This window comes from Notothenia rossii (assembly GCF_949606895.1).
Source record: "Notothenia rossii genome assembly, chromosome: 1".
Classification (NCBI taxonomy): Eukaryota; Metazoa; Chordata; class Actinopteri; order Perciformes; family Nototheniidae; genus Notothenia; species Notothenia rossii.
Window position 1 is genome coordinate 41,833,417 of NC_136912.1, and position 257,806 is coordinate 42,091,222.

Here is a 257,806-nt window from a genome sequence, read left to right on the forward strand (position 1 = left end):
CACCACAAGGTATACAGCAGCTAGCTTCAATGACCACAAAGTTAGCCAGAATTAGCAAGAACCTTCAAACAATACAACAAAGTGCAAAATACACACTTTCCTCTCACAACGAACCACGGTGATGTAATACAGATTATATATATATATAACATGGGTTGATGGTAGGGATGCCAGTGATTATTCGATTATTCGAATATTCGTTACAGTCTCCATAATCGAATATTTTTTTTAAAAATCGATTTTATTTATATATTTTTTTATTATTATTTATGTTTTTTATTTATTTCTGGCTTAGTTTCAACCAAAATATCGGGGTCGGGGTCGGTCGAATAATCGATTATTATTCGCCAGGGCTGCCGAATAATCGATTTTGATCATGGTCAGTTTCTGGCAACCCTAGTTGATAGATGTATAGTGCTTTGTATACTGTAATTACCTTAAAAAGGGAAATAGTGAGTGAGAGAAGTGAAGACATACAATCACGCAGCTCCCGCCTTCACTCGTCTGAATCGAGCAAGGAAGAGCGGAGTGATCCCTCCCACTGGAACACCAAAGCATTACCAACAGATTAATGCACAATCAAGGCAGCCCCCAGCCACCCCCCAAAACACCTGACCTCCTGAACACCTGCACTCCATCCAGTCATCCGATCAGCTCGTATTTCAGTCCTGGTTTTTGTTCAGTCTTTCTCAGAATCTTGTTTGTTGTTCATGATAATGTTCTCTTCTGTTTCACCTTGGACTGAGCCTTTAAATAACCTTTTTTTGTATTAAACGCTCCTGTGTTTGGGTCTGTACAGTCCTATTATCACAATGCCATAACTTGTGACATATTACTAAACCTCAAATTTCTTATCTTAAACAAGATGTCTCTACATCCATGATATGTCCTACAGCTGGTCTGCATAAATGTGCAGTGTTCTGTTACAGCTAAGTTTACTCTTGTTTGCATTTTCTGGGCTATCCTTTGTGTGCCTATTGTGCCTAGTCTGGTCCCTTTAATAATCAGGATGACATCATCAGATGGGTGTGTCAGGTGATCATTAGAGAGGAAATAGGCAAAGCATGGCTCTGTGAGCAATGTGCTATTGTTTGTAAGAAATCCAGCTACATCTGCATACGTCTTAATGCCTTTGATCGCATCGTATGTAAGTATTGTTTATGTTAACGATTACAGATGATTATTTTTAGAAAATATTGTATTCTGTGGTGTTTAATGCTGAAGATCTTCCGAGTTGTCTCAATGTTGTACAAGGTTAATGCAAGGAGAATTAAATGAATAAATGTACAAATGGTTGATTATATGTTTAAAATATGATGCCATTTATAAATGTTTGTGTTCTAGAATTACAATAAATACATTAAAAAGCTTACGGTAAATATAACAAGGCAATTCAATTCATGTTAAAGCTGTGTTGATTTATATCCGTTGTGCATAATGTGTGTATGTAGAAATGATCATAGAATTGACTATATTTTGTCTTGTTTATTTTAGTTTCACACCATCCTTATATCATTAAACCTGTGGGCAAAGGATTCACGTCTTCCGAGTCTTGGTGTACGGATGGAGTTTATCTGGCTGTTAAGCTATATACACTACATATACCGGGGACAGCACAGTAAAAATACGGCATTCTAGTGGGCAGGACGACGCAGTGTAAGCTGGCAGATAATGACAGCATCTTCACATACAGCCACTGGATGACCGTCAAAACAGTGTCTAAAGAGAGGTACACTATCAGACGGTGCCATGACAGAAAAGGCTTTTTCGCTAAACACGCGCTCCCGTGTTTCAGGCTCCCAACTACGATCAAGAGCATCATCAACTGGGTCCGCTGCAGTCAGGGCACGAGCGAGAGCAGAAGCAGCTAAAGCACGTCTTTCCTACGCCGAAGAGGAAATTAATCTAAGGCTGGAAAAAGCTAAGTTGGAAGCATCTATGGAAATGCTCAACATACAGAAAGAGACAGCTGCAGCTATAGCAGAAGTATTCAAAGCTGCTGAGGATTTAGACATTGAGAAAGAAAGGAGTAAAAAATGTTTAAGGTCTGTATCATTGGAAGCAGCATTACGCACACAGCAATATGTTGTTGACCAAGCCGAAATAACGGAGGCTAAACCTCAACTAAGTGATCATTATGTACCAGCAAATACAAAGCAAAGCCCTGGTGACAGCATTTCACATTCACAGCTCAAACCAGAAGCCAAACCTTTCATTCTCCATCAAACAATCCTGGATCCCAGTCACCTCATCTTACCTCACTGCAGCCTCGCATCAACGGAGACGAGTGTGCTCATGGTTCACGCAATGTAAAGTTTGAGAACAACCTTTGTACTCCTGGACAGTATTACAGGCCTCAAAACCACAGTGGTAATCCTTCCTCATCGCCCCATCCCATGTATCCAAATTACAATCACGACGACTCAAACCTGAATGACTTTGTGAGATAATTTGCACGGCACGAGCTTGTTGCTACAGCTTTGCTTCAATTCAATGAAAAACCTCAGAATTACAGAGCATTGAAACGGTCTTTCCAGACCGCAACCCAGGGTTTAAACCTGACACCAAGTGAGGAGATGGATCTTCTGCACAGGTGGCTTGGTAACGAGGCAAGACAACACGTCGAACAGATAAGAGCAATACACATAAATCACCCTGAAGCAGGATTAGCAATGATATGGGACAGACTCGAGCAAAAATATGGCTCACCAGAAGTAATTGAAGACGCTCTGTTTAAACGCATTGACACCTTTCCTAAAATAACAAATCAAGATTATTCCAAACTGACAAAGTTAAGTGATCTATTAATGGAACTTCAATCTGCCAAAGCAGAAGGAGACTTGCCTGGTCTCTCCTTCCTCGACACAGCCAGATTTGTCAACCCAATAGTTCAGAAGCTTTCATTCGGTCTGCAGGAAAAGTGGGCATCAGTCGGTGCATCCTACAAGCGGCAAAATCTTGTCCACTATCCACCCTTTGACTTCTTCGTGAACTTCGCCAGCCAGGAGGCTATCATGAGGAATGATCCAAGCTTCAACTTCGCCTCCCACACAGACACAGCTAAACAGAATGATAAGACAGGTTGGAAACCAAACAAATATCGGGAGGTCTCTGTCCACAAAACAGAGATCTTCCCCGGAGTCGTTACTGAAACCGGTGAGCCCCCAACAAGATCTGAGGACTTTGATCAAATGTGTCCGATACATGAAAAGCCACATCCACTCCGCAAATGTCGTACATTCCGAGCAAAGCCCATTGATGAGCGTAAGAGATTCCTAAAAGAGAATAAGGTGTGCTTCAGATGCTGTTCTTCGTCATCACATTTCGCGAAGAACTGTAAAATGAAAATTCAATGTTGTGAATGCAAAAGTGAAAGAAACCATACAGCACTTCACCCTGGACCCGCACCCTGGATGGAGGAGGTGGTCCCTGCTCCAGAGCATGGCGGGAGGAGGAGAAAACTTCACCTCCTCCCAGGGGCGGATCTAGAAAAATATTCATGGGGTGGCAAGAAGGTGGCAGGAGAATTTCAGGGGGGGCATCCCCTGGCAGAAGTATATGCTGATTTAATCGCAGTCATATCAATTAATGTTAACTTGGAAAGCCAAAATATTAATATTTTAACTAAATAACATTTGGTGACACTATTGTGGCACATCAGTAAAGCCTTAAATATAAATATATAAGGTGGCAGGCGTAATTTAATGAATTTTAACTGAACAATAACTGAATGAGTTTGTCTCACTCTTAGACCAGCATGGGTACCAAATCTATGCAGACTGCTGCAATAAGTGCGTTAATTAACTGTCTCATCGATGTGTGTCTGTATGAATATGATATTATTAACAATAATATACTTCCTATCAGCTGTCAATCACTGTTATTATTCACATATTCAGTGTTATTATTAAATAAACTTTTTTTTTTGGAGGAGGAGTTAATGATGATAATGATCCTCAAGATGCTTGCTCACCCTCCTTCAAATTTGAAAGACAAGTAATTATATCATATATCAAAAGATTCAAAGGAACAGTTCAGCACCCCACAACTTCATTGCAAACAGTTACAACCTTGACTTTACATCAGAGAGAACAAACATTAAAGAAATGACTAACTGCATCAGTTAGGGTTAAAAAAAAAAAACGTATTCAGCTAAAACATATACATCGCTGCAGTTATTATCCAGTGGAAAGCCCTTACCTACTGGCCTAGTTAAATCAAAGTGGTTACTTTTGTTTGGCTGGGCAGTGTAGTTTTACACACCGTCTTATTTGACTTTCTCTGGACTTAAAACAGTTTTTCGCGAGCAGACCCCCACAAAGAAAAAAATATATTCACACACGTAAGGTCATCATCTTAACAGTTTATTATGCTCATCGAGTCATCCGTGAGCAGAGCATCAAGTTGGCATGCCTATTACAGCTGAATGAGGCGATTACCATCGTGTTCAGCAAAATGCCTCACAAACTTATTAAGATTTAAAGCTATGGTGCATTTTGATTCATTGCTGAGTACAGCCTGAAGAACATATCGAGGATTAAAAAACTAATGTCACAACAGGACTTAGAAAAGCTTGTCCATGCTTTTATCTTTAGTAGACTCGACTACGGCAATAGTGTATTCACAGGGCTGACAAAAAAATCCATCAGAAAGCTGCAGCTGATTCATAACGCTGCTGCAAATGTCCTCACTAACACTAAAAGAGTGGATCACATCAGTGCGGTTGTTAAGTCTTTACATTTGCTTCCAGTCGGCCAAAGAATTGATTTTAAAGTATAGCTACTATTGCTAGTTTTTAAATCATTACATGGTTTAGGACCAAAGTATATTGTTGAACTCCTACATAATTACGAGCCATCAAGTTGCCTCAGGTCTTCTGGGACGGGTCTGCTATCGGTTCCGAGAGTGAAAACAAAAAATGGAGAGACAGCATTTAGCTATTATGCCCCGACACTCTGGAACAAACTACCCAAATCATGCACGTCCGCAAAAACGCTTACTATTTTTAAATCGAGACTACATAGACAACATATCTCTTTGGCTGCTTTTAATTGAGATGCTCATATTCAAACTACAGTAGGCCTATGACTTTTAAACGTATTGTATACCTGTGGTGTTATTTTTTTTTAATTATTTTATTATCTTTGCTTTGTAATGCCTGTTGTAAAATGCCATTATATGTGTTGTTACTGTATTTATCCTAAAAAGTATTTTAATTTGTTTTGTAAAGCACTTTGAATTGTCGCATACAGAAAAGTGCTATATAAATAAATTTGCCTTGCCTTGCCTTACCTTATAGCCAAACTTGACAGACTCTCCTCTGTCATTGTAGACCGCAAACACCTCATTCCTTCCGTCTACTTGGATCCGAAATGCTTCTCGTTTTGCGCTGTCCCCCGTTAAAATGAAATCGCCGCAAATCATATTTCCAGGCTCGCGCCAGGGCCGGGGGAGGGGTTACAAGGCTCACGTCTTGTGCTGCATTCACTTGAAATCGGACATTAGAGATTTTCTCTCATAAATGTCCGATGAGCCACAACTTTTCTTTCAAAACAAAGTTGCCAACTGGGGTGGCAGCTGGGGCCACCCCATAGAACCGCCAGGCTCCTCCTCCTAATGTCACCACCAAATGCACAAACGTCTGTGGCGCAGATCTGGCAGGTAGATCCTGCTCCAAAATATGTCTTGTAAATATATATCCATCAGGCCACAAAGACAAAGTAATTAAACTGTATGCAATGTTGGACGAACAGAGCAACAGATCATTAGTTCGTTCACAGTTCTTTGAAATGTTCAGTGACCAAAGTCTGAGTGCTCCTTACACATTGAGAACATGTGCTGGAGTGAAGGAATCAGCAGGAAGAAGAGCCTGTGGCTATGAAGTTGAGTCTCAGGATGGAACTGTCCACATCCCATTACCCAGCCTCATAGAATGCAATGACATTCCTAACAACAGAAATGAGATCCCAACCCCTAATGTGGCTCTCAATCATGCACACCTCAAGTCAGTGGCGCACCTCATCCCAGACATCGACACCCAAGCCCCTATCATGCTTCTCCTGGGTCGGGACGTTATCAGAGTTCATAAGGTTCGCAAACAGATGAATGGCTTAGACAACCAGCCTTATGTTCAAAAGTTAGATCTGGGGTGGGTCATTTTAGGCAATGTTTGTCTAGAAAGCGTCAACAAACCATTGACGATCAACAGCTTCTACACGACAACCACAGAACTAGAGCGTCCTATTCTCCAAGTCACTCAGGATTCAGAGGGGAAAACCTCCTGTGATGCTGACCACCTTGGAAGTACTGTGCCCAATCTGGACCATTTGCCTTTTGTGCTGACAGATCAGAACCCCACAGATCATGCAACACGTTCGGTGGCTCCAGGTCATTTAAAAGACACTAACTGGCTGACTGGACCCAACTTTCAGTCCAAGCCAGAGCCAAGTATCTGTGAGAGCACCTATGATCTTGTGGGTCCGAGTCCAGACCCAGATATCCGGCTTCGAGTGTCTACTTTGAGCACTGCAACAGTTCACAAGCAGCTTGGTTCACAGCGATCGACCAAGTCCTCTTTATGGGAGTCACTCACTCCTTCTGTTACTCGCCTCTTGCACATTGCATGTGTGTTCAAGGCAACCCCGAAAAAGAACAGTTATCCTAAGGGCTGGCATTGCTGCGAGGCAGAATTCACTGTTGAGGAATCCAATCAGGCTGCAGAGATCATCATTCAAGCATGCAAGAAGTGGCAGTCAAATCAATACCAAGATATGAATGGCCTCTCCGACTGACAACACAGACTTTTCCTAACAAAGACGGGAAGTTGCATCAGGTCGAGGTGAAGGTCATCGAACCAGGAGGGACTTTGCTCTTTCTTAGGCCTGTTGCAGAGATGGTGCCTCTTCTCCCCCCAAGGTAATGGAAGTGTTCTAGATTTGGGTGACGTGTATCACGCCAGACGGGGAGTGTTCTGTTACAGCTAAGTTTACTCTTACATTTTGTGGGCTATTCTTTGTGTGCCTATTGTGCCTAGTCGTGGTCCCTTTAAGAATCAGGATGACATCATCAGATGGATGTGTCAGGTGATCATTAGAGAGGAAATAGGCAAAGCATGGCTCTGTGAGCAATGTGCTATTGTTTGTAAGAAATCCAGCCACATCTGCATATAATGCCTTTGATCGCATCGCATGTAACAGCACATGCAGTGTTCATGATTTGATTGATGATGAATTACTCTAATGCAGTGGTCGCCAACCAGTCGATCGCGATCGACCGGTCGATCGCGAGTGTGGTGCGGGTAGATCGTGGACCGTTAAAAAAAAAAGTAACAAAAGAAAAATTAAATTAAAATAATGTTGGAAAAATATTTTTTTAGATGTAAACCTATCATCCACCACCCCGTTAGCAGGTGCCACTTGATTAACGTATATTTGAGACACCTCAATAATATAATACATTAACCGTGCTTTACGTGAACTTCATCATGACACAAGAGACAACGGCAGGGCTGTAATTTCACGTGTTCACTGAACGCAACAGAGGCAAGACACCACACCAATCAGAGAGTTGCATGGAAATACACGTGTGCTTGTGTCATTCAAGCTCGGCTCTGTGTGTGTGTGGCAATAGCGCATTTAGTGTGATAGAGAGAGGGAGAGAGGGACGGAGAGAGGGAGAGAGAGGGACCGGTGCTAGCGGGGACCGTGATGTTAGCATCTGGTTAGCTAGCTGCACTAACTAACTAACGGACATAAGGAGCTGTTACCACAACAAGCTGGAGGAGAGTCCTCTCCTGTCAGACTGAGGGGCTCAGGTGAGCTAAAGGACTCTCTGAGTGTTTAGAACGGTTTTGTCACAAATGATTCAAAAGATTATTTATTTATATTACAAACAATAAGAGAATAAATGAAAAACAGGTATGAAATAGCCTACTATACAGTATGTCAGTAAAACAAGAATACAGTTTAAAAGGGGAGTGATTTGTAAAATATCCATAAAGAAAAAGAAAATCTGTTTACAGTTCTGTTTCATATCGGTGCTGAGTGAGGTATCCATAGAACTCTTCATGTTGCTCTCAAAGTGCACCAGATTGATGCTTTCAACTTCAATATTTAAAAAAAAATCTTCCCGGGGGAACATCCCCCCGGACCCCCCTAGAGGAGGTGAGGACCACCCTAGAGGAGGTGAGGTCCGCCCCCCAATAGCACTTTACCCCTGCCTATATGCCGTGAGCTGATTATGGAGCTTTCATTGTAACAGTAATTCAGATGCAATTAGCCTATATAAAAGGCCTCAAATTGGAAGCATTGCCTGGGCCGTCTTTTTCACTCAATTCTGCAATAGGTAGATCTTGCCTTTCACCTAGGCCGAGGTCTGCGATCTTGGGCTTAAAAAGGTTGGTGACCACTGCTCTAATGGATTGAAGATAAAGCGAAACTTGTTAAAACTGCCTCAAAACATTTCATTCTTCCCTTTCTCTTTTGTCTCCAATCTCTCTTTAATTCTGTTTTCATCTCTTTCATTCGTCCAACTCCTCATTATAGTCACTCGTTATTTGGGCCCACACGCTGAAAAAAGAGAAGCTTTGAGCCATTTAATTTGCACCAAATTAAATAATGAAATCCTTTACTTTGTGCTATTTTGCTTTATTCAAGGTTTGTAATATAAGGTTCCTGAACATCACAACTGTCAACAGAGACGTTTTCTTATTTCTTCCCTTTCAGGCTGACTAAGGTACTTTATTAGGTAAATTATTCCTGAGAGGGCTGAAGGGACACACCAATCAGAGCTAATCTCGTTTGATTCCAAACATGAACGCTGCTCCCTTTAACCTTAACCACTCAGCTGTGCAATTGTTCACTGAGTAGAGAGAGCAACTCTGTGTGTAATTAGCGGAAGACCCCCTTTATGAATGGAATTAGCATAGTCCTTGTCCTCTCACCAGGAGTATAGCCCTAATTATCCATCTGCATGTTCCAAGGGAGCCATACACAAGGCCAAGGAGGACAATCACATTCTGGCCCTTGTTTGCTGAGCCGAAAACAAAAAAAATACATAATTAAAAAAACCGCAGACTTTTGTCCAGTGAGATGAGGGCAAACTCTCAAGTGCTAATTGAAGTCTGACTGCAGATGGGTCATGTTAATTTTCCACCACCGGGTCACAATGTAACCCCCGGCAGGCCGGCACGGCCCTTTAGATGCGTGTGTTTGTCTAAATGTGGGTGTAGTGATGGTCTGTGTGCGCCCAGTGTTTCGGGTGAGATCATATTAAAAGGAGAAGTGGGGGCTCCCAGAGATTAAAGGGACAGCCCGGCGCTGGGTGCCTGCACACCCCGGCCTCGCTTCTGATTAAAAATGCTAATGTGCCTCCTTTGTGCTTTGATGTGGGACGAACAATGGTGGCGGCGTTGGCGGGGGGCGTTACCGTGAGATGGTGTAATCCTTTATTTGTCACCATGCAATGACACCCAGCTGAGCGCAGTGACAGTCCAAATCAATCATGTCACAGAGAGCCGCCATGAGTCCGCCAGCTAACTGTCCCCCCCACTCCTTAACTTCCAAAGCTGCACAACTCTAATTAGCTTCCCTCTCTCAACATGGTTCAGAAGGAGGGGACCAAGGAAGATATGAAGGGAGAAAGTTGTTCAGAAACAGCATGAAGTGCAGGCAGAACATACACTAGCAGGCTCCACACATGAAACACCATCACACAATCAGTCTCAGACAAAAGGAGCTCTGAGAAAACCTTTTGTAGAGCAGCAGGGGAAGAAGTATACTCAGATGCTTTATATGAGTAAAAGTACAAATACATTAGTTTCTAAATACTTCATTACAAGTAAGAGTACTCCTTCCAAAATGTTACTTAAGTAAATGTGCAAAAAGTATTATCAGCAAAATGTAATTAAAGTATAAAAAGTTAAATGAATGAATGTGACATTTCTAGATATTATTGTTGCATCAAGTAGCATTTGAATGTTTAGACAAAGTTCTGATTGACTTTTTGTAAAATATTTAAATGTAGTGGAGTGAAATTACTTGAATCCCCTTTTTAATGTAAGTATAAGCTTGGGCATTGTTAGAAAAAGGGGTGGGGACCCTTTTTTCCGATTTCAAAACATTATACATATAAACATACACATAGGCTTAAAATACCTTTGTTGACAACTAGTGCAGTGGCTATGCTACGCTGCTGCAAAGTTGGAGCAACTATTGCTTTACTATTCAATTATTACTAATATTAACGCGTTGCAGGTCCAAATTGTACCACTTGGGTTAGAAGAAATACACCAAAAAATTGTGAAAAGTCCTCCAGATAATACGTGTTCTCTTGTGAAATGAAAAAGTGCTCACTGAAATTCAACATTGTGTTGAACCTCAAAATCGCAGACGTGCAAACTAAAGAGCAAAGCAATCACATTTATTATTAAATGTTGTCAAAAATCTCCTCACAAGGCTGGCTGTTGCAAAAATAGGGTCAGTGTATGTTTTGGTCATTGGATTTTCTTTTCACAAATGGATATTCAAAAACAAAAAACGACTGGATATTTGATTTTCGTTTTCAAATTGAAAAAAACAGAATTGAAATACAAAGCGTTTTTCTTTATCATGGTCAAAAAGGGATTTACTAAACTTAAAAAACGGGATGATTTTTATTTTCTACTTCTCAAAACAAAAAATTGAATCACTAGAAAACAGAAACAAAAAAACTACAGTTTTTTCATATTCTGCTACCGGAAGTTACCTTACAAAATAAGAGCGCAGACGAAACTCACGAAAGTGATTTCAAAGCAAAAGCACTCGTTGAAATCGTAGGCTATGCTAAAATCACACTTTGAATCCCTACAGTATCCTGTTGAAGGAACTGTGATTACTATAAACAAGGGGAATTTAGCAATCACAATGAAAACGGCCAAGACACACTTTGAGCCCAGAAAATGAATGTTATTAAGGGCTGTAAATATAACAGGCCTATTTCTAAAATGGACAACATTTTTAGGAGATTTCAAATATACAGCGATTCTGCACTGCTCAGCCGACCTCTCGAGTTTGTTTTTTCAAATGAGCTGCTTTTCATTTTTTTCCCTTCTATAGAGAACCGCAGTGACGCGTCGTAAAACTCGGAAGTAAGTTAGCATTTTTAGCACTTCCGGTTCCTTCCTCATAAAGCAATGCATTTTTTCCATAGGGTTTTGGAAAATAGCTCGAAATAAGGTCTGTGGTTGACACAAATTTAAGAGATAAATCACGTTTTGTTCTACGACATTAAATACATCAGCAGTGACCCCACTGGGGATTTTTGAAGAGTTTACGTGTCTGAAAAACGATGGTTGTTACCGAGTGGCTGAATAGAGAACCGCAGTGACGCGTCGTAAAACCCGAAAGTAAGTTAGCATGTTTAGCACTTCCGGTTCCTTCCTCAAAAAGCAATGCATTTTTTCCATAGGGTTTTGGAAAATAGCTCGAAATAAGGTCTGTGGTTGACACAAATTTAAGAGATAAATCACGTTTTGTTCTACGACATTAAATACATCAGCAGTGACCCCACTGGGGATTTTTGAAGAGTTTACGTGTCTGAAAAACGATGGTTGTTACCGAGTGGCTGAATAGGACTACAGAAATTGTCGAGGCCGTTATACGTCATTACGCTGAACACGTAAACACTCCCGCTAAGTTTGTTTTCCCCTGTGTTCTGCTTGAAAGCAAGTACCTGCCTATCTTTAGTATCTGTATATCTATATCTGACCATTAGAATCTGTATTTTTGAAATTGTCGTTTTTAACACCGTAGTTTTACAAATTATAGAATAATTCATTACCAGTGTTTTCCAATTTTACTCGGCAGTTCGTTTCGTTAGCTAACGTTAGCTAAAGCTAGCGCTACTAGTTAGCTACGCAATGGTTTGTTGCTTTGCTCCGGGTTGCAGCCACAGGTCTTCGCATGAAACGTGCTTGTTCTATCGTTTCCCGGCCAATGTTTCCAAAGATTTGTGCCATGAGGTAAGCTGACGTTACATTTGTGTCCATGTCACGGTGAAATGTAAATGATGGGTAGTGAATGTATCGCCATTTTAGAGATGGCGCTGCTGAAACGACCGCAACATAAGTAAAGATAATGAATACATCCTATTCAAACCTGTGTGGCTTATATGATAAGTCTAATTAGTACAAGCAGCATAACGTTTCACCATGTAACTAAAGATTGTAGTCAGGGAAATCAGTTTGACATATTGAACTAATAACAAATCACCTCTGGCTGGCAGAGAACTCTCTGCTCCATAGTTTCTCTTGGACGTAAAATCACATGTACATTCTACATTTATATTCAATTTAATATTCCATCCCTCACATACTTTTGTATATATAATAACTTATATTTTGTTTTTCTTGTTATGCTGCTGCAACACAAACATTTCCCAAATTGGGATCAATACAGTAATATCTTATCTTAATTAATTAAGAAATATAACTATTATAATTAGTGTAGCAGCTGACACCTATTTTCAATATGGATTAATCTACCATTTATTTCTTTAGTTCAATTTTCATCTATAAAAATGTCAAAATAGTGAAAATGTTCACGAGACTTATCAAAGTGCAAGGTTATATCTTTAGATTTTTGTTTTAGCCTATGTACTGTATGTCTTAATGCTCTGCAGTATTATGTGACGGTGTGACTTCCATGAAACTAATATTTTTATATCTTCCCAACAGACGAGCTGACAGGAAACCTAACACTCTAGCAACCACAACATTGCAAAGGCGAGTAAATGTAAATTAAAAACAATTCACCATTTTCTTATTTCTTCTTCCTTGCAGTGAGGTGAAGCTGACCTTGCACTTGGTGCCAGTAAGGATGTTCCTCACGCAGGCTGAATGTTTCTCCTTCCTTACTGACACAGAAGCCCTTGATTTGCAATGCTTCACTAATTGTCATTTCCCTGGCTCCGTAGGGACACTTTACCTCCAGCACAGCGGAAGACCCTACCAGACCATCTGGAGATGCCCCCAACAATCCTGATAGGGAGAGCCACAAATCTGACTCATGGACCTGCATCTGGGTTGCAGTGGTGAATGCCCTGACACCCTCACATTCATTCATAGTCCCCCACTGTACGGACAAAACACCATCAAGGGCCTGTTGTTGCCCTTGCACCCTGGCAATAAGGGAAGCAGTCACACGCTTTGACCTCAGGACAGCTCCAAAGTTGCTGGCAGTCAACCTTCCTTTCCTAAACAAATGCCAGTTTGAGTTGGTTCGCTGACCAGTGGTAGCCACCTGAATTGCACTCTGTTGCTCTTCAGACAATGCCATGCTTGCCACAATTGCCTCAGGTCCCTGATGCCCAACAGACAAACGTCTTTCACTTTTGAAATTCGCCACATGAGGAGCACGTTGCAGAGAGGAAGAAACGGTGATTCAATGCAAGCATGTCAAAAAGACAGTTAAATTTACTGTCTTTCTTCAAAAAGAAGGAAGAGGTAATAGACACTTCAAAACGAGTCAGAAAAGCCTCCACAAGCAGCGACGAGGGCAGCTGCAGCGGTCATGTTGATGGTCAAAACCAGGAGGAGGTTAGCGCCGCAACAGCTAGCCAGCTAGCTAACCGACAGCTAGCCAAGCCCGGGCAGCGGGTCAGGTTCACCGCCAGCCGGAACAGGAGCCAGCTACCGTCAGCCAGGTGGACCACCAACAGCAACGGGTGGGTACCCTGGCATCAACTAGCCCGGTACAACAGCCGGAGCAAGAGGCGAGCGGAACCGCGACATCAGCTGGCTTACAGCAGGAAGATTCAGTAGGAGAGGAGAGCGCATTGAGCGTAGAAGAGTGTGGGACGTCCAGCGACAGGTCAGGGATGGGATGCACAACTGTTTGGACCAGTGCTTAATTTGTAAATCATAAGGTGCCGGAACGCAAAGTACATATGACAGCTCAGGGATGACGAGACGCGTACAGGTCCCGGAACGTATACAGAAAAGGTGCTGAAAACAACATGAAAATGTCCACTTGCAACGCTGTGGGACTTACAAGCCTCAATTTCAAATAGTATCCATGGTATAAATGTTATGAAGATAATTTATAATTTTTTAGGCTAGTACGCACAACATAGGCAAATGCCCACATCACCACAGGTGGGACTTCAGTATACAGCCAGCAATGAATTTCTCAACAGGTTTAACGTGTAAAAAAAATATTTATTAGGCCTATTCAAAGATTGGCACGGCGGCCTATTAATAGACAGTATGTTTGCTCACCATATTTAGTTGTTTAAAACACCCCACATCACGAGCATGTCCGGATTGTCCTCTATCTATTTTTTTCTGCTTTTACTGCGTGTGTCTGTGGCAGTTCTGTGTCCTTTGGCCACCCAGGACCTCACGTACAGGACTGGATTGAATTTAGCCAGGGGGGGTCCAACAAGATTTAGGAAGAGTAAAGATGACATGGTGGATGTGAGCAAAGAGCTACGGTTGGGAGTGCAAATCAAGTTCATTTGAGAAAATCCGCGCTCACATTCAGCACTTGCAATGGGAATGCTGTTGACAGCAACAAGTAACTCCATCAGCTCATCGAGGGTGTCTTTACCATCTGAGTTTTTGAGCCATTTTTACTGAACTCGTAGAGCTAGATGATCTAACTGCTCAAGGTATTGTCCACAAACTGTTGTCTGCTCTGGAGCGCCTGCATTTGACACAGGATTTTCTCTCTAAGACCCTCATTGGAGTAACTTGTGATGGTGCTTCAGTTATGTTAGGGCGTAAAAGCGGAGTGGCGAGTCGACTCCAGGCCATGTTCCCCAACATTACTGTGTGGCACTGCTCAGCCCACAGGCTTGAGCTTGCAGTCGCAGACGTAGTGAAAGACATGGGTGCTATAAATCACTTTAAAATATTGATGGACAAGATATATGCACTGTATAGCACATCTAACAAAAATCGAATGGAGCTGAGAGAGTCAGCTGAGAGCTTGGATGTCCAGCTATGCAAAATAGGTCGTATTTTAGACACTAGATGGGTGGCATCAAGTTTTAGAACCGTTGAAGCAGTGTGGAAGAACTACCCAGCACTTTACAAGGATTTCAAAACTGCATCAGAAGATCCCTCCCGTAACAGTGTCACAAAGCAAACATACAGTGGGCTTGCTATGCGCTTATCTTCGCATGCGTTTGTGAACAATTTAGGCATAATGTGCGATGCATTGCAAGAATTATCTGAGCTCTCAGTCGAGCTTCAAAAACGAGACATTACCATCATTTCAGCACACAAGTCAATTTGTCGGGAAATCAGGGTACTTGAGGCCATGTCGGATCGGCCAGGTCGCTACACTGAACTGAGCCAAAGGGGAATTGAGGAAAACTCTTTCCATGGCATCACGCTGAATGGAGGAAAATCAAGCGACAGATCACTCGACCCCAAGCAGTTTTTTCTAACTGTGGCCAAGAACTTGGAGGACCGTATGTTATCTCAAGGAGGCCGGATGCCAGATAAAACTGGATATAACAAGTTCATTGAGGAGTTGAAGGTGCTTTACGCACAATACTGGCCCGAGGACGCAGGTGCGCTGTATGGAGAGACTGAGGTCGAGTCACTGTGTCAGCGCTTCAACATTGCCAACCCGCGCGCAGTCATACGGGCCTACAGAACGTACAGAGACTCAGATGGTAAAGACACCCCCGATGAGCTGATGGAGTTACTTGTTGCTGTCAACAGCATTCCCATTGCAAGTGCTGAATGTGAGCGCGGATTTTCTCAAATGAACTTGATTTGCACTCCCAACCGTAGCTCTTTGCTCACATCCACCATGTCATCTTTACTCTTCCTAAATCTTGTTGGACCCCCCCTGGCTAAATTCAATCCAGTCCCTTACGTGAGGTCCTGGGTGGCCAAAGGACACAGAACTGCCACAGACACACACAGTAAAAGCAGAAAAAAAGAGATAGAGGACAATCCGGACATGCTCGTGATGTGGGGTGTTTTAAACAACTAAATATGGTGAGCAAACATACTGTCTATTAATTGGCCACCGTGCCAATCTTTGAATAGGCCTAATAAATATTTTTTTTACACGTTAAACCTGTTGAGAAATTAATTGCTGGCTGTATACTGAAGTCCCACCTGTGGTGATGTGGGCATTTGCGTATGTTGTGCGTACTAGCCTAAAAAATTATAAATTATCGTCATAACATTTATACCATGGATACTATTTGAAATTGAGGCTTGTAAGTCCCACAGCGTTGCAAGTGGACATTTTCATGTTGTTTTCAGCACCTTTTCTGTATACGTTCCGGGACCTGTACGCGTCTCGTCATCCCTGAGCTGTCATATGTACTTTGCGTTCCGGCACCTTATGATTTACAAATTAAGCACTGATTAAAAGACTAATGTCACAGCAGGATTTGGAAAAACGTGTCAATGCTTTTATCTTCAGTAGACTGGACTACTGCAATGGTGTCTTCACAGGTCTCACTAAAAAATATATTAGAAAGCTGCAGCTGATTTAGAACACCGCTGCTCGAGTCCTCACTAACACTAAGAAAGTGGATCACATCACTCCAGTTCTGAAGTCTTTACACTGGCTTCCTGTGTGTCAAAGAATAGATTTCAAAATACTGCTGCTGTTTATAAAGCACTGAATGGTTTAGGACCAAAATGCATTTCTGACCTCCTGCTAAATTATGAACCATCCAGATCTCTCAGGTCTTCAGGGACTGGTCAGCTTTCTGTCCCCAGAGTCAGAACTAAACATGGTGGAACAAACTCCCAGAAACATGCAGGTCCGCTGCAACTCTTACTACTTTTAAATCCAGGCTGAAGAATTTTATTGTTGTCGCTGCTTTTAATTGTACTATTCATATCAGACTGCACTGTAACTTTTATCCATGTATTTTTTCTTTTAATGTTTATTTTATGAGCTTTTCTTTTTAATGACTGATTTTAAATGCCATTTTCTTAATGTCTTTCATTTTTTGTAAAGCACTTTGAATTGCCTTGTGTTGAAAAGTGCTATATAAATGAACTTGCCTTGCCTTGCCTTATAAAGATTTCATGTGACACATACAATTGATTTGTTGATGGGAATTAATGTGAATAAATTAACTCTAGGTTAACGGTACTCTTGCTATCACTACTCACCGACACTATGTCCCTCATGCTAGCCCTGACAACACCGGTAAGCACACCTTCCTCTAGGCTGCACTGTTACGTGTCCTGACTTGTAGTGGTTCTCTCCTCTATCTACACTCTTCTTGTCATCTTTGTAAAACGATATCAGACTGGTAATTGAAACAGCCATGACTTAAATGACTAAAATGAAAAGCTTTGTTAAAATATGCAAGCACGCGAAAGTCAAATTCAGCTTTATTGTAAAAAATTCTACATGTGTTATACATCCAGAAATATCATTTCCCACAGTGTGACATGTATACATAAAACAAAACGGGCCTAGATAAACGTGGTATACATTAAACAAAACAAAAAGGGCCTAGATAACCGGGGTATACAGTTTAAAATGTTAATATATTTAAAGTGTTCAAAGTGCAGTTTCATTGCAAGTCAGTTGAAACGATCTTAAGTTGGCGTGACGTTGAAGTCGTGCGACCCTGCTGCTGTACTGGCTTGTACAGTAGTTCGTTTATAGCATAACGTTAGCATTTCGCTTTTGGCGACTAGATTTATGATTCAAAAATCATAAAAGTAGGGTTGACATGTGGAGATTATCCGGCTGAACAAAACATGATCCCTCTCTTAAATGTGTGTCAACCACAGACCTTATTTCGAGCTATTTTCCGAAATCCTATGGAGAATTTGCATTGGTTTTCAAGAAAGAACCGGAAGAAGTTTACTTCCGGGTTTTACGACGCGTCACTGCGGTTCTCTATATTCAATGAGTGATACAAATATTTGTGACCACAACTTCTTCATAAAACTGACACTGTTGGACTCGGTACTAATTTGTCTGCTACTGTTACACCACTCAGACCGCAAGGGTATTATAGGTGTAGAACACGTTCATTTATTAACTTCCACAAGGCACATGTGCAAGATGTCAGCATCTCAAACGATCTCAAAGCACAACACACAGACACATTTCTTCTGTTCATCTCCAGCATAAAACAATGATGAACCATCAGGTGATCTGCCCCCTTGTGGTATAAACATGCATGTGCAGGTAGACAACCTCAACCTTATGGGTGCTACACTACCAGAAATTAAAAAGTACTTTTACTGTGTACTTTGGGAGTAATCCTCTGTCAGAGTCCCCTCCATAGTAGCCTACATAATGCATGTTTTTCTGTTGTCTTTGATGAATGATACAAAGACAATGTTACCATTAGTTTGTTGTGGCGGTCCAGCATAACACAACAGGAAAGAATGAAACAGAGAGGAATCAATAAAACACAAACACAGACATAGCTGATCAGTAATTATTATTTAGTTGTTGCAACAAACAAACAAACAAACAATAATGGGAAGTACATCACCTGCTGCCACAGCAGCCAATCGCGGAAATGCCCCCCCACAGTAGCAACAATCATACAGCATAAAAACCCTCCAGAAAAACGTGGGCAAAAATCCTTGATTATGCGGGCTAAATTCCTTGATTATGCGGGCTAAAATCCTTGATTATGCGATTAAACATGCAGGGTTTTTATGTGATTTTATGCGGTGAAATTGCGGGAAGTTGCGAAATATGCGGAAAGTTGCGAAATATGCTAAATATGCGGGGGAAAAAAGAATAACAATTTTTTTAAATATTGGGCTGTCTTATTTATTCTCTATCACACACAACCTGCCACTAACGTTAAACCCCTTTACTATTCAATTAAACACATTCAATGTTTATTTATTGTAAAAGCAATTGGGCTATTTTAATCTCACCCCCCCCCCACACACACACACAAACACACACACACACACACACACACACACACACACACACACACACACACTTCTCCGCCTCATTCTGTTTTCATTTACTCGTTTGATATCTGACCAGCTTCAATCTTGTAGGCTACTCACTTCGTTTCTTGTAGCCCTCGAAAGGGTTTTGGAGGTTGATCCCTCGGTGAACGTGAGTTGAATGGCTTTCTTGTCCGCAGCAGCAGAAAGCATTTTCGAATGTTTGAATGAATCAAAGTGGGTCGCCGTCGATTTTCTCTTATGCTCCAACACACAGTTGCACGGGGTGCAGAATAGTTTCCCCCCACTTTTTGCCCGGTCTTTAGTAGAAATGTTCGTTGGTGAATGAGCTCTATACAGTGTTGTTTACATTCTGTGATGCGCGAGTTGATGACGTCACGTCAAGACGAGTTAACTTTTTTTTCTTCTCAACTTTGTGTGGAAAAATGCGGGGATTATGCAGCCTTTTGATAAATATGCGGCCTTTTAAAAATCTGCGCCATTTTGCTGATTATGCGGTAAATTCTGCGATCGCAGAATCGCGTTTTTCTGGAGGGTCTAATATATAGCCACTGCAATGAACACACACACATTTTCCCAAAGCATGTTTAACGCACACACATTTTATCATGCACCCTACCACTCAAATGTCACATGTTTATCTCTCTGAAAGCTATTTTTGTATATGTTTAAACTTCATCGTTGACATCTTTAGTATTTAACAAACAAAAAGGTGAACTGTTTTTTATAACCTGAGGCCTTCTCTGAACTTCCTCTAACCACCCTGTGTAACCACCCTGCCTGAGTTCCTCACACAGACAGGAAGCTCGACGTATATTTCAGACCTGTAATTCTGATGCTGCTCTGCTGCACATCTCTGACGCAGACCTAGTGTAAAAAACCTGAAAATATATACGTTGTGGTGATTGACATTATTCACCTACGGAACTATGGGTTGGGGTATTGTTCCGCACGGACATTAGTGAGTTGACCGGACTTCCTGTTTCCCCCGGTCTTATCTTCCCGGGCTGAAAGCTGTTTACATGTTGTTCTGATGTTAAATAAAAGTCTAGCTTGTACCTTCGATACCCCGCCTCCGACTCCCGTCTCTCGGCACTACATTGGTGACCCCGACATAAGTCTCGTGGAAGGATCCGAGACTGAACCGAGCATGGCAAATAACGCCGTTTTTTTCAATCTGCCGGAGTTTTGGGATACATCTGCGGCTGCATGGTTCGCACAGGCGGAGGCTCAGTTCGCCCTCCGTGGAGTAATTGATGATGCATCACGTCGTTTCGGCACTGGGAAGCTCCACTGCGACCCGGACGGTGGGCTTTATTACATCTCCCCCTGCCCAGGATAAATATGCAGCGTTCAAGGCTTTCCTGCTAAAGACTTTCGAGCTGTCTCGGTCGGAACGGGCCCGACGCCTGCTCGCTATTCATAGCCTGGGACAGTGGTTTTCAAAGTGGGGGCCGCGGCCCCCTGGGGGGCCGCCAGGGGGCGCTAGGGGGGCCTCAGAAAATTGGAGGGAAGATAAGAAAAAAAAAGGAAAGACAAAAAAAAAAAATTCTAATTATTTTTTAATAAATATTTTAAATCTGATTTTTAAAAAAAAATCATAATTATAAAATATAATTTATAATAATGGAACATATAATTTGCCATAGTCATCTTTCTGATTGCCTACCAGTCAAAACATCGTTCACGACGCCATGACGTCATGTTTAGACCTGGCGGTTTGCGCCATTTATCAAGCTGCTTTGCTCCTCAAGCGAGCAAGCTAGCTAGCTCAAAATGGACAGGTTTTTGACAAAGAACAGGTCAACGGAACCGACCAACAGCCCTGCTGTGGAGGACACTGCTGCAAAAAAACCTAAGAACTCCTGGCCAATTAAAATCAGAAGGTACGAGGCAGCGTACATTAAGTATGGCTTTACAGCCATACAGAAAAATGGCCATGATTGCCCGAAGTGTGTGCTCTGTCTGGAGACCCTCTCAAACGAGTGTTTAAAACCTTCGAAACTTCAGCGTCACTTGATGCAAAAACATCCGGCAGAGGCCGAAAAAACGGCAGACTTCTTCAGACGTAAAGAGGAGCATTTGGCCAGGCAATCTGCTGCATTCACACAGCAAGCTACCGTTCCCGAGCGGGCCCTGAAGGCATCATTTTTAGCTTCATACCACATTGCTCGTGCAAAAAAACCTCACACAATCGGAGAGGATTTGCTTTTACCAGCTGCCAAAGACATTGTCCGAGAATTGCTTGGCGAGGATGCTGCTAAAAAAATTGACGCTGTCCCACTCTCGGACAACACCGTCAGCCGACGGATTGGTGACATGGCGCAGGACGTATCTGCTCAGCTTTTGGAGCAGGTGAGAGCCAGCGAGTACTTCGCTCTTCAACTAGATGAGAGCACAGACATATCGAATGAGGCCCAACTGCTTGTGTACATTCGATTTATTTCCCAGGAGAGATTTGTCGAGGAAATACTGTTTTGTAAAGCACTTGAAAGAAGAACCACTGGGAAAGATATTTTTCAAGTTTTGGACGATTACATCGAGTCTAACGGATTGAACTGGGCCCGCTGTGTGGGGGTGTGTTCGGACGGAGCCGCGGCAATGACCGGCAAGATCAGTGGAGTGACCGCTCTCATTAAGCAGAAAGCCCCGCATGTAGTCGCCACACACTGCATGCTCCACCGTGAGGCACTTGTCGCAAAAAGGATGGATAACGAGTTGAATCAGGTACTACAGGAGGTTGTACAAGTGGTGAATTTTATTAAAGCCCGCCCCTTGAAACACAGACTGTTTACCCTGCTTTGTAATGAGATGGGCGCCCGTTTTGAGGGGCTGCTGCTTCACTCAAACGTGCGCTGGCTGTCACGGGGCGCAGTTTTGAACCGTGTCTATGAGCTGCAGAGGGAGGTTGGAGAGTTCCTCTCTTCTGAAAAGCATCAGCTGGCAGAGCGGTTCACCGATGCAACCTGGATCCGCAAACTTGCATACATGTCAGACATTTTCTGCATCTAAATGTACTGAACCAAAGCATGCAAGGACGTGACACGTACATACTGCAGGTGCAAGACAAAGTGCGTGCTTTTTCCAAAAAGATTATGCTGTGGTCAAACAAGCTCCAGGAGGGAGTCACAGAGATGTTCCCACTACTTCACCAGGAGCTGCTGTCATGTGATGATTTGGGCTCCATCTCTCCAATGATCCAGTCCCACCTGGAGCACCTCCAAGGATATTTTAAAGACTATTTCCCTGACCTTGAAAACACACATTTAAACTGGGTTAGGAACCCCTTTTCCCCCGGTGTCGGTTCTAGTTTGGACATAAAGTCACAGGAGGAGCTGATTGAGATGACAAACTCAGGGGATTTAAAACTAAACTTTGAGGCTCTTCCCCTGTCTAACTACTGGCTACATGTAAGAAAGGACTATCCCACCTTGGCTGACAGGGCACTGAAATGCCTTCTCCCTTTTGCAACAACTTACTTGTGTGAGTCTGGCTTTTCAACTTTAAAGGTACTCAAAACTAAACATAGAGCACGTCTACATGTGGACAATGACATGCGTATGGCACTGACAGACATTAAGCCCAGGCTTGACAGACTGTGTAGGAGCCACCAAGCCCATCCCTCCCACTAGTGTGATCACTGTCTGTCACTTCCAACACACACACACACACACACACACACACACACACACACACACACACACACACACACACACACACACACACACACACACACACACACACACACACACACACACACACACACACACACACACACACACACACACACACACACACACACACACACACACACACACACAAAAGAGAGGTTTGGTTTCTTTTTTCTGTTTTTGTATCATCAACAGTTTGTTGAAAGGTTTGTTATTCAGTGGGAATATAGTGTTGAACTTACAGAACCAAGTCAGTTTAATAGATTTTTTTTCTTTTTTGACTGAAAACTTTTGAAGACATAATGCAAGAAAGACAAAAAAAAAAAACTCTTGCATATGTAAATATATTTTCTGTAGGGTAAAATGTATTGCAACATAGTGTCTATAATAAGAAAAACATTGTGGTGGAACAAAGATGCCCTGCCATACAAATCTTATTCTGTGTTGAAAACATATTGTTAATATTATTCTCATGCTAAACAAATGTAATAATTACAGTATTGAATAGAGAATAAAAGTAACAAAAACGTTCTTAAAGTTGATGTGACATATTTTGTAGCATTGTTGGTGGGTTTGCAAAGGGGGTCCCCGGCCAGAAGCTAATGATTTTTGGGGGGCCTTGGCATGGAAAAGTTTGGGAACCCCTGGCCTGGGAGACAGCAAGCCTTCTGACCACATGGAAATGATGCTCAACCTGCTAGGTACGGAAGAACCTAATTTTTTGTTCATAGAACTGTTTCTTCGGCACATGCCGCCGCATGTTCAGACAGCGCTCGCTAACACGGCTATTACTGAGCCACGCGCTTTAGCCGAAGAAGCTGACCGGTTCTTCCTGGCCACCCAGCGTTTTACCCCTGAGGTGCTGGCCCCGACACGCAGCGGCTCCTTCCCTGGTAGAGGCATGCCACCTAGCAGAAGCTCCAGGGCCGACGTCAGCGACTCCAGCCCTGGCCTGTGTCAGTACCATGCACGCTATGGGGCGAAAGCGAGGATGTGCCGTCCCCCCTGCACCTACAAGGAAACGGGAAACGCCAAGGCCTGCGCTCGGTAGTGGCCGCGAGCGTGGGCACATCCAACCGGCTCCTGTTCATCAGGGACACCCTCTCTGGTCGCAGACTCCTTTGTGACACAGGAGCCCAGCGGAGCGTCCTGCCGGCTACGGTGGAGGACGCCGCCGGTGGGGGCCACGGCCCACCTTTGACGTCCGCTAACGACACCCCTATCCGCACCTATGGCACAAAGACAGTGGACCTGTGTTTCGAGGGTCAGCGGTTTAAGTGGGATTTCATCACGGCTGACATCTCCTTCGCCCTCCTTGGCGCAGACTTCCTGTGCGCTCACGGACTGCTGGTGGACGTCAAGAACAGCCGCCTGGTGGACGCACTGACGTTTGCCTCGTTCGCATGTACCCGCGGCGAGGCGTCATTCAGCGGGCTCTCCAGCTCACTCTCACAGGGTGACAAGTTCCAGCACCTTCTCAGTGAGTTTCCCGACTTGACGCAGCCCACCTTTTCCGCTGCCACTACCAAACACAGGGTAGAGCACCACATTGACACTGAAGGCCCCCCAGTCTATGCTAGGGCCCGGCGGCTCAACCCTGACATGCTGTCGGTCGCCAAGTCGGAGTTCGACAGCATGGAGCGTCTGGGCATCATCCACCGCTCGGACAGCCCTTGGGCTTCGCCGCTCCACATGGTCCCTAAATCAGCCGGTGGCTGGCGACCGTGTGGTGACTACCGCCGCCTTAACGACGCCACTACGCCAGACAGGTCCCTCACATCCAGGACTTCTCTTCACACCTGGCGGGCAAGCTGGTTTTCTCCAAGGTGGATCTGGTGCGGGGCTACCATCAGGTTCCGGTGCACCCCTCAGACGTCCCCAAAACTGCGGTGATTACGCCGTTCGGGCTTTTCGAGTTCCTGCGTATGCCGTTTGGACTTAAGAACGCAGCTCAGTCCTTTCAGCGGCTGATGGATTCGGCGCTCAGAGACATGCCATTCATTTTCGTCTATTTAGACGACATCCTTGTCGCCAGCTCCTCCTCTGAAGAGCACCAGGCACATCTCCGTGTCCTTTTTGCGAGGCTCAGCCAACACGGCCTGATTATCAACCCGGCAAAGTGTCAGTTCGGGTTGTCCTCCATCCACTTCCTCGGGCATCTCATCAGCAAAGATGGAGCCGCCCCCCTCCCATCGAAAGTGGAGGCCGTGTCCGCCTTTCCACGACCGTCTACAGCTCGGGCGCTCCGAGAGTTCCTCGGGATGGTGACGTTTTATCACCGGTTCATCCGCCGGGCGGCCCACACCATGCGCCCGCTGTACGAGGCCCTCAAGGACAAGTCCCCCGGCCAGGCCATAGACTGGACGGCTGAAAGGGAAGCCGCTTTCGATGCCACCAAAGCCGCCCTGAGCGAAGCCGCCATGTTGGCTCACCCGTCACACAGGGCCCCCATCGCTATCACCACCGACGCGTCTGACTACGCTGTGGGCGCGGTGCATGAACAATGGGTCGACGGCGCCTGGCAACCGCTTGCCTTTTTCAGCCGCCAGTTGACTCCCAGGGAGCGCAAGTACAGCGCTTTCGACAGGGAACTCCTTGGTCTCTATTTGGCTGTTCGCCACTTCCGTTTCCTGCTGGAAGGCCGGGAGTTTGCGGCGTTCGTGGATCACAAGCCACTTACTTTCTGCATGTCCAAGGTGGCCGAGCCGTGGTCCGCCCGACAGCAACGCCAGCTTTCGTACATCTCCGAGTACACCACGGACATACGACACATCGCTGGCAAGGCTAAAGTGGTCGCGGACTGCCTCTCCAGAGCGGTCATCGGAGCTGTGCAGCTGGGCCTCGATTACCTCCGCATGGGCGCTGACCAGGCCTCTGACCACGGGGTCCAGACCCTCAAGGCCTCGGTCACGGGATTGCGACTGGAGGAGGTCACGGTCGGTGACTCGGGCGCGAAGCTGTGGTGTGACATCTCCACGGGCCAGCCTCGACCGCTAGTCCCTACGGACTGGCGCCGACCCGTTTTTGAGGCGGTTCACAATCTTTCCCACCCCGGTAGGAAACCGTCCGTGAAGTTGGTGTCGCAGAAGTTGGTGTGGCAGGGGCTTAAGAAGGACGTGAAGTCCTGGGTCGACGCATGCGTGGCTTGTCAACGGGCTAAAGTCCACCGCCATACTAGGGCCCCTTTTGAACTGTTTGCGGTTCCTGAGAGGAGGTTTGACCATGTCAATGTCGACCTCGTAGGTCCGCTTCCCCCCTCTCACGGTTTCACCTACCTGTTTACGATGGTGGACAGGACGACCCGCTGGCCCGAGGCCGTTCCCCTCACCTCGACGTCAGCTTCCGACGTCGCCCGCGCTTTCATTGGCACGTGGGTGGCGCGCTTCGGGACCCCGTCTGACCTCTCCTCTGACCGCGGTTCTCAGTTCACCTCGGAGCTGTGGAACGCTGTTGCTGTGGGTTTGGGGGTCAAGCTGCACCGCACCACCGCATATCACCCCCAGGCTAACGGATTGTGTGAGCGGTTTCACCGATCCATGAAGGCGTCACTGCGTGCCGGATTGACAGACGGCAACTGGGTGGATAAGCTCCCGTGGGTTATGCTCGGCCTCAGGTGTGCCCCCAAGGAAGACCTGCAGTCCTCGTCGGCGGAGCTCGTCTATGGCCAGACGCTACGGGTCCCCGGGGAATTCATTCCCACCGCCACTGTGCCCTGGTCTGCAGCCGGGCAGCGCTCCTCCCTGCTGGAGACCGCCGGGACATTCACGCCCGTCCCCACGTCGCAGCACAGCAACCCAGCTTTCCGGGTGTCCCCCGGATTACGGTCGGCGGATTTCGTTTTTATTCGCCACGACGCTCACCGCAGTCCCCTGCGCCCCCCTTACGACGGTCCATTCAGGGTCATACGTCACGGGGACAAGAGCCTGGTGGTGGACGTTGGTGGCAGGCCTGAGACTGTGTCCGTTGATCGGATTAAGCCTGCTCACGTGGACGTTTCCAGGCCGTTGGAGTTGGCTCTGCCCCCACGTCGGGGCCGCCCTCCCATGTCCCGCCCCCCACCCCCTGTGGGGATGCCCTCGCCCTCGTTGGCGCCCCTGCCCCTGCCCTCGCCTGCGGCCCCGCCCTCCTCAGCCCCTGTGGTCCGTACGCGCCGGGGTCGGGCGGTACTTCCTCCCAGGCGCGAGGGTTTTGACTATGGGTGAATTCTGGGGGGGCTTGTGTGGTGATTTACATTATTCACCCACGGAACTATGGGTTGGGGTATTGTTCCGCACGGACATTAGTGAGTTGACCGGACTTCCTGTTTCCCCCGGTCTTATCTTCCCGGGCTGAAAGCTGTTTACATGTTGTTCTGATGTTAAATAAAAGTCTAGCTTGTACCTTCGATACCCCGCCTCCGACTCCCGTCTCTCGGCACTACAACGTTGAATTTAAATTCCTGATTGCGTCAGCTTTCTTAAAGCCAAAAGCTATCAGGGATGGAGAAATAATATGCTCCATTTAGTTGAAGCTTTGTACAAACTGGCACCAGTACTTGTGACTGTGTCACGATTATTGTGTTGTGTCACGTTTTTAGTTTTGTGTGTCTGGTAGTGGGTGTTTTTCTGTTCTCCTTGTCATGTTTTCCTCCCTGTGTATTGTCTGGTCTTTCTCCCCGTGTTTTCCTGTCTGTCGTTAGTTTCCCTGGTGTGTCTAATTTCCTGATTGTTTTCACCTGTCATCCCTTCTGTGTCTCCAATGCTAATCAGCGCCAGTCCCGCCCCTGATTGTTCCCACCTGTGTCTTATTGTCATGTGTTTAAATTCCCCTGTCTCCCAGTGTTCAGTGTCAGTTTGTTTTTGTCTCTTGTCATGTTCAGGTCTATGCGTTTTGTCTATTGCCATGGTAAGGTATTGTCTCTTGGCAAGAGACTCTTGCCACAGTCAGGTCTATGCTCTCTTTGTGCTATTGAAAAGTTGTGTTCCTCACCACGTGAGCGATTTTCCTTTTGTTATTTTTTTTGTCATCTCAACCTGAGATTCAATAGTGACTTTTTCGTTCATCTTGCCTGCTTTTGGAAAAATAAAGTATCTTACCAATACTTTACCTCTGTCTCCCGGGTCGTGCAATTGGGTCCTACCTCATAAGTGCCTGAGTTCTCAACAGACTGTTAAGAAAGGATATCAAAAGTCAGAACAGACCTTAGGCTGGTAAAATAAATGTCTTCATTTGCAGTATTTTATTTTAAAAGTGTTCAGAAAGACTGCATCAAATATGCTATATCTATATATAATATCAATATTGTTATTAACTTCAATCTAAGTCAATTTAAATAGCGGGCAAGACTTTCCAAGGGGTAAAAATGCTGCTGACGGACTACTGACTGGAAGTATTGCTGATATCATGTCTACCATATCCTCTTAAAATACTCTGTCCAACAATATCAGTCTCATGAAGAACGGTGTTTTAACGCTGATTCAAAATAGCAGAGAAACATGCATTCTTGTTCTCAGGAGGGGACATTGACAGAGGAGTACTCAAAAAGTACACAGTAAGTACTTCATAGTACTTGTGGGAGTAGTTTCACTACTAGCCTACTGAGTCCAACAGGATCGATCTCACGAAGAACTGATGGCAGAAAAAATAATAACAAACTCGAGAGACGGCTGAATTGACTGCAGTGCAGAATCGCTGTATAGTTTAAATCTCCTAACAATGTTGTCCATTTTAGACATAGGCCTATTATATTTGATGCTCCGACAGCCGTTATTTCTACACGGACCACTATTGCGGTAAGCATGTTGTAACTTCCGGTTGTTGTTGTCATCTCCGGGTATCCCGTGTGCCTGTTCTGTTGCTGATAGCTTATTATCTTAACTTAATAGATAGTTTTAAAACTCTTGATCACGGCAACTGCCTGACGTTGTAATCACACATTACTACAGCTTAAGCACTCACAACTCTCCTTCTCTTAGCGACTGTAACTCCACAGTTGCCTACACTCTTTTGGGTTTGCTAACGGTAGCTACTTTAGCTTGATAGCTAGCCATGGCTCTTTCCCCACCCTCGGGTGCTATTTCCTGCTCTAACTGTCTCATGTTTGGTTACTTCCCTACCTCCTTTACTGGTACCGATACATGTGTTAAATGTAGTATAGTTGTTAGGTTGGAGGCGGGAATCATAGCCATAGAGGCCCGGCTCCGCATCTTAGAAAATAACTCAGCTACAGTAAAGCCCATGTTAGCCGGTGCGGACCGGCAAAAGGTAGCTCCTCTTAGCCGTCCCCCGGCAACTCCCGAGCAGCAGGGAGATTGGGTGACTGTTCAGAAGGGGCATAACGCGAAACCCGCAGGTCCCCACCAACCCGTTCACGTATCTAACAGATATTCCCCACTCAGCGAGACAACCGCTGAGAAGCCAACTCTGGTTATTGGTAGCTCTATTATGAGACACGTGAATTTAGAGACCGAAGCCTCCACAGTCACATGCATTCCGGGGGCCAGAGCGGGCGACGTTGAGGCGCATCTTAGACTGCTGGCTAAAAATAAACGTAAATACAGTAGGATTGTTATTCACGTCGGTGGTAATGATGTTCGTTTACGCCAATCAGAATGCACCAAACTTAATGTGGCGTCGGTGTGTAGTTATGCTAAAACAATGTCGGACACCGTAATCTTCTCTGGTCCCCTCCCCAATCTGATCAATGATGACATGTATGGCCGCATGTCATCATTTCAGCACTGGTTGTCTTGGTGGTGCCCAGCAAACAATGTGGGCTTCGTAAATAATTGGACAGCCTTCTGGGGAAAACCTGGTCTGATTAAGAGAGAGGGCATTCATCCTACTTTGGAAGGTGCAAATCTCATTTCGGCAAACATTTCAGGGCTTTGTGGACTTAATCCATGACAAACTGGAGTTGAGACCAGGAGGCAGAGTCGCAGTCTTACACGCTTCTCTGTGCTCTCTCCTAGGCATAGGAATCCCGAACCCAATAAAATACCCAATATTAACGGTGTGTGTGTCTGCCCAAGGAGAATTTAAGGTAAAACCTAATAGAGGTGTCATACATAATAACCTAATAAAAGTAAATGTAACAACTACTACAGTGCAACAAAACAGGAAGATTAAATGTGGTCTCTTAAACATAAGATCTCTAGCATCTAAAGCAATACTGGTAAATGATTTAATATCAGATTATAATATTGATATATGCTGTCTCACTGAAACTTGGTTGAGACATGAAGAATATGTCAGCATAAATGAGGCCACTCCACCCAGCCATATCAATACTCATATTGCCCGAGGCACGGGCCGAGGAGGTGGAGTTGCAGCAATCTTTGACTCAAGTTTACTTATCAATACTAAACAAAAATTAAATTATACCTCCTTTGAAAGCCTCATTTTTAGTCTTACGCATCCGACCTGGAAAACTTGTTACAGTGTACCGTGCACCAGGTCCTTATTCAGAATTCTTATCAGAATTGTCTGAGTTTTTATCAACTTTGGTACTTAAAACAGATAAATTAATTATCGTAGGTGACTTTAATATTCATGTTGACGATGATAAAAATAGCCCCACTGTTGCATTTAACTCTATATTAGATTCTGTTGGTTTCTGTCAGTGTAAATAAAACAACCCACTGCTATAATCATACTCTCGACCTTGTTCTGACTTATGGTATTGAAATTGAGCAACTATTAGTCGAACCGCATAATCCTGCTTTATCCGACCATTTCTTAGTAACTTTTGAAGTACTGTTACTAGACTACAAAGCATTAGCCAAAAGCTTCTGCAGCAGAAACCTATCTGTTAGTGCTATAGCCAAATTTAAGGAAGAGATTACACCAATACTTAACTCGATAGCATGTCTGCATGTAAGGGAGGAAACTTATACAAAATGTACACCACCCCAAATTGATCATGTTGTTGATAGTGCTACAGATGCGCTGTGAATAAAATTAGACTCTGTTGCTCCTTTGAAAAAGAAGAAAATAAAACAACATAGATTAGCTCCATGGCATAATGCCGAAACCCGCAAAATAAAGCAAAAATCGAGACAACTTGAAAGGATATGGCGTTCCACTAAACTTGAAGAATCTCGTTTAATTTGGCATATTACTCTCAATGAATATAAGAAAGCACTGCGTAAAGCGAGAGCAGCATACTACTCTTCATTAATAGATGAGAATAAGAATAATGCAAGATTTCTTTTCAGCACTGTAGCCAGGCTGACAGAGAGCCACAGCTCGACTGAGCCTTCTATTCCCATAGCACTCAGTAGTAATGATTTTATGTGCTTCTTTAACGATAAAATTGTTACTCTTAGAAACAAAATCAATGACCTCTTGCCTTTGACCAGTATAGTGTTATCAACAGCTACCGGAAACGTAAGTTCTAATATTACACTAGAAAGTAAACTAAAATGCTTTTCAGCCATAAACCTTGAACAATTAGATGCAATGATTCTCTCTTCTAAACCATCAACGTGTATCTTAGACCCGATTCCAACTAAGCTGTTAAAATAAGTTTTTCCATTAATTAGCACTTCTTTATTAAATATTATGAATATGTCTTTATTATCAGGCTATGTTCCACAATCATTCAAAGTAGCAGTGATAAAACCGCTTATTAAAAAGCACAACCTCGATCCAGAGGTTTTATTCAACTATAGACCTATTTCTAATCTTCCGTTCCTCTCAAACATTCTTGAGAAAGCAGTCGCAAAACAGCTGTGTGATTACTTAAAAGACTATGATTTATTTGAAGATTTTCAGTCTGGCTTTAGAACACAACATAGCACAGAGACAGCTCTGGTTAAAGTCACAAATGACATTCTAATAGCCTCAGACAAGGGACTTGTCTCTATTCTTGTTTTGCTCGATCCCAGTGCTGCATTTGATGCTATCGACCATTATATCCTATTGCAAAGACTAAAGCACTTAGTTGGCATACAGGGAACTGCTTTAGGCTGGTTTAGGTCCTATCTATCTGAACGCTCTCAGTTTGTACGTGTCAACGATGAATCTTCCATGCAAACCAAAGTTAGCCATGGAGTGCAACAGGGCTCAGTGCTTGGACCTATTTTGTTCACACTATATATGCTTCCGTTAGGCAATATTATAAGGAATCATTCTGTAAACTTTCATTGTTATGCGGATGATACTCAACTATATTTATCAATCAAGCCTGATGAAATTAATCATCTAAATACAATTCAAGACTGCCTCAAGGACTTAAAAACGTGGATGACCTTACATTTTTTTATGTTAAACACGACCAAAACTGAAGTTATTGTACTTGGCCCGAAGAATCTACGAAACAAATTATCTAAAGATATATTAACTATGGATGGCATTAATTTGGCCTCCAGTGAGACTGTAAGGAATCGTGGTGTTATATTTGATCAGGATTTATCCCACATAAAATCAATTTCAAGGACCGCCTACTTCCATCTACGTAACATTGCAAAAATCAGGCATATCTTGCCTCAAAACGATGCAGAGAAACTAGTCCATGCATTTGTTACTTCAAGGCTGGATTATTGTAACTCCTTATTATCAGGGTGTACCAAGAAGTTAGTCAAGTCGCTTCAGCTGATTCAAAATGCTGCAGCTCGTGTACTAACCAGAGTTAGGAAAAGGGACCACATTACTCCTGTTCTGGCTGCCTTACACTGGCTCCCTATAGAACACAGGATATAATTTAAAATTCTTCTTCTCGCCTACAAAGCCCTTAATGGGCAGGCGCCATCTTACCTTAAAGGACTCATTATACCCTACTGTCCTACTAGGGCATTGCGTTCCAAGAATGCAGGGTTGTTGGTTGTTCCTAGAGTCTCTAAAAGTACAATGGGAGCCAGAGCCTTTTCTTATCAAGTTCCACTTTTGTGGAATCAGCTTCCAGTTTGTGTTCGGACGGCAGACACCCTATCCGTTTTTAAGAGTGCGCTTAAGACCTTCCTTTTTGATAAAGCTCATAGTTCGGGCTGATTAGATTCAGCCCCTAGTTTTGCTGATATAGGCTTAGTTTGTCGGGGGACATCTTACTTCTTCCTTCTCTCTGTCTATACCTGTGTACTCTCATGTTCCGATTAACCCAGCTTCCCCAAATGTCTTTCTTTTTGGTGTCTATATACGCCGGGATCCGGAGTCATGGATGATCCTGCGGTCCTGTGTCATGGATCGCGAGTCCTGGATCTTGAGTCGTGGCTGTGGTCCTGGATCATAAGTCCTGGATGGATATCCTCGTGGATTCATCTTCCTATTATACACACATGCATTTCCAAACATTTGGACTACCTATGTTGCAAATGTATTATCTTTTCAATTTACACATGGCATCTATTGCACGTCTGTCCGTCCTGGGAGAGGGATCCCTTCTCTGTTGCTCTCCCTGAGGTTTCTCCCATTTTTCCGTTTAAACTGTGGGTTTTCTCTGGAAGTTTTTCCTTGTACGATGTGAGGGTCTAAGGACAGAGGGTGTCGTATTGTCATACTGATATTCTGTACAAACTGTGAAGTCCACTGAGACAAATGTAACATTTGTGATATTGGGCTATATAAATAAACATTGATTGATTGATTGATTGATCGAACGGAGTGTTATGAATGAGAACTATAGGTTACTTACGTAACCCCAGTTCTCAGAGTAACATGAATTGAGATGTCTCACCAGACGGCCCTCCTTGCTATGGTGAAGCGAGAAGAGGTGCTTATTTTGAATGACGAATGCGACGTAGCGCAAGCTACTTATAGGGGGTGGATTCCCTGACGTTCACGTCAAGATCACCTGCCAATCAGGATTGGCGTATGTGAGATTGATGCTTCTGTTTGCTCCGCGATGAGGCGCATCCCATGGTGAGACATCTCACTTCATGTTACTCTGAGAACTGGGGTTACGTAAGTAACCTATAGACAAGGACTATTTAAACATGAGGGAATTGGAAACAGGTGGAAACAATCAGGGGCGGGGCAGACGCTGACGATGGCGGAAAAACACCCAAAGTGAGGAAGTAACAGGACCTGAAAGGAAAGACAAGAGGTAAGTACAAAATAAAACAGGAAATGGTAAAACGAAACATGACATGAAACATGGGAACTTGACTAGAGATGACCGACATAAAATAGACAGACAAGACGTGAAGTAACAAGAAAACCTGACTCTACATAGAAACCTGACTAGACTTGGAATTACATACCTGACTAAACATGAAATGACAGACATAAAACAAACACCACTAACACAATTGACGAGACACCACACAGCATTAATATATACCCACATGCCAACTAAGGTCAGAAGAGCTTTATTTAACAGCTGATCTTATGTTTGTGACCCCTCCTGTTGTTAATTGATAACATTACATTAATTGATAAGCCTGAAATGGTAAATGGACTGTACTTATATAGCGCTTTATCCAGTCTTTAAGACCCCTCAAAGCACTTTACATACTACATGTCATTCACCCATTCATACAGAGCAGTGTACCTTACTCTAGGACCTAACATTCACACACATTCACACACCGTTGGCCATGCCATCGGGAGCAACTCAGGGTTAAGTATCTTGCCCAAGGATACATCGACATGTTGACTGCATGGGCTGGGATCGAACCCACAACCTTCTTGTTGAAAGACGACCACACTCCCTCACAGCCAAAGTCGCCCTGTACAAATACATATAATATGAAACATGCACTTGTCAAGGTGGCACAAGACAAAGGGAGACAAGGACTATTTAAACCATTTATAGCCTCGGCGGGCTCTGTGATTGCACTTCTCCACTCTGCTCTACGCGCGCCTGGTCCTCTACTCCAGATGAGTGACATATCGGGCCTCCCTCATGTATTTGTCCGGTTGCCGATGGCTCCCCTCCACATAGCAAGTCCTCGTCGTCCTCTCCATCTCCTCCAACATCCCTCCTGTCTGTTTTTTCTCTCCCGCTACTCCATCGCTATCAGAACCAGACGGCCTACTTGGCTCCGAGGCCCCGCGGCCGGCACCGCTAACGCTCGGTACAGAACTCATCTGTCCTTCCTCCTCATCCCTGCCTACAGGTTTAAAATAACCTGTAAGCTTCGGCATTTTTTGTAATAGCTGCTTGTCTCTAAACTACTTTTCCCTCAACAATTTCCTTTTCCGAGCGCCACTCTCAAACTTTTTCTTCTCAAACTTTTTCTCCTAAACAACCTTCATCTGTCACTGAGTCACTCGCAATTTGAATACGTCACATGTGAAACATATTCTCATTCTGATTGGCTGTTAAGTGGTGCCCACTGACTGTTTCGGAGTCATCATTTTTGAGAAAAATCTCTGGAAACAATCGATCTGATTGATTAGCGGAGCAAATGATCAAAAATACTATGGAGGGAAGATATTTTCATTTGGATTACTGGTCTGGGGAAAGCTCACAAGTGTGTGTGTATACGTGTGTGTTTGTGTATTTTTGCGTTTGTGTGTATTGTGTTTGTTTCCCGGGGAAAACACTCACGAGAAACACCGGCTGTTGTTATGCCTGCAGTGAAGTCAAGTTACTCCGTTCTCCGCTTGTAATTATACCGTTAAAAGCTTCAAAGTTGTATTTATCATCTGAATTTGCCGAAACAAGTTTAATATTCTGAAAGCCAAGACTTTGTTTATTTGAAACCAGATAAAAACAAACTGTAAAGGACCCTGCCGTGTTATCTATGATTACTATGCCATACATTCATAATGTCAGCAGAGGGAGGGGAACAGCAGAACAGCAGAGTGGCGAGGGAGAGCTGTCTTCTTCCCTTTACATGCTTCAAAAATGTATTTATCGTGTGATTTTGGAAATAAAAGTTTCATATTCTGAAAGCCAAGACTTTGTTTATTTAAAATGTTTTAAAAAACATCCGAAATAAACACATTATTATTATTTTTTTTATTGGCTCATGATAGGCCCCCGATCTCCGTAGGGCCCGTGCATTAAGGCGACCCTGCATAATGTCCTAACCTGTTCTGCTACTGGTCTCTCCCGTTTGAGGCCTCTTTAGGGTACCAGCCGCCCCTGTTCCCTGAAGAGGAAAGAGAACTAGCAGTCCCCTCGGTCCAGCAGCATGTTCGTCGTTGTCAGAAGATTTGGAGAAACACTCGCTCTGCTCTCCTCCTGACTTCAGCTCGGAACCAACGGTCAGCCAACCGCCACAGACAAGCTACCCCTCCTCTGTGAGGATCTACTTCCTCCTTCTTTTCCTTCTGCTGTGTCTGTTTTGTCTGTTTGTCTGTGTGTCTGTCTTCCTGGCTGGGCGTGGCTGACCTACATTCTGATTCCCGCCAACTCACCCCCGCTGCTGTTGTTCATCTCACTGATTGCCACTATTCACCAGTGGCGAGCCGCCAGGGCCCTCTAGGCCCTCTATGAGGGCCTAAGATATTCTACAAAATAATATTTAAAAACATTAAAAAATATATTTTTTTTTTAATATATTTTTTTTGTTGTTTTATTTTTCATTAGTTTTACCAAAATAACTTGATTTAATTGTATTTAAAATAACATTTCCAAAGAAATAAATCCTTTGAATCTGCCTATTCAGTTTATGTTGGAATGTGAAGGGTTAAATGAAAGAAGCTCGTCTCTGCGAGTACTGTGAAGAGAGGAGCTGTTGGACGTCCAGGCGGTCCAGCTATGAATTCAAAGAGGGCCCAGCTATAGTAACTGAACGAGAGAGTAATGTCAAATGACAGTACAATTGACCAATCATATCTTCCCTCTAAATGGGTGGGTGTTATTATCGAGGACTTTATGACAAGTTCCGCCCGCTGTGAAACTTTTTTCTTGTTTCCATAGCAACAACAACTTCCTGTCAACAGCGTTGACTCGCCTTCAAAATAAAAGCATGCCAAATTACACTTAAGACATACAACTGCAACGAAAGTAACAAACACAATGCAATATCCTTTTCAATTTCAAAGGACACAAATAGAGTTATTTACAGGTGTTGTTTTGTGTGGTAGAGGGTCGCTTTCATTGATGCGTTTTGCACCCCGGGCAACTCAACTCTTTGCCAGTGTTGTGGACAAAATAAAGCCCTTTTTTGACACTTCACCACTGTCTCAGTTTTAGTGCTTGCATAGCGGGTTCTCATCTCCAGTCACTTCTCGGGAAGCCTAACAGAAGAACTGGCCAACAATGAACCCTGCAAGCACTGGAGCGGATCCCGCCACAGTCCATCATTCCCTGTCTAGTCAGGTCTCCCTTCTGGGTCAACACGACCAGCTCATTCGGGCGTTAGTCAAGAGCAATCAATCCATGGCTCATCATGTCTCTGAGTTAGCTTGCCAGATCTCAGCTCTAACTACATCGGCTGCAGTTTCTCATACCACTCCCAATCCAGTAATTCCTTCACCACTGTCTCAGTTTTAGTGCTTGCATAGCGGGTTCTCATCTCCAGTCACCTCTCGGGAAGCCTAACCGGAACTACCCCTAGTGGAAAAGCAAAAAAAAGCGGGCCAGACCAAACTAAAATGCCCAGTCTTTCAATTCTAATAAAAACAGGATAAGGTAAATCTACCTACATATGACAAAACAATCAAGGACAATAGACACAGGACAAACATATGGATTCAATTAAAACAATGCTGACAAACAGGGTAGGATTTTCACGGTGGCCATGATGGCCATCGCCGTCGTTGCCCCTCGGCCTGGCCCGCGAGGCCCCACAAACAATTGCACGTACTACAGCCACCATGTTCTGTTAAAATCTCGAAGTTGCTTTAAAAGCGTAAGAGCAGTGGTCTGGTCTCTGAACTGCATTATATATTCTCGTTCTGTTAGGAACCTTGACTCAATAGTATGAAGAATCAAATGCACAACCCAGAGACATCTGGCTTCATGGAACGACGAACAAGAAGAGCTGGCAACTGACAAGGGGAGACCGGACAATTTATACATGAGGTAAGTGGGCACAGGTGGAAACAATCAGGGGCGGGGCAGACGCTGACAATGGCGGGAAAAAGAACCAAGGCAGGAAGTAAAGGGACCTGGAATGAGACATGGTAAGTACAACATAAAACAGGAAGTGGAACATAAACTAAACTAACATGAAACATGAACATGATAATCACAAACATGACAAAACTAACATATTTGACGGGACACAACATAAGGACTATGGCATTGGCCCAGTGGCGACTGGTCATTACCCTGTTAAACCCCGAGCCTGTTTTTCAGGTTTCAGGCTCGAAAATGACATTCCCAGAACAAATGACCATATCTTCCCTTCTAAAAGGGTTAAATTAATAATCTTTTTTCTCAAAGTAATGATACACCTGTCAGTTGGATGTAGAAAAGTCAGATTCAATCTAGATGTTTTTTATTTTAAAGAAAATTCAGATTGAACATGGTAAAAAACTGTAAATGATAGTGTCCGTCCAAAACATATGTTGTACTTATAGTGAAAACTAACCTTGGATGATGGGTTAGTAGACCAAAAGCTTTAGGAATCCAAAGTACAACATATAATAAGTACCCTGTATCAAGATTGATGCAAAACAAGTAATATTTGACCTTTAGACAGATTTAGCAAAAAAAAAACTCTTCTGGGGCCATTTGGGTGGATTTTTCATATCTCTGGCTCCCCCTGCTGGATTTTGACATGTGACATCTCTTTCTAACCGTCAGAGCCAATGGAATCGAGGGGAACTCCCACATAGTCCTAATTGGTCATGTGTGTGTGTTAGGCTGCTGCATTGCCAAGACCGGAAGCAGCAGCCACCCTGGTGCCTACCATTAGCAGCTAACTTTTGCTCTGCGATTTTTACATAAAAATTGAATTATGGATTATAAATAATTCAAATTATTGCCCATGAACTTTATCAACCTGTGGATTAACCGATTCAGCCGCGTTTTTTCTCGTTTTAAAGCCATTGAAAACGTATTTTGATCAGATTAACAGCTACGGTGAGACGATCTCCCTAGAAGCTACGTAAAGGTACGTGTTGTGATGTCTGTCTTTGCTTCCCCTGTCGCAAGTTAGGATCACTCAATGATGATACTATATACCTAAATAATCTGTGGAACCTCAGCTTTAATCGGATATCTTGTATGTGCAGCTACGATAAGTAATAAGGGTACTTTTATCTTGAGTTCTGTGCCAATGTCCGTTAGCATTTTTTGCTAAGGGGTCATTTAGATGCTTCTTATGAGACTTGTGTTTGGTTTTGGTAAGAATGGTTTATATCGTCAGTTAGCTGAGATTATTTCAGTTAATCTGGTATAACACATTAATAGGTTCTTAAATATTAAGATCCCCTGAGACACAGTGTCCTGAAAAAAATAAACCAGGGTCCCCGCCGGCGGGGACCTTGGGGCTTAACAGGGGGCACAGCCCCACTTAGTGTCAGCAGAAAGTATTAAAAATAATGATTACAACAAAATACAAAATTAAATAAACATATATATAAAATATATTTTAAGATCATGTTTAACACTAGAACCAATTATTTTGCCGATTTCTTCAATCTGACTTCATATTGACAATTTGTAACAACATAGGGTGCTACATAACACACTTTCAGGAAAAGTCACGGACTGGGACACTTTAATATGTTATTGAAAAAAAGTTACATACAATAAAAAACAGCTCAGGGTCAAATTGACCCCGTTGGAGGTTCTAGTGTTAATCATCTGATTTGTCTGTACATTGCTGTTTTAGTCTGTGTTCTTCTAATTAGTGTCTACAGTGTGTGCCTATTGAGCTGTTTAGAGCCATGTGGGACAAAACCCGATTATGCCCCTCCCTCTCACTGTCTAAGTGAACGGTGACTGTAAAAACTACACTGCGCATGCTCAGAGTATTGTCCTATTTAATGTGTGTGGCAAAACATAATGACCATAGGGTCAGTGAGCTGCCATCCCCACCATACGTCATCTCACATCATTCAGAGCTGATTGGCTGTAAGTACGTGTGCCGCGAAAAGTGTGGTGTGTGAAGAGGAGACAAGAGACAAAACCCGGAAGTAAGCTGCGCATCGTTTCCCTCCACAAAAAGCAATGAGATTTCTCCATAGGATTTTAGAAAATAGCTTGAAATAAGATCTGTGGGAAACGTACCTGTTAGATAAATGCACGTTTTGTTCAACCGTATAATATCCACATGTCTACCCTACTTTTATAATATTTGAATCATAAATCTATCGATCAGTTTTATCAGTCAACTTTTGAAACTACAAGAAGATAAGGAGGACTTTTACAAAAAAGTTATAGAGATTTTTGTCCAGAAGGATAGGCAAATGGACTTCATCTTCAAGTCAAGGTAAGACCACAATTTTATTGAAAATGGGATGTTGTGGGAGAGAACAATTCAATATTTAAATGATAAAATTACATTTTTTGGGTATCCTTTTGTTGAACTGTCTGTTTAAAATTAATCGAAGCATCAGACTAAAAAGGTTTTTGAAAATAATATTATATTTTGATTTAGGTCAAAATATAATATGTGTAAACCTGAAGAGTCAGTGTCTCACCAGCCATGAACCTCACAGCATGTCACTGCAGAAGCTTATAGACATCTAAGTTTTTTGTGCCCCACCACTTTTGTACATATAGAAACGCCACTGCATAGGCCTATATGATGATAATGTTTTACATTATTGAGCTTGAAAAAGTGATTTGTTTTCAATGTCATTCGTGTGTTTTTCTTATCAGAAAGTGAAGTTATTTATTTGTAAGCTCCAAATCCAAAATGTTCCCTTAATGGCCTTTGTGCCCTGGCATGTGGCCTTCCTGCCCTAAAAGAAATGGTGACACCAAAGGCCAAATGGCCTTGCTCCTAAAATGACGAAATTCTAAGCCTGCTGACAAAGTAATGGTAAATCCCGATTAGAAGCAGACGGTCAATGTATGTTTTGGGTCAGTGTATGTTTTGGTCATTGGATTTTCTTTTCACAAATGGATATTCAAAAACCAAAAACGACTGGATATTTGATTTTCATTTTCTACTTCTCAAAACAAAAAATAAAATCACTAGAAAACAGAAACAAAAAAACTACCGTTTTTTCAGATTCTGCTACTGGAAGTTGTCTTTCAAAATAAGAGCGCAGATAAGGACGGTCAATCCGTGTATCTACGGTCAATTTGTTTTCACAACGAAAACAGCCAAGTAACATATTGAGCCCAGAAAATGAATGTTATTAAGGGCTGTAAATATCAATCAATCAATCAATCAATCAATCAATCAATGTTTATTTATATAGCCCAATATCACAAATGTTACATTTGTCTCAGTGGACTTCACAGTTTGTACAGAATATCAGTATGACAATACGACACCCTCTGTCCTTAGACCCTCACATCGTACAAGGAAAAACTTCCAGAGAAAACCCACAGTTTAAAGGGAAAAATGGGAGAAACCTCAGGGAGAGCAACAGAGGGATCCCTCTCCCAGGACGGACAGACGTGCAACAGATGCCGTGTGTAAATTGAAAAGATAATACATTTGCAACATAGGTAGTCCAAATGTTTGGAAATGCATGTGTGTATAATAGGAAGATGAATCCATGAGGATATCCATCCAGGACTTATGATCCAGGACCACAGCCACGACTCAAGATCCAGGACTCGCGATCCATGACACAGGACCGCAGGATCATCCATTACTCCGGATCCCAGCGTATATAGACACCAAAAAGAAAGACATTTGGGGAAGCTGGGTTAATCGGAACATGAGAGTACACAGGTATAGACAGAGAGAAGGAAGAAGTAAGATGTCCCCCGACAAACTAAGCCTATATCAGCAAAACTAGGGGCTGAATCTAATCAGCCCTAACTATAAGCTTTATCAAAAAGGAAGGTCTTAAGCGCACTCTTAAAAACAGATAGGGTGTCTGCGCCCGAACACAAACTGGAAGCTGATTCCACAAAAGTGGAGCTTGATAAGAAAAGGCTCTGGCTCCCATTGTACTTTTAGAGACTCTAGGAACCACCAACAACCCTGCATTCTTGGAACGCAATGCCCTAGTAGGACAGTAGGGTACAATGAGTTCTTCAAGGTAAGATGTCGCCTGCCCATTAAGGGCTTTGTAGGCGAGAAGAAGAATTTTAAATGATATCCTGTGTTCTATAGGGAGCCAGTGTAAGGCAGCCAGAACAGGAGTAATGTGGTCCCTTTTCCTAACTCTGGTTAGTACACGAGCTGCAGCATTTTGAATCAACTGAAGCGACTTGACTGACTTCTTTGTACACCCTGATAATAAGGAGTTACAATAATCCAGCCTTGAAGTAACAAATGCATGGACTAGTTTCTCTGCATCGTTTTGAGGCAAGATATGCCTGATTTTTGCAATGTTACGTAGATGGAAGTAGGCGGTCCTTGAAATTGATTTTATGTGGGTGTTAAAGGATAAATCCTGATCAAATATAACACCAAGATTCCTTACAGTCTCACTGGAGGCCAAATTAATGCCATACATAGTTAGTATATCTTTAGATAATTTGTTTCGTAGATTCTTCGGGCCAAGTACAATAACTTCAGTTTTGGTCGTGTTTAACATCAAAAAATGTAAGGTCATCCACGTTTTTAAATCCTTGAGGCAGTCTTGAATTTTATTTAGATGATTAATTTCATCAGGCTTGATTGATAAATATAGTTGAGTATCATCCGCATAACAATGAAAGTTTACAGAATGATTCCTTATAATATTGTCTAACGGAAGCATATACAGGACTGTCTCAGAAAATTAGAATATTGTGATACAGTTCTTTATTTTCTGTAATGCAATTAAAAAAACAAAAATGTCATACATTCTGGATTCATTACAAATCAACTGAAATATTGCAAGCCTTTTATTATTTTAATATTGCTGATTATGGCATACAGCTTAAGAAAACTCAAAAATCCTATCTCAAAAAATTGGAATAGTTCCTCAGACCAAGTAAAAAAAAAAGATTTATAACAGCAAAACACAATCAAACATTTGAAAATGTCCATTAATGCACTCAGTACTTGGTTGGGAATCCTTTTGCACGGATTACTGCATCAATGCGGCGTGGCATGGAGGCAATCAGCCTGTGGCATTGCTGAGGTGTTATGGATGCCCAGGATGCTTCAATAGCGGCCTTTAGCTCATTAGCATTGTTGGGTCTGGTGTCTTTCAGCTTCTTCTTCACAATACCCCACATATTCTCTATGGGGTTCAGGTCAGGGGAATTTGCAGGCCAATCGAGGACAGTAATGCCATGGTCAGTACACCAGTTACTGGTGGTTTTGGCACTGTGGGCAGGTGCCAGATCATGCTGGAAAATGAATTCCTCATCTCCATAGAGCTTTTCAGCAGACGGAAGCATGTAGTGCTCTAAAATCTCTTGGTACACAGCTGCATTTACTCTGGGCTTGATGAAACACAGTGGACCAACACCAGCAGCTGACATGGCTCCCCAAACCATCGCTGACTGTGGGAACTTCACACTGGATTTCAAGCAACTTGGATTTTGCTCCTCTCCAGCCTTTCTCCAGACTCTGGCGCCTTGACTTCCAAATGAAATACAAAACTTGCTTTCGTCTGAAAAGAGGACTTTGGACCACTGTGCAACTGTCCAGTGCTTCTTTTCCTTAGCCCAAGTCAGACGCCTCTTCCGTTGTCTTGAGTTCAGAAGTGGCTTGACCATGGGAATACGGCTATTGTAGCCCATTTCCCGGACACGTCTGTGAACAGTGACTTTTGATACTTGGACTCCAGCTTCAGTCCACTGTCTTTGAAGCTCCCCCAAATTCTGGAAGCGACTCTTCTTCACAATGCTGTTAAGGCTGCGGTCATCTCTCTTGGTTGTGCAGCATTTCCTGCCACATTTCCCCCTTCCAACAGACTTTTTGTGGATGTGCTTTGAAACTGCACTCTGTGAACAGCTTGCTCTTTGAGAAATTTCTTTTTGTGTCTTACCCTCCTGATGGAGGGTGTCAATGACGGTCCTCTGGACAGCAGTCAGATCAGCAGTCTTCCCCATACTTGTGATTTAGTTTACTGAACCAAGCTGAGTGTTTTTCAAGGCTCAGGAAACCCTTGCAGGTGTTTCGAGTTAATTAGACGATTCAAGTGATTCGTTGAACACCCTACTAGTATACCTTTTCATGATATTCTAATATTTAGAGATAGGATATTTGAGTTTTCTTAAGCTGTATGCCATAATCAGCAATATTAAAATAATAAAAGGCTTGCAATATTTCAGTTGATTTGTAATGAATCTAGAATGTATGACATTTTTGTTTTTTTAATTGCATTACAGAAAATAAAGAACTTTATCACAATATTCTAATTTTCTGAGACAGTCCTGTATAGTGTGAACAAAATAGGTCCAAGCACTGAGCCCTGTGGAACTCCATGGCTAACTTTGGTTTGCATGGAAGATTCATCGTTGAAACGTACAAACTGAGAGCGTTCAGATAGATAGGACCTAAACCAGCCTAAAGCAGTTCACTGTATGCCAACTAAGTGCTCTAGTCTTTGCAATAGGATATCATGGTCGATAGTATCAAATGCAGCACTAAGATCGAGCAAGACAAGAATAGAGACAAGTCCCTTGTCTGAGGCTATTAGAATGTCATTTGTGACTTTAACCAGAGCTGTCTCTGTGCTATGTTGTGTTCTAAAGCCAGACTGAAAATCTTCAAATAAATCATAGTTTTTTAAGTAATCACACAGCTGTTTTGCGACTGCTTTCTCAAGAATGTTTGAGAGGAACGGAAGATTAGAAATAGGTCTATAATTGGCTAAATCCTCTGGTTCGAGGTTGTGCTTTTTAAGAAGCGGTTTTATCACTGCTACTTTGAATGATTGTGGAACATAGCCTGATAATAAAGACATATTCATAATATTTAATAAAGAAGTGCTAATTAATGGAAAAACTTATTTTAACAGCTTAGTTGGAATCGGGTCTAAGATACACGTTGATGGTTTAGAAGAGAGAATCATTGAATTTAATTGTTCAAGGTTTATGGCTGAAAAGCATTCTAGTTTACTATCTAGTGTCGTATTAGAACTTACGTTTCCGGGAGCTGTTGATAATACTATACTGGTCAAAGGCAAGAGGTCATTGATTTTGTTTCTAAGAGTAACAATTTTATCGTTAAAAAAGCACATAAAATCATTACTACTGAGTGCTTTGGGAATATAAGGCTCAGTCGAGCTGTGGCTCTCTGTCAGCCTGGCTACAGTGCTGAAAAGAAATCTTGCATTATTCTTATTCTCATCTATTAATGAAGAGTAGTAGGCTGCTCTCGCTTTACGCAGTGCTTTCTTATATTCATTGAGAGTAATATGCCAAATTAAACGAGATTCTTCAAGTTTAGTGGAACGCCATATCCTTTCAAGTTGTCTCGACTTTTGCTTTATTTTGCGGGTTACGGCATTATACCATGGAGCTAATCTATGTTGTTTTATGTTCTTCTTTTTCAAAGGAGCAACAGAGTCTAATTTTATTCGCAGCGCATCTGTAGCACTATCAACAACATGATCAATGTGGGGTGGTGTACATTTTGTATAAGTTTCCTCCCTTACATTCAGACATGCTATCGAGTTAAGTATTGGTGGAATCTCTTCCTTAAATTTGGCTATAGCACTAACAGATAGGTTTCTGCTGCAGGAGCTTTTGGCTAATGCTTTGTAGTCTAGTAACAGTACTTCAAAAGTTACTAAGAAATGGTCGGATAAAGCAGGATTATGCGGTTCGACTAATAGTTGCTCAAGTTCAATACCATAAGTCAGAACAAGGTCAAGAGTGTGATTATAGCAGTGGGTTGGTTTATTTACACTCTGACAGAAACCAACAGAATCTAATATAGAGTTAAATGCAACAGTAAGGCTATTTTTATCATCGTCAACATGAATATTAAAGTCACCTACGATAATTACTTTATCTGTTTTAAGTACCAAAGTTGATAAAAACTCAGAGAATTCTGATAAGAATTCTGAATAAGGACCTGGTGCACGGTACACTGTAACAAATAAGATTGGCTGCAAAGTTTTCCAGGTCGGATGCGTAAGACTAAAAATGAGGCTTTCAAAGGAGGTATAATTTAATTTTTGTTTAGTATTGATAAGTAAACTTGAGTCAAAGATTGCTGCAACTCCACCTCCTCGGCCCGTGCCTCGGGCAATATGAGTATTGATATGGCTGGGTGGAGTGGCCTCATTTATGCTGACATATTCTTCATGTCTTAACCAAGTTTCAGTGAGACAGCATATATCAATATTATAATCTGATATTAAATCATTTACCAGTATTGCTTTAGATGCTAGAGATCTTATGTTTAAGAGGCCACATTTAATCTTCCTGTTTTGTTGCACTGTAGTAGTTGTTACATTTAATTTTATTAGGTTATTATGTATGATACCTCTATTAGGTTTTACCTTAAATTGTCCTTGGGCAGACACACACACCGTTAATATTGGGTATTTTATTGGGTTCGGGATTCCTATGGATGACTGCCTAGGAGAGAGCGCAGAGAAGCGTGTAAGACTGTGACTCTGCCTCCTGGTCTCAACTCCAGTTTGTCATGGATTAAGTCCACAAAGCCCTGAAATGTTTGCCGAAATGAGATTTGCACCTTCCACATTAGGATGAATGCCGTCTCTCTTAATCAGACCAGGTTTTCCCCAGAAGGCTGTCCAATTATTTACGAAGCCCACATTGTTTGCTGGGCACCACCAAGACAACCAGCGCTGAAACGATGACATGCGGCTATATAGGTCATCATTGATCAGATTGGGGAGGGGACCAGAGAAGATTACGGTGTCCGAAATTGTTTTAGCATAACTACACACCGACGCCACATTAAGTTTGGTGCATTCTGATTGGCGTAAACGAACATCATTACCACCGACGTGAATAACAATCCTACTGTATTTACGTTTATTTTTAGCAAGCAGTCTAAGATGCGCCTCAACGTCGCCCGCTCTGGCCCCCGGAATGCATGTGAATGTGGACGCTTCGGTCTCTAAATTCACGTGTCTCATAATAGAGCTACCAATAACCAGAGTTGGCTTCTCAGCGGGTGTCTCGCTGAGTGGGGAATATCTGTTAGATACGTGAACGGGTTGGTGGGGACCTGCGGGTTTCGCGTTATGCCCCTTCTGAACAGTCACCCAATCTCCCTGCTGCTCGGGAGTTGCCGGGGGACGGCTAAGAGGAGCTACCTTTTGCCGGTCCGCACCGGCTAACATGGGCTTTAATGTAGCTGAGTTATTTTCTAAGATGCGGAGCCGGGCTTCTATGGCTATGATTCCCGCCTCCAACCTAACAACTATACTACATTTAACACATGTATCGGTACCAGTAAAGGAGGTAGGGAAGTAACCAAACATGAGACAGTTAGAGCAGGAAATAGCACCCAAGGGTGGGGAAAGAGCCATGGCTAGCTATCAAGCTAAAGTAGCTACCGTTAGCAAACCCGAAAAGAGTGTAGGCAACTGTGGAGTTACAGTCGCTAAGAGAAGGAGAGTTTGTGAGTGCTTAAGCTGTAGTAACGTGTGATTACAACGTCAGGCAGTTGCCGTGATCAAGAGTTTTAAAACAATCGATTAAGTTAAGATAATAAGCTATCAGCAACAGAACAGGCACACGGGATACCCGGAGATGACAACAACAACCGGAAGTTACAACATGCTTACCGCAATAGTGGTCCGTGCAGAATAACAGTGTCTAACTATGGGAAATCGATGTCTCACTATGGGAAATCGTAACTCCCGTATTGCCAGACGAGCTTATCTCGAAAGTCACCAAGACCAACCAGAACCATACAGTTACATCTCTAACTCAGCAGGGGGCCCAGCACTGCTCGAGACGTCTAGCCTGTAAAAGCGGACAAAAGTGAGCGGCGAGGACCAGCTCGCTGATGCACAAATGTCTTGAATGGAAACACCCTTGAACAAAGCCCAGGATGTAGCCATACCACGAGTCGAGTGAGCACGCAAACCCGAAGGTGCCTGCAAACCCTGACTCGTATAGGCCAAAGCAATTGCCTCCACAATCCAGTGGGAGAGCCGTTGCTTGGTAACAGGCCTGCCCTTCTGAGGGTTAGCCCAGGACACAAATAGTTGGTCATTATGACGAAACTTCTTTGATCTATCCATATAAGTGCGTAAAGCACGGACTGGACACAGCAAATTCGGCTGCTATTCCCAGGAGCGACACAGCGGCGGAGGAAATGCTTCAATGTCAATTGGAGTACATGAACCCAATACCTTAGGTACAAAGGCAAGGTTGGGCTTCAGTAACACCCTAGTATGCCCTGGGGCAAACTGGGTGCATGAAGGATGCACAGACAGCGCATGAATGTCACTGACACGTTTGGCGGAAGCCAGGGCCAGTAGAAGCACTGTCTTGAGTGACAGGTGCTTCATGTCAGCTTCTTCCAGGGGTTCAAATGGAGCTCGAGTGAGTCCATCTAAAACCACTGTCAAGTCCCATAAGGGCACAAGCGACCTGGAGACCGGGAGGAGCCTGTGAGCTCCCTTCATACAACGGCAGACCAGGGGATGCTGGCTGGCCGTCTTACCCTCAAAGCCCACATGGTATGCGGCAATAGCAGCCAAGTACACTTTGATCGTGGAGAAACCTCTGTGCTTATCAACCAGATCCTGTAGAAATGATAAAATCACTCCAACAGGACACTGAAAGGAAGTGTGCCTCTTTTGAAGACACCACTCCTCAAACACCCTCCACGTATAGTCATAGAGAGACCTGGTGGAGGAGGCTCTCGCACACTGAATAGTGGTTATCACCTCTTGCGGGAGACCCACTGTACTTAAATTGCACCACTCACGGGCCAAGCCCAAAGGGACATGCACTCCGGGTGTGGGTGAAAGACAGTCCCCCCCGCCTGAGACAATATGTCTCTGCGCAAGGGGAGCTGCCACGGCTGACCGTGCAGCAACTGATAAATCTCCGTCTGCCAGTACATTGCAGGCCAGTGCGGAGCTATCAGGATCATTGTGTGGCGCTGTTCCCTCACTCTAGCCAGAGCTTGGGGTATCAGGGTCAGGGGTGGAAATGCGTACAGGAGGACCGGGGGCCACTCGTGTGCGAACGCGTCCACGCCTAACGGTGCGTTTCGATCGCGCATTGAGAAGAAAAGCTGACAGTGAGCATTTTCTTTTGATGCGAACAGATCTACCATGGCTTGGCCGTAACGCACCCACAGCTGGCTCACAATCGTTGGATGTAGAGTCCAGTCTGCATATAGTGGTACACCTCTGGACAGTAAGTCTGCCCCGAGGTTCAATACCCCTGGTACGTGCGTCGCTCTCAGAGAGAGGAGACGGCCGCAGCTCCACAAGATCAGTTTGCGTGCCAGCATGTGTAACTGGAGAGAGCGCAAACCCCATTGTCGGTTTATATACGACACTGTGGTCGTATTGTCTGTCCTCACGAGGACATGGTGTCCTCTGAGAAAAGGCAGGAAGCTTTTCAGGGTGAGAAACACCGCTAGAAGCTCCAGGTAATTTATGTGCGCCCGCTGGCGGTCTCTGCTCCAGAGACCCCTCACCGGGCGACCCTCGTAAATACCTCCCCAGCCTGTCGGACATGCGTCCGTGGTGACTATCCTCCGTAGAAGGACAGTTCCCATCGGTACGCCTCGTACTAGAAAAGTCGGGTGTAGCCAGTGGCGCAGTGCCCTTAAGCAACTCGCCGTAACCATCACCTGCCGCGCGCCATGACGCGCGGGGTCCAGTTTTAGAGCAGCTACCCAGCGCTGAAACTCTCTCATGTGTAAGCGTCCCAGTCGTATTACCAGAATGGCTGACGCCATGAGCCCCAGTAACCGGAGGCATGATCTGAAGGGAACATGTTTGCGCAGCCGGAAATGAGCGAGACAAGCTCTGAAGCTTTCACTCTTCTCCCCGACAAGCGTTTTTTCTTTCATTTTTTCGAGCTGCGCCCTTGGCCTGAGGCCTGGATGGGTCAGCGGAAAATGCTTTATAAGAGAAAACGGAACAATATTGTGACAACATGTGTATTGGTGCACTTGAGGATGGCGTTGAGGCATCTTTCGGAGCAGCGGGAACACATCTGGAGCTGGGGAACCGTGGACTTCCAGCTCTGTCACAGGGGCGAGAAGAGGGGGGTGTCAGACCGGCCGCTTCTTCTTCCTCGCCTGCTGGCCGAAAATCTGGGTTGGCGGTGCCTGGGCTGCAGCCGGAACCGGAGATTTTCTAGGCCAGTTTGTCCTCGTCTACTGCCTGGGCTGGGGACTCTGGGCGGACTGTGACCTCTGCAGCTTGGGTATCTTGAACCGAGCTGCTGGGGCGGCCTGGGTGAAGGACTGCCGCCGTGGAGGGAGCGGCTGGCCCCGTCTTCCTTCTTTTTTGGACTTGCATCTATTCTGCATGGAAGCTAGCGCAGATCCAAAAATTCCCTCGGGAACGATGGGCATGTCCAGCACATCCTCTCGTTCCCGGTCTGGGAGGTTGGTGAGGTTGAGCCATCTCGCTCTTTCCTGCACCACCATAATTCCCATAGCCTTGCCCGTGGCCTGGACGGTGCAGCGTTGAACACGGAGACAGATGTCTGTGATCGCGGCTATCTCGTCCAGTACTGCCGGTCCAAGGTTGCTTGAGATTTCCTCGCAAAGCTCCGCTTGGTATGCGGTTAGCAGCGAGGAAATGTTCAATGACCTGGCGGACAACGCTGCGGCTTTGTAGGACCGTTCAGTCATGGTTGACTGGAACCGGTCCACCTCCGCCGGCAGCGTGTAGTTCCTGCTCGGTGCAGACACCGTCCTCGGGAGGAGGTGAGCTGCCACCAGCGGTTCCATCGGCGGCATGCGGAGTAGGCCGAGCTTCTCCATGCCGTCGCAGTCTAGGGAGGAGGAACCCTGGATCGGGGTCTTGTTGCTGAAGGGCCGGTCTCTCCACGAGACCGACACTTCTTCCAACATCTCCGGAAAGACTGGTAGGAGTTGCCTCTTTGTCCTCGTTGTTTGGGGCAAATTCTTGCCCTCGTAATGGGATCTGGAGGTCTCCTTGGCCATTTCAGGCCATGGGATGTCCAGTCTGGCTGCGGCACGCTGACACACGGCCTGCAGGTCCATACTTAGACAGGGCGAAGCTGGTTTGCTATCGCCCCCGCGAGCAGTCATCGCTCCCGGCGTCGCAGCCTAAGCCGATGACATGAAGATGTTGTCTTCCTGCTCGTCAGATTCGGACAGGAGGAATCCCGAGGCGTCCTCGTCATCCTCCGTATAATCCAACTCTAGGACGTCTTCTGTGGGCTGGACCATCGTGAGGTCCAGCCGGGAGCTCCAGCTTGGTATAGCGTGGGGCTCCGCTCGCACGTCCCTCGCTGCTGCCGAGTCCCAGCCTGATACGGCGCGGGACTCCGGTTCTGCAGCGGCTACCACTGATGAGCCCCAGACCGACACAGTGCGGGGCTCCATCTCTGTGGAGGACGCCCTCATGTCATGATTTCCATCCGGTAAATCAGGGGACATGAGGGGGTTCTGACTCGACAGGCTAGCTTGGCGAGCTAGCCGTCGGCGGAGGCTCCTCGTGGTGAAACGAGCACAATGCCCGCATGAGCCGGGGTTGTCGATAGCCTCCTGGGCATGTTGCAGCCCGAGGCAGGACGAGCAGACCTGGTGTGCGTCTGTGTCCGAAATCTTTGACCCACAGCCGCAAAGCCGAGCCTCCGATTCCCTGGCTCCTCTGGTGTGAGGGAGAGACGTGTCCATCTTGTTCGCCATTATGGCGACGTAGGAAGGACGCGCTCGTAGCAGGTGCGTTAGCCGAGAAAAAAATCCTCTCCAACCTGTCGTTAATCTGGGGAAAAGACGACGGTGTAAGATTTATTCCCGAAGAATATTAACTGGTGTGTTAATATTTGTACTTAATCCTATTCTTCTCTGGTGGAGAAGAAAGAAAAAAGCGTCCTCGCTAGCGTGGTGTCGGTAGCGAGGAGGGTAAGCTAGCAACAGGTGTGCAGCTAGCTTAAATCAAAACCTTACCTTTTCGATTTCCGAAGAAAAAACAAAAAAGGTTGAGGTCAAATGTGGCACTAACTGGTGTGTTAGTACCTACAATCTTCTCTTCGAAGAATATCTAAGGGTAGCTCGCTAGCGTCCGTCGACCAAATTTAGCTAGGATAGCTTGGTTCCGTCTGTGGACAGTTAAGCTGCGCGGCTGCCGATAAAGAGATGTGCTCTGAAACGAGAAGAGGTGTTTGAATGACGCATGCAACGTAGCGCAAGCTACTTATAGGGGGTCGATTCCCTGACGCTGACGTCAAGATCACCTGCCAATCAGGATTGGCGTATGTGAGATTGATGCTTCTGTTTGCTCCGCGATGAGGCGCATCCCATAGTGAGACATCGAACGAAGTGTTATGAATGAGAACTCCCTTTGTCTTGTGCCAGTTCGTCTTGTTTCAGTGTGCGTCTATGTCCAGAGACCCAGCGTTAAAACCAGAGAGGAGAGTTACCAGAGAGGAGAGTTTTGTTTGTTTGAAATCAAGAAGTTTTGTTTTGTCCTCGCAAGAATGATTTTTTGTTAAAACTTTGTTTTATTTTTCTCATTAAAATATGAGTTGTCGCATTTGAGTCCAGTATTTTTGTACCCCGTTCTAACATGCTGCCCATTATGGGCAAAAGCAATTTTCACCCATTTTTTTATTATGTTTTAAATTTGAGTGTTTCCTATCCCCTAAACCTCCAGGGATGTACACAGTTTAATACTGGCAACTTCTTATTATGGGAAATACGAAAACGTCTTTTAAAACTACAACTGCCAGTAGAGACGTGCCATAGATAGAGAACATGTTGCGAAAAACAATCGCCAGCATGTGTAGTTCTGGGGACGGGGTGGGGGAGGGGGGGACGCGGTGGACCCGTTCAAATCCAGTTTTGGACAGTCTGCCGTGGTTCCATCCCATTTCAAGTGCTGTTCGACGCTCGGCGTAACCCTCGGAGCACACTCTCCAATCACAGAGCTTGAGGACTATCACAGGGTTTGTCAAGCGAAGCGGAGAGAATACTTACTGCCGGGAGTAATATTCTCTAAAGCAGCAGTTTTCAAAGTGTGGGTAGGTGAGCCTCCCCTCAGAGAACATAAGAACAGCCGCACCCCCCCTCCCAATTATTATTGCTGTTATTATTATTATTATTATTATTATTATTATTATTATTATTATTATTGTTGTTGTTGCCATAATGCAGGGGTATTCAATTGCATTTCAAAGAGGTCCAGTAAGAGAAAATGTAATTAAATGCTCTGTTTTCGCTGTCTACCTTCCGCCATTTTAAATTACTCCGACTGTTTCTCTCCTCTTGTCGTGTCTCTGTGTGTGTTTGAATCTATCGTGCTGACTGCACCGATTTGATTGGCTGAGTAGCGTCACCTCCTTAAAACATTAAACAATAACTTTTTTAAACCTTTTTATTTTTATGTTTTAAACATATTGTATAAAACTCCCCCACTACTTGGACTATTCCTTGCACCCCTCTAGAATAAGCCCGAATGGTCTCAACCATATTGCATCAGTAACGTGCACTTGTTATTATAACAAGATCGCAAGGACGCTGGTAGCGATCGGAAAATTGAGTGTTGTTCAGTTTGTGTGTTGTGGAACATGCGTGTCCGTGCATGAAAATATACCACACACCCAATTACAATTGCATGTTCAATTCACTACCCTGCAAGTTAATACAGTTGTTAAAGTTGGAACAGCCTGTGGACAGCCGTTCTTCCTTGCATGTCAGTCGCCGACACCTTCTTACAGAGGACAGGCACATCTAGCTGCAGCACGACCCGTATATTTCCGCACGCCGTGTTCTCAAGACATATTTTTTTTAACATTTTCAACATGGTGGATAAATCCTTATATGCTCCCGGTAACACACTGAACGTCAACTTTGCCTCCTTATTACACTCACCCCTACTTTAGTGGGAACAATGAGTCTACGTCTTTGATGCACAGAGGAATAAACGCAGATCATCCTCTGGCTGCAGCCTTGACCGGTACTTGCTTTTGATCAAAGTCAATGCGGAAAACCTGCACTCACACAGGTAGGTGGAGGTGAAGGGAATGAGCACTTTTACAGCCTTTTTGGCGAGGTGGGGGAACTCGGTCTCCACAGACAGCCACAAGTGGGCAAGTGTCACTTTACTCGTCTTTTTCTCGTTCTTTTGTGTCTCACGCTGCGCCTCCCCTGAAGCTCTCTGGCGCCCGCCAGGGGAGGCGCGCCTCACACTTTGAAAACCGCTGCTCTCAAGCAAATGAGCTGCTCCGACCCTCGGTCCTGACGGACTCCAACTTGTGTTTATTAATGAAACAAATAAATAAACACAAGGATAATTATGTGTTATTGTTGAGTAAATGGAGAATTGCACAGTGTTAAATATGTTCGTTATTCTCGCGTCCAGGAGAGAAGCTTTAAAATTAGACTAAATGGAGTCTCTGAGAAGATTCAAATGGGATACTTTAATTAAAAAAGGCGCGGTAGTGTTACAGACAGAATATTGTTCAGGCAGAAAACAGCTGTGATCTGGCTCTCATGAGCAAGAGAAGAGAGAGAATACCTCGTCCGGTGCTGTTATATATCCTCTGCTGGCTCCTCCCCGCCAGCCGGCTCGCCTCGTCTCTAATGTCCGTTGTTGCATTTAAACAGAGGATTGGTACTTTTCTCATTCAACATATGCTTAACACGCCTTTTCTCCTAATATTCTCTTTCATCACTTTTCATGTAACACATTCTAAACGCTGTAATCAATACTCTAAAAAATACAGAAAATACTTCACGGCTGGTTTGGTTTCCGGTCATTCCGGATGTTGTCACATGCTACTCTCGTCTGTAATCAATAATGTATTCAAATAAACTGTACCTTCATTTAATATTCAGCATGGTAGTATCTCGACATCTATAGTTGTAGTGTTAAATCAGTAGGTTTCGGTTTGCACCACTCCATGTCATTTCGCTACTAAATTCACCTCTTTAGGAAATCGTATATTAGCCACATGCTAAATCCTAACCGGAGATGAAGGATTTTCAGAATAAAAGCTTAACTGGTTGTGCACGAGAATTTCATGTTTTTTCAGTATAAATCAGCATTTTAACTGATGGCATGTTTAAACTGAATTATGCCATAAAACATTGATTTTAATTTCTAACAACAGGGAAAAATAACGTAGGCTATCTATGCCACAATTTTAGATGTAGATTTTGTTAAACTAATACGTTTGAGCTGTGGACCAACACTATACATTGACGGGGAAGGGGGTAGCAATAAAGATAACACCATTAAACAGTTACACAACATAACAGAAATAATATCGATAGCAGCGTCCCTAGCAACAAGTAACAAGTAGTTAATAATAATAATAAAAGACATAAAGAAAAAGGCATTTCAAACAGCTGTTTTTTTTTTCAGGACACTGTGTCTCTCAGGCGATCTTAATATTTAAGAACCTATTAATGTGTTATACCAGATTAACGGAAATAATCTCAGCTAACTGACGATATAAACCATTCTTACCAAAACAAAACACAAGTCTCATAAAAAGCATCTAAATGACCCCTTAGCGAAAAATGCTAACGGACATTGGCACAGAACTCAAGATAAAAGTACCCTTATTACTTATCGTAGCTGCACATACAAGATATCCGATTAAAGCTGAGGTTCCACAGATTATTTAAGTATATAGTATCATCACTGAGTGATCCGAACTTGCGACAGGGGAAGCAAAGACAGACATCACAGCACGTACCTTTACGTAGCTTCTAGGGAGATCGTCTCACTGTAGCTGTTAATCTGATCAAAACACGTGTTCAATGGCATTAAAACAAGAAAAAACGTGGCTGAATCGGTTAATCCATAGGTTGATAAAGTTTCTGGGCAATAATTTGAATTATTTATAATCCATAATTCCATTTTTATGTAAAAATCGCAGAGCAAAAGTTAGCTGCTAATGGTAGGCACCAGAGTGGCTGCTGCTTCCGGTCTTGGCAATGCAGCAACCTAACACACACACATGACCAAATAACTAGGACTATGTGGGAGTTCCCCTCGATTCCATTGGCTCTGACGGTTAGAAAGAGATGTCACATGTCAAAATCCAGCAGGGGGAGCCAGAGATATGAAAAATCCACCCAAATGGCCCCAGAAGAGGTTTTTTTTTGCTAAATCTGTCTAAAAAGGTCAAATATCACTTGTTTTGCATCAATCTTGATACAGGGTACTTATTAAATGTTGTACTTTGGATTCCTAAAGCTTTTAGTCTACTAACCCATCATCCAAGGTTAGTTTTCACTATAAGTACAAAATATTTACAGTTTTTTACCATGTTCAATCTGAATTTTCTTTAAAATAAAAAACATCTATATTGAGTCTGACTTTTCTAAATCCAACTGACAGGTTTATCATTACTTTGAGAAAAAAGATTATTAATTTAACCCTTTTAGAAGGGAAGATATGGTCATTTGTTCTGGGAATGTCATTTTCGAGCCTGAAACCTGAAAAACAGGCTCGGGGTTTAACAGGTTAAAAAGCAACACAATCTACCTGCATTGCATTACTCTAAACGTGTAATAACGTGCTTTAACCAGTAGGTGGTTTGGGTTAAAAAGCTGTCAAGTTTACATTGTTAACAAAATAAAATATACTGCTGTTTCTGATTTAGTTTACGACGGATATATTTAGTTATTGTTTTGATATTTGTAACACAAAAGCGATGGAAAAACCCCACAGTAACACAGAAAAGATGGTCTTAACATGACCCAGCGGTCTAGTAGTTAATAAAAAACAATAATATCAAAACAAAATATTACTACTAACTTTATTGTGAAATTCAAACTGAACGGTAAAAGAATAGTTTCCGGTCTATTCTGAGCCCGATCTCTGTAGATAAATAAAAATAAAGAACTACGACAGATGTGTAATATATTTAATGCCGCCGAACCATTTATTACAATGCATTCATGTGATGACTTTCAAAGAGTAAAGCAAGCACTGCTGAATAAAGTATGATTTTATCTTTTACGAAACGTTTTTTTTCATATGGAACGCAGTTAGAGCTCAACCAATCACAGAGCTTGAGAACTAATCACGGGGTTTGTCAAACAGAGCACATGGTGTAGTCCTAAACGATAGCTGGGGATTCTGGGTAGTGTAGTGTCTTCCGCCAACCTTTACTCCGAAAAAATATTTGTTTCTCCGAATCGAAGGGGGAAAATAGAAAAGCATTGCACACAATTTAAACTAATCAATGTTGTGTAATTAACAAGGATAATCTGGTGTTTTTTAGTGGATGAGTAGTGCAGATATCACTGTAAAATCAATCGACAGTAAGGGGAATACTTACTTCCGGGTGTACAATTCTCCGTTATCCAATAGGAATGGACGCTCACATTGCCTTTAAGGGCAGCCGACACAAACAAATGCCGTGCTTCCATGAGCGTCAAATCCCGCAGCAGATGGGAATACATTGCAATCAGTTGAAAGCTATTTGCGTCCCTTTATGGAGCTGAAGGAGCCTAGGAGCGTCACAACTACACGCCACGGGAACCTGACCAAACCTCGCTCCTGGATGATTAAGGAGTGAGAGTGTGTTGCGGTCAGAGACTATGTCTAAACGGATTCCATGCAGCCGGAAAACGTGTACAGAGAGAAGTTGGGAGGTCTCCAGGACTGAAGGGAGCTTAGGAAGAGCTACAAAGTGGGCAGACTTAGAGAACCTGTCAACAATGTTGAGAATTGTGGTGTTACCCTGGGAGGGAGGCAGGCCGGTAACAAAGTCCAAGGCGATGTGTGACCAGGGACGACTAGGGATGGGTATAGGCTGGAGCAATCCTGCAGGTTTTTGGTGGCAGGACTTACTCCTAGCACACGTGGGACAGGAAGAAACAAACTCCTGAGTGTCCTTGTTGACAGTTGGCCACCAGAAGTGTCTCTTAAGAAAGGAACGTGTGCGGTTTACTCCGGGATGGATGGAGAACCGGGAACTGTGGATCCACTGTAGGACCTTGGAGCGAGCAGCATCGGGAACGAACTGACGGTTCGGAGGACCGTTACCAGGGGCTGGTTGCTCTCTCAACACCTCCTGGATGGTGTTATCAATCTCCCAAGAGAGGGCGCCTACAACACAACTCTTGGGCAGGATTGAAACAGCGGAGAGTACAGTCTGGATAGAGCATCAGGCTTTACATTCCGGGAACCTGGATGGTATGTGAGACTAAAGTTGAAGCAACTAAAGAAGAGAGCCCACCTGGCCTGTCGGGAGTCAGCCGTTTCGCTGACAGGATGTAGGCGAGGTTCTTGAGCTCTGTCCAGACAAGGAATGACTGCTTGCTGCCCTCGAGCCAGTGTCTCCATTCCTCTAACCCCAACTTTACTCCCAGAAGCTCCCTGTTTCCAGCATCATAATTGCGCTCAGCAGGAGAGAGGCGGCGTGAAAAGAAGGCACAAGGATGGAGGATGTTATTAGAACCAGCTGTTTGCAAAAAGACAGCTCCCACCCCAGTGTCTGACGCATCAACCTCCACAACAAACTGCTTCTCCGGGTCTGGCTGGATGAGGATGGGAGCAGAGGTGAACAGGGACTTGAGTTTGAGAAAAGCCTCATTTGCCTCTGGGGTCCAGAAGAACTTAATGTTGACAGAGATCTTGAGAGGTGTAGCAACCTTACTGAAGTTCCTGATGAAGCGGCGGTAAAAGTTGGCGAAGCCCAGAAACCTCTGAAGCTCCCTCCTCGTAGTAGTGGGTTGGCCACTCCACCACAGCTTCGATCTTTCCAGGATCTGCCTCCACTCTGCCTTGCCTGATGATATAGCCCAGGAAGCTGATCCGGTTCTGTTGGAACTCACACTTCTCAGCCTTGACATAGAGCTTGTTCTCCAGCAGTCTCGGAAGCACCAGGCGGACATGGTTCTCATGTTGCACCTGGTTCTTGAAGAAAATCAGGATGTTGTCTCTGTACACAAAGACAAAGCGGTTAAGGAGATCACGCAGGACATTGTTGACCAGAGCCTGAAATACTGCTGGAGCGTTAGTGAGACCAAAAGGCATGACTAGGTACTCAAAATTACCTAAGGGAGTGTTGAGAGCCTTCTTCCATTCATCCCCTTGACGGATACGGATCAGGTGATAGGGCGTTCCTAAGATCAAGCTTGGTGAACAGGGTTGCCTCTTGGAGAGGTTCAAAAGTAGAGGTGAGAAGGTGTAATGGGTACTTGTTCTCAATAGTGATGTTGTTTAACCCACGAAAGTCAATGCAAGGTCGCAGTGACTTATCCTTCTTGCCAACGAAGAAGAACCCGGCAGCCACGGGGGAGGAGGAAGGAAGAATAATCCCAGCAGCAACTGAGTTAGTGATATATAGCTCCATAGCCTCTTTCTCAGGATGGGACAGGTTGTAGAGGCGGCTGGTGGGTAGAGGAGCCCCAGGAAACAGATCTATGGAGCAGTTGTAGGGCCGGTGAGGAGGAAGGAGAGAGCCCTCTCCTTGCTGAAGACCAATCTCAGGTCGTGGTAGGTCGTAGGGACTCCAGTTAAGTCTACAGAAGCAGCAGAGCAGAAGGCAGGGTTTGGGGAGACAGAGACAGGATGCACGGCAGATAAAAGGCAGTTAGCGAGACAGTCCTGATCCCATTCAATGATTTCTCCTTTAGCCCAATCAATGTGTGGGTTGTGGGTGTGAAGCCACGGATAACCCAATACCAGAGGTGTGGAAGGTGCAGAGATTACCTTTAACTGAATGAGCTCTCTGTGGTTGCCGGAGGTGATCAATGTCAAAGGGGCTGACTGTGCTGTTACAGAGGAGATTATTTGCCCATTAAGTGCATAGGCAGAGTCCTAGCTTTTCAGCTAGCTCACGATCCAAACAATTATCCTCAGCACCAGAATCAATGAGAGCTTGGAGAGGCAAAGTCATATTGTTAACACAGATCTTGGCGGGTATTAGAAAACGACTCAAGGAAGGGGGCAAAGATGATGGCTGTGGTCTCGTCAGGACCCCCAATCTCACTGATGAGCTCCCACGTTTGGGCGTACTGGACAGTTGGCAATGACATGCCCGGCGTTGCCACAATACATGCATTGGCCAGCACACATCCGGCGCTGAAGCTCCTCCGGAGAGAGTCTAGCACGCCCCAGTTGCATAGCCTCCTCATGAGAAGAGGTACGCACGCTGGGCGGCGACAAAACGGAGGGAGACTTAAACGGTGAGGGGACAGGGTAGATGGAAAAACTGGGCTTACTGTGTGAGACTGGTGAATTCCGCTGTGTCCGCTCAGCTCGGCGCTCCCGCAAACGACAGTCCAGGAGGGACACCAAGGAAATCAGATCTGGGAGATCCGCTGGAACGTCTCGTACTGCCAATTCATCCCGGAGCTGATCCTTTAAGCCTCTCAAAAACACCGCCTTGAGAGCCGCCTCGTCCCATCGAGTCTCTGCAGCGAGTGTGTGAAACTCTATGGAATACTCGGCTACAGTGCGGTTTCCTTGTTGTAAACTGAGCAGCTGACTCTCGGCGGAGCCAGAATAATTGGGATGATCAAAAAAAAGCAGAAAAACGATCTGAGAAACTCTCAAAACGCAGAGAGTCATAAGAGCTCAAAGCCTCTGCCCAGGTTAAAGCCTTGCCATGGAGCAAACTCAGAATATAATTAATCCTGGTAACATCAGCGGCAAACTAAACAGGACGCTGGCGAAAAACCTTGTTGCACTGAAAAATAAATCCTCTGCATTTCTCCACCTCTCCGTGGTATGGCTCAGGGTCGGTGATGGGGAAATCCTGGCGTGGAGTAGGAAAAATAGCTGGATTGGGAGTGACATGAGAAACTGCTGCCGAGTTAGTTAGAGCTGAGATCTGGCAAGCTAACTCAGAGACATGATGAGCCATGGATTGATTGCTCTCTACTAACGCCCAAATGAGCTGGTCGTGTTTACCCAGAAGGGAACTCTGACTAGACAGGGCATGATGGACTGTGGCGGGATCCGCTCCAGTGCCTGCAGGGTTCATTGTTGGCCAGTTCTTCTGTTAGGCTTCCCGAGAAGTGACTGGAGATGAGAACCCGCTATGCAAGCACTAAAACTGAGACAGTGGTGAAGTGTCAAAGAAGGGCTTTATTTTGTCCACGACACTGGCAAGGAGTTGACGAAGAGCACATAGAGGGGAGAGGTGGAGCTGGGCTGACCAGGAGGGGAGGCTGGACGTGGCAGGCAGATGCCGGCTGGTGTATGTGGATCTGGAACAGGAAAAACAAGCAGGATTAGGAAAGAATATCCTTTTCACAAGGAGCATAAAAAAATCACTAGGAAAAATAGTATTAGGCCTGGACGATAGTTTACCACTGAAGAATAAACGAAGAACTGGCGAAGTCTGAGGATGGGAACCAGGGTTTTAAGCAGGTGCAGGTGAGTAGTGGCAATCAGTGAGATGAACAACAGCAGCAGCAGGGGTGAGTTGGCGGGAATCAGAATGTAGGTCAGCCAATCCCAGCCAGGAAGACAGACACACAGACAAACAGACAGAACAGGCACAGAAGGGGGAAAAGAAGGAGGAAGTACTGCATATCCTCACACCACCACTCGGTAGCTCGGTTGAACGCCCAAACACAAGGTCTGCATGGTGACTTAGCAAATGGTATAACTTCTGAAATACACATAAAAAAGCATATATATTTTAATACGTAAAAGTGGTAGCTAAAATGTATTAAATACTTGAAACACTGGTCGTATAGTGAGCGTGACCCTAAACACATTGCTAGTTAGCGAACGTTAGCATACCAAGTAGCTTTGTCGTTTTGTAGTGATCAGTCGTCTTGTCGTCTCTGCTGCGTTGTATGATTGCCCAAACTCTCCTGTTAGCTTCTTCTGTATTTCGTCTTGCTATACGCAGCCTTTTTCGAAACAAAGTTTGCCTCCTTGCTATGATGAAAAATAAAGAACCAAGTACACGATTGCTTCCATATCCTCCATTGTTATGGTGTTGGTGAGTTGTGTCGCATTGAAGATGACGTCACGGCAATTTTACTCAGCGTCACTCCGCCCGCCGAACAGCCGATCGCCCCGCCTACACTGCGTCGTTATTATAGTTACTACTCCAGTTACTAACTGTAATGGAAACGCAGCTTAAAGTGAGCCTGGCCTACCAAGGCCAAACTAAGTCGTGCTAAGACGTGCTTGGTCCTGCAGTGGAAAAGCGCCATTAGTCAAATAAATCAGAAATTAGTGTGCTAGTAAGTAGCTTTTCACATACAAAGAATTTGCTTTGGAGCAAATGGTGCATACAGTACACTCAGTGGCCACTTTATTAGGTAGGTAGGTAACCCCTTGTTGAGTCTATGCCACGAAGAATTAAGACAGTTCTGAAGGCAAAAGGGGGTCCAACCTGGTACTAGGTGTACCTAATAAAGCAGCCGGTGAGTATATAAACACATACAAGAAATAAGAAATATTTAAAACAATATGAAATATAATAAAAAACGATTAGGTCCACAGTACGGAGTACGAGAAAGGTAACAAAGACATGTTTAATTTGGAAAGTTTAGTGTCAATGGGAGGAGTTTAGTTTTGTATAGGTATATTAAAGTCAATAAAAAGTGTTGACATTGTTATGATCCATATTGGTTTTCCATATCTTATTTTGTCATGTCAAGATCTGTCTTTGTTTTCCCATTTAAAAAAGACATATTTAGTCATAGCTTTCAACAATTAAATTAATAATGCTTATGACATAATCCCTAATTTTTCTGCAAGTAGTACATCTTTGCATTTAAGGACATCCTATGAGATTTTAAAGTATGTTTTTCTTCTTTAATTTAGAGATATATCATATAATAAGAAAATCCTTTTTTTAATTTACCAGTTCAATCAACAGCAGATTTGTTTTGTTCCTCTTAACGTTATACCCTAAAGTCCCTCCCCCTCCCACCAGCTTCAGTGAACAGTCAGTCCGCTGTCAGCCCAGCTGTGGATAGAGACTGCTTCACTTTTCAGACACTAGTATCCTCCTATTGTATGGCTCACTTTCAGAGTTTTGACCAACATTTCCTGGCATGTTTACCATGTTTACTCTGCTTTCATCCTGCCACGATCTGGATGTGACACTCTGCCGTGACTCTGTTCTAAGACGCTCCTCAGCTTGAAACCATCATGGTTGTCACACCCTGGCGATCTGTCGCTCAGCTGCACGCGCAAGAGCTAGAAGATATTCTCGTGTGCATAGGTGTGTGTGTGTGTGTGTGTGTGTGTGTGTGTGTGTGTGTGTGTGTGTGTGTGTGTGTGTGTGTGTGTGTGTGTGTGTGTGTCTGAGACACAGAATGGGGGGGTGCTGGAATATGAAGTGGAAGGGCTTTTATCAGCCTCTGAGTTGGAAGTCTTTGAGGGCCTCCTCAGAAGCTCAGCATTTCTTCCATTGTTCTATTTCCATCCCTCGCTTCGCTCCTGTCACATGTAAAATTACAAAAGGACTCCTATACCCCCCCCACCCCCCACACACGTACCCCTCCTCTTCACTCATATCCCACCCCTTTCCTCCATGTTCCAACGTCAGAGAGGCACATAACCCACTTAGATTATTCTCAAAATACTTCACAACTTTACAGTGTTCCCACTGCAAATTGGGGTTCAGGCAGAGACGCTGGATGTGGAAATGTGAGGTTGTGAACTTCTTTTGTGTTTGAAGCCAAAGAAGCGGATCTCCTAATGTAACCCCAGTCACTCCCTGGTACAGAAAGCGATAACACTCCTGTGTACTGTAGTCACACCACGACACACGCCTGCCACCTTCAAGTCCGTTATTGTGAGGATCAGCGCGGCTGTATGATTAAACACACACCTCACACACATGCGTCTGACCTGAGGGTGGATTGGAGAGCTCCTATCTGGTATCTGTGTATCGGTCTGTAAAAGATGAGGCATGTAATGCATTGTTAGATATAAACAGAAACCCCTATTATTGAAGTTTTTGTTATTTACATTTATTTACAATTACATGTTCACCTTACTTCATTACACATGCAGGCCCGGTTCCAGAACAAAATGACTTGGGGTGGATCTGAGATTACAGCGGGTGCACCAGTGGTAGGCTTACGTGAGCAATAGTGGCCGGCAACATCAATGAAAAATAGCATTGATGTTATGGTCCCCAATGAACAGATTATGGCATTTGTTATGTTTTGAAACCAAGCAAGTGAGAACATTTCAAGTGTGTTAAAAGTGCAATCCTGAAATATTTCATCCAGTCCAAATTGGACTATGGCAAAGAAAAGCACAAAAGCTTCAATACTGTACTGATAAAACAAATGAGAACATATTGTAAATCAAGGCAAATATTATTTGAACCAGCTCATGGTTTGAAATGGCAAACATTGAAAGGTAAAAGTATTATTAAAACCATGTACCATCATCACCTTGGTCCCATATACTCTGGGAAGAGAATATTTACTGCTTGAAAAACTGGTATCACATCATCATGTGATGTTGACTTTGTGACCTGGAGAACATTTCAGCTGCAACATTAGCTTGTTGATAAGCTTGGAATATGAGATATTTTTGAAGCCATTTGTTGTGAAGGCCTATTTGATGCATTATTTGACCCAACATTTCTACAGGCATGGCAGAATATGGCACTATTTCCACATGAATATTCTAGCCATTGTCTATTTTTATACCACAAGCTGCAAAATGACCGCCTTACCCCACTGTACAGGTGAGTTGGGTACTTGTTTAGATATACCTGGGCAGAATCTGTGTGCCGAGGTCCCCTGCTGGCACCTGCGGGCCGCAGAGGGGTGTCTGTTTCAGGCGACGAAGACTGCTGATCGGGGGGCGAGGACAGCGAGTCGGGCAGGAGTAAACTAGTGACCATGACGGCGGGTAACGTAAGTCCCCATCTGACCTGTTGCTATTGTCTGCAGTAAATGCAGTGTTGCTGGCGTTTAGTGATGGTTGCTTTAACCATTTTCGTATATCCATGATTGTCCACAGATGTGTGTTGCCGTGGAAGCACTTTGGAAATGGTGCACGCGCAGCAGCGCAGGTCATGCGCACCTGACACCATTTTGTTTTGTATCGTATTCTATTATTGTTTTTCGCTCCCTTCTCTTTTTTGAATAGAGGGTGCATAACATTCAACTGGGCAATGCATGCCTATGAACCCCCGTAGAACCGGGCCAGACTGAATTAATCCTATCTACTGATATTTAGTTTGTGTGCTGTTATACAGTTTAACCTGTAGATGGCGCGCTACACTTACATTGGCTTGAGGTCTGAGGTTCTGGTTTGGGTTAAGAGCGAAGGAGTCAAGGGATGGCCAGAACATTCCATAGCTAATGTGTATGACTTCCCCAAAAAATCTCAGGTGGGTAAACTGTTTTAAAATGCATAAATAATCAGTAAACATTATAAAATGTATATGGAAAACTCAACACATTTAATGAGCAAGTATATGTAATGAGATTATTAAAAGAATTACCAACTCGTGTTAGCATGTAGCCTAGTTTGCGATGCTAATACGAATTAGCCGTTAGCTTGATACTCTTAGCTGGTTAAAATAACACTGTCGTGATGTAATGATATTATGCTTTTTGTTGTAATTTAATGTGTGCTTCAGAGAAATGCTTGTAGAAGAGTATATTGAATGTTAATGAAGAGTTTGTTACCACGTTAATTCATTACAGAAGTGGCCTAGCCATGCTAGTAGTGTGCAGTGGCGTTTTCATATGTACAAAAGTGATGGGGCACAAATAACTTAGATGTTTATATATTAGCTTCTGGTACTTTTTTAAACACGTAAACAAATAGCTGTAGGCTATCCATGGTTCCGATAGAGAGGGGAGGGGGGGGGGGGGGGGGAGTGTCAAATGACATACTGTCGGAAGCCGTGAATGAAGAACAGTAGCTGCAGTAGATGGTCAACTTCATTCATTTTCTTTCCGTTTTACTGATTTTAATCGCTATTCGCTGCTCTCTCTCGTCTCCTCTTCACAACTACACTTTTCGCGGCACACATACTTACAGCCAATCAGCTCTGAATGATGAGATGACGTTTTGGTGGGGTTGCCAGCACTTTGCCTCACTTGTTATTTTTTTTTTGCCGCACACATTGAATACAAAAAGACTCTGAGCATGCGCAGTGTAGTTTTTACAGTACCCATTCATTTCGACGGCAAGAGAGAGGGGCAGATTGGGGCTCGCCCCACATCGCTCAACCCGGCTCAATAGACACACTGTAGACACTAATGACAAGAACACAGACTAAAACAGCAATGTAGAGACGAATCAGACAAATAAACATGATCTTAACATATATTTCATACATATATTTGGAATTATTCTTTTAATTAATTTCTGCTGACAGTAGGTGGGGCTTTGCCTTTAATGACGAGTCACCACTGGTAGTGTGTTATATTCATGTGAAATGCTATTGTGGTTAACTCAGCATCTTGCTAAGGCTAATTGTAAATGTTTGATTCTGAGTTATGAGGAACAGTTATTGTGTTCCTTTATTCTGTGTAGCTTTATAAGGAATGAGTTGTAATAATTAACATGTAAGGTATATTTGCAGAATATACAGATAATTCAGTTATTGTCACCTTATTGTGTAAAGAAAAGGACACATGTATTTAAGTACAAGATTTAATTGTTTTAATTCTATATCTACTGCACTTAAGTAGGTTTGAGCTTATGTGCTTGAGAGACATAAAGAAATATGTTATTTTGAGACATATAAATGTTTTAAGATTGTGAATAAAGTAGGGCTGTCAGTCGATTAAAATATTTAATCGCGATTAATCGCATGATGTCCATAGTTAATCGTCACATTTTGTATCTAATATTTTTCAAGTTTTTAATACTCTTGTCAACATATGAGTGGACAAATATGCTTTTTGCAAATGTTTGTTTATTATCATTGGAACTATGACAAATATTCTCCTCAATATTCTCAACACAACAACCTCTCAACAATGACAAATATTCTCCTGAATATTTTCAATACAACAACCTGGAACCTCTCTCTCTCTCTTACACTCTCTCCCAACCCTGTATACTTCTTTGCACTGAGCCAGTTGCTCAAACAGACAAGCCTGTTTACAGTTGTCGGTTTAATGCCGCTCCTCTGTCTTCATAACAGACAAAGCATGAGACTGAAGTTCTCCCTGTGGGTCAAAATAATGCACTGTGATGTGCAGTCGACACATTGGACGCGATCCAAATTATCTAACGCAGCCCCTCGTACTCCACAATGTTAAGCTGTAGCCACCCATTTAGCTATCGCTGTTGTTGTCCTGGCGTCTCCCCGGCAAACTTTCAAGCCTGGTCTGCCGCAAGCGTGGTCTGCCGCAAGCGAGTGGCAGGAGCGGGGCTGTCAGCATCAGCTGTGTCCTTGGCTTGCTGTTTAAAACACCTTTTTTGTATCGAAAACTCTCGCTAGAATCTCCCACCATCCAACTAACAACAACAACAACGTCAAGCCTTTGGCAGCGCCAGCGCCGTATAGACTGAGAGTTATGTCATCTCCGTTCACTCCAATGGACCACTTTTTTACAGCAATGGCGGATCGTGGAGCCTCTCAATCGTTCCCCGGAAGTTAGCGCCAAGGCTAGCAGAGCTGTAGAGTTGCAGCATAATAGACCGTTCGTGACGGACTTTTAAAGGTAAGAAGAAGCTTAAAGATTTATATTGCGGATATTATCAGTACATCTGATTCAAATTAACATGTGTATTAAAGGATGTCAGTGGATTATCCCTAAATTAGTAGATTTAGGGAACGTTTACAGATAACAGATTAAGCTAGGATACCATACCATAGTACCATACACTATACCATAGTGGTTGAATACACAGTATTAGGAAACACTTTATACTTACTGGACATGTTTTACTCATTATATACTGTATACAAAATATGACCAAGAATGTGAGACAACTTTATAGAAATTCATATCACATCTGTTACTGATGCCATTTGTCATACTTTGTTAAACTCACAAATAATAAAGTTCCATAACTTCAGTTGGGAACAAAGACCACACCTTATCTCCCCAAGGCAATTTCCCATCCAATAGGTTTGCTATATAGGTGTGTATAACCCTTTCTCCTGTCTGTTACTCCCTCTTTCAGCACAAGAACCAGAGGGGGATTCAATGGAGCCTGAATACCTGCACTGAGACCCTCACCCTGCACCCTGAGTCTCAACTCTCAGTGTTTTTCAAGCCTTTCCCTGTTTTTTTGTATTAAACAAAACATTAAGCTTTCCCAATGGTGTGGTTTTCGTTTTGTGAAAAAGTGCAAATGCAGTGTTTGTATACAATAACCTAACCTCACATATTTTCTTGCTGTTGGTCATGAAATTGCTCCTGCTGACTTGTGCCAGCCATTTTTTCCTCCGCTCTGTGTCAGTGGGGAAGCCGTACATTCGTACTCCTTTCTCAGAGCGATTTGAGCATCCCCAGGCAGCACAGCAAACCATGGTGGCGACTAGGAGGCAGCACAGCAAACCAGGACAACACGGAGGAAAAGGCACAGACAAACTGCATGATATGCTATTCAATGTTTATTGAATTCCATGTATTTGCAATGGATGTTCCTAAAACAACACATTTAACATCATCATCATCATCATGCTGCTGCTGCTGCTGCTGCTGCTGCTAGTCCTTTGATAGTCACCTGTCGGTCTCCTGTCCTTTCTGAAAGCCATAAAGATGACATTAGTCATTTAGATAACTTGTGTCCTGAATTACCATGGGATTACTGAAACTACCATGAATTTAAGAAAATGGTAGAAATTAATCTAATCTGAATTTTGAAGCATTCCTTTAGATCCCCTCCCTCTAAATATATCAATAAACATTAGAAAGTGATGCTCCTGACTACTATACAAGTTTAAGAAGATAATATTGGTTTGAAAGAATTCAAAGCTATAAATAAACAGAAACAGGCTCTTTAACCAAGGCACTGTTAGCCTAACATGTGAACTAGTTGTTCACACTAATCCTAATATTATCACTTAATATTAGCAAATTCTATTTTATTTTTTAAAACATATTGATGTAAATACATACACATATCGATTTGTTGTATAAATATTGCAGGATTAAGTTGAATTATTTGAAGTATTAAAGTAACGTGGTATGGCAGGAAAGTTAAATCTGGTATATTCATTTTAATGTCACCTTATATATATTCATGTGTGTTAGATTTGAAGGGACAAAGTATATTTTCCCTCCCCAATATATTGAGGTGAAGTCTTTGTGTTTAGAGAAGGATGGGAGCAGGGGACATCCTAATTTGGGGATTGACATATTCCTCCTGAAGTTGACTGTATCTCAGGTTCAGATCATCGTACTCTCTCTTTGGAACTGGGATATCCTCTTCAGCTTTAATATAGAAAATTGAAAAATTAGCATGTGCTGCAACCAATGCAAACAAGTTCACAATTCAGGGGTTCTCACACATTTTTACCAATGAATTTTCAAAACTTTTCCATGACAGAAGAGAAGATACATTATCGATCCCAGGGGGAGATTTTTCCTCTGCATTTGACCCATCCAGGGGCCAGTGTACACATCACACACATAAATACATAGCAATTGGAGCAGTGGGCCTGGCAGGAGCACACACACACTAGGAGCACATTGACTCTTTCAGTGAGGGTGGGAACCCTGACAATCAATCAGTTAATTGTAAGATGATATATTCATATATTCATACCAGGACAATTATCCATGCTGCATTCTTGTTATGGAGTTTCAGAAGTAACACGTTGATTTGCTGCAGTGTCAGCTCTCCTCCTTTTCCTATGGTACCTACAGTAACAGCAGAAATTCATAGTTAGACTAATCCATATCTCAGAACAGCAGCTGTAGGCACCAAAGCTTATGCTCGACTGAGAGGATGTCAACTCTAATCTTACCTGTCCATCTTTGCATTTGGGTTCTGGCTTTGTTTTGTGTACATGAACACAGATGGCACAAAATCAGGACTACTAGAGTCCAATGATGCCTTGCCTGCAAAAATAAAACACAAACACGTTTGTTTAGCCTAGCAAGCTACTAGGCAAATCTAACGCCAGCTTATCAAACTTTAGCTGCATTTGATTATTGTTCTACATCATACAGACAATCACTAATGTAAACAAGGCTCTCCCGTAAAATCAAAGAGTAGGCTAGATAACCTCATTACCTGATATAACGTGGGCGCTGCAGACGCGAGCATTTTTGATTATGTCCTCATTCCAGTCCACACGTTTAATCGCCTGCAGCCACAGACGCCGCCGGTTGCTCTGAAATGGTCGTGGTCCTCTCGGAATCCTATAAAACTTTAGTCCGCCGGTGGAATAGCGATTCGTACAACCGTATACGCAACAACCAGACATGTTGATGCTGGGTACAGTTTGTAAATGCTTGCTAACCGGTCCAGTTGCTACCTCGTCTTTGTCATTCAGAACTGCTTGAAAACAACACCACTTCCGTTGCCCACATGCACGCGCAACTTTTTGATGACGTCGGCTGTAAAAGGGTCTTATAGACTGAGAGTTATGTCATCTCCGTTCACTCCAATGGACCACTTTTTTACAGCAATGGCGGATCGTGGAGCCTCTCAATCGTTCCCCGGAAGTTAGCGCCAAGGCTAGCAGAGCTGTAGAGTTGCAGCATAATAGACCGTTCGTGACGGACTTTTAAAGGTAAGAAGAAGCTTAAAGATTTATATTGCCGATATTATCAGTACATCTGATTCAAATTAACATGTGTATTAAAGGATGTCAGTGGATTATCCCTAAATTAGTAGATTTAGGGAACGTTTACAGATAACAGATTAAGCTAGGATACCATACCATAGTACCATACACTATACCATAGTGGTTGAATACACAGTATTAGGAAACACTTTATACTTACTGGACATGTTATACTCATTATATACTGAAGGATTATTTGAATTATTTGAAGTATTAAAGTAACGGGGTATGACAGGAAAGTAAAATCTGGTATATTCATTTTGGTGTCACCTTATATATGTTCATGTGTGTTAAATTTGAAGGGACAAAGTATCCTTTCCTCCCCCAATATATTGAGGTGAATTCTGTGTGCTTAGAGAAGAGATGGGAGCATGGGACACCATATTTGGAGATAGTGCCAGACGCTGGAATGCTTCCCTCGTAAAAAATGGGTGTGTGTGACACAATCTTGTAGCAGATGTGTATGTGTTTTCATTGAAGTAAATATAAGAGCTACATGATTACTGGTCAACTATACCTCTGTTCTTATTCTTTCATGTGTGGGTACTAAATGGCTACAAACATTGTGGAGAAATTAGCTTAAACATCTTTTATTACTCTATATGAAATGGAAGCAGTTTTATGACAGGGACGAGAGAGTTGGAGGAGGGTAGCACATTCCGAGGAGGTTCAGCAGGTCAATTGTCAGGGGAATCGACTTGTTTTCAATAGAGGTGTGTGGTTAGTTACTTTGTGTTAATAATAGCAGTATGTGTAAAGGAAGCTGGAAATATACAATGTGAAACCTTTTATTTGAAGTAAAGATGTGAACAATAGCTCAAACAAATGGAAGGGCTATAGGACTAATAAGGGTGTTCTCTGTATTAGGCCTGTGTGAAATTTGACTATTTGAAAAGCATCTCTACTACTGCTTAAGAGCATAGGTAATGTGTTCCTCGTTGTTATTGATATGAAAGTAATTAACATGTATTACGTATATTTAGCCAACTATAACAACTATATCTTAAAACATACTTTTAACTTGTGTGTGGCAGTCAGGAGGCGGGAAGATGGACACAGGGACCAAGGGCCATAAAGGAGATGTGTGTGTGCTGGCTAAAAGCTGCTGTGTCGCACTGATTGGGTGCGACAGGCCATGTGTTGATCTCTGCCAATAAGATGACCTCTGGGGGAATGCACGTACACACCTCCTCCTCCTGTGTTTTAGTATGAAAGCCTGTGTTTTCCTTTGGTTCGCGCTCTTGTTTTTCACCAGCCGTTCCTGAGACCTATCTCACACGGGTGGTAGAACCTGAGCCCGGAGTACTCTGCAGAGTGCTTCGTGATTTCTTTGTATTTGTATCGTTACTGTATATCATTAAAGCAGGATTATTGTTTAACTTGTATTCTGGTGTTTCTTAATCCCTTTATTTTCCCGAACTCACCCAGCTTAGCAAACGACACGCGGAGACGAGGTTGGTTTGCAACATCCTCCAAATCTCCAACAATACTGTATATAAAATATGACCAAGAATGTGAGACAACTTTATAGAAATTCATATCACATCTGTTACTGATGCCATTTGTCATACTTTGTTAAAGAGCCTGTGACACGAACCCAACAACTGTTGTGCAATGAAATAGTGGGCTACTAGTAATCTCGAACCGTCAGTTTAAAAAAGAAAAAGCGATACCGTTCCGATAAATATCAATAATTTCGAACATCGCGGGGAAATTCCTTCGACTCATTTTGAGGCTTTGGGGGAAGCCGGAAGTGACGTCAATGCGGGAACGCTTCACTGTGCGGCGAGAGAGCCAAACACGGACAAAGTGTGTTGTCATGCGTAGAAATTGTGAATTACTGAGTTTAGGCACGTTAATAACGTTTTAATGAAGTTGACTACAGTATATTCATATTTGTCAGTGCTTTCATGTCAATTCGGCGAACATAAACATAAATGATCGTGGTGAAGATGATGATTAAATTAGGATAAAAAATCGGTAGTGAGAGCTGCTGAATTTCCTCCCGTCGGATCTGATATAAAAACAAATCGATTATTTTTGTAAACTCAAGTGGATGAAACTACATTTATTAGTGCTTTCATGTCAATTCGGCGAACATATGATACATTAAATGATCGTGAGGATGATGATTTAAAAATCTTTTGTTTGAGCCGGTCTGCATTTCCTGATGAGAAAACAAACCTTAGCTTTTTGTAGTTGCAGTCAGTGGTGTAATGGGCGTTGGACGCGGGGTTACGCCGTACCCCCACTTATTTGAAGCATGATTTCTTTTTTTAATAGTCTAATTATCTAATACATCTAAAATCATTGCCAGTGTTATCAGTTGCAAGTGTGTGTTTGTTGTAATAATGACGAAAACATAATAGGCAGATTTCACAGTAATTATAATAAAAACGTAGCTCAAGCATTTATGCAACTTGATTTGAAGCGTGTGTGTGTGAGGGGCAGAACTGTGTGTGTAGGGTGACCAGGTGTCCCGCATTTGAGTGATAGTCGCGCAGAAAGGCCCCCCCCCCCCCGTTGACAGTTCACGAGCGCGTCCATAGTGTCTCCCGTCCACCCACCACCCCGTCCACCCAGTAAAAACATCCCCACCCCACTACATCACTGGTTGTAGTAGTACACCAACATGGATTAAACGTGTGTTTTTTTTTACCACAATGTTGGGAAATTAATGGATAAAATGCACGGATTATTATTATTATTATTATTATTATTATTATTATTATTATTCCCACTCCGATCGGGACACTAGGTCCACCGTTTCCCCGCAGCGAGGCTCCCCCCGTTGACAGTTTACGTGGGCTGGGCTGGGTGCATTGGCTGATTTTTAGTCCCAGTCCACCACTGGCTACATGACCGTATGATCGCCCATATTGACGCACCTAATTCCTAAACTTCTAACAGATACAAAATAAACCGATCCTTCAGCCTCATATGAGCTCTCAGACACGTTCAAAATTAAACTGTCATCGCTGTCTGAGCTTGCTGCTGTGTGCGCCATCGTGCGTTTACATGCAGATGCTGGGATCCTGAACGGTGCAGCTGGAGCGCTGTGCCCGCATTGACGTCACCCATAATTTGGCGGGACTTGAAGAATCCCCGAGAAGATCCAGGAAATGGTCAACATTGAAGGGCAGATTAATGGTTATCAAAGTACAACTATCCAAAATCAGTTAAGTAACGGTTTTCAAGGGGACAATATTTACTCAAATTGATGGGTTTGGATGATGGGGGGAAATCGTGTCACAGGCTCTTTAAACTCACAAATAATAAAGTTCCATAACTTCAGTTGGGAACAAAGACCACACCTTATCTCCCCAAGGCAATTTCCCATCCAATAGGTGTGCTATATAGGTGTGTATAACCCTTTCTCGTGTCTGTTACTCCCTCTTTCAGCACAAGAACCAGAGGGGGATTCAATGGAGCCTGAATACCTGCACTGAGACCCTCACCCTGCACCCTGAGTCTCAACTCTCAGTGTTTTTCAAGCCTTTCCCTGTTTTTTTGTATTAAACAAAACATTAAGCTTTCCCAATGGTGTGGTTTTCGTTTTGTGAAAAAGTGCAAATGCAGTGTTTGTATACAATAACCTAACCTCACATATTTTTTTGCTGTTGGTCATGAAATTGCTCCTGCTGACTTGTGCCAGCCATTTTTTCCTCCGCTCTGTGTCAGTGGGGAAGCCGTACATTCGTACTCCTTTCTCAGAGCGATTTGAGCATCCCCAGGCAGCACAGCAAACCATGGTGGCGACTAGGAGGCAGCACAGCAAACCAGGACAACACGGAGGAAAAGGCACAGACAAACTGCATGATATGCTATTCAATGTTTATTGAATTCCATGTATTTGCAATGGATGTTCCTAAAACAACACATTTAACATCATCATCATCATCATGCTGCTGCTGCTGCTGCTGCTGCTGCTGCTGCTGCTGCTAGTCCTTTGATAGTCACCTGTCGGTCTCCTGTCCTTTCTGAAAGCCATAAAGATGACATTAGTCATTTAGATAACTTGTGTCCTCAATTACCATGGGATTACTGAAACTACCATGAATTTAAGAAAATGGTAGAAATTAATCTAATCTGAATTTTGAAGCATTCCTTTAGATCCCCTCCCTCTAAATATATCAATAAACATTAGAAAGTGATGCTCCTGACTACTATACAAGTTTAAGAAGATAATATTGGTTTGAAAGAATTCAAAGCTATAAATAAACAGCAACAGGCTCTTTAACCAAGGCACTGTTAGCCTAACATGTAAACTAGTTGTTCACACTAATCCTAATATTATCACTTAATATTAGCAAATTCTATTTCATTTTTTAAAACATATTGATGTAAATACATACACATATCGATTTGTTGTATAAATATTGCAAATCAAAACCTTTATTCACTAATAATTACCAAAAGTCGAAGTTCTATCTCCTGTTATCAATGCATTCACATTGCCCGCCATGAACTTCCGGGGAACGATTCTCGTCTGCATGAACCACGTGACGATAACCGTTTTTGGACTTCCGCTGTCGTAACTCTTCTATCTATACGGCGCTGGCCTTTGGGCTCTGAAACTACGGGCGGGCCGAGGAAAAATGCACATGCGTTAATCACACGTTAAAATAATTAGTGGCGTTAACATTTTTTTGTTATTAATGCGTTAACTTGACAGCCCTAGAGTAAAGCAGAACATTCCATGTGCTAATATACACACACACACACACACACACACACACACACACACACACACACACATACACAAACAAACATATGTGCTGATATGTGAGACCTTGAAAAGCCTCTACCCGCTAACAGGTGATGCCGATGTGACATCTCAGCAACAAGACACCCTTCCTTTGCTCTCCGTTCTCTTCTTCTATTATCCCTTATTTTCCCTTTATCTGTTGATAGCTCCCCTGTCTGGCCCTTCCCGCTTTTTCTTTGCTATTTCCTTCTTTCTGTCCAGGTTACGTCAATCGAAAAACTGGTTCCATTTGAGTACCGGTTCAGAGTTGTCCCATTTCTTTGAACTGCATGCCTCAGTGACTATCAATGCTCTTACTGTATATGCATACTGACAGTTGAACATGCAAAATTATGTGTAGTTTGTTTGGGAACATAGCCATGGCGGAGAGATCAAAAGGGTTGTGCTAGACGGCACACCCTATTTCTTACTTGAGAATTAAACACTGTGAACAACACATTTGCGTTGCAATCTGCAGGATAAAAGCTAGTTAACGTTAGCTTTTAGTAGCACCATTCTGCTAGGCTAGATAACTGAACGAAGGGCTAACAGATGTTGCACTGAGTTACAAAAAGATGCATTATTTTTTGTAAAAATTAGCATTGGTCAAAAAGATTAGCATCAGAAATCCTTTATTCGTCCCACAGTAGGGAAACTAATGGCATCCAGTTGCAAGGGTAGCTACAGTGCAAATTGAAGTAGAAACAGTAGGCGTACATATTATATAAAAAAGGCCTGTTAATAAAAACTGAAATAAGTAAAATCAAAAAACAAACAAAAAAAGAAAGAAAGAATAAATAATTTTGAAAATGAAAACAAATACATAACTATAAAAGTTGTTATGCCCCCAACCCTAATAATGATAAAAATCAATAGTCTTGCCTCTATGTACTATTTTTTTCACCAAACAATGTGTCTTATCACTCTAATCAATATAGCATTACATTAAATAAATCTTATCAATTGAGTAGCTCAGTCAATACTTTGCTTAGGAAGTGGAGGGTGGCCCTGCCAAGGAGCAAGGCCCCTGACGCCAACACTGTCCACCCAACACTGCACTTTATATATATTTTTAGCTTCCAACTGCTCCTAAAAGTAGGATGGGTTAGTTGAATGGGGTTTCATTCCACTGTGTGTGATGCTGTGTGACAATTGACAATTGGGAATTCAAATCCCCCAATTATCAACTCCCATCTCTAATTCTTTCCCCTGTTTGTTTTCCTTCTGCTTCCCGTCAGCCTTTATGCCCTCAGGTACACTGACTTCAGGTTTCAGTAGACACAGGAAAAAGAGGATTAGTTTGCCATTTCCCTAAACATAAAGTGCAACAGGTGTATTGGAAATCCCCCTCTCTTGCTTTTGTGATGCGGGAATCACCTTTTGATTTTTGAGCCGCATGGCCTGAGAGCATGTGAAGCCAAGCTACAACCAGGGCATGAAAATGGAGTTGTGTCTGTGTCACGGAGACGCACTGAACATTAACCAGTGGTCTAATAGCTGTTGTCCCAGGGTGCACCTCTGCTCCTCCCTCCTCCTCTCCACACCAGCCCGGCTGATCCTCTGTCCGATGAATTCAAATATGACGCCAGATTGGACAAACAACTTGGCCGTGTTATCTTTTTCTCTTTCATTCCTCCAGCGGAGATAACGGGAGGTGATTTCAAACCCTCTGTATTCAGATGCTCGTTCCTCTGCGTGTTGTGTGAGGGTTCACGTTGTGTGTGTGTGTGTGTGTGTGTGTGTGTGTGTGTGTGTGTGTGTGTGTGTGTGTGTGTGTGTGTGTGTGTGTGTGTGTGTGTGTGTGTGTGTGTGTGTGTGTGTGTGTGTGTGTGTGTGTGGTGAATAAAGGTATCATTGTTGGTTGCAGGTGTGTGCTTGTGCCAGACAGGCTTCAGCGGAGGATCCAGAGAACAATGGCCCTCTGTTGGAGCACACACCTGATTCAGAGAGGGGAGGTGAGAGGGCCCGATCGCAGGGAGATTACACAAGAGCAGACTTCATTAAACCTGAGGGGGCCAACGCAGAGATGCAGGGAGGGAGAGATAAAAAGGTGCAGGAACGTGGAGGGAGGGAGGGAAGGAAGAACGTGGAGGGAGAGGCTAAATACCATCAGGAGCGGGGGGAGGGAGAGTCCCAAAGTGAGTTGAATGGTGAATGAAAATGAATGTACAAGGACAGAGGAGGTGAGGTTGCTGTGGAAACTCAGCAGGTGCAGCTTCACATTTTGCAAGCAAGCATGATTCCACTGACAGGATCAGGATAAGGATAGACTGGTTCATTATCAAGCTTCACTTAAATTAAGTCTGCCACTACAATAATAGATCTTTACTAGGGCTGTCAATGTTAACCAGTGGTGTAAAGTAAGTAGATTTTCTTAAATACAATTTTGAGGGACTTGTGCAATACTTGAGTATTTTCATTTTGTGCTACTTTGTGCTTCGTTAGTTTGCATATTTGGAAGACCGCGGCACTCAGGGGGCTCGAGTGCGAGGGCCGCGGCTGGGGATCTCAGGGGGCCGGGCACAAGGACGGGCAGGAGCTGGTGGAACCCCTGGCGGGTCAGGCGTAGACGGGACCCTGGACGGAGCATGGGCTGATGTCAGTGGGACCCACGACGGGGCAAGGGCTGGTGTCGATGGGACCCCAAACAGGACAGGACATGGTGTTGGCAGGAAACCCGGGGGAGCACGTGTCGGCGGGACCCCCAACAGGACAGGATATGGTGTTGGCAGGAAACCCGGTGGAGCAGGTGTCGGCGGGACCCCCAACAGGACAGGATCTGGTGTTGGCAGGAAATCCGGCGGAGCAGGTGTCGGCCGGACCCCCAACAAAACAGGTGTCGGCGGGACCCCAAACAGGTCAGGGCACAGAGGTGGCAGAACTCCCAACAGAACCCCCAACGGAACAGGAAACGGGGTTGGCAGGACTCTCAGCGGAACCCCCAACGACACAGGATATGGAGTTGGCAGGACCCCCGACAAAACAGGTGTCGGCTGGACCTCCAACGGCATAGGACATAGGGTTGGCAAGACCCCCGGCAGAACAGCCCCACCGAAACAGGACATAGGGTTGGCAGGACCCCCTGGCAGAAGAGTAGTCGGCGGGACCTCCAAAGGCAAAGGACATAGGGTTGGCAGGATCCCCGGCAGAAGAGTAGTCGGCGAGACCCCCAACGGGACAGGACATAGGGTTGGCAGGACCCCCGGCAGAAGAGTAGTCGGCGGGACCCCCAACGGGACAGGACATGGAGTTGGCAGGACACCCGGCATAAGAGTAGTCGGCGGGACCCCCAACGGGACAGGACATGGAGTTGGCAGGACCCCCAGCGGAACCTCCAACGGCACAGGACATAGGGTTGGCAGGACCCCAGCCAGAAGAGTAGCCGGCAGGACCTCCAAAGGCACAGGACATAGGTTTGGCAGGACCCCCGGCAGAAGAGTAGTCGGCGGAACCTCCAACGGCACAGGACATATGGTTGGCAGGACCCCCGGCAGAAGAGTAGTCGGCGGGACCCCCAACGGGACAGGACATGGAGTTGGCAGGACCCCCGGCAGAAGAGTAGTCGGCGGGACCCCCAAAGGGACAGGATATGGAGTTGGCAGGACCCCCAGTGGAACCTCCAACGGCACAGGACATAGGGTTGGCAGGACCCCAGCCAGAAGAGTAGCCGGCGGGACCTCCAAAGGCACAGGACGTAGGGTTGGCAGGACCCCCGGCAGAAGAGTAGCGGGCGGAACCTCCAACGGCACAGGACATAGGGTTGGCAGGACCCCCGGCAGAAGAGTAGTCGGCGGAACCTCCAACGGCACAGGACATAGGGTTGGCAGGACCCCCGGCAGAAGAGTAGTCGGCGGGACCCCCAACGGGACAGGACATAGGGTTGGCAGGACCCCCGGCAGAAGAGTAGTCGGCGGGACCCCCAACGGGACAGGACATGTAGTTGGCAGGACCCCCAGCGGAACCTCCAACGGCACAGGACATAGGGTTGGCAGGACCCCCGGCAGAAGAGTAGTCGGCGGGACCCCCAACGGCACAGGACATAGTGTTGGCAGGACCCCCGGCAGAAAAGTAGTCGGCGGGACCTCCAAAGGCACAGGACATAGGGTTGGCAGGAGCCCCGGCAGAAGAGTAGTCGGCGGAACCTCCAACGGCACAGGACATAAGGTTGGCAGGACCCCCGGCAGAAGAGTAGTCTGCGGGACCCCCAATTGCATAGGACATAGGGTTGGCAGGACCCCCGGCAGAACAGCCCCACCGACACAGGACATAGATTAGTCGGCGGGACCTCCAAAGGCACAGGACATAGGGTTGGCAGGATCCCTGGCAGAAGAGTAGTCGGCGAGACCCCCAACGGGACAGGACATAGGGTTGGCAAGACCCCCGGCAGAAGAGTAGTCGGCGGAACCTCCAACGGCACAGGACATAGGGTTGGCAGGACCCCCTGGCAGAAGAGTAGTCGGCGGGACCTCCAAAGGCACAGGACATAGGGTTGGCAGGATCCCCGGCAGAAGAGTAGTCGGCGGGACCGCCAACGGGACAGGACATAGGGTTGGCAGGACCCCCGGCAGAAGAGTAGTCGGCGGGACCCCCAACGGGACAGGACATGGAGTTGGCAGGACACCCGGCAGAAGAGAAGTCGGCAGGACCCCCAACGGGACAGGACATGGAGTTGGCAGGACCCCCAGCGGAACCTCCAACGGCACAGGACATAGGGTTGGCAGGACCCCAGCCAGAAGAGTAGCCGGCAGGACCTCCAAAGGCACAGGACATAGGGTTGGCAGGACCCCCGGCAGAAGAGTAGTCGGCGGAACCTCCAACGGCACAGGACATATGGTTGGCAGGACCCCCGGCAGAAGAGTAGTCGGCGGGACCCCCAACGGGACAGGACATGGAGTTGGCAGGACCCCCGGCAGAAGAGTAGTCGGCGGGACCTCCAACGGGACAGGATATTGAGTTGGCAGGACCCTCAGTGGAACCTCCAATGGCACAGGACATAGGGTTGGCAGGACCCCAGCCAGAAGAGTAGCCGGCGGGACCTCCAAAGGCACAGGACATAGGGTTGGCAGGACCCCCGGCAGAAGAGTAGCGGGCGGAACCTCCAACGGCACAGGACATAGGGTTGGCAGGACCCCCGGCAGAAGAGTAGTCGGCGGGACCCCCAACGGGACAGGACATGTAGTTGGCAGGACCCCCAGCGGAACCTCCAACGGCACAGGACATAGGGTTGGCAGGACCCCCGGCAGAAGAGTTGTCGGCGGGACCCCCAACGGCACAGGACATAGTGTTGGCAGGACCCCCGGCAGAAGAGTAGTCGGCGGGACCTCCAAAGGCACAGGACATAGGGTTGGCAGGAACCCCGGTAGAAGAGTAGTCGGCGGAACCTCCAACGGCACAGGACATAGGGTTGGCAGGACCCCCGGCAGAAGAGTAGTCTGCGGGACCCCCAATGGCATAGGACATAGGGTTGGCAGGACCCCCGGCAGAACAGCCCAACCGACACAGGACATAGAGTAGTCTGCGGGACCCCCAACGGGACAGGACATAGGGTTGGCAGGACCCCCGACAGAAGAGTAGTCGGCGGGACCCCAACCGGGATAGGACATGTAGTTGGCAGGACCCCCAGCGGAACCTCCAACGGCAGAGGAAATAGGGTTGGCAGGACCCCCGGCAGAAGAGTAGTCGGCGGAACCTCCAACGGCACAGGGCATATGGTTGGCAGGACCCCCGGCAGAAGAGTAGTCGGCGGGACCCCCAAAGGGAAAGGACATAGGGTTGGCAGGACCCCCGACAGAAGAGTAGTCGGCGGGACCCCAACCGGGACAGGACATGTAGTTGGCAGGACCCCCAGCGGAACCTCCAACGGCAGAGGAAATAGGGTTGGCAGGACCCCCGGCAGAAGAGTAGTCGGCGGGACCCCCAACGGCACAGGACATAGGGTTGGCAGGACCCCCGGCAGAAGAGTAGTCGGCGGGACCTCCAAAGGCACAGGACATAGGGTTGGCAGGACCCCCGGCAGAAGAGTAGTCGGCGGAACCTCCAACGGCACAGGACATAGGGTTGGCAGGACCCACGGCAGAAGAGTAGTCTGCGGGACCCCCAACGGGACAGGACATAGGGTTGGCAGGACCCCGGCAGAAGAGTAGTCGGCGGGACCCCCAACGGGACAGGACATGGAGTTGGCCGGACCCCCAGCGGAATCTCCAACGGCACAGGACATAGGGTAGGGACTTGAGAGGGGACTCGAGAGGTGACTTGAAAGGGGACTCGAGAGGGAACTTGAGAGGAGACTCAAGAGGAGACTCGAGAGGGGACCTGAGAAGGAACTTGAGAGTAGGGCTGGGCGATATGGTCTCTAAATGATATCGCGATATTTACTGACTATATCGCGATTTACGATATATATCGCGATATTCTGAAATGTCCTCTAAAAAAAAAAAAAAGGTTTTTTCTTTAACCCCTTGATGTTTACAGTCACGCCAGTATGATGATTCTAGTAGTCCCTGCAACATATGTCCGCATTAAAAAAAATCGACTAATAATGAAGAAAATTAACACATTTGTTGCAATAGTAATTTATGCACTAACTACATTACTACTTGTACTACAACATTTGAATCATCAGTTCTTCCTCATTTTCCTCAATTGTTCATATTTGGTATATGAAAATAATGATATTGTGGTCATTGTTCAAAAATGTCTGCTATTATTATGAGTATTATTATTATTATTATTATTAGTATAATGCGCTTTCTGTCTTCCTGTCATTATCAGGAATTAGACATGTAATGGCTATGTATTAGATTTAGGGATGTAACGATATACCGAATATCGCGGTATCGCGGTAAATAAACTTCCCAATACCGTCGTGAGACTGACAAAATCTACCGCGATTTTCAAAAAAAAAGTATTTAAAAAAAAAAAAGTTTTTTTTTTAAAACACTTTTTTTTTTTTAAACACTTTTTTTTTTTAAACCTTTATTTAACCAGGTGGTCCCATTGAGATCATCGATCTCTTTTTCAAGAGAGAACTCTCTAACATGGCAGCAAGTAGGTTACAACATGAAAATAAAACAACAGATAACACAAAAGGACATCGTATTTACAGGGCTACATTTACACACCTAGAGACATTGACAAGTATCAACCATATATTTATATCTCGCCCTGTCAATAAGCCTGGCGTTAGACTTTTTCGCTGTCCGTCATTTCGACAGACAGGATCGTAAAATATCCCTCATAATCCCTTATTACCCGTCGGGTCTGAAAAGTTCACGATAGAGCATGCTCATGAACTGTCAACGGGGGGGGGGGGGGCGATGTTATGCCGTGTGTGCATGCACCTCGCGGGACGCGCACAGCGTAAAGCAAGACCTCCCAGACATGTATTGATCTGTACGGCAAAGTACGGTTTGGAAACTATATCATTTCCTTTTGGAGGGCATGCATAACACGGCATAACACCAGAGCCTGGCTGCGGGGAAACGTTGGCGCTGTTCCGAGTTTGTTCTAATCTGTCAAAATGACAGACTGCTTTCAGATTTTTCCGTCATTGTTAAATAAAATATTCGGTTAACGCGACCACTGGTGTCCCAGCAACATCAGTACCAAGCGACAGAGTTTTTTCCAGAGCAGGGGATATTGTAAATGCCCAAACATCCCAGCTTATAAATACCTGGAAATGTGGACATTCTCATATTCCTAAAAACCTGTCTGATGATGCTGAGTGAGTGACTAGTGAGTTTGAGTTGAGTTACTTGAAAAACTAAAGTGAAACTTGATTTATTTTATTGCAGGGTCTGATTATTAAATGTCCTTGTTTATTTGTGAGATGCAGTGGCATAAAGAAAATGCTTACTTTGTTTGGTAGTACTAGTAGGTAAAAAAACACTGGTTTTCTTGTTCCAGTCTGTTACTGTCACTTTGTTTTTGACACTTTAAAATACTGCTATCCTACAAAAATGCTGTAAAAATCAGATTTATTATGTAATAAAAAAACATTTTCCGAGTAAAAAAATGTTTTATTGAAGAAAAAAGAATTCTGATTTTTTTTTTCTTCCCTTTATTATTCAATATCGCGATAAATACCGTACCGTGGACTTGTTATCGCGATATTATCGTACCGCGAGTTTTTGGTATCGTTACATCCCTAATTAGATTAGATTAGAACCTTCATTCTCCTAAACTGCTGGGACATTTCCCTAAAGCCAATACTTTTTATATTTTTTACTCTTCACTTACTTGTCAGCATAGGTCGGCATTGATGTACAGAGCCGACAGAAGACCTTGTTTATATTGGCATCATATTGAGAGGTGCAGTGACGCGTCCTAAACCAGGAAGGAAGCTGCTGGTTCCCTCGACAAAAAAGCAATGGGATTTCTCCACAGGGTTTTGGAAAATAGCTGGAAATAAGTTCTGTGGAAAACAAACCTGTTTGATAAATGCACGTTTTGTTCAGCCGGATAATCTCCACATGTCTACCCTACTTTTATAATTTTCGAATCATAAATCTAATCGATAGATTATAAAAGGATTTTAGGACGCGTCAATGCACCATTAGAAGCCAACTCCATCGATCAAGCTGGCTGAAACTTTCTCTCCCTCTTCTCATGCTACCTGTCACTCTCCTTTAACTCCTCCGGTGACTTTCTTTTATTTGAAGATAGTTTTTTGCCCGGCGCTCACGGGCAAACGGGAGCCTGCTCGCGCTGGCTCTGCAGCAAACAGCTGCTACGGAGCCAGCGCGAGCAGGCTCCCGTTTGCCTTTCACCCAACAACGACAACCTCCTCACGAAATGCTATGTTGTAGCGTGAAAAAACTAAACAATTTAACAAAATTGCTTGTCAAAGTACCTATACCACTGGACAATTTTATTTTTTTTAAGCAATATTTTTAGTGGCCCGAGCGGGCAAGTGGAAAGTACGTTATGCTGGCCCGGGGTGTCTAAATAGTGCTTCCGAGCCAGCGGGCCATTTATAATGTCGATCCCTGCTCTCTGTCAATGTGCATGTGTGTAATGTTTGTGTGCAAGTTAGACGGGGCCTGCGTGTGTGCCTGCGTGTGTGACTGTGTCTATGAGGGAGAAAGGAAAGCTCATTTTGGCCGCGGCGGGAAATTGATTTGACAACATAATACTCGATGTTCACGATGTGGTCATTTACGACATCGCATGGAGTGCAATCCACGATGTATCGTGTAAAGTCGATATATCGCCCAGCCCTACTTGAGAGGGGACTCAAGAGGAGACTTGAGAGGTGACTCGAGAGGAGACTCGAGAGGGGACCGGAGAAGGAACTCGAGAGGAGACTTGAGAGGTGACTTGAGAGGGGACTTGAGAGGGGACTTGAGAGGAGACTCAAGAGGGGACTTGAGAAGGAACTTGAGAGGGGACTTTACAACAGATCACAGTTTCCACCTGAACTGACTCACCACAAAATATAAATAAAAACGTGGGAGCTATTAAGGGAGGAGTTTGAGTTACCTCCCTTGTCTTGAAAATATATAATTTCTATATTGGCAGTGCAGCCACACTGTCACATCAAATCAAACTATTGTTTGCCCAATGAAGCTGCTGATTGACATTATAATACACAATGTTCAGTGACAGAATAATATAACATTTTCAAATATTTCAGTAGGTTCTTATTTTCACAGAACTGAGGTCACAGAACTGATTAATTTGCTCCTAAAACTTGACATCTTTTAGCCCTCACAAGGGCATCAATATCAGGCTTAAAATCCTGACTAGCAGCTAATTTAATTATTTCATTCAGGCACTTGTGTGTGAGTCTTGAGCGCAGATTTGTTTTAGTAATGTTCATTACAGAGAAAACCTGTTCACAAAGGGAGGTGGTCCCAAACATGCTCAAAACTTTTGCTGCCAGGGCTGTCAATTTGGGGTATCCTGGCAAAAGATACCGATAAAATGTGCCCAAGTCCGACGAGGCAAATTTGTCCTTTAAATCCTGATCACATTGTAAGTCGATTATCTCAAGTTGTATGTCAACGGGCAGATCCGCAGCCTTAACTGCAAATGGCGAGCGAAAAACTGCAAACTCTGTCTCAAGCTCACCAAAGACCTGAAACCGCCGCTCAAACTCCCGCAGCAATTCCGTAATTTTGTCTTTGTACCGTCTCATGTCCGCAGTAAATCCTGTCATATGCACATTTCTTAGATGAGGGAAATGAGCAGGGTCACCACTTGACAGCTGTGTCTCCCACAAAGCCAGCTTCAACTTAAATGCGCGTATGCTGTCATAATATTCTGTGATAACTTTTTTGCGACCTTGCATCGTTATGTTCAGATTATTCAAGTGCTCTGAAATATCCACCATAAATGCAAGGTCCTGCAGCCATTCTGGGTTTTTTAATTCATGCACTGGCTTACCCTTTTTCTCCATGAACTGTACAATTTCCTCGCGTTGATCAGAAAAACGCTTCGGCACGGCATCTCGGCTCAACCACCTTACTTCAGTGTGATATGGTAGGCTACAGGTGATGTCTTTATCACTGAGGAGGCTTTCGAACTGACGGTGATTCAGCCCTCTGGCTCGGATGAAATTAACCGTTTGGACAACCACTTTCATGACGTGATCCATTTTTAACGACTTGCAACACAATGCCTCCTGGTGCAAAATACAGTGGAATGTCCAAAAACGATCTCCTCCATTTGCTGCTTGTACTTTCTCCCTGAATTTCGTGGCAACACCTGCTTTTTTCCCGATCATTGATGGTGCGCCGTCTGTAGCCAGACTGACAGCACGGGTCCAGTCCACTCCAACCCTGTCCAGTGCTTCAACGAGAGCGCTAAAAATGTCATCCGCTTTAGTGGTGTTTGTCATAGGAACCAACTCAAGGAACTCTTCGGTGACCGTCAAAGTCTCATCAACACCACGAATGAATATGGCCAGTTGAGCAACATCTGTAATGTTAGTGCTCAAATCGATTGCAACTGAAAATGCTACGAATGACTTAACTTTTGTTTTTTTCTGGCTATCCAAATCTGCTGAAAGATCGGCAATCCTATCCTTCACTGTATTCCTCGTTAGACTAATAATGGCCAAAGCCTGTCGCTTCTCAGGGCACACAATTTCTGCAGCCTTCAGCATGCATGTTTTCACAAACTCACCCTCAGAGTATGGCTTTGAGGCTGATGCTATTTCGTTAGCGATGAGATAGCTGGCTTTCACTGCTTTCACACTCACTTATATCTCGGCTCCGGGTAAAAACGGCCTGTTGTTTCTTTAGACCCGATAGCAGGTCATTTATCTTTTATTTTCTCCGTTGTCCTTGCAAGCAGTCTCCATGGTGAGTCTCATAATGGCGGTGAATATTATATTCTTTGGGCACAGCAACTTGCTGCGAACACACCAAGCATACAGGTTTTCCATTTACCTCTGTAAAAAGATAGGATGCAGTCCATTTTTCTTGGAAAACTCGGCACTCCGTGTCCACTTTTCTCTTTTTTGACAGAGACATTTGGGGATGAGGGTGTCAGAGGTTATTGATTGCAATCACTACTCTTACTCATCACTTGTTTTACAGTCTGGCTGCGCTCTCACTGGTACCGGTGCGGTAGTGCGCCCACTAGTGGAAGGATTCAAAATAGCAGTTGTTTTTTCCTCCTCTCATAGCCTACTTAGCAAAGTCCTTCAGCTCCGTGGGCCAAGCTGAAATGCCTCCCGGGCCGGATCCGGCCCGCGGGCCGTATGTTTGCTATCCCTGGTCTCACGCTCCCTATACGACCAAAGTGTTTCAAGTATTTAATTAATTGTAGCTACCACATATACGTATTAAAATATGTATGCTTTTGTTTGTGTATTTCAGAAGAGGAGGAGGGCAGGGACATACGAGAGGGTCTGATGCACTACCTGAATACCTAGAATGTATAATGTAATACCTAAATATTCATTGTCCATCCATCCATCCATCTTCTCCCGCTTATCCTTGGTCGGGTCGCGGAGGTAGCAGTTCCAGCAGAGAGCCCAAAACGTTATTTTCCCTGGCCACATCAACCAGCTCTGACTGGGGGATCCCAAGGCGCTCCCAGGCCAGAGAAGAGATATAATCCCTCCATCTGGTTCTAGGTCTACCCCTTGGTCTCTTCCCAGCTGGACGTGCCTGGAACACCTCCCTAGGGAGGCGCCCAGGTGGCATCCTAACTAGGTGCCCGAACCACCTCAACTGGCTCCTTTCGACGCGAAGGAGGAGCGGTTCAACTCCGAGTCCCTCCCGGATGACCGAACTTCTCACCTTATCCCTAAGGGAGACACCAGCCACCCTGCGGAGAAAACCCATCTCGGCCGCTTGTACCCGCGATCTCGTTCTTTCGGTCATGACCCATCCTTCATGACCATAGGTAAGGGTAGGAACGAAAATGGCCCGGTAGACAGAGAGCTTTGCCTTCTGGCTCAGCTCCCTTTTCGTCACAACGGTGCGGTAAAGAGACTGCAGTACCGCTCCCGCTGCTCCGATTCTCCGACCCATCTCACGCTCCATTGTTCCCTCACTCGAGAACAAGACCCCGAGATACTTGAACTCCTTCACTTGGGGTAAGGACTCATTCCCTACTTGGAGTGGACAGTCCATCGGTTTCCTGCTGAGAACCATGGCCTCAGATTTGGAGGTGCTGATCCTTATCCCAGCCGCTTCACACTCGGTTGCGAACCGATCCAGTGAGTGCTGAAGGTCGCAGACCGATGAAGCCATCAGAACCACATCATCTGCAAAAAGCAGTGGTGCAATCCTTAGTCCACCGAACTGCAGACCCCCTCCCCCACGACTACGCCTCAAAATCCGATCCATGTATATTACAAACAGGATTGGTGACAAAGCGCAGCCCTGGCGGAGGCCAACCCTCACCTGAAATGGGTCCGACTTACTGCCAAGGACCCGGACACAGCTCTCGCTTTGGGAGTACAGAGATTGGATGGCCCTGAGTAGAGACCCCCTCACCCCATACTCCCGCAGCACTTCCCACAGTGACTCCCTGGGAACCCGGTCATACGCCTTCTCCAAGTCTACAAAACACATGTAGACTGGATAAGCGTACTCCCAGGCCCCCTCCAGGATCCTTGCGAGAGTAAAAAGCTGATTCGTCGTTCCACGACCAGGATGGAATCCGCATTGTTCCTCCTCAATCTGAGGTTCGACAATCGGCCTAACCCTCCTTTCGAGTACCTTAGAGTAAACTTTCCCGGGGAGGCTGAGTAGTGTGATGCCTCTGTAATTGGCACACACCCTCTGATCCCCCTTTTTGAAAAGGGGAACCACCACCCCGGTCTGCCACTCCTTTGGTACTGTTTCCCAATTCATTGTATTGAACATAAATAAATCTCTTTTTTTCACATCCATGTGTTTGTCAAATTATTTAAACAAAAAATGTTTTTATCAGAATTGACTATTTAGTAAATATTTGAATTTCAAGCACTGCCCCATAATAATAATCTAATAAATTAAGCAAATATCAAAGCAAACTATAAACATAAATACAAAAGTGTAAAACAAAGCAAAACTGTATTCATAAATGCAAGTGTAAAACATTATAAACATGGATGGAGGCTAAAGTATCCACAGCATAAAAATAATATATGATTATTATGGTGGTTTGTCTGAAAGACACAGCCTCAAGGTTCAAGGTTTTTTATTTTGTGATACGAATATAGCTACAGTGTAGTTATGACAATGGAAATCTTAGGTCACAGGCTCCTCCAACTGTGCAACACAATAACAGATAAACAGAAATATAGTGCAAGTAAATATTAAGCGCTGTGCACCGCTCTCTTTGTATAGGTTTTTTCTTTTGTTCTCTTTGAAATATATAAGCAATGTGTTGTTTGAGTCTAGCACAACGAGGATTACAATTGACCTTTCGCAAAGCCACGCCCCCCCTTGGTTACTGTTGCTAGTCCGACAAGCTGAGAGCCAGATGCGTTAAACAAAGCCATAATGGAGGGTCTCCGTAACGTCGGAGTCGCCTTAACAGACTCATTTTGGAGCAATAACGCAGCAATATCCTCCAGGTCCCGACAAAAGGGGCTACAATACGCTATGGAGGGTTATATCCACAGTATAAACATTAGAAAAGAGGGAGGCACAACATCAATAGAGGCACTTGCATACAGGTTGCAGTGCAAGAGTGAAAAACCACATGAGCTGTATGTCAAATTCGACGGAATTATTATTATTATTTTGGAATAAAACAATACAATCACAAGAGGCATTAAATGTTGTAGTTTGTCTAAAGTGAACTACCGTTTCCTTGGTGGCTTTCTGCATCCACCTTGTTGTTCCTTTGTGGGGTTCGGGGTGCTCACTTGTGCAGCAGGATTAGGGAAGTCGGCAGTAGGCTTTCCATTAACAAAATGCTACAAAGATTAAAGCTAAATATAAATGAATAATTGCCTGTTGGCTTTCTTGTTTGTACTTTGACCACAGGTAGACTAATAACGGAGCTCAGCTGTTCAGACATTATTATGCATCAAGTGATATACATGGTCAAAACGACCTGGAAGCACACAGCTTACAGCTGTAGTCGTTTGACTTTAGCTAACGTTAGTTAGTGAAATTAGTTAATTAAATTAGTTAGTTAATTTGTGAATGTAATCTTTGCTAGCTAGCTAGCTAGGTTAGCACGTATTTACCTTGGAGCAAACGTATTTGTGTTTGTTGATATTCGCCATATTCAGCTGGGCATGGGGCCTGCCGCATTTCTTTATCCACTTGCGGCATCTCTCCTCTCGGGTTTTGGGTTTAGGAAACGGGTAAAATATCACCCCCCCCCCTCTAAGCTTATGGGATATCTGCTATCCGATTTCCAAAGACCATAAGCACAACGCTTCACCATTTTCGCAATGAATTTGAACGCTAAGCTTGTCGGACTTCCACAGGGAGCCGCGCACGTGATCGAATATGATTGGACAACGGGCATTTAGGGGCGTGGCTTTGCGAAAGGTCAATTGAGAAATGTTTACTACATGTATTATTTATTTATCATGTATTCTTAATACCATTACAAAATATGTAATGTTATGTTTTAGAGGAGGACCTCAAGCTAGCAAACTCAATTTCAAACAGTATGCAGAGTTGTCCTGCAAAAGAGTTAAAATGTATTGTTTAACCAAGTATTTATTCTCTTATTTGCTTTAATTACAACAGATGATAAAAGTTTCACTGTGATAAGTATTCTCTTAAATCCATAAACCCCTGTACAGTGCTTTGTGGACGATGATGGTGTTTATATTTCTGACTGCAGAGGGACGCCTAGATGATGCCATCCTTCTGTATGATCGCTGTTGGGAACAATTATTTATCAACAAGCTATAAATCAAAGAAGTACTTTATTGATCCCAATTTGGGAAGTGTTTTGTTGCAGCAGCATAAAAAGGCATGACATTGTACAATACAAATAATTTTAAAAAAAATGTTGTATTGCAGCAGCATAAAAATAAATGGCATTGATTGTAAAAAATAAACATTTTAAAGATAAAAAATAAACAAGAAAGTACAAATGTAAATAAACAATATAATCTCAGTCAGAGGTTATGTTATGTATCACAGAGGCGGAGGAGACGGGGCACGTCAGCTGCCCATTCCCCCTAGCACCTGGCCAAGAGTGCGCAGGAAGGCTAAATTAAAAGGTCTCTGCTTGAGCGATCTCCTACCTTCTCAAGGCTGCTTCCAACTCCCTCGCCTCCCCCAAGGTCCGGTTCAAGTGGTGATCCTGCTGGGCCCGGTCTTCCTTCTGCTGGACAAGGTGCCGTTCCTGCTGGGCCAGATCCTCTCCTCCTCGTATCCTTGACAAGATAATTATAGCAATAATAATTACCAATAAGAATGAAAAACACAGGACAGGTACAGGTCACAAAAGGATATAAGAATAAAATGTATAAACAGAACAACAGTAAGGATGAACTAAAGAAAGTTCTGGCCCTAGATGTTTACAATGATTGTGAATTTCCAGCCTGTTGATAATGAATATAAATATATGTATATGATAGAAAGTCACACACAATTGTACTAGCTACTTACTAGGCGTTGGTGTCTGTGCTCTTGTTGGGGTTTGTTGTGGCTGTCCTCGTGTAGGGGTTTGTTGTTCGAACTGTTGTCGAGTTGATGATGTTGATGCAGAGGACGTTGAAGCTGAGGGCTGTTCCTCCTCGTTAGTCCCAATGTTATCATCTAGAAACAGAAACATGACTTGTTAATTCCACAAACTACTGCAGCACAATACTAAAATAACAACAACAACTATAGAAAAGAAAAACTGAACGTAACAATGGCACATATGGTGTTAGCAAACAATAGCTCTAGCTAATGCTATCTGCCTCGCTAGCTAGCTAGCCTTCGGTGCTCCATACAAGCATGGGTTGTCGAACATAAATGTAAGGATAAAATAGACTTCTTTGTTAGAAGGGAGCTTTAGAACAGATAGGGACACAACGCTTTCAAGCAAATAACAGAGTGTTAGCAACAACTTACCATGCAGAGCCTCCAGTAAAGCCGTTGCCAGTGGTGTAGTGGGCGTTGGACGCGGGGGTACCCCCACTTATTTGAAGCATGATTTCTTTTTTTAATAGTCTAATACATCTAAAATCGTTGCCAGTGTTATCAGTTGCAAGTGTGTGTTTGTTGTAATAATGACGAAAACATAATAGGCAGATTTCACAGTAATTATAATAAAAACGTAGCTCAAGCATTTATGCAACTTGATTTGAAGCATGTGTGTGTGAGGGGCAGAACTGTGTGTGTAGGGTGACCAGGTGTCTACCAAGTTGCGCTGACAGGCGACACAGAGGTCCCCCAAGCCCCCCTCCCCCCGTTGACAGTTCACGAGCGCGTCCATAGTGTCTCCCGTCCACCCACCACCCCGTCCACCCAGTAAAAAAATCCCCACTACACCACTGGCCGTTGCTGAGTCCAGACCTACCTCCCTCCCTCCCAACGCTAGCCGGTCTATGGCCGTTAATGGTGTCCATTAGGTCAAACCACTTCCAGTTTTTCCTACTGGCACCACTCGTGTTGTTATTGTCCTTCACTGCGCGATACTCACTCTTCATCTTTTTCAGTTTTTCCCTACACTGCAAGACAGTCCTCGAGTAACAGCTTCCGCACATCAGTGTAGAAACCTCCTGAAACACTTTCATATTGCGAGTTGTCCCGTTGAGCTCCCGCTGGATCTTGTCATCTGCAATAAAGTGTTGTAACTTCCTCGGCGGACCACCGTGTGCTTTTCTTTGCCATTTTTGTTGATCCTCTGTTAACAAAAATGCTGTTTATAAAAATGCTGCAAGCTTCGCTATATACTGTATATATATATATATATATATATATATATATTGCGACGATTCTCTCTGACCAATCAGCAGTCGAGAGTGACGTCACAGCCTGGTTGTTCCTGGCCCTAAAACCCCAATTGTATGGGGCCAGAAAAACTGTGAATTAGGACCTGCTAGCCGGTACTAGGCCAAGTGGAAACTCAACCAAAAGCGGGCCGCTGACGTCACGGTCACAGCCCTCTTAAACGGGGCTCCGCGCTGTAGTGGAAATGCGCCATAAGTGTCTGTAAAAACAAAATAAAAAACCCTCTGAGTGTTCTTACCAGTGTGTTTTGCATTTCTTCATTACAATACCTTATATTTATTAGTTTTATCTCCCCCAAAATACAAGTAAATAATATTTTTGAAAGATGATTGATCACAGACTATTATTGTGATTTATGGGAGGCTGTGGCTCAGTGGATAGTGCGCTGAACTTCGAATGAGTGGGTAGCAAGTTCGAGCAAGTTCCCACTGCAGTCAGCATGTCGTTGTGTCCATGGGCAAGACACTTCACCCCAAATTGCTCCTGTGGGGATTGCCCACAGTATTGAGTATGTAAGTCGCTTTGGATAAAAGCGTCTAACAAGTGAAATGTTATGCGATGGTTGAATCGATTGACGGCACTAGTATTAACTTATGTTCAACTACTCAGAGGCAGTGAAGCCACACCTGGGAAGCAGCTCAGGTTGGTGTGTCTGAAAAGGCAACATTAAGGTCATGGTGCGGCTGTGGCTTAGGGGAAAATGTGTGTCTACCACTCCTCCAGGTTCAATCCCCAGTCCCTGCCCTTGCAGTCAACCTGACCTAGTGTCCATGGGCAAGATATTTAACCCAACATTTCTCCAGAATGTCTGCAGTATTGAAGTCTTTAAGTTGCTGTAAGCCTTAGCTAAATGACATGGGACATCATGATTATCTAACATGCAAAGTTGGACTGAAGGAGGAAACCAGAGCATTTGGCGTGTTTTGAAGAACTTGTGCTGTTATCCAGCTATCCCATGGTTTTATTCCTTTGTATTCTTCTGTAGACTTTTGGCCTACAGATTCATGACTAGTGACAGAATAAAAACATTAAATATGACACTGTTCCAATTAGTTTAACTTTTCTGCAAAGACTTGAAATATGTTTTGGATAGCATATTGAGTCATTGCAGAACACAATTCTTTTCACACAAATTTGTTCCTGTCAAACATACATACTGAGACTTCCCATTGGCTCAAAGCATCAAGTGTTCACAATCTGTGTTGATGAAAATACAAAATATTAAATAATAATCATTAAACCATTGTGAAAATGTGCATTGCTACCTTGTGGTTGGGAGTGTATTTCTCCAACTTGTATATAAGTCAGTGCATGTATGCCCCATTCATCTAAAAGAACACTCTCTATGTCCAACTTCTTTAAAACTGTATATTAAGTCCTTCATTACACCATTATTTAAATCATAAGAAACACATCCTACCACCTCATATCCAGTGAAAGTTCAAAGGGGCATTGCAGGACCACCTATTTAAATGTTGTATAAGGTGGATGCAGGACTGAAAGGGTCTCCTGTGCATCCGCCTGATGTTCAACGTCCATCCTCGGACAGCTGGGGGGGGGGAGTGCATAAACATAACGCTGCGCTCCGTATGGAGAATGTAGAGCACCAGCTCATAAATGACAGCCTTTAGAATAACACCAGGACCGCTGGAGAGCATCGAGCACGGAGCAGATCACAGGAGACCACTCAGGACCTGCGAGGAGATGTAAGAGGAGAGCCAACGCATCTGAACACATGACATTATAGAAAGTGCTTCAAGAGCAACCAAACCTGTGATGGGCTTTGTAGAAGTATTTTCCATTCTTAGCATGAAAGAAGTCAAGAATATAGTTAATTGACAATATTGTAATGTAACTTTGTGTAACATTTTGAAATCAAAAATACAATGGTCTTTGGCACATAATGAAAAGGGTTACTACATTATGGACAGACATTATTAGAAGGGTGAAAAAATAACTGAAAAGGATGGAGTCCATAAAGTAATGATGTACTTAGAATACCAGTTTGTTTTGGTATTATTTATTATCATGTTAAAGACAGTCACATACAACTACTTGCATGCTAATATGAAATAAAATCTATAACTCTTGAAGATGCTTTGTTCTTATACACAGCGGCTGTGTTTACCATGATTACTTTTTGACCAAAGTTTTGAATCACTGTTTCAGGCAAACTGTTTCAGAAATGTTTTTAAATGATTGGAAATTATGACATCAGGACCTATTTTTAGTGGTGTAAATCGGTTAAAACATTTAATGGCGTTAATCACAATAATAGATATGTGATTAATCATAATTATTATGGGGTTTGGTTGAATACTCGATTCTAATTGGTCAATTTGGATATTCCAAAGGTTGTTTATTTATGCTAACAGACCGTTGCCAAGGAGTTTTAAGGGACTTTATTGAGTCGTATCAATCCGTAGAGAATACATTATCACTTACTGAATCACAAGTTAAAAAATGTGTCTAATTATTGAAATCTTAGGCTAAACGAACTACATGAGTGGTGTTTTGTTGGTCAAACCTAGTGATGTGAATATTTTTTAAGGTTTCCATATTAATTGCGAGTGTTAACTTGTTAATAGAGACAGCCATCCTTTTTTTACATTAAGAACAGGAACAAATGATGCAATTGTAGTTATTTAATGAAGGGTTTTGGAGTTAATGGTGTTATGTTTTGCTGCTACAGAGATATAGATAGTAAGTGATGACTACAGAGGTGACGTGTCAGTGGAAGATGTTCACCAACGGAAGAAAGTGATCAATTCTACATTTTGATCTCATTTTATGCAAGTCTCATAATCTTTCAAATCACCTCATACATTAGTCAGGCAATGTGTCTTTTGGTATTTCAAATATGACGAAGTAATCCTGACATGAGGTACATTTAGCGCTAAAGGATTACAGGCAACGATTACAGTTAAAAGGGGAATCTCATTCAAAGGGTTTGTCACTAATTTATGACATGCTAAAGTTGGATAAGAAGGAGAAGTGGTGACAAGATGACAAAAGAAAAGTGCGTCAGAAAACTTTGAGAATCATTTGGCTCCACATCTCCTCTGTCCTCCAATCATCCCTCCCTTCTGTCTCCCTTTCGGTAAAAGTTCATCAAGTCAAAGCTTCCCTACTTTCACACAGGATGAGCGCTGTTTCTGTCTCAACTCCTCAAACATGAAACGCAAATGGTATGTAAATGTCCTCTTTGATTCCGTTGAATGTATCCGGGGTACAAGGTGCGAAGAATGAAAGGGTCTTCTCCTCTCCGCCTATCAAGCGTTATGGCACACCTTTACAGGACAGAGAACCCCCTGCTGGGAGGATAATAGGAAGAAATTGTTTTGCTATGAGATAAAGTGATAAAATGAAAAGTACAATTTTTCAAAGACTTTGCCGGCTCCTCTTCAACACCCTCCGCGTGTTGCCTTCTGGAGAGCATGAGAGAGAAATTGTCGAGCGCTAATTGAGTGATGGCTGATTGTTGAAGTGTTCATCTTTGATGTCTTTCTCTTTTTTTATGGGCAAGAAGGTGGCGGTTATTTTGCTACGAATTAGGATGAAGTTGGAGTTTTAAGATGGATAGAGTGTGAATGTGTGTGTGTTTGTCTATGGTGAATGTGTGTGTGTGTGTGTGTGTGTGTGTGTGTGTGTGTGTGTGTGTGTGTGTGTGTGTGTGTGTGTGTGTGTGCGTGCGTGCGTGCGTGCGTGCGTGCGTGTGCGTGCGTGCGTGCGTACGTGTAGCACAAAGTTGAGGTACCTTTCTAAAGTATAACCATTTAATGCAAATGTATAATTTTTCTTCTTTACAATTCAGAGGGAAGTACTTCTACTTTTCGTCCTGATATATTTATTTTATAACTTAAGTTACTTTCAAGCTTGAAGATTAATTAAACTAAAACTAAACTACAAATTATTGATTTCGTAATATTTTAAGTAAGATAAAACGTCCCATAGTGGAGTTTACAAGTTACCCTGCAGAAAATAAATATATGGTTAAAAAATAGATAACGTTCCATTTTTACCAGATGTAACATTAAAGGGATAAACACACCAATACAAAATAGATTTAATTAAATAATATAAAATATATTATTCTGGAATGTGCTGTTTATTTTTTGCACTTACATTTTGATGCTTATTCTTTTCTACCTTGAATGAAAAACCTTTACATCTAATGTAGGCCCAATTCCAAACCGACCCCTACATCCTACTCACTTCCTCTCCATTTGCGCCTTCTGGGCAGAGGGTCCGCCACATTAAGTTCTGTCCCAAACCAACAGCTGGGCATTGGGAGTTATCAAGCCCCCCAACAGCGAGTCTGCATCAGTCCTGATTGAACCTGCTGTCCTACCTGACCATGTGCAACACTGTGTGTACATGTCATTAAAGACGCTGTGGAACATTTTAAAATGTGCGAAGTAAGAGACATTCACTCAAAGGTGACATTTTATATATATATAACCCTGTCTAGTCTAGAAAACGGAACACTAGTTTATTTCATTATAAAGTTGCATTTACAGGGAATGTTGGATTTGTATCATAATTATCTTCTTTTTGTTTTTGTCCTAGTTATGCTGATTTGAAACCGCTGTGGTTACGAAAAGTTCTGACTGTTCCTAATGCTCCATATTTACAACTTATTTACAACACAGATCAGGGATTACAAACCTCATTGTCCAAACACAAACATACAAAGAATATGAACACATTCATGCACACTTCATTTATATGTTGTAATCTTTTTTTATGAGAAAAACAAAGTATTTGAGTGAACCGGTGTGGTGCTTTGCTGCCCGTTGCAGCTTGAGAATGTTTGACAGGAACACTAATAAAACAAGAACGTCCTACTTGGAAGAGGAATCTTACATGCAGTTCTTCTTCCAAATCATATACAGCATGAAGCCCATGACCAGCTCATACAATACATTGCGTGAACCAAAAACCACAGAAAGGAAAACAGCTCAACGGGAAAGGGGTTGGATCCTGTACAGAGCGTAAAACCCTTTGAGGGATTATTCGGTAAATGCTATTGGGTTATACTTGAAAATTAGTACTGGTAAATGAATGCTTTTTATCAGCGGTTGCTAAATGAAAAAGCTGGGTAAGTTCTGTTAATGAGCGGTTGTGATAGGGATAAGTCAGGCGTTCTGCGGAATGGGTTCACTGCAGAAGTACTCGGATGATAAATAGGCAGTCTATGTGGAAATGACATGTTTCTTGAGGTCAGAATAAAGTATAAAGCCCTAATATCTGACCCGTGTGGTGGTTTCCAGGAAGAGCGAAGCTAAACAACATCAGCCTTCTTCTCTATAAGCCGCTATGAAGGTTCTACGTGCATGACAAATTAAGAATATTACTGTAACTGACGCACAATGACGCCCTAGTCTCTATGCACTCTTTCAAAACCATTTGAACATTAATACCAATGTCTTACAAAGACATTAAAGGCCTCGCAAAAGAGACAAGTTTTTCCGGTTTACCATCAATAGTTTAGAGCTGCTTATTTCCACACCAACAAAGACTGCATGTGACTAGACTGGCAGGCCTGATCCAGCTGGGCTTGACAGCAGAGCACACATGAAAGAAAGGGATGGAGGGATGGAGTTGGGAGAGCAGGGAGAGAAGCGAGGGATGAACAGAAACACACACTGGGATCCTGCTGTTCACAGCAGCAGGTGCAAAGGGAGTGGAGGGGGGTACGAGCGGTTTTGTGGAAAGGAGAAAAAAAACGTGTGAAGGGGGGGAGTGGAGGTGGGGGTAACATATGGGTAGCATTCACTGAATCTAACCCAGTTCCTATAAGCCAATGAGATAGAGACCCTGCATGGGTTCCAATAAATGGAATCCCTGTTTGATTTTTGCGCTACCATGAGGCTTTTCATTATGATCCATTGAACCTCTGTGCTCTGATGGCGCTGTGGACTGCAAGAGCCAGCACTGACCACAGCAGGAAGGCCCACTCTGACCCCCCCGCTGCCCGCTGCGTGGAGGTAAAGCAGCGAGTGGCGGTCGATCGCAAAGACACATCAAGAAATACCTTTTAAGGATTGCGAGTGCAGCATTTTCAAATAGCATGCTGTAATTCTTCATGCTAATTACATTACATTACATTTAGATTACGCTTTTATCCAAAGCGACTTACAATAAGTGCATTCAACCAAGAAGATACAAACTTGAAGAAAACAGAATCATATAAGTGCATCAGGTTTCATAGAGCCAAAACATTTCAAGTGCTACTCATCTGCTTTGTTAGTAATTCTATGTTAGTAATTCTATCGCTCGAAGTGGAGTCGAAAGAGATGAGTTTTCAGTCTGCGCCGCAAGATGTGTAAGCTATCTGCTGTCCTGATTTCAATGGGGAGCTCATTCCACCATTTTGGAGCCAGGATAGCAAACCCACGTGTTTTTGCTGATGGGAACTTGGGTCCCCCTCGCAGTGCGGGTGCAGCAAGCTGTTTGGCTGATGCAGCCAGTGAAGGAGGAGCGGTGTGGTGTGGGAAAATGTTGGAAGGTTGAAGACCAGACGAGCCACTGCATTTTGGATGAGCTGCAGAGGTCGGATGGCACATGCAGGTAGACCAGCCAGGAGGGAGTTGCAGTAGTCTAGGCGTGAGATGACGAGAGCCCGGGCCAGAACCTACGTCACTTCTGGGTCAGCTGGGGACGTATCCTCCTGATGTTGTAAAGCATGTATCTGTAGCAGCGGGTTGTAGCAGCTATGTTTGCAGTGAAGGACAGTTTGTTATCTTGGATCACACCCAGATTCCTTGCAGTCTGAGTCGGGGAAACAATAGAGGTGCCGATGTTGATTGTTAGGTCAAGAGTGGGACAATCTTTTCCCGGAAGGAAAAGCAGTTCAGTCTTGTCAAGGTTGAGCTTGAGGTGGTGAGCAGACATCCACTGAGAGATGTCTGCTAGACAAGCAGAGACGCGTGCGACGACCTGGGTCTCTGAGCGGAGAAAGGACAGAATTAATTGGGTGTCCTCAGCGTAGCAGTGGTATGCGGCATGCGGGCTAATGACAGATCAGAGCGAGTTTGTGTACAGGGAGAAGAGGAGGGGGACCAAGAACAGAGCCCTGAGGGACCCCTGTAGTTAATTGACAAGGGTCGGACTCGGAACCTCTCCAAGTTACCCTGTAGGTACGGTCTTTGAGGTATGAGGTGAGGAGGGAAAGTGCAGAGCCTGAAACTCCAAGTTTTTGGAGAGTGCGAAGGAGGATCTGATGATTCACCGTGTCGAATGCAGAAGTATGTGATCCACAAGCAGGCCCCTTGCTGCTGACCAATGGTGATACACGTACCTCTGCAAGCATGGAAAGAAATATTTTGAGACAATGTGGTTAAATCACGTAAAAAAGTGCTCTCAATTCCAACTTAAAACAGACGTGTGCTTGTGTTTGAATGAAAAACACTAGGCACAATAGGCTGCTGGTACCAAGAGCAGCCTTTTACATTGGTTACATGCCGTAAAATAGGATAACTAAGTGAGTGAACTGGTGCTAACATCTGCACTTCCCTGAGCTAGCTTGTGCCCTAACAAAGATTTTTTTTAAAGCCCCAGAGTAGGGGAGATGGAGCGGGGGATATATCAAATTACAGTACATCTGTGTTGAGGAGAAGCATCTTTCTTGAAGACTGGGCGTTGACAGACAGCAATAGAACAGGCAAGAGAGGATAGCTGAGGATCTCTGCCTTTGATGAGACATAACAATATCCAAATCCCCGACCGCCTCTTATTTAAGTTACTGAGGACTCTAAAAAAGGGAACTTCTTTCAAAGTCGCTGTGAAGCTTGTGCGCTTTAGGTGAAGGGAGGGAATGGAGGGAGCAAGATGTAGAAGGGTGGGGGAAAGAAGATAATGTTTATGCATTAGATTTTCAAAGCACTTTTTTCTGCAAGGAAATTCCGATTCAAAGGTGTACTTCTTGCAGGAAGATCTAAAGGATTCTTTCTCCCTCTCCCTGTTATTGCTTGAGTGACAAAGTCTCTCTGTAGCTTAGCCAAGACTTTGTGTGCACATGGTAAGTGAGCGTGAGTAGGCCCTACATAGCTACAGTATATCCACCGAGGGGATTGTATAAGTGTGTATTTTATATCACATTTTCTTCAATCAAACTACACATCAAAGAGAACGCTAAAACGAAAGCAACACCTGAGCTAGGCAATCAAATGCTACTGTTAGCATAAGTCAGTGGTTCTCAAACTTTTTCTGTCAGGCCCCCCATTTGGAGAAAAAAAAATGTCGGGCCCCCCCAACACAAATAGTCAGGCTCAGTGGCCAACACAAATAGTCGGGGTGCTGTGGGGTAGCTTGACGTTTCATAGAGGGTGCTCAAACATTTAGGGTTTCCCATTAATGTACCGGTCGCCACAGTTGAATTTGAAACTACAACAATCCCCATGCATATACACAGTGTACCCACGGCTGTTACAATTAAGGCTTGATAATCAGCTCACGGCATAGGTGTAAGAAGGGGTAAAGTGCTATTTTTATAGGTGGTGTGTGGACCTCACACCACCTAGACCGGGGGGTCCGGGGGCATGCTCAACACCCATTTGAAACAGAACTGTAAACAGATTTACTTTTTCTTTATGGATATTTTACAAATCACCCTTTTAAACTTTGTTATTTTTTTACTGTCATATAGTATTTCATACCTGTTTTTAATTTAATCTCTTATTTTTTTATAACTATAATGATCATATAAAGGTGTGCCTCGGAAATAATTGTTTACATTAATGGTGACCAAAACGTTTGAGAACCACTGAGATAACACTGAGAGAGTCCTTTAGCTCACTGAGTCTCTCAGTCTGACAGGAGAGGACTCTCCTCCACCTTGTTGTTGAAAAAACTCCTTATATCCGTTAGCGTAGCTCGCTAGCACCAGAAGCTAACAACAACGATCTCCGGTACCGGTGCGCTCTCTCTCTCTCGCTCGTGCACGCACACAAAATGGTTCGTTCCACACACACACAGAGCTGAGCTTTAATGAAACACAGAGACCCAGACGTAATAGTACTGTACTGTATCATATTATTTTCGAATAAATAATTGTTCTTTTTCCTCCTGGTCTCTCGCGCCCCCCCTGTCATGCCTCTGCGCCCCCCAGGGGGGGCCCGCCCCCCACTTTGAGAACCACTGGCATAAGTCAAGCACTCTGGCGCCAACAAGAGAAGTCACTGTGCCCACAATGGCGTCTGAACTGTGCTCCCCGCGTTTACCATTTGAAATTCAAACCCATCGAAGCAATATTAGCTGAGACTTTTCCTAAGTGGAAGTTTGAACTCCTAAAAACTTCAGAGGCAGAGCACTTTGAAAGAGCTGAAGGAGCGGAGATGTGTGTGTGTGCACGCTTGCGTCGGATAGTTGCTGATCACAGCACTCGTACATACGTGTGATTAAAAATTCAAATGAGCGCCGTTAGAATCGATGGAAGGCTTTGAGGATCCGTAATGAGGCTGATATATGAAGTTAAAACATTCGGAGCCGCTGGAAGTGCCACCGTGGAAAAAGAGACAGAGAAATGGGAGGGAGGCGAAGAAAAAAGGGGAAGATTTGTGGCTTTGATGCAGGGATATCACCGTGGGGCATGGCTGGTGCCGGCTGGTACGGGGATCCGGAGCTTTCAGAATGTTTGCAACGTTCCCCATGACACCATTTTTCGAGCAATCCCTCGCCAACGGTCCAGGACAAACTGGGAGGAAGGAGGAAGAGTAGCGGAAGAGAGGCAGAAGCGGAGAAATCCCATAAAGAGATAAAAGTGGATGGAACCGGAGAAAGTGAACGGAGAGGGGGTTCAAAGTCACGGAGGTAGAAGAGGGGAACAATGAGAGTGACAAAGAAGTGCCTGCTATCATTTCCCCGTATACACCCTTCAATCAGAAACGCAAACACACAATAGCATATGAAGCAAAAGGGGGTTTGGTGGGACAGAAGGAGAAAAGTATTAGTCCATATGCCACATGTGACCGCATCTGAATGTGGTCACACACACACACACACACACACACACACACACACACACACACACACACACACACACACACACACACACACACACACACACTGTTCTACTTCTATCTGTGGAATCAGTGGGAGTCTAGTGGCACTTTGAACTTGCATACCATTAAAAAGCCTGACAGAGTTTTGAAGAGGCCTATTGAAAGGGGACCTGTGCATTTATGATGTAAATGTATTTTTTCCAACCCTTTATTCTTCCCTACCCCTTCTTTTTTTTGACAGCCTTTGAAATGTGTCATATGCACATCCAATTTAAGAGCCAGAAAATACTTATTTGGCCCCCTTTCTTCTCTTTTTCGCAACAATCCATTTTCATATCCACTCGAAAGGAACCGGCTGAATATTTTCGTTTGATTTTCTTTAATGTGATCATCACTGTTTCAGTCGCTCAACGTGTTGGAGTTATATTCTTTTAGTAAGGTCATTTTCTGTCAGATTTACTCTCAAGACTCATTCTTCAAAAAGGGGGAAAACAAGCCATTTCTCCAAAGGACAACAGCTTGTGCAGTTCTTCCTCTCACTTCAAACTGGCTGATTTAACATTTTATTTTATTTTAGGTACATGTTGCTTTACCTGCTCTGAACTTTTGGGTCAAAAAGCTTTAGAAATGTTTTTTCCTATTTCTTTTAACTCTCTTGCATAATCAAATTAGCATTTGTACTGATCCAATTGGCATAAATGATAGATTTACTGTCAGTCACAGACAAAGTAAGTACAAATGAGGACAATGTGAGGATCGTTTCCTGTTTTGTGGTAATCCCACAGCTGCTTGGAATCCGTAGGATATGCCTACGTTCATTTTGGATTGTACTTTGGCTCTGTGACAGTGGCATCCTCACGCTGAAGCCTGCCGCAAAGCAAAGTTCAGTAAAAATGAGGAAAAGGACACTCACATCCCAGTGTCCAATAGGACAGGTGCTGATTCAAATGTAAAAAAGTAAAAACCGATATATTTGCACACCCAATAGTTCCTGGGGTTTTTTCTGTTGTGTGAAGTTTGAACTTCACTGATTTTCCTCAGAGTTCCCTGAAAAGCTTAGTAAAGTTGAATCTACCTGTATTAATTAAGACCTTTACCGGGGAGGTTTATGTTTTGGTTCAAGTTGTTAGTTTGTCAGCATGGAGACCTGACTGACCAGACCTGATTTTCATCAAACTTGATGAAATGGAGCAGCACAAACCTGTAAGAACCTAGAACACATTAAATGTTGTAGCTAAAATATAGAGTGATGCCCTCGTCTCAAAGTCAAGCTTGCAACGTTATTTTGGTGTTTATATGTGGAGTCTATCCTGCAGGCAAAACGTGTTAACTATCATGAACATTTGTTGGCCACAAAGCTTATTTTCTTCAATATACCAAAATACAATGGTATAATCCAGGGCCGCCCCTCCCTACACGCAGATCACGCAGACTCCCCCCCCCCCCCCCCCCCCCCGTCAACGCTCGCCGCGATACAGGAGTGACACAGACCCGGGGGGCCTCATCACACAATGTTGCGTGGGGCCACAAGTTGGCCAGTTGCAGACCTGGTAAAATCCCAATGATTTTTGTCGAAGCAGCCTTTGGGATGCTAATGTCCAGGTCGGACTACAAAAATACGTCATCAGTGCACCACCCTATGGATATGCTTACGTTTTCAAATTGGTAAATGCCCTTAAGGATTGTCTGCCATTTTGGATTGCCCTTCTAGTTTTTTTAAACCATACCTTTAGCACAGTTTCTTCAAATGAACCATGATATTTCACCACCCTTGATCCTATTTTCCATGTGCAATTATTGGAGAAGTTTGTGTAGAATTGTTGAATGTCAACTTGTTTATGGATAAGAGGTTTAAGCAAATGCAAAAACATGGGAAGGACGTGATTATAATGTACAGAGCTATGTCAATGAAATATACTACCTTTTAGTTTCCTATTAATTATAATAATGACTTGAATGTTGTTGTATTTATGGAACATGTTATTACATTTACTCCCACATGACATGAACCAGGTAAAAGCCCTTAAAACAACAATGGCAAAGTAGCGATGAGGTGTCACTGCAAAATTGGAACCAAATTCTGGTGGACCAACATCAGCCTCATAAATCTTCCTGGTAGTCACCTATTCTACAAAAATAGACAATATGTATGGTCAAAAACATACCTTCTGGTCTTCTGTCAGTGTTCTATCAGCTGCTTCATGTAGCCTCTTCTTATAGTTCATGGGAAGAACCATTTAGGCATATTATTATTGATGGTAATTATTTATGATTGGTGAGACGGTTGCAGATATTTTTGGAATCTAATTTAAATGAATTTGATAATCATGAGTTACAATTTTACAATTTTTGTATAGGTGTCTTTGTTTCTGGATTGTGCAAGGTTTATGTTTGTTGTTGTTTGAAACTGAGTTTCTGCTGTAAAGCAGACTCTACTCCGTAAGTCTATGAGTTTAAAATGACACTTCACCAGGCTGACAATCAAATAGGACGCCTGATGGAATTTGTACTTGTGTTTATTTATTTATATGCAGTTTAAAGTGTTGGTTTAAATCAGTCAGTAGTGGAACACCAAAGGATCTATGGAACATTGCTTGAATAAAAACCCCAAGACAGACCCATGACTACAGTATATACATTAAAGGTATTTGGATGCTTTAAACGTGAGTCATAGCTCAAAATCGAATTGTAGGCTAAGTGGCCTTGGAACATTGTATTTCTGATAACGGCTACTGCAGGAAGTATGGCAGCACCATTTGGAAAAAATTACTTATTGCGATTATTTTTGACTGATATTCCATTTGCAATATGCTTTCTATGGTTCATCATTTGTTTTTGTGTGTGGCAGGGGCGGGGCTCCTGCTGAGGACGAGGCACACCTGTTTCCTGTTACCTCATCAACCTGGTCCATAAAAGTCCGGTCCTCACTTCACTTCTCTGCCAGATGATTCCATGTAGTTGGATGATCCAGAATGCCTCCCTTCAGCCTAAAGCCTTGTGTTCCAGATGTCCAGTTTTTTGTGTGGACTTTTCTTGGAAAACTCTCTGCTCACCGCAGATATCTCTGCTAACTATCCAGCTCCCTGCCATCACTGCCTGCCTTTTTGTTTGTATTTTTTATATTAAATACCTTGAAATCCTTACGTCAGCCTCTGCAGTCCTTTAAATATAAAAGCTTTACACTTGATACTGAAAGGATTGATCATGTTTTGCATCATCATTTTCATTAGCCTTGACAGATACATTTTAATGATCATGATGACATTTTCTTTACCCCACAAAGATACTCTATTTCGTTCTGGTCTGCAGAATACAATTTGTCAGCCGGAACATCTATGCAACAATACATTATTTACAAATGTTTTGCCTATAACTGAATATTTCACTTGATTTAGATTAAATGTTTTATTGCAACCATAATGGCAAAACTCAATACAGGGTGTGAAAGACTTCCTAATTCAAAACTATCTCTTTTTTTGTTTTGTTTCCTTTTTAATTATTCTCTCTGCAGCCCAGGGGTGTGTGAACAAGGTGGAACACAAAAGTATATAAACATATATGCAAGAGGTTAATAGATTTGCCACACTCACCAGCTATAACAACAATGGTATCTATTGATTGGAGGGTCAAATTTGACGTGTTCAGCCGTTAGAATCGTGGACGATAAAAAAGTAGTTTGCACCATGGAATATGTGTGTTCAAAACCTCCAGCTGGACACAGCGTTTGGTAAATTAGCAGGATGGTTAAGGCATGAGAGTGAAGGGGGGGTTGACCCGTGTAACAGAGTGTTGGGGAGGGGGCTCACGACAGCTGGAGGCCGAACGCGCTTTACTTGCTTTTCCACCTGTCAGCAGAAACCCCTCCCCCCCGTATCTGCCAACACACATAAACAAAACACAGGTTTAATAAGAAGATGTATGCAGAGTCGCCTCACTAACACACACATGCATACATAACAGAGGGCACAGGGCAACTCAGAATATAAAGCCTACAAGTTGATTTTAGTGTATGTAACTAGTATCCAATATCAACATCCAAGGATTATTTGTTTCCCTTCCATTACCATTGCACAATAGGTCAAGGCACTTAAGTGTAATGAGCCTCCTAAACTCTGAATTATAGCAATATAGCAACTTTTTGTGTTTCACAATCACAAATCCTTAATTTGTCCCGTAGAGACATTTACAGTACGGCTTTACAACAGCAAAGCTACTGTGCAAATCAAAGTAAAAAGAATTGACTTGCATATTATATAAAAACCAAAGGCAGACGTTATTAATAATAAAAACACAATAAGTAACAATGAATTACAGCATGTTAAAAAAAAAGAAAAGATACAGTAAGTGGCAGTATTTTTTTTAAAGTGAACATATCAAAAACGTAGCTGGTTATATTTACACATTTTAAATACATTTGATGAGAGAAAACAGTGCGTACATTTCACGTGAGCAGTGTTATTGCAGTCGTGGTGGTTATACAGGGGGTCCTTTTTTTTAGGGAGAATATCTAATGAACTTCCCCACTCAGTCCATCAAGACCCGAGCAGTTGTGTAGAAGTCCAAGGCAAGGCACGGACCGGCACATCTAGGTCAAAGTAATCCCTATCCATACGAACTTTGAACCCTAGGAGATAGAGGACAGAGGTGGAGAGGCAACGTGTCTACGTCAATGCACTCCCTTAGGATAAGGTGAAGGAAAGGGGTAATTATACTAACTAATCACTTACATACTAACAAAGCACTTATATACTAACAAAGGACTGGCCAGTCTAAAGCCAGTTGAGTAGCACTTGAAATGTTTGGCTCTATGAAACCTGATGTACTTATATGATTCTGTTTTCTTCAAGTTTGTATCTTCTTGGTTGAATGCACTTATTGTAAGTCGCTTTGGATAAAAGCGTCAGCTATATGAAATGATATAGCCTGGATTACAGCTTGACCATCATTCCAAATGTCCATGTTATATTCTGCGTTCAGTCAGAAAATAATGTAATTATATACATTATTTTGTAGTGTTTAGAAGTGAATGGTAAGATGCGCATCAGGTAACATTGGCCAGAAAATAGTTTATTGTTTTCCGAACATACTAAACATATTGTATCAAAAATGTAGAACATCGTGTGTGACGTCTCGAAATCTTTTACAAAAAAAACATCTCAGCCTGATTGATGCCTGCTCTGTTACACTATGCAGCATCACCAGCCTATGGTACACTGTATTTGTACAACCACTGCTGGATATATATAAAAGTATAGTGTGGTGACATTTTCTACACAAGTACAGCGACACTTTTAGACACAAGATACCTATTAGAGTTGATGTGTATCTTACTTCAGTGGGGGACCACCTATAGGTTGAGAAAGATACTTTGTGCCGGATCCTTCACTTATCCACTCACACACAGCCGCACGCTGTGTTGTTGTGCCCATCTGCGGTGCCTGAGTCTTAATAAAGCCTAATCCCTGCCGTGCATCCTCTCTCTGTTCCACAACTCCTGCTGGTCGTCTGTCTCAAGAGTGCCGTAATTTACTGTCACATAACTCCTCAAACCGGCCACCACACAGAGCGCTGAGGGGGACGGGAGACTAGGTAACACAGATCAGTGTCAAAAAGAAGGGAAAAAACAGCCTTCTGAAAAGAAAGAATAAAGTCTTAAAAAATAATGGAGGTGGGGAAAGAAACTGTTTTTCGCAGACTCAAACACACACAGCAGTTTGCCCAGCTTTGTTTATGTTGCCTCCTTATTTTACAGAGAAGAGAAAAGGAAGGAGGGGGATTGCTAGGTGGTTGTCAACGGATGGAGCTGCAGCCGCACCTGGCATCGTGTGTCCAGTCTTTGATCACTTGTCGAGTGAAATTCCGCCACTGGATTAAAGTGAAGGAGGGGGCGACCGGGGATGGGACGACTAGAAGAGTGACAAAGGAGGAAAATAGAGAGAGCACGACGTGTCTGAAACGCAGCCTGTGTGTTCGCTGCCTTTAATGCTGCATGCACGGCCCTGTTGGCTGTAATTAAAATCAGCATGAATTTGTCTAAAGCCAGCCCACTATATTCAGGCCCGATTTACTGCACAGGCTCTATGCTGCCTCGACCATGCAGAGTTATAAATGTCACCTCTGGGAACACAGAACTGGAGGATTTAAATACTTTGGTATTATTCCGTTTATAGTATGTTTGTACGCTCCAACATATCTATCGGATTGATGGAGTGCACCTGTATGTATATGAGTAAGTCTAACAAAACGATAGTTCCAAATAAAATCTTAACCCTTTAATCTGCAATTTTTAAAGTTTTCTTCCCACATGCTTAGGTTGCTTTTGTCCCTCTCAATGACAGATTAATATTATGAAGGTTAAACCAGGCCTGTAGGAATTAAGTCCGGTCTCTCTGTGGAAGTCTAACATTCGTCTGGGCTCAGGTGCTACTACACACAGCACAAATGGGTCAGTATTATGGGCTAGTAATCTACTTTAACATTGCTATTTGTATACCTTTATGTATAACTACTGTTGTATACAGTTGTGTCTGCGTAAACCATGAAGAGCTGTTCTCTGAGGATTAGGACATTATTGCCTAATAAGGTCTTGAACAGGACTTGATTTAATCTAGATTTGTCTTCACAATCAGGCATCAAACTAATTTAATATTCTCCACAGACGAAATTACTGAATTACCAGCAGTTGGATCTGTAGGGTAAGACTTATATTGTCCTTATGAAAAGGTTACAAGGTGAACACCACAGGGAAGCACAATGAAAAATTGCCCCTTCACGCGAAACACATAGACATCTTTTTAAATAAGGATAAGTAAAGAAAAAAGTTTAAACAATATATACATATTTATTTATATATTAACATGTTGAACAAAACACTGTAAATCTGTCAGTGCTTTTCTCCTTCCGTACCATGTCTTAGCCTCAAGATTTTATACTGACTGAACTTGTAATTACGGTTATTGAGTAATTTTATGAAACATCTCGCACTGCTTCTTGATATTTCTTAAGCAAAGTAAATAATGCATTTGTTGATGACTGCCCACACATGTGGTGCTCTATCAGCAAATGTAATTGTGCAATAATTTACTCATTGATTGCTTAATTTATTCAGAGTTTAAAGAAGCCTTTATATGCTTTTTTGGAGTTTTCCCTTTCCTGTAGTGTGTTGTATAGGTTTTTGAACACGTAAATGGTCTGCGAAGGCAATCATTGTAAACTTCCCTCCAGAGTGAGTTTCTCTTTTGCATGAAACGCTTCCATTAGACTCCTTTGTTTACTTGTTTGTTTACCGTAAATACTTCACTAAGGAACAGTTGCGCTTGCACTCCAACACATTGTACTTATATGGGGTTGGACATCACTAAGCGGTTGACCAATCACAACAGAGCCAGCCAGCTAACCAATCAGAGCAGACTGGGCTCTGGTTTCAGACAGAGGGTGAAAAGTGTGAGAAAACAGTATGAGAAAAATAAAGAGTTTTGGAATATTAAAGCATTGAAGCAAATATGAACCTGTAAATGAGCTTAATATGTGCTCTTCCCTTCAAAAACATGTATGAAAGACAATATTTCCAGGACCAGACCTTACAACTTTAAATCATTATCCTATATCAGGTCTGATTGTACTGACATTATCGGCACTACTTTGAGCTAGTGCTTGAAATCTGGGTTCTTTGAAGAGTTTTTGTCATGAAATAATAGGTAGGCCTACAGTGTATCGGATATTCCTCTTCCCCATTGCCTTCCCTGTGACCTCCTCATAAGTGACAGGTGGCGATCGCACACTGTAACCCCGCAGTATGACAGTAAAGCACCAGTTAAGACCCTCTTTAAAACATGCCAGGACATCCAAGCTAAACTGTTAGCGACACCGAGTTAACACCTAGCATGGGAGCCATGACGGAGCACCGTTGCTTTGAATGGTGGGAGCGACCTTGAGTGAAGCCCTAGGAATTCCCTCAACTTGACAGCTGGCTCTCACGTATGCCCTTGATTTAGCCTGTGCTAATGCTGTCAGAGATGTTTGGGAAGAGAACTGCTGGCATGCTAATCTGTGCTATGTTTGCCACAAGGCTAAGCTGAGCTGTAGCGTGGCATGTACAGCGAGGTGTTGACAGTAGTGCTACCAGTTGTTCAATCCTCCATGGGTGGTACTGGCAGATGAAAGGGACCAACGATTTCCCAGGTTGCCGTGGACAGCCACAGCAACTGGGTGAGTGGATGGTGGGGTGGGCAGTAGTCATGGCAGCTGTTTCAATAGCGATATCACTGTGGGGGTCCGCCAGCACTGGACATGCAAGCCACGCTAATACAGTTACATATTTCTGAATATGAGGCTTTGTGCGTGACGCGAGTCCCATCCCTGTCTTCACTCGTAAATTAGCCGTCACTAAGAGCAGGAGGTTTATTAAAGAAGTGACAGAAGTGACCTTCTAGTTACCTAGCAGTTAACCTCAGATAACATTAGAAAAGCGATCCGACCTCGGACAAGACCGTTTCCGTTAGTAAAAAATATTATCCGCGTCATGATTTGGATCTGCTCCAAATAAAGAAAAATCTCCTTGTCAGAGGTAATAAAGCATGAATTCATACAACTGATACTAACCCAGGTTTTAGGAGAATAGAATATCTTGATCGCACACATTGAAGGGAGGTTTTCCCGGGCCTAACAATACCAGAAAGCCACTCATTATAAGGCTCTTATCACTTGTTATGACTACCTTTCCAAAGCGTCAGAGGGCAGATATAGCTTCAATCTCATTTGAATCTGTTTACATTTCTTGGTATAGCCTCTTTAGGTCAAGGCAACACAACTACTTTGTTTGGTTAAGAACAACATCATGGATTGGGTTTAAATAGGTATGTTTGTTGCATTACCTCAGGTATCCACATAAGTATGTGAACAAGATGAAAACATGTTTGGTTATGCATAGGACAGCATCAGCCATCGCATCAGTGAAACTCCAGTGTGTGTTTGACCCATCCAGCTTTTTGAACTTACTAGTAGGTGTATCTGGCCTCTTCTAACCCATATCTATGAGATAAATGAAGACTTTTGATCCCGCCTCGACGTAAGCGTGACGTATGTGGTGCTTTTGCTCTGGCCGGACAATTTTTTGGTGCTTGTAACGAACCGGATTCCGGAGCTAAGACGCTGCCCGGTGCTTTTCAAGTACCAGCTCCGAACCGGCCCTGAAACACCGTTGGTGTGAATGAGGTATGTCAGCAGTCACTCCTTTCAGACGAGACATATACCACATGAAGACACATTACGCTCGCGTTGTGTTCAAGGAACCTGTCCTTGGCCAGGAAAAACAGGTACACGCTTGTTTAATTATTTTTGTGTTCAAGATTTCTTCTTCTTTTTTTAATTGAGAAGTTGTCCGTCCGTCGGATTGACGGACGGACTCAGTTTGTACCATAGAATGTATATATAAATGGACGTAGGGTCTGTGACGTCACCCAGGATTCTGCAGAGTTGCCGAGAAGCCCTTAGTAGGCGGAGTCGGCCACTAACGGCTCGACAGTGACGTCAGAGTTCAACTCCCGCCTACTCCAGCCTGCTCCAAATAAGGGCAAAGAGGCGGAGCCGAGGCAGGACCTGCTGCAACCGAGCTGAAAGTTCCAGAGCTAGCTGAAGCTACCAAGCTAAGCTAACATGCTCCCCATCTGCACACTGCCGTGGCATTTTACGTTTCTAAGGTAAGCGGACATGAAACTATTCAGCAAAACTATAAATAATAATCTAAGTTATTGAGTTTTTAGCATAATACTTCAGAATCTTAAAATCCCTTAACGTTTGTAAGTAATTGTGCTAAATTCATCACTGGAATCAAGAAAATATTAATATGTTTGCATGACATTAGTTATTTATATTTTGATATCACTTAATTATACGTTTAATACATTTAAGTCAAGCTAAGGTACATGTGATGGTCGCTAGTTATTGCTCTTATCTGTGAGGCCTCCTCCAAACAGCATAATAACCAGACTGTATCATTAAAACTAAGTACCAGTTCTAGATCCTTGACTTTAGACAAACAATTCAAAAGACAACATGAATTTAAAGACCAATCTTTATTTGAATGTGCCTCTTAACCTGATATATTAGTTATACAGTAATAGTATTGACAATCTAAAAAAATTGAGCAACTCAACAGTCAACTTTATGTTTCTTATTGTCTAAACTAAAGCATTTGTTATTTTCATTTTTCCCCTCTCATATTCAGTGTGGACGGATTGAGACAGCGTGGTGTCCAGAAAACTGCAGACACTTCAGGGAGAAACCTCTGTGTGATGGACGTCCTGTCTGTTGGTTTGGAGAGGACTGAGGGTCTTTCCTCTGCGAGGAGGACCAGGCCTGATGGAGGAGCCCATGCTGGGCAAAGCTGATGCCAACTGCACAGGCCTAGTCTGTCACTTTATTTGACTAAATGTGTTTACTTATACATTCAATAGTTGTACACCTTCTGTCCATATGTGCTTTTTATTTAAAAGATGTTTGATTAAGTTTTGGTTCACATTTCAATAAATTGTATTTGTATTTGCACTGCTTTTGTCCATTATTCTTACTGAAAATGTTAGATTACACATTCACATCAGACTGAAGATTGGCCCCATTCATTTGTGACGTTGCAAACTCTGCGGTACAAGGCAAAAGTGATGTGAAGCTCATAAAGCGAGGCAAATAGAAATAATTAGCTGATGGAGTGTAGATGTGGAAATAGGTGCATTCGATCAGCTGACTGTTTTTACAATAAAAGTAGTTTCTTAGTGTACTGGTCTCAAAATCTCATAACATCAGCTTTTAATGTTCCTCTTGGATGTTCTTCTTGACCCTCAGAGAAGGAGAAAATGTTGTGTCGTTCAGGCATGTCCTTACCTAACAAAAATTACAGGAAACATAAAACATATTATTGCAGAACAAGTGTGTTATTTATGAAAGCGGTGTGTTTGTGTGTTTAGGGGCTATAGATATAATTATTTTGTAATTTAAATGTTTTTTTTTTATTCCAACAGTTAGCTACAAAGACAATCAGATTATGAATGAAAAGTATGAAGTTCATCAACAATGAAATATATGTTATTATCAAAATAATATTTAACTGTTATCAAAACGTAGTGCAATTGTAGACGCTTGCTCTGTTGTCTCACTGAAAGAATAACTTTTACCACGTTTTTTGAACAATATTCAGAGATAAATAGTAGCAATTCTCACTATGTGTTAAATATATTTGCCTTTAATACATTAAATTAGAAAGCTGACAAAATCATATTGCTTGTTAACATCTAAATGTAACTTTTTGCACAGAAAAAACCCTCAACTTCACTGTTGTGTAGGTGATCTAGTATTGTTTAATGGAATGTATATCAGTGTATTAAAGTCAATACTTCATTCATTTAAACCAATATCTTTCTTGATTATTTGTACAGTGTGAAAAATAGAGTCTTTGTACCTGTGCTGAAGTTCACTGCTGTGAGGAGTCCAGTTCTGTCTCTCACTCTCTGGTCCAGCCTGTCTGCATCACCTGGACAGCTTAAACAAACAGATATATATGTAAAGTACCATGTATACAAACAATATAACTGATTCTCTTCTGTTGAACATGTTGGAATGTGTATTGTCCGAGTCAGGGTCCTTTTTATTTTACTGTAACTTTGGAAGTTGTGTTACCAATGCTTACTGTTTATTTGATACCAATTTGGTAATGCAATTAATAAAAACAACAAGGTATGGGTTCGTTCTTCAGATATGACTGTGATGTTAACGTGTGAGCTCAATAATGAACTCCAGCTCAACCAACCATATTGTAATATCTAAGTAATCATCTTGAAATATGACATTAATAATTGTAATATACACACATCTTATTGTGAGGTTGATTTCACATACACTACTACTTCGACATTAGCTTGTCTACATACTTGAGCATAGCCAATTTAAATTAACCTTAGCGATGCATACAGTTCCTACCTACATAATAATCATCTCTCTAAGTTACAAGGATGAACTTATTTTATCAACCTCAAACAGAAGCTGTTTGTTCAACAGTATTATCCCACTTTACGCTTAACACTTCTCTATTTTGTTTTAACCTTTATATATACAGTCTATGATTTTAACTTGGAGGCTACGATTAGCATCGTTAGCACCGATGTAGCTACCACTCGCTTACACGCTAACCCAAGCCTTAACATTCATTACGTAGATTAAAATCATTAACACATAAATAAAGCACTCGAATTTCACAAAACCGCATTCATGCACCGTCTGTTTTAACCGCAGAGCGAGTCACAATAGCCCGATATATAAGCATGAAGAACAAACAACCACGGCCGGCTTCAAGTTGTGTTTCCTGGATGAACTGACCAGGCAGGCAGAGTCCCTGTAGCTAGCTTCACGGAGCAGCTAGCAGAGAGACAAGAAGCTAGCAGCAGCAGTCACTTGACAGAGCCGTCACTCAATGTGACCACGCCCTAATTTATGCAAAAACCTTAAGACCTAATATAAATAAAAGGGTTGTGTTAGAAAACAATTCACTCACAGATCCATAATCATGAAGGTGGAATCTAACTATATCAGGGGTCTGCAACCTTTTTGACCAAAAGAGCCATTTTTCTCCTTTTTCCAAAACATTGTTTTGTCTGGAGCCGCAAAACATATTTCATAGCTCATAAAGTTGTATTTATTGTTATGTCAGACAAAAACTACAGTTTTTTTTGCATTTATTAGGCTATAACAACATTACAACATTATATAAAACTGTTAACCTCTAATAAGAAACAAAGAACTCCTATAAGGAGAATTAAAAAATAATACACAGGCCTACCTTAAAATAAATTAAACACAGCACTTGGGGAGTCCTTGGGAGCACATTTGAAGGGAAAAAAAATATTAAAATGGGCCCACTTTGAAATAAATAAAACATATAGCTGCACCCTAAAAAGAGTTTGCTTGAGTGCGCTAGAATTTGAAAATACACAACCGGAAAAAATATGCCTCTTCCTTCAGACTTTCTTACAGAGTCCCTCCTCCAACATACACGAACGTGCATCATCAATGAGGCCACGAGATAAGTTTGTGCACAGATCGAAGGCTGACAGGCAGTTAGGCCATCCAGTTATTTTAGCCGGGCCGGCTAAAATGATTGGTCGTGCTTATTACAGCGCTACGGCTTCCAGAGATTAATTTTAGTATGTATTTATTGTCAAAGCATTTAATATATTCATTGCTATCGGGACGTTAAGAGCATTCCATGGAATATAACAAAAAGTGTTTTCTGAAATAAATTACATACCCCATTGAATTATGACTGAAGATCGTCAGCTGTCTTCCTCTCCCGTGTTGTTCCTCGATGCGTAAAGGCTGCAGCACCTTTGACAACTTCTCTCTACATATGAAACATACCGGTAAACCAGCATCGTTTGCTTTGAAAGCATATAACTCTGTCCACACAGAAATAAATCCTGTGTTCCTCCGGTACTTTTCTTTGATTTATCCATAGTTCGCTCACGCGCGGGACCGTAGCAGGATGTGACGCATATTTTAGTTGATCTAATTAAAACCGTTTTGTTTTTTATTTATGTGTCACAGTATCACCTGAAAATACAAGCTATGAAACATTTTCAACCATGCAATAAAATATAAATAGTCCTACAAATACTTTTATTTCCTTCTTATTTTTGTCTAAACTCAAGGGAGCCAGAGCAGAGGGTTTAAAGGGCCGCATGCGGCCCGTGGGCCGCGGGTTGCCGACCCCTGAACTATATCGATAATAAAATATATGGAGCCAGGGGTATAAAGATGTTTTTTCTGCTGTAAAATTGGGCATTTTAACATGGGGGTCTATGGAAATTGCTCCTTTCTGCAGCCATCGCCTATCAGCCAATATATGAACTGCAGTGTGTAGCACTTCCGTATTGGTGTCCCGGCTCTTCCCCAGAGTTTGCCTCTTGGTTTGTTCACAACGATGGAAAACCGTTCGATGTGAGGGATTTCCGCATGGTTTGGATTTTATGAAGCAGGCACGTAAACGGTGACGTTATGACGCAGCAGCGGCAGCTCTGGGCGGTGTGAACAGAGCGGGAGCAGAAAAGGGAAACCGGATTTGAACCGGAAAAGATCCCGCTCGGAGCTAGAAAGGGAAAAGCGCTGGTGTGAAAGCCGCAAGAGAGAAGGCCTCCAATGAACTCGACTTGTTTTGGGGTATTTAAAAATAGAATAAAACCTATATACAACAATAACAGTTATGATAAAGGAAAAGTACTGACAATATCTACATCTATAGTACATTTCAGCAAAGAATGTCTTTATTTTGTACTCAGATGTTTTATTTAATTAAGTAAAAGTTAAAAAAATTAAAAGTTTTACTTAAAGGTGGGGTATGTAATTTTGGAGAAACCAACTCGAGTGCGCTAGAATTTGAAAGTACCCAACCGGAAAAAATCTGCCCCTTCCTTCAGACTTCCTTACAGAGCCCCTCCTCCAACACAAGCTATCAATCTGTCAATCCTTTCCGTGTCCGGTTCTTATTATACATCCATGGTCCGGGCCGGTTGAGGTTTCCCGTGTTGATGACCAATGAGGGCACGAGATAAGTTTGTGCACAGATGGAAGGCTGACAGGCAGGTTGGCAATCCAGTTATTTGAGCCTCAGATGATTGGTCGTGCTTTTTACAGCGCTACGGCTTCCACAGATGACATTTTTGTATGTATTTATTGTCAAAGCATTTAATATATTCATATTGCTATATTATATTATATATTGCTATCGGGATGTTAAGAGAATTCCATGGAATATAACAAAAAGTGTTTCTGAAATAAATTACCTACCCCACCTTTAACTAAAAGTACAAAAGTATTAGCATCAAAATATACTTCAAGTACAAAAAGTAAACGTACTAATTCTGCACAAAGGCCGTTATTTTAATAATAATAATAATAATACATGAACAGGATACAGGATAATTATCAGCTAAATGTACTTCAAGTATCAAAAGTAAAAGCACTTGATGCGCTGAATGGATCTTTTCACAGTATGAAAATTGAAATACTGTGTGGATTAGTAGTACAGTACTGCATTATACCATATCAACATATCAAGTGTTTTTATATCTACAAAGTGGGTGTTAAAATAAATGTAGGGGAGTAAAAAGTATGACATTTGCCTCTGAAATGCAGTGGAGTAGAAGTATAAAGTAACAATAAATAGAAATACTTGAGTAAAAATATGTTAAAAAAAACCCTTGAGTAAATGTACTTAGTTACTTTGTACCACTGTAAAATACAAGATGTGTGTTGTCTAATGAGTCATGGTGAACTTCCACTCATGGTGTCACTTGGGAGCGTTCTCTCTCTCCAAACAGTTCTTTATCTGCTCCAGCAGATGGAGGTATCAACACCTCCTGCACCGGCAGATGCCTTGAAATATGTTGCATTACACAGAGCAATCGTTGATATGAATGAGTAGATCAAAAATAATAGAAACAATAGAAAATACAGAACAATGCAAACTAACAGCAGCACAACCTATCCTTGAAAGAAACCATGACACGGTTGAACCAAAACATGTCTAAAAACGTTTCCATCAAAGTTAGAAAATTGCAACCTGAAAGCAGGGTTTACTCTAGGACACTGGTTCTCAACGGGGGCGGTACCGCCCCCCAGGGGGCGTTCAGAGAACGTCGGGGGGCGCTGGAAGCAATATTTTTGAAAGGGGGGCGTTGAGGTGTTCTTGGGGGGCGTTCACGAATAATGTCTTTTTGTCATGAAAAACGCTGGCCACAGCGTCTTTTCCTGTACAAAAAGCAGCTGTCAGCATCTTTTGTTGCTATAGGAAACCACAACTCTGCTTGCGATTGGTCAGCTGTCAGCAGTGTTATTACGGGTACGTTCGTAAATGCACGAACGGTCAGTCCGCTCGGACAACCCGTCTGTTCCGCCAGAGCACCCAGCTGTGAGCGCTCAGAGCGCAGCGCTCTGGACTGTGGAACGGGGACGCTCGGAGCGCTCTGAGCGCATTTACGAACGTACCCTACAAAAAGCAGCCGGGAGCGGACCGGAAGTCGTTGTAATTTTGGGATCGCGACTGTTAATAATCTGTGTCACTTTGTTAAATTTTGATATGTTTTGATATGACAAATTCCACTAACAGATTCGAACTAAGTGGTCAGTTTATGAAAATAATACCCGTTTCTATGTCTGCTACGACATGGAAGAGCTGGCTAGCCAGGCTGCTCCACACAGAGCTATGTTTGTTCAAAATTACAACGACTTCCGGTCCGCTCCCGGCACGATGTCTTGTCATGTCACCAGCTAGCCCTCTAGCGTTATCGTGACACTACCCCCCCCTAAATATTAGCATCATCAAACAACAAAAATCATATCACATCAGCAAAATGGCCGCGAAAAAGATAAAATGCAGACAGTACTCTATTGAATATCTTAGCTATGGCTTCATACCGTCTCCTACCAATGCACAACTCCCAATGTGTTTACTTTGCGAACATGTATTTTCCAATGAGGGAATGAAACCCTCACGTTTAAAGGAGCACCTTACCAAGATCCACCCGGATAAGGCAGATAAGGAGCGTCCGTTCTTCCAGGCCCTCAAAGAGAAACATGGTAGGAGCACCATCAGCAGTCTCTTCGCTTGGAAGACCACCCAGACTGTCAGCGGGCTAATAGCGTCATATAACATCTCCTTGCTGATAGCCAAATGTGGGCAGCCGTTCACAATCGGAGAGAAGTTGGTACTCCCTGCCATCAAAGAGGTCATATCTACTGTGATGGAGCGTGATCCCACACAGGTGCTGAAATCCATCCCACTCAATAATGACACCGTAGCACGCAGGATTGATGAAATGGGTGCTGATACAGAGGAGCAGCTGTGTGCCATCCTGCGGGAAACTCCATTCAGCCTTCAGCTGGATGAGACAACCACTTCTGACAACAATGTTCTGTTGATGGCCTATGTCCGCTATAGCACCTCCAACAGTCAGGAGATGGCTGAGGAATTTTTATTTTCCAAATATCTGGTCACAGACACCAAGGGCCAGACCATTTTTAATGCACTGGATGCTTATCTACAGGATAAGTCAATCCCGATCAACAACATCCTCGCATGTGCTACTGACGGCGCCCCTTCCATGGTTGGCAGGTACCGTGGCTTCACCACTCTGCTGAAGGAGCAGGTCCCGCATGTCCTCACAGTCCACTGTGTCTTGCACCGCCACAACCTTGTGGCCAAATCTAAAAGTCCACCTCTCCACAAGTCTCTCAATGTTGCAGTAAAGGCAATAAACAAAATAAAAGCCCACGCCCTGAATAACAGATTGTTCCGACAGCTGTGTCAGGAAAATGATGAGACCTTTGAGCGTCTTCTTTTCCACACTGATGTCCGCTGGCTCTCAAAAGGAAACTGCCTTGCTCGTTTTTGTGAGCTGTTTGACAGCATCGTGGAGTTCCTGGAGGAGGTGGATGCAGCTCTCGGGGAACAGGTGTCATCCAGCCGCTGCGACATCATGTACCTCACAGACTTCTTTGGCAAAATGAATGAAGTAACGCTGAAGCTCCAAGGAAAAGGAGTTACTCTGATCCAGAGCAAGGCGGTCATCCACAGTCTCACCTCCAGGCTGGATCTATACCGGCAGAGCATAGGCAGGAGGCAGTTTGCTCATTTCCCGCTGTTGACCAAGGTGATCTAGCCTAGGCTACTAAATAATGATAATAATAAATGATACATGTAATAAATGTAGGCTACTCTATGCAACACTATATTTGTGTTCCTGGTTAGTATAAATAACTTATGTTCTGAATGTATTATGAGAATAAAGAAACATCAATTAGTAAACTAATTAGCAATAAAATAACCAGTTTAAAATCGGATGGTAACATTCTGCACCGATAACAATGTCCTGGTTATACTCATTGCAGGTGTCTGAGGCTCTTACCGATGAGCGCCTTCTCATTTACACAGACCACCTGAGGATGGTGAATGCCGATTTGAAGATCCGCTTCAGAGATCTTTTGGACCTCGATGTTCCCACCTGGGTGGTGCAGCCCTTTCAGGCGGACGTGGCGGAATGCGAGCCAGCAATACAGGAGCATCTCATCGACATCCAGAGTGACGATGAGGCCCAGGCTATTTTCCGCACCTCTGGCTGGGGCAACATGTGGGTCAAATACTCTCAGCGTTACCCGGCTCTCTGGGAGAAAGCGAGGCTGCTTCTTCTGGCTTTCCCAACCACATACCTCGTGGAGCAGGGATTCAGCCAGGTCCTTCACATGCAGTCCAAGTACCGCAATCGCTTGAACTTGACGGCCTCAGGTGCACTGCGACTGAAACTAAGTTCTCTGCAACCCGCAGTGAAGAAACTGGTGGAGAACCACCAAGCGCAGGGCTCACACTAACCTTCCCCCCCCCGCAATTCGGCGAAATGCAACACCTTTCCGACCTGTTAGTTCTGTAGGCCTAATGTACAGTTTTGTAGCCTACTGTTTGTTCTGCACTGGACATGTGTGAAATTGCTGCTGTTCCGTAGCAGTCTGTTTGTATTCTCTGCTCTTGTCTGAGTTTGTTTAACACTCATAAATATCATTTTAATTCACATTCACATGGCTTTTCTGCTCTCTGGTAAACTAATGATCATGATATTCCAACTGCCCAGTTAAATCAAATCTATTATTTGGCATTCAGTGACATTCTTTTTAAATGATATAACACAGAATTTTAGTCAACATTAATATTCAGGGAAGAAAATAAGTCTACTTATTTTGATGGGGGGCGGTAAGAGACCTGGATAATGGACAGGGGGGCGCTGGCCCAAAAAAGGTTGAGAACCCCTGCTCTAGGACTATTGTTAGCAAATACACTTTAGCATAAGGTATATTGAAGATACAAATTTCAGACCTGAAGAGAAGGAAATGTATCAAAAGTGTGTAGACGGAGGACATACAGGGATGTTGTGATGTGTTTCTCAACGACTTCTTTGTATGAAGAATTGCAGTGACTGCAGATTTTCACTATGAACAGAAAGCAACACATAGATGTTTAAGTTGTTTTTGCTGCGGTTCATCTTGTACTGTAGATGTGGTTTATTCTGGGTACATCAACAGGAAATCATGGTTACTTGTTTCAAAAAACATGAACAAGGAAGCGATAGAAAGGATATAGAAGAATATTATAAATATAAAGTTATTCATTACTTTTGTACTATTTATCTACATGAATTAAGTCATTGTAAATGTATTATATTTAATCTATTCACACTTAACCTATTGCATCTTGGGAGAGGGATCCTTCTTTGTGATGATCTTCAACATGTTTGTTGCTGTAAGTGCATATTTTGTGCATGTGTGTCCATAGCCGCGTTCACACCGCAGTACTTTTCCCACTTTAGTTCCGATATAGTTCCGAAATGTCGTGTTCACACCAAAAAGAGCCGGAACTAAAATTAGTTCATGAGAACCTTTTTACCCCCTTTTCCATCAGTTTTCAGTCCCTGCTAGAGAGCAACTGTACTTTCGTGGAAGAACATTTTTCCTATGTCTGATTGGCTGGGCCCTGTAAAACTCCTAAAAGGTTTTGTGAAGCCGCCATTTTATTATCCTCGCATTAGCATCATTAGTATTAGCCCAGCGCAGAAATGCAGAGAGACTAACTAATGGCAACACAAAAGAAAAACATGGGAGGGGTGGAGTGATGATGAGGTGTCGGCGTTCTGGCGATTTACTCGGAAGGCTTCAGTAGAAGCTGCTGAAGCCAGTCCCCAACTCCGGGGACTTCCGGCCGGAGACTTTGGGGGGCAGTATACGCCGTGAAGTTGTTTGGGGCCTGCCAGTAAACCCAAAGCAGAAGAAGAAGAAGCGAAGTCAGCGGCTTCATTTGCCTAATCCTCCCCCAGGAATTTATTCCGGTGTGAACGTGATCTGTACTTATTTCATGAGAACTAAAGAGTTCTCAAGAACTAAGTTCTGATGAACTAAAGTGGGGAAAGTACTGCGGTGTGAACGCGCCTTATGTGCCTGCATGCATGTGCAGTGATGCAGGGTGTGGTAACCTCTAGAGCCCCCCCCACCTCGCCATGGTTCCATGGGAACCTGCGTGCAGCTAATCCTCCTTTTGGCTGCAGAGGGCTTCTCCAAACAAATCATCCAGCCCTAAGACCCACTGCTCCTCGAGTGGGCTCCTGGCTCTCAAGCCTCACCAAAAAACCTCTTTCCTTTCTTCTCTCCTCTCTCATATGCTTCACATAAAACAGCTACCTAGCGTGAGGCAAATCCCCTCGCCTCTGTCTCTTTTCTTCTAGGAGTAAGGGAAGGAGAAAGGAATGGGGTGTGGATAAGCCAAGACAGCAGGAGATTGTCAAGTTGAAGAACTACGATGACCTGTTTTGGAAAAGCGGGTGAGTCTGAAGAATGGGTGCTGGTAAAGGGGTGATTGTTTGATAGTAGGCGAGAGGAGAGGGAGGATAAAGGGGTGGAGATCAGTACTTTGATGTGGCCCCTTCTGCTTACAGTTACTATGCATCACTGTAGTATAAAGATCTGTCCATCTGTTTGCAATATCTCTCTCTACGGCACACCTCGAAGTCAACTGAAACCACGTTCAGTCATGAAGATAAGCAGCACTCACTTCATCAGCCATTTAAAGTCACTTTAAGACTTCACTTCACTTAAAGGCATTCACTTTAAGTCCATTTTACAATATTTGTAAAAACAAAAGTGCTGTTGGCATAAGCTGATCATAAGACGATTGGCCCCTGGGAACAGATTCCCTAAAGGCCCCATCACCGACACAGAAGCAAGACACAGAATCTAGAGCTTTTTAGCTTAGTTTGTGTTGTTTTGTGTATCTCTTTGTGTATTTCTTTGTTGTCGTTTTGCATATTTTGTGGTAATTTTTTATTATATGTCAATATGTATTATTTGTTTATGTATATACTTTGATCATCTGAATCTATAAACTAACTTAAGATGTCAGATCAATCTAATGGAGTACAAATTACAATATTGCTATGAAGTAGCATGAAAAGAAAATACTCAGGTGAAGTGCAAGTAGTAAATGTGCTTTACTACATTTTACAACTGTCAACCATTTTTATTAAAACAAATTATTTAACACTCAAGTCAAACAATGTATTCAGCAATGTGTCATCAAAAAGCAGCATTTTCTCACACCACTGTTCCCCGTAAAGCGAACGTAATCATGTTTTATCTTCCATACACACATGGGCGCGGGAAGGGGGGTGCTGAGGGCGCTGCAGCACCCCCTAGCGGCAGGCAGGGGGTGTGGAGCTCCCCTTTCTGAATTATTATTTGACGGTTATTGCTGCTCCCGCTGTGCATAATCTGTGTTATATTTAGTCAATAAATTCCACATTGTTGGTAAAATAATATTTTAGACTGTCCCGAATGTTTTTTCTGTAGCCCCGGACAATTTTACCTCAATAATATAATACATGAACCGTGAACCTATGGTTCACCTACGTCAGGGGTCTGCAACCTTTTTGACCAAAAGAGCCATTTTTCTCCTTTTTCCAAAACATTGTTTTGTCTGGAGACGCAAAACATATTTCATAGCTCATAAAGTTGTATTTATTGTTATGTCAGACAAAAACTACAGTTTTTTTTGCATTTATTAGGCTATTTACAACATTATATAAAACTGTTAACCTCTAATAAGAAACAAAGAACTCCTATAAGGAGAATTAAAAAATAATACACAGGCCTACCTTAAAATAAATTAAACACAGCACTTGGGGAGTCCTTGGGAGCACATTTGAAGGGAAAAAAAATATTAAAATGGGCCCACTTTGAAATAAATAAAACATATAGCTGCACCCTAAAAAGAGTTTGCTTGAGTGCGCTAGAATTTGAAAATACACAACCGGAAAAAATATGCCTCTTCCTTCAGACTTTCTTACAGAGCCCCTCCTCCAACATACACGAACGTGCATCATCAATGAGGCCACGAAATAAGTTTGTGCACAGATCGAAGGCTGACAGGCAGTTAGGCCATCCAGTTATTTTAGCCGGGCCGGCTAAAATGATTGGTCGTGCTTATTACAGCGCTACGGCTTCCAGAGATTAATTTTAGTATGTATTTATTGTCAAAGCATTTAATATATTCATTGCTATCGGGACGTTAAGAGCATTCCATGGAATATAACAAAAAGTGTTTTCTGAAATAAATTACATACCCCATTGAATTATGACTGAAGATCGTCAGCTGTCTTCCTCTCCCGTGTTGTTCCTCGATGCGTAAAGGCTGCAGCACCTTTGACAACTTCTCTCTACATATGAAACATACCGGTAAACCAGCATCGTTTGCTTTGAAAGCATATAACTCTGTCCACACAGAAATAAATCCTGTGTTCCTCCGGTACTTTTCTTTGATTTATCCATAGTTCGCTCACGCGCGGGACCGTAGCAGGATGTGACGCATATTTTAGTTGATCTAATTAAAACCGTTTTGTTTTTTATTTATGTGTCACAGTATCACCTGAAAATACAAGCTATGAAACATTTTCAACCATGCAACAAAATATAAATAGTCCTACAAATACTTTTATTTCCTTCTTATTTTTGTCTAAACTCAAGGGAGCCAGAGCAGAGGGTTTAAAGGGCCGCATGCGGCCCGTGGGCCGCGGGTTGCCAACCCCTGACCTACGTGAACCTCATCAAGACACTAGAGAGGAAGGCAGGAGTGTAATTTCCCGTGTTCAGTGAATGCAACAGAGGCAAGACACCAGACCAATCAGAGAGTTGCATGGAAATAAAAGTGTGCTTGTGTCATTCAAGCTCGGCTCTGTGTGTGTGTGTGTGCGGAAATAGCGCATTTAGTGTGTGTGAGAGAGGGAGAGAGGGAGGGAGAGAGAGAGAGGGACCGGTGCCAACAGCAGGGACCGTGTTGTTAGCATCTGGTTAGCTTGCTGCACTAACGGACATACGGAGCTGTTTGTTCCACAACAAGCTGGAGCAGAGCTCCCCTCTCAGACTGAGAGACTTTAGTCTAAGTTATCTCAGTGGGTCTCAAACGGTTTGGTCACAAATTATTCAAAACATTATTTCTGCGGCACACCTTCATATGATCATTAGTTATAAAAACAATAAGAGAATAAAGGAAAAACAGTTATGAAATACTATATGGCAGTAAAACAAGAATGCAGTTTGAAAGGGGAGTGATGTGTAAAATATCCATAAAGAAAAAGAACATCTGCTTACAGTTGTGTTTCATCTGGGTGTTGAGAGATGTATCCATAGATGTCTTAATGTTGCTCTCAAAGTGCACCAGATTGATGCTTTTAACTTCAATATTAAAAAAAATCTTCCCGGGGGAGCATCCCACCGGACCCCCTAGAAGAAGTGATGTCCGCTCTCCACTAAAAAATAGCAATTCACCCCTGCATATATATGCCGTGAGCTGATTATCGAGCCTTCATTGTAACAGTCGCGGGTGTACTGTGTGTTTGGTGTGGGGAGTGCTTTTGTGCGTGCTCTATAGTGCCCGTAATAGTGTTCACTGGAGTCCAGCACCTCAGCACCCCCACTCAAAATACCTTCCCGCGCCTCTGCATACACACACACCCACTCACACGCATTCCACCAGTGTGTGTGTGCCCCACATCAATCCAACACCGCTCCATCCAACCCACAGACACATTTTCATTTCCATTATGTTGGACCAGGATCAGGACTTCCTGGAAGAAGAGGTCTTATATCTCAACAGAATCTTCCTGGAATATTAAAGTAGAAAATCATTTGTCAAAATAAAGGCTGGAATATTCCTTTATTCCACTACTGCAAGTAATATAGTTATGCTGTATGTATGCTGTTGATGAGCGCTTTAATTAAATTCACATTGGTTGGAATAGTATAAGGTTTGCGTTCAAACAGAGGGCACTAGGCAGCCGTCCACCTCTATTAGGATGATGTGGGACCTCTGAAAAGCTGGCATTCATATTATGTCCACAGAGTGACGCTAGTTCCACACAGCAATGACTAAAAATGTGAAATATTCACAACAGCTGTTTCACATAAGCACATTTTTCTAAGTAAATATGACTAATGAATATATATGAATAATCTTATATATAATCTTTCATTTTGAATCTGTTAAAAACTAAACTAAATCTTTATGAATTCATTGTTTTATTTATTTTGGAGAAATCATTTTAGATTAAAAAACAAACAAATAAATTGTATCACCCTTATTTTCTGTTAATATACCAGTATGAGATGGAAATGTATGAATGGCACAGCTGAGCTTTAAACAGAAACTGATCACATCTTAACTTTGATCAAGATGTCGCCAAATGAATACAGATTCACCTGTTACAGCTATGATTCTGGGCTTCATGAGCTCTCGTCTGTCTTCTCCCTTCTGTCAAACACAAGTTTCTGAACTTGAGCAGTGTGTGTGACACGAGGGAATTGATGTATCCACCGTCTATGTATAGCACACAGAGGCAAAGTGATTGGCTGGATCTTCAGAGTATAAATACATGCATACACACCAACATGCATTGATCTACACACATTAAACCCCTTAATGCCTAAAGACACAGGCATGCATCTCTATATGTGTATAAGACAAAAGCATTCCAATGTTTGTATACGTTCAGACAACAAAAGATACAGCTTGGCTCTGGGACACACACCAACATCCACACACTTATTTCCATCCAGGCAACCCAAACACATTGCTCTTCACGATATGCACGTCTTCTCCCCTGAAGGGAGAGCAGATCAACACTCAAATGATTTATAGCACTCAACTTATCATCACATCTTGTTTTAATGCAAACTCTCCATGGAAACAACTGTTCAGATAACTACCTGTAACCATATTTTATTAAACAGAGAACTACCTAACCTGCCACCATATATTATGTCCCCAACATGAGGTCAGAGTAATGCCTAATTTACCCACAGTCGTTTTATTACCTCAGAGAAAAGGGAACAGCGGTTCATGAGAATAGAGAGTGGGAGGAAGATAACCGTGTTTGCATGAGTTTTATTGCGGTTATCTGCAGCTACCTTTAGTGAGACTGAAAGCACTGCTGCAGCCTCAAAAAGGAAGAAGTCCTATTAATGAACGACAAAACATGTATGCAAAAATAATCAATCAATGATAATGAATCAACAGATACAGTATCTTGCACTGTATTCATTTCTATAAACAATAATCTGCAATCTTCTAGTATTGGTACAAAATGGTGGTATTGGACATGCTCTGGTTCCGTTGGAGTCAGAGTGGTTCGGCCTGTTTGAAGTTTGTACTTTCAGAATTCGGCCTGTGTTGAATTTGTATCATCATAGCATCCCAATTCCATAAGAACCTAGATCCACTTATGGCTGGTGACTTGGAAGTGTGCTTGTAAACTGGCTATTTATGAAACAATTGAGTCTTATGCCTCATTTGCATAACCCTCTCAATTGTGGGGTATCAAATTGCTAATCAGGCTGTCAAGACCATGACCGGTTAACGGGAGAGGAAGTCTCAGCAGAGGTATTGGATACCGCCCCCAAAGGCCAAATTGTTGACAGATTCAAAGTCATTTGGTTCTGAGATTGGTTCTGTCTGTGACCAATTGGAAATAAGGTTTTCTAAGGTAAGAACATTTTTCTATTATAGAAATCTGTTGATTGGTCCAACTCCACAACCACCCTGCTTTGTTGGGAAAGTCTTCAACTCACTCCTATTCTAGAGAAGCGTCAATCAATAAAATGACAAGAAGAAAATGGGGGACAACAAGACAGTGTTGATTTCAAAACTATAAAACAATAAAAGAAGGCTGTGCAAGTGTTTTGCGAAACAGTAAATATATTAATGATGAACGCCAAAAACTCACTTTATTAGAAGTTATTATGATTGTATTAATCTTACAAGAGAAAATCTTAATTCAGATGCATACAATGCACCATGATTAGTATAGAGTAAATAAGATATTTGTTTGTGTACTCTTACTTTCACCTCATTACTTGTTTTTCCCAGCAAGTAGAATTTCAGTGTCTTCATCTATGGGGTCCCATGTTGCCCAGAAGGTGGTGCAATAACCTTGACAATACACTTTCTTGAATTTTTTATCTTGTTCTACAAAAAAGGTTTGACTTGTGGCAAAAAAGTGTCAACACAAGTCGAGAGTCCATAAAATAGCCGTAAAAGACGACATATTTGACCATGTGTTGAATAACTCAAATGATTTACTGTCTCTTATTGTTGATGTTACATATTGAAATAAAAAAACAAATAATTGTGTTTCTTTATGCTCAGCCTAATGACAACACAGTGTAGGCACGATGCATGCTGCCACACACTTCTTACAATCTTTTTTAAAGTGAGCAGCACAAAGATTTCTAGTACTAATTACTGTAACTATATGCACGTTGGGCCTTATTGATTTATTTGCAGACTCAAATATCGGCATTATTAGCTATACAGAAGATGTTAGCATTCATTTTTAAAAGAGAAAAACAAAGTGTCAGGCTTCACATCTTAGATCAGTGGTATGCTATGATGTGAATCACTGCAAATTGGTTATAATTATGAATATCAGTATTCCTTGTGTCGCCTGTAAAGCAATGCCACCGCCCCCTGTGTTGTTCCACTGATTATGGTCGGCTTGGTATTGGGAAAACATGCAGAGTGGAATGAGAAGCACAACAAAGTTAGTTGAGGCCTATCCTGTGACAAACAGTCTTTAAGGCCTATACAACTCTCAAAAAAGGAAGCTCACCGTGCCGCAGCACAATATCTTCCTTCTTATGATTGAAATGTCGTGTCAATAGAAAACAGACAAGCTTTTGAGACGAATAGGATTGTTTTGTAAGCCTCCTAATTCATTAACAAAATGTTTCATTGTTTTTTTGGCCCTAAACTCTTAGGTTCTCCTCCTGCAGTCCCCAAAACAAGCAAGCTAGGAACCTTATAACTTGGGAATGTAAATGTGTGTTACTGTTAGTGTGGTAGCAGGAGACCCCTCCAATGCAATTCATGGTTGGATATAGAAAGGCTTGGAGAGTAACGGATTACATAATCAGGATACAAAAAAGGTAACTGTATTCCCTTCAGTAACATACAGAAATATGTAATCAGATTACTGTTACTTTAAAAACAAAAATGGGGGATTACTAGCAGGATTACAATGTTACAAAGACACTAAAAAGATCATATAGTGTCTGTTGTAAAAGGATCAGATGTTATCTCTTCTCTGTAAACTGTACTGTTCTGTAGGCTAATACTTTAAGTGTGAATCTATACGCCTACTGCCTGAATCTGCTTTATGGTTTTCACTTTCTTTGCTTTATTTGATCTGTTTTTAATTCAGTTGGTGAACCTATGTTCATAAAATAGTGTGTGTGAGCTTAACTGCGTGTATTCAACAAAAACTTTTTCTGCCAGCTCAGATTTTATTTCTGCTTTTTTAAACTGTAGTATGTGCTCATGTGTTTCATTGTTGGTGTACTGTTTTACCTGTGGAAACTTAGTTTTATATTTTGATACTTAGATTAGGTTACTGATTACTTTTTTTAAAAGGATAACTGTAACGGAATATATATTTTTAAAGTCACCCTCCCAGCACTGGGGAGTATCGCTTTGCCTATTGAGATGTAGCAGTGTATCCCTTCTAGGTAATAACATGTCTATGATGTTCAAGTCAACACATATTTTAACTAGATTTTTGATAGACAAAGAGCTTTGTTCACACGAACACATCTCACTTCTCCTTTTCATAATTTAAGATCCCGCAGCGTGGTTCTGTCAGAGATTGGGCAGAGATATGATAGTGTGGCTGTTTGTGGCGACATCGACACAGCATGACGTACTTCACAGGTTTCAGTGCTGACATACTCACACACTTTTTATAATCACACATCCTTTCTTTTTTTACTTTATTTATTTTATATATTTTTGCTTTATTTTGCCAACACTTTTGACAGGCTCTCTGCTTCCTCTGCCAGGAATCTCTCCTCTCTCCCCCCTCCCTCCCTCCCTCCCAAAAAAACAAAAAGATACTAATAATATTCAAAAAATATAAATACATGATAATATTTCATTTTCACCCACTTAAACTCTTTCCTGACTAACAAAATAAAATAATTGTGGATGTGACTGTTTTTCTTATGTGATCAATTAAAAAGAAATCAGTATTCAAAATAGTGAACCACCTGGTCCCCGTTACCAGACATAATCAACAGGATCACCGAGCACACAGAAATATGACATCTACATCAAAGTCAAAGGTGACATATCCAAAGCAGAAATTATGTGTATATACTACAGTTGTTTCTGCTGACAGCCAACATTTAAATAGAAAGAGACAATGATAAGAGTAAGAATGTTTAAAAGGCCTCTCAAGGCCCAAACAAAGGAGAAAATAAAAGCAAATGAAATCAAGCTGTGTCATCATCGCTTTTTATAATGGTTAATTACTAACTTAGAACATATAGGTTCAACTTTTAACATAGGTGTTATATTAGGACACTGCAACACGATTTGATTCACCTCCAGTGCTTTTATGCACACCATATGTTTACACTGTTACTATATAGACATAGTTCTTTCGGCAAAATTATATTAAACGTAGATTTATGGTGATGAATATTAATATAAGAGGCATTTCAAGTTGTGTTAGGGTTAGGGTTAGGGTTTTAATTTCACTGATTCCTATTCCCCTTCTGGTCTCTTTTATCTGACCATTCTTTTCAAGGGTTTGACATGAGCTCATGTGATTGGTCAAGAAGCTTTTCCCTCTTAAAGGTAGGGTATGTAAGAAAGGAGAAACCAGCTCGAGTGCGCTAGAATTTGAAAGTACGCAGTTGAAAAAAATCTGCCCCTTCCTTCAGACTTCCTTACAGAGCCCCTCCTCCAACACACACGAACGCGCACATGACCAATGAGGGCACGAGATAAGTTTGTGCACGAGATGGAAGGCTGACAGGCAGGTAGGCCATCCAGTTATTTTAGCCGGGCCAGCTCAGATGATTGGTCTTCTATATCAATCAATATCTACCCTCATATTCTCTGCTTCCAGAGCTGAAATTTTTTTATGGATTTATTGTCAAAGCATTTAATTTATTCATTGGTATCGGGATGTTAAGAGCATTCCATGGAATATAACAAAAAGTGCTTCTGAAGTGAAATACCTACACCACCTTTAATATAAAATGCATTATTATTATTATTATTATTAATATTGTTATTATTATTATTATTATTATTATTAATGTGCCAACAATGCCTTGTTAGTCAGATCACCTCCTCGTTTTTCAGTCAGATTAAGGCTACATGTAAAGCCTCCACAAAACTACCTGTTTATGACCATGATTTACAGTATCTATCAATCAATCAATGCATTTTATTTGTCAAATGAAATCAAGTTGTTACATTTCCATGAAATAATATCCCACCAGTTCATTCAGTTCATTCAGTTCACCTTTTGGGACACACAGTCTGTCCAGAACATGATGCCAAATGTCTGTTGCTCTATTTGACTGCGCATATGTACTGTAAGGCCATGAAATAATGTGTCTCTTACTACTGTAAAGATAATTATATTAGGTTTCAGTGTCTTCTTTCTTTTTTATTTCTGTGTGTCTTTGCTTTTGCTATTTTTGGAATAATCTGCCTCTTTGCATGGCTTTCATTTTAATATAGTTTTAGTTATTTATACATGCCACCGTTCTTGTCTCTGCATTTTAGTTCCTATGTTGCCAATTAGATATAATGATACTGAGGACTCAAATTAAATTATATTTAGTAGAATAACTGTTTTGGATTGACTTTTCTTGTATAAAACCCTCTTTATTGTGTTAATAATAATAATAATAATAATAATAATAATAATAATAATAATATATTTTTAACTCCAACTATCTGTTTCTCTTCCTTGTATTTTGGGTTCTGTTTCTCCCACTCAAACACAATTTATGACTCTCTAAGTTTAGTATTCGGCCTTTCTTTAAAAAAATTCTTTTTATTTCAATACACTGGTGAACATAAAGTAAGACTTACGTTATTATGTTTCTATTGTATTTGAATTGGTTTACATTTTTGACGTACTTTGTAACCAAACAGAGTTTATAAGGTTTGTACATGCTCCTGCATTAATCATCATTTCAATATTACATGTAAACAACACAAAGTATTTTGGAATGCATAAAATCAGGACACCGTTGTTGTCTTTGCTGATGCTTTATTGGCAGATTTAGTAACGATGAAGAAAGAAGCAAAGTAAAAGGTTTGATTATGAAACCGATTATCACACACATATTGGATTACATCTGAGGATTAACATAATTATTTTTGCAAACAAAGATAGGGAAACAGGCTAGAACTTCTCAGGTCAAGTGCTGACCTAACCCCGACTACTTCTGCCCAGTGTCTCCAAGCAGGACCCCATTTCTAGAGTAAAAGACCTTGGCCAAGGACGGACTGATAGGGGAGGGTATGTATTCCTGACATTGCTGACCACCAAGACTTGGTGCACACTCTGCTTCATAGGAGAAGAATAGGGTACCGTCATCAAACATGCAAGAATCTCTCACCTCAGCTCCGGCTCGCAAAACAACTGAACACTTGCCTAACAGATCACTATTCCAGTAACTATCCTCATCATAAACACTAAACACAAGTTCATTTGCCAAGTTGATAGTGATGGGTCCAAATTGAAATGTCTCCGGCCATCTAGGATTGTCATTGTCATCGATGATGGCAGTTCGCTCAGTCTGATCCCCAAATTTCACCTCCACTGAGCCATCTGTCTCAGTCCACACATCACCATACAGCCCTGTAGCATAAAGTCTAAAGACCTTCAACGTTGCAAGACCTTTCCCAGCCGGACAGCAGTTTGACTTAAGATTCTGATTGCTGTTGCAAACACAAGCACAAGGATCCCTCTTTTTGGCTCTGTGGCCAATCGTACAGGTTTCAGAGCATTGACTCAACACTGCGTTGTTCTTAATGTACTTCTCCACCTCCTGCTTCAGTCCGGCCCTGGCAGGATGATTCTCTGGAAGTATCGTGTGCAGAGGCCTTAAGTTGTATTTGATCACATCTGGTGTGCTTTTCAGTGAGTCAACCCAGTGGTTGTAGACAGAAGGATTTGATTGGTCATTAAAGAGCACATCAGCATCAATTTTGTCTCCACCAACGACCTCTGAGGTACGCTCACTAAACTCGCTACTGAAACTTTGGCTATGGCCGAACTTTTTCTTCTTACCCTGACAGTGTTTGATCATGCTCTCAATGCTGGCAGTGTTTGCAAAGCTAGCAGAAGCCTCGACTTCCAAGCAGTCTTTTACTTCGGTTGCTGTTAGTCCTTTCATTGATGCCTCGCAGGTCTTGACAGAAGTGACTGCTTTTATTTTGCCTCCTAGGGACACTCGTGTGATGAAATGTGTACCATATGTGTCAATCAGCTCGTGATATGAAGGATTTGAGTTCACGGCTGATTGAAATGCACGACTCAGTGGAGGTTTGTCTTCCATTCTATAGCTGTGAACGAAAGAAAGAAAATACATTTGTGACAGTGGTTCACAGTCCCATTTCATTCAAATCACTGTTCATGTTGCTTGACATTTTTGCCAATTATCCAGAACAATATACATCAGAGCATGTTTCAATAAAATTACTGACAAGGTACATTTCAGAGTTAAAGTCTAGAGGACGAATATCAGTCCACACACTTACCCGTAGAAGCGACAGTCGACAGAATGGCTGAAGAAGGTGTAGCGGTCTTTTTTCGACTTCTCGATGGCAAATTGTGTTTCTTTGGAGTGGGAACCCCCAAAGCCAACACCAAGACTGACAGAAGGGTCTACCGGGAGTTTAAGGCCAAGTTTCCAATTATTGGACACGGATGACGTGGTGTCATTTGCGAGAGTTTCGACCGAATCGTAGAGTAGGCTGGAGACATGTAGATTGCACTTTGGGTAGATTCTCCAGTCGATCACGGTGGCTGGGACCTTCTGTTTCTCTCTGTTCGCTATGCTGTTGCTGTAAAGCCTGCAAGTGCCATTGCCAAGATTCCATGTTTCCATGTCAATGACATAGGCCCCTTTCCGCTCCATTGTGACGATGTCGAAGCCTTCTCCACCCAGATTGTAACCTGGGACAAATTCCGCCTTTGCACACTCCTGGGGTGTCCCGATGTAGCTTACACCTGCTGACAGACACAGAGGACTCCATAACCCACACAGGAGCAGGAGAGGCCACAGCCTTGTCATCTGTATGGAATAAATAGAAAGGAACATAAGACACTGACTCTGTCAAACAATGTACTTTTGAAATGTTCAAAATGTCAGTGTAAATTGGTCCTAAAGACTTAGAAATTGTAAGAAAAAATGATTCCACTCAAACGATTAGATTCATAGGGAGAACTCAGGGGTCTTACCGTGAATGCTGACAGCAAGCTCTGTTCAGTAGCTCAGAATAGCTGCCCCAACTTATAGTTTAATGTGGAGGAGGAGTCTTGATTGCCTTTGTGATCTCACAGATATTATATATATATAGTATGTGTGCATGTGTGTGCGAGTGTGTTTCTGCATGTGAGCTTGTGACTTGTTGAAGTAAGGGATAATGTGCTGCGAGTCGGTCATTATGGGGAAAAGAACACCGACAGGCTGATCAGGAGCCCGACGCGAAGTGGAGGGATCTAGATCGGCATGAAGAAAAGCAAACTGCTTGCTGTATACAGTTAAATCGAACGGACTTCTTTCTGCAGATGTGAGCGTCCTTAACAAATGTCAATAAGTCCTTGACAGCGGTCTGTCTGTTCGGTATTGACAACGTGTCACGTGTTCTGAATTGACCAATCAGAATCGAGTATTCAACTAAGCCATGTAATAATGCACTTTAATGAATGGCACATTTAGTTTTTCCTGTCATTAAAGAGGATATATACAATTGGTTGAATCTCACCTTTTAAAGCAGGATATTTGAGCACAACATGAATAGATATTGTGAACTTTTTGTCACACAAGTGCATTATATCCTTATCATGTATTTTTCCAAATATATTTTGACTTAAAAACGCAGTTATCATCCAGCATTCAGTTAGTATACCCATATTAACAAATTTGAAGGTATGTAGGGCCTACTAAAATTTCATTTTTTTTCAAATGTTTCAGATGATAATGATTATCTGTCTCACCCCCCTAACCCCTATTCTTATTAGCAGAAAATCCTCTCCAAACCCTTCAGGTTTTGAGGCTGATGCTCGGCATCTGGAAGCTTCAGCTCCCTACACAGATTTTCTGTAGGATTAAAGTCTGGAGACTGGCTAGGCCCCTCCATCACCTAAATACTCTTCTTCTTTAGCCACCCCTGTGTTGCCTTGGCCGTATGTTCAGAGTCATTGTTCTGCTGGAAGACCCCTCCATGTTCAGTGTCCTGACTGAGGGAATGAGGCTATCGGCCAAGATTTTCATGCTACATGGCCCCGTACATCCTCTCCTCGATGCAGTGAGTTGTCCTGTCCCCTGAGCAGGGAAACACCCCCAAAGCATAATGTTTCCACCTCCATGGTGAGAAGTTGTCTCCTTCTCACCAAGCTGCTTTCTGATGATCTTGTAGCCAGTGCCAGCCTTGTGCAGGTCTACAGTCTTGTCCCTGAGTTCCTTAGACAGCTCTCTAGTCTTGCCCATGGTGGAGAGGTTTGAATCTGATTGATTGATTCTGTGGACAGGTGTCTTTTATACAGGTAACAAGTTGATATGAGGGGTACTTTTTAATTAAAGGAAGATGACTTATGTAACCCGTCTGTGGGAGCCAGAATTCTTGTTTGTTGCAAGGGGATCAAATACTTATTTCCCACAATTAATTATATGATGTACATTTCTGGATATTCTTTTTGATATTCTGTCTCTCATTAGTGAGAGAATCATACCATTCAAATTATAGACTGTTCATTTTTTTGTAAATGGTTAAACTTACAAAATCGGCAAGGGATAAAATAATTATTTCCTTCACTGAATATAAACAAAGGACCGAAGAATACAAATATGAAAAAAACACACAAATTGGCAATTAAGAGTCCTCAATTAACCTAAACTGCATATTTTTTGGGACTGTGGTCTGTGGAAGGACACCACACTGGCATGGGGATAGAACCTTCTTACACAAAATGTTCCTTCTGTGAGGCCACAGAGCTGAGCCCAGCTGATGTCCTCATGTCTTCCTGTCGACCTCCACTTTATCTTCTGCAATATCTTCTGCAATTGAAGAAAATAAGAACATAGCATAACCAGCTATTGCATCTTCCTGATAACTTTTCTTCTCATTTCTGAAAGTAATTTGGCTGCACCACTGAATAGTCCTGGCTTTCCAGTCAGGTTTGAGTTTTTTACCTACTTAATTTTCAGGAGTTTGTTTTAATTTTGGATGTATTTTTGATTTATTGCAAAAAGAAAACAAACATGAAATCCAAGGGTCATTTGTATCGGCTGGTGTAACTGGTGATTGGACAAATAACATGTGATTTTAAGGACAACAATCATCTCCATTGACAAACAATATCTACCCTCATATTCTAAATAATGTTTGAAATAATAACCTGTGCTTACAAAGCAACAACATGTGTTATCTGAACACAATCTTTTGTACTGTTTGAATGATAATCCATCACAGCAGCAGTGTGTTGCTGTTCCCATACCAAAATGTCACACATTTACTGTTGGTTCAGTGGATGTATCCGGTTTATCTGACACATTTCTCACTGTGTGTCATGTGGTGAAGCTCTTTTACTTGAATGAGGAAGCTTCATTTTCCAGCAGCTTGAGCGAAGTAAAAACCACCATATATGGAAATGGCCATGTTGGTATTTTGTCATTAAGTTACTCTGACCCATACTGCCTTTACTTGTTTAACTCTTAAACTGTACATTATTTACACTTACAAAAATACTGTTAGGAAGCCACTTTTAACACCTTGATTTGAACAGTTATCCCCAATATAGTCAATATTTGGTCTCTTAAAAACATCCAAAACCAGCGATGATTTAAATATCTTGTGGGATACATATTGTACTATATATGGTAGTTTATCATTTTAAATCAATTTGACCAATTTCCTTTTTTTTGGCAGTCTGTATCTTTTCACCGTACAGTTTTTCTTTCCCATCCCTATTTGTAAAATTATTTACCATCAAAAAAGTCAAATGGAGTGAAGGTTTTGCACTAAATTACATGGTGGGTGAATAAATGCCACTTTGTATTTTAAAGGTCCCATGTCATGGCCATTTCTACTGATCATAATTCCATTGTTGAGGTCTACTAGAATAGATTTATATTGTGCAATTTTCCAAACTCACATTGGTTTCTCATACAGCATCTCTGTATAGTATGTGTATTCACTCTCTGTCCTACACGGCTTGTTGGAGCTCCTGCCCCCCCCTCCCTGTGAAACCAGTGTGCTCCGATTGGTCGGGACGTTGCGAGGCTCGTTGCTGCTGAGAGCTGCAGATACAGCGAGAACAAGCGAAACTCATCCTGAGCACACACAAGCACTCACAGCCGAAGTAAAAACAATAAGTGTGGCTTGATATTGAGTAAGAAAAAGGTTTATAACGCTGTGAGAATGGGTCTGTGGAGAGCATTTCTCTTTGATCCCAACTCGTCTATTACCAGCGTTCAGGGAGCTCTATGCAGGTCAATGGGGACTCCCTGTTAGTTAGCCAAGGGATCCTGGTGTGTGAGGTGCTCCGCGGATTGGTCCATTTGGGCCAATCCGGTCATTTGTTGTTGATTTGGGTGCTCACACGTCACAGAACCCAGGAAGCAAACAATTGAAAAAGATAAATCTCCAACGAGGCGTTCTGGGGCAGCATCGACAGGTGTTTTCTGTGTTAGAGATTTACTCGCTACAGGGTGTGCTTTGAGGGTTTTTTACTCTGCAGACCGTTTACATGCAGAAAAATCTTCATAACACACTAGGAGACGGGTGATAACCAGAAAAGCATGACATGGGCCCTTTAATATGATTTATGTCATTACATTACATGTTACTTGTTAGACGCTTTTATCCAAAGCGACTTACATACTCAATACTGTGGACAATCCCCACAGGAGCAATTTGGGGTGAAGTGTCTCAGGGACAACGATCCGAACACCAACACACTAGTCCACTGCGCCACAGCCTCCCATTGAGAGTTATGATCACAGTTGTGACTTTGAAACAAAAACAGATGCAGATACGAGATGCATGCACAACTTCCTGTGTCACATGATGGAGCCGTGCACTCTCTCTATGCTGCAGGTTTGCAGCTTTTTATTGTTTCTCATCTGACATGTTTCACACCTCGTCCTTTGTGGTCAACGTCTTTCTGTTTCATTTTTCAACAAATCTTTTTTTCTTTTGGTGAAGCCTCTGTAATTATTAAATGAGTTTAATCAATCATAACAACAAACTAAAAGCTTTATTTATATAGCTTGCTTACTGTGGCTTGTTAATAAATGTACTTACTTAAGTAAGTACGTAAGTAAGTGTGTTAACTAAAACCCTAAACTCTTGTACTGTGGCTATTTTTTAAAACACTTTTAGTTTATTTCTGAGGGTTGCTCTTCCATTTTATTGATGTTATATACTGAAGTTGAAGAAGTACTTGTTCCCATGCTCAATGCATTATTTCACTTCCTACTTTCTGTCAGATATATGAAAGCTTCAAACACTGTGGCAAAACATTTTGGATCAAGAAACCAAACAAAATGTCAATGCTTTTGCTCTCTCAATCTCTCTAGAATGTGTTTAGAAAATATCTGACTTCTCTGTTAATCTATCACAGTCCAAGAAGCTTTTGAACTTCTGAAATTGCAAAAAGACTTGTGTAGCTTTGTTTCAATGTCATATCACTTAATTAAGACAGAACAAATCACATGACCAGATTATTTAAAGGCTTGTGTTAGTAACTAACAACAACACATACTGTTTAAGCAAATATCTGATTACTTTTAAGGAGATATTTTTTATAAAAATTAAATGACATTTTAATGATATATACTTATATTAACAAAAGTATAAATACTCATCAAAATGGTAATCTTCCTAAAAAATGTATATTTAATTATTGAATAATAATGTTTGATGTACACTGTAATGTTTAAGCTAGTTAAGGTACATACTGCTGGGTAGCTTGTGAAATTCTCTCTTGAAATCAGTGAAGCCTTATGTTAACCTGTCTATAATAACACATCATTCATCTGCAAAAATTCAAATATTAAAAAGTAATATTTCCCTATAAATGGGAGGAAATAGCAGGAGGCAACATGTAAAGTACCTCAGAATTATACTTAAGTATGGGACTCGAGTGAATGTACTCAGTTAGTTTAGTTTGCTGTTCAGATACACTATGTATTTGTCTAACTTGTGATTTTTGTCAGTATTTGGTCATTTGTTCCTTCCTTATGATGGCTAAAGTCCTTTGAAGAGTTAGATCAAATCATGTTTTGGGCAAGTGTGTAAAAGTCATGTTGAACTAAGGGGCACGGGCAGGCGATAACAGGAAGTAGAGCAGGTTGTCCATCGATGGGAAGATCCAGTCTGCATGTTGTGTGACCTTGGACAAGAAACTGAACCCCAAAAAGCCCCTGAAGGCTGGACATAAGTGTTTGAGAGTGTCTAAAAATATTATTTAACAGGGTCCTATTATGCTTTTTGGGGTTTTCCCTTTCCTGTACTGTGTTATATAGGGTTTTTGCATGTAAATGGTCTGCAAAGGCTAAAACGTTGTCTCCCCCCCCCCCCCCCCCCCCCCTGTCTGAAACTCCTCCGTTGGACTCCTTTGTTTACTTCCGTAACATAACATTTCATTTCAAACCTTTATTTAGACCACTGGTTCTCAACGGGGGCGGTACCGCCCCCCAGGGGGCGTTCAGAGAACGTCGGGGGGCGCTGGAAGCAATATTTTTGAAAGGGGGGCGTTGAGGTGTTCTTGGGGGGCGTTCACGAATAATGTCTTTTTGTCATGAAAAACGCTGGCCACAGCGTCTTTTCCTGTACAAAAAGCAGCTGTCAGCATCTTTTGTTGCTATAGGAAACCACAACTCTGCTTGCGATTGGTCAGCTGTCAGCAGTGTTATTACGGGTACGTTCGTAAATGCACGAACGGTCAGTCCGCTCGGACAACCCGTCTGTTCCGCCAGAGCACCCAGCTGTGAGCGCTCAGAGCGCAGCGCTCTGGACTGTGGAACGGGGACGCTCGGAGCGCTCTGAGCGCATTTACGAACGTACCCTACAAAAAGCAGCCGGGAGCGGACCGGAAGTCGTTGTAATTTTGGGATCGCGACTGTTAATAATCTGTGTCACTTTGTTAAATTTTGATATGTTTTGATATGACAAATTCCACTAACAGATTCGAACTAAGTGGTCAGTTTATGAAAATAATACCCGTTTCTATGTCTGCTACGACATGGAAGAGCTGGCTAGCCAGGCTGCTCCACACAGAGCTATGTTTGTTCAAAATTACAACGACTTCCGGTCCGCTCCCGGCACGATGTCTTGTCATGTCACCAGCTAGCCCTCTAGCGTTATCGTGACACTACCCCCCCCTAAATATTAGCATCATCAAACAACAAAAATCATATCACATCAGCAAAATGGCCGCGAAAAAGATAAAATGCAGACAGTACTCTATTGAATATCTTAGCTATGGCTTCATACCGTCTCCTACCAATGCACAACTCCCAATGTGTTTACTTTGCGAACATGTATTTTCCAATGAGGGAATGAAACCCTCACGTTTAAAGGAGCACCTTACCAAGATCCACCCGGATAAGGCAGATAAGGAGCGTCCGTTCTTCCAGGCCCTCAAAGAGAAACATGGTAGGAGCACCATCAGCAGTCTCTTCGCTTGGAAGACCACCCAGACTGTCAGCGGGCTAATAGCGTCATATAACATCTCCTTGCTGATAGCCAAATGTGGGCAGCCGTTCACAATCGGAGAGAAGTTGGTACTCCCTGCCATCAAAGAGGTCATATCTACTGTGATGGAGCGTGATCCCACACAGGTGCTGAAATCCATCCCACTCAATAATGACACCGTAGCACGCAGGATTGATGAAATGGGTGCTGATACAGAGGAGCAGCTGTGTGCCATCCTGCGGGAAACTCCATTCAGCCTTCAGCTGGATGAGACAACCACTTCTGACAACAATGTTCTGTTGATGGCCTATGTCCGCTATAGCACCTCCAACAGTCAGGAGATGGCTGAGGAATTTTTATTTTCCAAATATCTGGTCACAGACACCAAGGGCCAGACCATTTTTAATGCACTGGATGCTTATCTACAGGATAAGTCAATCCCGATCAACAACATCCTCGCATGTGCTACTGACGGCGCCCCTTCCATGGTTGGCAGGTACCGTGGCTTCACCACTCTGCTGAAGGAGCAGGTCCCGCATGTCCTCACAGTCCACTGTGTCTTGCACCGCCACAACCTTGTGGCCAAATCTAAAAGTCCACCTCTCCACAAGTCTCTCAATGTTGCAGTAAAGGCAATAAACAAAATAAAAGCCCACGCCCTGAATAACAGATTGTTCCGACAGCTGTGTCAGGAAAATGATGAGACCTTTGAGCGTCTTCTTTTCCACACTGATGTCCGCTGGCTCTCAAAAGGAAACTGCCTTGCTCGTTTTTGTGAGCTGTTTGACAGCATCGTGGAGTTCCTGGAGGAGGTGGATGCAGCTCTCGGGGAACAGGTGTCATCCAGCCGCTGCGACATCATGTACCTCACAGACTTCTTTGGCAAAATGAATGAAGTAACGCTGAAGCTCCAAGGAAAAGGAGTTACTCTGATCCAGAGCAAGGCGGTCATCCACAGTCTCACCTCCAGGCTGGATCTATACCGGCAGAGCATAGGCAGGAGGCAGTTTGCTCATTTCCCGCTGTTGACCAAGGTGATCTAGCCTAGGCTACTAAATAATGATAATAATAAATGATACATGTAATAAATGTAGGCTACTCTATGCAACACTATATTTGTGTTCCTGGTTAGTATAAATAACTTATGTTCTGAATGTATTATGAGAATAAAGAAACATCAATTAGTAAACTAATTAGCAATAAAATAACCAGTTTAAAATCGGATGGTAACATTCTGCACCGATAACAATGTCCTGGTTATACTCATTGCAGGTGTCTGAGGCTCTTACCGATGAGCGCCTTCTCATTTACACAGACCACCTGAGGATGGTGAATGCCGATTTGAAGATCCGCTTCAGAGATCTTTTGGACCTCGATGTTCCCACCTGGGTGGTGCAGCCCTTTCAGGCGGACGTGGCGGAATGCGAGCCAGCAATACAGGAGCATCTCATCGACATCCAGAGTGACGATGAGGCCCAGGCTATTTTCCGCACCTCTGGCTGGGGCAACATGTGGGTCAAATACTCTCAGCGTTACCCGGCTCTCTGGGAGAAAGCGAGGCTGCTTCTTCTGGCTTTCCCAACCACATACCTCGTGGAGCAGGGATTCAGCCAGGTCCTTCACATGCAGTCCAAGTACCGCAATCGCTTGAACTTGACGGCCTCAGGTGCACTGCGACTGAAACTAAGTTCTCTGCAACCCGCAGTGAAGAAACTGGTGGAGAACCACCAAGCGCAGGGCTCACACTAACCTTCCCCCCCCCGCAATTCGGCGAAATGCAACACCTTTCCGACCTGTTAGTTCTGTAGGCCTAATGTACAGTTTTGTAGCCTACTGTTTGTTCTGCACTGGACATGTGTGAAATTGCTGCTGTTCCGTAGCAGTCTGTTTGTATTCTCTGCTCTTGTCTGAGTTTGTTTAACACTCATAAATATCATTTTAATTCACATTCACATGGCTTTTCTGCTCTCTGGTAAACTAATGATCATGATATTCCAACTGCCCAGTTAAATCAAATCTATTATTTGGCATTCAGTGACATTCTTTTTAAATGATATAACACAGAATTTTAGTCAACATTAATATTCAGGGAAGAAAATAAGTCTACTTATTTTGATGGGGGGCGGTAAGAGACCTGGATAATGGACAGGGGGGCGCTGGCCCAAAAAAGGTTGAGAACCCCTGATTTAGACAGATTGGTCCCTTGGGATCATCGATCTCATTTACAAGGGAGACCTGCATATAATAACGACTCAGTCACTAATGCTGCGTTCACACCGGACGCGATGCGACGTTTGGGGGGCGGCGCGATTACATGTAAAGTCAATGCAGAGACACGATCAGACGCGAATTCGCGCGTGAGTGTGGAATGAGCATATACAACGTTAGCTTAGCCTGGTCGACCCAATCTCCATTCAGAAAACAAGCATTTAAAAAGGTTTTTCACCTGCCGTCTTGTCTGCAGACTTGTCAAGCATTAATTCATGGTTTTTACTAACCGGTATCAGTATGTTGTTACGTCGGCATCATTTAGAAACGTGTATTACAATTTAATCACGGTAAAATATGTTCATTTTGTTGTAGTTGTAGCTCCCGAGCCAGCGCGTCTTGTTTGAATGATGCGAGTAAACACAGCTGGCAGCCGCGGTGAAACTCGAGCGACTAGAGCGATGTGATAGGAGCGTTTAGAGCAAAGCGAATATTCGCATCGCGTCCGGCGTGAACGCAGCATAATGCTACGTTCACACCGGACGCGATGCGACGTTTGGGGACGGCGCGATTACATGTAAAGTCAATGCAGAGACGCGATCAGAAGCGAATTCGCTCCGACGGCGCGCATGAAGCGGTGGACGCGGCGCGAATCACGCGATTGAGTCAAACGCGAGAGTTCAATTTTTTGAACTCAAGCGTCAAATTCACGTGACGCGTTCTCGTGGAAGCCAATCAGAGGTGAGGATCTCAGCCTGCCGTCACTGACGTTCAACCAGAAAACATCAGCCATTAGCTGTTAGCAGTTAGCACACAGAGATCGCAGCTCCTCATATCTGTTCAGAAACTGTACAGAAGTTAAACAAGTACAAACCACAGACTGTCTTTGTCATGGCGAATACAGTCGCTGGTTTATTAATGTCTGTAGGCCGTTGTTATGAGTGTGGAGTGAGCATATACAACGTTAGCTTAGCCTGGTCGACCCAATCTCCATTCAGAAAACAAGCATTTTAAAAGGTTTTTCGCCTGCCGTCTTGTCTGCAGACTTGTCAAAGCATTAATTCATGGTTTTTACTAACCGGTATCAGTATGTTGTTATGTCGACATCATTTAGAAATGTGTATTACAATTTAATCACGGTAAAATATGTTCATTTTGTTGTGGTTGTAGCTCCCGAGCCAGCGCGTCTTGTTTGAATGATGCGAGTAAACACAGCTGGCAGCCGCGGTGAACCTCGAGCGACTAGAGCAGGGGTCGGCAACCCGCGGCTCTAGAGCCGCATGCGGCTCTTTAGCGCTGCCCTAGTGGCTCCCTGGAGCTTTTTCAAAAATATGAAAATGGAAAAAGATGGTGTGAATATATTTTTTGTTTTAATATAATTTATTATCCAATGCTGTAAAAATGTGTATAATAAATATTTAATTTAATTTAATTTAACATTTCTGTCAACGAAGATTTACGTCATAGCCTGCGACACACGTTTCAGCTCGGCGTAGTGCCAGGGTCAGGGCTAGACTGGATATTCGCGACGGAGGAGTGGGAGGGGACTCCGCCTCACGTCATCGAGGGGGAGGGAACTCCGCCTCAGGTCATCAACCAATCACAGCAGCGTAGGGGGAGGGAACTCCGCCTCAGGTTGCGCGTGTTTTAACCGCGTAATTTAACCGCGTAACTCTGAGGTGCTAACTGTTGCTAACAAACCGGCGGGTGTGTCATGGGCCATGGATCCCAAAGGGAACAAGAGAAAGATAGCTGAGGAGAACAGAGGATTCAACAGTTCTTGGACCGAATCATTTGCTTTCATTGCCAATGCGGAAGGATTGCCTGTATGTTTGCTTTGTAATGAGAAATTGTCAAATAACAAAAAGAGTAACGTGGAAAGACATTTCCATGGAAGGCATGCTACATTTGCAGCCGAGTACCCAGTTGGGAGTGAGAGAAAAAGTGCGATTGCATTACTTCTGGAGAAATTAGAGGAGCGCAAAGATAGATTTAAGAAGTGGATTGCATCTCCAAACTCCACTACTGCTGCTAGTTTTGTTGCAACCCGGGAGATAATAAAGCGTGGAAAACCGTTCACAGATGGTGACTACATGAAGGATTCATTCATTAAAATATCAGAGCACCTATTTTCAGACTTCAAAAACAAAACCGAGATAATAAAAAAAAAAAGACATGCCTCTCTCCGCAAAGACAGTGAAGGAAAGGGCCATTAAAATGGCAGACAACATCACCAATCAGCAAATCAAGGACATTAATTCAGCTCCAGCATACTCAATTGCCTGTGATGAGTCGTGTGATGTGATCGATATTGAACAGGCAGCGCTGTTATGCAGGTATGTGAACTCTGATGGGCCGCAAGAAGAAATGATCGAATTAATACCACTGAAAGGCCAAACACGCGGGGAGGACATATGTGAGACTGTGCTGAAGTGTTTAAATGACAATGGAATAAACACCAACCACCTGATTTCAGTGGCTACAGATGGGGCACCCAGTATGAGAGGATCACAAAAGGGGTTTGTGACTTTACTACAGAAAGCGTTGGATCGAAATCTGCTTGCATTTCACTGCATCTTGCACCAAGAAGCACTGTGTGCACAAACATTCCCACCGGAGTGTATGGAGGTGATGAACCTTGTCATCGAGATGGTGAACAAGATAATTGCAAAAGCATTAAACCACCGTCAGTTCCGTGCATTTCTAGATGAAGTTGACAGCGAATATTCCGATCTCCTGCTACACAACAAAGTCCGGTGGCTGTCCAGGGGTGAGGTTTTGCGTCGCTTTGTTGCTTGTTTAGAACATGTGAAAACATTCCTGAAAAGCAAAAACCTGAACTACCCGCAACTGGAAGATACCGAGTGGCTGGAAAAACTGCACTTTATGGTGGATATGACAAGTCACCTAAACATGCTGAATAAAAGTCTCCAGGGCCGGGGAAACACTGCACTGCAAATGCTGGAAGCTGTTTTGTCATTCGAGCGCAAGCTGACTGTATTCGCCAGAGATGTACAGCGAGGCACGCTCTCTCACTGCCCCTCCCTGAGAGAGTTCAAAGAAGCCCATCACGATCAAACACTCAACGGTGATTATTTACAAGGTGCGATCGTTGATATGCAAACTGCATTTGGGAGCAGATTTAGCGAGTTCCGAAAGGAAAAAATGACACTATCTTTCCCTGTCACACCCCTGGAGATTGACCCGTCCTTGTTGCACACATTCCCAGGAGTAAATCAAGCTGACCTTGAAATGGAAATGGCTGATATAGCTGACAAAGATTTATGGATGTCCAAATTCAAAAGTCTGACAGCCGAGCTTGAAGACGTCACTCGCCAGAAAGCCCAGCTTGCCCAAAGCCACAAATGGAGCGAAATTGAAAGCCTCCCAACACCCGAGAAACTTGTGTTTGAAACATGGAATGCTCTTCCAGACAGTTATAGGAACATGAAGAAATATGCATTTGGAGTATTATCCATCTTTGGATCAACATACCTGTGCGAGCAGATATTCTCAAACATGAACTACATAAAATCCAAATACCGCACCCGCCTCACAGATGAGAGCTTGCAGTCCTGCGTAAAGATTAAAGTTACATCTTACATGCCCGATGTTGAGAAGCTGTCCAGTGATGTCCGAAAACAGAAGTCACATTAAACGGGTAAGAACACAATCCTGTCATAGGCACATATTTAGTAACAAAGTGGCTGTTTTTATAAAGTGATTTCTGATTTTTGTCAGTATATATTTGGAATGACACAGGGATATTATTGTGTTTTGTTGCTCAGGTCCGAGGATGGCTGCATTGTATTGTGCGTGTCAAAAGAGAAGAGGGTGCTGCTGCATTTTACCCTTGCACATTTGCAGAAAACTAAAGAGAAGAGGATAATGCACAGAAATCGAACTTAAACTGTATTATTTTAATTGTAGATACTTTACCTTTTCAAAAGGCTGCTGTTTTATTGCACTCTGTCTGTTGCCCAGATAAGGGGGAAAAGAGAAGAGGATTGTATTGTATTGTATTATTGAGGATTGAAAAGGACTGCATTTTATTTCCATGGGGAGGTCTGAAATTACAGGAGGCCTATTATGCACGTTGCACATTTTGTTGTTGTTTTTTCGAATCCTAAAATAAAAATGACATAAAAAATCTGATTTCTTTATTGTATTTCTATAATTTCATCAATGCAACGAAACATAATACATTAATATTATAATGGGAGATCAACTTAAAGCACCATCGTACAGCAGAGTAGTCACGTGGTGCGTCATTCTCTCCAGGATGCGCTGCAGGGAAAATAAACATTTAATCATGAATGCTCATTATGTATTTGTAGCCTACTTATAATTTTGATAGTAGGCTAATATAGCCACTTACAGCATGTGTTGCCTTCATTATAAGGCTTATATAAGGCTTTTAATTTTTTGCGGCTCCAGACAGATTTTTTTTTTTTTTTTGGTCCAATATGGCTCTTTCAACATTTTGGGTTGCCGACCCCTGGACTAGAGCGATGTGATAGGATACTTTTTACAATCCAGTTACACAACATCTATGTACTCTCCTCCTGTAGTTATTGCAGACAGGGTTTCCTCTCACAGCGTCTGTGTTCATAACATGGAGATGTTCTCCCTCTGCTGCTGCTCCTCCAGTATTACAGACAGCCCCCATCTCTTTTCTGATGATGTGCAACCTCTGAATAGTTGCAATTCATATTATTACCACAGAGGGGCTCAAGACCCATGTTGAAATTTGTAGAAAAGTAACATATTTACAACAGCTGCACCCCAAACTAAAGACATTCAGTATATAACAATTTCCTGATCAATGGGGATCAATAAAGCATCTCTCTATCTATCTCTCTATCCATCTCTCTATCTATCTCTCTATCTATCTCTCTATCTCTCTATCTATCTCTCTCTCTCTCTCTCTCTCTCTCTCTCTATCTCTCTATCTCTGTTCCCAGAATGTAATTTTAAATTTGATATATAGATATTTGTTTGGACAGTAGAGTTTTTGTCCAAAGGAATACATAAGTAAAGAAACTCACCTCTGTTTTAATGCACTTATTTTAAGTGGCATTGTAAGCTTAACCTTATTGAAAATGTACGTTATGTCATAATGTTTGTTTGATTTGAATCATAAACTGATCCCATAAACCAGGGGTGTCAAACTCAAATACACAGTGAGCCAAAATAAAAAAATGGGTACTAGTCGAGGGCCGGACTGGTTCGATGTTTATTGCAAAACTTATTGAAATGAACTAATTGCAAATATTAAACCTGGAACTAGCAAAGCTTAAATGATTGCCTATAAAAACAACATTAAACATTAAATAATCAGTTGCATTCATTTCTTATGGCTCTATCTGCAGCTTTTCCAGAGTCATTTCTTATGATTACATTTTTCCACAGTTCAACAACAGCTTCAAACTATTTCCCTCAAAGAAAAAACCAAACATACCCTGTTGTTGCAAGAAAAAAAGTGAAGAAGGAAACATCCATTGAAACTCAGTGTGCTGCTGTGTGATGCTAGTTCAAGCCAGATACTTGGCATCTCATCTTGGGTGCAACTTCAAGTTCATCAATGTTTGGGCTCAGGCTCTGAGCTGAGGAAACCCTCAGGATTGAGTGAAGGTGTGCGTGCAATATACTGGCGGGCCAGATCTAATAGTAATTACAAATTATCCTGCGGGCCGAAATTAAATCCACCACGGGCCCCCGGCCCTTGAGTTTGACACATGTGCCATAAACAAATACATTTAAACAAATACATTACAGCCATGATTCTGGGCTTCATCAGCTCTCGTCTGTCTTCTCCCTTCTGTCAAACACAAGTTTCTGAACTTGAGCAGTGTGTGTGACACGAGGGAATTGATGTATCCACCGTCTATTCATAACACACAGAGCAGGTGTGCCGATACACAGAGGCAAAGTGATTGGCTGGATCTCCAGAGGACTTTGCTTGTGTACACACACACACACACACACACACACACACACACACACACACACACACACACACACACACACACACACACACACACACACACACACACACACACACACACACAACCACACACACAAACACAGAAGGAAAATACCTGCATATGCCCTCTGTAAACAGAGCAGATTTTCTGAGCAACACTCAAATGATTTACAGCACTCAACTTATCATCACTTCTTGTTTTAATGCAAACTCTCCATGGAAACAACTGTTCAGATAACTTCCTGTAACCATATTGTATTAAACAGAGAACTACCTAACCTGCCACCATATATTATGTCCCCAGTAGTGCCTAATGTACCCACAGTTGTTTTATTACCTCAGAGGAAAGGGAACAGCGTTTCATGAGAATAGAGAGTGGGAGGAAGATAACCGTGTTTGCATGAGTTTTATTGTGGTTATCTGCAGCTACCTTTAGTGAGACTGAAAGCACTGCTGCAGCCTCAAAAAGGAAGTAGGCGAGGCCTTTTTTGGCAGCGACAGTGCTGCAAAAAATGTTCCAGGAGTTTTGAATTTTTACTTTGTGTGTAATAACGATGAAGCACTGTTGAAAAACAGAGGACAGAACTTGAAGAGAGCACCATACCTGATGGTTCAAGTGGAAATCTGTTGGAGGGGACTGATTCCATGGACTGTACTGGATTATTCTTCAAAATTAGACGAATCATTTGTGAATGGTTTTGGCTTATTGTAAAGCTTTTCAATTAAAAGGTTTTTGGTTTTCAATCTGGAGGAACTAAGACCAAGCTATTGTTGCACAAGTAGGGATATCTTGCCTCTTGGATACTGGATCAACCAGATTCAACATTGTGACAATGCCTGTGATCGTACTAGAGGCCAGTGACTTCACCAGTCCCCTCTTCTTGGTACGGACATGGGAGGTCTTATCCGGATGCATCACCTTCAGCCTTGTGGCCTCCCTTGAAACTCCTAAGGATCTGTCTGACCTCCACTCCACATTCAGGATCTTCTGCATGTTCATCTGGTGCTTCTTCTTCACCCTGACGCTCCTCATCCACATTCTCAGCATCATCCAGTTTCACAGCCTTATCCCGGTATCCTGGAAGAACCTCACTATGACGACGGCAGTCTTAGGCGCACTCATGGGTCTCAGTGCCTCTGTGGTTTTTGCCTGGATGGTGATGCATCATGGAGGGAGGCTGACGCACACTGTGGCCGCTGCTGTGGCCTCCTGCATCACCTTCCTGGCCTACTCCTCAGAGACTTATGTCCTTCGCACCCAAGCCCATGAACAAAGAGGATACATGGGCAGCAACCCTGGCCTGCTGAAGATACTCCAACTCTGGGGAGGCTGTAATATGATACCCCTGGTTATGGAGGTGGTCCACAGCCAGGGTTCTGCATCGGGACTACCTGAAGTACTAAGTTGGCAGCTGTGGGTTTCCACCGCGTTTTATGGAGTCTGTGTTCTCATGTCTCTCGTCACTGTTGTGGTGATATTAGGAGACTTAGCCGGGAGATGTTTTTTACCTTTTGACAAATTCTTGGCTGCTTTCAGTATGATTGGGGTGTTGCTCTACATGGTCGCCACGGTGATTTGTTTTACTAAGATCCTGCAGCTGAAAGAACTCGGAAATAGAGCCCCCCCTGGAGTGACAGAACTGATTATCATGGAAACAGTGGTTGCCAGTATTACACTGTTAGCTTACACAGTGGACCTCGCCTTCTCTATTAAACTGTTGTGTGACAGGAGTCATGCATAAAATAACACAGTGAATGTATTGCAATATTCAGATCACGTCATTGGCAAGTATGTAAAAGTCAAACTAAGTGGATGCTTTTGCTGTGAACTATTGCTGTGTTACCAATGTATATTTCCATATTTAAATTGCTAACTTGTAAGTCCTGTATAAGTTGTTTATAAAGCAAACTTAATGACAAAAAAACTAACAAACTAATAATTTAGCACAATTGATCTGACATGTGAACGTAAGAGGCAGCTAGTATCAGGAGGTAGAGCGGGTCAGCCATCGCATGTTGTGTGATGTTGCTCCTGAAGGATGTACATAAGTATTTGTGTGAAAGAGAATTTGACCTTGATATACTGTACCTTTACCTCTGGCTATAAAAATGCCAGTGTATTTACCAGCCAGTCATGGGACATTTATGGTATAATAAACATGTGTGAACTGACGGCATCCTTGGACATAATAACCTGGTGTATTTTGTGGCAGCTGAACAGCAGTCACCACTGATAAGACTTACAATATTAAACAGTTGACTGATATCATCCAAAACTAAAAAAGTGACACCAAAATCTTCAGGCTAATAACAGGTAATGCTCATGTTAAAGCTCACAAATCAAGCTAGTGTGAATTTAAAGAGGCTCAATGTGAACAGTTGCAATTTACTAACACTGGGTGGCAACACTCAATAACGGTATACGCCTACTTAAATCACAGGACTGGGTTTGTGTCAAATATACAAATTGTTTACCTACAGTACAATATATTGCTCTTGTTTTTATATGATAACAATATATATATTTTTTTTATTGCGAGGGATTTCAATCAACATTATATGGATTTGCTAATTGACTAAACACGTAGCATAATAAATATAAATATACATTCCCGTGCTACAGTAGTTTCTGTTTAATGTTTATGTAATCGGCCATGCTATTCACTATAATAGAATATAATTTTCAAAAATGTACATAGAAAATGATGGGAAATGAACCGGCTTAATAATATTAACAAGACTACTGCTCCTACTAATACTACTAGAACTACTATTACAACTAATACATACAAATAAAGTAATGAAATGAAATTATAAAAATTCCACAATAACAACAGTACAGAAAAATATAGATTGACTACATTATAATAATACATAATGTTTGTTTAATTACAATACATTGAATGTATGAAATCAAGTAATTTCAATATGTTTGAAGGAATTGCGATCAATTATGAAGCACTGTAAATGTGCTAACAGTGCCTTACTGTATCATTGTGCTTGTTTCTTTGCATTGATAAGCCACTGGGCAACACTGAAATTAATCATTTATTCACATTTCACTCTGTTTATATTCTGACGTCTGCCTCATCTGCTCAAGGCATTTAAAGAAGCTCTGCCGAGAAATGGATTGGCAACCCAAACCGCCAGCCAGTTATGTTATACCCCGGCTCGGGCTTGACTACTCTGGTCTGATAAACTGCTGCGTTTTTTTCTTTAAGGAAGTGAGTGCAGTTAGTCAGTTGTCAACAGGCTGAGCGAGAAAACGAGCCGTAGATACTACATGGTACGTGGAACTGATAATACAAACGTTACTGTTCGTTACCGTGTGGAGAAAAACCATACGACTCATCTCCGAAGTTCACATTTCCGAATAAAAATGAAGACCCCCGGACACGGTAAGCTATCTTTCTAATTTAAAAAAAAACATTTAGCGAGTTTAGTGAGATGACTTCGACTAGCAGTGACTTTAAAACTATTTTTTAGGAAGCTAGTTGTTTAGGTCCGTCTGTAAAGTGTAATATACGCTAATAAAACATCTCATTCATTTGTCGTTGTTGTGGGCTTGTTATTTTACATTCCTAACAGACTGCTTTCACTAGTCGTTGTTTTCCCATTAAATCCTAGTGTACGTTAGCATGCGTATTAGCCGATGCTCCTTCCAACAACACACACATGTTACATGCTTGAAATGAGTGATGGTTTGCCATATTGTCACAATCTATAAATATTGTACATTCATGCCACCTATGGTGTGAAGTATCTAAGTGCATTTAATCAAGAACTGTACGTAAGTACAATTTTGAGGGACTTGTACTTTACTTAAGTATTTCCATTTTATTCTTGTTTGTACTTCTAGTGTACTACAATTCAGAGGTAAATATTGTCATTTCCCTCCACTACATTTATTTTATACCTCTAGATACTTTGCAGATTTGGATGAATGATAATCAACACTTAAATAAGACTGTAGTAACACCTGGTTTCAATTCACATGCTACCAAGCAGTACATTAAGTCATTCAAATTAGTTCCACCTTTACCAGCTTTGATAAATACTTTAATGCATCAATCATTATAATCAAAACATACAATAAATATGATTGTGAAATGGGCCAATCTGCATAATGAGTACTGTCATTTTGGTAATAGAAGTATATTTAGATGCCAATACATTTGTACTTTTTACTTGAGTAACATTTTGAATGCAGGACTTTTACTTGTAACAGAGTATTCCTAGACTTTGGTATTTCTACTTTCACTAAAGTACAATATCTGAGTTCTTCTTTCACCTCTTCCTGATAAGAACCTACTCACCAAGAAAAGCATAAACCCTCCCTTATATACTGCCAGTTTTTATGAGTGTGTTTTGCACCGACACCTGTATTTATTTTGTCTTTTCTCTTGCTGATGTGTTTCTCAGAAGCCCCCTTAGCATCGTGGACATGTGCAACCTGACTCTGCAGGAGGCAAATGCAAATCCCAGGCTGGATTGAATGGCACTGAGGATACAAGGTAAGCATTTGCCAGTAAATTTGAACTCATTATTGATCCGTTTCCTGAGCTACAAATGACCTCAGCGAGGGCAAAGTCTAGATACAAGGGAGAGGGAGAACAAACATAGCTCAGAAGAATTAAGATCGGAGCAGGAATTCTACTACTTTCAGGGCGATAAAAGGACACTTAAGGGAAATGCAAAATCTATATGAATTTATATTTCTTAACTGAAGTAACACAAAGAGATGGGAGATGTCAACATACTGTGTTTTAGCATGGGAATCATAAGACATCTTGTCTATCGAGATACTTAACTCTTAATTGCTAAGAGCAGGTTTGTCATCTATGTCAATCACCTGTAGTGATCCTGGTGCATAAAACATTTGAATATTTAAAAGGCCTCTCTAGAAGCTTTTAGAAATGCCACACACATTCAGGGCCTTCAACTATAAGCCCTGAAGTATGCATGGTTAAAGTCAATAGAAGCAAGGTGTTCTACAGGTTTCTTTGCACACCTTAAGGTATATTTAAAATGTTAAGCATCTCGCTATGCAAGATGTCTTTCCTCCAACACTGTAACCGGTTTTCTGTCTCTCCAGTTTTTCGGCTCTCAGTTTGTGGCATGTAGCTGTAGAAAAACATCAGCGCTCGTCTGAGTTCAGTGTCTCCTGTTACAAGTGACGAGGCTAAAACTGCTGTTGTCAGGAATGCTAATATTGCGCTGATTGTTATGGACCTAAAAACAGGCTTTGATATCTTGCAGCCAAGGTTATGTAATGTGGTTTAATTGATCACAAAATGTGCCAAAGGGATCTTCACAAAGAAAGCTCCTGGCCATGGCCCAGCGCTCAACACCAGACAATGCTTTTTTTTGGATTCTAAAATTCTCTTTGTCTCTCCATATATTCATTGTAAATGATCACATGATAATGTTCAGTTCTATGGTGTATTGCAACACTTTAATTGTTCTCACCCTTGCACTCCCACAGTGTTCTCTTTGTCATTTTCTTGGATGTTTTTGGGTTTAGGCTTCATATAGAATTGAATGACTTGAGAATACAGTTGCTGTGTTGTTGTCAATATTTCACACTTAATGGTGAATTGAATTTCAAATGTGCATGCACCAGTTAAATCTTGTATAATATAACGGACTGTACACACTGAGAATTTTCTTCCACACAATCCCTTCATTTATTTCGTCTGAGACTAAGGCTGACATACAAGTCAAACAGCATTGTAGTGTTATTTGTACTGTAAAGTATGGGATTAGCTTTCTAACATTGTATTTCCGAATAAATACCTGATTCTTTGTCTTATGTAATCAAATACTGACATATTAAGATATAGAAGGTATTGTTTGCATATATCATAGCTTTGATTTGTTACTATACATCGAGTATTTGATCCCAGTTTGCCTATTTATATGATTTAAAAATGCCAAAACTTGGCATTATTCAAAGAATACATGTAGTATATTTCATTAAAGGGGAAATATCATTTCCCTTTTTAGGTTAATATTTCAGTTTAGGGTTTGTAATAGAACATGCTTACAGGTTTTATTGTTCAAAGAACACACTATTTTTCTAATTTTGTCTGACTGAATATACCTGTGTTCCTCCTCTGACTGAAACACTTCACATAGTGCTGATCCCTTTTTAAGGGAGAACAACAGAAAGCCCAGCCTGCTCTGATTGGTTTGCGAGAATAATATTGCAGATCTTCTTTTCAAGCTCTTGTTGGAGATACTGGATCCGGAGCGGTGTATTTAAATGAGCCTGCATGACATAGGAAGATTACGATTTTAAACTATTTAATATCCTATAAATAAGACAATTATGTGTCCTCAAGACCTAGAAGAGCATATATCCCCAAATATTCAAAACAAGCTAAGTCCATTTATTAGGTTTTATATTCCTTACAATAAACACCCAATAACAGATTGAGTTTATTGTTTATCCCTGGAAAGTACTTTAGCTCTAGGTAGGGCTGACATCATGGAAACAACGTTCTATGTCTACGCTGGTTGCTAGTTGTTTATCATTAGCTACTTTTTAGACAATTCTTAATGAGGAATAATGGCTCATACTTTAGTCAGTGCCTGCCTTTTTTATAATATCCATCTTTTCACTGAATGATCGTCTTGAAAAGGGTACTAACAATAATTCCGCAACAACATCATCTTCACCTGTTGCCATTTCAACGTAAAAGACGAATACAACTTCAAATTAATTGCTACGTTGCATTTATCTAGATCCTCTGTCTCGAGCCAGTGAACTATCGGGCCTTCTAGAATACCCTGGAACCGAGGGAAACTCTGAAAGAACATGCCCATTGGCTACAAATCAATATATGATTGGTTGATCAAACTGTCAATCCAAATGTACGCTCTCATTCAGTATGAGGGCCAGGGCATTCTATCAAGGATATAGAATACCTTGGTTGAAGGATATTCTACTCAGAGACCCAGAACAAGATCTGATTGGTTGCTATCTTTTCTAACACAAAACCACTGAAATGCGTAGTGCATGGTCCGAGAAGGACAAACAAGTCAACGTACCACTGTAATATTACAGATCAACAACACAGATACGATTCTTATTTATTCATTTTATTTACATTTTATTTATATAATTAATTCGATTTTTTTTTTTGTTTTATCCGAGTGTTCCAGGGTGTTCTCTGAATACCTTGAAGGCTGCTACAGACACATCACATGTTGGAGGGATATAGGATTTGTGTTCATTTATACAAAAAAGAGTGCTTATCTTTTATCTGACATCTGTCTCAGATACGACACTGGTACATTGTTACACTTAGCTGTCAAGTTAGACAGGGTGAGAGAGAAAGAGAAAGTCAAGAGAAAGGGAAAACTAAATCAGGATTCTAACATGTGAAAGACAGATGGAGGTTTTGGGTTTGAGCAGCAGGTGCAGTGACCTTTCCCCACTGTTACTTTCCTCAGAAGGAGTGTGTCATATGAATCTTTCACGCCGAGACGTGGAACATGTTGCGCTTATCATACTCTGCGTAGGAGCCGGCCTACACCCCTGTTGACTGAACAGCTGCTTGTAGCTTTGACTCACATATGGCCTTCCAAGTTCTCACCATGTCTGATCTATTAATATAAACTATTATTTGTCTTCTTTTTCTCAGTCAGGGCCAGTGTAATATTTAATTTAATAATAATAAAATCAGGTATGCACCCATGTAGCCCTCTTCAGCACGACAATTGGACTTGTACTTAAAGTTTTTCATACATCTGCTAATATTAATCTCCTCCATTCACACAATCCATTTCGATGGCGTTCTTGCGAGTATTGTCTACTTCATAGAATGCTTCATAATGCTCAAGAATGTAAAAAACTGTCCCATTGTGATCTGTTTTTCTTTGTTTATGCCTGATCAAGACCTACAAGATAAGAACCTTTCTGAAAAACTTTGCTCAGTTTGCTTTCTCTCACATGCTAGCATAATTTGGCTTTTGGCTGTTAAACATGTCCGTTGGCAGGCCCTTGACTTGAGGCTTATTTGGATTAAGATAAATACAAACAAAGTCTTCTTCTCTAACAACAGTTCATTTTATTAATAAAAGGTTATTTGCTCCCTGCTTATTCAACATCTTCTCACGCTCCGTCAGGCCCTCATTCAACAGAGCCTGTTTTGCAGGTTTAAAACGCAGACTGCCTTATTTAGTGAAAGACACCCCAATCAGAGTGTTTTCTACTTTTTGCCTACCAGTAATCTAATGGACAGTGCAATATATACAAAGCCCAGACGTACATGTTTTCGATATATGACGTTAATATACCTGGGCGGCCCGCTCAAATAAAGTCTATGTGTAGGAAACCCTTCCATCATAACATTTATGGCAATAAGCGTATTTTTCATGTAGAGTGTAACGGGACTTCCGGTTTTGGGCAAACTGCATGGGCATTACTCTAAATCCTCAATGGTAATGTTTAGATGGATTTTGGAACTTCCCCTCGATTCCATTGGCTCTAACGGTTCAAAAGAGGTGTCAATCATCAACATCGACCGAGGGGGGCCAGAGATATGGAAAATACACCCAAATGGCCCCAGAAATGTTTTCTTTTTTCTAAATCTCTCTAAAAAGGTCAAATTTCACTTGTTTTGCATCAATCTTGATACAGGGTACTTGTTATAGTTTGGATTCCTAAATCTTTTAGTCTACTATCCCATCATTCAAGGGTGGTTTTCACTATAAGTAATGTTTTGTTTTTGGACGGACACTATAATTTACATGTTTTTACTAGGGATGTAACGATATACCGAATATCGCGGTATCGCGGTAAATAAACTTCCCAATACCGTCGTGAGACTGACAAAATCTACCGCGATTTTCAAAAAAAAAGTATTTAAAAAAAAAAAAGTTTTTTTTTTAAAACACTTTTTTTTTTTTAAACACTTTTTTTTTTTTAAACCTTTATTTAACCAGGTGGTCCCATTGAGATCATCGATCTCTTTTTCAAGAGAGAACTCTCTAACATGGCAGCAAGTAGGTTACAACATGAAAATAAAACAACAGATAACACAAAAGGACATCGTATTTACAGGGCTACATTTACACACCTAGAGACATTGACAAGTATCAACCATATATTTATATCTCGCCCTGTCAATAAGCCTGGCGTTAGACTTTTTCGCTGTCCGTCATTTCGACAGACAGGATCGTAAAATATCCCTCATAATCCCTTATTACCCGTCGGGTCTGAAAAGTTCACGATAGAGCATGCTCATGAACTGTCAACGGGGGGGGGGGGGGCGATGTTATGCCGTGTGTGCATGCACCTCGCGGGACGCGCACAGCGTAAAGCAAGACCTCCCAGACATGTATTGATCTGTACGGCAAAGTACGGTTTGGAAACTATATCATTTCCTTTTGGAGGGCATGCATAACACGGCATAACACCAGAGCCTGGCTGCGGGGAAACGTTGGCGCTGTTCCGAGTTTGTTCTAATCTGTCAAAATGACAGACTGCTTTCAGATTTTTCCGTCATTGTTAAATAAAATATTCGGTTAACGCGACCACTGGTGTCCCAGCAACATCAGTACCAAGCGACAGAGTTTTTTCCAGAGCAGGGGATATTGTAAATGCCCAAACATCCCAGCTTATAAATACCTGGAAATGTGGACATTCTCATATTCCTAAAAACCTGTCTGATGATGCTGAGTGAGTGACTAGTGAGTTTGAGTTGAGTTACTTGAAAAACTAAAGTGAAACTTGATTTATTTTATTGCAGGGTCTGATTATTAAATGTCCTTGTTTATTTGTGAGATGCAGTGGCATAAAGAAAATGCTTACTTTGTTTGGTAGTACTAGTAGGTAAAAAAACACTGGTTTTCTTGTTCCAGTCTGTTACTGTCACTTTGTTTTTGACACTTTAAAATACTGCTATCCTACAAAAATGCTGTAAAAATCAGATTTATTATGTAATAAAAAAACATTTTCCGAGTAAAAAAATGTTTTATTGAAGAAAAAAAAATTCTGATTTTTTTTTTCTTCCCTTTATTATTCAATATCGCGATAAATACCGTACCGTGGACTTGTTATCGCGATATTATCGTACCGCGAGTTTTTGGTATCGTTACATCCCTAGTTTTTACTATGTTCAATCTGAATTTACTTTAAAATAAAAACAACTATATTGATTCTGACTCTTCTACATCTAACTCACAGGGTTTATCATTACTTTGAGAAAAAAGATTATTAATGTAACCCTTTTAGAAGGGAAGATATAGTCATTTGTTCTGGGCATGTCATTGTCGAGCCTGAGGCCTGAAAAACAGGCTTGGGGCTCAACAGGTTAAAGCCTTTGGTTATGTAGCTAAGCATTGCTTCTCCTTGGCTTCTCTTCAGCAAACATCACAGTAGTTACAGACAGGTGCTCCCCCTCACCCAACCAACCACTGAGATAATGACCAATACTGAGACATGCACAGAATGTGTCAGACTGCCATCCAGCAGGCTGTTTCAGGTGCTGCCTCCATTGTACGCTGACACTTCCATTCATCTCGCTACCTTCATAATAATGACTTGTTACCAAAAGAAAGAGACTGAGGTGAGGTGGGAGGTAGGAACATGTATAAATATATCCTGTCTATAAATACTACCTCAGTTTCTGAGATATTATTCACAAAGCTACAGTACAGGGCTCTTTTGGTGAGAGAAAAGGGCAGGGGGGAAACATTGAGATGTGAATTAATTTCCTCTAAAGCCACTCCTTTAGAAATGCTAGCAGTCATTCACCATGATATACAGATTAGACTAGAATATGATTAAATGGCTCCATTACTCAATAACAATGAAATATTTTGTCTTTACAGTTTGGCTGACCAGTGCTTTTTTCAATTTATTTCACTTTATCCAACACTGATAACAAGTCAGTAATGCAATCCACACTTTAAGTTGGGTTTCTGTTTGGTTGATTGGTGGCCAGGAGGGCACAACTGTTTCTAAATTTGATTAAATTGAAGGAATTCTGATGGTAAGATGCTTTTTTTTTTAAAGAAAATGTATTAGAAATGTATCGGTTATTTTATGTTGTATCTTAAACTAATGATTATATGTGGAGACCTAACATCTGTTGATCTTATCAGTGTGTGATGTCTCTCGTGCTTCAAAGCCTGCTGTGATGAAACCGTATTGGGTTGCAGGGAAATGTAATTAGCCCAGAGGAAGGCAGACAGTCAGTTACTGGTGAGGTTAATGTCATCAGAAATGGGACAAATCCACAGCCCAAATTCTACAGAGAGACGATCACATAAGCTGTGCTGGTTTATGGCATTTTCCATTCTGAACTTGTTGAAATGAATTACTGTAGTATGTTGAAATTTGGACTGTAATGTGTTTGGAAACAGAAGATTCTTTGTGGAGACAAAGCAGGAAGATGGTTCCGTCTTATCCCGGGGTTGAGCCAGATGTGCCAAACTGGGCAGATGTTTGCCCCAAAGGCCTGGATGCAAACTGTGGCTTTGCTTACTGATCCATTCCCATGTTGTTGTGTTGGCTTTGAGCATTAGTTCCACTGTGACTTGGTTCTGGATGAATCTTTTTGGTTAGCCTGTTTGGCGTACAGACCATTTTTCTGTTTTTCTTCAACTTATTCCAAAAAGATAAAGTGTAGCTGACTGTTTTACACCATCATTTCTCAGAAAGATACACCATAACTAAACGAAATCAGTCGGCCGAGGCCGAGCGAAAAGAGCCCTGGTTTGTCTTGATAGTCTGTCTGCGAAACATGATTACACAGTTAAACTCTTGCCCACAATTAAACAGATCTTAACTCTTCTTTGTTCCTATCAACATTTGCGTGCCAATAATGGGCGACTTGCTTTAAGGAGCCTACATGTGACCAGCTTTTTATTGAATAATTACTGCAGGGAGGCTGGTAATTAAAACGGCAATGAAAGAACTCAATGGAATTTCAAGCAAAACCACGAAAGAGCAGCAAAAGCTAAGAATCTGCTTTGAAAACAACTTAAAGAAATTATGAAAATAATCTACGTATTTCTTTAGTTTTCAGTAAAAATGGATGGGTCTCTCTCCTCTGATATTAAGGCTGAGCCGGTGTGTGTAACCGCAGCAGAGGCAGATCTTGATCCATGTCGCCGTTTTTTCAGCCAAGGTGTTCATTTAAAAATAATGAGGTCTTGTTGACAAGGTTAAGCAGCTAAGTGAGCAGTGCATTATTAACAGCATACTGTATGGGTCAGTGAACGAACATGGTTTGACATGACTGAGTCTTACCAATTATTAACTGCATAGAAACACCCGGCGTCTTTATGTTTTGTTTTGGTTTGGTTAGTCGTGTGAAGCCTAGACTGTGCTACTTTTACAGTGTTTTTCTCTCTTCTCCAACTCTGTTGCTTAACACAGGATTATTGTTTTCTCTCTTCCTTAAGGCCGTGGCCCAGTCCTAAACACGATGCTTTGCGTTGCTTTTTGGATTCTAAAATGATCTTTGTTTCTCCATATCCTCATTGTAATTTATCACATGATAATTTTGTAAGTCTATGGTGTATTGCTACCCTACAATGGTCCTGACCCTTGCACCCTTACAGACACTGTGTACAATTCTTGCAGTATTCCAGTTTCGTACTTGACAGTTATTTGAATTTTAAATTTGCATCGATTAGATGCTGTAAAAGACTACTGTCCATACTGAGTATTTTTTACAACACAATTCTATTTTGTCTGAGACTAAGCCTGACGTGAAAGTTAAAACACATGTGTATTCTAATTTGTAACTGTAATGTATGGTGTTTTAGTTTAGTTTAGTTTAGTTTATTTATTTATAGTGTCGTGGACAGTCCCCATCGATGAACTGTCACAAAAACAGTAAATGGTGCAGCTTTAGCCGACATGGCTAATTTTCAGCTGTTGTCCCCGGCCAGATGGTAATAGACACCCTTAAAATTACAATATATCAACAGCATTAGTTATAAGAAAATATATAAAATAAAATAAAAAAGAGGAAAGACAAGTAGATAGAGGTGTGAGGATAAAAGAGAACAATAAACACACATTACTGCATACAGTAAATGTCACATATAGCACATCACAATCACATAACAGAAACGAGGGGCAACATCCATGATCACAACATGTAACACTCACGCCATACTCAACACAGACTAGTGTGTGCAGGTGTAGTTCTCAGTGAATCATATTTTTAAGTGAGCTGTGAAGGTGGTATGTGTGTGTATGTCTTTGATTTGTGAGTTCCAGTTGTGTATAGCTCTGACCGAGAATGATGACTGATCAAAAGTACTCTTCCTGAATGTGACTGATAGGTCGCCACGTGTGGAGCTTCTAGTGGTCAGTCTGGTGTTGTTACGTTGAGTAACCAATGAGTTAAGAGGTGGAGGGGCTGTATTGTGCAGGATTTTGTACACCAGAACGATGTTCCTATACTTTATTCAATCTTCCCAACTCAGGATGTTATGCTTGTTGAGGATGGTACAGTGATGGGAGCGGTTAGATTTCTGGTCCAGTACTTTGAGGGTTTGTTTGTACAGGGTTGCTAGTGGCTTCGGTGTGGAGCTGTTAGTTTGCCCCCAGCTTGTGAGACAGTATTTAAGATGTGACATGATCATGGCATTCATGTATAATTTGGCAGAATTCAATGTCATTGTGTTTCTTATGTATTTAAAATTTGCTAGGCTAAACTTAACTCTTTGGGTCACTTTTTTTACTTGTGTTTTGAATGTTAAATTAGAGTCAATAATGATTCCAAGGTACTTAACCAGAAGCACAATGTTAATATGTTCACCTGAGATGCTTATATTTGACACAATGTTGCATTTTCTTTTTGTGAAAAACATTCCAACTGTTTTGTTGACATTAAGCTGAAGACAGGAGCGGTGTAGCCAGCTAGTGATCAGCACTAAAGCTGAGGTCAGTTTATCATTAGCCTTTTGCTTTGTATTGGCATGCACATACTGTATATCACAGTGTCATCGGCATATAGCTGTGTTTCCACACCAGGACAGACAGATGGGAGGTCAATAATATATAGGGCAAAAAGAAGCGGACCAAGTATTGAACCTTGTGGTACTCCGGTGCTTAAGTCTAGAGCTGGAGAGAGTCGATTATTGACGGTAACATGCTGACGCCTTCCACAAATGTCTTTGTTTTAATAATACCTGTTTCTGTGGAATGCAGTGTCAATGTGCTATGACAGCCTACAGAGACAGTCCCTTTCTCTGTTTCTAAATACAGGATTATTTTGTACTTCCCTGACCTGGTGGACGCTCTGTCACATGCTCTCCTCGAGCCAGAGTTTTTGCACTGCTGTGATCCACAACAGCTGAGCCATTATTGCAGGCAATAATTGAGCAATCCCTCTAAACTGATGGTCAGCGGAGAACAAGGGTTAAAGCCTGTCAAATCTGTCATAAACACTCAGTCATCAGAATGTTGGAGAACAGGAAAAACAAGTAGCTTCTATATCTGTTTGACTTATTTTTATAACAATGGCGGCAAACGGCACACATCGTGAAACTTTTAGTCATATATCTGTTTATTGATTTTACTGGGTGTCACGGGAGTAATTCTCACATATGCAACTGTAAAATGTGCTTATTGAGTTAGGCCTGACAAAAATGGAATACACCTTGTTTGTGTTAAACAGGGTTGTGAAGGTTACTTTAAAGATGTAATGATAGTTACCTTTTTAAAGGAGCTCTTTGGGGTTGTCTCTTTCCTGTAGTATGTTATATAGATTTGTGTGCATATAAATATCTGCATGGTTTGAATCCCTGTGTTCCCTCCAGAGGGAGTTTCTCTCCCACACACTCTCCCCTCTGCCTTAAAACCTCCATTGGACTCCTTTTGTTTTACTTCCGTAACATAGTGACATCACTCTGTATCACTCACACTTCTCTCGGTTAGCGCTCAAACACATTGTACGTGATGGGCTAAGGGGCGGGACAGCTCTAAGCGGTTGACCAATCACAACAGACAGAGGGTGAAAAGAGGTGCTGCAGCACAGGCAGTATGAGAAAAATTAGCTTTTTGAACATTAAAGCATGGAGACATGTCCCAGTAGAGACACTACATACTGATATTGAAATGAGCATGATAGGGCCCCTTGAAAAATATGTAATCGGTAACCTAATCTAAGAATCACAGTAAAAAAAGTTGGGAAACTTATATATCTATATATCCCACTTTAAATTGGGATATATATTTTTGAAATCCTCTGGAGCAGAGCGAGGAGCTGTGGATTATGGTTATTGATTAATGCATCGGTGTTTCTTAGGGTCAAAAACACTAAACTCACAACTTAAAATGAAATCGTCTGGCTTATTTAATAAAAGAGCACATGTTCAATGTGAAAAGTGACAGTAGATATAGATTAGTTGATTAGTATATATATATATATATATATATATATATATATATATATATATATATATATATATATATATATATATATATATATATATATATATATATATATATATATATATATATATATAGGCAGGCAGGCAGGCAGGCAGGCAGGCAGGCAGGCAGGCAGGCAGGCAGGCCACGGCCGAAAAGACACAACGGTGCAGTACACACCAATCTGAGTAGGGCGACAGGACGCTCATCGACGGCCCAACATCTATCGAAGCCGAAAATCGGCCCGGTGTGTCCGGGCCTTTAGAGTTTTACTCGCTACAGGGTGTACTTTGAGGGTTTGTGACTCTGCAGACCGTTTACATGAATAAAAAGCTACAAAACACACAAGGGGACGGGTAATAACCGGAAAAGCATGGAACCTTTAATACACACACTTAAACTTGCACACTATATTTTATAAACATATGTTCACCTACTGAATTAAACAAGAACAAATGAAGCAAAAAGTGAAAGCATTCTTTAAACTAGAGATCTCAATGATAATCTGGTTCCACTTGAGATTGTTGCAATCTGTGTTGTTCGCATGTGCTTCTTAATATATTATTCTTTATTTTAAAATGTATTGTAACATTCTAATCTTGCAAGTAATCCCATTTAAAGTAAAAAAAGGTGCCTTGTTTTATGTATCGTGGTTACGTAATCCCATTACATGTAATCCATTACTCCCTGATCCTGGTGTTTTGAAAGCAGGACAATGACTTTCTAAAAGCAATAACATAATCCTATTTTGTCAATACACATTGTTTATCTTGTTTCATTGATAAAGTATTTGGCAGAGGAAGGCTGAGAGATGTTATGTTCTCCCCGCCTATCATTCAATCTGCGCCTGTCTCACCAGTTTGTCAGCATTCTTGAGAACAGTTTCGGTTCTGTTGGGCTGCTTTTGTTTATCTGTCTGGAATCTGTGTGTTTGAAATTCATTTAGCAGTTTACCACTAACTCTTAGTCACTAAAACATGCCTGGACAAACCTTTATCTCAGCTGATGCCGTTTCAGCATTGATATCTTATTAAGACTGCTAACATTTTAATATAAATGTTATAAATTTTACAACAATGAGCACATTTCTATTTAAACGTATTTCTTTAGACAATAGTAAAATCCTTTTTGTTTTATAACATGTTATTGATAGAGGCTATTTTTTTAATCAGGTTTATAATGCATGTTATTTTATTATTCTCTTCTCAAAGGTGCTTTACAAATAAAATGTATTATTATTATTAATAATACTTTACTGGTAATTATACCTAATAAATATACTAATAGTAGTAAATAAGGCAAAACAAATATATTTGATAAGACTGTATCATGGACATCTCATACCATTGCAACTATTTCTATCGATCAGCCAGTAAAAGCACATAAGACGCCTTAAAGTTTCAACAACAAAAATATATATATGTTGTCATCTTTGCTTTCTCCCTCCTTTTACAATTACTTTTCAATAAAATATCCAAATAATATTGCCAGCAGATATCTCTAAACTGTCACACCTACGGGGCAGTAAGCTGTTGGCTCCTGTAAATACAATGCTGGCAGCTGCATTCATGTGAGAACTGGGCTGTGAGACACTTTACAAGTCATTAGCTAAACTGACAGTGTAAGCACAGGGAAAACCATTACTACTGCAAATCAACATCAGGCTTTGAAGTGGGACTTCTTCTAATCCCTTCCTAAGCAACCTGGATATGGTTTAGGGATCTGGGATGGCATGTGTGAGCATGTTTGAGTCTTTAATAAGGTATTTTTTTATCCTCTGTCCCTCCCTAGGCCACTGATGCCATCTGAAACAGTTGTGTATGACATTTGAGAGGCTCTGAGGAGGCTGCCATGTGGTGTTGTATTGGCAGAAAGCAACAGGCAGGATGACTTGTAAAAATCCCCCTGCAGCGTGGTTACTGAGCTGCAAACACCGGACACACAGCCAGTCAGCCACTTCTACTGATATGTTAGGCCCACATGTATTAACGAGATATTTATTTGAGGTCGTAAAAATAATACTGCCCAGCCTCTATGCAGACTCATGTTTTAGCTTCAGGAAACTGACACAATATCATTGTCTGTTGTTGTAGACTGTGACGGTTGGAAGTGTTCCCCAGATGGCATGTATTTTCCCGTAGTCATGTAGCAGCCATTTTTGTTTGTTAAGAATTCAGGTCTACGTCTTCAGGGCCGTATCCAGGATTTCCTAAATACCGAGGTCCAAATATGTTAGGGTGGTTCGGGGGGTGGTTCCGAGATTTTTGGGATTTTCATGATCTAGTTAGGTGCTTTTTAAGTCCTGTGGGGGGTCACAAATTGGATAATATATTGATTTCAAACCATGTCAGTGGGCTACAGCATACATTAGTTTTGAAAGTGTAATGCAGGGCTATTCAACTACACATTCAATTGGGCCAGATTTTATAACTACAAAATTCAGCTGGGCCAGACATTCAGCGGCCTGTAAAAAGCGGGTAGTGACACATTTTAAACCAACACATATTACTGCGATGAAAAACATGCAATTTTTATTCATTGTTCATCTAACAAAGGTAGGTCAAAAAGTGCATAAAAACACAACAAATTAGCATTAATTTAACAGAATCTGTAAAAAAAGTGCACAGTTGTAGCATTACATTTGTTTGCTTTAGAAGTCAAATATTCAGGTTATGTTTTTTGAACCAGGCACATCACAAAGTGCATTTACTGAATACAATAATAGCAGTCTTAATAAATGTCCTCACATACAAAAAAAAACAGCTAAAGAGCTCCAATGCAACACAAAGAGGTAGTACTGTAGTAATACTATTTTTTCACTTTTCAAGTAATAACAAAAAAATCATACGTTTTGGTCACATTTGACCCAGACCCATTACAAAGTGCATTTAAATGAATACAGATAGAACTGTCAAACCCTTCAGTGCACAAACCCATAACAAGGGATATGGGTAACTATATGAATGAATACTACACTACACGTCTACTATAGTAAATAGGTGCTTACTATCACCTGATTTGTGATTTGTCATCGCTGACTTTCTCAATGGGAGAAGGGACATTTTTAGTTTTGAACAAGAGCAGTGATTTTTGGCTCATAGGATATCAATGCAATCCTAAGACATTGGTGAAGAGTGCTGTCAGTCAGGGAGCAGCGAGTGCTACTTTTGATTGAGTTCATGTGTGAAAAGCTTGATTCACATGTGTATGTTGACCCAAACATACTGAGCACACAGATCGCTACTTTCTGAACGTTAGGGAACTGCTTTTTTTTGACATCACTCCAAAACTTCGCTGGCCCGTTAGTGCGCTGCATGTCAATAAGTTCCAGTGTATATTTCCCCTTGTCGATGCAGGGGGGGGGACCACTTCCTTTGCTCTGGTTGATACGTCCCCCTCTATTGCAACAGTGAAGGGGTCTCTGGCAAAGCCCATCACCTCTGTGGGCAGAGCAAGTCCATCCAATCGACCGGCAAAGTTCTCTTTCAACCTCGCAATGAAATCTGTCATCACATCTGTAATTTGTGCCGGAGATGTGATGTGTTTGGGGAGCGTCGGAAAATGCACCATCCGACCCGTGCTCAAGTCGGTCGCGAAAAGGGCCAGCTTGACTTGGATCTGCTCCACAAGATCAATTACCGTTTTGTCTCTGTTTACGCTTCAGAGTTGAGAGAGACATGTTTTAGAGTTGCTATCATAGGACCACCGTTACTAGCACCACTAGATGCACTTTCACAAAACGTGCTGCGTTGTGGTTTGGTGGTTTCTATGCAACGCGGAGTGTTGCGTTCATGGTCTGTACTAGTGCAGGAATTTGGCTACGGGAGGCTGGGCCACTCGGGAGTTGGTTCTGTGCCGCAACTGGCCCGCGGGCCGCCAGTTGAATAGGCCTGGTGTAATGTATAAGAATCAGTTGATTGCTACTATTAATTATCTGGACATGCAGAAGAGGCTAAAATGATCACAAAACATTGTCAACATTCATTTTCCATGTCTCTCTCCTTTCCATAACCTGCGGTCTGCAATCTTCCATCTTCTTTAGTCTCTCTGTCTTTTTCCTGTTCATTACTATCTCTGTCCTCTACTCTTTCTCTTTGTTCAATCTCTCCCTCATTGTTCACTTTTTGCTCCTCCTAACTTGTCGCTCCTGCCACTGAATCAAAAGCAATTCAGTTATTTAGTTCATTTCACTTGTTTGTTTGCATTCTTTTTGTCATTTAAATCTGTTTTGTTTGATTATCAAAAGAGAACAAAGATGTAAGCAAATTGTGTTTTATACAATTGTATGTTATTATGACATCATAACTGCAATAGATGTAGGCCTATGTTGTTTGACAATTATGCCTATTGTAAATTAAGACTCTTTGATTTCTCTCTCTCTCTCTTTCTCTCTGCCTGTCCTGTCTCTTCCTTATCAAAGCTGAGCTTCGACTGACGTAGTCTTTTCATTATATCTGAGTCAGTGTAAAAATAAAATAATACAATGTTATATCTCCATTGTTTTACTCAAATTGAAATGAAAGAACAACATTACAACGTTTGTTAAAAGGTAATCCTTCTGACATTGGATGAATGTAATTCAATTTAGCTCTCTAGTTAGTTTATTCACGCAATTTAAACCAAAGTATAGCTGCAAATTGCAATATAAGTTAGTGTGCGTGTTGTCGGACGTCCACTGACTAACGTAGAGCGTTCACACAGGATCTGCTGGTCATATGATGTCCTGATGAACAGAAACGCAAGCCGCTGGACTCAGATCTCTAGATACTTCATCACTCCTTCGCTGCTCCGGTACAAGTCCGGGCTGCTCGGCTGCGGTGGTTTGTTGTTGATACATGTCATCTTCTTCTGTTTGCTTTAATCGAGGCTACGCAGTTATGCAGCGCCCCCATCAGCAGTAAATGGAAGTTCTACAAAGAACCCCATTCAGTGCAATTATTTCACAAGTTGTGTATACACAGCTCGAAAAATATTACCGAGGTCCGGACCTCGGTGACCTCAATGGTAGATACGGCCATGTACGTCTTGATGAGCTGCAAAGAGTTGATGACTTCTTCTTGGGAGTCTTGTCATTCAGATGGTATATAGAATTAAGGATTTTAGGAAAATAAAAACATCATAAAAAACATCACATCAAGTAGCTTCTCATGAAGCAGCTTCTCATGAAGCAGCTTCTTCTCTCAGTGTATGGTTGCACAGCCATTTGAGATGAAATGTTTACTTCTAAATATAATTCAGTATTCGTTTTAAAACATCTGACAATTGTACGGTCTCAATGCTAGTGTTCTCCTAAATAGTATGTTTATGTGGTAAATTATAGTCACATTTAGAGTAAAATAGACGATTTTACAGTATGTTTTGAGTTAATGAAAGTTAATGGAAATATTTGTGTAGGCTACACATTTCCAGTGTTTGGTTGTAGTTATTCCAACCCAATTATGTCACTTGTTGTTGCGCAAAACCAAGATGGCCCCAGCCAAGAACCAACAGCCAAAACGCCGAACTCAAGGCTTCAAAACCGTAGTCGACAACAACAATGTGACATCAGAGAGACTACATCTACTACTACTTGTTACATTCTGTGATAACACAACACCACTGGCTTTGCGAGTGCTGTATTGACTGTGAATGACACATGGTCATACAACCACCCATTTAACTCATTATATGAGGGAGGTTTTTTTTCATTCCTCACAGTCACATCCTCAGTGTGATTTGGAGCTTCTGATGAGGTGATGCAGTAGGTTGTCGAATTGTTAGACACTGAGTAACACTACCCTTGACACTTCAATCAAAAATAATTCTAAGAAAGCACCATCCCTTTTTATATACTTAATGTTATAACATTTGGCAATGATGGTAAAAGGATTTATCCATGTTGAATATTCCTTTCCCTTTTTTTAGAGCGTCCCACTTTTCCTCATCTCACTACATTTAGCTGTTAAAGCTTAAGTTGTGACTTCCTACATTTTCTGTTTTGACATTGTGAAATCCTTAGAGGATGGTATGTGAACTTGTATTGAACTCAAGGAAACAGAGATCTAAGAACAGGAGGTCATCTTGTTAAGAAAGAAGTGACAGTTGCACTGCTCACTAATGAGGCATCTTGTCTTGTGGCTACATTGATCGCTGTGTAGCCTGGCACTGTCAAAAGATGTTCACCACAAAGGATTTCTCCCTTATCGGTGAACCATGACAAATCTACCTTTTTAATTAATCATTTGCAATACGTCACAAATATCAGATCACTATAATTTTCTTCAAACTTCTCTTTAATTGAAAGCATGTTGGGTATCAAATCCAGCTTCTCAGTTTCACGGAAATACTGTCAAATAAACAATATCTGACCCTTTCTGCAAAAAGCTAGACAACATTTGAGATTCGGGATTCGTTAAAGATGTGTTCTTGGTGGAAACGTTGCCTATTTGACACTACTATGCAGTTACATATATATTTCGGGCCATATATTGGGAGTAAGAGCAACATAACAGCTTGACTTTGTGTTTCTGTTACCACTTTAATTTGGCAACCATGACTAATAGGGAGGCGTGTGGTAGGGCTGCTCAATTAATCGTATTTTAATCACAATTACGATTTTGTCTTGCAACGGTTATGAAAACAACATAATCGAAGTAAAACGATTATTTATTTTATTTTTTAATTTAAAAAACTTTTTTTTTTTAATGGTTTTTCAGTTGAATACTTAAAGTTCAGAGTAATCAACTGTTAAAAACATACTGTTTTTTAAATGGATGTTTTCAAAGTAAATGTATAATCGTTTTTAATCAATCATTGACCCAAATAATCTAGATTAAGATTTTTGCCATAATCGAGCAGCCCTAGCGTGTGGCGCAGTGGGCTAGTGCGTTGGTGTTCAGATAAGGGGGTCACAGGTTCAAACCCCACTGCAGTCAGCATGTTGTTGTGTCCCTGAGACACTTCACCCCAAATGGCTCCTGTGGGGATTGCAAAGTATTGAGTATGTAAATCGCTTTGGATAAAAGCGTCTAACAAGTAACATGTAATAATGAATAATAGCCTTCCTATGCACAATCAGATATGTGCTTTGTTGACTAGAACTAAAGGGTCAGGGGTCATGTTCTTTGAATCGAAACTAGGAAAACAAGGGGTCATCAAATTAAGCAAGTCTACTCTCTTAGCAACGTATTAGTTGCAGAATGAGATTAAGGAAGCCAAGAGGGACAATTTCGCATCCTGGTGTTGATCATATTTGTTACAACCAACAATCTTTGGTGTACGCTATTATATCTCAGTTTTTTTCAGTTTCTCAGTCATTTTCTTATTGGCATCCTTGTATAAACACTAATCCGCTTGTCCAGGACATAGGGAATCTGATGGAAGTATGTTAAGAGTGAGCCATATCCCTTCCTTCTGTTAACAGAAGCACATGCACTGTAACGATCATGCACTTGGCAACAAATGAATCAATGATCCTGTAAACAGGAGTTTAGTTGGGTGACGTTGAATGTGACCGAAACCCCAGATAAACTGACATCAAAATTAAACGTGATAACACATACAAAGACTTAAGATAGTTATGTGATAATAATAATAATAATAATAATAATGAGTAAAACCATTTGTATAAAAGCAAGGAAGGTGTGTCTTTGGGCAAGTCGATTTTTCATTAACGTCAAATCCAAAAAATGGCTTTGCAAATGTTTTCATGAGGAAGGAAATGCATTTACAGTAACACGTCTGTTAGGCCTCAAGGATACATAAGATGAATCTTGGGGAACACTAAATGTTAAGATACATTTAGTTTGTTGTACAATAAAATTCCACTGGGCACCTTTTTGGAATTCTTCAACTCTATGTTAAGCTATATATGTTTTTATAAGGCCTTCTAACTCATACCGTTTTTTCCTACCATAACATTTATTTTATTCATCTTTACACAACATCCATCTTGATTTTTAAACTATCAGGTTTTTTTTGGGTGAGTCACTGCTTCAAAATACAACACATTTGATTCAGAAACACATTCAATATTCATTTAGGCATTGAGCTTATCCCTTTTGTCCTTATATTGACTTATTGTAGCTTACTCCACATTGAAAGACATAACTGTGTTAAATTAAACAATATATTAAGTTAGATTTTTTTTAATTGCAAATGCTGTCTTCTCACCTCGCCAGAATTTTGACCACTGGTTTGTTTGAACAATGCATTACAGCTAAACACACGTCAGTTCATTTGCATGGATACATTGAGTATGTGCCATAGCTCTGTGAGTCACGTCTCATTAACAGTGTGTGCTGCTCGGTACAGAAGATGTCTCTAATGAGTACAAAACAGGCGGGGTAATGAGGCTGGCTCCCTTCTGTAATTGGCTTCATCAGCATCAATGGCAAGACTTCGTTCTCCACTCTCCTCTAAGGCTGTTCCTAGGCTTCATAGGGAAAGGCACTGGGAACACAAGATAAACTAGGACTTCATTGTCAGTGCACACACACTCTTGGATTGACGGCCAAATGCATGAAGATGTACTGTACGTGCCAAGTCCTTTGCTCAGTTTGTTTGTTCCTTTGACATAGTTTTAATAGGGAGATGGAATCAGCTTACAGACCACACAAATACAAGCATACTTCCCCACTAATCCTAATGTGCTGTTAGCAAATACTGCTAGGACCTTAGGGTCCTTTTATGTTGAAATGAAATCCATGTCCAAGCGGCGGTCCATTAGAATGGCCTCATTGTATTGCTGCTGACTGAAGGCTGGCTAGCTAGGGACAGAGGTGGCTGGCAGACTGCCTGGCTGTGTAACAGGCTCACTCGTGACCAATGTGACAATGAGTGACCAAGTTCAGTCTGTATAAGAGTGAGCCAGCATGTGCTCATGCCACTTCTGTTGTGAGGTGAGAAGGCCTATGCTAGATGTCAACATGACATTAACATCATTCTATTTTCACCACCAACGTGTGTCCTAGATGCTAGGGAAAGGTGCAATTTAATCATGTTGTGTTGCCAGGTATGTCCCGGCCTAGTCTTTCCAATAGTACAATTTACAGGGTTCCAAATATGAAATACACCAAACAAAAGTTTTGTACGGTGTTTGGCTTTTGCAAAATGCCACATTTTTAAATGAGAATGGGGAAGTGTTTTAAATAAGGAAAAGCATAGGCTAACAATTAAGTAGTGTGTCCTTCGAATGGTCCACTTATTTGGGTGTATTCAACCCAATCATTTCCGTTTGATTTACAGTATCCACTTTGGTTTAGTTTCTTATGCTTTTTTTTTCATTTGATGACGTTTCCACCAATTTACCATTTTAATCATAAAGCATGAGTGGTTTGAAAAAAAAAAGTAGTGTTGATGTCGTCTTCTGTTACACATACTTCCCTAGTAAAACCTGGCAAATTGACCTCAGTTTGTCAGTCAATGAACTCACGGAATCTTGTGACACCAAATCATTAGCATCAGTTTGCCATGCTACTTTTATCCCAACCTCAATTTATTATCTGGACTTTGACTGATGTCTGTCAGACGTTTGTTAGCTTTATGATTAAAAGTAAAACAAAATGTATGTGGTTTATAATTCACATTGTAATATGCATCCATGTAGGCATAACAAGTCTACATTTTTGATTGCTCCTCATTGTTCATGTTGATTTGGCTGTATATTTCAGCAGTATGTTAAAGGTATTTGTGAAAGTGTCAGCTGATGGTAAGTAGGATGGGGGAAGGTGTTAGTGGTAATTTGATATAACTGATTGCTCAAGAACTGCAGACTGACGCAACTAAAAGTCACACTACATTTGGCAGCACCAGCACAGGCACACATAAATACACTTTTTTCTGGAAATAGTAATACATAATACATTATTGCTGGGTTTCCTAAACACATAGTCAGTGGTCGGTGACTCAGTAATTCTACTACTATTCTTGAGCTTTGATGGATTGAGAAAGAAAGTCATTTATTGAGGTAAATGTTGTTCATAGCCAGCTCAATAATTACAATGATCTGCAGTTGCAGTGGTTTACCAGTTTTACAAATCTAACTTTCACATAACAAAGAATCCAAGAAATGGCTGATCACCTGACAGCGATAAGAAAAAGACAACTTCCTTAACCAACGATAAAAATATGTTTATGTTTGCCTGGAAAGCTGATGTTAGTTTGCGGCTAAAATAATCTGGTTTAAAAGGTCTACTTTACGGTCTGAAACGGGAAACTGCAACTGTAATGGTAGCTGCTGGCTAGTTGAACTGCGAAAAGGCCTGCTAAAATGTATCCACCATTAAGCCTTGAAAAAAACATCTATGATTATTTGTTTCGTTCTCACTTTAGTGTATCTAAATTAGGGCTGTCAAACGATTACATTTTTTAATCAGATTAATCACAGCTTAAAAATTAATTAATCATGATTAATCACCATTCGAACTATGTCCAAAATATGCCATTTCTTTATGTATATTGTTGTGGGAATGGAAAGATAAATGAAAGAAGGCGGATATATCCATTTAACATACAGTATGTATGTTTATTATAAAAAAATTCTGTGTGTCAAAATGAAAGACAGCCCACACACCTATCAATCATCAAACCGTGGGGTCTTAATTCACTACGTGTTGATTTCTTTCAACGGGGGAGTACTTCAGGAAAGTCGACGGGGGGGGCTAGTGGAGTACTTTGTGACCACAGAGCGTGAACGTTGTGATCAGCTGTTTTAACGCAGTTCTCCAGTGAAGGGGGGGGGGGGGGGGGAGGAGTCTCCCTCCGCAGCCGGTTGGCGTAGTTTTGGCACAATTCCGTTGTACAGACCGACGTTAACAGCAGCCCTGTCTGTGCACACGGAGACCGACTCTGTCGTCCGGTGATCTAACCGCCTTCTGGAAAAGCTTCACAAGTACGTCGGAACGCAAATGCGCTTTGTGACACAAGTGACGGTACGCATTTCAGATTACGCACATAACCTGCGTACCAGTTATGTGCACCCCTGTACTACAGCAAAAGTATTCTCCGTCGGGACTTCCTGCAACAACACCACGCCGTTATCTTGATTCTGATTGTCCAGAAGACATTATCAAAGATGTTCTATTGAGAAGACGATCACTACGTGACAAAAGTTTTCAAAACCGTTTCTGGTCTTTGGTATTTCCAGACAAGTGGCTACTGAAATCAATCTTACTAACTGCTGTCTGTGCAATTCTCGGCGCGAGAATTTAACATAATTTAATTTTCTTACTTTAACATCATTTTTCATGGTGGGGCTAAGCCATTTCTTGGTATGGGTGTAGCCTATCCCAGCCATACCCGGGCGCTGCCACTGGTGGGATGTATGGGGCGGGCCACTCTGCACATGCGTCAATGCGTTAAATATTTTAACGCAATTAATTCAAAAAATTAATTACCGCCGTTAACGCGATAATTTTGACAGCATTAATCTAAATACATTTCAACTCCCCCTTTTTCTTTTTTTTTTATTATTAAAGTAAAGTAATTTGTTACCTTTTTAAAATGTATCACAACAGCATTTTTTGGTTTTTCACATATATTACAATTTATCATAGATTAAAATAGGACATATTCTGCTCAATTTCAGGTTCATATCAGTATGTAGTGTCTCTACTGTGACATGTCTCCATGCTTTAATGTTCAAAAAGCTCTTTATTTTTCTCATCCTGCCTGTGCTGCAGCACCTCTTTTCACCCTCTGTCTGAAACCAGAGCCCAGTCTGCTCTGATTGGTTAGCTGGTCGGGTCTGTTGTGATCGATCAACTGCTTAGAGATGTAAATGTCTGTCACATCTCTTAGCGAAGCGGGTATTACGTACTGGGGGGGGAGGGGGGAAGGGAAGTGTCATCTGGAGGGGACACAGGGATTTTTGCCTTTGCAGACCATTTACATGCACACAAACCAATATAACACAGAGATAAAACCCCCAAAAGACTAAAAGGGCCTTTTTTAAATGCTTTGAATTGTAGAAGAGTCAATATCGTTACCATATATATTAGGGGTGTAACGGTTCACAAACATTTCGGATCGGTACGTACCTCGGTTTTTAGGTCACGGTTCGGTTCGGTACGTTTTCGGTACAGCAGAAAAAATCACCTCAAAACATAACATATACCGTGGGGCAAAAAAGTATTTAGTCAGCCACCAATTGTGCAAGTTCTCCCACTTAAAAAGATGAGAGGCCTGTAATTTTCATCCTTGGTATACCTCAACTATGAGAGACAAAATGAGGAAGAAAGATCTAGAAAATCACATTGTATGTCTGATTTTTAAAGACTTTATTTGCAAATTATGGTGGAAAATAAGTATTTGGTCAATAACAAAAGTTCATCTCAGTACTTTGTTATATACCCTTTTTTGGCAATGACAGAGGTCAAACGTTTTCTGTAAGTCTTCACAAGGTTTTCACACACTGTTGCTGGTATTTTGGCCCATTCCTCCATGCAGATCTCTTCTAGAGCAGTGATGTTTTGGGGCTGTCGCTGGGCAACACAGACTTTCAACTCCCTCCAAAGATTTACTATGGGTTTGAGATCTGGAGACTGGCTAGGCCACTCCAGGACCTTGAAATGCTTCTTACGAAGCCACTCCTTCGTTGCCCTGGCGGTGTGTTTGGGATTATTGTCATGCTGAAAGACCCAGCCACGTTTCATCTTCAATGCCCTTGCTGATGGAAGGAGGTTGTCACTCAAAATCTCACGATACATGGCCCCATTCATTCTTTCCTTTACACGGATCAGTCGTCCTGGTCCCTTTGCAGAAAAAAAGCCCCAAAGCATGATGTTTCCACCCCCATGTTTCACAGTAGGTATGGTGTTCTTTGGATGCAACTCAGCATTCTTTCTCCTCCAAACACGTCTAGTTGAGTTTTTACCAAATAAGTTATATTTTGGTTTCATCTGACCATATGACATTCTCCCAATCCTCTTCTGGACCATCTAAATGCTCTCTAGCAAACTTCAGACGGGCCTGGACATGTACTGGCTTAAGCAGGGGGACACGTCTGGCACTGCAGGATTTGAGTCCCTGGCGGCGTAGTGTGTTACTGATGGTAGCCTGGTCCCAGCTCTCTGCAGGTCATTGACTAGGTCCCCCCGTATGGTGCAGCATTTCGATGAACTGAAATAATCTGTATTTGAACTTTACTGTACTAGTACTACTCACAAAACATAAACTATTAGTTTTGAGTTTTTAATTATTATTAAACTGTGAATATTCACTCAAATAAATACAAAATATAATAAAATAAACATTAAGGTGCAGCATTTCCATGAACTGAAATAATCTGTATTTGAACCGTACTGTACTAGTACCTAAGCAGCCAGTTTGACATTATGACTAGCTTGTCATTGTATTTTCATGTTTTTTTAAAGAAAAATCAACTTGTCCACATTGCTTGCCGAAAGGGCAGATCTGCTGGCACTAACAATGTCTCCTGCTGTGGAGAACACCCCCTCGCTTGGGACAGAGGTAGCAGATACAGCCAGGTAGCGCTTTGCTGACATGGCAACATAAGGATATTTGGCATTTGTAATAGCTTTGGCTCGGTCTGAACTTTTTGCGAGTGGTGGAGGCTTAAATGCTAGTGGGAGTTGGGTTTGCACTTCAGTCTTTTTTCTTTTGGTACCGGTGATATTCACGTTCGGGTGATGCCTTTTCAAAAGAGTGTACAAGTTTGATGTATTGCCAGCCGCGTAACCAATTTTAGTTGAACAATGCCGACAAACAGCTTTGGTTCAGTCCACCTGTCTTTGTCCGTCATCCTTGTACGTAACTGCGAAACCAAAATGTTCCCAAACCAGACATTTCAATGATGCTGGAGGATTTTGGAGCTCAACTTTATCTGCGTTTGCCATTTCGACAGTTCCTCAAATTACTGACTACATTTGAACGCATCCCTGTGACCAGCTCTCGTCCAATGAAATGACTTGCTCGCTCTATGACGCGTTGAACCCAATGTGAGCAAATTACTCTGAATGCTGAGATTACTTCCAAGAAGTTGTTCACGTTTTCAATTTTTTACGTTTAACGTTATATTCGTTCGGTACACACGTGTACCGAACCGAAGGGCCCGTACCGAATAATTTCGGTACGGGTACGTATACCGTTACACCCCTAATATATACTCAATGTAGTATAAGGTTTGAACTCATTGTCTTCAGTTGTAATTGTCTATCGCATTTCTGAAATAGTAAATGGCTTGTATGTTATTGTGAACTATTTAAATCGACTAAACTCTGAAGTCAGTAATAACCCAGACTTTTTTTCTTTTCAGACTCAGTGGCAGTACTGCAATGACTAGCCGGGATCCTAGCCATGCAGAGAGCGCCCACTCCACAGAAAAACCACCACCTGCCTTGTCCCCCAAGCTCCATGTCCTGCGATCGCCATCAAAGGACAACATCACCATCCACTTCTCAGCTCTTGGGAAGGAGGAAGAGGAGGAGGAAGAAGAGCTGTACTGGACAACTGTCTCCACTCCCTCAGGAGCTCAGGATGACTCAAACATTGTGACAGCCGTAGAAGCAAGTGAAGAGATGTTCGATTGCATTCCATCAGAGTCTGCGGCCAAGGCTGCTGTCATGCCTGACTTGTCCGTACTATCTTCAGTTTCTAAACATCACACTAATCGTTCTCCAGCAGAAACTTCACCATTGCATACTGCTGAGCAAAAAGGCTCAACTTACAATCCCTCTCCAACTAAATCTTTGAGCTTTCCCTCCAGTGACAAGCCCTTCTTCAGCATGGGGAAGTCTCTCTCGTCCGACATTGATTCTGGTGACGGGATCCCTTCTGTTTCTGCTCCCACAGTGAGGCATAGGCAACTGATGAGAAATCTCGTCAAATCGTTGTCTTCAGACACATCCCAGGAATCTTCTTCTTCTTCTTCGTCGTCCTCCTCCTCCACACCCTTCCGTCTTCCAGACTCCCGCCTTAACCTGCAACTCTTCAAGCAATTCACACAGTCTCGGATGCCTTCTGCTACCACGACGTCAGCTGGGGACTCTAAAACTGCACCTTCTTCTCCATTAATCACGACGGATGCCCGCAGCTTCTTCAAGGTCTCAGAAGTTGAGGCAAGAATCGAAGACACTAAGCGGCGTCTTTCTGAGGCCATCTCCGAACCACTCCAACTGCTGAGAGAGATGATGGACGAAAAGACTGGCAGCAGCATTTACCGGCCGAAAGTTCTGTCTGTCAGTGCCTCAGAACTCTCCATTTCCTCTATCAATGCTCAACTGGAGAGCAACAACAACTACTGCATCAAGGAAGAAGAAGGAGTTGACCTAGAAGCTGAAGCCCTTAACAGCGAGGCTTCTGGTACAACTGAAACATCTGTTCTTTCCTCTGTTGACACTAAGAGCCCCAACAAATCTTTACTTTCAATGTCATTGGACAAATGCTCTATGTCTGCTCTCGCTAAACAAGACGATGAGGACTATTGCATCCTGTACAGTGAGGACTTTGAGACTTGTGACAACACAGCAGGTGATATAACTGATGATACCAGAACTGGGAGTCAATCTAAAGAGCCACTAAGTGGAAGTACAGAACTGTGCAGCGAAGATGAATCTGACAGGTTTGAGCCTGTACCCAGTGTTCCACACTATACACTGGTCATCCTTACTGTACTGCTGTATGGGTGTTTTGTATTACCTCTGCCGAGTTACGTAGGAGGAGTACTGCTTGGGATTGGGCTTGGGTTTCTTTTAGCTATTGGCGTTGTGTGGCTGACGGGACCTAAACCTTCTGGCAGTGCTTTTAGACATTCCATACAGCGTGGGAAGCTGTGGGATGTCACCAGGTTGGATATTAAGGAACCAGAAATCTACAAGGTCAGTGAATCTTTCAAACTTCCTTAAATTCATTTTGTCCTGAATGCCTTAAAGGATTTTGCTGATGGACTTGTTGCTCATATGTCAATTCGGTACTGATACATGTATTGATAACATTATGAAAACATTTTTGCCAAACTCTTTGTTATACTGACTCCACTAATCCACAGTGTTTTCAACTTGTCCAAACCTCTCAACCACACAAATACAAATGACTGTGTTATAAGTCATAGTATTATATAAAAGCTGTGACTCAAGTTATTTGTTTATTTATGGAACCAAATCTGATTAGTAATTGACTGATTGTCCAGTGTCATCTGGCTTTTCCTAGTTTTGGCCACTTACTGATATCCAGTGGTCTCCAGTCAGTATAATACATTCAGCTTGTGCAGATTTATTTGCTTTCATTGCCTTTTTGGTCAAACTTGTTAATGTGATTTCTTTTGTATAAGAACTATTTATAAAAAGTCCAGCTTTCCAGATTAATCCCGTAGGTTAATGCTTTAATGTTGACAGCCCTAGTCTGTTCTAGCTGGTATTCAAGGAAAAGTCAAACAGTCCATGAGGCATCATCACAGCTCAAATGTTTCATGGCTCTGTGCGAATCTAATCCATTTATCACAATGTTTGATAGAAATCACTTGTGTTTGCCTCACATCCACTGAGTGAGAGGTGGACTACACACTGGACACTTTACCGATCCAACATAGGGCTAATAATAGACAAGCAACTATTTAATCTTCACACCTAAACTGCCTGTAAGGGAGGAAACCTTTTTAATAATTATTAACATGAAGTTAACTATCCTGTGTGCACAAATAATAAGAAATCACTTGGAGCCATTGACACCTTTTCCCACACGATAAATATCTTGAAAAACTGTCACCTCTCAGGACTTTATCATAATGCTTGATTTAATGCCTTGCATACACTTTTACAACAGAGAATGTGACCTTACTATGGCACTGTGTGTATATGGACTGCTGTGAATGAAAGAAACACGGTCATTTAAGATGCTTACTTCTGTGAAAGATTTAGCATTTAAGTGACAGAGCAGAACATGAGCTAAATGTGGATCCTGGGCTGGATTGAACCAGGAACTTCAAAGTCTGCCACAGAAAGCAGCTGACAACAAACTGCTTTGACTTGAAAAGCTCTTTTATCAGTGTCTGCTCATAGAGGCATGGGTACACACTGACAACACACTGTGGGTGCGTATCACTTCGGTTAAATAAAATCCTTGCGTCCCTCACTTGCGTTGTTTCCCTGCGACTAGTCCCTCCCACCAGGGAAGCATGGAGAGACGCAAGGAAACCACAAGAAGTAGGGAAATTAGTTTTAAGAGCAATGGGATGTCCTTTCCTCCAGAGCGTCACGTGAAGCGACGTCGGTTTGTGATGACGCCGCACAGCTGATCGTCTGACAGCAGCCAGATCAGTGCATGCACTGCATCGTCCAATCAGTGAGCGATACACAGTAAGGGGGCGAAGCGAGTGTATGAGGATTTCACCGGAGGATGTCCTGGTAGTTCCTCGATTATCGCTCCTCCGTTATTGCTCCTCGATCCTCGGTCCTCCGGCACAAATAAGACCACTGGGACGCTACCATCCATTCCATCCATCCATTCATCTTCTCCCGCTTATCTGTGGTCGGTGGTCGGGTCGCGGAGGTAGCAGTTCCAGCAGAGAGCCCCAAACTTTCTTTTCCCTGGCCACATCAAGCTACTCAAGATGGCGCAGACAAATCAACTTCCGGTGATACCGAGACCGAGGAGCGAGGAAATGAAAAATAAGAGAAGTGAAACGCACCCTGTGAGCAGATGTTTTGCAGTGTCCTCATTTTCCAGGCACAGTTTTGGATTGTTATTTTGTCTCTGTTTTCAGTTTCTCTTCGAATGATCAAAAACATCCAGAGTACATCCACATGTTTTTAAATGGATATCAATTTTTAAATCTATTTGGGAATAGTTATTTGAATTTCAGACTGTTTGTGGTACTCACTCTATGAAAATGTACATGATGTTAAATGATTGTCTTCCCTCCAGGGCTGGATGAATGAGATATCGAACTATGACGCAGAGACGTACCATGCCACACTGACACACTCTGTGTACGTCCGCTTGGAGGGCTCCATCATTCGTCTGTCTAAACCCAACCATAACGTCGCCCGCCGTTCCACACACAATGAACCAAAACCTGATATCCAGTACATCAGTCAGAAGATATACGACATCACCAACAGCAAAGTATGTCAACTTGAAAAAGTGATTGGAAAATTATTTCCTAAAGTTCCTGTTGGAGGTCAAATGCAGTTATGTGTTCGAACTAGTAGATCTTGTGAGGGAAACGTACATTTCACAGATGTATTAGTCTGTATAAAGCTAGTCAAAGGTTAGGTCATTATAACATGCTATTATATATATCATCAATGTGGGATCTTTAACCGATAATGACAAATACCGCTGCACAAAAACAGGATTATATGGCTGTAAATTGTCTTAAATTGTCTAAAATCAGCGATAGAATAAAAAAAGATCCTACATTAAAAAGTAGTAGTATCAACGTATACTTAAAGTACAAAATGTAAAACAAGTACTACAGGGTTCTTACGGTCATTAAAAACCAGGAAAAGTCATGGAAATTCAAAATGCAAATTCCAGGCCCTGGAAAAGTTATGGAAAACAATATTTTTCAGAAGTTTTGGAAAAGTCATGGAAATGTAACTAAAGTTGCATCAAATATAATTTATATTTTAGCTAATTGCCGAAATAGTAATATGATAATAAATACTGTATCGTACAGTAATGAAACGTAAAATGGCATGTAACTGTCGAGGTATTTTGCTGGTGAGAGATTTTAGTTGCTTTAGCGTGTAGAAGCTAGTAAGCCCATTTGATTTGTTTTAACCAACATGTTTCAGACCTTATTTTCCTGTTCCATGTTAAAATAAAACATTTTCAGTGGTACCGCTGAGAAAGACTAATTATTTTGGTCATGGAAACTTAGGTAAAGGTCCTGGAAAAGTCATTGAAAATCATTGGTGAAAAGGTGTATGAACCCTGGTATTAGTAGTAGTGGCTTAAGTATTATGCAGTGTCTTTTTTCAGGAATGATGTGTATCATATCACTGGATTGTAATTTGTAATGCATTGATGTATTGTGTACACCATTTTACAGCTAGTAAAAGTGGAGATAATTCTAAAGACTTATTATACTGCCAGGTAACCTTAGCCAAAATATTACATCATCATTCATTAGTTGATTTATATTCTTAAATAACAATTACACCAAAGTCACTAATGTTGTATATGAATAAATCAAGTGGAGTTTAAAGTACAATCATTTCCTCCAAGTTGTAGTGGGATTGGGATGATAAAACGGAAACACTTAAATAGAAGTACCTCAAACACCACTGTATAAAACCCCTGCAATTTGGTAGAGATATATTGAAACCTAAGTCTGTGATTCAGGTCTAACTCAAGTATCTCCCCAGGTATATCTAGCCCCTCAGAGCCTGGCCAGGAAACGTATATGGAACAAAAAATACCCCATCTGCATTGAACTTGCCAAACAGGATGACTTTATGTCAAAGACTGAGGGGGAGTCCAGCGAGAGCCTCAGCACAAGGGACAGGGGGGCTCAGGAACGAGGGGGGTCCTCCTCCAGTAGAGATCTCACCCTCTATCTGTTCGGAAGGACGGGGAGGGAGAAGGAGGAGTGGTTCCAGCGCGCTCTGTCTGCATCCAAGCTAAAAGCGGACACAAAGAAAACTGGAATTGTTGCAGCCACTAAGAACGGTGAGCAATACTGATGATTGTGCCCACAGTTGTCTCCTTCCAGAATTGGATAAAGGATAGCTTGGATGTTTTTGAAGTGGGGTTGTATGAGGTACTTATCCATACTATATGTTTGGACCTACAATAGATGTCCCCCCGATTTGATAAACTGACATCAGTATTAGCACGGAAGCTAAGCAATGTGGCGAGGGAAGCAGCAAATCATTAGCCACCTTAAAAATGCTTACTTAAAAACATAGAATACATTTCAGAGAACGCTTTATTTCACATATTTACACTGATTTACATTGCTATGAGACAGCCTGTTGTCTACACCAGACTTCATTGAAAACAGTCATTTTATGTTGCTGTTTTACCCCAGCCTCAAATGAAGTAAAAATAACTAATTATATCCATAGAGGCTGGCGGTTTTGCAGAGAGCATCAAGCTTTGGGAGTAAGGGATTACATGTAAAAGGATTAGGTATACACGATACAAAAATAGGGATTGGATTATATAAACACCTCATACAACTCCACTTTAAGAAATCCAAACTATGCCTTTTAAATTGTTTAAATTGTTCTTGTGTTTTTTCATTTGAGATATATTTGTATGCTTTACAGATACAAAGATGGCAATTCTGATCCTGATTTTGAGTAGTTCACAAAATGCAATTTGATAATGAATTGTCTAATTCCTCACCCTTTTTGCGATTTCTTATTTTTGATTCCCTGTGGTCTACAGCCCCGACCTCTCACAGTCGCAGCAGCAGTCGCGGCAGTTTGGACGAAGCTCTAGCATCTCAGCCCAGGTCGAAAGACTCCTCGGTATCCTCAACAACAGCAAGCGGTGCCAGAACCAAATCGCTGCTGGACTACAACGTATACATGGCCTCCTTACTGCCAAAACAGGCGGTAGTCAGCCCTGCAGCGGCCAGCCCTGCTCCTCAGAGTCCTCAGAGCAGCCCGGGGGCAGATAAGAAGGTAGCATCCTACACTTACTCCTACTAACTCCTTTTCCTTTTCTTAATATCCTTCCTTAGGTGACAAATGTGTCTTGCCTTACTGTGTCACAAGCTGTGTAATTAATAACAACAAGTAGCTAATCAGAACCAGAAACAAGCCTATGGCCAAGTAGATTTACACAGTAAGAGGAATTCATTTGTAAGAAAAGGAGCAAACAGAAACACTTTTATACAATTCAAAATAAAAGTTGACAATTAATATACATATTCAGTACTGAACTGATTCCAAATCCTCTGGCTGCCATATTTGGGGTTATAGGAAAGGAGATGCATTTAACTACAGAACGGCGTGGACCTCTGTCCTTTGCTCTCCTCCGAGCTCGTCGAGCCGTCCTGCTTAAGTGGAGGGACAGTGTCCCGCCCACTCACTCAGTGGTTGAAGGACGTTATGTCCTACATGAAACTTGAAAAGATCAGTTATTCACTTCTTTACTCAAACAGGACATTTCAGGAAGCCTGGGAACCTTTTTGAAGTGCATTCCACACTCTGTAAGAAGATCTGCTATTGGTATAGCTTATCTGCAGCATATGTATGTATACAGTAGATGTGTATGGTTATAGGTATTTTCTGCATGTATGTATAATATGCATATGTATTACATGCATATACATTCATTTAACAATGTTCCTGTTAAATAATCGTGTGTATGAGGCTCACTGGCCGTGAATGTAGGGGATTACTTTAGTTGTTGTTATTGTTTGTTAGTGTTTTTTGTAATTATTTGTTGTCTTTGTACATACAATCGGTACAGACGATTGTCTCATTTTGCATATATTTTGCTTCCCACTTCTAAATGACAAAAATGACTTATGCATTGTCGAAATGCAATAAAAAGATTTTTGATCAGACAATTATTATACAGAAATATATACAAACAAGCAAGTAAAATGAGAATATGACAAACCTCTGAATTATAAAATATTTGCAGTATAACATAATTTAAAGTGACAATATATTATTCCTTATCCACCTAGATTTTAAAATGGGTAGATTTGGTATATTTTCCTCTAATGTGTTTCCTTGCCTTCTGTTTCTCAAGCTCCAGAGCACCACTTCATCTCAGCCGCCGCCCAGGGAGGAGGGAGAGGAGGAGGTGATGGAGGAGGATCATGTTGCCTGGCTGAATGCCACTCTGGGCCGGGTCTTCTGGGACTTCCTGTGTGAGCCGTACTGGGCTGAGCTGGTCTCCAAGAAGATTCAGATGAAGCTCAGCAAGATACGGGTGAGTGGAGCAAGGCCACTAGCGTAACCAGCTTTCACTGTAAGAGGGCTGGACATTTAAATAGCCAGACAAGAGAAACATTTTTAAGAGTACAGAAGATTACAAATAAACGATCATTTTAATTTCTGAAAGTCCAAGTCATTATCCTGTTTTGTCAGTCCAAAATCTAAATATATTTCCTTTTCTTTGACTTGACACAGAGAATAGCAGAAAATATCCACATTTGTTATGCCATTTTTGCATAACAAATTACACACACACACACACACACACACACACACACACACACACACACACACACACACACACACACACACACACACACACACACACACACACACACACACACACACACACACTAAATGTCAGTGTGTATCTCTGTACAGCTTCACACTTAGTAAAGATGCAGAGGGAGAAAGACAGGAAAACCTCATCCTTCACTTGTATCCCCTCAGCTAGGACGATACAGTATGTAGGTTATGCCTATTTGTTATGTTCTGTGTGACACAACATCATGTTTTTGACAAAACACAAATAATCGAATGACTATAACATATTAAAATGTTATAATTCTTTATGGAACAAAACTAAAAAAGTAATCTAGATAAAGATGACAAAATATGATTAATTAAAAAGTGAAGTGTATTTATTCCATTATCCATTTTCTTTTTTTTCATGCTGGCATCCTATACTCTTTGACAGATATATGGTGATGAGCCACTTCCTTCAATTTGGTCAGATGATAATCTGCTGATGTATTATTCATGTCCAGTGTGCTCAGCTCAGTTATATTCCTCTGTCTTCCTCAGTTACCTTACTTCATGAATGAGCTAACCCTGACAGAACTGGACATGGGCTCGGCCACTCCCAGAATCCTCGGGGCATCCAAACCCTCCATTGACTACAGAGGCAAGAAAGAAATCAATGTTAACACACACACACACACACACACACACACACACACACACACACACACACACACACACACACACACACACACACACACACACACACACACACACACACACACACACACACACACACACACTGTTTCCTGTGAAGAGATACTCGCATGTCTCGCCAAGCTACACTAGTTATAAATATGTTTATTCTTCACTGTCGGGTCACTCATTACTGGATCAGTGAGCTGCATGAGATACTGACAGGCTGTCAGGAGAGGGAGAGAGTAAAAGAGAGCGCTTCCGCCCATGTTATTATCCAAAGTTAATGTAAACTTGAATAATCTTCTTCATTTGAATGTAATAATTATGTTGGTGATAAGAGAGCGCTTCCGCCCATGTTATTATCCAAAGTTAATGTAAACTTGAATAATCTTCTTCATTTGAATGTAATAATTATGTTGGTTGTTGTTTGTGGAAGCGCCAGTGAATGAGCCTTATTTTTTTTTAAACATCACTTGAAATGGATGATCCCCATAGCCCCCACCTAGGCCTGTCGGGATAATTGATAAATTGACTTATCGTACGATAAATAAAAATGGAATCGATCACTTTTCTGAGCTCGATAAATTGCCGTTTACATAAGGATGTGACCAGCATTTTAGCCAGGAGCGCTGTGAGGGGCGGGGCTCACACACAGCCAGGTCAGGACACTCCGTGTGCAGCAGTGTAGCAGCCAAATTAATAATATAGAGACAAGCAGGAGACAACGTGTGACTTTCTCGAGGGGAATTTGAAGTTAAATGGAAGTGGTTGCAAAACCTAATACCTCCGGTGTGGGAATATTTTGGATTCAAGCCAAATCAACAAGGCGAACCTACGGACTTCAATGAGCCGGGCGGTGTGTTGCATTTGTTTTAAAAAGGTAGCAACAAAAGCTAGCAATACGACCAACCTTAATATAAACTGCACCTGAAACACAACCTACCCATTCCGTGTTCCCAGCTAGGAGCAAACACGTCAGCTCGAGAGCCCCCACCTTCCCTACAGTTTGCAATCAAAGATGAATTTGCCCGACAACGCAAACATGTTGGTGTTCCTTGCTCGAAATCTTTGAAATACAGATTTGGATATGGCCTGTTGAGGCATCTGGGTCTTTGACAGTGGACTATACACTTGACGGTTGTTTAAAGGAGGGTTTCTTTGCTTGTGAGACAATGTGTGCTCATATGTATTTATTTATTTATATATATATATATATACAGTGGGGCAAAAAAATTATTCAGTCAATTGTGCAAGTTCTCCCACTTAAAAAGATGAGAGGCCTGTAATTTTCATCCTAGGTATACCTCAACTATGAGAGACAAAATGAGAAAAATCCAGAAAATCACATTGTCTGATTTTTAAAGAATTTATTTGCAAATTATGGTGGAAAATAAGTATTTGGTCAATAACAAAACTTCATCTCAATACTTCGTTATATACCCTTTGTTAGCAATGACAGAGGTCAAACGTTTTCTGTAAGTCTTCATAAGGTTTTCACACACTGTTGCTGGTATTTTGGCCCATTCCTCCATGCAGATCTCTTCTAGAGCAGTGATGTTTTGGGGCTGTCGCTGGGCAACACAGACTTTCAACTCCCTCCAAAGATTTTTTATGGGGTTGAGATCTGGAGACTGACTAGGCCAATCCAGGACCTTGAAATGCTTCTTACGAAGCCACTCCTTCGTTGCCCGGGCGGTGTGTTTGGGATCATTGTCATGCTGAAAGACCCAGCCAAGTTTCATCTTCAATGCCCTTGCTGATGGAAGGAATTTGTCACTCAAAATCTCACGATACATGGCCCCATTCATTCTTTCTTTTACACGGATCATTCGTCCTGGTCCCTTTGCAGAAAAACAGCCCCAAAGCATGATGTTTCCACCCCCATGTTTAACAGTAGGTATGGTGTTCTTTGGATGCAACTCAGCATTCTTTCTCCTCCAAACACGTCTAGTTGAGTTTTTACCAAAAAGTTCTATTTTGGTTTCATCTGACCATATGACATTCTCCCAATCCTCTTCTGGATCATCTAAATGCTCTCTAGCAAACTTCAGACGGGCCTGGACATGTACTGGCTTAAGCAGGGGGACACGTCTGGCACTGCAGGATTTGAGTCCCTGGCGGCGTAGTGTGTTACTGATGGTAGCCTTTGTTACTTTGGTCCCAGCTCTCTGCAGGTCATTGACTAGGTCCCCCCGTGTGGTTCTGGGATTTTGCTCACCGTTCTTGTGATCATTTTGACCCCACGGGGTGAGATCTTGCGTGGAGCCCCAGACGAAGGAGATTATCAGTGGTCTTGTATGTCTTCCATTTTCTAATAATTGCTCCCACAGTTGATTTCTTCACACCAAGCTGCTTACCTATTGCAGATTCAGTCTTCCCAGCCTGGTTCAGGTCTACAGTTTTGTTTCTGGTGTCCTTTGACAGCTCTTTGGTCTTGGCCATAGCGGAGTTTGGAGTGTGACTGTTTGAGGTTGTGGACAGGTGTCTTTTATACTGATAACGAGTTCAAACAAGTGCCATTAATACAGTTAACAAGTGGAGGACAGAGGAGGCTCTTAAAGAAGAAGTTACAGGTCTGTGACAGCCAGAAATCTTGTTTGTTTGTAGGTGACCAAATACTTATTTTCCACCATAATTTGCAAATAAATTCCTTAAAAATCAGACAATGTGATTTGCTGGATTTTTTTTTTTTCTTCTCATTTTGTCGCTCATAGTTGAGTTATACATAGGATGAAAATTACAGGCCTCTCATCTTTTTAAGTGGGAGAACTTGCACAATTGGTGGCTGACTAAATACTTTTTTGCCCCACTGTATATGAGAGAGAGAGAGCTCTGTTTTCCAGCCTAAGTCTATTTAATTGATTGTTTTGGTTGTGTGTGATTTTAATTAATTTGTTATAATTAAATGTATTTATTTTATTTAGTATATATAATTTATATGTTTGAATATTATTTCACATTTCATTTGCAATGTTGAATGTTCAATACAAAGTTCTGTTTGAAAGGATGTACTTGAATTATTATTATATATTATCATTATGTCAGTGGTCTAAAATGGTCTTACAACAGTGCCGAAAATATTAACGTTTATCCAATCATTTCCGGGAAAATGTATCATCCAACAAAATTAATTATCGTGACAGGCCTACCCCCACCCACTCGATCGGACCGGCAATCGGTATCGGCCGATACTGATTCTGGCGATCGGCCCCAAAATTGGCGATCGGAGCATCCCTACACACAATGAATTGCATTCCACAGACATTTTCTGAAATCTGTTTAAAAGTGCAACTCTTCTGCAGGCCAGATGAAACATTTATCTTGCTTGAAGGCACTCACTCAAGAGAAGCAGAAATTCCAAACATGCAAGACCTACAACATATGATCACATCTCTAAAGATATCTATATTCACCAAAATATCATTAATGGTGTGGCACTGAAAATTGTTTTCATCCATACGGAAAAATCTAAGAATTCTGAGTTAATTTAGAAAAAACATAAAATTAACAATAAGTACATGATGCAGCAAGAGAAAAATAAAATCCCATTAAGTGTCAAAGAGGCCCTATTATGCTTTTTGGGGTTTTCATTTTCCTGTAGTGTGTTATTTAGCTTTGTGTATTTTAACGGTCTGCAATGTCTAAAATCCCTGTGTTCCCTCTAGAGCAGGGGTGCCCACACATTTTTTTGGCTGGTGAGCTACTTTTGAAATGACCAGCTCACCGAGGTCTACCAACCAAAAATAAAATCCCAAATTGCAAGGGTTGCTGAATAACACGTTTTATTTATACATGGGACAACTAGCATGCAACAAACGACTAATTTGATAATCGATTAATCTATCGATTAATGAAACGATTAATCGACTATTCGGACTATTATGCCTTGCACAATTTCTCAAACGCTCTTATTTAGCCATCAACTTTTAGATTTAGCTTTAGGTTGTTTTAGGCATGTGGAAACTAACAATGAAGACAATAAAGATGAAAACTTGATTCAAAAATACATATATTATTAAATTAACTAAACAAATTGTGAACAAAATTAACATTGCTTTTTATTTAAATAAAATAAATAATATTTCACATCAAAAGAAACAATGTTTTAACAAATCATATTAAATAATCTGATGACAGAACTGTAAACAAAATAGCTGAAACTTTAACAAAATAAAGAGTAACTCAGTTACCTCTCTAATCATTAACCCATGTTTGTATAATTGTGTTAACTCTGTGTGTTGCTGACGTGGAAACGTTACTCGTGGATGGGGGGGCTACAGAGCTACTAGAAAGACAGTCGAACCCGGTGCAATCCTCCGTCTGAATGTGGTGCACTTTTGCTAAATGTTTAGACAAATTGCTTGTGTTACCGCCCTTACATGCTAAGCACCCTTGGCAACGAGCATTGTCCACCTCAAGACGGGTAACATTTAACCACACCTTGGAGCGCTTCTCTCCGCCATCCCCGCCGTGTTGCTGCATGTAGTAGCCGAGTGTGTGTAAACTGTCCCGCCCCCCTCACACACAGACGGGGGAGAGAGAGATCTCGTCTCGATTGGAAAGATTGAAAATAAACCGACCAAAGACGCATTTGTTTGTCTTTTTGCATGTTAGAAACGAGTTGGCGACACTAAGGCCCTTTCTCATTTCATCAAATCTCCCTCCTCGACTCCTCGACTCCTCGGTCCTCCGGTAGTGACCCGGAAATGAATTTCAGCGCGCCATGTTGAAGGACATCTCATTTCTCTGAATGCACTTCGAGGATCGAGCGTCGAGGAGGCTCTCTGGAGGAGCTATAACCGAGGATACACTGATGGTTCCTCCACTGTCCTCCACAACTCCTTCGTGGATGCACTTCCGGTAACAGAGATGTTTCAAAGAGTCGTGACGCACGGCCGGACTTATCTCAGCCAATGACAGCTCTGCATGCATCCCCTGGATATTATTTTATTAACGGTTCTCATCGCGACGCGATGTTTACAGTGAGAACAGCTGTGAGGTCCGTGCAGAATGCAGAGCAGTGTGTGTAATATACAGATGTCGCGATTCATTTCAGATAGTTTGAAACGCGAGGCCCGTGATTGGTACGTGATCTGCCCTCGCTCAAGGGAAAACCTCCAGCTTGACTTGAGACCGCCCCCGTGATAGATAAATGTAATTATAATGAAGCCAGCTGCAATGGATCATTGATCCACCAGGGGGTGCAGTGGGGTTCCACACTGGAGCTCATGTGAAATAAAGTCAGATACAGTATGCTGGATGTACAGCGGAACTTTGTTAAGATCCATATGTCACGGATATCATACTACTGTGCTAAATAAGAGACATGTAATCATTTACAAAACATCACCATGTTGTTATTTAACAAAATAATGTTGTTTCGTCGGATAAAAAAACGAACGGGAGGAAATGCAGCCCGGCTCTCGATTTTTAATCCTAATTTAATCATCATCTTCACCACGATCATTTATGTTTATGTTCGCCGAATTGACATGAAATCACTGACACATATGAATATACTGTATTCAACTTCATTAAAACGTTATTAACGTGCCTAAACTCAGTAATTCACTAAAAATATTTATATTTTAATGGAGCCTCGTCGGCAGATCAGGATCCCAAAGCGTAGCGGAGGGATCCTCATCTGGATGAAGGGTGTTATTTTCCCCATAAGGAACAAGTCGCTGCAAATTATCCCGCTTATTACATGGCCACATTCTCAACAAAGTAACGACATGACTCCTAATATTAATTGAAATGCTTTTATCGATTTAGAAAATGTTTTTATCGATTTATAGTTGTATGTATTGATTTAAATTGACATGCATCTGCTAAGAAAAATAGTCCGTTGTTACCGTTTTTTAAACAGTGTGAATGAAACAGCAGCTCTCTCCCCCCTCCCCCCCTGATCTTTCTTCTCCAGCAGCTAAATTAACTGTAGGTTCCTCTGAGTGACCATAGACTGTATGTGACAAGCTTACAGTTAGTGACGTAACAACACCATAAAAGCTGGTGGGTTGAAAGCAATACGGGAGGTAAAAATAACTACAATAATTGTGACTTATTTATTGTGGCTTTTATGTTTTTAGGTTTAACATTTTATGTAATTCAAGCTTATAGTTCACCCTTCTCTAAAAGCCTTCAACAATGACAATATTCATTGTAATTTAATAAATCCTTCCAACACACATTGTAAAAAATAGCCTACTGTAAGTTAAAAAATCATTTCAATATGTACATCTTCTGATGTAACAACAATAAAATTATAAATAGTAACATAGCTGAACATGGTATTGCACATTTAGCTTTGAGTGTTACCGACCTGAGATGTTTTTATTACATGAATTAAGGTGACTGAGGCTTTGGGATGCAAACTCATCAGGTATGAAAAAGGTGACAAGGATCCGAGCCCCCGGCTCCCCCACCCCACGGAATGACAGAGGATTTCAGCTGTCAGAACAACTAAAGCAGCAGTGTTAATAATAACAGAAACGCCAAAGAGTCACATAATAGAAATATATAAAAGCATTTATTTTAAATTGTGTAGCAGTCAGTTTATAATTTTGGCAGCACTGTTGAGCATTTTGAAAATGTATTTTCATGCCTCTGTACAAGGCTTAGTCTTTCTATCTTTATAGCCACATGGTGTAAAGCAGGCCTATTCAACTGGCGGCCCGCGGGCCAGATGCGGCCCAGAACCAACTCCCGAGTGGCCCAGCCTCCCGTCGCCAAATTCCTACACTAGTACAGACCATGAACGCAACACTCCGTGTTGCATAGAAACCACCAAACCACAACGCAGCATGTTTTTTGAAAGTGCATCTAGTGGTGCTAGTAACGGTGGTCCTATGATAGCAACTCTAAAACATGTCTCTCTCAACTCTGAAGCGTAAACAGAGACGAAACGGTCATTTATCTTGTGGAGCAGATGATCCAAGTCAAGCTGGACCTTTTCGCGACCGACTTGAGCACGGATCGGATGCTACATTTTCCGACGCTCCCCAAACACATCACATCTCCGGCACAAATCACGGATGTGATGACAGATTTCATTGCGAGGTTGAAAGAGAACTTTGCCGGTCGATTATGGACTTGTTCTGCCCACAGAGGTGATGGGCTTTGCCAGAGACCCCTTCACTGTTGCAATAGAGAGGGACGTATCAACCAGAGCAAAGGAAGTGGTCCCCTGCATCGACAAGGGGAAATATACACTGGAACTTATTGACATGCAGCGCACTAACGGACCAGCGAAGTTTTGGAGTGATGTCAAAAAACAGCAGTTCCCTAACGTTCAGAAAGTAGCGATCTGTGTGCTCAGTATGTTTGGATCAACATACACATGTGAATCAAGCTTTTCACACATGAACTCAATCAAAAGTAGCACTCGCTGCTCCCTGACTGACAGCACTCTTCACCAATGTCTTAGGATTGCATTGACATCCTATGAGCCAAAAATCACTGCTCTTGTTCAAAACAAAACATTTCCCTTCTCCCATTGAGAAAGTCAGCGATGACAAATCACAAATGAGGTGATAGTAAGCACCTAGTTTACTATAGTAGACGTGTAGTGTAGTATTCATTCATATAGTTACCCGTATCCCTTGTTATGGGTTTGTGCACTGAAGGGTTTGACAGTTCTTTCTGTATTCATTTAAATGCACGTTGTAATGTGTCTGGGTCAAATGTGACCAAAACGTATGATTTTTTTGTCATTACTTGAAAAGGGAAAAAATAGTATTGCTACAGTACTACCTCTTTGTGTTGCATTGGAGCTCTTTAGCCGTTTTTTTTGCATGTGAGGACATTTATTAAGACTGCTATTATTGTATTCAGTAAATGCACTTTGTGATGTGCCTGGTTCAAAAAAACTAACCTGAATATTTGACCTCTAAAGCAAACAAATGTAATGCTACAACTGTGCACTTTTTTTTCAGATTCTGTTAAATTAATGCTAATTTGTTGTGTTTTTATGCACTTTTTGACCTACCTTTGTTAGATGAACAATGAATACAAATTGCATGTTTTTCATCGCAGTAATATGTGTTGGTTTAAAATGTGTCACTACCCGCTTTTTACAGGCCGCTGAATGTCTGGCCCAGCTGAATTTTGTAGTTATAAAATCTGGCCCAACTGAATGTGTAGTTGAATAGCCCTGGTGTAAAGTAACTAAGTTCATAAACTCAACAAGTACTATACTTGGGCACAATTTTGAGGCACTTGTACTTTATTTAAGTATTTCAATGTTTTGCTACTTTGTTCTTCTACTCCACTACAGTTCAGAGGTACATGGTGTACTTTTCCTCCACTACATGTATTTAATACCTTTAGTTACTTTACAGATCTGGATTAATTAAGTGAAATATAATCAAGTGTTAAATCAGACTTTAGTTCCACCTGGAGTAAATCCACAAGCAGTAGACAAAGTCATTCAAACTAGCTGCACCTTTACCAGCTTTGAGAACACTTTCATGATCAATCATTATAAAACATATCATATATATTTTTCTGAAATGGACCAATCTGCACAATGACTACTTTTACTGTCACTACTTTAACTATATTTTGATGATAATACTTTTCTTCTTTTACTTGAGGAACATTTTGAATGCAGGACTTTTACTGTAACAGAGTATTCCTACACTCTGGTACTTCTACTTTTACTCAAGTACAAGATCTGAGTACTTCTACTTTTACTCAAGTACAAGATCTGACTACTTCTACTTTTACTCAAGTACAAGACCTGAGTACTTCTACTTTTACTCAAGTACAAGACCTGAGTACTTCTACTTTTACTCTACAAGATCTGTTTGCTTCTACTTGTACTCAAGTACAAGACCTGAGTACTTCTACTTTTACTCTACAAGATCTGTTTGCTTCTACTTGTACTCAAGTACAAGATCTGAGTACTTCTACTTTTATTTTAGTACAAGATCTGAGTGCTTCTAATTTTACTCAAGTACAATATATATATATATATATACTTATACCACCTCTGTTTATAGCCTATGAAAAAAACTATTAGAAATAGAAGGCTAAAGCTAACGTTAGCAGATAGTGACAATGTATGCTAGCTAGCTAGCTCAACGATTCCTTAAATAATATTGCCACAGAAAAACGTTTCAGTTCACATCACGCTCTGCCGCTCCGACAGGGAGCTCTGCTCTGAACACCTGAACGGCCCGTTCTAACAGCTGTTCACCAGCGGTCCAGTCTGTGCCACAGTGACTCTGGACGCACAGTTAATATTAACGAACGCACCCGTAGGTAATGTAGCTGCTGAAGCTAGACCATCATTTTTGAGCAGCAGAGCCTTATTATACATCCATGAGCAGAGCCGACAGGCAGGAAGACTTGAGCACACAGCTCGTACTTCATTATAATATATAAAAAAAGAACACCATGCGTGTCATGACAGTTCACGGCCGCAGATTACTCCGGGTCCCAGACCCCCCCATACCCCAAAAATATTTTTATTGCAGATCTACATGAATCACACAAACGACCTATTTTGGATTCAAAACGACGAATTTCGCCGAAAGGTGACAAGTTTGCATCACTGAACATAGACAGAGCACAACTGAAACATAACATCTGAAACGATGTAACAAAATAATACACTTGTGGGGATGCAGCTTGGTATGTGAGGAGTGAGGGACACGGCTTAGAACGGGCGTGTCGCCTGGCAGGACAGGAGAGTGTGTGCACCAGTCTGCCTTGATCTATGAATTCATGTCCGTGACACTCACTGCTGCCCACAGCTGTTTTATAGAAGGAAAACCTCCTTCACTTCATGAAAGTGTTTTAACCACACACACACACACACACACACACACACACACACACACACACACACACACACACACACACACACACACACACACACACACACACACACACACACACACACACACACTTGACATGAAATCACTGACAAATATGAATATACTGTATTCAACTTCATTAAAACGTTATGAACGTGCCTAAACTCAGTAATTCACTCGAAATATTTATATTTTAATGGAGCCTCGTCGGCAGATCAGGATCCCAAAGCGTAGCGGATCTTGAAAAATAGTCCGTTGTTACCATTTTTTAAACAGTCTGAATGAAACGGCAGCTCTCAGCTGCAACTAATGGCCCATCAACCACAGCTCTCTCCCCCCCTCCCCCCTTGATCTTTCTTCTCCAGCAGCTAAATTAACTGTAGGTTACTCTGAGTGACAAGCTTACAGTTAGACACAACACTGTCATTGCAAGTGACCCTCAGTTAGTTGACTTTTATGTTCAACTGCTAAATTCGTTACTGATAAAAAAGGGCTTCTACTGTACCTAATTACCTTAACACTAGAACCGCCAGAGGTTTTTGTATAGGCCTACCTAAAACCGTCAAATCCCGCTATTAGAATGCAATTTTTAACAACATAGGGTGCTACATAAAACACTTTCAGGAAAAGTCACGGACTGGGAGACTTTAATATTTTATTGAAAAAAAAGTTACATTGCACACACAACACACATCACACAAATTGACCCGATTGGCGGTTATAGTGTTAAATAAACTCACTAATTAATGAAACCAGTTCAATACGCATTATTCTTATTCTTATCATTCTTTGAGCGCAGAAATAGTCTTAAAATCAGATCTGTTTTTTAAATGAAATCTGACGGCAGGTAGTTAGCTCTGATCACCTATGATAAATGCGCCACACCTAATCGCTGGCCATTCAGCCACAGAGCTCCCTCTATACAAATAAAGCTGTAGACGGTGTGAAAGCACCTATTGTTTCAAATAATGGTCGGAATGTGACCTGTGAGCCTTCTGAATTACCGTGGGACATCACACTCTTTAATTAAAATGTTCAATCAATAGAGTAACATCTTATCTTAATATCTTAATATTAATAATAATAATAAATCATACAGTATGTGTCCGAAAGGGAGCAGGAGAAAGCAAACACAAAAATATACAAAAAATATACTGCATATTAAAGCAAACAATTGTAAAGTTAAAAGTATGAGCATAACAAATAAAGAAGTGTAATGTAAACATTTCCATTATTATTATGATTATTTAATATATAAAGACTATATATTATTGAATTACAAGATTAGATAGTATACTTTAGTTGATCTAAAATGTTGATGTGTTCAAATGCTCTTCAAAACACAACTGAAAGTCCATGAAACTTGTCTTTCTGTATTTGTGAATGAAGCGCCATCTCCTGGTTAAAACCTGAAATTGAAAATCTGGCAACGCCCTCTTGGAAAATAGTGGGAGGGCTTAACATTCCTATATACTGGTCTTTGGCAGGTCGTAGGCAGGAAGCTGTAAGCTGGAGTCTGAAATGAAGTGCTACATCTGTATATCACTCAGTATAACAGGCCTACTCTCTTTATTTGCTATAGTTTAGTAGATATTTACAAACAAAGAGTCGATATTTTTCTAAAACAATTTTAGTGCTTCACATAATAAAATACACAACGGCTATAGCCTTTTTTAGGAGCCATAGGTGCGTGTGTGTGGTACAGTGTGTAGGTGTGTGTGATACAGTGTGTGCGTAAATGCAGCGGACATACAGGTCTCAGTTGTTTTGGTGTCCTCTGCTTACTTTTAATACTTGTAAATAAAACTTTTGGCCCGTAATTTATTGTCCTCATTTTCGCGACCAGAGTGTTGGGGGGGGGGGGTGATATATCCAGTCTCTGATAGTGTTACGTTATTATCGGTTATTATGCTAGTGCTCTGTTTGATTCTGAAATTGTGTGTGTGTGTGTGTGTGTGTGTGTGTGTGTGTGTGTGTGTGTGTGTGTGGCCTGTTATTGTCTCATTATACCGCACTGTCAATGAATCAAAGTAAATATATAAGTCTTCATGAACACATCTCTCCATCAGACAGAGGGCTGCTGTGCCTCCTGTCATATTTAATGGACGTCTCTTTAAAATGACCGCTCAGAGGAGAGGAGTTCTCATTTGTCTAACCGCCTGCTGCTTCCCCTCCTCTCTCCTCAGTTCCCCTCCTCCGCTCGCATCTCCTGTGGGCGGGACTAAGTATCGAGGATAGGAGGGGAGTTAGAGAAATGAGAAAGGGCCTAAGACTGCGAGATAATGTTTGTGTAGCAATAATAAATGACCTTTCTCTTTCCCAACTCGCTACTCGGAGGGAAGTCGCTGTCATATGCCTTGTGAACACTCCGATAATGCCTCTCCACGTTACCTTTCTTTGGCAGAGTGACGCTTGCTTTACAAATAAGGCAAATAACCTTTGAATGTGACATCACAAAAAAATATTCTTCCCCCCATTCTGTGTGGAAGTGGTATATTTTTAGCTTTTTGCTCGGTCCCACACTCATTTTGTTGTTTGTCTCTTGTTTGCCTCTTAATTTGAGTTTTCCCGGCATTTGACTGATTTTGTATCGCTTTGCATTCTGGGTTAACAGACTGGAAAGCGATAGGTCGCTTTTTCTGTCAATCAAGTAAACTCCTGAATTAAGTGGCAGGGAGGCCAAGGGAGGAGGGATCAAAACCTGTTTTGTCTATTTTAACGGAGCTGGATTTTTTTTTTTTTATGAAAGACTCCTGATCTACCAGCATTGCCTCGACCGCGGTCGACGTACTGGGCACCTCTGCTCTAGAGGGACTTTATGTCCCACACACTTTGTTTACTTCCCCAGCATAGTGACATAACCCACGCCCTCTGCCCTGCTTGTTTGTATTTTTTAAAGGTCCCATGTCATGCTTTTCCGGTTATTACCCGTCCCCTTGTGTGTTATGAAGGTTTTTATGCATGTAAACGGTCTGCAGAGTCAAAACCCTCAAAGTACACCCTGTACCGAGTAAAACTCTAACACAGAAAATACCTCCCCAAAACGCCTCGTTGGAGATACGTCACTGTCCATTGATTCTTCCGGGTACCGCCTAATGTCATGCGTTACCCGGAACCAAATGGACCAATCCGTGGAGCCGTTACATTACGTCCGCGGAGCCATTACGTTAAGCCCCCGCTGATTGGTCCAAATTGACCAATCCACGGACTTCCTCACACACACACTCAGTACAGGATTTCTCCTCCCTGGCTGCAGGCTGATAACAGACAGTTGGGATCGCGGCGAAATTCTCTCTGCAGACCCATTCTCACAGCGGTTATCAACCTTTTTCTTACTCAATATCAAGCCACACTTATTGTTTTTACTTCGGCTGTGACTTTGTGTGTGCTCAGGGTGAGTTTGGCTGTGTTTCGCTGTCGCTAAACAAGGAAACCACACCTCCACGGAGCTTAGCGCGATTCACAACGTCCCGACCAATCAGAGCACAGTGCTCACAGGGAGGGTGGGGGCTGGAGCTACTGGAGCTACAACGAGCCGTTAAAGGCAGAGAGTGAAATTCAGTGAATACACATAGTTTACAGAGATGCTGTATGAGAAACCAAAGTGATTTTGGAAAATTGCACAATATAAATCTATTCTCGTAGACCTCAACAATGGAATTATAATCAGTGGAAATGGCCATGAAATGGGGACCTTTAAGATAAATGGGACCATAATTGATCAAATACAACACATTTTGTATTCAGTTTTAAGCCTTTTGTATTAGAGCAATAATAAAGCCAAGAAAATATCCTTTAGTTGTCCTCATAAATGAGCTATAGCAGTTACTGTTGTGATGTAACAGCACAGGCCAAATGAGTGCATCACACTGGAGCCTAACATGCACTTATACCCACTCAGCTGTCAGGCAGTGGTACCAAGGTTAGAGCGACATGGAGGCCTTTTTTTTTTGGTTAAATGAAGCAAAAACCTTTCTCCTCCTACAGCGGCCACTAGCCAGTCTGACCAACAGTAGCACTGCACAGAGTTCAGTAGGGAACAGTTGTTTACTTGACAGTTGCAGGTGGTCTAAAAGCAATGTGATTAGTACCAAGAAATCTCCATCTGTGTTTTGTACAATAGATCCAGGAAAACACTTCATAAGTGAGGGATTTGGTTCAGGAATAGAATTTGATTGGTTATCGAGGTCTTAGCTGAGTACAATACATTGAGGCCTTAATCACTTTAGCAGGTCCTCTGGTCTGTAGGTCGGATAAGTCGAGGCTGAGCTTTGTGAGGAACCATACATTAGTGCACAACTATGTTGCCTGAAGTATCAGTGACGTTTCCAGCTGATTATGTTGATCATCATTGAGCTTTTCATTCCTTTGCACTGCATTGCTTTTTTATTTCTCTTAAACTCAGTCACAGATCTGTCTCTTCAGTCGTTTTATTTGTTCACTCCAACTTTCTCTCTTCCTCTTGCGTTCCCTTTCATTGCATCTTCCTCTTTTGTCTCAGTTTCTCTCTTCCTCCCTCCTGTGTGTTATGAGTCACTGGCTCGTTCTTTTGTAATAACGTACCACTCGCCTAACGGCATAATGAAAGCAATAATTGATCTCTAACTGAGATGGTGTTTATTGGAAGCATTCCAGGAAAAACTCACCTCAAGAGCAACTCCAAACACAATGTGGAGTGATCTTCAGCTCTAATTGCACTTTCACTCGGAAAACTGCAATATTTAGCCAAATGCTTTGATTGACAGTGAGCGATCTCGATCGATTGACTTGCAATCTCAAACAGAAAAGTGGTTCCCTTTTTACACATGTTTCTCAGAAGTGAAAGGAAGCAGGAAAGAGGCACATGCTCCAAAACAAAGGACTAAAGATAAACAACAATGGCACTTAGAGAGGGCACACCCTGTCAGGGCCGATGGCGTATTCACATGTTCTTTTGAACTAGTCCCATTTCCACCGTTGGAAAGTCGTTGAGCTTGAAGTCATCATGTGAAAACAACATAAAAGCTACAAATAAGAATAGTTGTTATTTAGCTTAGTGTTCAACCAACATGGTGATAGCTGTTTCTGAGTTGTGAAGAGGAAGTTACAACCCTGTTTTGTTGATAATTGTCATACAATGCAGTGCAACACAAATTCCCTGTGTTGTATCAGGTTATCCGCTGTGTTAGATGTGTCCGACCTTTGATTTTGGATCCTCTCTAATATGTAATGGCATCTTCCTTGGCCCATGCAGGGAAAGAGTCTGTTAAGTTCCCCTTTTGAGAGATTTCCACTGGTGTTACAGTGGCTGTATCTTCTAGGCGACTCGAGTTCTGCCTTCACCATGTCTGACCGACTCCTTCCTGGAACAAGCATACTGAGTGCAATGGATCGATGAGCCTCTCAAGCTGTGTGTGTTTATGTGTGTGTGCGTTTCTGCTCAGGAAGTGTCCATGCTCATTCAATTGTGCGGACATTGCCTTATGCTCTTCATATACAGCAATTTCTGGATGCATATTAGCAGTCCTCCTGCACGAATGAAGGCATTTCTTTCGCAGGATGTGCAAACACACGCTCCCAACTCTTCGCCGTACGGCTTCACCCCAATTAAGGAGGCAGTGTATTGCGTCCAGCAGCTTCTCTCCTCTCCCACATCTCACACACCTCAGTGCCCTGCATAACCCTAGACCCAGCCAGTTTTACTATCCACCACACCCCCCAGGACAGGAGAGGAAATCCATGCCTCAAGGTTTCCACTTGTAACTTTGTCTTACTGCCTCACTTATTTTGCTCGATCAAACCTTCTCTGACTTTCTTTGGGTCCCCAGTTTTGGTCTTGTTTGTCCTTGTGTTTTTTGCATTCCCGTAATACATACAGAGTTAGTACATAGTCTTGAGCGTTTAATACATGCTTTGTCAAAACAGTTGTTTTTTCGAGGTTGAGAATATGCATACTCAATCTTTAAATGATTGAAATAAAACTATCCCATTGCAATAATTATTTGTAGTCTCCTGGCAACTCACCCCAGAGGTGGAGAAGACCGGAGCTAGCTAAGGATTTAAGAATCCTTGTGTTCAAAACCTAATCAAGGTTGATATGAACAGCTGGTGACATAAACAGATTGGCACTTTACAATAATATCTGTCTTTTTCCCAATTGAATTTATTGTAGCACTTAAATGTTATGATGACACGCTTGAAAGTTGCAAACCTTTTATGAACTGTACATCCTATCTCATCAAACTCTTTCCTTTTCCCTTTCTGTAATTGGCCCTGTATACTGTTGTCAGGAGAGCTATTTCAAACCCTAAGGACTTTGTTAGCTGAGCACTTAATGTCACTCTGACTTTTCCATTGCTTACATGCATGTGTGTCTTGGTTGCAACCAAGTGCAATGCGTTTCTGTTTAGTCTTAAATAGGCCCATTATTATATTGAAGTATGATGGCGCAGTGGATGGCTCCAACTTTGGCACTGCTATCTAAGTTGTTCATACATTACATAACTACACCGTAGTTGTTTATGTTATGACAATAAACCTTTGAATCTTGAATCTTATAGTTGTTTGGGTCTTCCCTTTCCTATTGTGTGATATATATATATATATATATATATATATATATATATATATATATATACATACATACATACATACATACATACATACATACATACATATATATATATATATATACATACATACATACATACATACATACATACATACATACATACATACATACATACATACATACATACATACATACATACATACATACATACATATACAGTGGGGCAAAAAAGTATTTAGTCAGCCACCGATTGTGCAAGTTCTCCCACTTAAAAAGATGAGAGAGGCCTGTAATTTTCATCCTAGGTATACCTCAACTATGAGAGACAAAATGAGAAACAAAAAAATCCAGAAAATCACTGTCTGATTTTTAAAGACTTTATTTGCAAATTATGGTGGAAAATATGTATTTGGTCAATAACAAAAGTTCCTCTCAACACTTTGTTATATACCCTTTGTTGGCAATGACAGAGGTCAAACGTTTTCTGTAAGTCTTCTAAAGGTTTTCACACACTGTTGCTGGTATTTTGGCCCATTCCTCCATGCATTTCTCCTCTAGAGCAGTGATGTTTTGGGGCTGTCGCTGGGCAACACAGACTTTCATCTCCCTCCAAAGATTTGAGAGACAAAATGAGAAAAAAAAATCCAGAAAATCACATTGTCTGATTTTTAAAGAATTGATTTGCAAATTATGGTGGAAAATAAGTATTTGGTCACCTACAAACAAACAAGATTTCTGGCTCTCACAGACCTGTAACTTCTTCTTTAAGAGCCTTCTCTGTCCTCCACTTGTTAACTGTATTAATGGCCCTTGTTTGAACTCGTTATCAGTATAAAAGACACCTGTCCACAACCTCAAACAGTCACACTCCAAACTCCACTATGGCCAAGACCAAAGAGCTGTCAAAGGACACCAGAAACAAAATTGTAGACCTGCACCAGGCTGGGAAGACTGAATCTGCAATAGGTAAGCAGCTTGGTGTGAAGAAATCAACTGTGGGAGCAATTATTAGAAAATGGAAGACATACCAAACCACTGATAATCTCCCTCGATCTGGGGCTCCACGCAAGATCTCACCCCGTGGGGTCAAAATGATCACAAGAACGGTGAGCAAAAATCCCAGAACCACACGGGGGGACCTAGTCAATGACCTGCAAAGAGCTGGGACCAAAGTAACAAAGGCTACCATCAGTAACACACTACGCCGCCAGGGACTCAAATCCTGCAGTGCCAGACGTGTCCCCCTGCTTAAGCCAGTACATGTCCAGGCCCGTCTGAAGTTTGCTAGAGAGCATTTAGATGATCCAGAAGAGGATTGGGAGAATGTCATATGGTCAGATGAAACCAAAATCGAACTTTTTGGTAAAAACTCAACTAGACATGTTTGGAGGAGAAAGAATGCTGAGTTGCATCCAAAGAACACCATACCTACTGTGAAACATGGGGGTGGAAACATCATGCTTTGGGGCTGTTTTTTTGCAAAGGGACCAGGACGACTGATCCGTGTAAAGGAAAGAATGAATGGGGCCATGTATCGTGAGATTTTGAGTGACAACCTCCTTCCATCAGCAAGGGCATTGAAGATGAAACGTGGCTGGGTCTTTCAGCATGACAATGATCCCAAACACACCGCCCGGGCAACGAAGGAGTGGTTTCGTAAGAAGCATTTCAAGGTCCTGGAGTGGCCTAGCCAGTCTCCAGATCTCAACCCCATAGAAAATCTTTGGTGGGAGTTGAAAGTCTGTGTTGCCCAGCAACAGCCCCAAAACATCACTGCTCCAGAGGAGATCTGCATGGAGGAATGGGCCAAAATACCAGCAACAGTGTGTGAAAACCTTGTGAAGACTTACAGAAAACGTTTGACCTCTGTCATTGCCAACAAAGGGTATATAACAAAGTATTGAGACGAACTTTTGTTATTGACCAAATACTTATTTTCCACCATAATTTGCAAATAAAGTCTTTAAAAATCAGACAATGTGATTTTCTGGATTTCTTTTCTCTTCTCATTTTGTCTCTCATAGTTGAGGTATAACTAGGATGAAAATTACAGGCCTCTCTCATCTTTTTAAGTGGGAGAACTTGCACAATTGGTGGCTGACTAAATACTTTTGTAAATAGCTTTTTGTGGATATAAATGGTCAAATCCTTGGACTCCTTTGTTTACTAAAGTAAAATAGTGCCATCACTACAGTATGTAACACTCGAAGCACTAAATTCTGATATGAACCTGGAAATGGGCAGAATAGGGCCCCTTTAATGGCTATCATCCTCTCACTCTCTTACCCCTCACTTCATTCATCTTTCCTGCGTGATCAGTCATCCTCTGCTGCCTCCTACTGGTCTAAAAGGAAACAATACCCAAGGTCTTGTTTAGATGTTGCTCTTTGTACACAATAACATGTGATAACAACCTGTGTTGTAACCAGAAAGGGACAGACAGAAAGAAACATAACTTCCCCCACGCAAACATCGATTAAGGCTTTGGAAGATTTCGTATAATCCACATTTTAGGAGCAGAGGTCAAAGGAATAGAGAGAGAGGGCGTTTATGCAGCCAGTGCTCCCCTGCTGATTTCAAACTGAGGCTCGAGGGTGATAATGGGCTCTCTCCAACTGTTTCTCCTCTGTTCAAAGGAGCTTGTGATCTCTCCTTCTTTCTTCAGTGTGTCTAAGTGGTAGGGATCAAGACAATAACATCTGTTGGAGTCCCCTGCTTTGTGATGCTTTAACTGCATGTCAATAACCTGCTAAAAAAAACTGAGGGTTAGGCTAGGTTTCTTTTACAGGAACAAGTCCTGTTTCTCACTTGAGGCCAGGAAAAGGCTAGTCACTGTGACCTTTTTACCTGTGCTGGACTATGGTGATCTGTTTTATATGAACTCACCAGCCAATTACTTGATCAAGTTAGATGCCGCCTATCACAGTGCTCTGAGATTTGTGACAAACTGTAAAGCATTAACCCATCATTGTACCCTGTATGCAAGGGCAGGTTTGCTTTAACTAACTGTACGGCGGCTCAATCACTGGTATCTTTTTCTTTACAAAGCAATGTTAGGGAAACTTCCATCCTACATCTGCTCCCTGATCTCACGGCGTATTGTAAATGGCTACTGCCTGAGATCGAATGCTGTGGTTTCATTTCATTTCAAGCCTTTATTTAATCAGATGAATCCCATTGAGATCATTGATCTCTTTTTCAAGGGAGACCTGCTCAAGTAGTTCCACATGAAACATAGAAACATAGACAGAACAACAAGGACATCAAGGTTGTATTAAATGTGCCAACTGCTAGGACTGTCTTAGGGAATACAGCTTTTAGATGCGCAGCTCCGCTAATTTGGAACAGTCCGCAAAAGAAATTGAAGTTTAGCAGTTTGGTTCCATTACATGTTTTTAAAGCAAGGATAGATGCTATCCAATCGGAAACTGTTGGTATCTGTAAATGCTACCAGCTATACAAACTAGTCAATGTAAATATGCCATATGATTTCCTCTTTGTTTTTCTGTCATGTTTGTATTCATGTTGGAACCTACTTGCAGCAGGTCACCATTGAAAAAGAGGTCAATGATCTCAATGGGTTTTCACCTGAATAAATAAAGGTTTTGAATTGAATTGAGGCAAGAGTGGTGCTGCAGAAAGGTATCTAGAGGTGGGGAGATAAAGGAGTGAGAGAAAGATGAAGAGATTTAACAGGTAGGGAGGGCGAATGAGGGCTGGGCGTTCCGTGTGTCCAGGAGTCTGTTCTTAAAGCTCAGAGCATCTGGACACTGATAGTATTTTAAGATGAGATTGTAGCGGACAAAATGAACCATTGTCTTTGGTTAAACACCAGCAAACCACTTATGTGCTTTTCTTCGATGTTTTACCTTTGCACTTAGACAGTTTGAAAGTGGCACACAATCATACTTTGCTCACTATACAAATTGCTAGACATTTTTTTTACTGCATCACAGATCTTTTTCTTTTGTGGATATCAATATCAAATGTTTTAATACAGGCTCAAAATGTCACTTCTCTAACATGTTAGCAAGCTAGAAAGCTTTTTTGAGTGACATATGTAAGGTGGCCGACATGTTTAAATGCACCACAACATCCCAAAACATTTCCATTATGAGAAACATGCTGCAGTTTAAAAAACAAAGCAAATATAAAAACACAAATGTTCCAAAACACATGCAAATAAAGAAACATCTTGTATCACAGCTGGGACCAGAGTGCTTGTTGACGTTTGGGGATTTGGCCACCGTACATATGTGAAGATATTTGCAATGTTGCCACAATAGACATACTGTCAATGTTTGACTGCAATCTGTGATACATTTTCATTTTTGTATTCTTACTATACATACTTGCCGCTAATGATAATGATATTTGTATCTTATTGTACCCTTTAAAAATGTTTGGCACAAAATAATGTCCCAATTTGGGATAAATAAAGAATATCTATCTATCTATCCCTAATCATGACTGTGCTTGTGTTTGGATGTATTAACATAACAGTGATCTGTTTTACGGGTATATATCTTTCACTTCTCGAATTTTCTCTCAGATCCCTTTTTCTAATAACCCTCTATGTCCCTCAGGTCTGTGGTTTGACCTGGAGATGTCCTACAGTGGCTCCTTCCTGATGACCCTGGAAACCAAGATGAACCTGATCCGCCTGGGCAAGGAGGGAGAAAGTGACCGCTTTGGGGAATTTGGGAAAGATGGGTGAGACATCGCACATTTTCAGTTCGATGAAATGCCTTTCCCCTCTAATTGACTCGTGTACATGTCTCTGTGAGGTGTCTTGCTCTCACTCAGTGTTCTATATCTTTGCTGCCTTTTATATCTTCTCCTTTCTCTTCTCTGCTGTTGCCTCTCTATCTGGATTCCACCTTTATGCGGCTGTTAATCGGATGTTTCTGCTCTTGGTGAGTGCTGCCACAGTGATCTCATCTTTCCAACTCTCATTCTCTACTTCTGTATGTCTATAGTCTTGGGTTTGTCTCATTTCATGCTACCCCCCCAAAGCTTCATCTCATTTAGGATTCATTTCTCAGTGCGTCTAGTGCCTTGATCTGCTTTCCCAAGTCTATTTTCAGAAATGAGGAGGAACAGAATACGTACAAATATGTCAGGGTAAATTCGGCAAAGACCTATCATGCATTTTTGGTATTGGTGGAACCAGAAAATACTGTGTGCATGTACATAGGTACTTCTCATGGCTATACTAGTTGCCAGTAAATGAGAAGTGAGATGCCAGTCCTCAGTGAACCACATAAGAATCAGTTTCACTTTTGATTACATCTGAGAATTGACAACACTGCAGAAGACATCCTCTGTTAGAAGCAATCTTTTTTTGAACTCTTACCTTACTGCATTCTCTCTCAGAACACTGATGTTTCCAGAGGGACATCACTTGCTTTGTTCATGGAAGCAGTCATGGATATGCACACTAGGACATTCATGATGCTGCTTCATTTTAGTTGGCATTGACTTAGTAGACAGGTAGTTGAATAATTGCAGGAGATATATCAATGAATCTAAACTTGTCAAAAAGGTCTCACATATTACCATTAAAAAGTTAACTAATGTTGAGGGGCCCAAACAAATGATGTTTAGGAAGCTGGGCTGGGCCATATGAAGAAAATTGTGAACCATGATTTTGATCAATTATCATCAGTTATGTCGATGTAATGAATAAGTGGCTAAAGAAAAAAAGTTTCTTGGATTCAGAAAATCACTTCTACTACTGTCATGCAGCCTTCAAACCATGAAAAGAAAACACTTAAGATGTTAAAATCCAAAATCGAATCTTATCACACAATCTCTTATAATCTAACATCTATACATTGCCTAGCCCTATGATGGAGACATTGCACCTTCTTCATTACTGCACTATTCGTTAACCACAAATGAGCATTTGGTCTACAACGATGCACATGTCGACCAGTTGCCTGATATTTGAATAATCGAGTCTTCTCTGATCCTCTTTATGAAACTCTTGTCACGTTCTGATGCTCATGTGTTTGTTGTTTTGTTTGTACAATACACTATAATCCAGGTACAAAGAAAGATGAAGAGCAGAAGAGTGTGAATGTGTGGCTGTTTATTCTAATCTGTTTGTGTTTGTTTGTGTTTCAGATGCAGGCCCCGGACGTACTGCCTGGCTGATAGTGATGAAGAGTCGTCCAGCGCTGGCTCTTCGGATGAGGAAGACTCCTCCGAGCTCTCTAATGAATCAGCCGGAGCAGAGGGGTGAGAGTTCAGTGTATATAGCCGCTTTCACACCAAGTACTTTGCCGTACTTAGTTCCCAACACTTAGTACCCCCATGGAACTAAAGAGCCGATCGCGTTCACACCGGAATAAGTCCCTGAGGGAGGATTAGGCAAATGAAGCCCCTGACGTCACTTCTTCTGCTTTGGGTTTGCTGGCAGGCCGCAAACTATTTCACGGCGTATACTGCCACCCGAAGTCCCCGGCCGGAAGTCCCCGGAGTTGGGGACTGGCTTCAGTAGAAGCTGCTGGGACTCCCAGCAGCTTCTACTGAAGCCTTCCGAGTAAATCGCCAGAACGCCGACACATCCTCATCTCCACCGCTCCCATGTTTTCTTTTGTGTTGCCATAAGTTATTCTCTCTCCGTTGGTGCGCGGGGCTAATGCTAATGCTAATAATGTTAATGCCAGCAAATGCAATGGCGGCTTCACAAAAGTTTTCAGAGTTTTACAGGGGGTGGTTTGCAATTCGCACAGCCAATCAGAAATTGGTTGTTTTTTCCCCCAGGATAGTACCACCTCTCCAGCAGGGACTACAAATGGGGGTAAAAGTTCTCTGAACTAAGTTCTCTTTTTGGTGTGAATGCAAAATTAAACGGGAAAAGTATGGGTAAAAGTACTCCGTTGTGAAAGCGCCTATTGCTTTCTCTGTGCTCATGTAATGTTGGTATCTTCCAACCTGGATGCTATTTTTGCGTGTTTTCTGAACAATAGGAAAACCATTTTTGAAATTGGTCCAGTATTGAGCGTGAGCACGGCAGCCACAAAAACAGGGATAACCTGTGGGCTAAAAAGGGCTACTGACAGATATATAAAATGTTTTCTTTATATTAAGCTTAACATGTTCTGTTTGTTATTGACGCCAACCAAGTGCCACTCACAGAAGTCTCCATATAACATTTCAGTGTTTCCCCTTGGTTTACTGCTTTGGGGGGTTGCTGCCTGAGCGGGGGCGGGGTGGCATTGGGATATATATTTTTTAAATCCTCTGGAGCAGAGAGAGGAGCTGTGGATTATTGTTATTGATTATAGCATCAGTGTTTCTTAGGGTCAAAAACACTAAACTCACAACTTAAAATGAAAGCGTAAAAAAAAAAAAGTACATGTTCAATGTGAAAAGTGACAGTAGATAGAGATTAGTTGCAATTTGGTTCCAAATTAAAAAGAAATATATATATAATTTTTTCACAGCTAAATCTTCAGTCATGACATTGAAAATATTTAATATAAAACTAAGCTCCTTTTAATACAAAAAACGTTTCCCATCTCTCCTCGCATGTCTGTTGATGTCTTCTGGCCACAAGTAACTTCTTATGAGATTGACAATGCATTTATATTATTATTTAGATATAACAAGTTTTTTAACGCATACAATTAAGAAACTTCTGGATTACATTTCACTGACATGTACATTGTCACAAATACATTGATACTGGACCAATTCTTAAAAAGTCTCCTTTATTTGCTTGATCCAGGTTAAAAGTATTATATGAGAAACGTATGCATAATAACAATTTAAGTAGGAAGAAAGAAGCATAACAGTTGGTGTTTTTTAAATGTTAAAATTAAACTTTGAAATAGATCTTCTATTAGGCCTAACAAAATAAAGTATAAATAAGTATAACTGATTTTAATTTGGACAAAAGAGGTATCTGTCCACCATTATTATGTAGGCAGTCATGACAAAACAATGTTAAATATCATATCAAAAGAATGTAGGATTATATTTTTGTTGTGGTGTTCCAGTAAATGTAATCTTCTTTTCCCTCTTTTATTGAATGAAGTTTGGTTGGAGGCCACAAACCCAGCAAGATCATGCGCTTCGTGGACAAGATCACAAAGTCCAAATACTTCCAAAAGGCCACAGAAACGGAGTTCATCAAAAAGAAGATGGAGGAAGTGTCGAACACGCCTCTCCTGCTGACTGTGGAGGTGCAGGAACTCCGAGGAATGCTGGCCGTCAACATTCCCCCCCCACCCACTGACAGGATCTGGTATGTGAAGGATGTCTTGTTCTTCTTCTATTCATTTGAAGAATGCTGTGCAAAATGAATTTTGTTGTCTGTCAGAGTGACAAATAATCAAATCATCTGCATCGAGAGTGATTTCCCACAGATGGAAAACACAGACAACCTTGTTGATTACAACTTTCGAACATTATTTTATTTCTGAATGGTGGCGAGTTCAAGAGAAACATTCTTAAGAAGGATTTATGTAAACCTGACAACTCAAATGAATTTTGCAGCGCAGCTGCATGTTTTATTGAAAATGTCAATATAGCAATCTGTTTGATACACTGCCCTCTGCTGGTAGTGCATACTTTGTGTTGTATCAATAAAGTGATGAAGTATTTTTTAAGGCTGAGTCACAAAGCCTCCCTCTAAAAAAAGCCATAGGATTTTGTTATTTGATTTCAGAATATTGCAGACAATAACATCAGTGGCAACGCACGTTTATCATACTTACACATTTTTAAGCAGGATAATCATCACTTATTAACACCACGTTATGATTTATGAAGCGTAAATGCAATCGGCAGAAGTACAGAACATAAGGCTATAAACAGTGTTCGAATTACCCATTTGCTTTCTGGGGAGCCCTATTTATTTATTTTGTTGGCAATCATATAGGCAGACCTGAAAGATGTATATGTTTTCTTGTATAAGATCAATATTGATTGCCAATAGGGTATACCTTGTTTGGTAGGACATCTTTTTTCTCATCTCCGAAATCTCGATCGCTTTTTCGTGTGCCTGGCTCTTATTGCTTATAAATCTTTTTCCGCAGGTTATTCTGTTGATCACTGCTGACTTTTCCCTGAATCCATTCTGATGGAAGGTGCACTCAGGTGTTTTTTTTTGCGAGCGGCAGGGAGATCAATATACTTTTTGCCTCTTTGCAAATCTCACATCCACATTTTTTTTTAAAAATTTTAAAGCCATGGATACCTTTCATTCCACTCACTCCATATTTTCTGTGTCCATTTAAAAGGCAGGTAATGGGCATCGTCAGGAAAGGTTCGTTAGCGCCGGTGGCGCCGTTGTTGAAGCCTCTTCATGCTCCGCATCGGCAGGCCTCTCCCTCGGTGTGGAGCTGTCAAACTCGACCCTAACGCCGCTTACAGCCGGCCAACTAAAAGTTGTTCCGTTCACGTTGTCATTTTTAGACTCCTTCGCTTCTTTGCTTGTGAATCCAAAAGCCCAGAAATATTCACAAATATAAAACAAATATTGAGAAACTGTAATGAACAATGACTTATTTATTTCAAGAACTTTTATTTACAGAAACTCAACATTTCTAATCTGTGTGACACAAATATGCACGATTCTTTTGGGCTCCCCCTATTTATCTCAAAGTCAGCCTTCAGGGGAGCTCCCTCCCTCTTCGGGGGAGCCAAGCTCCCGCTGGCTCCCCCCATTTCGAACAGTGGCTATAAACAAACGAAATTAATGGTCTCATAACTGCGCGTCAACACCGCTGAGCTAAAGGCGGCTGATGTTTGCTGTGATAACATTTAGCGGTCTCATTTAAACACTTGTTATCAACTGCTGTTTTTATGACACTTAGAAGCTTCAGATGTTCACAAGGGGGGTTTACTGAAGTATTTTATGTTGTAGAATAAAATGGGGAAATCTCTTAGGCTTGTGTTAACCACAGACCTTATTTCAGGCATCTAACTGAAAACTAACCGGATGTCGTGACAAGGTTAATACATTTTAAGGTTTTTCACCTTAGACATTTTCTAAATATTGACCGGCTTTGATTTCTATTTCTATTAGGTTTACATGTGTCACCTGTTGCTTGTAATGAAATAATAAATCGTTGTGACCCTTTCTGTCGCAGGTATGGCTTCAGGAAGCCGCCTCATCTGGAGCTGAAGGCACGGCCTAAGCTGGGAGAGAGAGTCGTGACTCTGGCTCACGTTACAGATTGGATCGAGAAGAAACTGGACCAGGAATTCCAGGTATTGACACTATATTTAGGGCTATGTAATTCAGAGGCACAGTACTTGTGATAGGAGGCAGCCTGCTGCAGCTGATCCTGGTGTTTGAATACATTTTTTACCCCTTTTTATTTACAGTTCATATGTATACAAATCCTGTTGTTTTTAACTCATGTGAAATGCTTTGTTAACATGCTTCAGTAACAAAAACATTTCCCAATTTAGAAAACATAGAGTACATCTAATATAATATAAATCCATCAGGAAATATTTGATATACATATATATCAAATATTTCCAAAGTTGAGTACATCTTGTGATTAACTGCCGCAGTTCCATTTAAACGTATTGCATTTTGTCTGAAATGTTGCTGTTATAAATAAAGTGGCGTCATATTTTCTATTCATCTTGTAAATACTGATTACAAGCTCAAATGTTAAAAACTCCAAATAAATGTGCCATCTCACATCTCAACTTTATCCATCAAATACACTGTTCATCTTTTTATTCAACATATCAACTTATTTACATCTTACAGTACGTTACATAAATATTTTTACGGTACAGTTTTGCACCTTACATTATGTGTTTATCTATTCTATTTTATATGTATATATCTTTCTTCACCTTGCAACTAACTTGCACCATTATGTCTATTTGTCTTTTTTATTGCAGAATTGTATGTATTTATTTATTTATTATGTATATATTTGTGCACTATTGGAGGGATCTAGGACTTCCGCTTTTCATTGGGCTGTTGCTATTATGAATATGATATATAGCCTTTGAATTTGAATTCTGAATTCATGGGTCTCTCTCCTCCTCATAGAAAATCTTTGTAATGCCAAACATGGACGATGTGTGGCTGACTGTCATGCACTCCGCCATGGACCCACGCTCGGCCGGCGGGCCCGCAGAGGGCCTCGCAGTGGACCCTGAGCCTTCCCAGCCAGAGAAGGATAACACCTGCCAGCCCTGAAGATTGTTTACAGTATTTCCTCCAGCTTGTGAACCCTCAAAAAGGGAGCTGAAGCCGCAACTGTAACACAAATCCATTCCTGTGGTGGGGGGTCAGAGGTAGCCTTATGAGTTTTGAAGGGTTAAGGTGGGAACCAAGCAAACACTACAGACAAACTGCTGCTCGCTGCTCTGCTCAGCAGGATTTATTGTGCCAGAGGGAAAAGGTGATGTGTCTTTGAAGGATTTATAAACCTGTAAGAACCTATTGAATAGGACTGATATGTGAAGAGTCATGTTTGGCTCAGCCGGTTGAAGTTAATAAGGGGAGTGTATGGGTACAGTAAATGTATAACTTGCTATGAACATGATGTGGAAGCATTCACCAGATACCTTACAGCCTGCAAACGACAAGTTTCTGCTAAGATAGTAGCCCGTTTATTATACAAATACAGTCAAAGAAGTTTTACAATATGATTAGAAGGATTTTCATATTGAATGATTGAATGAATGAGAATGAACAAAGATCAGAAAAGCTTATATACTTGATGTTCGATTTCTTACAACATGTAGTTGTCTTAATGTAAGTGGTTTTTGTTCAGGTGTTTACAGTTAACAGTATTTATTTGTGCTGTGAACCCACCATTCATCTGCCAACACCCCCTTGTTTTATGCCAATGATGCCCTTATTCATGTGGAAATGATGCACAAGAGCAAGCATACATTCCCTAGGAAAAGTGTCATTCACTATGTAAATTCCATACTAATGACATAACACAATAAGTGCAATGATAGAAACACAAGGTTAACTATGGTGAGATGTTCTATAAAAGTGTATGTCTGATAAGAATTATGAGACCTCTAACATGTTTATTGAATGTATGTGTGGATGCTTTTGGCTTCTTTTTTAATAATTGCACAAATACCTGTTTTGTCTTATGTTGACCATGTTCCTGAGAGGCAAGTGAGAAGAAAATGTGGTGATCCATTTACATCTGTCCTGTGTGTGTTACTATTGAACAGGTGTTATCAGGAAAATCTTTCTAAACTTCTTTAAACATAATTTGAGAAAGGGTGGGGGGGGGGGGGGGGGGGGGGGATAATGTGTCAGGTCACGTGTGAGGAGGATCATTTTCTTTTGAAAACGTCAAAAGTTTGGCAGTGAAAAAAGATTATAAGGATATTTTTTGTATGTATTATTTCTCAATGCATTCTAACATATTTTGATAGAGTGCATGAGAAAATGGACAGCTATGATAACATTAATTTGGTCTTGAGAAAATGGCGTATTTGTGCCGTTCAGCCTCTTGTGGCCACAATGAGTATTACAAAAACACAATCTCCTTCCCCATTGTTTTAGAGATTAAAAAAAATAATTAAGAAACTAAGAATTATTATCCTTGCAAAACCTTTTTTTTTTGTACTCTTGCCTCTCAGGGTTTCCATATGAACACCATGTCATCATGCTTGTTTTTTCCATTTGTGTCATTCAATCATATGAAGTAATAGGTGGTGTATTTATCTATACATCATTTCTACTTAATTATGTTAATGTTGATGATGGTATTGTTTGAAGTTAATTTAAATGACTACATTTGATTTGTGACAGTGCTTTAAAAAGAACTACCTGCCATACTGTACGTGTACAACAATTGGATGAAGTTAAGGTACGTAGTGTAAAGTAAATACAATTTTGTGAAGAATGTAGCCTCAACTGCAGGTTCCCATTCTAAAAATTGAACCGTGTCATGTTTCTCATTAAACCAAAGACCTTTGAATAGGCATGCCACATATCCCTTCTCAAAGGAGCACATCCTGTGGGGTAACATTTACGAATGTGCCATCAGACCTGAATTAACATTGTTTACAGGAATTATTACCTTGTTTTCATTTTGTTTTGCTCTCTTAAGATACTAAAGCACTGTAACACGAAATGGATTGTCTTTCTCTTAATGCCTTGGTTATTTTACGTTAAGTATTTGTATTTGAATGATTACACAAGTTGGGTTACGGTTGTATTTTGTCTACTTCTTTGAAATAAACAGAATGAAATAAGATTGTTGAGGATATATGAAGATTGTCATGATTTGTATCTGTGAATATTAATGACTTTTTAAGATGTGTTATTGTAAGGCCAAATTCAGTGATTATGTGTATCTGCCTTATTTATAGAGCAAAAATAAATGTTTCAATGAAAGCCTTTTTGGTCTTTTGCTTCAGATTTTGTATTCTGTGATACAGATCTGGTCTTTGCATTTACTCCAGATTGATTTAAAGCCCTTTGTAGTGTGTATGTCCTGCAATATTTTATTATATATAGAAAGAGAGATAACACACGTGTCACACACTGACAGATAAATGGAGACATTATAAAACAGTTAAACATTTTTAAAGCGGTTTTATATGTAATATAAAGCTATTACAAATAATCAAATATACATTCCTCACTACGCACACACTCTGGCCTTTGTGAACACTGCACCTCCTCTTCTGGATGTTTATGGTTGCCTAGCGACATCATTTCGCTGGGTTGTCATTGATAGTGCTACGGTGGTAAGTAACTAGCTTTAAACTGGGGGTCAACATAAACCAAAAAATATCAGTCAAATGTTATTCTGTTATATGTTGTATTTCTTTCATTTGTAGCTGACGTTAGCATTCACCTGTTGAAACGCTAGCTGTTGTAACTGTGGGTTATTGTTACCCTCAACCTCTGCTCCACTCACCGGTGACGTTACCCTAACTAACATTAACCTTTATGCGGGGCTAGCAGGTTAACGCTAAGCTAGGTGCTAATATTGGCTTCGAGAGTTTAGTGTTTTTTGCACCACATAAACGTAAAGCGATTTTGCTACAGTGTTTATGTCATATCATGCTGTAGTAGAGGTAACGTTACAAAATGTCTCTGTTACTTAGTTGTCAAACTTCAAACTTTAGAGACTAGCATAACAGCTAGTATGCTAACATAACTAACATTGTGTTCTTCATTACAGGTCCAATGCAGAGCACTAGAGGTGAGGGTGGTGAGGGAGCAGGGGAGGAGGAGGTGAGGCCGGAAAGCTCGAGGCAAACTGAAGAGGTGAGCGAGCTGCAGGATGGAGGCGAGGAAGCAGCAGAGGACCGTGGGGCCCCAGCCGCTACACAGGTAGGAATGTATGAATGAGGAATAAACACATTTTCTCTCTCTGTTCCTTCTTCGCCTCCCTTTTCAGACGTGGGGATATTTATGTCATCTTTTTTTCCAAGTGCTAATTTTAGTTATTTTGTTTTTGGGATTTTGTTAAGAAGTACAAGCCTAGGATAGCCAAAGTTGCCTACTACATTAGCCCTATGATACAGCTAATGCTACATATATAGTCTAAAACGTGTAGCTACATAGAACAAAATAAATGCTTTCTTTATGTGTCCCAGAGTGTCTCACAGAATCAGTCAGGACCAGAGCCTGATGACACGACCCCCCAGCGTAAGCCTGTCCACACTGGGTTGGATGACTTCCCTGCAGCCACAAATTTAGGTCAGTCACACACAGGGTGCACTTTCAACTCATTTAGTCCTTTGACCAAATGGCTAGTAAAGGAGGAAATTGTAACAGTCTCCGAACAAATACCATTGTATTATTTGGCAGCTTTTTTTGGCTGGTAAATGGTTAGAATCTGGTGCCCTGTTTGGGATTTACAGTCGAGCGCAACGAAACACAGTGTTACACAGCATAGCACAGTTCAATACAATATCATTAAATTATCAAGTAAAGCTGGGAAATCAGAACTGACACACAGGAACAAGTGTAAAACTGCAAATTTAACCTGGTTTGCTTAGGATTCCTTTGTATTAAACATTACTACCTTTGAATTGATTCAGATTGGCTACAGGAAATGTATTCTTTCTAAAGGGACTGTCCATATATGGAGGTGAAAAAACAAAAATATTTACAAATGTACCTCTTGCTGATTGATCACATTTTTTTTTCTTGTTTTCTTTCAGTGCAAGAAAATGTTGCCCAGTTGCCGTTGACACTTCACCCCTCACGCCTTAACACATCAGAAGACATGGAGGATCAAGAGCCGCCGCAAGAGGAGGAGGAGGAAGGGGAAGTGGAGGATGAAGAGGAGGAGGAAGAAGAGTTCATCGTTCTTGACTCTGAACATGTCTGTAGCTTCTACTTCAATATATAGACAACTGGTATTTATGAAATGGTTAAAGGTCCCATGACATGGCCATTTCTGCTGATCATAATTCCATTGTTGAGGTATACTAGAATAGATTTACATTGTTCAATGCCCACTCTGTTCTGATGAGTCCACCACCATTACAGCGGAACATCAGTGTTTATGTTTTACAATGGCGTTTGTTAGCAACCAGAAATTGACACCAGTAATGACAAACAGATGAGAATGCTGCCTGTGTGTGTGTGTGTGTGTGTGTGTGTGTGTGTGTGTGTGTGTGTGTGTGTGTGTGTGTGTGTGTGTGTGTGTGTGTGTGTGTGTGTGTGTGTGTGTGTGTGTGTGTGTGTGTGCGTGCGTGCGTGCGTGCGTGCGTGCGTGCGTGCGTGCGTGCGTGCGTGCGTGCGTGCGTGCGTGCGTGCGTGCGTGCGTGCGTGCGTGCGCGCGTGTGCGCGCGTGCGTGCGTGAGTGAGGAGCCGTTTCGTCACTATGACCATTACGTCACTATGACCAGGAAGAACAAAAATGGAAAAAGAAAAATCTCCAACGAGGCGTTCTGGGGCAGCATAGACAGGTATTTTCTGTGTTAGAGTTTTACTCGCTACAGGGTGTGCTTTGAGGGTTTGTGACTTTGCAGAGCATTTACATGCATAAAAACCTTCATAACACACAAGGGGACGGGTAATAACCGGAAAAGCATGACATGGGACCTTTAACTTTGTGATTCTGGTCCGTAAGAAAGATCTGTGAGTCTAGTAAGTCAAGCAGTTGCATTTGAAACATTTTAAATTGAGCTGCTGCTTTGGTGTTTGTAAAGATAAGGCTAGATATGCTTCCCTCTGATATGTTATTAATGCCATGTTTGTTGTGTTGGCAGCCGCTGGTCAGAAGGCAACAAGTTGCTCTGAACAGACAGCTCAGTAATCAGCTGGAGAGGATCGACCTGGGACTGAAGGAGAAGGTCAGCTATTTCAACATTAAACATTTTTGTACCTCTTTACTCTTTTGTTTGTCCTTAGCCCCCTCAGCTTTGCCCCAATTACACTCAGACATAGGTATAGGAACAAAGAAACATGTAACACACATTCAGGTTAAGTTTCCCTTTCAAATGCACACCTGTAGGGTCTCAATGTGTCCAGGAGATGGCACTGTTGATCCTTATCTTTTTCAGAATCTGAATTGGAAATCCTTTATTTGTCCAACATCAGGAACATTTGCAAACCCACAGTTCAGATAACGGAAAATTATAAAAGGAGTAGACTTACATATTAAAAAAGAGGCATGCTGACGTTAATACAAAGTACACCACAGTAACAAATAAGTAGCAGCATTTAAAAATATGAAGTGAACATATAAAGGTAATAAACATCAGTACATTCTAAAGAAACAATGTGTATTTCACATAACAGCGAGAAATGAAAGATATGTCTTCTGATATTTGTTCCAAGATACATTACGTACATTTTTAAAACCCAGCCTTTAAAGGGTTGCAATCATTTAAAAAAAGAACCTAATTTCTATTCCTGAAGCAATATATCTGTGACAGTGTCTGAATGCGCAAAGAACCGGTTTGACATCTTGATGATACTTTTTTTGATTCCTGACTGCTCCCCTTCTCCGCAGCTGGCAAATGAGAAGGAAGATGATAAGCACCTTCAGGCATTGGGAGTTGGGATGTACGGGGTGCAGGAGCAGCTGGCCCGGCTGCAGACCAGGCTGGATGAGCGTCAGCACACCAAGGCCGAGGCGGAGGCCAAACGTCAGCAGGCCAGGCATCAGCTGGAGGAGATCAAGAGACAGTATTCCAATATCACCGGCCAAGACAGAAAGGACAAAGCCAACGGTGAGCCCGACGTGTCATTTGCTGCTGTTGCATGGTGTTGATCCAGGATCTTTTTAACTGTGTTGAACTATTACATCCATTATTCCACTGTAAATCCATGTTGATTGTCATGTTTGACACAATGTTTTAATATCAAAATATATATTCTTAGCCTTTAAAATCAGAATTAAAACATCAGAATACTTTATTTATCCCTAGGGTTTTGTTCAAGTTGCTCCATCTTAGATTAAAAGATACACAAATAGAATACAAAACAAAGATATTTATATAAACATGAAAAGTTAAAGGTCCCATGTCATGGCCATTTCTACTGATCATAATTCCATTGTTGAGGTCTACTAGAATAGATTTAAATTGTGCAATTTTCCAAACTCACATTGGTTTCTCATACAGCATCTCTGTATAGTATGTGTATTCACTCTCTGTCCTAAACGGCTTGTTGGAGCTCCTGCCCCCCCCTCCCTGTGAGCCCACTGTGCTCTGATTGGTCGGGACGTTGCGAGGCTCGTTGCTGCGAGGAGTGGACAGGTTTCCAGGTTGGCGATACAGCGAAACTCATCCTGAGCACACACAAACACTCACAGCCGAAGTAAAAACAATAAGTGTGGCTTGATATTGAGTAAGAAAAAGGTTTATAACGCTGTGAGAATGGGTCTGCGGAGAGCATTTCTCCGCAATCCCAACTCGTCTATTACCAACCAGGGGGCTCTATGCAAGTCAATGCGACTCCCTGTTAGTTAGCCAAGGGATCCTGGTGTGTGATGTGCTCCGCGGATTGGTCCATGTGGGCCAATCCGGTCATTTGCTGTTGATTTAGGTGCTCACACGTCACAGAACCCAGTGAGCAAACAATGGTTTGTGACTCTGCAGACCGTTTACATGCATAAAAACCTTCATAACACACAAGGGGACAGGTAATAACCGGGAAAGCATGACATGGGACCTTTAAAGATTGATGTCCAAAAAAATATACAATTTAAAAAATGTACCGGTACATAAGTGAGAGTAAAACTGTGCACATTGTAATAAAATACACAGTAAATTGTGACGTATTAATATAAATAAGATAATAATTATTCTGAATAAAAGGGTTTGGCTGCTGACAGGGAAGTCCAGTGCCAGTCTATTGACTCAGCTTGCCTGAGGGTGGGGTTAATCAGTCTGATGCTGCAGGCAGGAATGAGTTCCTGTAGCGCTCTGTGCTGCATCTTGGTGAAGTAAGCTGAAGCTACTCCTGTGTTATTACATACCTCAAATACTCAGCAACACATATTTGTGTGAGCAGCCATGTCTACGAAGTAAAGACACAGCCAAGAGCATAGAGTTTGAGACTATTTTAACTTCACTTTTGTTGCTTAAGATGACTACATCATCTCTAAGAAGTGAAACAGCTGTCTGCCTTGTATATAATGGAACAAGATTATACTTATGCTTGTTTATCTCAAAGCGCCAAAGAATAAAGATTAGAATCACCCAAAAGCAATGTCTCTTCTTCTGCAGAAATCATGAAACGGTAACTCAAAGTATCCACAGAACATGTTGTGAGCAGTTTCAGGAACTATTTTCTTTCTATTTTTGTATCACAGGCCAGAATGAAGCGTGCATCAACTCATGAATGAGAGGCAGGTGGAGGCCATTAATGTTTATATCTCGTGATGTTAAAAGCCTCACCTCCATGAGTAGAGGTACACTTTCTATTGCACTGTGAGAGGGAAACAAATAGATAGCAAACTGTTCCTCCATGAAACTGCCCTCAAAAATCTGTGGATTCTTTTGAGTAACCAATATTTCATGGCTCTTCAAGCAATACAAACTGAGTGCCGTCTTATTCTATAATATGAGAAAGTTGTAACTTATACACTTGGCAACACACACCAAAAAATTATAAATATTCAAATAGATGACAGAATTTATTTTTATTTCTGATTGCGAGGTGAACTGTCCCTTTAAGGCATTGTATTAAATTGACTTTGTGTCTTCTCCATAGCGTCCCAGTTACAGGCGGAGATAGACAACCTCTTGCAGCATCTGGTCTTCACACAAGGAGTCAGCAAAGATCTGAGCTCCAATGTCAAAGCCCTGAAGAACGCCAGACGCAAAGCAGGAGCTGAGAAGAACCAGGCCGAAGAGCAGAAGTTCCAGCAGGTGGGCAGTCTGCTGCAGATCTCTCAAAGTGTTGACTGTCATATACATTGTCATTGGTGAATATACTGTTATGGATAAACAATACTCCTGTGTCATCAGGATTTGTATGTGGAGCGTCTTACAAAGGACAAGGAGAGGCTGACGGAGCAGATAGCCATGTATGAAGCCCAGGCCAAAGCTCAGGCAGAGGAGACGCATGCAGCCAAAGAGGCTCTCTCTGAGGTAACTATGGCACGATGGCACAACACAGTATGTACCTGTATGTTAAAGGCGTCTTTAAGCAAGCACTGTCATTTAGTGCATCTGTCAAACAACTACAGTAATGATAACAATAACAGCAAATCAAACAATATGAAAGCAACAGAGAAAGAAAGAGACAACAAGAAGGAGAGTGCATGAAAAGAAATAAGAATCTTTTTTGTGTGCATATTTTCATATTCTTATGTTGGTGCAGTACACAGCATGTTTATAAGAATATACACCAGATCAGTGTTGACACATGTCCACTCCCAATGCTCTGTGTGCAGGCCGAGATGGAAATGGAGTCTCTGGTGTTGGCGCGGAACCAGCTGCTGCAGCAGTGGAGCGGCAGCCTGGTGGGCATGAGGAGACGAGACGAGGCCTTCAGCGCCATGCAGGATGCTGTGCGGTGAGGAGACTGAATATCAATAAGCCACTGAGCCCCCTTCAAATGTGCTAATGCCTTCGAAACGGACATGTGACTAATGTCCCAGCAGGAGACACACTTCATGAGCAGCACCTTTGGGTGGTGCTGCTCTGCAGTGATAGACTGTTGGTAGGACACACAACACTAATTTGAGAGGAAATCGTTGTGCCTCACTTTCGCATGTTTGCCATTTTAGATATGCATGCGTTCTTTCTGGTTTTCTTCCAGAACAAATCAAGTGCTTCAAACCTAATGTTAATAATCTGGCTGAAGCCCTCATGAAAAAACAGCAGTGGCTTTTTGTGAATTGATTGGCATTCAAAGGGTTAACTTTCTGAACATTTATCAATTTGTGGTAGTTTGGATAAGGACTGAGGTTGGTTCAATTGAATACACTGAGGAGAATATCATATGAAATGTTATTTTAATTTGTTGTTGTTTTTTGACTAGGCATCTATTATTTCCTAACTGCTGCTCTTGTTTCCCTCAGTACCGTCGAGCACCAGGTGATCTTGCTGGACAGAGAGATTGAAGGCTACAAGAGATCCACCAATGAAGAGCAGGAGGAGAATGAGAAGCTAACTATGCAGCTGAACTGGTCCCATATGGACGGGGCCACCTCCAGAAAGCTGATCATTCAGAAGCAGGCCCAGGGAGAGGCTCTGCAGGCGCACTACAGCTCCTGCCTGCGCACTCTGAGGGAAACGGAGCGCACCCTCGCCAGGCTCTCTAAGGTAGCACGATGTTTCTAAAGCTCTGCCCCACAGTGATCTCCTATAGAGTGGGGCAGGATGCTTAAACCCAGAAATGAACTAGTCTGACCACGTCTCCTGTACTTAGGTACCCTACAATGTAAAGTTGACATCACTATATGAGACTATCAAACATTAGCCACCTTTAGCTTAGCGGTGGTGATGCGCAGCCATGGGACTGTGATGTAATTTGTTTCTAGCTTAATGTTAGCATTTTAATTCTGTTCATTGCATTTACATTTCAACAATTATAAAAGAGCTGTTGAAATGTGGAGATTATCCTGTTCAACAAAAGATGAAAGTATAATAAATGTCTGTTTATCACAGAGCTTATTTTCTCATTGCTTCTTTTCGAGGGAGCCCTTTCGATGCTTATTTCTCCCTCATCACCGCAACACTCTTATTCTTATTACCATTACATTGCAATTAGCTAACGCTTTTATCCAAAGCGACTTACAATAAGTGCATTCGACCAACAAAATACAAACTTGAAGAAAACAGAATCATATAAGTACATCAGGTTTCATAGAGCTAAAACATTTCAAGTGCTACTCAACTGGCTTTAGATAAGCCAGTCCTTTATTAGTATATAAGTGCTTTGTTAGTAATTCTATCGCTCGTAGTGGAGTCGAAAGAGATGAGTTTTCAGTCTGCGCCGGAAGATGTGAAGGCTTTCTGCTGTCCTGATTTCAATGGGGAGCTCATTCCACCATTTTGGAGCCAGGATAGCAAACCCATGTGTTTTTGCTGATGGGAACTTGGGTCCCCCTCGCAGTGCGGGTGCAGCGAGCTGTTTGGCTGATACAGAGCAAAGTGCACGCGCTGGGGTGTACAGTTTAACCATGTCCTGGATGTAGGAAGGGCCAGATCCATTCGCAACATGAAGGGAGCGAAGGAGCGGCGTGGTGTGGGAGAATTTAGGAAGGTTGAAGATCAGACGAGCAGCTGCTTTCTGGATGAGCTGCAGAGGTCGAATGGCACATGCAGGTAGACCAGCCAGGAGGGAGTTGCAGTTGTCTAGGTGTGAGATGACGAGAGCCTGGACCAGAACCTGCGTCACTTCTGGTTCAGCTGGGGACGTATTCTCCTGATGTTGTAAAGCGTGTATCTGCAGCAGAGGGTTGTAGCAGCAATGTTTGCAGTGAAGGACAGTTTGTTATCTAGGGTCACACCCAGATTCCTCGCAGTCTGAGTGGGGGAAACAGAGGTGCCGATGTTGATTGTTAGATCAAGAGTGGGAAAATATTTTCCCGGAAGGAAAAGCAGTTCAGTCTTGTCAAGGTTGAGCTTGAGGTGGTGAGCAGACATCCACTGAGAGATGTCAGCTAGACAAGCAGAGATGCGTGCGACGACCTGGGTCTCTGAGCTGGGAAAGGACAGAATTAATTGGGTGTCGTCAGCGTAGCAGTGGTATGAAAGACCATGCGAGACCAGGGAGAAGGGGAGGGGACCAAGAACAGAGCCCTGAGGGACCCCTGTAGTTAATTGACATGGGTCGGACTCGGACCCTCTCCAAGTTACCCTGTAGGTGCGGTCTTTGAGGTATGAGGTGAGGAGGGAAAGTGCAGAGTCTGCAACTCCAAGTTCTTGGAGAGTGCGAAGGAGGATCTGATGATTCACCGTGTCGAATGCAGCAGACAGGTCCAAAAGGATGATGACAGAGGAGAGGGAGGCTGCTTTAGCCGTGTGCAGTTCCTCAGAGACAGCAAGGAGGGCAGTTTCTGTTGAGTGACCTGCCTTCAAACCAGACTGGTGCGGATCCAGAAGGTTGTTCTGATGGAGATAACAGGAGAGTTGTTTAAAGACAGCACGTTCAAGTGTTTTAGACAGGAATGGGAGGAGAGAGACAGGCCTGTAGTTTATAACATCAGACGGGTTGATAGTGGGTTTCTTTAGGAGAGGGTTTACTCTTGCCTCCTTGAGACTGTTTGGAAAGTGACCAGAAGTTAGAGAAGTGTTGATGAAATGGGTGAGAAACGGTAGAATATCAGGAGCGATAGTCTGAAGGAGGTTTGAAGGGATAGGGTCCAGAGGACAGGTGGTAGGACGGGCAGAGGTAACGAGGGTAAGAACCTCACTTGGAGAGAGAGGGGAGAAGGAGGTCAGTGTGTGGGTGAAAGGTGGGTCTGGTGACCCAGCGGTGAGCAAAGGTGAGTCAGAAAAAGAAGAGCGAATATCAACCTTTTTTTCAAAGTGGTTAACAAAGTCGCTTGACAGAAGGGAGGAGGGGGAAGGGGCTTTGGGAGCATCCAAGAGGGTGGAAAAGATAGAAAATAGTTTTTTGGGATTGGAATAGGAAGATTGGATCTTATCTTGAAAGAAAGTGCTTTTTGCCAGAGATGGAAGCAGAGAAAGAGGAGAGGAGAGCCTGATAGGTTAGGAGGTCGTCATGGTGTTTGGATTTCCACCGTTTCCGCTCTGCTGCCCGAAGGATGGTTCTTTTAGCACGCAGTGCGTCATTTAGCCAGGGAGCAGGAGGGGACTGACGAGCCTGCCGAGATGTGAGAGGATGAGAGAGTAGAGAGGAGGGTTTCTGCAGCAGAGTTTGGAGGCAGAAGTTGGAACGAGTCAGAGGAAGGGAGGGCTGAGAGCACCGATAAAGCAAAGGTAGAGGGGGAGAGGGAACGGAGGTTACGGCGGAAAGGTGCCGGACGAGAAGAGATTAGTTTGTTATGTTGGGAAAGGGGTAGAGAGAATGAAATGAAGAAGTGATCGGATATGTGAAGCGGGTTTACAGAGAGGTTAGAAGTAGAGCAGTTCCTTGATCAAGGACATTGCCAGCGTTATGAGTTGGTGGGGATGGAGACAGTGAGAAAGCAAAGGTGGTTAACAGATGTTAGTTCAGATGTCTTCCCTGTCTGGAGGTTGAAGTCTCCGAGAAGTACAGCGGGAGGGCCAGTTTCGGGGATGTGTGAGAGGAGATTATCTAATTCCTCCAAGAAGTCCCCCAAGGCGCCTGGTGGACGGTAGATAACAACAATGGTTAATTGTATAGGATGGGTTACTGTGACGGCATGGAATTCAAAGGTGGAAGGAGTGAAGTTAGGTAGCTTGAAGAGGGAAAAGCTCCAGTTGGGAGAGAGCAGGAGACCAGTGCCACCTCCTCTGCCAGAGGGTCTGGGTGTATGGGAGAAGGAATATGCTGTGGAGAGAGCTGCTGGGGTGGATGTGTTGGATGGAGTAATCCAGGTCTCAGTGAGAGCAATGAAATCCAGAGACTGCAGGGAAGCGTAGCCAGAGATGAAGTCAGCCTTAGGAACAGCTGACTGGCAGTTCCACAGGCCACCTGAAACTAGCTGTTGGATCTCAGTGGAGCATGTGGGATAGACGAGAGCAGGCCGGTTATACCGATTAGGAGATACACGGAGCCAGTGATAGTTGCGAGAAGACACATGAACAGGAATGGAGAAAATACATATGATTATAGCATGAGGGGCTAAAAAACTAAATTAAATAAAACACCAGCGATACTTAGCTCAAAGTAGGATTTGCCTCCTCTTTGCCTCCCTCGTGACTCCAACAGGACTTCTTTGTCAGTCTTCGTCTGACGCTCCAGGAAAGAGCTACCTAAAATGGACACCTGATTGCTGAGTTCTCACAGCTGTGGGCAGGGCCGCCTTAATGCACGGGCTGACCTGGGCTGAAGCCCAGGGGCCTACGGAGATCGGGGGCCTATCATGAGCCAATTAAAAAATAAAAAAATAAAAAAAAAAAATCTTTTTTTTTTATTTCGGGTGTTTTTTTTTTTTTTTAAATAAACAAATTCTTGTCTTTCAGAATAGGAAACTTTCATTTCCAAAATCACACGATAAATACATTTTTGAATCTTGTAAAGGGAAGACGACAGCTCTCCCTCGCCACTCTGCTGTTGCACAGCGCCGCCCCCCTCCCTCCACTGAAATTATTATTGTAAGACGTAGAGTAATGATAGATAACACAGCAAGGTCCGTTACAGTTTGTTTTCATCTGATTTTAAAAAAACAAAGTCTTGGCTTTCAGAATATTAAACTTGTTTCGGCAAATTCAGATGATAAATACAACTTTGAAGCTTGTAACGGCATAATTACAAGCGGAGAACGGAGTAACTTGACGTCACAGCGGGCATAACAACAGCCGATGTTTCTCGTGAGGGTTTTCCCCGGGAAACAAACACAATACACACAAACGCAAATATACACAAACACCCACACGTCAGAATGAGAATATGTTTCACATGTGACTTATTCAAATTGCGAGTGATTGAGTGAAGAAAAAGTTTGAGTGGCGCTCGGAAAAGGAAATTGTTGAGGGAAAAGGAGTTTCGAGACAAGCAGCTATTACAAAAAATGCCGACGCTTACAGGTTATTTTAAACCTGTAGGCCAGGATGAGGAGGAAGGACAGATGAGTTCTGTACCGAGCGGTAGCGGTGCCGGCCGCGGGGCCTCGGAGACAAGTAGGCCGTCTGGTTCTGATAGCGATGGAGTAGCGGGAGAGGAAAAACAGACAGGAGGGACATTAACTGTTGGAGGAGATGGAGAGGACGACGAGGACTTGCTACGTGGAGGGGAGCCAACGGCAACCGGACAAATACATGAGGGAGGCCCGATACGTCACTCATATGGAGGAGAGGACCAGGCGCGTGTAGAGCAGAGTGGAGAAGTGCGATCACAGAGCCTGCCGAGGCTATAAATGACTTTGATTTGTTGTTTAAATAGGGGGCCTACAAAAACTATCAGGCCCAGGGCCTGATGGCAGGTTAAGGCGGGCTTGGCTGTGGGGCCACGCCCCTTTAATTAGTTAATTCTCTGCAGCTGGTGGCCCTCAAAAGGAAATCTAGACTGGCTCCCTCCTGAGTTGTTATTGTGTTTTCAGTGGAACAATGGTTTTCAAATTACATTAAACCCTAAGTTATAAAGTTATAAGTTTAACTCTTAATACAGTTACACCTACTCAATAAAGCTTTTAGTGTTCTACAAATGTTGAAATCAAAGTTAACCCTAGCAGTCAATTAGTTCAGTTTTAAGGTTTCTGTCAAGAAATGAATTGTCCCAAGTTTCTGCCTGACAGATACTGTAGCGGTTTTGAGATTTAAAATCACAATTTCAATCAGATCAACTACAGAGCATTTATACAGAGTACACACACTGAAACAGAGAAGTCTAAAAACAGAATGTTACTCACACAATTTCAAAACATGTCACTCTTTTTTTCTTTTTCCTTGCCCTAGGAAACAAGTGCCCACCACGCTGAAGTGATCGATCAGAGGAGGCAGTTGCAGAAAGAGAGTGCTGTGCGTCTGGAGATTGAGGACAAGATCATGACCCACATCCAGCAGAAGCTCACCCACAACAAGGCTGCCAAGTACTCCCAACGGCTCACCAGCAGGATAGCCACGCTCAAGAGGGAGAAGGTAACGTTAGGCATTGACCACCTAATCTCTCCACCTTCCCATTGAGACATTTGGGGCTTTTTCATTGAAATGTTTTGAAATCATGTTTCTTTACTTGTGCACATCGCAGGAATGTTGGCAAGGATGACCTCAGCCCCCTATATACGTCTGTCATACGCTATGTAGCCAAAACACAAACAGTCAGACCCTTATGGATATAAATGTGAGCACATTAAAACCACAGTTTCTGATCCCACGGCCTTTATAGCATACACATCATGCATTCTAATATATTCCATTCAGAACCCTGGCTTTACAATTGTAACTTTGACTCTTTCCCAACAGATTCAGACCATTTGAATAGTTGCCATGTGTGGAAAGCATTTGCTATTTTCCTGTTTTTTGCAATATTTCTTATATATTATGTGTTTGATGCAAGATCAATATTGTTAATAATCATTGTCATATCCCAGTTAGTTTACAAATAATAACAATTGTTTTGTTGCTTTTTTTGTGTTTCTTTATAACTAAAGTGTCATTGTGTACTAAAAAAACTGGCATTCAAAGGGTTCAAATTGTGAAAATGAAGGAATATTTAAGGACTGAGGATGGTTAGGAGATGTAACTCATTAAAGTGTGGCACAAGGGTTCATATGTACAGTATCATTTGAGATATTTAGTTTCAAACTAGGCCTGTGTTATTAATAGGAGTACTCCAGCAATGTATTAATACACTTGGGGAACTATAGTAATGTTAACGAGTATGCCAAAAAGTATAATGTACTGAAGAAATAACGTTACCAAAACAGCATATCAACCCAATAGGTATAAAGATATATCATTTATGACATGTTGTCCTCTCTTCCTCTCCTTTAGAGCTTTCGGTTGTGGCAGCTGGAGAATGATGTAGTGGCGGTGGGACAGGAGATCAGCAAGGCCAGCCAACATCTGGAGAGCCTGGTTCTCACCGCGGAGGCTTTAGACGAGAAGATCGCTAGGTCCAACAAGTTACTGACGACCATCCAGGCTAAGATGTCCTCCTTTGTGACACTCATCGCGCAAAAGCAGGCCAGCATCGCCACCTGCAACAAAAAGATCTATGAAATTGCAGCCAAAACTGGGGTGAGACATTTTAAGGGTCTTTTTTTTTCTTCCGAGAAACAATTTTAGAAATCAGGTCTAAAATCACATGCTGCCTTTGTGATTGATGTGCCTCCTTTCCTAGCATGAAGACCTGAGTCCTCTGCAAATCAAGGTAGAGGCAATAAGGGCTCAGATGGAGGAGCTAGCGGCGAGAATCAAGAGTGACCAGCAGCTCTGGATGATGCGTCAGGGGACTCTGGTGGCAATGACCCACGAGATAGAAGCCAACAGCAAGGAGATGCTGAAACTGCAGACAGAATACACTGCCATGCAGCAGAAGAAAATACGCCTGGAGGGTACGTAACATAGTTGCAAAAACGAATATAAAAGTAATATATGGAAGTCTATTTCCAACAGTGTACTGAAAAACTAATTCCTGGTTATTTTAAAGAGAAATGTCCTCAAAAACTAGTAAGTATCTCAAAATAATGAGAGCTTCGGAAAATAATGAGAAACATTCTTTAAAAAACGGACTTCTCAAGAAAATAACATACTTTCTCTAAAAGAAAGACAAAATACATGAAATCATTGGGAAATATACACAATATAATCACAAATTGTTGACGGTTTCTCAAAATAAGGACTTAGTTCTCAAGATAATAACGTAGTTGCAAAATGATGTCATTGTATTGCAAAATAATGACATACTTTCTAAAGACAATAACTTAGTATCTCAAATTTAATGAAACAAATACAAGAGTCATTACAAGTCTAAGAATCAAACTACGTATCTATGATGCTTATTGTATTTAACAACCTCAAACTGACATCTCCAAATCTATTTTCATAGTATAACAAATCGTACAGCATGTGCTTAAGCACTTCTGTGGTAGATAAGCTGCTTTGAAACCAACTCTAACCCTACCAGGTCAGATTGAAGCGGAGCACCATGAGGAGACGGAGCTGGAGAAGAATGCCAAGATGTTGAGAGGAGACCTGCTGAAGCTCAACACCCTGCTGAGCAAGAACTCACAGCTGAGCCAGGCGCTGGAGCAGGAGAACGCTCTGAGGGAGACAGACTTCCTGCACAGACTTAAGGCACATGGCTTGAGTGTTTATTTTGTTATTTTCTGTCTGCCATTTCAATCATAACTGATTCATAAACGTTATATATAATGTGTTTAGGAGGCAGAACGGGAGTCTATCCAGATGCAGATCAAACACGAAAGGATCCAGGAGGAGAAGGAGAGAATCCTAAACAGTCTGGTGGAGGCTGAGTCAGTCGCATATTCACTTTGTGCCCATATCAGTTGAAATGTCTATGTCTGTATGGCTGGCTATCAACTTGACCTAATTACAGAAGCCTTGAGGGACAAGTAGGAGAAAACAATTCTTCATTCCAAAAATTGAGGCATTTCAGGAAGGTGGGAGTGATTGGGAGAGAAAGTCCCTCGGGGATTGTAGCCTTTGCAGAACTAAAGGACACACTACAGGAGAGGGAAAACCCCCCAAAAGCTTACAAGGGCCCCTTTCATTTTTTACATCCGTGACAATTGTAGAAAAAAAACTGTTTTGCCAGGTGAAAGCATGTGTTCAGATTGCATTAAGAAATTCAGTTGGAAGAAAACATGAATGCTTCTAGTCCTACTAATAACATGAGGAAGTGGTGCACTTCAGAATTAGTATAACAACAACAAACATGACTAACCTAACATGACTAACTAAACCTGTTTCACAGATTTGCGATTTTTTTTAAACGGTTGAGATTAAGATCAGATAAAGAAAATGGTTCACCCAGAATTTCTTTATGCACCCCTCGCAGAGCTTATTTTGTTAAATAGTACCATTATATCAAATGTGATGAAATAATTCAGTTATTGGCAGCTCATTCCAGATTTGCCATTTTCACAGCTCATAAGACACATTTCATGTAACAGCTTTTACATGTGTTCTATTTTCGGTGTCCATGTGTTTTGTGTATGTGGCAGGCGACAGATAATGCTGTGGGAGAAGAAGATCCAGCTTGTGAAAGAGACCCGTTCAGCTGTGGACTCGGAGGTGGGCCAGGGAGACATCCAGATAATGAAGGCCGAGGTACACCGTATGGAGGTGAACACAGCACACATTATATGATTTTACATAGAGACAGTAAACAGCACTGTTATTGAGTCTTTATCTGCTGTTTGCCTTTATATGAGCCAACATGTACTCTATGTACATTAAAGGGGGCCTATATTGCTCAGTTTCAGGTGTATATCAGTATGTAGTGTCTCTACTGGGACATGTCTGCATGCTTTAATGTTTAAAAAGCTCTTTATTTTTCTCATACTCCCTGTGCTGCAGCACCTCTTTTCACCCTCTGTCTGAAACCAGAGCCCAGTCTGCTCTGATTGGCTAGCTGGCTGGCTCTTTTGTGATTGGTCAACGGCTAAAAGATGTACTGCTGGTCTAGTGCTGCCCCTTTCAGTTAGTTTATGTTGATGTATGATTATGGTTTTTTAAAAAGTGCATTATTTCATTATTTTCAATTAGTTCATAAACACTGTTTTGAAACTTCTTCAACTTTGGTATAACATTGTTAACAGGAAAGACAACAACCCAATATTTTTTGCACACATACACATCATCCTTTATGTCATTTGTATTGTCTACAGTGTAAAACTTGGATGCAACATAACCTCCTCAAACTGAACAGCAACAAAACAGAACTCCTCCTAATCGGCTCCAAATCCACCCTCAGCAAGGTCACTAATGGCGCATTTCTACTGCAGGGCGTCGCACGGCTTAGTACGGTATAGTTAGGCCTTGTTAGGCCTTGGTAGGCCAGGCTCACTTTATGTTGCGTTTCCATTACATTTTAGTAACTGGGGTAGTAACTATAGTAACACCGTGTAGGCGGAGCCGTGATGTCATCTTCAATGAGAACCACAAAATCAACATCAGCCGTTAGCTGTTAGCACTCAAGCTCACAACTCCTCATATCTGTTCATAAACTAGACAAAAGTAAACAAGTACAAACCACAGACTGTCTGTGTCAGGGCGAATACAGTCGCTGGTTTATTTATGTCTGTATAGGCTGTTGTGAGTGTGGACGGTCGGAGTACATACAACGTTAGCTTAGCCAAGCTCCATTTAGAAAACAAGCATTTTAAAAGGTTTTTCGCCAGCCGTCTTTCTGCAGACTTGTCAAAGCATTAATTCATGGTTTTTACTAACCGGTATCAGTATGTTGTTACTTCGGCATCATTTTGAAACAGGTATTATAATTAAATCACGGTAAAATATGTTCATTGTGTTGTAGTTGTAGTGTTGGCCTGGAAAGAACCTGGATTTTGGAGGGCCAGAAAAGCTGTGAAAAGGTACCCGTTAGCCGGAACTACCCACTAACTAGTGGAAACACAACAAAAAACGGGCCGGGTTTGGCACGGCACGCTTAAACCGTGCTACGCGCTGCAATGGAAATGCGCCATAACATAACACTCACCATCAATGGCACCATTGTTTTTCCCCTCCAATCAGGCAAGCAACCTTGGCGTAATCTTTGACCCCACCCTCTCCCTCAAACCTCACATCTGCCAAACAGTCAAAACATAATTTTTCCACCTCCGCAATATTGCAAAAATCCGACCCTCTCTCACCCGCCCCGCATCCGAACGACTAATCCATGCCTACTGCAACTCACTTCTTTACGGCATCAGCACTACATCCCTCAATAGACCCCAACGGGTTCAAAATGCAGCCGCACGACTCCTCACGCATACCAAATCATGGCATCACATCACCCCACTCATCAAAGACCTTCACTGGCTTCCTGTCTCCCATCGCATCAACTACAACATTCTGGTCCTCACCTACAAAGTACTCCACCATCTGGCGCCCCCCTTATCTCACAAACCTTCTCCGTCTCTTCATGGTGCTCCGCTTCAATCTGACCTGGTAGGGTTAGACTTGGTTTCAAAGCAGCTTATCTATCACATAAATGCTTAAGCACATGCTGTACGATTTGTTATACTACCAAATGTGTAATTTGTTATATTTGGCTATATAAATAAAATGCCATTGATTGAATCACTTCTTGTGCAGGTGCGACTGAACCACCTGTTGAAGCAGCAGGAGCGGCTGCTGAAGGAGAGCGAGGCGACAGTGGAGAGGAGGGGGGTCATCGTCCTGCGCAGGGAGGCCATGTTTCACACCTCAAAAAAAATGACGACCAAGGGCCAGGTGAACCGCGTCACACAGGGCCTGCAGCGCAAGACCCACGACACACACAAGGTAGGCCATGTGTTAGCTCTCATACCTGCACATGTGCCTGAATCATGCTGCACAGTAACCTTACACGCAGTATGTTTGTCTCAGCGCGTGGTGGAGTATGAGCAGGGGATCAGGGAGCTACAGGAGGGCCAGGTGAGGCTGAGCGAGCGGCTGGCGCAGCAGAAGCAGAAGCTGTCAGAACTCTGCGGCACCAGCTACGTCCTGGACCCCGAATTCGAAAATCTGCAGGATACCAAAGAGAGGGTAAGGAGCTCATAATGTCTACTGCATTACAACCATAGACTGTATGATTACCAGCAGGGGAAGGTGACTAAGTACATTTACTCAAGTACTGTACCATAGTACTGTTTTTTGGTACCCCTTTACAATAAGACTACCCTTATAACGGGTTTACGAATAGTTTGTAATTAATTTATTAATTAGGTTGTGATCACTTTATAAATCGTTAATAAACTTTTATGAGACATGAGATAAACAGGGCAACTGTGACAGGTTGCTTGCCAAATAGTGAGCCCACATTTATCTGTACTGCTAAGCCTTATATTTGCTACCTAGCTTACTTGGTATCTGTTGTTCACTGAGTTGATTCTCGCTAACTAGCCAATATAAGGCTTAGTCATCTTGCCAAATAGTGAGCCTGTGTTGATGTATGAAAACTGTTAGAACTGGTGAATAAATGATTCTTAATGATTAATAAAGTGTTTACAACCTAATTCATAACCTAATTATAAACCCTTTATGAATCCTTTATAAGGGTAGTCTTATTGTAAAGTGGTACCGTTTTTCCATACTTTGAGTATATTGAGTATTTCCATTCTATGCTACTTTGGGTAGGAAATATTGTTCTTTTTACTCAACTACATTTATTTCACACTCTAGTTACCAGCTTATTTTTTACACAAGAAAACATGTTATGCTGATATGATGAGATGCAATGTTGTACTCCTAATATATCCATAAAGTAAAATACTGGCTCAACACTGATAACATTGATATGCTTTTACATGTATTAATAAGTGTTAAAGACAGAATAATATAATATTCTATGATAAAATAATGCTTTAATGGAGACATATTTGAATAAAGGGTACATTTACTGTTGATACTTTGAGTATATTTAGCTGATTATACTTTGGTTCTTCTACTTAGGTATTTTTGTATTCATGACTTTAACTTGTAATGAGTATTTTTAGAGCAAAGTATTTCTCATTTTGCTTGAGTTAAGGTTCTGAGTACTTCTTCCACCACTGATGATTACAACACAGTACATTTAGAGTTTAGATTTTTTGTTTAAGTTCGGTTGTATGAGGCCCTTATCCCCAGTGTATTGCCTACAGTAGATGGCAGTTTAGACTGAAAAGTATACCAGCACGTATTTGAAGCTATTTACTGCTTTGGACAGGAGCAGCAGTAAAACCAATGTATCCACAATAAGTTAAAGTAGAGCTTTATTTCGAATCATTTCACTGTTTGACCTTAGCATCAGTCACCCTTTCTGACCAGGAACTGAAGCTGCCATATATGTTCCCTTCAAAGTCACCTGACTCCATTGACAAAAACAGTAACTTGACCTTGCAGAACACACGGGTTGGTGGTAGTTTGATTTGCTTGACGTTGATATTGTGTGACTTTGGTGAATGTGTGCTAACCCTTTAAAACGCCAAAATCGCACAAAAACACAAACAAACAATCCAATCGGAGCAGCAAGAGACCAGCAACTTCCGTGTTCTGCAAGCTCAAATCAAAATGTTCTTCAAAATATTGCATACACATGGTCCTCCTAATACAAATCTATAGTTGAAGCTACAGAAGTAATTAATACTTGCTGGTGTAAATCAAGACTCCATTCAGAGCTGATGTATGCACCATCAATCTGCTGCCGCTGATGGTTGAATAACATGAATGACAGTGTGGTGAAAGCATTTTTCTGGGTCCTATAGTCAAGTCTGTGATATACTGAGTTGAGCAACACAGTTTCCACTCCCAAAAACCGTTCCCCCAACAAGAATACCACAAATACCTGCTCACAGTTTTTTCACCTTCTCTGGTCAGGGTTGTACATTTTGATGAACCAACGGCAGAGATGCAATGACACTTTTTTAAATAATGTCAAAACAAAAAATATAGAAATATTAGGAATTAATTGTTGCAAGATAAAAAAAATTAGCCCTAGATTCAAACATTCGAAATAAATGACCCTTCGTTATGGCGAACAATAATAAATGCAACAATCGCAATGCTGGCTGCTAAGTGTGTCACTCACTGCCTCAAGACATTTATTAATGTACCAACCATATTATCATGTTATCATTTGTAGTTGAATTGTTGTCTTGTACACCTACCTACTATATATAATGTTATTATTAAAAAGACCACTTATATAACTTACACACACATATTCCTCCTTATATTTCTCACATTTCTGTTCAATAATACCGCACAGCCCTTTCACTTTAAACTTTTCTATACTGCCCTTTTTTTTCAGAGAATTTGTCAAATTCTTGTCGTATACATTTGTTTTTATTACATTTTATACGCTTTTTAGCTTTTAAAAAAACTTGTATATTTGCTCCCTTAAAGGGGACCTATCATACAAAATGCACTTTTGTACGTCTTTTATACATGAATATGTGTCCCCGGTGTGAACACAACCTTCTCTCTTTTCCTCCATACCCAAATCTCTAAAAACGGGGCTGCAACGGATCTGATACAGACTGATCCAGATTTGAAATTGTTCTGACGTCAGAAACGGGGAGCTCCGCCTACATGGGCAACTCTCCACCTATCAGGGGAATGAGAGGTTGCCATGGCATGGTAACAGCATGGTAACAGCATGGTAACATGACGGTAACATGACGCTTGTGCCTCGCCCCCCTCCTTTGCAGGGGGCGTGGTCAGCTGCAGTCCATTTGCCACAGAATCAGCCCTGGCAAAAACAGGGCTGGAATAGAGCAAATAGAGCATGGCTAAAAATGCATGATCTGTTAGGTATTTTGAAAAAAAAACTTCAGAGACATGTTTTATATAGGTGTGGTATATTATTAAAATATAGCATGATACGTCCACTTTAAATTAATTCCTCCTATTGTGTTTAAACCTACTTGTAAATAAACCCGATTCATTCATTCGATATATATATTCTTCAATATATACAGTGGGGTAAAAAAGTATTTAGTCATATAGTTATATACCCTTTGTTGGCAATGACAGAGGTCAAACGTTTTCTGTAAGTCTTCACAAGGTTTTCACACACTGTTGCTGGTATTTTGGCCCATTCCTCCATGCAGATCTCCTCTAGAGCAGTGATGTTTTGGGGCTGTCGCTGGGCAACACGGACTTTCAACTCCCTCCAAAGATTTTCTATGGGGTTGATATCTGGAGACTGGCTAGGCCACTCCAGGACCTTGAAATGCTTCTTACGAAGCCACTCCTTCGTTGCCCGGGCGGTGTGTTTGGGATCATTGTCATGCTGAAAGAACCAGCCACGTTTCATCTTCAATGCCCTTGCTGATGGAAGGAGGTTGTCACTCAAAATCTCACGATACTGATGGTAGCCTTTGTTACTTTGGTCCCAGCTCTCTGCAGGTCATTGACTAGGTCCCCCCGTGTGGTTCTGGGATTTTTGCTCACCGTTCTTGTGATCATTTTGACCCCACGGGGTGAGATCTTGCGTGGAGCCCCAGATCGAAGGAGATTATCAGTGGTCTTGTATGTCTTCCATTTTCTAATAATTACTCCCACAGTTGATTTCTTCACACCAGGCTGCTTACCTATTGCAGATTCAGTCTTCCCAGCCTGGTGCAGGTCTACAATTTTGTTTCTGGTGTCCTTTGACAGCTCTTTGGTCTTGGCCATAGTGGAGTTTGGAGTGTGACTGTTTGAGGTTGTGGACAGGTGTCTTTTATACTGATAACGAGTTCAAACAGGTGCCATTAATACAGTTAACAAGTGGAGGACAGAGGAGGCTCTTAAAGAAGAAGTTACAGGTCTGTGAGAGGCAGAAATCTTGTTTGTTTGTAGGTGACCAAATACTTATTTTCCACCATAATTTGCAAATACATTCTTTAAAAATCAGACAATGTGATTTTCTGGATTTTTTTTTTTTCCTCATTTTGTCTCTCATAGTTGAGGTATACCTAGGATGAAAATGACAGGCCTCTCTCATCTTTTTAAGTGGGAGAACTTGCACAATTGGTGGCTGACTAAATACTTTTTTGCCCACTGTATATATTTTTTAAATTAACCCATTTTATCTTTATTATCCATTAACTTATATCTTTATTGACACTTTTTTTGTTCATTTTACATTCATTGTCTTTCATAATCGTAATTATGCTTTCGCAAAACATTTTAAATCTCATTCCAATAAAGCTTATTTTGAAATTGAATAGTGAATTGAAAGCACCCAGCATAACCACTCATTCTTCATCGTTCCGTCCCCTAGAACCTGGCCCACCTGGTGTCTCTGCAGAGCCGCATGAAGAAGCTGCAGGGGGTGTGTGAGGGCAGCTACCGAGCCTCGGCCACCAGCGAGTCGGTGGCAGCCGCTCTGCAGAGCCAGATGGAGCGTGTGCGCGCCGCAGGCTCCATCCTGCAGCGTGTGTGTGAGGAGTTCCCCCAGCACCAGGGGGCGCTCCGCAGGCTGGCGCTAGCACTGGCAGCTCGCACACAAACAGCTCACACACAGGTCAGAGTGCAGGAGACGTCCTGAGAATGAGGGGAGGAGAACACATGGCCGTGAGTACAGGAGAGGAAGTGCAGAGGATACATGAGGATAACTCATGAGAGGGAAAGATTAGAGAAGTGACACTCTGAGAAGAACAACAGGTCATTTGTTTTATGCTTTGAATTAAGTACTGATTGTTAAACAATGTCATAAAATAAAGAATTATCAAACAGTTATACAAATAGCAAAATTCTTTATAATGTTTGCCTTTTTCAATCCAGTTGCGTTTCTCAGTCTAAAAACAATAAGAGAAAGAAGAACATTTGGTGGCTTTGTGGGGCGGATTAGGGGAAAATGGTCCTCCACCAATCGGAGGGTCAGTGGTTTGATCCCTAGTCCCTGCGACCAACATGTCAAATGGTCCTTGAGCAAGATACAGATTGCTCCTGTAGGCATTTTCCAACGGTGTAGAGACGGTTCGTAATTCGCTTTGCATAAAAACCTCATGCAATGTAAAGCTGACTTCACAAAGCCACCCAAACTTTTGCTTAGCTTATTTCTCTGACAACCTATAACATTTTTAAACAAGTGGATATGATGCCATTACGGGCGACCAGATTCAATTATTATATATTTGCCTTATCTGTATAGTTTTTCAATATAAAATGTATATATAATTGTCTAACTAATGATATTACCAACACAAAAAAAAGAACTGTTACTATATAGTCGCTTTCATACGTAATACGGAGCCCTGGAGGGTTCATAGAGAGAAAAATAAATAAAACGTGGCCACGTTTTACTAAAGCGTGCGCACGTTTTACTAAAGCGTGCGCACGAGTTACTAAAGCGTGCGCACGAGTTACTAAAGCGTGCGCACGAGTTACTAAAGCGTGCGCACGAGTTAATAAAGCGTGGCCTCGTTTTGTGTGTGTGCGCGCGCACGTGTGTGTGTGTGTGTGTGTTTGTGTGGGGTGGGGGGCGGCATTTGTTTATGATAGTATCGTTCGTTCCGGTGTACTCCGCTAGGACTATCACATCGAGATTAAGATTAAACAAATTTCTTTCACTTGGGAATACACATATAACTATGGAGAACCAGATTTGTGTAAATTACTGTTCGTGGTCATTTGAAAACAAATGCCGGTGGTGTCGGACACACACAAACACACCGAGCACGCACACAGAGCGGAGCTGAGCGTGCACACACACACACACACACACACACACACACACACACACACACACACACACACACACACACACACACACACACCATGCGCCCCGGTGACAGGACATCTCCTTCATAAAACGAGGCGGAATACTCTGGTAGTTCGATGTGTGTATAGGTGTGTGTGGTTAAACGTAGCAGCCTCGATCTCTATTCAGCGGTTCTAATGAAGGGAAACACAATGAAGTAAACAGTAAAAGGCACAGCTCTTTGCAGCTGGTGCTGCTCTTCTCAGATTCTGCTGAGTTACACGTTACTGCCTCCAGAGCCCTGTACTACGGAGCCAGTTCAACAGACCCTGGATATGTTCGATTTACCCGGCTTAACTAGCCCTAACAAACGCAATGTCGATAAGCGGTCCTGCGAAGCTGGTTATCAACTCAGTAAATCAACCAGGGTTTCTCTGACCGGCTGAGAGCGCGTTCACGTGAAAGGGACGGGGTTAGCAACATTTGACCAATCACAAACATGGAGACGCGTGCTGACAGCGCAGTGTCATACTTCATGAATGAATAGTGTAAATAGCGAATCCTGCTTCGTAGCACAGGCCACTGGTGCCGCAGAGATTTCATAAAGTGAAGGAGGTTTTCCTTCTATAAAACAGCTGTGGGCAGCAGATACTGTGAGTCACGGACAGGAATCCCTCAATATAAATAAAACAAGGCCAAGCTTTATTAACTCGTGCGCATGCTTTATTAACTCGTGCGCACGCTTTATTAACTCGTGCGCACGCTTTAGTAAGTCGTGCGCACGCTTTAGTAACTCGTGCGCACGCTTTAGTAAAACGTGGCCACGTTTTATTTATTTTTCTCTCTATGAACCCTCCAGGGCTCCGTACTTTCATACATTTTAATGCAAAATAAAAAAGCATCAGCAAAGAATGATGTTTTTTCGAGTCTTCTGGCCAATCAGAATTAAGATAACGGCAGAATAACTTGGCCGTAGAACTACTCTTTATACATCCATGGGTACATATTCAGATAAAAATGAACACATAATGAAATATGACCCCCGGTTTGATGATTGACAGGTCACAGAACAATGGGGGCTAGCTATCCTTACCCACAATTTAAAGTAAGTCACACAGACCATCTCCTCTTTCCTCTTCTCTTTGTGTGGAGCAGCAAGCTGTCAGAACTAAGTGAAAAACAAACAATGGCATAAACTATTATTAAATATGTCGGGTAGTAATAGATTTATTTATTTTCTTCTCAGAGTGTACCAGAATGTGTAGAATCCCCCCGGAACGCCCCTTCCGGTGTTGGGTTTTCCGCATTTCACGTTTTTCACGTGTGGTGAATTTGCAGGATTGGCTCCAAGTCTGCCTTTTTATTGAATACAAGTCAAGTGTGCCTTTTTTTGTTATGCAGTTCAACCTTTATTCTAGAAAATTGATGACCATTATCAGATTAAACTTTCTTTAAAAGCATACCGGGGGATGCAGGCCTTTTTTTCACAAAACTGTGTCTCAGGCAGGTGCGCCGCCAGGGATTTTGGGCCCCATGAAAATATATCACATTGGGCCCCACCAACAGACCCAGGCCACGCCAACCAAGCACAATTGTTGTAACCACACCTCCAGAACCCAACCCACTCATTTGTGCTTTAAATAACTCTACCTGTACAGGCTTGCCTCTATCTTGTAGTCCAATACTAACCGCACAATACTTACTGACACTGAGCTGTGAACATATAACACTGGGCAGACGTGCAACATTCTACAGTAGAATTCACTATTTGATATAAGACTAACATTCCTGACAATAGATCTCAATAGTCATCTTTTATGGTGTACATGCCTTTTTAATAACATTTTTGAATGGAACATTCATAAATCTAAATAAATATAACTTAAATATACATGACCTCTTAAATTAAAATAAAGTGAACATTAACACCAATATTATCATTTATAAAATGCTATAACAAAAAAAAAAACATAAGCAGAAGATTTTTTTATTAAATAAAATTAGGGCCGGGACTTTAACGCGTTAATTAAGATTAATTAATTACACAAAAATTAACGCGTTAAAAAAATTTACGCATTTTAATCGCACTTATTTTTGCACCGCGGAACGTTTCTCACTGGATGAGTTTCAGGGGTACCGATTATACTGGAGCACCAACTAACGTTCATGACTTCAGACAACAACAAACCACAGTGAACAATAGTCAAACATGAACGAAGAAGCTGATGAGACCGCTTTGGTTGGCCCCGTGGATGGGACATTTTGTTTTAAAAAACGGACGGATGGAAGCGTCAATAAGAGCACGGTTGTTTGCGAATTATGCAAAAAGGAATTGGCATATCACCGCAGCACATCAAGCCTCAAGTATCACCTGAATGCAAAACATATAGCAGTTAGCGTGGAAGCTAGCGTGGACGTTAGCCCGACTCGGAGTACAAGGACCCACACCCAATTCACGTTGATCAAACAGTGGCCTATGCAACAGAGAGATTTTATTTTTCATCAGGATATTGGAAGAATAGGAGGGATTGAGGTCAATCACTGGCACTTTTTTATTTTATTTTAAATGGTACACTTTATGTTGAACTATTTATTACGTTGTTGGTGCAACTGGCACTTTATGTTGAACTGTTTATTGTTTTGGCCAAGGTTATTGAGAGAGTTGGACTGAAATTGATTAGATTTTTTAAATCAACTGTTGGTAAATCAACAAAGTCTGTTATGGCATCTGAAGCAACAGAGAGATGTTTTCTAATAGTCAGGGTTTCCAATGTTCTGAATGGACTTGAAAGTATTGTGTTTTACTTAAAAAACAAAGTGTTATAGTTTACAGAAGGTCTACCTACCTATAGGCTACCTGAATCTCTGAAATGTACTATATTCCTAAATATGCTTTTGCTACACTTTATGGCAAAAATGGCACTTTTCTGTTGGTCTTGGTTAAGTACCACCTTGAAAAAAATAAACAATGTTTTGTTGCTTAAGCTTATGTATTCAGTCATTATTCAAGGGTATACTAAAATCCATGTGAAAAAAATTGCTTCTCACTGTTCTCAGGTCAAATATGTATGTGATTAAAAATGCGATTAATTTCGATTAATTAATTACAAAGCCTCTAATTAATTAGATTAATTTTTTTAATCGAGTCCCGGCCCTAAATAAAATACATACCAACTACAAAATAAGCCGGTATTAAAGTGTAAACGGACAACAAAACGGAAATGGAAGTGAAAAGGCCTGATGGTGGTGCTAAATTAGAGCCTATTACCTGTTCTCAGTCTTTTTCTCATCATGCGTCTTCTGTGTGATCCAATATCGCTACCGTAAACTCACCAAGAGCCCAGCGCCTAGCCCTCTTACAGGAAAAGTCACTGATCAAGTCCTTGAAGTCCAGCCTTCTAGCCAACTGACTTTCAATGGACAACATTGCAAGACTGCAAAGCATTATGGGGGGACAGCGCTGCAGAGCCTGAATATGGATCTGTTGGTCCTGGCACCAGGGGGAGGGACAACTGATTTAGTATGAATAGCTGCTAAAAATGTACCTGCATTTATTAAATGTCAGCTAAAAGAGGAGTGAAATGAAAAACCTCTTCATTTTCTGTGAAGATATTAACAGTACTTAATGTCAGCAAAACATTACAATTATTATTTACAATGGACTAAGCTTAGCTAACAGACTAATTTCCACCATGGACCACCCACCTTTTCTTTTGAAAAACTGGGTTACATATTGTCGCCCTTTAGTCCCTCTCTCTTGTTTTTCTCTCCTTTCTTTTCTTTCTTGAAAGCCTGACTTTGTGAGTGGTTGAGACATGGCACACACGTAAGTACTAACATCCCTGCTCCTCACATGCTCTCAATCTTTGCCAGAAAGAGCGGTGCCGCACAGCATTTGGAGGCCGGACCAAACCATTACATGTAAATAGAGAGGGGTGTACAGAGGCTTTGGATAATTAACTTTTGGCAGAAAAAAAGTGAAATGAATCGTAAGTATAGTGAGTACATTATCAATTTAACTTTATATTAATGTTTATTGTTGATGATTGATGAAAGGTTACTTAAAAATGTGTTCTTAATGTTCTAAAAATGTTTGGGGCCCCTGTCAGTCACGGGCCCTTAGAATCTTCCTAACCTTTCACCCCCTTACGGCGCCCCTGGTCTCAGGGCTTCTTAACATTTAACAACCTATTAATGTGTCATACCCACTTAACGGGAAAAAACTCAGCTAACTGACGATACAAACCATTTTTACCGAAACAAAACACAAGTCTCACAAGAAGCGTCTAAATGAGCCCTGAGCGAAAAAATGCATTTAGCACAGAACTCACGGTAGAAATACTTTATTACTTTTCGGATCTGCACAAACAAGATATCAGCTAGCAAGTTGAGATTCCACAGATTTTAGAGGTATTAGTATCATCACTGTGCAATCAAAACTCGTGGCAGGGGAAGCAAACCCAGACATCACACAACGTAGCTTTACGGAGCAAAAACGGAAAATAGCCTTACCTTTGCTGTTATTCTGATCAAAAGTTGTGTTCAATGGCATTACAACGATAAAAACGCTGCTAAAGATAATGGTTAATCCAATGTGTCTGTGTCACTTTGAAATGATTACTGATAATCGATCATTCCATTTTTATCAAAAACTGAGATTTCATATTAGCTGTTATTAGCACTATTAGAGCTACAACCCAGCTTCCGGTTTTGGGCATTCTGGCTACTTATCACAAATTCACCAATGGGTAATGTTTAGAGGGATTTTAGGAACTTCCATCTCGATTCTATTGGCTCTAACGGTTCAAAAGAGGTGTCAATCATCAAAATCGACCGAGGGGGGCCAGAGATATGGAAAAAGCACCCAAATGACCCCAGAAGTGTTTTTTTTTTTCTAAATCTCTCTAAAAAAGGTCACTTGTTTTGCATCAATCTTGATACAGGGTACTTATTATATGCTATAGTTTGGATTCCTAAAGCTTTTAGTCTACTATCGCATCATTCAAGGGTGGTTTTCATATAAGTAATGTTTTTCTTTTGGACGGACACTATAATTTACATTTTTTTACTATGTTCAATCTGAATTTGCTTTTAAAATAAAAACATTCTATATTAATTCTGACTTTTCTACATCCAACTCACAGGTTTATCATTGCTTTGAGAAAAAAGTGTATTCATTTATCCCTTTTTAGAAGTGAAGATATAGTCATTTGTTCTGGGAATGTCATTTTTCGAGCCTGAGATCTGAAAGACAGGCTCAGGGGTTAACAGGATTACGACCCACTTAAACAACATTGGTGCTACTTTCCCATTGTGAACCGTTAGTATTTTGCTAACCCGGACTCACCCCACCTGGAAGTTACCTGAGTCACTCTCACCAGTTTAGAGACGCCCATGGAAACTGTCAACATGTACAGAACAGGAACAGTTTATCTTTTAAACTTATATGAAGGAATGTGTGCACCCTGTCAGAATCGTTTCTCACTGTCTCATTAGAGAACAGAACATGTTCATCATGCCGTACTTGTCTTACATCCTCTCTATTTATTTTTATTTATATATTTATTTGATAGGGACAGTGCACATTGATTGACATTTCTGTAAATGCGCCAGTTAGCCAACAGGCTATTTTTCGTCTGTAGTCCCTGGACAGATGTTGAAAGTCATCCTAAAAACAAAAATTCACTTCAAATAACAGATAAATACAATCAGTAAAACAACATTCAACAGAGATGCTTATATTATGATAAAAGCATATATAAAAACATTAAAACTAAACTAAAATACATATTCACAAAGCAGACAGATAGCAACAGGTCAAGGCACATGTACAAACAGAGCGTTGTAAAGGGCAGATTGTGTTGACAGAGCTGACTTTCCACTAACCATGTTTTTAAGTTAGATTTAAATAAACTGCAGGTGTTTTGTTCTCTAATCTTTACTGGGATTGAGTTCCACTGTTGTGCAGCTTTAAAAGAAAAAGAAGATTGGCTGAATGAGCTCTTCCTTAACGGAACAACGCGGTCTCCTCTTGTTGCTATCCTCTATGATGACATGGTTGTGTCATTACGATAAAACCTAATTAATGTTGGTGCACAGGTCTGTGAGATTGTGATGCCTTGGCAAAAAATGGCCTTGCCTATAGAGTAGTCTTATATTATATCTGCCGTTTTTATGTGCACTTTTTAATTTGATCGCAGCGTATTGAGGGTATTGAATGCGTTCTGCTGTCAATAACTTTTGAAGTACTGTCAATTCCCAAGCTTTGAACATGCACACACACATAGAGGTTTTAATTTTTTTTATTGCACTAAAAAATACATGTTATATTAAAGGGAATATAGTTCACAACAAAAGAGCAAAAACAGAGGAAAAGGAAAGCCTAAATCAATTATACATAGGAAAGTGCACTCAGTAAAGTGATGATCTCAGCAATGTTGACTGAAAATAAATGTAGAACAGCGGTGAGTAAGGGAAAGTCCCTATGCTGCTCGACTGGCTGTAAAATGCCTTAAGCTTAAGCTAATATTGGTGGCTGATGATTGAGAAGCATACATCTAGAATAGGATTTAATTACAGTGTTTTATCTTCTGTGCGGTAGAGGTAAAAATGGGCACTAGTCAAGGGCCGGACTGTTTCAATGTTTATTGAAGAACTTATTGAAATGAACGTATTGCACATATTAAACCTGGAACTAACAAAGCTTCAATTATTGCCTATAAAAACAACATTAAATAATCAGTTGCATTCATTTCTTGTGGCTCTATCTGCCGCTTTTCCTCAGTAATTTCTTATGATTGCTAGTGATGGGTCGTTCGCGAACGATTCGTTCTTTTTGAACGAATCTTTGAAGTGAACGAGATGAACTGATTTCTCCCACAAAACTATTTGTTTGTTTGAGTCGCCGCCAAAAGCTAAAGAGAAGCTGTTCGCGAACGACGAACTTAAAGAACTGGCGGAAACAGTTCAGAACTGTTTCCTACAGTTCTTTTATCGTATATCCCTTTCTTTCAAGAGGAGGTTCCCGTTGGGGCCCCTCCGAAATACTGGATGTTCCATCTACACAGAGTTGGACTCAGTTAGACAACTACCACAAATACAATGAAGTACTTTACTGTTGGACTCAGTACTGGTTGGACTTCTACCACAAGTAGGCTACTATGAAGTTATTTTACTGTGTACTTTTTTAGTTATTCTCTGTCAAACTCCTGTGGCAGAAAATCATTTTATCTCTCATCAAATATGGCAGAAAACATGCAGTTTGACAGAGGATTACAACTGTAATCAGAGCCCTCTCATCTGAGCTCTGTCACACACACACACACACACACACACACACACACACACACACACACACACACACACACACACACACACACACACACACACACACACACACACACACAGGAGCCGGACATCCTCCTCAACCTGTCCGCCATAAATGCCTCAGAGGACGGATACCTGAACCCAGCGCTGCCTGAACCGTAGCGTCCAGCTAGCTTAGCGATAAATACACACAGCGTTGTATTCTCCTCCCCCTGTCGGCCCTAAAAGCTTCAGAGGGCGGATACTTGAGCTCCATAGCGTCCCGCTAATGTGAAACACACACACACACAGCGTTAGCGGGACATTATCCTCCCCCTGTCGGCCCTAAAAGCTTCAGAGGACGGATACCTGAACCGTAGCGTTCAGCTAGCTTAGCCGCTAGCTTAGCGATAAATACACACAGCGTTGTATTCTCCTCCCTCTGTCGGCCCTAAAAGCTTCAGAGGGCGGATACCTGAGCTCCATAGCATCCCGCTAATGTGAAACACACACAGCGTTAGCGGGACATTCTCCTCCCCCTGTCGGCCCTAAAAGCTTCAGAGGGCGGATAGCTGGGCTCCGTAGCGTCCCACTAGCTTAGCCGCTAGCTAAAGGTAAACATAGATGGGTACATACAGGGTTCCTGCAGGTTTCGCCAACTCAAATTTAAGACTTTTTAAGACCACTTTGAATAGAATTTAAGACCTATTTCACGGCAAGAAAGTATGAAGAAAAATTGCTATGAAAGAAGAAATACGTCCCATAATTACTTACAAAGTAAATGTATTCATGTTCAACATAAGAACAATGACTGAACATAACAGCACAGAACTGTATTAGCGTGTTAGACAAAAAGTGTGTGTGTGTGTGAGTGAGTGAGTGAGTAGCTATATTCAGAGCTCTGCTGCCTTGGCTACACCAGCGCCGTATAGATAGAAGAGTTACGACAGCGGAAGTCCAAAAACGGTTATCGTCATGTGGTTCATGCAGACGAGAATCGTTCCCCGGAAGTTCATGGCGGGCAATGTGAATGCATTGATAACAGGAGATAGAACTTCGACTTTTGGTAATTATTAGTGAATAAAGGTTTTGATTTGCAATATTTATACAACAAATCGATATGTGTATGTATTTACATCAATATGTTTTAAAAAAATAAAATAGAATTTGCTAATATTAAGTGATAATATTAGGATTAGTGTGAACAACTAGTTTACATGTTGGGCTAACAGTGCCTTGGTTAAAGAGCCTGTTGCTGTTTATTTATAGCTTTGAATTCTTTCAAACCAATATTATCTTCTTAAACTTGTATAGTAGTCAGGAGCATCACTTTCTAATGTTTATTGATATATTTAGAGGGAGGGGATCTAAAGGAATGCTTCAAAATTCAGATTAGATTTAATTTCTACAATTTTCTTAAATTCATGGTAGTTTCAGTAATCCCATGGTAATTGAGGACACAAGTTATCTAAATGACTAATGTCATCTTTATGGCTTTCAGAAAGGACAGGAGACCGACAGGTGACTATAGAACTAGCAGCAGCAGCAGCAGCAGCAGCATGATGATGATGATGATGATGTTAAATGTGTTGTTTTAGGAACATCCATTGCAAATACATGGAATTCAATAAAAATTGAATAGCATATCATGCAGTTTGTCTGTGCCTTTTCCTCCGTGTTGTCCTGGTTTGCTGTGCTGCCTCCTAGTCGCCACCATGGTTTGCTGTGCTGCCTGGGGATGCTCAAATCGCTCCGAGAAAGGAGTACGAATGTACGGCTTCCCCACTGACACAGAGCGGAGGAAAAAATGGCTGGCTCAAGTCAGCAGGAGCAATTTCACGACCAACAGCAAAAAAATATGTGAGGTAATTATATACAAACACTGCATTTGCACTTTTTCACAAAACGAAAACCACACCATTGGGAAAGCTTAATGTTTAGTTTAATACAAAAAAACAGGGAAAGGCTTGAAAAACACAGAGTTGAGACTCAGGGTGCAGGGTGAGGGTCTCAGTGCAGGTATTCAGGCTCCATTGAATCCCCCTCTGGTTCTTGTGCTGAAAGAGGGAGTAACAGACAGGAGAAAGGGTTATACACACCTATATAGCACACCTATTGGATGGGAAATTGCCTTGGGGAGATAAGGTGTGGTCTTTGTTCCCAACTGAAGTTATGGAACTTTATTATTTGCGAGTTTAACAAAGTATGACAAATGGCATCAGTAACAGATGTGATATTAATTTCTATAAAGTTGTCTCACATTCTTGGTCATATTTTATATACAGTATGTAATGAGTATAACATGTCCAGTAAGTATAAAGTGTTTCCTAATACCGTGTATTCAACCACTATGGAATATGTATGTGGGCAGACAAAACTGAGTTGTTCTGTGTGTGAAGTAACCTCAAGTCACTCCGCAGGCACATTTTGATGCAGACCAGTTTGTCAAGACAAAAAAGGGCAAGACTAGGCTGAGAGCAGAGGCTATACCCACCATCTTCGTGCATCGCCCTGTGGTCAAAAACAGAAGGGCCCCTGCACCACGATTCACCCCGGGACCTGTATCTACAAAGCCCATAGCTCATGATCACAGCTATAGTGTGAAAGGTGACACAGGTATAATAAGTATGAACTCTTAGTAACAAAAGTCATATTTCTTATTTTTAAGTGGTATAATATTTCTGTCAGCACCCAGCTAACATCGCTGCCCCTCCACCCGTAACATCACCGCCCCTCCACCCGTAACATCACTGCCCTCCACCTGCCAGCACCCAGCCAGAGGAGCGCAAACAACAAAAACAAGCAAGGTGTCCCGTCATGTACCTGGAAGTTTGGGTTGGCAAAATGGAGTGAGAGAGGGACTTGAAAACCTTGGTGGCTCTCTACTCATGTTGTTAGTTGTCTTGGTTACACCTCTCAAGTTTTTTTTGTGCCATTTCTACATCTTTAGAAAATATGAAATAAAAAATTGAAGTGAAATCAACCTCTTCTCTTGAGAACAAACTTTGATTTCTCTGTCTTGTGAGTTTGCAGTCTTGCTCCTCCACCTGTAACATCACTGCCCCTCCACCTGCCATACAGGTTACTAAAAAGATTACTTATATAATACAGTGATAGAATACATGTTTAGTATGCTTACTTATATAAAACAGTAGTATTAAACTTACCTTGTGTTTTCACTCTCACTTAAGTCCCTCTCCCTTTGACATCAATCCAAAATCAGCTGAGCTGCAACATAATACAGACAGGTAATAATCAACATAATCACAAGGACACGATATGGCTCTGCTAAAAACACTCACTCTTACACGCACCAAACTTTATATTTATCTAATATTTAACTCCCTCCACCCCCGCATACAATCCCGTTTATAAGCCCCTCTTCTCTAATTCAACAATGTTGGACGAAATGACATTAAGAGAACGGAATTTACAATTAAAAGGCTGTTCAACGTGTGCTGCTAACTTGATCCGGTAGCTTTATCTGTTATCTGTAAACGTTCCCTAAATCTACTAATTTAGGGATAACCCACTGACATCCTTTAATACACATGTTAATTTGAATCAGATGTACTGATAATATCCGCAATATAAATCTTTAAACTTCTTCTTACCTTTCAAAAGTCCGTCACAAACGGTCTATTATGCTGCAACTCTACTGCGCTGCTAGCCTTGGCGCTAACTTCCGGGGAACGATTGAGAGGCTCCACGATCTGCCATTGCTGTAAAAAAGTGGTCCATTGGAGTGAACGGAGATGACATAACTCTCAGTCTATACGGCGCTGGGCTACACTATTTCATCATTGCTGTTGTATGATTGGGGTTTAGCTACGGTATTTAGCGTCTACAGCACCTCCGCTTTTAGGGTTGACATGGACCCAAACGTCGCCCGGAGGTCCCCCGGTCTTGTTGCGGGAGCTGCTGCACTAGCTAACGCTGCACTAGCTAATGCTACATTAGCTAACGCTGCGTTAGCTAGTGCAGCAGCTCCCGCAACAAGACCGATTAGCAAAACAAACGCTAATTTATTTTTGCAAAAAGGTGCAGCGGGCTTCAAACACGTTCCCTCCAATGGTTTCAACCAAGCACTAAAGTAGATGTTTTCCAACCAAATACTGTTGAACTTACACTTCCCCATATTTATTTGTAAGTAGATTAGAAGAGACATGAGTTTCTGACTGCCGCTAGCTGAAGCTTGGTTGCCAGGATACTAGCTGGGTGTTCTCCAATAATGGGCCGGGGGAAACAAAGTTAGTGATTACTGGTTCCATGTTGATTTAATTCAATAAAAATTGTTGGGGGGAACTGAAAGGCTATTATAGTACTGGTTACTTTGCAGCCCGGACATTTCCCCCAAAACACATTTAGACGCTATCGCAACACAGAAGTACCTTTCAAATCCGATCATTTTTAAGACCTTCTAAAATCATATTTAAGACCTTTCTTATTTTTTTGGTCATATTTAAGACCTTTTTAAGGCCTTACATTCAGATTATCAAATGTAAGACTTTTTAAGACCCCGCGGGAACCCTGTACATAGAATATGAATAAATCGTCACCGATGTAGAGGATATTGTTTTTTATTCACTTTGAACTTAAGTTAGGCCCATAGACTGTATATATAAATGGACGTAGGGTCTGTGACGTCACCCATAGCATTCTGAAGAGTTGCCGAGAAGCCCTTAACTTCTGCCTTCTCCAGCCTGCTCCAAATAAGGGCAAAGAGGCGGAGCGGAGGCGGAGCGGAGGCGGAGCGGAGGCGGAGCGGAGGCGGAGCGGAGGCGGAGCGGAGGCGGAGCGGAGGCGGAGCGGAGGCGGAGCGGAGGCGGAGCGGAGGCGGAGCGGAGGCGGAGCGGAGGCGGAGCGGAGGCGGAGCGGAGGCGGAGCGGAGGCGGAGCGGAGCAGCGGCGGCGGTACCTCCTGCCATCGAGCTGAAAGTTCCAGAGCTAGCTGAAGCTACCAAGCTCAGCTAACATGCTCCCCATCTGCACACTGCCGTGGCATTTTACGTTTCTAAGGTAAGCGGACATGAAACTATTCAGCAAAACTACAAATAATAATCTAAGTTATTGAGTTTTTAGCATAATACTTCAGAATCTTAAAATCCCTTAACGTTTGTATGCAATTGTGCTAAATTCAACACTGGAATCAAGCAAATATTAATATGTTTGCATGACATTAGTTATTTATATTTTGATATCACTTAATTATACGTTTAATACATTTAAGTCAAGCTAAGGTACATGTGATGGTAGCTAGTTAGTGCTCTTACCTGTGAGGCCTCCTCCAAACAGCATAATAACCAGACTGTATCATTAAAACTAAGTACCAGTTCTAGATCCTTGACTTTAGACAAACAATTCAAAAGACAACATGTATTTAAAGCAGGGCTGCCAACACTCACGCATTAAGCGTGAGAGTCACACAATTAACCCATATCTCACACACTCACGCCACACTTGCCATTCCTCACGCTAAGTTTTCGTCAAAAATAAATGTATATAAGAATAAAGTGAAGGAACAGCAAACCGAGCGGTCTACGAAATGAAACGGTCTTCTGGCTTAGTTCAGTAAAGTTGGAACGATATTGGGAGATTCTGATTTTACGAATCAATAACAGATGAACAAAACGTTATTAAGACACAAATGATGTCTCCTGAGTACCGTGGTACGGTTGACAGCGAACTACAATCACATTTTGATCAAAAAAAGCCAATATGCGCCGTCCTCCGAGCTGGACACATTACATTGGTCTCTATCCGCAGCTGGAGTAGAAACGAGTGCTCAGGGACCGTCTGCAAAGTGCAACTCCGAAAAAAGAGAATACAATAATATTCAATCACTATTATACAGCTTATTTCTACCAAACTCACTACACACATCAATAGTCTCCTGGTGGTCATACTACGGCAAGGAGTTTGGAAGAATATGCTTTAGAACAATTTTGGGGAATATTTATAATGTAAATCTTGAATCTATGGCATCATCTGAAATAACTTTACTATCATACTGTATATTTCTAACAAACTCACAATTTGAATTGTTGTTGTTAGCATCTGGTTAGCTTAACGGATATTAGAAGCTGTTTCTAAAACAAGGAGAGTGAGAGCTCTGTCCTGTCAGACTGAGAGAGATAACTACAGCTCAGTGAGGTAAGGGACTCTCTGTTTAGATAGTTCACTTTAGTCTAGTTATTTCAGTGGCTCTCAAACGTTTTGGTCACCATTTATGAGAATAAATGACAAACAGTGATGAAATACTATATGACAGTAAAACAAGAATACAGTTTAAAAGGGGAGTGATTTGTAAAGTATCCATAAAGAAAAAGAAAATCTGTTTACAATTCTGTTTCATATGGTGTTGAGAGATGTATCCTTAAAGAGCAACTTCCAGGTTAAAGACACCTGTGACTAAATGTGTAGGAAAATGATGAATACACTAGATTTTCCCAAAAATATACAGAAATATACACTACAGTGACATCTGGCGTCGTTTTTGTAAGAAATGTTCACTTCCGCATAAAAAAGCCTCGGCACGTGACCTCCCGCGTGTGACGTAACATGGGGGAAACAAGGGGGAGAGCGGCCGGTGTAACGTATTAATAAACATGGATCCCAATGCTAGTTTAGACATAGACGTATCAGCCGTATCTCACGTTACCTAATGCAACTCCGGGAGCCAGGAGTGACAGCCACCACGCACACACAAACAACACAGACAGGGGGAAATAAACAAACACAAAGGAGACGGCTGGAGCAGTACAGCCACCACAGCGTTACCTAATGCAACTCCACACTACGTCTTACTGTGCCGTGTACCGGAGGAGAGAGAGAGAGAGAGAAAGCAGAGAACGGGGGGGAGAGAGAGATGTAATACGGTTTCCTGATAAAGCTGTGGAGAGTATGTGCTGCAGGGAGGTGGATGCACAACGCACCCAGGAACGAACGCTAGCTCCGGTCCTTTTCCCGTGAGGGAAACTGTGGACTCGATGTCCTGACAGGCTGGTATTTGTGCAACCTGCACAAACACAATACTGCACCATGATTACAAATGGTGAAATACAATGTAAAACTACCGAAAAATACCAGCTCACTAAAACACAACCGCTCAACTCAACGCAACTACTAACTATACCCGCGGTCAGAGAGTTTACCCTTTGTGATGTAATATGACGCGTTTGACGTATGACTTTTAAAAAAAAGCCGTTTTTAAGAACAGAGCTCAAAATTGCTCCTTTCCCTCTGAATTCCTGCCCTTATGTCTCGTAAAACATATCAAATCCTACATTCACTTTTTTAATTGTAATTTTCAAGCAAGTTTAAGCATAAATGTAGAAAAAAAAAAAACCTGCAAGATGCTCTTTAAATTCATTTTGCTCTCAAAGTGCACCAGGTTGATGCCTTTAACTTCAATATTTAAAAAAAAATTATTCCCGGTGAGCATGCCCCCGGACCCCCCTAGAGGAGGTGAGGACTCCCCCCACTTGTAAAATAGCACTTTACCTCTGCTTACACCTATATGCCATTTTATATGGTGTGAGCTGATTATCAAGCATTCATTGTAGGAGTCGCGGGTACACTGTCTATGTGCGTATTCCACTGGAGCCGGTACATTAATGGTAAACCCTAGTTTGTACATGTTCAATACATTTGTAACACTCTACACATGAACGTTTATTTTTTCGGTTCACCAAAAAAGAAATCTCACTCCAAGCTGAACTCAAATGTTGGCAGCCCTGTTAAAGACCAATCTTTATTTGAATGAATGTGCCTCCTAACCTGATATATTAGTTATACAGTAATAGTATTGACAATCTAAAAAAATTGAGCAACTCAACAGTCAACTTCAAATCTTTATTGTTCCCCTTATTATTAGTGCTAATGCTGTTTACAGCATTCCACTATAGCACTTCAAATCTTTATTCTTCCCCTTATTATTAGTGCGAATGCTGTTTACAGCATTCCACTATAGCACTTCAAACCTTTATTCTTCCCCTTATTATTAGTGCGAATGCTGTTTACAGCATTCCACTATAGTTCTTCAATTCTTTATTAGTGCGAATGCTGTTTACAGCATTCCACTATAGTACTTAAAATCTTTATTCCCCTTATTATTATTATTTCAGCCAATACTTTGGCTCTCCATAACTTCAGCTTATTTTCAGCTACAGAAACCATTCAAATATTAAACTATTCAGCCTGTTCAGGAATCGATGGGAAACCTTCAACTTTTTCTGAATATTTTATACTTTTTGAAATATTCAGCTTTTTAAACTCTTTTCTTTAACATTGAAGTCAATGGGAAGAGCCTTCAAATCAGCCAATACTTTAGCTCTCCATAACTTCAGCTTACTTTCAGCTACAGAAACCATTTAACTATTAAACTATTCAGCCTTTTCAGCAATTGATTGGAAACTTTCAACTTTTTCCAAATATTTCACACCTTTTGAAATATTCAGCTTTTTAAACTCTTTTTTTAACATTGAAGTCAATGGGAGATGCCTTCAAATCCACTTTTGTTACACTTTGCGCCAAATGCTTCTCCTTCCACATAATTTCAGGTAGACACTTCATTCCGACTTTCAAATGATCACAAGACCGTCAGCAATTCAATTCCTATTCAGATTTTTGATATCTTTTACACTTTTTGAGATATTGAATTTAGTTTGGAGCTTGGTAGAGAGGCCTTTTTCAGATTTTAACATTACAGTGGATGGAGAAGCCTGTTAAGTCTAGAGTGCTTTGATCTCAAAACAGAGTGGTGCAGTGCTTAAAATGTTCCCCCAAAAATGTTTTAAACTTGCTATAATTCCCAAACCCTACACTCCTCAGACATATTTTTTCATGAAAAACGTTGGAAAACCTCTCCTAGGTTGTAAAATAAAAAAGATTTAGAATTTTTTTTAAACAAAATGCCTCTTGAGGGCATGAAGAGACATCATGCCATGCACTTTAGACAAACTGCTCTCCTCTTCACATTTACCACACAAAACCCCCCCAAAAAAACATATTTCAGTTCATTGGGGCTCCCTGATGCTCAAGGTCTGGTATTTTTTTGATAGGAGTCATATTTTTTGAACAGGTGGCAAAATTGTCAGATATACTCCTCAATGCATTCTTATGGGACTCAGTGCTGCAGTTGGTTGTCATGGTGTTGCTGGGCAGATTGGAGCCACACACGTGAGTGACATCATCAGAGCAGACAC

The 257,806-nt window shown here is 41.9% G+C and overlaps 8 protein-coding genes and 4 long non-coding RNA genes across 20 annotated transcripts; 8 read left to right on the forward strand and 4 right to left on the reverse strand.

Annotated features, from left to right (window-relative positions):
• Positions 1 to 68,754: 68,754 nt before the first annotated feature.
• LOC307025182 lies at positions 68,755 to 70,181 on the reverse strand. Its single transcript, XR_013804102.1, has 4 exons — positions 69,700 to 70,181; positions 69,431 to 69,524; positions 69,229 to 69,323; positions 68,755 to 68,894 (listed from the first exon to the last, which is right to left on the reverse strand). It is a non-coding gene; the product is annotated as an uncharacterized lncRNA (long non-coding RNA).
• Positions 70,182 to 90,361: 20,180 nt separating this feature from the next.
• LOC307016002 lies at positions 90,362 to 92,368 on the reverse strand. Of its 2 annotated transcripts, none has more exons than XR_013801706.1 (3): positions 92,052 to 92,368; positions 91,031 to 91,180; positions 90,362 to 90,795 (listed from the first exon to the last, which is right to left on the reverse strand). It is a non-coding gene; the product is annotated as an uncharacterized lncRNA (long non-coding RNA). The 2 variants fall into 2 exon arrangements; XR_013801707.1 differs by lacking the exon at positions 92,052 to 92,368 and adding an exon at positions 91,481 to 91,722.
• A 19,577-nt stretch (positions 92,369 to 111,945) lies between these two features.
• Positions 111,946 to 112,911, forward strand: LOC307015498. Its single transcript, XR_013801555.1, has 2 exons — positions 111,946 to 112,064; positions 112,592 to 112,911. It is a non-coding gene; the product is annotated as an uncharacterized lncRNA (long non-coding RNA).
• A 5,089-nt stretch (positions 112,912 to 118,000) lies between these two features.
• On the forward strand, positions 118,001 to 121,194 carry LOC307022425 (zinc finger BED domain-containing protein 5-like). The gene is made up of 2 exons (XM_079655236.1): positions 118,001 to 120,059; positions 120,298 to 121,194. Exons 1-2 carry the CDS (start codon positions 118,761 to 118,763, stop codon positions 120,772 to 120,774), a joined length of 1,776 nt encoding a protein of 591 aa, XP_079511362.1. The 5' UTR covers positions 118,001 to 118,760; the 3' UTR covers positions 120,775 to 121,194.
• An 11,355-nt stretch (positions 121,195 to 132,549) lies between these two features.
• On the reverse strand, positions 132,550 to 136,507 carry LOC307038967 (perforin-1-like). 2 transcript variants are annotated; one of them, XM_079680641.1, is made up of 3 exons: positions 136,489 to 136,507; positions 134,060 to 134,595; positions 132,550 to 133,864 (listed from the first exon to the last, which is right to left on the reverse strand). In XM_079680641.1, exons 2-3 carry the CDS (start codon positions 134,593 to 134,595, stop codon positions 132,736 to 132,738), a joined length of 1,665 nt encoding a protein of 554 aa, XP_079536767.1. In that variant the 5' UTR covers positions 136,489 to 136,507; the 3' UTR covers positions 132,550 to 132,735. The 2 variants fall into 2 exon arrangements, with proteins under 2 accessions (XP_079536767.1, XP_079536766.1); XM_079680640.1 differs by lacking the exon at positions 136,489 to 136,507 and adding an exon at positions 134,763 to 134,780.
• A 3,691-nt stretch (positions 136,508 to 140,198) lies between these two features.
• Positions 140,199 to 143,376, forward strand: LOC307022894 (zinc finger BED domain-containing protein 5-like). The gene is made up of 2 exons (XM_079655801.1): positions 140,199 to 142,257; positions 142,496 to 143,376. Exons 1-2 carry the CDS (start codon positions 140,959 to 140,961, stop codon positions 142,970 to 142,972), a joined length of 1,776 nt encoding a protein of 591 aa, XP_079511927.1. The 5' UTR covers positions 140,199 to 140,958; the 3' UTR covers positions 142,973 to 143,376.
• Positions 143,377 to 144,744: 1,368 nt separating this feature from the next.
• On the forward strand, positions 144,745 to 147,336 carry LOC307012813 (general transcription factor II-I repeat domain-containing protein 2A-like). The gene is made up of 2 exons (XM_079640001.1): positions 144,745 to 147,092; positions 147,220 to 147,336. The coding sequence occupies exon 1, from the start codon at positions 145,607 to 145,609 to the stop codon at positions 147,086 to 147,088; it is 1,482 nt and encodes a 493-aa protein (XP_079496127.1). The 5' UTR covers positions 144,745 to 145,606; the 3' UTR covers positions 147,089 to 147,092; positions 147,220 to 147,336.
• Positions 147,337 to 149,886: 2,550 nt separating this feature from the next.
• Positions 149,887 to 151,594, forward strand: LOC307029278 (myeloid-associated differentiation marker homolog). Its single transcript, XM_079665081.1, has one exon. The coding sequence runs from the start codon at positions 150,251 to 150,253 to the stop codon at positions 151,157 to 151,159; it is 909 nt and encodes a 302-aa protein (XP_079521207.1). The 5' UTR covers positions 149,887 to 150,250; the 3' UTR covers positions 151,160 to 151,594.
• An 814-nt stretch (positions 151,595 to 152,408) lies between these two features.
• On the forward strand, positions 152,409 to 216,222 carry LOC307029263 (testis-expressed protein 2-like). 3 transcript variants are annotated; one of them, XM_079665054.1, is made up of 13 exons: positions 152,409 to 152,815; positions 153,840 to 153,931; positions 179,078 to 180,638; positions 182,683 to 182,883; positions 184,131 to 184,434; positions 185,158 to 185,396; positions 186,478 to 186,660; positions 187,470 to 187,569; positions 208,562 to 208,688; positions 210,111 to 210,218; positions 212,023 to 212,232; positions 214,082 to 214,202; positions 215,011 to 216,222. In XM_079665054.1, exons 3-13 carry the CDS (start codon positions 179,097 to 179,099, stop codon positions 215,158 to 215,160), a joined length of 3,285 nt encoding a protein of 1,094 aa, XP_079521180.1. In that variant the 5' UTR covers positions 152,409 to 152,815; positions 153,840 to 153,931; positions 179,078 to 179,096; the 3' UTR covers positions 215,161 to 216,222. The 3 variants fall into 3 exon arrangements, with proteins under 3 accessions (XP_079521180.1, XP_079521178.1, XP_079521179.1); XM_079665052.1 differs by having other exon boundaries at positions 152,413 to 152,815; positions 210,105 to 210,218; XM_079665053.1 differs by having other exon boundaries at positions 152,413 to 152,815; positions 153,843 to 153,931; positions 210,105 to 210,218.
• A 1,801-nt stretch (positions 216,223 to 218,023) lies between these two features.
• ccdc40 (coiled-coil domain 40 molecular ruler complex subunit) lies at positions 218,024 to 240,849 on the forward strand. Its single transcript, XM_079653872.1, has 19 exons — positions 218,024 to 218,039; positions 218,132 to 218,283; positions 218,550 to 218,652; positions 219,120 to 219,283; positions 220,176 to 220,259; positions 220,922 to 221,141; positions 223,129 to 223,286; positions 223,386 to 223,508; positions 223,814 to 223,935; positions 224,444 to 224,687; positions 229,914 to 230,096; positions 230,952 to 231,197; positions 231,301 to 231,514; positions 232,087 to 232,256; positions 232,344 to 232,435; positions 233,147 to 233,267; positions 235,242 to 235,430; positions 235,515 to 235,673; positions 239,875 to 240,849. Exons 2-19 carry the CDS (start codon positions 218,137 to 218,139, stop codon positions 240,139 to 240,141), a joined length of 3,006 nt encoding a protein of 1,001 aa, XP_079509998.1. The 5' UTR covers positions 218,024 to 218,039; positions 218,132 to 218,136; the 3' UTR covers positions 240,142 to 240,849.
• A 4,445-nt stretch (positions 240,850 to 245,294) lies between these two features.
• LOC307021620 (THAP domain-containing protein 2-like) lies at positions 245,295 to 253,339 on the forward strand. 2 transcript variants are annotated; one of them, XM_079653894.1, is made up of 4 exons: positions 245,295 to 249,667; positions 250,309 to 250,466; positions 251,022 to 251,217; positions 253,304 to 253,339. In XM_079653894.1, exons 1-4 carry the CDS (start codon positions 249,577 to 249,579, stop codon positions 253,315 to 253,317), a joined length of 459 nt encoding a protein of 152 aa, XP_079510020.1. In that variant the 5' UTR covers positions 245,295 to 249,576; the 3' UTR covers positions 253,318 to 253,339. The 2 variants fall into 2 exon arrangements, with proteins under 2 accessions (XP_079510020.1, XP_079510021.1); XM_079653895.1 differs by lacking the exon at positions 253,304 to 253,339 and adding an exon at positions 251,290 to 251,375.
• LOC307021622 lies at positions 250,527 to 253,297 on the reverse strand. Of its 4 annotated transcripts, XR_013803211.1 has the most exons (4): positions 252,730 to 253,297; positions 252,216 to 252,323; positions 251,769 to 251,829; positions 250,527 to 251,686 (listed from the first exon to the last, which is right to left on the reverse strand). It is a non-coding gene; the product is annotated as an uncharacterized lncRNA (long non-coding RNA). The 4 variants fall into 4 exon arrangements; XR_013803212.1 differs by lacking the exon at positions 252,730 to 253,297 and having other exon boundaries at positions 251,769 to 251,824; positions 252,216 to 252,589; XR_013803213.1 differs by lacking the exon at positions 252,730 to 253,297 and having other exon boundaries at positions 250,527 to 251,671; positions 252,216 to 252,587.
• Positions 253,340 to 257,806: the final 4,467 nt, after the last annotated feature.

Bases quoted from the DNA above. Each gene is read 5' to 3' on its own strand.
- LOC307022425 (XM_079655236.1), top strand. From the start codon at position 118,761: ATGGCCGCGAAAAAGATAAAATGCAGACAGTACTCTATTGAATATCTT. The intron at 120,060-120,297 runs GTGATCTAGCCT...TACTCATTGCAG, and splicing joins ATTTCCCGCTGTTGACCAAG to GTGTCTGAGGCTCTTACCGA.
- LOC307021620 (XM_079653894.1), top strand. From the start codon at position 249,577: ATGTGGTTCATGCAGACGAGAATCGTTCCCCGGAAGTTCATGGCGGGC. The intron at 249,668-250,308 runs GTAATTATTAGT...GCTGCCTCCTAG, and splicing joins AGATAGAACTTCGACTTTTG to TCGCCACCATGGTTTGCTGT. The intron at 250,467-251,021 runs GTAATTATATAC...GTCACTCCGCAG, and splicing joins ACAGCAAAAAAATATGTGAG to GCACATTTTGATGCAGACCA.
- LOC307038967 (XM_079680641.1), bottom strand. From the start codon at position 134,595: ATGACAAGGCTGTGGCCTCTCCTGCTCCTGTGTGGGTTATGGAGTCCT. The intron at 133,865-134,059 runs GTAAGTGTGTGG...TTTCGTTCACAG, and splicing joins GTCGACTGTCGCTTCTACGG to CTATAGAATGGAAGACAAAC.
- ccdc40 (XM_079653872.1), top strand. From the start codon at position 218,137: ATGCAGAGCACTAGAGGTGAGGGTGGTGAGGGAGCAGGGGAGGAGGAG. The intron at 230,097-230,951 runs GTAACGTTAGGC...CCTCTCCTTTAG, and splicing joins CCACGCTCAAGAGGGAGAAG to AGCTTTCGGTTGTGGCAGCT. The intron at 232,436-233,146 runs GTCAGTCGCATA...TGTATGTGGCAG, and splicing joins AACAGTCTGGTGGAGGCTGA to GCGACAGATAATGCTGTGGG.
- LOC307012813 (XM_079640001.1), top strand. From the start codon at position 145,607: ATGCCTCTCTCCGCAAAGACAGTGAAGGAAAGGGCCATTAAAATGGCA.
- LOC307029278 (XM_079665081.1), top strand. From the start codon at position 150,251: ATGCCTGTGATCGTACTAGAGGCCAGTGACTTCACCAGTCCCCTCTTC.
- LOC307029263 (XM_079665052.1), top strand. From the start codon at position 179,097: ATGACTAGCCGGGATCCTAGCCATGCAGAGAGCGCCCACTCCACAGAA. The intron at 180,639-182,682 runs GTCAGTGAATCT...TCTTCCCTCCAG, and splicing joins AGGAACCAGAAATCTACAAG to GGCTGGATGAATGAGATATC. The intron at 208,689-210,104 runs GTGAGACATCGC...TTTGTGTTTCAG, and splicing joins GGGGAATTTGGGAAAGATGG to ATGCAGGCCCCGGACGTACT.
- LOC307022894 (XM_079655801.1), top strand. From the start codon at position 140,959: ATGGCCGCGAAAAAGATAAAATGCAGACAGTACTCTATTGAATATCTT. The intron at 142,258-142,495 runs GTGATCTAGCCT...TACTCATTGCAG, and splicing joins ATTTCCCGCTGTTGACCAAG to GTGTCTGAGGCTCTTACCGA.